The sequence below is a fragment of the Maylandia zebra genome, linkage group LG2, assembly GCF_041146795.1.
Source record: "Maylandia zebra isolate NMK-2024a linkage group LG2, Mzebra_GT3a, whole genome shotgun sequence".
NCBI classification, from domain to species: Eukaryota; Metazoa; Chordata; class Actinopteri; order Cichliformes; family Cichlidae; genus Maylandia; species Maylandia zebra.
The window spans coordinates 11,350,564-11,638,921 of record NC_135168.1 but is presented as its reverse complement, the minus strand read 5'-3'; the positions used below and the strand labels follow the sequence as shown (position 1 = coordinate 11,638,921).

Sequence of the window (288,358 nt, the reverse complement as noted above, 5' to 3'; positions counted from 1 at the left end):
GAGGTCACGCAACAAACTGCTCAAACGAGTGGAAGCCGCTGCCCTCTGCTCGTCAGCTGGGAAACCTGGATCTCCCTTGTTGTGTTAACAGACCTCTCTGCATTGAATCATACCTGTTATTAACCTCTCTCTCTTCCACAGCAGGTCTTTATCCTGTTTTTCTTCTCTCACCCCAACCAATCACAGCAGATGGCCCCGCCCCTCCCTGAGCCTGGTTCTGTCGGAGGTTTCTTCCTGTTAAAAGGGAGTTTTTCCTTCCCACTGTCGCCAAAGTGCTGCTCATAGGGGGTCATATGATTGTTGGGTTCTTCTCTGTATCTATGAAGCGCCTTGAGGCGACTTTTGTTGTGATTTGGCGCTATATAAATAAAATTGAATTGTCAGGGTCAAAGTTCAGAGGTAAGTTTGTTTAGCAAATGAATGACAATAAATCATACATGTTTGCTGATTCACAGATTGACAGCCCGGAGGAACAGGGCTGTGTCGTTCCTGTGATGTGATTCAGCTTTATTTTAGTATTCATTTATTTTATTAGCTTTATTTCAGCCACTCAAACAAAACAACATTATATTAAAACAGAGTGCAGGTCTCATCCAACCATAGTTAAATATGTGCCAACTGAATCAGTACGTTTCATGTAGAAATATCTGTGGCAACCTTTTGTTGCAGCAATGATCTCAAAACACAAGGGGGGGGGGGGGGGGGGCTAAGATGAATGTCTGCTGTGAGGACAGGGGGTGTGCATGTGCTCAAGTCACGTGACACGTCATTTACGCAACATTTGGTCGATTTAAAAGTTACAGTGAGATAAAATCATGTTATGGATTGCACTCAGTATATTGTGCCGACATGGTGAGATTGTGTCTGTCGAGCCAAGGAGAGCGTCGCAGTGCCAAAAGCTGTAAAATGAACTATCAGGCTGGAGTGTGCTGCCACAGCACAGAGCAGTCACAGAGTCCTGCAGGCAGAAGAGGAGTGATCGTGTTAGCCACCTTACAAAACAAAAAGACATGAAGTGAAAAGCAGGGCGCAGAGTGAGGCAGAAGAAGACAGACTGGGCCAAGTCCTGCATGTGCGAGAGCGAGCGAGACCCGGGACAACGTCATCCGCCTCGCCTGGACTAGTCCGCCGGCCGGAGGAGGGACAGTGGCTGCACTGTGCAGCCGAAGACTCACTTTGATCGCGCAGGAAACGAGCGACGCAACCGGTCCACCGTCCGTGCAAACTGCGCCAGGCAGCGTATTGCACGCTGGAGGACACCGAGGAAAGTCACAGTAGGAGCGGCGCTTAGTGAGAGGTGATGTCGGGGGGACATGGCTTCTTCTCCGGTCACCCCAGCATCGCTTGAAGGAGAAACACCTTCACCCACCGGGAACGAGGAGCCCGCGACCACCCGACAGGTACGACACGCCTCCGAGACCCTCTGCGCGCCCGGTAACGTTGTAACGTTTTACCGAAGTTCATTCGCAAACACACCAGTTTAAGATGGACCCGAGAATCAGCACACGGGAGCACTGGTGTCTGACTCAGCAGAAACGGCTCGACGTGCGTGTAATGCTTCGTATTTGATAACGATGGAATAATTCTTTAAAATAAGCACACAGATAAACACTGGTGGGTGGAAAAGCTCGTGTTTTGGTGAAATGAGTCCCGCCTAGTCCGGTCTACACCTCATTCAGCAAACATCTGAGTCACCCTGAGACGCCAGTGCGCGTCCTTGTGATGCAAAAAGCCGTAAGTGACACGCTGTTTACACGCAGGAGCAGTTTAACACATGCAGGTTGTGCCAGTAGGCGTTTCCTTCAATGTGACACCAAACGTGTAAATCAGTGCTGGGAGCGGATGTTGGACCTGATCAGTCTTAATCTGACAAACTGTAGTTCCTGCTCTGTTTCTAATTCAGCCCCATGACAGACAACCAGCATGTTCTCCTGTCACGTGTTATTGACACGCACATATTTAGTCCGTGTGTGGGATGTTAAAGGTGAGTTTGTTCAGGGCACGATCAGACTGAGGCCATTTCAACAGGTGCAAGGAAGTGTTAGTGTGGTTACTACGGCAGCACTGATGCCCTGATGAGTGCACATGGCTGGAATGAAAAGTCAATGCTATGTATAGCATGAACTACTTGTTGTCTAAGGCGGTGCAGAGAGTGAGCAGGAAATATCTGAGGTTGGATATTTCAGTACATACAGAGCTGTGCAGAGACATTAGGATCTTAAACTATTGTCTGTATCTGGCAAAGCGAGAATCTGAGCCTTGTGTACAAACTGTCTGGTGTTTGTTCTGGCAGGAATATGAAACTACTGTGCACAGCATGCTTATTAAGATGGCCCAGGACCAGGTCATCTTGCAGGATGGTAGTGTTACATCGAGAAGGTTCCTCTTTAATTGTTGGATTTCTGTGTGAGTTTTCTCCCTGTGCCTCTGTGGCCTCTCCCCACAGTATCTGTGTTTGTGTTTAAAGTGTTTAAAGTACAGCACTAGATGATCGTATGGGTGAATGTGACTTGTTGTAAAGCACTTTGAGTTGTTGTCTATATAAAGTCTAAATGGAAATCCACTTATGTGCAGAGGACCAGAAGATCCAGCGCATCGAAATAAAAAGTTCTTTGCTTAAACAATGAATTGTGCGATAAAATATTAATTTACAAATTCATTTTTAAGTTATTTTATTTATTCAATACAAAAGTAATTTATTATCTAGTAATTTAATTGAAAAGAAAATTCTGTTGGTTTTTGTTTTTTGCCCTTCTGCCCCGTCCCTCTTCTCAGCTGTTTCTCTTTCTTTCTCCCCTTCTTTCCCCCAGTCAAGTCTGTCCCGTATTCAGTAAGTGAAAATAAAATAAACAATAAAAGGTGAATCAAATGGACCATTACGGCAAGGCTGGGATGGTCAATTTGGTAAAGTAAATCCGTTGGGCATCTTTCTTTGCCTTTAGACAACAATTCTGATGCAAAAGAGCCAAACGGGACAGGCAAAAAAAATAAATAAATAAAATAAATATTTATAAATCAGTATTTGAAAATAAATAATTATTCCATTAATAAATACTTCAAATCAGAAAAAAAAAGAAATAAAATCTAAATAAAAACCTCACATCAAAAATCCTTTTCCTGTGTCGTCTCATGTCCAACATCTGTGTAGGCAGAGTGTAAACACAGAGGCTGAATGGCCTTTGGTATCGGTGCAAAGCTAAGACTGTCTAACCAATGACAGAGCTCCTTACCTCGCACCGGCTAATTTGCATTGCTCTGGGATTTTGGAAATTTATCCATTTATTCATTATATATTAGGGGTGCAACGATACTCGTATCGATATTGAACCGTTCGATACAGTGCTTTCGGTTCGGTACGCATATGTATCGAACAATACAACATTTTTAATTTATTTTATCAACTTTCCTTCTGACGATGCTGTCTGTGTTGAGCGCTCAGTGGATCTGTGTTCGACTACTCCGCCTAGGCTGCACTGTCGAGCACAGATCCACTGAGCGCAGGGCAAGCTAGCAAGACAGAAGCTAAGCTCGTTGCAACATGGCAAACTGAACCTCCCCCACCCTCATTCAGATCTGGTGTTTGGAACTATTTTGGTCTTCATGTGACGTATGACCCTGAAGGTAAGCGCCATGGACTAAAGTAAAACAGTATGTTGGATGTGCCACACAATGCTCAATTACATGGGTGGGAACTAGTGTGTTAGCGCAGTTAGCTCGTTAACGTGTTGGCCGTCCAGCCCCACGCACGGGGCGATCCGCGGTAGCTTGTTAACGGAGATTTGCCGTGTTGTGGCGTTAACGTCATTTCAGATTAACGCTGACAGCACTAGTGGGAACACAACGAATATGACTGCACATTTACACCGACATCATCCTAGTGCAAAGACAAGTGGAAGCAGACAAAACAACAAGCACCATGCTACAAACTTTACCCGAGTCATTTAGACAGCTGTTAGCACAGGATTCTCCTTATGGGGACCTGATATGTTTAATATGCTGCTGAGAATATAGCCCAGAAGAAGCGTATAGTATAGCTTTTATTTTGAAAGAGCCATTTCTCTGTAATAAACTCTCTTTTCCAAAGATGGGTGATTTCTCCATCAGATAGATTTTTTTATTATTATTTTGTTGTTTCAGCAACATTAAATTTAAAAACTGTACGTTTGAGTTAAAATATATATTTATAATTTTAATAAATGACAAATTAAAAAGGCATGAACATTTTTTTTGTATCGAAAAAATATCGAACCGTGACACCAAAGTATCGAACTGAACCGAACCGTGAATTTTGTGTATCGTTGCACCCCTAATATATTTGTATATATGTGTGTGTGTATTTATACATCAATCCATTTTCTTGCTTATGGAGTTCAGGGCCTGGGACCTACTCCATGTCAGCTTTCAGTGTTTATGAACATGAACATTATGAACTCATGACTCCCTTGGGAAGCCTATGGTTTTTCATAGGCAGGGGATATTTGTTTTATCACAGTTCATTACCAAACAGAGCAGGGTTCTAATTGATTTGTGGCTTATAGGATATTATGTATAGGTGTGTAAAAGTGGAGTGAATATAATTACAAACAGCAATGCTAGTGGAGTGATGACAGACAGGGCGGTTGGGGGGTGGTGAACAGTTTGCCAACAGTTCTGCCCCTGTAGAGAAGGACATCTGCCATTTCTTTTTCCTTTTAGTCAAACAATTCAGGTAGTGATGAAAGAAAATCAGACTGTGGCAGTGCTTGCAGCAGGTAACGGAGTGATAATGCAGAGTTTTTACTGCAGTGGACAGTCCCTAGTGTGACCATCGCTGGAACCAACCAGCTGATTTACACCATGGCAGCAGTTATCAGTGAAGTTCTTGGCTGCAACATGAACAATCTCAAGTAGCAATGCCTCCCATGGAGAAGGACACTAAGGCTAAACCCTTGAGGCGACTTTTGTTGTGATTTGGCGCTATATAAATAAAATTGAATTGAATTGAATTGAAAGACCAAGGGAGCACGAAGGGATGTTAGCCAACTATCAGAGCTGCAGAAAGGTGCGATGAAGAAGGTGCCTAAGAAGTACAGCAAGCTCCCCATACCTGAGGCCTTGGAAACTGCCAAGCAACGACTCAAAGCCTTGGCCAGCCGCTTGAAGGGACCATACCAGAGAGATAGAAGGCAGGAGAATTAACTAAGAGTAATCTACAGTTCAAGGTATATTCTCAGTGGCAGGGGGACACTATGAGAAGAGCCCCACCAAGGCTGGAGATGGAGCAATACTGGAAGAGCATATGGGAGTAGGATGCAACCCATATGGAGATGCTCTGTCACCGCTGCTGTTCTGCATAGGCCTGAACCCTCTCAGTGAGGTCTTTGACAAGACTGGCTACAGATGCAGACTACAGAATGGAGCAGTTGGATCAAACTACCAGAAGGCAACATTGAAGACATAGAGGACAGTTACAAGTACCTGGGGATCCCGCAGGCGAATGGGAACCATGAAGAGGCCGCCAGGAAAGCTGCATCCACCAAGTACCTGCAGAGGGTCAGGCAAGTCCTGAGGAGTCAGCTGAACAGTAAGAACAAGATCCGGGCCATCAACACCTACGCCCTGCCCGTGATCAGGTACCCTGCTGGGGTAATAGGCTGGCCAAAGGAGGAGATAGAAGCCACTGACATAAAGACAAGAAAGCTCCTTACCATGCATGGAGGGTTTCACCCCAAGTCCATCACCCTGAGGCTGTACACTAAGCGGAAGGAAAGGGGCCGGGGACTGGTGAGTGTCAGCACCACAGTCCAGGATGAGACAAGGAACATCCACAAATACATCAGGAAGATGGCCCCAACTGACCGAGTGCTCAGTGAATACCTCAGGCAGCAGAAACCCAAGAAAGAGGAGGGAAACGAGGAACCATCATGGAAGGACAGGCCCCTGCACGGTATGTACCACCGGCAGATAGAGGAGGTGGCTGATATCCAGAAATCCTACCAGTGGCTGGACAAAGCTGGACTGAAAGACAGCACAGAGGCACTAATCATGGCAGCACAAGAACAAGCTCTGAGTACAAGATCCATAGAGGCTGGGGTCTATCACACCAGGCAAGACCCCAGGTGCAGGCTGTGTAAAGATGCCCCAGAGACAATCCAGCACATAACAGCAGGGTGCAAGATGCTAGCAGGCAAGGCATACATGGAACGCCATAACCAAGTGGCCGGCATAGTGTACAGGAACATCTGTGCCGAGTATAACCTGGAAGTCCCGAGGTCAAAATGGGAGATGCCCCCAAAGGTGGTGGAGAATGACCGAGCTAAGATCCTGTGGGACTTCCAGATACAGACGGACAAAATTGTGGTAGACAAACAGAAGAAGACGGCCGTAGTGATCGATGTAGTGGTCCCGAACGACAGCTGCATCAGGAAGAAGGAACACGAAAAGCTGAAGGGGTACCAAGAGTTGAAAGAAGAACTGAAAAAGATGTAATTTCTTACAAAGAAAGACATTTCTTGAACCATTTGGCAGTGTTCAGCCTTTTCTCCGTTTCCCTTCTGTAACAATGATTTCTTTACAGACTCCCAGACAGCTGTTTGGGAATCACGCTGTTACAGAGATGCTATTGTGCCTGTCAAACTATGTTGTCTTTGGCATTTTGTAAGAAATTAAATGTGTTTGAGAGCACAGTTTAAAAGATACAGTTTAAAATTGGTTCTTTGCTAAGTCTGTTATGTACGTGCTAGACACAATACTGGTTCATCCCTTGACTTGAGTGCCTTTTTTATGTTTCAGTGATTCATGGGTCAATGGCTTAACAAACAAAAACATGCTTCTGAAATGCTTGATTTTCTTTAGGATTGGTTAAACTAAAAGACGTTGACAAGGAATTTTAAGGGTTTTAGGAAGCATAAAACCGAAATCAGTTGTATTGGATACGAGTATAAATGAGTGCTTAGGCTCATGCAAGAAAAAACATCTTAGACAGGATATGACAAAACGTACTGTGATACAATTCTTCATTACTACAGCTCATTGAGTGCTTTTGTAAAAAGTCAAATCTGTGTGCTCCATTAAACCCTGTAGAAGTTGTTTCGAATGCTGACAGTGGACAAACAAAGTTGTCATTTAGCTTAAACATTAACAGTAGAAAAGGCCCGATAGGAATCTAACATCCTTGGAATCAAGCTGTGGGAGTGAGTTTTGAAACCTTTCTGTAGGACTGCTTTAAACTTGCCTTCTTGGTGATGTGTGTCTGATGTCTTGTTTGACTTGAGCAGATTCTTTACGTGCTTTAAGTTTCTAACACATTTGCTTTAACCAGTAATTGAAACTGCTGAGTAGGAAGTACTAAAGTGGGTGTTGAGCATGTTGGGTGTGTCCTTATTACCTGTTTCGATGTTTTCTTTTAATTGAAAGCATTTCATGAATATGAAATGCTTCTGCGTAATGTTAAACGTTATAAAATATTCTTATGATTTAAACTCTGTATTCATGGCTTATTCTTGCCTGGCCTTTCCTGTAAGCACTTTTATGCTCGGTGGTAAAATATCACAGAACTAGCAGTTTGGCGAGTGTCATACCGCCTGGATTAGTGGCTCAGCTGGTAATTCAGAGATTTATGTAGCTTAGTTTGCTATGTCATGCTGATTTGGGGAGACTGGACACAGACCTGAGTCATTCTCTTCTGGGTGATCACAGTGGTTACTCTCCTCCCTTCCTCATCTCACCCTGCAAAGAAATCTTTGTTGTTCTGCCTTGACCTCTTCCTCTGTGTTAGTTTGCTGTCCTTTCATTAGCTAGCATTAGGTCTGTCTCATTCTCCTCTCCTCCATGAATGTATCCCCACTAATCCCATTACATGCTTGTCCTTGTCCCACATTTATCAAACATACTTTTTAAAATCAAACAGTTAGAAATGACATTCATTACTTCATTATGTAACATGTCCCTGTGATCTAAACAGCCTGTTAGCCCTCGGAGCACATTTAAGTAAATTGAAATAATTGTGCCAATAAATTAGATTTGAAAGCTCTTATTCTAATTTTCTGTTTTGATGATGTTTGGGATATGCTGTTTATGTAGAACAGCTAAAACTAGTTCTTTATATTCCCATATAAATGATAAACACACATTATTTACAAAACACTGCCCGGTGGACGCCAAAGGACGGCCTGTTTTGATTACGCTGGGATCTTTTTGGACTGCACATTTTTGGTCTACGATCAAAGCTGCCACACCACGCTGGATTAATCTCCCAGTAACTGAGTTTATGAAGTCATAAGAAAGGAATGTCCCACATGTTCCTGGTGTTACACCATATTTGGACTGGGACACCTTTGCTAACCTCTGTTGCTCAATGACACACTGATTTGAATCTGGAGGTGCTGGCGACATATTTGCAGCAGTGTGGGTTCACAGAGGCTGTTTAGACTCTGAGCATGTGACACACCAGTAGCGTGCCACGCTGGGCCTCTCGGGGTGGCGTACAGTGTCACTGTGTGTGTCTATTTAAGTGTTTGTCGTGTAAATGAGGACAACCAAGATATGTGAAGTATAGAGTGGTGTACCACATTGACAGGTTAATGTCAGTGTGAGTGTGTGTAGCAGTTTGTGTGGCCAGAGAAGGTCAGCAGCCTCCAGAGGACAAAGCGCTTGTGTTCTTCCACAATCGCCCGTTTGATCAGACAGATCATTTGGCATCTGTCAGGCTAAAAACAACAACGCAACATGAAACCAAGCATACGCTCTGCAGTCCTACAGCTAACTCCTGACAGTCTGTCTGCTGTAGGCTGAAGAAATCAGGGGCTCATTCATCTGCACCTGTCAGCGTCTTTATGCTAACAATAGATCAAACAGTATGTGTCCACAGGATGTGTAATGTTGAAGGTTACCGTACATCCTTATCTCCAGCACTGAGAATCAGTTATCACTGATCGCTGTCTCTGCTTTGTTTTGACATGTTTCATATTTATATATTTCATATTTATAAGGTAAATACCCTACAACATTACAGAGAAGAAGAAGTAACCCCAGGCTCGGTGAGGGGCAGCCATCTGCCGTCACCAGCTGGAGGTGATGAGTGGAAGACTCGATAGGCCACTCTTATTTTCATCCACTGCTTTGTTACCTCGACACGATGTTTTGGATCATCGTCATGCTTGAACATCCATCTTCATGGAGGGACGAAGGTTCCTCGTCACAGTACGATACGCGGTCCTGTCTATTGGCCCCTCCATGCAGGGAGGTCATGTTGTGCTCTTAGCAGAAAAGTGACCCATGTTTCCACCGCTTTACTGTGGGGGTGGTGTTCTTTGGTTTTTAGTGATTGTGAGGACGTTTTCACAGACAAACCATCACAAAAAAACCCCATTAAGTGCCAAAATGACATAAACCTGTAGTTTTAAAATTTTTAAAAAACTTCTCAACAGAAAATCTGTTTAAACAAAAAGGTTTTGAAGTGCTTTTTAAAAGAATGGACAGAGTCAGCTGTAGACTGGTGCAGAGCCTTGGTGGTTTCTCTAATCCAGCACAGAGGCCAGTACATTAATCTAAATGCAATGACGGAAACGCAGAGGTGGGACCAAGTCATTGTTTTGCAAGTCTCAAGTAAGTCTCAAGTCTTTATCCTCAAGTCTCAAGTCAAGTCTCAAGTAATGTCAGGCAAGTCAGAGTCGAGTCTCAAGTCACTGGTGTAAAAGTCCGAGTCAAGTCACAAGTCTGAAACTTTGAATTTCAAGTCCTTTCGAGTCTTTAAAAAAAAAAACGAAAAAATAATGTTGCAGTTATGCTAAATGTAAATATTAGACCATGTAATTTTAAAATCTGTGTTTTTCTCAACACATGACAAAATAGTGAACTTAGAAAATATACACAAATTGTGAAATTGCACCTCTTTAAAATGCAGCTCAATTAAACCTAGCTCCAAGAATAATTTTCACCGACAGTTCTGAGATAAGCTGCATGTTATTCTTGGATGCGCTTGTAGGACCGGCTTTAAAATCGCATGACAAAAATATCATACACATAAAAAAAAAACTGTATCACCAACGTAGCCTGGACAACATTTGCTAGTTAGATGAAGTCAGCTATCTCATCGTAGCATATTTATATGCATATTTATAATCATACGGTTCTTGGAGTGAGTGCATACACTCATGAAGTTTAGTAACTTCAGGGGCCCGTTCTTCGTACCTCGCTAAGTAAGTTAGCCGGATTAGATTGTTGACGATTTCGCGTGATCCTGGATCATTCGGTTCCCCGAAGCTCATCCGGGACATGCTGTCATAGCAACAGAGCCGTAAGCGTAAACCTGCTCGGGAGCAGGTTTACTTTATGTAAACAGGATTAGATCGCGGCCACGCAGGTATGTCCGCTTCATTTATACGAAAGCAACAGCGATATTCCACCACTGTTTCACCATAAATAAATAACATCAATGTAACTAAAGACAATGCAGCACTTGATCCTTTTATTGATTTCACACAGATACATACAGGTCATTTCCTAAAAAAGGGAAATGTACTATTAACATTCTATTACATGTATGTGATTATTACAGATGTAATTCATATTTCAGAGTAGTAATTGTAAATTACTTCGTGTAATCAAGATGAGAGACCACGGCTATAAAAGCGAAGGTGGATTTGGGAAGCCTGTCGCAGCCATGTCCTGTCCGTTTACGCGAGCCACCCATTGCGGAAGGTGCAAGATTGATAAGGAGAGTCCTCAGAATTCAGCGTATATTGCGGGACAGACAGGATCCTTTAGCTCAGCGCGACAGTGTGCTCATAGAGAGATATCGATTTTCCCGTGAGGATATTATTTACTTAACCAACTTGTTGACGAGGGGGTGCAGGACCACCACCTGTCTTTTTTTTTGCTCTGCCCTTTTCTTGGTTGCTGTTATAAACAAACAGATCATTCCAGGGTCTCTTTCCAAGAGACGAAAAGCAATATAAGTGATAAATATTACCATTCTGTAGAATATTCTTATATTTCACTTTTACTTGTTCCCATGTTCTAGTGGGTCCTGTTGTGGCTCTAATGTGAAAGGGGATATAATATAACATATTATAATATAATATAATGTAATATAATATTGGATAATATAGTGTGATATGATAAATCTACCCTACCGCCTACTGGTGTTGGCCAGAGGGGCCGATGGCGCGATATGGCAGCCTGGCTTCTGTCAGTCTGCCCCAGGGCAGCTGTGGCTACAACTGTAGCTGCCTCCACCAGTGTGTGAATGTGAGAGTGACTGAATAGTGGCATTGTAAAGCGCTTTGGGTGCCTTGAAAAGCGCTATATAAACCCACTCCATTATTATTGTTATTATTAAATTACTTACGAGTTTAATTTGTCAGCAACTTTCTGCCAGCCCTCTCTCCTTGCTTTTGCAGCCTTTGCAGTGTTCCCTTGCGTTCTGATTATACTCTGAAACTCCTGAAATCCCTCACTCAAGAGTTCTTGCTCTGCTGCCGAAAAATACCGAGCCGAGCGCGCTCCGTCGACATTTTCGCCGACCAATCAGAGGGTTGCCGATCAATGTTTCCACTATCGATGCGTAGCCCCTTTTACAACACCCAGTGATGTCACATTACTGCGTCCAGCTGTGTTCGGGGAACCGGATTAGCGAGCTCACGGTTAGCGCGATGGTTTGGTCTTGGATGTGTCATTTGATCTTGGATGTAGTGAGCGACGTACGAAGAACGGGCCCCAGGTCACTGCAACAAGCCCAGGTACAGTTTACCGACGGATGGGTGCAGGACCTTGAAATGCACCGTGTAGAACGAAAGACCATCGTACGTATCATAAGTTTACCAGTCTCACAAATTGTCGTCATAAATACAAATTCCTTAACCGTTTATTAATAGGACCTTTGAGCTCAACGGTAATTAATTAGTAGTGGAAATAATTTCTGGTACCCATCACAGAAATGTAGCAGTGACAATAATACTGTATGCTGTAATCGTACTGGGCAATTGGTGATACAAAAACCCTGTTTTATCCTGTGAATAAAAGTATATGTTTTTGTCAATGTACCATAATAACAGAAGCGAAACGCAATATTGTGTCAGGACAATTCACTATTTATGCACAATAAACACAATAAACAAAGGAGCATAGCGCGACAATTTCTGTTCAGCGCCAGACTTGCTTGTAACCTATATCACCAATTATGTTATTAAAATGACGTATTAACTACTAAAAAACACTGACCTTCGTGTAAATGCTTGGAGCAGACTAACCTGTGAGCTGGAGTGTTCTGGGACGTTATATTTGATCTTTGAATGGCTGCAATCCAGTCGCCTCTTTGTTACTTCGGAAACATGGCTGGAACAATTTCTCTTCAATGACGTAATCCGACCGATCTCTTTACCCGTCGGCTTCCCGTGGCTGTCATGCGACCGGCTATTGCAGTTAATAATACAACAGCTTCTTGACATTTTTGTGTTTCTTTTTATCGCTGTATAACTTATTTTAATTGAAAGCCTGCGTGCGCTAGTACCGCTTGCCACGAGTTCCCAGAATCCTTTGCGGTTCTACCCGTGAATGACGTCACATTTTCAATCTCTATATAATATGCGTGTTAAATTTTATATTTGGGGTAAAATATCAAGTCTTTTCAACTAAACCGGTTCAAGTCCAATTCAAGTCCCAAGTCATTGGTGTAAAAGTCCAAGTCAAGTCACAAGTCTTAGAACATTTTTTCAAGTCAAGTCTAAAGTCATAAAATTAATGACTCGAGTCTGACTCGAGTCCAAGTCATGTGACTCGAGTCCACACCTCTGCGGAAACGCATTGATAATTTCTTCCAGTTCAGCAGAGGAGACCATGTTTCACAATTTAGAAATGTTAGGAGTGAGACAAAGATTTTACACAGTTGAAACTCAGAGAAGACTCAAACATTACACCAAGATTTTGAATGCTGAACTTAGCATGTGAACAAAAACAGAATAGAATAGAATGCGTTTTATTGTCACTACACACATGCACAATAAGCTTCAGAGCATCTCCTATTCAGTGCAGACGTGGGAAAGAAAGGGGGGTGAGTTGCACAGTTCTGCAGCACTATCTACAAATATAGAAACAAAACATAGTGCGATATATTACAGTGTGGGTTACTGCACGTAAATTAAGTGTTGCACTGTGGTGATGATAGTTGTGTAGTCTGTGTATAGAGGTCCTACATTGGGGGTGGAACTGTGTTTATCATGTGTGAGTTCAGGTTACGGGTGGAAAAAACTGTTGTGAGTCTGTGGGTCTCCTTGCTGATGCACCTGTAGCGCCTCCCTGAGGGAAGCAGGTTGAACAGGTTAGAACCGGACTGGGAGCTGTCATGGATAATGCTTGCTGCTCTGCTGAGGCAGCGGGAGGAATAAATGTCCATCAGGGAGGGGAGAGGGCAGCCGATGATCTTCTGTGCTGTCTTGACCACACTCTGAAGCCTCTATCCGCCTTAGTGCAGCTGCCGTACCATACCGTGATGTCAACAGCAGGTTGGAGTTCAGCTTGTACTTCCTGAAGACTCTCAGGAAGTGCAGCCGCTGTTGGGCCTTCTTGACGACCGCTGAGATGTTGTCTGTCCAGGAGGTGTCAGCAGAGATGAGGACACCAAGGAACCGGGAGGTGTGGACCCTCTCTCCACACACTCCCCGTTGATGTAGAGGGGGGCCAAGTCAGTGCCTCCTGATGTTGACAATGACCTCTTTGGTTTTCTTAGTGTTCAGTCCCAGGCTGTTTTCTGAACACCATGCTGCCAACTTCAGGACTCTGTATGCTGATTCTTTCATCCGGGCTGGACTTCTTATTCTTGACTGAAACTTGGCTTTGCCCTGGTGAGTTCTTTTCTTTCTCAGAACCAACCCGATTCACCTTTCTAAGCTCACCCCAGTCCACTGACAGAGGTGGAGGGCCAGCTTCAGTTTTTAAAAACAAATTCACTGTGGTGTGCCTCAAGGATCTGTGCTCGGCCCAGTTCTTTTTCCTTGTACATGCTGCCTTTGGGAGTAATACTTAAAAAATATAACATTTCCTTTCACTGCTACGCCGACGACATAAAAATTTATTTCCCTTTGACATCAGATGTCTCTACGTCTCTGGAACCCCTATTTGACTGTCTAAATGAGGTACAAACGTGGTCACGTCTCTCACACTGAAAGACAAAAGTTATAGTTTTTGATAGTCACACCCCGCTGGAACAACTTACTGATGCCTTAGGGCCCCTTGGTAGCCATCTCTCACTCACTGTTAGAAACCTTGGTGTTTTCCTGGACAGCTCAAGAAATCGACCTCCTCTGTGGTAAAAAACTGTTTCTACCAGCTGCGTCAGATATCTAAAGCAAAGCCATACCTCCCTTTGAAGGACCTTAAAAAACTCATTCATGGTCTTATCACTTCCAGATTAGACTACTGTAATTCTCTCTACTCGGGCCTCCCACCTTCCTCTATTCACCGGCTCCAGTTAGTTTGAAATGCAGCTGCGCGTCTCTTAACTGGAACTAGAAATTATGCCCACATCACACCAGTTTTAGCCAACCTACGTTGGCTCCCTGTTGATTATCGTAGCAATATTCAAAATTCTTTTGCTTACCTTTAAAACTTTAAACAATTTAGCTCCCAGCTATCTACGCGAGCGCCTCCATTTGTGCATCCCTAATAAGGCACTTAGATCTTCCAATCAAATGCTCCTGACGCAGCCGAGGTCTCATCTGAAGTCCAGAGAGGATCGGGCCTTTGCTGTCGTACCTCCCAGACTCTGGAGTAACCTCCCTCTTTATATTCGTTCCTCCGAGTCCATCCAGTCTTTTAAATTGCATCTTAAAACTTAGTCTGGCTTTTGATCCAAACTACTATGTTATTTCTATTTTATTTATTTATTTATTTATTTTGATAACACTTCTGAAGCGTCAGAGCTGTCCTTGCCTGTGATAGAGCTGACCTGCCATAGGACACTGGGACGAGTGTAAATCCAGGCTGAATTCCTTGTGTTGGACAGTATTTGTGTGCAGCAGCAGAGCGCACAAATCAAACTGTATGTTTTGGTAAGCCTGGCCTTCTTGTACTGGATGTCAGTGAGCCAGTAGCTGGTGAGTTTATCACATTAACATTTTTACTAGCAATTTCACTAGCTGGGACCACATCCTCAGTTACGATGAACGATGATGGATGAGGGAGCGTGTACTGGTGCTGCAATGTGGGGAGGGCCTCAAAGAGGACCGGCAGCGGCTCCTGGGCTCCAGGTGGGCATGAAAATGAGAACAGAGGGTATTGGTGAAGGGGGCATATATAAACTGAGGCGGCGTGAATGAGGTGTGGTCCCACTCCTGAAATTCAGATAATATCTCCACTTAGTATAAACTGGGTCAAAGAAAAAGTGCCTCTGATTGGGCTGCTTTCTACAGTTGGCTGTGAGTCCATTGCAGGGCATCAAACATGGATAAGGGGTTGTTTCAACAGTAATTCTATGATGAAAAATTAACGAGGCATTTATCAGGATCTATATTTAATTTAATATCTATTTAACATATTTAATCAATATAAAGCTCAGTGTCTATTTCTTAGCTTGTAAAGTTGTGAAATTCATGGCAGATTCACTTCTTGGCTGTTTTGCGTTTTATTAGATAGTTGATAATAAAGAGTGTCTTTGCCTGTGGCTTTGTTAAGACTGCAGGTTTTTGTCCGCCTGACCTTTGGTGACCTTGGCGAGCTCAGGATGAACAGGCTGTCTGCTCTGTTTGGGTGTGATGCTGCCTGCAGAGACAGTCTACTCTCATGCAGACACAACATCTTTACTGATATAACGTGGTCGTGGACTCTTCTCTGTTCTTCCTTATTAAATAATAGTAAAATGACTCTGCAGTTTTGATTCAAAATGCACCAGGTCTGCTCAGTCTGAATCACACCGTTAGAGCCACACCAAATGATTGGAGCACCAATGTTAGCACTCAAAGAGTCTAAGCAGTACCACTACCAGCTTTGGCCAGTGCAGGAGTGAACATGTAGATCCATGTTCTACTGAGCAGACACTGAGCAGAGGCAACATGCAGTAAATGAATTAGTGGTCTCCACATGTTTGCACCCAAAGTTTCCCTGCTTTTGTGAGCTGAGCTGCTTTAATATTTTCCATGTATTAGATGATACTGTCCAATGCTTCCAGGGCTGTGAAGATGGAAAAAATGATGTTGCAGTCGTTGCTGAAGTGTTGGTACCATTTGAAGGAAGTCATTAAAGCGCCAGAGCGAGCAGACAAGGCAAGCACTCAAAGAATGTGGAAGGCAGTCGGGGAAAGTTGCCATGGACGGACTTGATTCCTCCCAGCCCCAAACAGCTTTTATACTGTGGACAAAAATACATGAAAGTGTGTGTGTGTACCTGTTTAGATGTCTCTGTGGGGACCAAGAATTGGAATGTTACTATACTTGTGGGGACCAACAGTCATTTATGAGGACAAAAGTGCCTCACGAGTTTGAGACTCACAATGTGGTTCTAGTGTCAGGGTTACAGTTAGGTTATGGTTAGGTTTAGGTTGAGCGTTAACCATCCATTATTGATGGTTACAGTGAGCGGCTAGGAAAAGGATCATGTCAACTAGGTGTCCTCACTAAGATATCAAAACTAGAATGTGTGTGTGTGTGTGTTAGTGAAAGGAACTGTAACTGGTCCCAGTAGCAGCAGGATACAAACGCAATAATGACACAGCTGCCTCTCGTCTGCCTTCCTCCCCTGAGTGAAATAAGATATTTGGGACCTTTGAATAGTTTTTTGAAAATATTTTTTTGTTTAAAGAAAGGAAAGAGAAGTTTAATCCTTTAACTATTTAACTGTTAGGTGTCAATCCCTGGGAGGGTTTCCCCCTTTTATTTGGCGTGGAGTCAGAATTATGGCTTCTCCACACTGTGGAAGTAGCTCTTTGACACAGTCGAGCAGTCATTGGTCATAACAGGATCATTTAAGACTGGATGATGAATAAGACTGTTGAAGTGCATGAGAAGGATCTCATATAAAACAGTCTGTGTCTGCTCCTCAATTCAATTTAATTCAGAAGACCCCTATGAGTGCAAGATCAAGGAAACAGTTCACCCTGCCTGGGATAGGGTTACCAGGGCCCTGCCCTGGAGCCAGGCCCGGGGAGGGTGCCAGAAGCTGTACATCTGGTGGCCGGGCACTGGTCCATGGGGCCTGGCTGGGCACAACCCGAAAAAGGGACATGGGCCCATTCTTATGCAGGCCCACCACCTGCAGTGGGCGCCATAGGGGTCGCATGCAATGTGTGCCACGTGGCAGCCAGGATCAGAGGCCATGGCGGACGGATCCCCGGCTACCAAGACCAAGACTAGACTTAGTGTCTCATAGTCATTGAAGAACTCTGACTTGCTTCCTGTTCTAGTTGTTCTCTGGAAAAAAATCTGCAGGTCAAACAGGTGCACATACAAAGAGCACATTATTGATTAAAGCCTGGAAAACAACTGAGGCATTTGTCAGCCCGGCACGCTTGAAATGTCCAAGTGTTGAAAACAGTTTTCCATTCGTCACCTCCCCAATGTCCACCAGATGGAACGTGTTTCTAAGATCAAGCTTAGTGAAGATTATTGCTCTATGTAGTGGCTAAAAGCTCCAGCTGAAGCTGTTCTACAGTGGCTGGATGCAAAGCCCAATCACCATATAACACAACGCCTCGCAGATTCATTCCCCATTCTGACTCTGGGATGTGTTGCACTCAGAGAGAGGAAATGTTTGCTGCTATTAGCGTGAATGCATCCCTCCCCGATGGCTAATATAAGCCCCCATGGTGGTATTGTCAATCCTCACAAGAACAGTAGGAAGCACCTGAAGAAACCACCCAGCGCTGAAACCCTCTTAAACAGCCAAGCCAGACCACCAGGATGGCTGAGCCATCATACCCAGTAGCCGAAGGTATAATCTAAAGGGGACTGTTTTGTGCAGGCGAAAAAGAGTCAGGAATGCTGTGAGCAGGGCTGTGGAAGCTCTGCCATAGCCACCACCAAACAACTGAGTTTTTTTTACACATCGGCTAGCATCTGGCCAATCCACCACCTTTCATTGCTCATGCTGTTACAAAACAAACAAACAAAACAAAACCCATCAACCCATCAACCCATAAATACGAAGAATCACTGTCAGCCCACCAGGCAAATGCCCAGTATGCCCGATTGAAGGCACTCACAGCTATGGCCTCTGACAGAGTGATGTAAAAGAGATGGAGTCCAGAGATAAACCCAGAATTGTTATGTGTTGTACTAGAGACAACACACTCGTTTTGCAGGATCCACCTGTGTTATCGCACAGGGAGAATTGATGTGGCCATTCTTCAGTCCTTCTCTATCACTCCTCCTGAGTAAGTCTGCTCAGCTGCACTGACTTCTCACATTGTTCTTGATGAGGAAGCTGATCGTGACTTGTAGTTTCTTTCAGTATTCAGTTATGGCAGTGGTGTCCAAACCCAGGCCACGAGTGTCCTGCAGGTGTTAGACGTGTCCAGCTGATTTAAATGGCTCAACATGCCTTGAAGTTCTCCAGACACCTGGTAATGAACTAATCATTTGATTCAGGTGTGTAGACCCAGGGTGAGATCTAAAACCTGCAGGACACCGGCCCTCGAGGCCTGGAGCTGGCCAAGTTATGAAGCTAACTATTCTCAAGGCTAATGTAACAAGTTCTTCAAATGATTTCGTTTCATCCGTAGATACCAACTCATCTCTCAGGTGCTTACAGCGTGATAGAAAGTGCTTCAGAAGAGTCCAAAATGTTGCTGATTTAGATGTTCTGTCATGGCATAGGAGGGTTCTGGATTCAGGAGCAGATGGTGCAGTGAAAATGTTTATTTACAAACTACAGAGAAATACATATGGGCTTGGATTAAATGGGTGGGCTTAGAGCAGGGCGATATGGCCAAAAATATGTATCGCGACATATATTTGAAAATTTGCGATAACGATATAACTGACAATATAATTGATGCGAGACAAAATACAACTCCACAACTTTACCAGCGCAAAAAGCCCATCAATTTATTTTCACTTAAACAAGCAGCTGTTTTTTTTTATGTGCATTAAAGCTTTATAAAAATGTAACAGTGCAAATGCAAATTCCTTGCTGAAGTTTAACCAAAGGGCATTTCCAGTAGAAATGGGCTGACATATCCTGAGCATAACCATGTGTAATATCCACTGAAGTTAAAAAGAGGTGCTTTGCAACATTAAACTGCTGTGTGCAGTACGCATTTTTCAGACCATAAGCTGCAGGGGATTATAAGACACATTAAGCGAAACAAAGCAGTCAGATAAATCAAACTTTATTAAACTCATTCTTCTTGCTTCCTCCACTTCTCTACCATTGATTCATTAATGTTGAATTCTCTGGCAGCGGCTCTATTCCCATGTTGTTGCAGTATATTAATGACTAACCTCGTATTGTGGATGGATTATCTCAGTTGTTCTCCTGACTGAAGTTTGGTCCGTTTACAGCAGGGGTGTCAAACTCAAATACACAGTGGGCCAAAATTCAAAACTGGAACAAAGTCGCGGGCTAACGTTAATATTTATTGAAATATATTTATTCCTCCAGATATAAGAATGAATCTTTTCTTATGGACTCAAACACGTTTTGCTGAAAAACTGAATATGGAACAAGCAAAGCTTAATACTAAACAATATATATATTAGCTGTATAATACCAGTAGGCCAGCTCTAATAGTAATTTGGTATGGCTTCGCGGGCCAAATGTAATTAGGTTGCGGGCCAAATTTGGCCCGCGGGCCAGAGTTTGACACCTATGGTTTACAGCAGGGGTGTCAAACTCCAGGCCTCGAGGGCCGGTGTCCTGCAGGTTTTAGAGCTCACACTGGGTCAACACACCTGAATCAAATGATCAGTTGATTACCAGGCCTCTGGAGAACTTCAAGAGATGTTGAGGAGGTCATTTAGCCATTTGAATCAGCTGTGTTGGATCAAGGACACATTTAAAACCTGCAGGACACCGGCCCTCGAGGTCTGGAGTTCGTCACCTGTGGTTTACAGCATCCTGCCATGCGATTGCATTTGTCTCTAACCATCAGGAACCCTCACGTTAACTTTTATCGAGTGGAAAAGTGTTAGTGTTCGTCCTCCAGCTTCACTGTGTTTATGCTAACATAGCTGTGTCGCTAGCGATCACGTAGCACATCATTATATAGCAGCTAGCCCAACTTCAGTAACCCTACAAACGTCACTGCTGTTTAGTTTCCTGTCTTCATTTATGTTGGAAGTGACAGCAGAGCTGTACGTTTGAATTTGTTCAGAAATCTCTCAGTCAGAACATGCTATATCATGCTTAGGCACTAGCAAAACCAGTGAGCTACCTTCCGCTAACTTCCTGCTAACTTCCTGTTAACTTCTAAGTCCGTTAAATATAATAAATTCTGTTTTCATGGATGCCTGGATGTTAAACTCAATTGTTACACCTGGTAAAGCAGCAACACTGATCGTTTTATCAAAGATGAAAGAATTTAGACCGTTTTTAACTCTCAGTGATGTCGCAGTGTTCGTTTGACTTTGGGTCCTGAAGGACGGAGTTTAGGACCCAGATTACTCCCAGATTTAAGAGCACCTTAGTCCAAAAAATATGGCAATAACAACGGCCGCTTGCATGTTCTACAAAAAAATGGTGCTTTGTTGTGTATCTGACGGACAAACACCAAACCAGTTCCACACCACTGAAGTTGCAGCATTTTTACAAACCAATTCTGGTTCATGTGTTTCACTCAACGATCCGCTTTCCCCCTTCTCATTCTCTATCGCCACCATGTGGGTATGAAAACAAAGGCACTGCGCATGCGCACTTTACCCATATTCTATCGCGATATTTTATTTTTTTTATCGTTGCCCAACATTAAACCAGTATTACCATGAACAGTATAATGTGGCACAGCCATAGGTGGGCTGGTAGGAATGCTGCGGAGGGAGGAGAGAATGGGTTAGCCAGAGTCTAGAGTGAGATGTACACTTACAGAGAGAGTCGAAACCATCCTACCGGGCGATGTGGTGACAAGAAGCAGGTAGTAAGCGACGTAACAGGCGTGTCTTTTCCTCTGTAGAGCTAACACTCCTGCTGTTTTACTTCTGTACTCCTGTGCATACGTCAAGGATGTCACAATCACATTTTACAGCATCCATGTTATATTAGAGATACTTTAGTCCCAGCAAAGTAGTGTACTGTTGTTGTTTGCTCCATTGCAACAAAACATGCAATGATATTATACTGAATTGCACCAGTTTTTAGGACGTCTATCTTTTACTTTCTGTGGGTTTTTCACTGCTTCTCTGCGATCAGATGAATTGTGCACACTATTTGCTCTTCCACAGCTTTATTTTTAGTCTTTGAATGCTCCCATCACTTCTGTGATGACAAAAGTCATGATTATGCCATAGTCAGTCTATTTATATAGACCAAAGGCTCATCAGCAGATCCAAACCGACAGAAAGGCCACGGTTTCCTAAGAATAGAGCACTTACCAGTTATTCACATTGAAATGTCCTGTAACGTAGACACCGTTATCATGGTTTTGTTAACCTTAAAGAACAAAACTATGTGCCTGTTTAAATATTTATGGTCTGTATATACATTAATAATATTTACCATTAAAGGCAGTTTACTTTATACCTAGATCATCGATCACAGTGCATCGATCGGCTTCCTGCTTTACTTCCTCATTGATGACTGAGATGCTGCAATTAGTCCTCCAAAATATTAAGCAGGGTGCACGCCATCCCATCAGTTTCCATACTCCTGACATAGAGTGAGATTTCCTGAAGCCTTGCTATTTATAGCTGCAGGAGGCAGCTTCTAGCTTCTCCCTGGAGGAAGCTGTCCTTGTTTTTGTCTTCATCAAAAAACCTTAAAATCTAAAAATACAGACAGCAGGTTCTTTGTTGGGCTTCTCTTTGTGGTTTGCTGTGGCTTTGCCTCTGCTCTGCATCCCTGACCATCAATGTCACCAACATGTGTTCAATGATCAGCCAGTTCACCTCTGAGGGACTTTGGTCTATTCAAACTGGCTGAGATGCTGTGGCTTAAAAAGGTGGTTCAGACTTGAAAACCCTCCGATGGGCTGAATTATAACTCTAATAAGAATAAATAGCTACATTTACAACCTGCATGTTGTGTTTACTTGTGTTGTCTTTGTCTAATATTAACATTTTGTTGATGATCTGAAACATTAAAATGTAACATTTTTGGATTCATTCCTGTGGAGCTCAGGTCGGCACTCCCAGTCAGCGAGCCATGGCATGTATGTATGTGTATGTGGAGACGTGTCTGTATGTTCGCATGCATGTATTTATACATACATGTATGCATGTGCGTGTATGTTTGTATGGGTGTATCCGTATGTTTGCAGGTGCATGTATAACTTGTACATATCGTTCTTGTGTAAATGTAAATTTGTCTGTGATTGTGTAAATACTTCACACACATGGAGAAATGTCAAACAGCCTTTCATTGTTCTTGTAACAGTGACAATAAAAGCTATTCTATTCTATTCTATTCTATTGCTCTGTCATGCATTCTTGCATCTCTTGCCTGCAAGCACACTTTGCAGAGTGCACTCTGTAGTTTATTTTACATAATAGTTAATACAGTACTTGTATTTAAGTGTATTTCGGTTTATTTTTTTACATCTCATAGCACTGCAAACACTTATAAAGCATAAAGTTTACTGAGAACCGATTAGTAATTAGGGATGGGTACCGGTGTCCGGTGCCATGATGGCACCGGTTCTGACATAAACAGTGGTAACCAGACTGAAAGGCAGCGCACATTTCGGTGCTTTTTTTTTTTCCTGAGCTGTCATACACTTTAGATTCTAGCCAATCATTTTACGTTTCCGAGGATAGTAGGCGGGCCCAGGTACGTACGTTCTTTTAGAGCAGAGCTCCAGATTAAAAATGCCCAAGGCAAAGCGGTCAAAGTCTGGCTGTACTTCACAGCAAAAGATGCAAACTCAGCAGCAACAAGTGCTTTAAGCTGATACTGTGATACTGTCAAAGGAGGTAACACCAAGAATCTGATGACACACCTGGCGACGCATAGCATTTTTTTTAAAAGCCGAGAAATGCGCTGTATTTGATAGCTTGCTGCGAGACCTCACACCGAGCACATCTACTGCGGGTGTGGTGCCTGTTATCGGACCCGGAGTTAGCAACATCCCCAAAAACCCGAAGAGGAGAGTCCTGGCCCCTAGCCCTGCCAGTGTAGCAGAAATGATGAGGATGATGATGCAGCAGCAGCAGCCGTTCTTCTCTGCCTGAGTAGCTTAATGTTGTTCGTGTGTAATTTACGTTGAGTAGGCTAACCACGTTATTACATTAATGCATGTAAGGTGAACTAGCAAACATCATCATAGCTACATGCGGCTGTCTTCTTGTTTGATGGCAGATACTCCCTTCACCCTGGCCAAAAAGGCTAAAATGACCAAAGAAAAAGTGGGAAACAGCTAAACATGAGAGGTTTTTGGACAAAGTTTGTGTTTTTTTTCCATTGTTTAAGCACTGCTTCCAGCCAAGAGTGATACCATATATGCCCCATAGCTGCAGAAAAGGCTAACATTGTTATCTTTTTACAAAAAAACAGCTGACCATGAGAGGTTTTTGGACCAATTTTGTGTTCTCCATTCGTTAAGCACCGGTTTGAGCACCGTTTAAGCACCGGCACCGTTTCAAAAGTACCGGTTTGGCACCGGTATCGGATCAAACCTAAACGATACCCATCCCTATTAGTAATAAGAGCCTTCTTGTAGTTGCACTAAACTGCACGATAAATCATAGAAGTAATTCAGACAGGGAGTTTTACAGTGGGGCAAAAAAGTATTTAGTCAGCCACCGATTGTGCAAGTTCCCCCACCTAAAATGATGACAGAGGTCAGTAATTTGCACCAGAGGTACACTTCAACTGTGAGAGTCAGAATGTGAAAAAAAAATCCATGAATTCACATGGTAGGATTTATAAAGAATTTATTCGTAAATCAGGGTGGCAAATAAGTATATATATATATATATATATATATATATATATATATATATATATATATATATATATATATATATATATATATATATATGTATGTATATATATATATATATGTATGTATATGTATATATATATGTATGTATATATATATATATATATACATACATATATATATATATATGTATGTATATGTATGTATATATATATATATATATACATACATATATATATATATATGTATGTATATGTATGTATATATATATATATGTATGTATATATATATATATATATACATACATATATATATATATATGTATGTATATGTATGTATGTATGTATGTATGTATATATATAAAATAAGTAACCTGCTCACTTTATGTATTGTGTTTTTGAGCGTTTTCTTCTGCTAGTACCCCCTCACAGTCTCCACCTTCACCATACGTCACCTGCAAGGTCACTGTCTTCAAAGGTGAAGCCTGAAGTAGCCCCCCCCCTCCAATATCTGATTTCACTGCAGCTTTTACGAGTCAGCCGTGCTATTTCTGATAGGCACCGGCCCCCCTCTTCTCTCTATGAGTGTCGCTCATAGAAAACTTGGACACATTAGCCGGTCATGTGAGCTGCTGCCTGTTAGTGCACACGCCGCTGCCGCCTCGCAGCAGCCTGGGATTCCTGATTTACTGCTAATTCACTGAGCAGAAGAACAGCGTTTAATGGGGCTCTTTCCTAAAAGTCGTGGCCTGTGTGAGCGATCGTGGCGTGTAGTGTATGTGTTGTTGGCAAGCCGTCACAAGGGGGCGCCCTTCAACAACTTACCTTTGATTTTGTGACTCATGAGCAAGAAAAGCATAATCGTCAGATTAAATGTAATTTATCTTCATAATAAAGGAAACACGGATGTTTCTCAGTGACTCGTGTTTGTTTTCAGTCAGTTTGAGACAAGAAGAAAAGAAATGAGCAGGAAGCAGAACACATCACTGTTTGCTCCTCCTTTTATATAATAGGACTAATACAGCAGTGTTACATATGTAAATGGCTCCAGCTGTCATAAACTAAGATTCAGGAAGTTCTCTGATTGAAATGCTGGCAGGTGATGGGTAACCCTCCCCAGCATGTTCCCAAGCGTTGCATACAAGCCACTGAAAAGTAGCTGACGACAGGCTGACTGTGTGTGTGGAGAATCAGTAGGAATACGATGGATGAGCACATGAATCTGACATATTTGGAACAACCAGGTCTCGTGAATGACGTCATTTTTACTCCAGGTGAAGAGAAAAACATGTAAACAGATCGTGAGCATCAGATCTGTTTATGCACTGCTTCAGTTTCCTGCTCGGCACAATCGTGGATCCAAAGATGTCAGCTGACGGCCCCGCCTGCCTTTGTTGTCTCTGCCCAGCCTTCCTGTCGTTATCTGTATTTTTGCTCCCCATCCCCTCTGCCCTGTTGCCCTGACAACAGACAGACACCTAGGTTTCCTTGGCGACGGGGCAGTTTCCTGCCTCCCTGCTTGGACGCTGTGACTGTAGCACAGAGTGTAAGATGTGATTTCAAAGCCAAACCTGGGGATGTGTGTGCTTCACAGCACGCGGCTGTGAGCGGTCCGACCTCACAGGACACGTCGAGCTTTGTCTGGGTTTGGATTTAAGGAGCTACAGGTTAGAGGAGCAGGGACAGAAATCGTCTGTCAGTGTCCCCGTGAAGCCATCGCTGATGTGATTACTGCTGTTTCACATCAAACACTGCAGTTTTTCAGCAGTGGAAAGAAGCTGCTTTTGCTGGCATCCTTATTGAAGTTTAAAGTTTACATATAAGTCATGCAGACCGTCAGTGATGCAGGTGTGTGGCTGTGATTGTGACAGTTGGACGGTTTCTCCCCTTCTTAGTCCAGAGGACGTGGACACGTTGGACTGACAGCAGCACTGTTCCCTCTTGTCCTCGGTCAGTTTGTATGTTATGTTTACATACGGCTGCTTCTTCTTTGTTGTGGATGCAGGGTGAACTGACATCATGCAGTCTGATTAACATTTCCCATCAAAGACCAGAACTGTGCTTTCCACAGATGAGAGCCGCTGCATGCTGAGCACATGTGGAAGAGGCTGCAGAGCATCGTGCTGCTGGAACCTCGTCAGCACGGCTGCTCTGGTGTTTCAGTGATGGTCTGGGGGACATCCCAACCACTCAGCACCCTCAGCGTCGCTCTAATAACAGCTACTTATTAATAACATTTGTGCACAAAGCTGCCACATAACACCTGGATTCTTGGGGTGTCTCTGCACCTACACAGAATGGTTTCAGTGATGGATGGAAGAACCCTCAGACGATGCCTTGCGTTGGGTTCTGCGTCGACTGGACGCCTTGTGTCGGAGGTGAAGCGTTTTGATTTAAAGGTTGATCGTAGCGCTCCCTCTGTGACTCCCAACATTAACTAGCTCACTCGTGAGCGAGAGAAGATCAGCTGTGATCCTGTCTGCTTCATGTCTGTCGTGCGTGCTCAGCACATATCGCAGGAACGTGAAATATTTTGTAGGTTGAGCACAACCAGTGTTCCCCAGTTTCATTACTGGGAGTTTGAAACCAGTGATTAGGCTGACCTGTACTGGCCTGATAAAGCACCGCTACTTGAAACACGTGTAAAAAGCTCGGTGTCTACATTGATGGTTCTTTTAAAGTGAAGAAGCAGGTGAGTGCAGTGTTCAGTCCTGCTTCTTTCAGTTAAGACAGCTGGCCAAGGTAAAGCCAGACCTCCTAACGTCTTTGAGCGTGTTATTCACCTTTCCCTTACTTGCAGATGAGACTACTGCAATTCATTGTGTTATGGTCTAGATCAGGCCTCCATCCATCGTCTTCAGATGGTTCAAAATGCAGCTGCTCGCCTGCTAACTGGTACCAAACGGAGAGAGCATATAACCCCAGTTTTAGCTTCTCTACACTGGCTTCCTGTCTCCTACAGGATCCAATTTAAACTTCTACTTTTTGTTTTTAAGTCATTAATGCCCGAGCCCCTCCTCACCTGTCTGAGCCCCTCTCTGCCTATGCTCAGGACAAACCACGAGGTCCAGCTCAAAACTAATGCTGTCCATCCCACGGACTGACCTCACATCCCGTGGTGATAGATCCGTCTCTGTGGCAGGTCCCAGACTCTGGAATAGTCTCCCCTTAAATATTAGATCTGCACAAACACTTGAGCAATTTAAATCTTTACTAAAGACACATTTCTATGCCCTGGCTTTTAACACACTATGACCCAGGCATTCTGGTCTTATTTGAATTAGTTTAGTTATTGTTTTAATTCTTTTACTGTCCTATTATTGTTTTTTACTGTTATTATTGTGTTACATTGTTGCTTTTTAATACCATTTTTATATTGTTAAGCACTTTGTGCAGCATCGGCTGTTTGAAATGTGCTATAGAAATAAATTTGACCTTGAAACCAAATCTCCTTAGGAAGCGATTTTATTTTATTTATTTATTTAGGACCGTGCATGTTAATGAATATAAATGTAAAAAGAAAAATTACATGAATGTAAACATGCCAGATTATAGCCAAAGGCTAATTTCCATCTTTAATGAGGCCGTGTATTAAGTTTCACACAGCATGGGTGGAACAGCTACTAACCATCACTGCAAGCTCGACAGCAGGAGCCGTCTTCCTGTCGCAGTATACCCCAAACAGCTAATTATTGGACCGCAGGGAAATGGGACGGGTGTTGGTGCCATGAGGGAAAACCGTCGTTCTCCTCGCTCCTCCCTTTGCCTCCTGCTTGCTCCTGCCGACCCCGCTGGTCTCCGTTTTCCCCGACACTGATTAACCCCCCTCCTCTTCCCTAACAACGTTAGGCCCCTTTGATCTCCAGCACTTAAAACCAGCAGCTACCATTGTGCCATCCAAAACATCTCTGTTGTTGCTATGGTTATTCACTTAGATACAATTACTATAGCAACAGTGTTTCTGAGGGCTGGGGAGGAAGTGGCTCAGCAGGGATCCAGGTGGAGACACATGAAAGACACAGACTGCATATAAACGGTGGATCGGTGAGGGCCGGCCCTCCTCGCCAGCCTCGCCATCGATACGATTTCTCTTTATGTAAATACGTGACACAGATATGTATGTTGAAGAAAGACAGAACATCCTTTCACACGATCCTCTGACACACTTGTCTCACAATTGGATGTGAAACAGACTTGAAAGGAAAGAAGTCGTGTCAGGTATTAACAGATATATCAAACACGTTATCTTCATATGCAGGGGTTAAGACTCTGTTATCAAACACCTTTACAGAGAAAAGTAGCCAAGTGTGTGAGATGATAGCTACAGTGAGTGACAGCTTAGCAAAAATCCTGAAAGTTGGACACTTTATGTCAGCTTTGTCAGCCACACTGCAGAGCTCACAGAAGGCCCACAGCTCTGATGACTCAGTGGATGGAATAAAGCCCTCCAATGTGAACTGCACAGTGGTGTCATCATCACGTGTCCTTCATCTTCTCTGGGATGGATCAATAGATGGCTGATCCAGCCCCGTGTCATGAGGCAGCGCTGCCTGGTTGGCAGAATCTGACCCCAGACCAGCTATATACGATGTACAGTGTTCAATCAATTGGTCCTTCAACCTTTCACTGGGCATGTGTATAAGGTCACAGCTGTCAGTGTGCTGGATATTTGCAGTGTTTTCAAATGTATTCCACTACAGACTACAGATTACATGCCCCAAAATGTATTCTGTAACGTTACTCAATGAGAGTAATGTATTCTGAATACTTTGGATTACTTAATATATTATCATGCTGTTTACAACTACATGAATGTACTGTTGCTGTGATTTATTACTGTTACTGACGGTCCGCGGCTCCGAACCGTAGTAAAGGGACCTCTGGCTAACACGTCGGGTTCGTGTCGGCTCGTAGCTGAAAACGAGCTTTACTTTGTTGTCTGGGTCAACTTTGCTAGCAGAGACAGAGAGGCGTTGAAAGGCTGCTCCAACAGAACTTATTGTCAAAGGAGCAGAACAGAGTCAAACCTCTGTTCTTAGAACTGAAGAAGCTTCTGGATGAGAGGTGAAACGTCTTCAAGCAACTTAAAGAAGTCCAGACGCTTTTCTTTGCAAGCTCCTCAGACTACGATGACCTGGATGACTGAGAACCTTCACAGACAACAGAACTTATTGTTTTCGGAGGAAAACAGGAACACGGTGTCTTAACAGCTTACTTACAGCTGGGCTCGTCAGGCTCTCTTCTTGCAGTGGTTATTATTATATTTACATGCTTCCAGCTCCCGTTTCTGCTCGGTGACAGCTCGTGCTTTTCCTTTCTCTCCCTCCCTCGCTCACAGACACATCACGGGTACAGCAGTCCATCCTCCCTGCAGCATGGACTACACTGCCCATGATGCTACATTCTGCCTGTTAGCTTAGCACAACAACAAAAAGGCCTCTCTCACCCAGGAAACACGCAGCGTGTCACCCTGTAACCATGGCAACCACAACGCTGCCGCCTGGAACAACAGAACATGTCAAACAAACCCAAACAGTCCTGACCCGCCACAATATGAAACAGGAAAGTACCGCCGTGTAATCCATTTATTTCAACAAAGTAACTGTATTCTGAATACCACCTGTTTAAACGGTAACTGTAACAGAATACAGTTACTCGTACGTGTATTCTGTTACTCCCCAACATGCAGTGTAATCCATTTATTTCAACAAAGTAACTGTATTCTGAATACCACCTGTTTAAACAGTAACTGTAACAGAATACAGTTACTCGTACGTGTACTCCGTTACTCCCCAACACTGGATATTTGTCATATAATTGAAATATCATTAAACTCACTACTCGTACTCATAAATATGGTCCGTGCACAAAGCAGCGTCGTCTCTTTCTAACCATCCCTGCTCCAACAAACACGAGGTTGTTTCCATCGCTGCTGCTGTTCCATGTTGTTCAGCTCTTATTGTTACTGTAAGTCTCGTAGTTCTTATTTGTGTGAGGCTTTGCTCCTGCCCGTCACTCTGCTGCTGTTCCATGTTGTTCAGCTCTTATTGTTACTGTAAGTCTCGTAGTTCTTATTTGTGTGAGGCTTTGCTCCTGCCCGTCACTCTGCTGCTGTTACATGTTGTACAGCTCTTATTGTTACTGTAAGTCTCGTGTTTCTTATTTGTGTGAGGCTTTGCTCCTGCCCGTCACTCTGCTGCTGTTCCATGTTGTTCAGCTCTTATTGTTACTGTAAGTCTCGTAGTTCTTATTTGTGTGAGGCTTTGCTCCTGCCCGTCACTCTGCTGCTGTTCCATGTTGTTCAGCTCTTATTGTTACTGTAAGTCTCGTAGTTCTTATTTGTGTGAGGCTTTGCTCCTGCCCGTCACTCTGCTGCTGTTACATGTTGTACAGCTCTTATTGTTACTGTAAGTCTCGTAGTTCTTATTTGTGTGAGGCTTTGCTCCTGCCCGTCACTCTGCTGCTGTTACATGTTGTACAGCTCTTATTGTTACTGTAAGTCTCGTGTTTCTTATTTGTGTGAGGCTTTGCTCCTGCCCGTCACTCTGCTGCTGGAGCACCGGGATTTCCCCAATCAGGACAATAACGGATGTTTCTGTTCGTTTCTGGTCTTTACATGTTTTATATCAGAGCATCTCCCAGAATCTGAACTGATCAAAAAGTGCCGACATGTCCGGAGGGATTTTGGCCCACTCCTCTTTACAGCTGCTTCCACAGATTTAGTAAAGGAGGCTCTGGAGGCTGGCTAGCCCACTTCTTCTTCAGCCCCTGCTTTGTTTGCACCCATCCACGGCCACCACTGTGTGTTTGACTGTGGGGATGTTGGTGTGTCACACTCAGCATTTCTCAGCCTTCAGCCAATCATCCAGACGGTCAAACCTGAGACGGGCTTGTACATGCTAAACCGCGTGGGTGCTGCAGTAGTTCAATCCTCTACCAGTGTTACCAGTATGTGGTGACTGTCATCCACCTGCCTTCTCACCATTAACCAGCTCCTCCTGTGTGAGTTTGGGCCCATCCAGCACCTTTCCTGTGATCATCCTCCGCCCATGAGGCTGACTGATCACATCATGGTCAGAACTGCTGCACCCACAGTCACCGAGCTTCATGCTGACGCCCTTTGCATCTATATGCTGAGAGTCCCACAGCCAGTCTGTGGGATCCAGGGTTGTAGAGGATCACACACTTCATTCAGGGACATGCAGATCTGTTCATAACTGATATGTTTTTTGTTCGATGTTTCTAAACTCAGGTAAAAATCAGAGACTGTTCATTTCTCTGTAAGTGAGCAAACTTATAAATTCAGCAGGGAGGATAATTGTTTCCCCGTCGTAGTTCAGTGTAGCTAGTCTCTTAACCCCCAACCAACCCGCTGCACCTCCTCCCTCCCCTCCCTCTCATAAAATATTGAGAGAGCCTGGCACTAGGCCAGACGCCCCCTCCCTCTCTGCCAGGCAGACTGACGGAGCATGTGGCTGTGGGAGGGGCACGAAGGGCGGCTCGGCTGAGGAGATACAGTAACCATGAACATATTCGTTCTCTAAATGAACGCCACGAGTTGTTCCCACATCGAGCTGCTCTACTCTGAACTCATTCACACGAGCACTTTCTGCTCGAGTGCTTCCTCTGTTCACAGCCACACTCACGGATGCGCTGGAGAACAGCTCGGGTAAGAAGTGTGAACAACATGCTGGCATTTCATTCTACCTGCAGTGGTCAAATCAAGGCAGTGGTCAAATCTAGCTTCTTTCAGCTCAGGCAGCTGCAAAAACAAAGCCAATTCTTTCACGGCAGCACTTTGAGACAGTGATCCACGCCTTTGTCAGCACTCGGCTGCATTACTGTGATGACCTTCATGTTGGGGTCAGCGCATCATATATTAGTCAAAATGCTGCAGCTCGTCTTTTAACTGGCACTCGAAAGTTTGAGCACATTTCCCCTGTTTTAGCTTCACGTCACTGGCTGCCCATTTCTTTTAGGATTCATTTTAAAATTCTTTTATTTACTTTTAAAGCTCTCCATGGCCTCGCCCCATCTCATCTCTCTGAGCTGCGACAGCCTCATACAGGCCAGCTGATCAGCTGCTCCTGCATGTACCCAGGACTGGGCGTAAACTTAGAGGAGATCCTGCTTTTGCTGTAGCAGCTGCAAACTGTGGAGCGAGCTTCCTTTGGAGATCAGACAGGCCTCTTCTTTACCTGTTTTTAAGTCTTGAAAACCCGCCTCTTTACCCTGAGCTTTGACACCACGTGAGATGTTGGTTTTTATTTCAGTTGTTTTTAGGTGATTCGATGCTGTTTTATCTTGTTTTGTTTTCATTTGATGTTTTATGTGTTTTATTTATTTATTTTGCTGTTTTCTGTTGTTCTATTGTTTTAACTTATTTTCCGTGCAGCACTTTGTTCCTGTGCTGGCTATTTTAAAGTGCTTTATAAATAAGATTGGATTGGATTGGACTGCCACCAACAGCTCTGTAACACACTGTGCACACAATGCTATCATTGTCTTTTCTTTTTAGCTGCTTTTACATTTTAGTTGCTGACTTCTGATAAACTGAATAAAACAGGAGAACACACAACCTGGAAATCTTCAACCACACACAAAATACATACGTTTCCCTGGTAAAGTACACAACCTCTGCAGTACCGCTGAGTTTTCTACAAGCGCACAAAGCTGCTGCCAGCTCTGCTGCTGTGACCTGTGTTACCTGTGTTAGGCTCTTACATCCATACGATGGTTGAAGGACCGGCCGTGTCCCGTCTTCCTTCTGTGCATAATCGTGGCCCCTGCTGAAAGCTGACCCCGTGTGTGTGGATCTTCTCCTCCCGGCCTATCACAGTGAGGAATGGAGGTGGTGTCAGTGTGGGTCAGTGTCACTGGGAGCTGTGGGCGTCTCCACAGTGGGCCTGGGAAACTTTGAAAAGATGTTTTCTTCTTTCGGCCATAAAATCCAGATCTTGGTTTCCTCTTTGTGAGCACAACAGAGACTCCCCTTGTTTCTTACACAGCCCCCCTTTGGCTTTCACACACACCCACTCAGGGAATAAAGTCACTGCAGCCATTTAGCTGCTTCTCAGCACTCGCTGCATAACCTGAGGTTGGTCAGCCGGTCGACTCGTCGTGCATAGTGACAAATGAGGGATTTCAAATATTTCCAAAGCGATGCATCAGGTTTCTTTGCAGATGAAGTGAGACGTGGATGTTTCACAGCACCAATGAAGATTGTGTTTAAGTGCAGCCGGGCGCACGCTCCCCCAGCGACGCCAGCTTCTTCTCACCGTGCAAACACTTTGATTTGAAATAGATTACAGCCGTGAGTGTTTGACTGTGATGGACTGGTGATGTGATCAGGGTCGCAGGTTTCCACCCGCCTCGTCTCTTTGCATGCAGTGAAGGAAACTATGCAAACTATGCAAGGTGTGCAGTAACAGGTCTGAACAAACCAGCAGCAAATAACTTCCAGTCTCCACAGGTTCAGTGCAGCTGGTGTAACAAACGTTTGGTTACAACATATTAATGTTCGCACACTGCTGTAAAAACAGTTTTATTAAAATGAACGTGCACTTTTGTAGAAGCTCGTGGTGAACGCTCCACTGCCTTTGTTTTATTGTTACTATTATGTTGTGATGGGTTGAACAGGATGACTTGAGACGTGTGCGATGTGACAGAATAGACAGATGGAAGCCTTCATGTTGGATCAGAACGACGTCGGGCTTGTTGGTCTGCTGTGGTTTGATCAGAAGACTTCCTCAGATCAGCACCGTGGCCCTCCTCTTCCTCTCCCCCATCTGCTTCTTCTAGCAGCTTCCAACACACTGAGGTCTCTGACAGTGAGAGTGACTCCAGTGTTCCTGTAACTTTGAAGCAGAGGTTCAAGACAGATTTGATCTTTCCTTTCCTTCTGTTTGGGATTGAAGTGATGTAATATCAGGGGGGGCAGGGGGGGCTATGATGTCCTGTCATTCTCATGTAAATCTGTGTTGGGAACATTAATGTTTAATCTGTGTGGGTCTGTGTGTGTCTGTGTGGGTCTGTGTGTGTCTGTGTGGGTCTGTGTGGGTCTGTGTGGGTCCGTGAAATCATCGTGATTTCTTTAGCTCATGAACACAGTGTGGGGTCAGTGTTAACAACATGGTGCAGAAAGGAAACACAAGCGTGGAGTCGGTGGGATTGTGCAAACGGTGGCTCGTGCATCAATCAGCTCCAGCTGTGATGCATCTCTTTGATTAGTGGGAGCAGCAAACTCCATCCAGACAGCTTCCTTTGTTTTTTTCACTTGACTGATCGATCAGCGCACAGCTCCGTTTAGCACACACGCCATCTTTAACGACGGCGTGGAGTCTGTGCCCTGTTCCTCCCACACACGAGTGTTTGTTCATGTTCGGCCTTGTGTCTGAGCGTTTCCTCTCGGTGTGTCTGTAACGAGGAAGCCACGGGCAGGTCGCACACAAACGTATGGCTGCCGAGTGTGCGAGTGTGGCAACGTGTGGCAACTATTCTGGTTTGCCAGCGACGTTTCCAGATAAACACTGGTGGCAGCTGCTGCCATGGCAACACCATTGTGCTCCCTCCCTCCCTCGCTCGTCTCCCCTCCCTCTCCCCAACCACTCCTCTCTCTCATGCTCCGCCGGCTCAGAGAGCGAGGACCAGAGAGGAGAGAGGTCAGCTCGATTCAGAGGACAGAAAGAAGAAAGGAATAACCCGGAGTGGACGGAGACAGGATGAGCGAGGACAGCCACTCCCACTACAGGCTGGACCCCAGCGATCGCCTCAACGGGCTGGGACAGAGGAGGAAGAGACCCAAGAAGGTAAACGAATAGATGGAGCGCCACGTGGTGCAAAGTGTGTAAGGATGGAGCACCCCACCCTGCAAAAAGAGAAAGGAGGTGGGGTTAGGTGAGGTTTGTTTATGTGCAGACGAGCGTCCACATGATGTTAGGAGCACCGAACCATCTCTCACCCCGTCGTCTCCTGTGGAGTGTGTGGCTGCTCCCCCACAGCAGCTGTATCCTCTCTCATATCCTCCGTCTCCTGGTGTTGTGTTGCTCCACAGTGAGTCGTAGTAGGAGGCTCACATGCTGTCAGGGTGGGTCCCTGCTCGCTCTTTGTGTGCCTGTCGTTGGGGGTTTTGCTGTTTGCAGCTATCAGGAGGTTTGTGTTGTAGCCTGATGTGAGAAGTGTTGTTATTATCATCATTTTTAACATTTCTGCACCGCTACAATAAACAGACACACACCCATCAGCCTGTTTACAGATCTATACGCCCATAAAGACGTGAAACACACATTGCACAAATCTACTATAACGTGTTCATATGTGTTATAAAATAAAGAGGTAAAGTATTAGCTGTTCAGGTTGATTCATAAATATGACCTCAGCACGTGAAATCCTTCTGCTGACATCCCTAAAAGCTCGTCAGACCAACGAAGCCGTACAACACAAATAACCAGACCAAACCAGGGTTGTGCGTCTGTTGTTGAGAACATTGTCAGTAAACCACAGTGACGTCCTACAGAGGACTCGTGTTGTCATTATTTTTGTGTATGTCGTGTGAGCTGAGAGCTGTAACCAAAGGTAGTGAGCGCGTCGGCCTTTAACGTCGCGGCTGGTTGTGCGATCGTGTCGCTGCTGAACTCGTGAGAGTTTGTCTCAGGGATCTTTACATTTGAAGTCAGGTGAACATCCAGTGAACTAACAGAACATTCAGGAGCAGTTTACTCTCATGAATGTCAGACAAACTGAGGTTTGTGTGTCAGTTAGATTCTTTAAGTCATTAAAGTGTCTCTGTTAGGAAAAGCATCTGTTTCCTCCACTTCTTCAGAACTGCGTGACCTGTAGCATCATTGCAGGAAGTATCCTGTGACAATGAGTGACTGCACATCATCATTATCAACACATAAACCTGTGGTCTGGACCTGCAGTTCTTATTTTTACTGTCTGGTTTTGTGTAAAGCAGCACTTCAGTAAGCACCTGTGAAGCACACAGTCATAGTCGAGTAATGAAGCGATCCATATGTGAAACATATTCCACGTCTACAGGATAGTGGAGGTTACATGGGTCAACCTGGCAAACTGTACCAGCACATGTGATCACACTGATAGCAGAACACAGGTATGTGAGTCTCTACGACGAGGTCAGAAACCAGTAACAAATGTTTCATGTGATTCGTTTTTCTCCAGTTTGTCTGCAGTGAACCTTAAATACTCACTGAACCAGCTGTTTCCTGATGTGGTGACGTGTGTCGGTGATGAAGCCAACACTCTGTCCAGTGTTGGGCAAGTTACTTGAAAAAAGTAATCAGTAACTAATTACTTCCCAAAAAAAAGTAATCCCGTTACTTTACTGATTACTTATTTTCAAAAGTAATTAGTTACTTAGTTACTTTTTAAAAACACGATTTACAACATGCAGAGGTGATAAAGCGATAGATCTTTCAGCCCAATTCTACTTTTTCTGCATAATCCATCATACAAAATGTAATCAAATGGAAAAGTCTCTTTTTAAAACTTGTTTTATTAGATTTAATCTTTTAACTTTATGCATCGAGCAAACATTTAATTATATGCAACATTCTCTGACTGGAAGAAATTAGTTTAACATTTAAACCTATTTTCTGCACATTCCAGCACATAAAATAAAATATTTTGTGTGTTTACACTCAGTCTTTCAAATAGATGCAAGTAAAACACAGCAGAAAATAAATAAAGTCACAGACTCAGCGGTCCTGTTGCTCTATTTTCACCTGTAAAGCAGGAGTGGGGTAGGCGGAGGTTTACCCTGGTGCAGGTGTGCTGCGGTCAGTGGAAGAATCCGCGAGTTTCTCTGTGAGTTTCCCATTACGTCGTAGCTACTCGGTGCTTGTTGGAAGTTTAGGGGTTTTTTCGCTGTAAAAAGAAGTTTTCTTCCCACGCACAGCGGACACTAATGTTTTTGTCACTTTTTATGGAATCAAACTCAAAGTAAGGTCAGTACTTCCACGCTTTAAACGCTGCACGCTCATACTCTCTCTGCACTCGATATGTGATCCATTGTTGATCTGCACACAGCTGTTGTCACTAACGGCGCACTCGCTTACGTCACTGTCATGAGACATTCTCGCAAAAAAATCACGGTTTTAGTAACGCAGTAACGCAGCGTTCCTACGGGAAAGTAACGGTAATCTAATTACTGTTTTTGCAATAGTAATCCCTTACTTTACTTGTTACTTGAAAAAAGTAATCGGATTACGCGTTACTGGAGCGTTGTTCTCCTCTGTAACAAAGCAGTGATAAAGGAATAGATGCTGATTTTATTAACTTGTGTCTTTGTGCTGCTGGATTCAGTCTGAAGCAGGCAGCAGTGCTGAACCTACCAGTGTAAATGTGATGGTGGAAGCAGAGGCCAGCACTTGGCAGTGCTAAACACAATAAAAGACTCACAAGTTCCTGCTCAAAGGTCAGCTGCCTTCAGATCAATCATTAACCTGCAGCAGGTTGTGGCCTGATGTGTTTGTAAGAGTTTCACTTTCAGGAGGAGAAGATTTAAACGAGTCACACAAATGTGAACTACAATGTCTGTGACACACAATTTATGCAAACTGCAGTAAATCTGACCTGAAGAAATCCAGTCTTCTGCCTGTTGTGGTTGTGACAGCTGCTCGTAGGAGAGTTTGTTTGTAGGAGGTGGAGATGTTCTCAGATCAAGTGCGTAATCGTCTCTTTGTGTAGACGCTAAAAGCTGTGAGCCAAAACTCTCTGCTCTGAAACTCTTCACTCAGTCCTCACGCTGAGAGTTTAGAGGCTGAACTTCTTGTTCCTCCATAACACTTTTCATGAAACAGCAGAAATGAGCTTGTGTTTCTCAGCAGTGCGCACACAGAGAACCGATCCTCTCTGCTCAGTCTGAACAAATCAAAGTGAAACGTCAGTGAAAACACAGCTGCTGATCAAACTGTGTCAGATTAATGCCTCAATGTTTCACTGTGAGGTTAAAAAATACATAAAAATGATTTAAAGAAGTAGGAGGCAGATTTTCACAATAAGAGCACTTTGTTTTTAATTCAGTTAATGTCAAACTGTCATCAACACCTCTGTGTTGTCTCTGAGCAGATTCAGGCATTACTCAAATAATAAAGGCTTTTTTTCACTATTATACTTTTCATTAGTCTCCAGGTTGATGATTATAAACAGAATTATTAAAGTTTTTATCATTTCAGGCTGAAAATCAACATGAATTTGGTTCTAATCAAAGAAGCTCCTTTAATGTGTGTCATTAAAATCCTCACACAGACTTAAAAAGGCGACATTAACATTAAAATAAATGAAAGAAGCTTCAGCTGAGAGCTTCATGCAGTCATCATCAGCAGCTCATAGCAGTCACAGCTCTTTATTACGCAGCTTTGCAGGAATTAAAGTGGCTGAAGTGTCAGAGTTTGTGTGAGAAGCTGCTTCATGGACAGCTGCACACACGTCTTTATTATTTCTTCATAAATCAAACACACAGGTTTGTCTGCAGATGATTTAAAGTGTGTCGTTGTGCAGTTAAAGCTGTTTGTGTGACGCCCTGACCTCTGTGAATGAAACAGCCAATCAGATCCATCAGAGAGAGAGCAGGAAGTGTGTGTTTGTGACAGAACAAGGAAACAGTGATGATGATGAACATAAAGGTCCTCTGATGTTTCCTGTTACAGTAACGCTTGTTCATCTGTTGCTCTCCTACACTTTCCTATAAATAAAGGAGAAAAAGTCCGTTTAGTTTCATTTCCTACAGCTCAGAGTTACACTTCACATTCCTGCTGTCACATCAAAAAGCTTCACTTTGGTCCAACATCTACATGTTAACATGAAACACAGTGTGGAGAAGGGAAATTATTTTACTGCTATTGTTAAATAATTGTCATCAGTACCATTGCATTAATAATATAATCTGGAGTTTATATTGCATTCAGATGTTGAAACAGTGTGTGTCTTTCAGAAAGACTAAGTTGCAGGCTGACAGGAAGTTGCAGGTTTGCAGAGTGTGCCTTTTGCAGAACTGAAACACAAAGAGCATGTGAGGTCAACACATACACACACATTAGTTAGATTTATTTAGAGGAGAGAACGGAAAGTACCAAGCCATGAAAATAGAAGATGATCTTCTGGGTTAAAAGTCTGATCTATGTATAAAATGTATCTGTGACGCATGAAGGGGCGTCAGTAAACAAACCCTGATGCTATAAAATATCTGTTCATGCTTTGATTAAGTCGAGGACTACTGGCTGTCTGCGTACAGAGTGTCTTCCCACGCGTGTATTCATTAAAATCATTGTTTGACCAAAGACCTTCTGGACCAAGGCTGGTTTGTACTCTCCCTCCTCAATTTTGAACCTTAACATTTGGGGGCTTCGTCCGGTGGTTGAGGAGGGAGGATTGGAGGTGTAGATGGAGAAATTTGGTCTTAGGTGGTCTGACGGGCAGACATGAATTCCAGTGGTCGAAGTGAGTGGGCATAAGCCGGCTTATCCAAAAGGTAAGGCACTACCTGTTGAATTATTTCCAAAGTGTGCCAAATTGGATATGATAAAATTTAAGTCTACTCACTGAAATTACTGGTGGATGTCTGTTTTGATTTTGATGAAAATTTCATGAGTTAAAGCAGTTAGAGTTCTGCTAAGAAGAAATGAAAGCAGTAAAGTCTGCTAAAGCAGTTAGAGTCTGCCAGGAAAAGTTTAAATACTGGGTTGAAGTCCCAAAGAAATTGAGTTAGAGTCTCAAGTAGTTTGGTAGGGAATTTGGTCATTTTGTGGGTTAAAGTCCCGGTTGGTCATTAGGTCAGACCTTTGTTGGTCAATTTGTGGGTTAGAGTCCCCATTGTCCATCAGGGTCGATCTGCCTCAGTTATACACTTGTTTTGGGTGTTGATTGTTGTTTCAAAGTATTATAAATTATTCTAGAACGGCAGTTCGAGTCTGCTAGGAAGCGCAGAGCCCGGAGGTTACGCTCCCTCCTTGTCGTGGACGCGCGACATTGACCTGTCGGCGAACAGGGTTAGTTCAGTTTGGCTTAACTGTGGGGTACAGGGCATCCTGGAATTAAGCTAGGAGTTAGAGTCTCCTTACCGTTTGGAACGGTACCTGCGCTTTTTTGGACAGGAGAAGTTGGACTTCGGGCGTGTAACTTTAACCTAAAACTTCAAAGTTTGGGTTGGTTGACGCTTTTAAATTGAGTTAGGGATTTTAGAAATGAGGCCAGAAACAGTTAAAGTCTTGATACTGGTTAATTGGTCGCAAAAAACTCAGGGAGTTTATCCGCTGGGCGGTTATTTTAAATTTGTCGAAATTGTGTAGGCGCTAAAGCTGACAGATCTGACAGTGGTTGTAAATATAAGACGTCGTTGTAATATAAAATAAGAAAATTTGGTGTGAGAGATCTCTGTGTGTCGAGTCAGTAATGCACTGACTGCCTGCTGCTATTTTTAGATGTGTGTGTGTGAGTGTGAAAATGCAAGGCAAGGCAAGGCAAGTTTATTTGTATAGCACAATTCAACAACAAGGTGATTTAAAAGTGCTTTACAGAGACATTAGAAACAAGAACAAATAAAAAGCATGATTTAAAATTGATTAAAACAAGCAAATAAACTAACTAACTAATTAACAAACAAACAAACAAACAATCAAAACAGTATATAAAATCAAAACAGATAAAATCAGAACATGCTTAATAATGCAAATTAGTAAGCAGTGAACTGTTTAAGCCACAGTTGGTTTTACAAATACTGCTGCAAACATTGTTGAGTGTGTGTTTAAAATGCCATTTATGTTTATTAGAGGACTATAAATAAAGTTTTGAGTTGCCGTAGGGGATGTATAGTAATTGACTGAAGTTGGATGTAGATATATAAATATATTGAGTGCACTGTGTATACTTAAGATTAACATATTACTTTCAGTAGTAACTTTTCTCCAGCAATAGTTGCTGGTGTGTTTTATTTTTTGAATTTCTTGTGTGAATGCGGTGACTAGAAGGTTTTGAATGATGAATAAAGGTGTGAGAGGTATTTCTTTGGTGATGTAAAGTAGGATGTTTTAAAGTTTGAAAGTGTTTTTAATTTAAGAGATGCATGAGTGATGTTATAAGAGTTTAGTTTATTTAAAAGGTGTGTGTGAGAGGATTATGAAATCATTGTGTGAATGATGCTACATTTTAGATCAAAAGTTAGTAGAATTACAGAGGGTTTGTAGATTGTAAATACAAAATAAGTTTGATTAGCCTGGAGAAACAGCAGAGCAGCTGCGTGCTGTGTGTGTGTAACAGGAAATGGTGTGGGTGACAGGAAGTTTGCATGCCCATATAAGGTGACGAGTGAGCACCCAGAGAGAGAAACAGATGAGTTAAACTCTAGGCAGATTAAGTATGGAGGTTTTGAGAAAAGAAATGAAAAGGATATTAATTGTATGTTTTAGTGTGTCAAAACAGATTACAGATAAATAAAGGTGGACTTCTCTCAACCTGGAATTTTGAGTACGGCGCCAAAACCACTAGAGTAGAATAATTGGGAGAAAACAGGCCAGATTTTGGCTTAAAATTTTACAGCTTGACCTCGCACTTGTCCCCATCCTGAGAAGAAGCTCAAAGGACAGTTAATCTCCTGATGAAGACCGACAGAACATCGTGGACTTGAGAAGAATTAATAGCAGGCAAAAGACAGTGCAACGGAAACCACACTGACGACACCAGCAGCAGCATGAAAGGAACCACGAGGTGGAAACATGTACTGTAAATTACAGGCTGGGCAGTTGAACAGTGGGATAATGAACGGTGGTAAAGCACTGGACACTGATTGTCAGATTTGCCATGCTTGGAGTAATCTTGAAAGAGATGACTGAGAGGATCAACAGGAAAGAAGAAACCACGTGATGAACCATGCACGGTGGACAGCAGGCTGGTAAGAACAGTGTGACATGACTGTTTAAAGGCACTGAATGTGGTATTTTGCCAGGCTGGGACTTGATCCAAAAGGAAAATACTGAAGAGAAACAGAGAAGAAACAGACTGTGTTTGCTGGAATTCAAGACAACAAAAGGACACTGAGAGAAGAGGACGGTGACCAGTGAGAGGCGAAGCCGGACGAGTTCGACTGTGAGAATACAGGGTGTAATTGGACTGAAAGTGAAGCTTGAACTCATGATGGTTTAGAGATGTCCACCGTCACAAACAAAGAGGTAAACAAGAATAGAAAACACACATACACAAAGTGTTACATGTGAAATTATTTCTGGAAAGAATCAGAAGTGAGATAGTTTTGAATTAAGAAATCAGGGAAAAGATGCATGAATTAAACCTGATTATAACATACAGAGGCAATGAAGAAAGCAGCTTACACTCACTGAACATTAACAAAATACATAGGAAAAGCAATGAAGACCTGCTTACACGTATATACATGACATAAGTTGGGATTTCTGACCAGACAAAGGGAAACGGGTAGTTTAAGTACATATGATAATAATGAAAATGTCTCAGTTGTGTTTCTATAGGGGCGAAACAGATCTGGATCAATTTTCCACGTGCAGCGGTCGGAAGAAACCTGTAGGTTAACTTGACTGGACATGCCAAGGCAAGTTTCTGGTTGAATTGTTTACAGCGCCATGTCTCCATAAACCTGACAAGTGGGCCCTAACTTCTGGCTAAGGAGCAGGAATGGTGTTAATAAGGTGGGAACCTAGAATTTGGGTTAGCAGATTTGGGAAAGAAACTGACGGCTTAAGTGGAGAATTGTGCAGGAGTCTGACACACTGCAAAAGCAACATATGCAAATTCACATACACAAGCAGAAAATGCATTAACCTTATAAAGACAAGACAAGCTCATGGAGTTTAATGCATAGACACTGATTAAACCTGGCCAAGAACACAAACATATGCAATGAAGAACAGCTTGCTATTTTGTATGAATGATACAATGGTGTGAATGTTTAATAAAATACATTTGTGTTTGTAATTGAGGAATAGAAGAAGCCATATGACAAAGGGAGTTATGAAAATAAAAGTGATTAAAGTAGTTTTAAAAGAGTGACTTAGGAGTGCTCTCTCGTACTAAGTGATCAAAACCAGTGATAACTGTAGAAAGAAATAACATAATTTAATGAGTTGGTGATGTTTAAACATATGTTTCTGTTGTTACAGCTTTTTGAGAGATGACTCAGTATGCAAATTAGTTGGAGTGAGTGGTGACGGAGGAGCTTCCTGTGTGTGTGTGTGACTGAGGAAGTGACTTTCAGACGAGGAAGCATGGCAGACAAGAGAAGTATAGATTTGGGTAGGAAATAGTTTATAGTTTAGTGATTATACGTTGTCGTAAGGGGGTTTTATGCTGAATTTAAGTATGTTAAAGGGGGTGATTTTTGTTTGCAAATTGAGTGGTTTTAATGAGACTTTCGGTGTATTGAGGAGGTGAAATTATGTGGTGGCAAAACTTTTGTGTGTTTAAGGTTGTTGAGGTTGTTGTGGTGATGGGTTGATTCTGTCAGTTAGGTTTGGGTTGGTGTTTTTGTTTTTAATAGAGGGAGTTTTAGGAAACATGGACATGTCTAAAAATTGGGCCCATTATTTTGTAACAGTGCACTTAAAGAAAACCTGTCAGGTGATTTTGTTTTGTTTTTATGAGCTAACAATCAGCTCTATTTTTTCCATTTTTGTTTTAAGCAGGCCTGCAACAGTGAATAACGGCGCTGAAAATTATCGGGAAGAGCAAATATAAGGTGGGCTTTCCAGATTACAATTGGCTGAGGAGAGCTACCTGTGGGGACTGATCAAGGTCGTAAGTCCCTGTAAAAAGGATTTTATGCGAGTCAATCCAGTCCAAAAGCATAAAGAAATATTTTCCTATGGAAAATAAAAAATGACTGAGCTCATTTTGCTGAGGGTGGAGAATCTGATCGTGTGGGAAGCTCCACTATCAGCAAATACATGGTGTGACTGCATGTGAGTGAATGTGTGACTGAATGTGAGTGAGGATGAATAAATGTGGACAAACAATTTGCTTTTACCAGAGAAAATTTCTGTTTTGTTTTGTTGACTGGGGTTAGATTATGGGATTATAGTATATTGTTGGGAGAATGCCAAATGCTAAAGGGGAAATATTTTTTGATGTAACTCAGTTATCATTAATTGAAGAAACACATGACTGATAGCTGTTCTGTTTTAAGTTTATTTTTATGACATAGATTGGATCATGAGTGGGGAAACTGAGCATTTTTAAGTTTTGTATAGTATCTTGACACATGAAATGTATCAAGATAAAGGGGGGTTTAGGGTTTAATAATTTAATTGTTTAATAATTTAGGATCATTTTAGGAACTTTTGGGTTTTTGATCATTTGGATATGGTAAAACTGAAACTGTTATTTTTAAGTTAAGGTTAAAGGATTAAAAGTGAACTTGTCACGGTTTGCGAGGCAAGCCGTGTGGAGTTGTAGAAAAGGACCCAAAAGGCGGCAGCTCTGGTGCAGGTGAATATTTATTTACAACGGTGGGCATAAAACAGCACTGGTGGAAAAACAAGAAACCGGAAAACTGGGTAAGCTAATAACACAAACCAGAAACGAGGATGCAGGGAGGTCCGGGGAAATACACACAGAGAACACAGGGAGATTACACACAGGTGGGGAACACAGGTGACACTGATAAACATGACGAGACAGGGCAGGAGTGAACACAACATTACGCATACTGACGAGGGACTGTCAAAGTAAAACAGGAAGTACACAGAGGTTCAGACAGGAGGAGAGAAAGCACGGGGAGAACACAGACATAACAGGCTGGGGGAAACATGGAATAAACACAAAGAGAGACGAGAGCTCATAAATACACAGAGGGGCACAAGGGGGTAAGAGTCACAAAGGGAAAAAACACTTAGGGAACACCACAATAGGACACCTGAGAAAACCTGGCCTAAATAAGGAGCGAAAATACAAGGAACCAAGAATACTGGGCCAGCATGGCCCAGGACCATGACAGAACTGAATCCTGTTTAGAAGATACAATGCCGGTTTTTCAAAGCTGTGAATAAATCTTAGAGGGAAAATTAGTGAGGGTTGAAGGAGTAGAACAGGTTTGATTTTTTTGATTTCTAGAAGTAGTGGTTATAATGTAGGCGTACACATACAGATATTACATAGGTTTATCTTTAGGATAAAGGGGGAGCTTGTAAATAGAAATGATTTTTATACATATTGCATTTTGTGCTTTTAAAGGAGTTGTGGCTCAAATTTGTCTCTGGAGGGTCACGAGCCTTTGGCTAGCGCTATGATTAGCCAATCTACTGTGAGGATAATATGAGTTCATGAAGGATTGCACCCGCTTACAGACACAGAGTTAAGAAACACACATGACAGTATTGATTCCAGGCAAAAGGCCTCAAATTCATTTAGCTTTTTGACTGAACTTAAAGAAGGACCAAAGAGGAAGGAAAGCATATATTTTGGTTAAGTCTGATAAACTAGAATTAGAAGGTATGGCTACATCAAAAGGAGCAAAATGAAATAAAAAGGCTATACCAAAATGGGTTATAACATAGGAAATGTGAGGTTTTAAAATGAAGTTAACACATAGGAATTGTTTCAAGGCAGCATTTAGTTATGATGAAATGTATACAGGAGTAATTGCTTATATGCTTAAACTTAATTGATTAGAATGGGTGTTTTCTTTTGGATCTTTTAGAGTGGAGGAACTTGCAGCAGCGACAATTTGTGCACAGGATGTTGATGATCAGATAAGGGAAAAATAGAGCGAGCAACCGGACGTGAAAGCAGGGCTTAAAGAGTTTTAAAGGGATGAGTAACGTTGAAGAGTATACATAAATACAAGTCAATAAGTTAAGAAGATAATTAGGATCAGGCTTTTGATTAAAGAGTCCCAGATAGGATAAGTTAGGGAGGTGCAGGAAAAGGTGTTTTGTTTCCTTTACAGAAGATCTCGGCGACCACAGGAGGGGCGAGGATCCTGGAGATCTCGAGGTCCGAGACCACCAGAGAGGGTCTGAGCGAGGACACAATGTATTGCGACCTCTGGTGTTCCAGAGGTCGAGAGAGGGAGTGTGGAGCAGGGAAATTATTTTACTGCTGTTGTTAAATAATTGTCATCAGTACCATTGCATTAATAATATAATCTGGAGTTTATATTGCATTCAGATGTTGAAACAGTGTGTGTCTTTCAGAAAGACTAAGTTGCAGGCTGACAGGAAGTTGCAGGTTTGCAGAGTGTGCCTTTTGCAGAACTGAAACACAAAGAGCATGTGAGGTCAACACATACACACACATTAGTTAGATTTATTTAGAGGAGAGAACGGAAAGTACCAAGCCATGAAAATAGAAGATGATCTTCTGGGTTAAAAGTCATGATGATGTTGATCTGATCTATGTATAAAATGTACCGGTGACGCATGAAGGGGCGTCAGTAAACAAACCCTGATGCTATAAAATATCTGTTCATGCTTTGATTAAGTCGAGGACTACTGGCTGTCTGCGTACAGAGTGTCTTCCCACGCGTGTATTCATTAAAATCATTGTTGGACCAAAGACCTTCTGGACCAAGGCTGGTTTGTACTCTCCCTCCTCAATTTTGAACCTTAACAACAGACAGACTTAGAACATCTGGAACATCTGCACTTTGACCCAAACTGTTATAGCAGGATATTTTCTGCATATTTCTTATGTTGGACCTGTTTGAACTGTAAACGACCTGTAATCATCTGTAAATGGTGTGAGACACACTGAGGCCACCTACAGGGCAGCTGGGGAACAGCAGGGATCTGAAATCATACGAGACGTTAGTGAGAAGTTAGAACAAACGGACTTAAGATGGCTCGAAGTGATCAAAGTTGGTCTAAAACAGAAGATAAATCCAAAGCAGCATCAGATGAATGTTACCATTTCCAGTTACGGTGCCCTTCATCTAATATGGAAATGTGTTGTTTTTTTTAGCCGTGTTGTTGTTCTTCCTATTGTGTTTAGGCCAGAGATGCTCTTCAAACAGCTGACAGACATGACCACATTACAAGAACATGGTGTGAGTCCGATTTGATATTCCAGTCAACGCTGAGAGACCTTAACCAGGAAGTCAGAGGTCAGCTGATGCTGCGAGCAGGAAGTGAACCAAGGGAAAGGTCCACTCTACTCAATCTCAAAGAAAATATGCTGGTGTTTGTTGATGTTGATGGTACAATAAAAATATATAATATAATAAATAATAAAATATCATGTGATGATGAGATGTGTTGTTGGTGTTTGTATTTTCTGTAAATGTCTTTTTTAATGTAAATGCTTTGTTCCAGACGGACAGGGAATCAGTTGCTGTACGATGACATCATCTTGATGTTGACGAGGAGGGCGAGAAAAACTAGTTTTGTCCTGCAGATGGCGATCTTGCACCGTGTTCAGAGAGCCGACACTTTGATGGTGCTGCTCTACTCAGCTTACTTTAGCCTGGGTTGGACTCTATATGAGCAGCTTCCACTCTGGTTTCACTCTTAAACACACTTGTTTGATTTCACTTGTAAAAGTTGAAGAATAAATATTTTATTACAAAATTATTTGTTGATGCATTTTTTTAGGGTCAAATATCTTGTTTGATTTGAGGAATGAACTGTTAGGGTGGAAAAAGTGAATCAGGTTAAAATAGTGGTGCTTTATATCAGTGAAGATGTATAATGTAATTTAAAATGTTGATGATGGGTTGTAGTGGGCTTGTACTTACAAAACTGCCTCATTTTATTGGAACGATCCACAGTTGCATCCACTCACGGATGACATCTGACATCATTTGACATCTGGTCTGAACACGTTTGTACACAAGATGCCTCAGTTCTGGATGTTCCCACAGACTCCTCTGTGCACCTAAAGAAAAGGTCAAGGGTCAGCAGCACATGTAGTTGGGACAATTCTTCAGTCGCACAAACTACACAATCATTTTCCTCCAATGACGACTTTTCACTTGCAGAAATGGTCCTGTGTGATTTCCAGGCTGTGATATAAAAACTAGTTCCTAATGGCAGCGACTCACTCAGTAAACATGTGTTTCCTTCACCAACCTCACACACAGATCCAATAAGATCAGGAAGTGGGCAGTATAGTACAATATGTGTTATTCTGTGCTGCACTGCCCAAACTAAAGATCTGCTGAAGTGTTGGAAATGATCCAGATGTTTATTTTGGACGATACAGCAGAAGATCAGACATGAAAGTGGAGATAACACAGAAGACCTGCAGCAAAGGTCAGAGGTCAGACTGGGCCCTGGATTCAACAATGAGCCAATGATCATCAAGCAGTGACTAAAGCAGAGCCCTGACGTTCTGACATTCATCACACAGTCAGAACAAATGTCTGCTGATGACTTCATCTCATGAAACGACTGATAGATGTCAGTTCATTGATCAGCTGAGCTGCTGATCTTCATCGTCACAGAAACATTCAGCTTGTTTCAATCAGTAAATAACTCCCACTACTCCCAGTTTGAACTGTTCCCACTCAAAATGCTGTGAGAACAATGATCATTGTAGAACTTCACAAACATCACGTGTTGTTTTCCACATGTAAGATCAGCAAACACACAGAAACTTCCTGTTGCCACACACGGCCTCTAAAATCTCTTCCACGCTTTCTGTCTGAAGTCCACTCTCTGTGTCGGATCCACAGGAAACAACAAGATCTTATTAACATGGTTTTCAATGTGTCTCCTTCCAAAAAGTCCAACCAATGAACAAATGTGTGTATTTGTGGAGGCCGAACAAAAGCATGACACATTCCTCTGTTTCTATAAACTGGAGTCAAACACAAACATGAAGAGTTTCACTGACAGACTCCAAAATGCCCCCACAGTGGATCAAAGGGAAATCCTACAGTGTGGCCAGAGACTCTTAATGGCTCCAACATCAACACATCCACAATGTTGGATCCAGTTCTGCCTCACAGAGTTACTAAGACACACCCTCTGCCAGCATCACAACAGCTCCACCTGCTTCACCTGCCTCCTCAGCATCTGTACACCTGAAGAGAAAAGAAAGGCTCCAACAGCTCAAATCTACAAAGGATTCATGAAGTTTCATCCAACAATAACATGTTTGCCTTCCACAGTGTGCTGTTAGACACCACTGTACCTCTGCCATTTCAAAAAGAGCAGCTTGGGAACATTTTGGCTCCAAACACTTTGTGTTTAAGTTCTTTGTTTTCTTTGTGAAGCCGACAACATCTGGAGCTTTGTGACTCATAGAAACATCATTTTGTTCTTTAGATGACAGCAGATTGGGACTGAATAATCAATCACTATCAAACCAATAAAGACAAACATGCTGATTTTACAGGAACTTTGTTGGAGAAGCTGCAAAGACATGAAACTGGTGGAGATCCCAAACCAGTTGATAGTGCTGGTTATTCCAAATAAAGCTGTTTCCCTTTGAGATGAAATGACTTTGTGTCCTGATATATAATAAAGATGTTGTTGTTTTTGAGCCCCTGTATTAAAAGTAGTTTAAAGTCAGCTTGAGTTTGATGTCTTTATGTCAAAGCTGCTCATGATGTTGAGCTGCTGATGGAATAAAAACAATATAAAAGCATGTAGTCCAGACTTAAATGTAGCCTGTTGTTAGCTGAGGTCCACACACAGTGTTTGACAGTGTAAAGTGTGTGAAAGGGCTGCTGGTGGAGCTCACTAGGATGAGCAGGTGACCACGAGGTGGAGAGCAGCTGGCCTGGCTTTGACCCGGGCCACGCCCCCTTTCTCTCTGCTTTGCTGTCACTTATCTTCACTGCTCTGTCCAATAAAGCTGAAAAAGGCCCCGAATCAAAGAAATCTGCTGCAGCCTCTGAAACGTCTTCTGTTTCCTTCCCGACGGCTTTTTCACCGTCAGCCCATCAGACAGTCCAGCAGCATTTATGATGATGTCATGATGTTGAAGAGGCTGCTACGGTGGCCTCCCATGACCCCCAGCCTCATCACAGCTGAGATGCAGACATTTGAAAACATTCAGCAGACAACTGAATAACAGTCCAACACAACAGTCTGTGTGCAGACACACACTGACCTTTCATATAGTCAAACACAGCTGGTTGAGTCATTTCTCTGTGAGTCTAAAGTGAATCCAGTATTTGAAAGTCCACTTCCTGTATTTGTTGTTGAAGACTTCTTCAGCTTCTTCTCAAGGACATCAGCTGCTTGTTTGGCAGCAGAGGCAGTTAAGAAGCTTCCTGAAAAACACTGAACAGTGAGTTCACTGTGGCATATGACAGATTCAGCTTTCTGTGTGCAAATGTGTCTGTGTCGACCTTTCAAATGCTGTTGAATCCAAAACATCAGCGGCTCCTCGGCTGCTCACTTCATGCACTTCTGTCTGTGTGACAGTCCAATGACATCACAGCTGTTTCCAGCCCCAGTGTCTCAGGACTGGACACCTTTAAACATGTCGAGGATCAAACAGCGTCCAGCTAAACACACATGAAACTATCAGAGCTGACAATCATTCCAATAACATCTAATGGTTCATGTATGTAGACACAGGACTACAAGGAAATGGCTCTCAGCATCTGGCTGTGGGAACACATGAGTCCCTGTTTGTGTTCAGATTGTGTGCATGTTTTAGACGTGTGTCACATGTAGAAACACAACAATCCCACAATGACACACAGATGTGTTTGACACAGCTGTGCAGCTGTAAGTTGTTTCTAATGATTCATTGAAGCTCTTCTAACATTCTGGAGACGATCAGTACATGAATCTGTTCAACACGACAACAATTTGACTTCAGTGTGAACGTTTGCATTAAATAACCTTCTTCATCCAGCTGACAGCATCTTCATCCTATGATGTGAACAGTTCCTGCTGTTGATGACAAACCTCTGACAGGATCTGCTTGAGGAGCTTTTTCATGTGCAGCTCTCTGAGCTCAGGGCTGAGCTGCTGTTTCATCTTTAAGAGCTGCTGCCTCCTCGCCGGACTTGTTCTCCTCTTCTTCTCCTAATGACACCATTTCTGCTTCATATTAAATTCAATAAAGATGCTGACATGTATCTGTAGCAACAACATCATTGAATCTAGAACAACTGGAGCCAAACCAGTGGCTCTGCTGGGATCACTGGTGAGCCAACACTTCCTTGTTGATGCAGATTTCAGGGCTTCCTTTTGCTCCTCCGTTATAACTGTTCTCTCTTCTCAACACATGATGACACAAAGGAATCAGCAGTGACAAAGATGATGCTGAAGAGAAGCACACACTTCACACATATAACAGACCAGTGCAGTTACACACACCTCTGCTCGACATCAGGCCTCAAACAAAGACACAAAACACTAACTTGACTCTAAACAGAAGAAATGAGCAGCTGTTTCTGTTCTGTGCTTATTTATATTTGACACACATGCTTCTCTTTGTGCAAACACACATCGCACTATAAGGGTAACCTCGCACACAATGATTGGACAGCACAGTGATGATGCTGGGAGATCCTATACGCAGCAACACAGAAAGACTGAGAACTTTAAACAATGATGGAAAGTGTTATAAATGACTTGTTGGCCTCTGATCTGTCACAAACAGCTGAAACGTGTCTCTCATGAGTCACATGAAGGTTTTTGACAGAAAGGACAAAAAGTAGCTGCAGTCAGTTTGTGTCATTTTTATATTTATTCATCTGGGAGAAAAATCTGAGGGACATTAAAATGTGTTTTCAACAGAGACAAGAACATGAATATAACAGAACAGGTAAATGAACATGTTTCAAGTAAACAGCTGGACTGATCAGGTCCAAACACAGAGTGATAAACTTGTCAAACAGCTGTCATATCTTTATATAGAAGCTCTTTATAAATGCTGCTCACTGCAGTCTGTTTACTAATAATGTCAAAGTGTTAGAAACACAGAAACATCAGAATGGTCTTTGTTCACAGAAACCTGTCTGGGATCCTTTGTTGTTCTTTTGATGCAGAGTTACATTATAAATATAAAGAGTTATTTCAGAGTCTCATCAGTTTTCCTGCATGTCTTTATTTAACACATCAGCAGGGCTGAAGCTCTCATGTTAAACACACACTGATCTATGGACACGTTCATGTGTTTCTAACAGAACCAGGCTGTTATCAGCCTGCACTAACATTATGTCACACACACTGAATGTAACAGTGACAGTTTACATCATCACACAATCAGCTGTGATTGTTTCACTGTCATCAAACGAGTCAACAGGAAGTAGAATCAATAGAAACCAATCATTTACTGACAGCATGTCTGATGGAAATAAGTGCAGATTATGTATGAAGTCTAACTGCACACAGTAACTGTGTTACAATAAGGACTTAACAGCGCCCTCTGCTGGAGTGTTTCAGTACTGCGTTAACTAGAATACACCACCTCCTCCTCACACCACCTGCTACAGCTCTACTCTTCTATGACTACAGTCATCCACAGCACTGATGTGAGGTCACATGGTTCATATGTAAGGAGCACAGCTGACCTCAGGTCAGTTTAATGACTGTGAGCAGCAGCTGTGTTATTGTCACTGTGACAGGGAGACACTCTCAGACACAGCGCTCATGTCAGCTTGTTCTCATGCAGGAGGATCAGGAGCTCCATGTTTGTCTTTCTGTTTGAATCATGATGTGTTTGTGCCATCAGAGTCTGTCATGAGTACTCAGGGTTTCACAGCAGCTCTTCTGGATGCTGACGAGGACTCCAACCTCATGTTTCACCTCTCTGAGCTTCTGATGTCTGTGAACACTCGTGTTTCTTCTCTGGGCTCATCTGGACAAAAACACCTTTCTGTGTTTGGCTGCAGCCTCATTCTGACTGACAGGAAGTGTGTTATCCATGAGCTGCACTTCTGTGAGGAAGTTTCCTGCTGTGTTTCCTGTCTGTGGACAAACACGAGTGTTCCAGCTGAGGACTTGGTTCCTTCCACCTGTCCATACAGGACATCACGCTGTCTGCAGCTCTGTAAATGCAGCTCCAGGTCCTTCCACGTGCTGCTCTGTATTTGTGCAGTTTGTAGTGTGTCCTGGGAAACGTAGCACACATGGTGTTCTTCTGCTGTTTCCTCCTTTCACTGAGTGTGAAACACTGACGCTGTGCTGTTGTTCACAGAGGGGAGCTGATTCTAGCTGCAGCTGGACTCTGTCATCTAACTGAATGTGTTGGTGCTGATCACGGGGCTCTGAGGGGGGAGCAGCAGGAGGACTCTGGATGCTGACGTCAGTGTATCTGTGGAAGCTCCCACAGCGTGTCTGTCATTCAATATTGTGCTGTATATTGTATCTATGCAAAGATGAACAGACTGTGTGTTCACTGGTCTCTGTGCTGCAGCTCTGATGTCATCATCACTCCCTCCTCCACCCTCAGCAGTCCCAGCATGCTGCTGTGGTGCACCCCACCCTCACTCTACACCTGAGCCACAGACCACACCCTCCACCTCAATATACACCACAGTTTTCTCTGCTGTGGAAATGAGATCAGGAGGAAATCATCATTATTATTATTTAATAAACGCTCACATTAATGTGGGCTTATTTGTTTCATATTAGAAACATTAGTTGAGTGTTTTTAGTATAAAATGGTCAAAGTCCCTCTTTTTGCTCCTCCCCTCACCTGTGGATGGACGCTGCTGTTACCGTGGTGACAGCTTGGATGTGTTTCAGTCCTGCCTGGTTATCACTGCAGGAATCTTTCACATTTATTACAGGTAATAACTCTGATTTTTCTGTGTATTATGAACCAAATGTATCCTGATACACACAGAGATGGATGAGCAGAGGTTTTTTTTGCAGTTTATGTAGTTACTATGGACTTAATGCATACATATTATTAAAATTAGGGCTATAACAGTTGTATTGATGTATAGCAACTTGAAATGCTCCCACAAATGGCTCCACAGCATGTAAAAATATAACAAAAGCTCTGGCGGACTTGGTTCTGTGGTCAGTCTTAAAGGGTGAAGTTAAACTCTGTAATCTTCACTGTGTCACAGAGTTCAGTGAGTCCCGTTATTCACAGTATCAATCAGATCATCAGAGAACAGCTGATCAGCAATCAGTGGTGCCAACAGCGCCTCCTGTGGTGAGAGGATGCAATAATGCAATGTAGCATTTTTCCACTCAACACTTGCAGTCATGGAAACTGTCTGTTGGATCTGTGTGACGTTGCTTTCTTGGTTAGAGTTCCTCACAAATGTCCAGATGATTCTTCTAATGAGGCGTCGACCATGTTTGCAGCTCTTTGGAAGAAAACGTCGCCCTTTGCCATCCTTACTTTTCTTTGACTTCTTCAAATGCAGCTGAACTCCAGCTGGTATTTTCTTGGACTTTGCAGCTGTTTCTGGTCATCAGTTCATTCCTGCAAACCTCTGAAGCTGAACAACAATGATGCTGCATTGCTGGCTGATCCCAAAAGGTTGATTCTGTTCATCTGGACGTTTTCAGAAACGTTTGCTCACTGATCAGGTGACTTCTTCAGTCTCAGCTGACTGCAGCTTTACAAGCTTACAAACAGCACATTTGCACAATGACTGAAAGCAGCAGCACCTGATATATATGATACTAATATAATACATATACATATATAATCCATACTAATGATGAAGGAACTGAGCTCACAGTCCATTGTTCATTCAGTGAACTACTCAGTTTATTTTGGGCCTCAGAAATGCTCACTCTGTTTGTACATCACTGTCAGCAATAGACTCATTCTGCTGTGTGGACAGGAACACATGTGACATCACTTCCTGTTTGTTTGTGACTGAAGAAGTTTACAAGGAATCATTTAGAAGAGTTTCAAACATCAACTGATTGAATCCATGAATCTGAAAACGTGTTTGTGAGTGAAAGAGACAGACATGTACAGACTGAACTATCTGTTCAACAGTCAGAGTGTTTCTGTAACAGGAGACACTCTTTACACTCCACTCAGCACAGGGACACTGAGGCACCAGGAGACCAGAACCTAAACCCAGGATAAAGAGTTTGAGTGAATGTGGTGTTGAAGGTGTGGAGGTGGATCAGAGTGTCAGAGGAGACTCTGTAGAAGGACAGAGTGCCAGCAGGACAGTCCACATACACTGCTGCTCTGTTAGAGACAGAGGAGGAGGAGGAGGAGGAGATGGATGTGTAGCTGTTATTGTGACAGACAGAATCAGGACCATCATCAGTGCAGATCAGACTCCAGGACTGATCATTGAATCCAAACACACAGTCAGCACTGTCTCCTTTCCTTCTGATGCTTCTGTAACTCACTGATATAAAAACTCTTCCTCTCCACTCGACCTCCCAGTAACAGCGACCAGTCAGACCATTTCTACACAGCAGCTGATAAAAATCAAATCTGTCTGGATGATCAGGATATGACTGAACCTCCTCCACACGTGTCACCTTCCTGTTGTTGTCAGACAGTTGGAGCCATTTGTTCACTGTGTTTGTGTCGATTGTGAGTTGACAGGAATCTGATGGAGAGAACAAACACAATCCAGCTGCAGTTATTGATCCATCATCTGTTCATTGATTGACACTTTGATGATGACTCCTGACATGATGAAGATGGTTGAATGTGTGCTGCTTTGTTTTCATGAATCCCATTAAAAACACACTTACACTTCCTCAGACCTGGTCTCAACCATCGGACTCCAGCAGGCTCCACCCTGAAAGGAGGAGGGGGGTCAGAGCAGCACAGTCAGCATGCACACATGGACATTACATGGCTCTCACACACACACTGTTACACACTGAGCTCAAAGCTCGGCTCCACTGTTTTATTCAAAGAAATCTACATTTATTTATCAGCACATTTAAAAACAGCTTGAGCCAAAGTGCTGCACAGAGTAGAGAGAAAATAGGAAACATACACAGTAATGACTATAAAGACTGGTCAGGATTGAAAGCTACAGAGTACAAATGTGTTTCCAACCGGCTTTTAAAAATGTCCAGTGTTGGTGACGACCTGATGTGAAGGGCGACTGTTCCAGAGTTTGGCTGCAGCCATCGATAAAGCTCACCTCTGTTTTTACGTCTAGTTCTGGTCAGAAGCTGCTTATCTGCAGACCTGAGGGCTCCACTTGGATTCTTTTGTTAAAGAGAGATAAGATGGAGCCAATCCATTCACAGATTTAAAGACAACCAGATCTGGAAGTGGATTCTACCACGTACTGGTAACCAGTGGAAAAAGCTGGTGATGGGTCGTCTAGCACAGACCCACCGCTGGAACCAGACAATTGATGAGGGAGAGAACTGTGACAGCGCCGTTCCTTCACTTGACCTCAGTCGCTCTCGTCTGCTCCCTCGTAACACTGCTCTTTATTGAGCTTACATGAATATGCACAAGTTCATTATGACGTCTTACACAGGTATGAACAAAGAGTACCAGTCTGTGCATAGTGTGTGTGTGTGTGTGTGTGTGTGTGCGTGTGTGTGTGTGTCTGTGTGTGTGTGTGTTCCAGATGTGACCCTGTGACCCCAAAGCTGGTGCTAAGAGTCCAGCGGTCCCCCTAACAAAGGGCTCTTATACTTAACCAGACACAGAGTAGGTGTCCTCCTACACCAGGGGTCTCAAACTCGCGGCCCGCGGGCCAATTGCGGCCCGCAGGACGATAGTTTTTGGCCCCACCTTAATATGAAAATGTAATGTTAGTTTGATAATGTATGACACTTTACAGTGTTGTGGGCGGAGCTGAATTAACCCACCAATCAGGGTGGGATATGGATCTCAGGGGACACCAGCCGGGCTTGATGCAAGCAGGGAAACATTTCTCAATGAGTCAAAGTTCCAGCAGCGTTGCCCTGGAGTGTTTCTTTCTTTCCTGTGCCTGGCTGGCTTCCTCCTTTCTATTGGGCAAACGCCGACATTCGTCCCAGCGTGCTGCGTTCACAACACTTCAAAAAAAGTTGTTTTTTTAAGTTGCTGCCCAGCGGGACATTATACGTATATAGATTTATACACACGTCAGTGGGATTTAAAGTTATTTTTCCACAGAGAGAGATCTCATATTAACTCTCACAGTGATGCGTAGGCGGCGGGATAAAAGAAAAGTCATGAACTCAATGCAGCCCAATTTAGTCTGCAGTCACATAGCGACACCTGTTCATCGGCAACAACAGTCCCCGGTAACCCGGACTAATTATAGGGTCGCACCGTAATTTGTGGCTCCATGTTTTTATTTGCATCACTGCGTTTGCATTGCAGCAAACATGAACATTACATATATTTCAATATAATGTAAAAGCAGTCAAAACAACTAACATCAGAAACAGCTGATGTTATTTGTTATATGTCACGGTGTCATTCCCGCTTCTTTCTCCTGTAACAACAGCCCGGCGCCGTGAGCAGTCGCCTTTTTTGCGCTCGCTATCCCTGCACTTTCTACCATCTGCAAACGCCACGGTGTTCGTGTCGTCATGAAAGACATGAACATCGAGCGTAAAAACAAAGGAGACTGCTACCGGCTTTTTATCTGCCGATCGCCGTGCTACGGTTGCAAGAAAAAGAAGCAGAAATGACGTTCTCTACGCGTTGAGACGTTCCCCGTCCGTCGGCTAAACGCTTGATTGAACCTTCAATGCGACAGTGACACCAAGTAGAATTATAAATGTCACATAGCCCCAAACATGTCTTTTTCAAAGCCTGCGGTGAAGAGAAAGGTTGGTGATGAGCACCGACAATTTCAGGAAAAGTGGGAAATGCAATATTTCTTTGTTGAGCACAGGGGCACCCCGACCTGTCTTATTTGCACAGAGAAAGTTGCGCTGCACAAGGAATACAATTTGAAACGTCATTACACAACTAGACATGCTGAGCTGGATGCAAAATACCAGGGAGACGAGAGAGCGAACCGGGTTGCCAGTCTTAAAACAGATCTACTGAGGCAGCAAGATTTCTCCAAGAAAGCAACCAAAGAGAATAATGCAGCAGTCGGAGCCACGTGGTTAGTGAGATGATTGCTAAAGCAGGGAAGCCATTCACAGAAGGTGCATTTGTCTAAAAGTGCATATTGCAGGCTGCAAATATAGTCTGTCCGGGAAAGAAAGGTCAGTTTAGCAACATCAGCCTTTCTGCCAACACCGCAGCAGATCGCATTTCTGACCTGTCAAGTGACATTTATGACCAACTGTGTGAGAAAGCCAAATGTTTCAGTGTATACTCAGTCGCTCTTGATGAGACCACAGACATCACCGACACTGCCCAGCTCCCAATGTATGTCCGTGGTGTTGATGACAGTTTTGAAGTGATGGAGGAGCTGCTCACAGTAATTCCAATGCATGGCCAGACCACCGCTCAGCAGATATTTACAAGCTGTGTGATGCCATTGAGAATGTTGGTTTGCCATGGAAGAGGTTTGTTGGAATAACAACAGATGGAGCGCCATCAATGACAGGGAGGAAACATGGACTGGTGGCACAAAACAAACTGGAAGAGGAAGGCGTGGAGGAGGCCATTGCTCTGCACTGCATCATCCATCAGCAGGTCCTTTGCAGCAAATGCCTGAAGTTTGACAATGTGATGTCTATTGTTGTGAAATGCATCAACCAAATCAGATCCAGGGGCTTAAAGCACCGAAGGTTCTGAGCTTTTTTAGAGGAAATGGAGTCAGAATATGGGGATGTGCTCGACTTCACTGAGGTACGTTGGCTCAGCAGGGGAAATGTATTAAAGAGACTTTTTGAGTTGAGAGCAGAAGTGAAGCCTTCATGGAGAAGGATGGAGTTAGTGTTCCTGTGCTAACTGATCCCAAATGGCTCATGGACTCAGCTTTTCTTGTTGATATGACACATGAGCTTAATGTACTGAACAAGACGTTACAAGGCCTGGGGCAACTTGTCAGTGCTGCCTATGACAACGTGAGAGCATTCTCCACAAAACTGGCGCTCTGGAAAGCTCATCTCTCTCAGACAAACCTTTGCCATTTCCCAGCATGCAAGGCACTCGTGGATGCAGGCACACCATTCAGTGCTGACGAGTATGTTGATGTCATTTTGAGGCTACAGGAGGAATTTGATCACAGATTTGCTGACTTCAAGACACACAGAGCCACCTTTCACATTTTTGCGGACCCCTTCTCCTTTGATGTGCAAGATGCCCCTTCTGTGCTTCAAATGGAGCTCATTGAGCTGCAGTGCAACTCTGAACTCAAAGCAAAGTTCAGGGAGGTGAGTGGAAAAGCAGACAAGCTTGGACAATTTTTGAGAGACTTGAGCCCTAGTTTCCCTCGGCTTTCCCGAATGTTCAAGCGGACCATGTGCCTTTTTGGTAGCACATACTTGTGCCAAAAGCTCTTCTCCACTTTGAACTTCAATAAGTCCAAGTACAGGTCCAGACTTACGGATGATCATCTTCAAGACATACTGAGGGTCGCAACTGCTTCCTCCCTCAGGCCAAATCTGGCTCGGCTATGCGAGAGGAAACGCTGCCAGGTCTCTAGCAGCAAGGAGTAGGCAAGAGAAGCCATGTTCAGAAGAACAGTTCATTTTCTACAGTGTTCCATTCATGTTCAGAAGAAGGTTATAGAACTGTTAATACAGACATTTCAATCTAAACACAGCAGATATAGAAGACTGAAAGAAACACACAAGTTCACTGACTAAAAATATCTTATTATTATTTTATTTATGTATTACAGATTGATTTTTTTTCTTATTAATTCTTAATTTGTTTATTTATTTTTCATATTTTGTGTTAAAAAATAAAAATAAAGAGATTTGAGAAGATTGGAATTTTTTAACCATGCCTTTCTTGTAGAAAACCTAATGCGGCCCAGCCTCACCCAGACTCTGCCTGCAGCGGCCCCCAGCTAAATTGAGTTTGAGACCCCTGTTCTACACCATAAATCAGTAAGAGAGGGTACGACCTCTCTCATGGCCCCAAGTGGTGTGTGCATGCCAGAGCACTCTGGAAAGCACACAGAGTCTTTACAGACTACTCAGGATCAAACCTCTATCATCATGCAATCGATTATACAACTCTAAGCATATATGAGTAAATATTTCTAAGCATAAATGACAATCAACAATATAAACCTTACAGCTGGTTTTAATAACAGAATTCATTTGTTTCTCAAATGAGAAAGAGCTATCGAGAAACACTCCTAAATCTTTAGTTCTTAACTTTTCCAGTGGGCCAAGGTCAACATTATTAGATAATGCTAATTCTTTTCCCTTACATTATAACAATGTGAGGAGTTAATGCTAAGTATACTGCCATTAGCGGCTAATTCTAATTAGGGGTGAATAATTATTAGTAGCTAATGCTAATATCGTTTTCTCTTCCCTTTTAACAATGTGAACAGCTAGTGCTAGGTAGGCTGATGCTAGCAGCTAATGCTAATTTGACGTGAATTAGCATTATATTAGTGAGGAGTTAATGCTAAGTAGGCTGCCATTAGTGGCTAATGCTAATTTTAGATGAAAAAGCATTAGCAGCTAATGCTCATATTGTTTTCCTTTGCTTTGTAAGAACGACAGCAGCTAATGATACGAAGTCTACCATTATTAACAATTGTTAATTTGATGTAAATTAGCATTATCTGATAATGGTAACCCTTTTCCCCTGCATTATAACTATGTCAGGAGTTAATGCTAACTAGGCTTCCATTAGGGGCTAACTAATTAGGTGAATAATTATTAGCAGCTAATGCTAATATTGTTTTCCCTTCCCTTTTAACAATGTGAGCAGCTAATTCTAATTTGATGTGAATTAGCATTATATTAGTGAGCAGTTAATACTAAGTAGGCTGCCATTATTAACTAATGCTACTTTGACGTGAATTAGCATTATGTGCTAATACTAATACTGTTTTCCCTTACTTTTTAACAATGTGAGCGGCTAATTCTAAGTACGCTCTTGTAAATAGCTAATTCTAATTTAGTGTGAATTAGCATTATTCAATAATGCTAACACTGTTTTCTCTTACTTATTAAAAATGATAGTAGCTAATACTAATACTCTTTTCCGTTGGGTAACAACGATGTGAGGAGTTAATGCTAAGTAGGCTGCTTTTAGAGGCTTATTCTAATTAGGGCTGAATAATTATTAGTAGCTAATGCTAATACCGTTTTCTCTTTCCTTATAACAATATGAGCAGCTAATGCTAATTTGATGTGAATTAGCATTATATTAGTGAGGAGTTAATGCTAAGTAGGCTACCATTAGCAGCTAAAGCTAATTTGAGGTGAATAAGCATTAGTAGCTAACGCTAATACCCTTTTCTCTTGTGTTATAATGATGTGAGACGTTAATGCTAAATAGGCTTCCATGAGTGACTCCTTTCCCTTGCATTATAAAGATGTGAACAGTTTATGCTAAGTAAGCTGCCATTAGCAGCTAATGCTAATACTGTTTTCCCTTTCTTTAAACAACTTGAGCAGCTATTGCTAAGTAGGCCACTTTTCTCTGCTAAAGATTTCTGTGACCATGATAGAAACTCTGATAAGCTAATGCTGCTAAGCTAATGCTGTTTATGGGCCCTGTTAGAATCAATATTTCATTCTCATTCTGTTGTTTGAGAACAATAACAGAAAAATGTGCACTTGAGAACAAATTTATTGTGAATTCAGCTGTGAATGTACAGTTTGTCATTATTTAAGCTTCCATTTCCAAATGTTAGCTGACACTTTATTAGGTACACTGGTATCTATATCAGGTACACCTGTGACCTAAATGTTCCTGCAAACAGACTCCTTGGGGACCCCTACATAAATATCCATGAACTATCCAGCTAGACTAGTGTGTCTGACCCTGAAAATATTCCTGCATGTGTGATTGTTCATGTCTCATCTGCAGGAAACAAACAGGAAGTGAGTGAAAGACACGGGAAATGTTTCCAGCTCTTCCTCCTCTATCAGATTTTCTCTCCATACCTGAGAGTGTCCAGTCTCCAGCCTGGATCCTTCAGTCCAGCCGACAGCAGCTTCATTCCTGAGGGACCTGGATGATTGTAGCTCAGGTCCAGCTCTCTCAGATGGGAGGGGTTGGAGCTCAGAGCTGAGGCCAGAGAAGTACAGCCTTCCTCTGTGATCAGACATCCTGACAGACTGCAAACACACAAAACAACAATCTATCTGTCAACAGTTGTTTTCTCTTTGTCACAATAACATCTATCCATTTACATCCATTCAATGTAACTTTATTTATAAGTGACAATACCCAACAGACAACAACAGTCATCTGAAGCTGTTTAACAGTGTAAGGTAACCGCCTCCACTGTGAGCAGCAATTGGTGATGGTGGGAAGAAGAACTCCCTTTGACACAAAGATCCTCCCAGTGAAAACAGGCTCCAGGAGGAGCATCTACCATGACTGGTTGCAGGGTGAGGGGAAAGAGAAGAGATGAGCTCAGAGAGACAAGAACAAAACAGAGAGACAAAAGTTAAGGACATGCAGTAGTGACATATAAAAGCATCAGGAGTGAAAAGTGGGGAGAAGAAAGCAGAGCATCATGGGAAGTCCACCAACAGCCTGAGCCTATAGCAGCATAACTAAGGGATGGTTCAGGGTCACCTGATCCAGCTCGAACTATAAGCTTTATCAAAAAGGAAAGTTTGAAGCTGATCTTCAAAGTAGAGAGGGCGTCTGTCTCCTGAACTCAAACTGGGAGCTGCTTCCACACCCAGTCCAACATAGCCAGGCTTTCTTTGCTGCTTTGACAAAACCTCAAATCCCAGTCAGAGATGATGAGCATCATCACAGTAATGATCATTTCTCTGTTAACCCAGGCTTTCTGCTTCAGGATCTGTGCACGCTCACAGAACAAGGAGACCTTTAAACATCATTTCACTAACTGGATGGACTGAGCTCAGCCTACAGATGAACTGGTGCCAGAGATCATAAAGAACATCAAACAGTCAAATTCAACACTTTTAATGGAAATATGAGATTAATGCTGCAGACAATCATGAAGCTGCTGAATTCATGAACATCAAGAATGCAGCGAGTGGTAAAATAAAGATTTGACCTCAGTGTGCTCAGTGTTCCTGTCTATTCCTAACATATTCCTAACATGATAGCTGCACTTTAGAGCTCTAAAACTGGAACTGACACATGTTTAAACTCTACATGTTACTCAGTACATTCAGTTCTGACACTCGCCCACAGTCCAACAAAGGAAACATGGAGATCACATCAGTTTGTCATCAAAGTCTAATTATTAGGGCAACTTAACCTGTTATTATCTCGTTAACTCATTAACTGATTAACGTCAGCAATTATTTTAATCACAGTTTTTAAAATCATGATTATTGTGAAAGTGCTCACTGGCTCTGAATATAAAAGCCATGGGTCACAGGAGGGATGTTGATCAGTGCTGGCTTGAAATGGGCGTCATTATGCGTCTCAGCCAATGGGAGCATTGAGGGTGGGCCTAATACTACTGCAGCGCTCACATGACCCAGGACAGAAAGAAAGGGGCGGGGACAGAAACATGGAGACAGGTACAGATCTTTGACATGTTCATTTTAAACTGTTCCAGGAGGCAGTGTTGATACAACTAAAGTTATCTGTTGTTGAAGAAGTCGGTCTGAGGAACATTCTTAGGATCAACAAATGACGGCATGTATGAGCCTCAAGACGCAGCATCACAAGAAGAACACATGAGCTGTAGAAAAAGGAGAGACTACGAAAGCCACGGCGTTACAACGTGAACATGCTTGATCAGAGTGTGATTGTGAACAGGAGGAAGACTCAGCTGAGAACAGTGTGGTGGATACAGAGCAGAGCCCACCATCAGTACAGAGGCCTGTCCATTAGAGTGCTGCTCCAACATGCAGCACATGTACTTGGCCACAGCTGCAACATCTGTACCTGTGAAAGCTTCTTCTCTGTTGCTGCTCATATTGTGCAGAAGAAGAGAGTTTCTTTATCATCAGAAAATGTCAATGAGCTTGTGAGTCTTAGCAGCTGGCTCGGTGCAGAGGAGGAAGAACATGTCAGTCAGAGGAAGATAAATGCAGTTCATGTTGTCAACTCAACCTGGACTGTTGAAAGAGTTTTTCTTTGTCTGGTTTCTGACTGAGATTCTCCAAAGGAAATCCAGCACAAACACACACTTCACACACTCAAAGTCCTGCACAGTAAATGAGCTGATGAGCGTTTGTGCTGCTGCCTGATAACAGAACAATAGTTCTGCTGCTTCCTGTTCTGCAAACACACATTTATAAATGTTCACTTGCTGTTGATCAAAGGTATGTTGGTGGCTCTGGACGCTGAGGGAACTTTGTAAAAAACTAGATCAAATGTTAACGTCCTGGCAGAGGCAAAGAACTTTGATTTGATATTTGATTAGATTCATGTTTCAGCTCAGACTGACAGAAATATTTGAACTGCTGCTGTGTTAAAGGGAACACTGCTGTTAGAAAGCACCTGATCTGTTTCTGCACACTGAATGTTGCACTTCTCATACTGCAGTACTATTACAATAAGTACACAATGCACTACTTTTGAACTCATGATTGAATGTTGCTGTAACAAAGCCATTAATGTGATTCAAAGTGTTCATGGTTTCCCAGCACAACAAATGATTGCACAAGTGTGACTGATCCACTTTCTAATGTGTGTGTAGCCCACACTGTGTGTCACTGTGTCACAGGTGAGTCTGTGTGTCCAGGTTCTATGAGGACAACAGGATATAGTGACTGAGTCCAGCAGCTTAAAGTCTGACTCCATCCTCCATTTAAATAACTCACAGCAACAACTGAATAGCTTTGCCTTTGTGTAGCTGACACTTCATTTTAATGTCCTTCTATTCTGGTTCATCTGGTCTCAGTTTCTATAAGCACACAGGTTTCATCAGGACTCTGTGACCTCAGTAATCTTTGCTGGGCCTTAATGCTCTGAACAATGCTGCACAGCACAAGACTAAATAGAAATGAATCAGTCTTTCATTCTCACTGCTGTTTGACTTCAGCTCTCAATGTCCCACCATAACCCATGGAAAGAATTACTGTCCATCCAGGCTGCTGAACATGAAGCTGATGAAGGTGGAGTATTGTGAGGGCTGATGGAGATGATGATGAGGAATCCAGGAGCAGTGGGTGGATGGCAGCATCAGCATGAAGGATCAGCGTGAGAACACATCATCATCCACAAAGGAAACCAGTCTGAGTGTCTGACGCTCTTGTTAGAAAGACGCAGTCCCAGCAGTTAGCTTGTCTGCTAGTTAGCTGAGAGCTAGCTCAGTTGTACATTGAATACCAAACTGTGTAAACCAGGGGTGTCAAACATATGGCCCGTGGGCCAAATCCAGCCCTTGACATAATTTCATATGTTAAATATTGATGAATTTTCAGGCTTGCTGATAATCAATGTGAGCACAGCTGAGATGTTATTCTGATGAGCAAACCATGTGGCCAAACACTTTAAGAGACAGACTGGGATCATACCATTATGTGAAAGAAGACGGAAATGTCCCATAGACAGCAAGGGTAGTGGTAGAGACCAGTACACAGAGAAATGGGAGCTGTACTGAAATGCAAGCGTGTCAGGAAAGAGTGAAAAGGCAAAATGAGCAGCATCTGGCTGCATTTCAGTGATATTGGAGACCACAAAGCTGAGTGCAACATTTATACAGGAGATATACAGGAGACGCTGAGAGTAGAACTGATAAAATTAGGAGCTGGCTAAAGTGAGACCCATTTTTATTTCCACCCATTTTCCACTGTGGAGGACAAAAGGTTTCAAACTGGTCCAGGTCTTAAACCTCACGTGTTCTTCCTAATAGCAGTAAATGGATAGAAATAAGGCTTTTATGAAAGCACTGAATAAAACTTGCTGCCTTTAAAAAGACTAAATGTACAGTTCAGTATTGAATACTACATAAAATAAACTATATATAAAGTGTGTCTGAATGGCAGAGATGCAGAACTATGTGCATGTAGCACAGAGCCACGGCTCAGTGTCTGAATGAGTCTCACAGACCTGAATGTGCTGTTGAAGCCATTTATAATTATAACGTAATTCTTTACTCGTTTGATCTGCTCCTTACCACAAGCCACCAGACGTAGAAGGTTTTGGACTTTTAACTATATTTTCTGAAGTTTTACAACTTTTCTTACTGTTAAAAACCTCGTTATGGCCATTCATGCTGTACAAAGTAATTAGACATGTGTGGTATCTACAGAAACGTCAGAATCTCAGCTAAAAGTTCACAAAACCATCTCAACAACCACCAAACAGCTGAAACAGCAGGTGAACAGATCACACAAAAAAGATGTAAACACAAATCCCCCTGATCATCTGTTTTTTAAACATGAAGCGTCGTTTTGGACGTTCATTTACTGCTGGTTCAGTGAATTTTGGTTGGACAGTGATGAAACCTGCAGCCTCAGAATCTGTGAGAAGTCTGCTTTCAGCATAAGAGTACGTTGCCCTTCAAAACACCTCCACTTCTCTTCTTATTAGAGGACTGCCTTATTATTAATCTGCTAATTCTGTCAGTTGATTAAAGAAAAATGCTTGATCTCACCTGAGAGTTTCCAGTGTACAGTGTGGACTCTTCAGTCCTTCAGACAGAAGCTTCACGCCTGAATCCTTCAGGTTGATGTTACTCAGGTCCAGCTGTCTCAGATTAGAGGTCTGAGAGCTGAGACCTGAGGCCAGAGCTTCACAGCTTCTCTCTGACAGGTCACAGTGACTCAGTCTGAAAAATAACAGATAAACAATTACAAAAATAAAACACTTATGTTGAAGTGTAATGAGATACTATTATATTTAGCAATATTTCATCTTGTTTTGTCAGGAAACTGAGCACTGATGCAGAGCAACATGTGGAGAGAATCAGAGGAGAAGAAGTGAAGAGAGAACAGCAGTAAAACAACACTGAATTGTTCAGTGTGCTTTTGATATCAACAGAATGTGTCAAATTTCTTTATTTTGTATTTGTTTTAGTAGAATTGATGATTATCACTTAGATAACAACCACAGGCCAGGTCTAAATTGCACTTTGGTGACAGTTACACCCAGAAATATTTCAGAAACGTGGACAATTTGTGCTCCATTGTATTCAGTATTGAACAAACTGAGTACCGATGACCACTTAATATTTTTGATATTTTATTTGAGTTGTTCCACCTGATCTGTGTTAACTAGAATAAACATTTAAAAGCTAAAGCTATGATCACATATGTACTTACAGAGCTTTGTTGGAGGCTTTGACCACTGGCAGCAGCCTCAGAAGAGCCTCCTCTGAAGCAGAGTATTTCTTCAGGTCAAACACATCCAGATCTTCTTCTGATGACAGTAAGATGAAGACCAGAGCTGACCACTGAGCAGGAGACAGTTCATCTGTGGAGAGACGTCCTGATCTCAGGGACTGTTGGATCTCCTCCACTAGAGAACGATCATTCAGTTCATTCAGACAGTGGAACAGATTGATGCTTTTCTCTGCAGACAGATTCTCACTGAGCTTCTTCTTGATGTACTGAACTGTTTTCTTATTGTACTGTGAGCTGCTTCCTGTCTGTGTCAGCAGACCTCGTAGGAGAGTCTGATTGGTCTGCAGTGAAAGACCCAGGAGGAAGCGGAGGAACAAGTCCAGGTGTCCATTTGGACTCTGTAAGGCCTTGTTCACAGCACTTTGGTAGAAGTGTTTCTTTGCAGATTCTCCTGTTTCAGACTTCTTGGATGTTGTTTGTTGTTGTTCCAGCAGATTGAGTCCAGAGTTGATGAAGGTCAGATGGACATGAAGAGCAGCCAGAAACTCCTGAACACTCAGATGGATGAAGCAGAACACCTTGTCCTGGTACAGTCCTCTCTCCTCTTTAAAGATCTGTGTGAACACTCCTGAGTACACTGAGGCTGCTCTGATATCGATGCCACACTCTGTCAGGTCTGATTCATAGAAGATCAGGTTTCCTTTCTGCAGCTGATCAAAAGCCAGTTTTCCCAGAGACTCCATCATCTTCCTGCTCTCAGGACTCCAGTGTGGATCTGTCTCAGCTCCTCCATCATACTTGACCTTCTTCACTTTGGCCTGAACCACCAGGAAGTGGATGTACATCTCAGTCAGGGTCTTGGGCAGCTGTCCTCCCTCTCTGGTTTCCAGCACATCCTCCAGAACTGTAGCAGTGATCCAGCAGAAGACTGGGATGTGGCACATGATGTGGAGGCTTCGTGATGTCTTGATGTGGGAGATGATCCTGCTGGCCTGCTTCTTATCTCTGAATCTCTTCCTGAAGTACTCCTCCTTCTGTGGGTCAGTGAACCCTCTGACCTCTGTCACCATGCCAACACAGACAGGAGGGATCTGATTGGCTGCTGCAGGTCGTGTGGTTATCCAGAGGCGAGCAGAGGGAAGCAGTTTCCCCCTGATGAGGTTTATCAGCAGCACATCCACTGAGGTGGACTTTCTAGGGTCAGTTAGGATTGTAGTTTTGTGGAAGTCCAGAGGAAGTCGACACTCATCCAGACCATCAAAGATGAACACAACCTGGAAGTCTTCAAAGCTGCAGATTCCTGCTTCTTTGGTTTCAGTAAAGAAGTGATGAACAAGTCCCACCAAGCTGAACTTTTCCTCTTTCAGCACATTCAGCTCTCTGAAAGTGAATGGAAATATGAACTGGATGTCCTGGTTGGCTTTGTCTTCAGCCCAGTCCAGGCTGTATTTCTGTGTTAAGACTGTTTTCCCAATGCCAGCCACTCCCTTTGTCAGCACTGTTCTGATTGGTTCGTCTCTTCCAGGTGAGGCTTTAAAGATGTCTTCTTGTCTGATGGTTGTTTCTGGTCTGTCTGGTTTCCTGGATGCTGTTTCAATCTGTCTGACCTCATGTTCATCATTGACCTCTGCAGTCCCTCCCTCTGTGATGTAGAGCTCTGTGTAGATCTGATTCAGGAGGGTTGGGTTTCCTGCTTTAGCGATGCCCTCAAACACACACTGGAACTTCTTCTTCAGGGTGGATTTAAGGTTACGATGACAAACTGGAGCTTGAAGTTCTGAATGAGAAGAAAAATAAACACTCAATTCCAAAAAGAACTAATCTTTAAAACATGTTGCTCCATCTTCCATCTCTGGAAAATGTTCATTTATCCAGCAGCTTAAATCTTTAGATAAATCCTCTTACGTCTCTGCAGACGGTCAGCCAGCTCCTCCTGCTTCATTCTCCTCAGGAAGTCCACTGTGATCTTCACAAATGCCTCTCTGCTGCTGCTCCTCTGACTCTCTAAGCATTCTGGGTAATCTGGACTCAGAACCTTCTGGATCTTCTTCAGCTCGTTCTTCACAAAAGTGATGATGTTGTCCTCCAGCAGCTGGAACAGAATATTTATGAATGAGCCAATCAGACTGAAATCATGGAGCCAAACATCAGATCCATGTTGGACACACTGACGATCCACTGGTCTACAAAGAGCAGCATGGAGATGACTGTGAACAGAACAGATGTAACAGTAGTTGTTGTACATGTACAGACCATAAATATGGAGTCCAGCTGTGTTTGATGCTGCTGGGCAGACTGACCACTGGGAACCTCTGAGCTCTGCTGCTCCACTCTGTGGAGGAACCATGAAGGATTAGATCAACACAGGATAAAGATCCAGGAGTTTCTGCTCAAATAACTTCATCTGAATCAAGTCTGTCAAGTTTTAAACTCTCAGATTGTGAACATATCAGTAATTTTCAGTCTGTTTTCATGGACGTCCTTTCAGTGGTGATGTCAGGGATGATTTTGAAGAAGCTCATCAAACTGAACCATCAGCAGATCACTGCTCCAAAACCAGAACATGATCCGAGGTCTCCCTCCACCACCAGAACACCAGCTTTACTAACGTGGTAGATCAGTGTAGTACAGATCAATAACTGATGAGTCATTTGATCAAAATCACTGAGTGCTTCACGTCTGACCCTCTGATGCTTCTGTAGACATTTTGCATATTTAATGAATGTCTGACAGTTTTACATTCATTCTATGAACACAGTGGAAATGTTGTGTTATAGTCTCCATGTTGTTTCCAGCATCATAAATTCTTCAGTTCAGAAAATTAGATTCTTTCTTCACAGCTGAAAAACAACAACATTTATTCTCTATTGAAATCTGCATCGTCCACTCCAAAGGTCACAATCTGAAGGTAACATCTGGTTTTGTTCCCTGTGGTTAACTCTGAGCATCAGTATGGTGGGATTTATCCACTACATCCACACCACTGTGGTTCAGTGTTGTCCTGATGGAGTAACAGCAGCCAGTATGATCCAGGCTTTAGCTGCTGGGTCTCTGTGTGACCTCTCAGACTGTTTAACAGATCAGACACAAAGAGAATCAGAGCAGCTCTGTTCTTTAAAGACAAACATGAACCCACTCAGGTCACACTTTCCCCACAGATATGAGCATCACTGTCCTCAAACAGCAAATGACCAAGTCGAACATTTGGATCTTTTCTCTTTCATTGTTTTCTTTTTAATGAATCTTTGTAACAATCTGAGGATGTTTCAGGTCATATTTATCCAGGAAACACAAACATGTAAAGGAGTCATCACAGCTCTCTGACCTCGTTGCTCCAGGTTCACCACTGAAGTCTGGGGGTGGAGTTTTGGACCGGTCACTCCTCACAGACGGACAGCTGGACCCTGCAGACTGTGACCTCTGACCTCTGCAGACACAAACATGATTGAAGCAGCTGTGATCACACAGACTGCAGATAATGCAGCTGTTTCCTGTCAGTAACATCCTCTTAGATTAGAGTTCAGCTTTTTACAGGAAAACTGGACAAAACTGATTTTTGTTACAAACTCATTTTCATTTCCTCTCAGCTCACAAACACAGTCAGACAATCAACCAGAGTCAACACTGATTATAATGTCAGTGCAGAATTATTTCTGTTACTCAGTGAGTTCAGCTCTCTGACCTCGTTGCTCCAGGTTCACCACTGAAGGCTGGATTTCGACCTTTGGACCGGTCACTCCTCACAGACGGACAGCTGGACCCTGCAGACTCTGCTCTGTCCTCCTCTTCCTCCATCATCATCTTCAGTCAGTCTGAGAGGTAAACCACAAACACTCAGTGAGTTCACATTAACAGGAGGAACTGAGTTACAGTCGCTGACCTCTGACCTGTCACGTGACCATGAAACCAGGTCAATATGTCTGTAGGTTCAGTCATCCAGGTCATGTGATCTAAGGAGCTTGGAGAGAAAAGAGACGTCTTTAAGTTTCTGGAAGACGTTTCATCAGAGAAGCTTCTTCAGCTGTAAAACCAAACGGTGGAGAGTCCCAGATATTTAAACCTGAGAGGGAAAGAAAGCATGTCGCTGACCCACCACTGATGTTATTTCAAGGAGGAAACTGAGAGCCTTTGCACCAGGAGCACAAACATCAGCTCCAGCAATGATCCACTGATGTGTTTTTATTCCATGTATGAATGTTGTTATTGACAGAGATGACGTTTGTGTGTCAGTGATGCAGTGACTGTTGTTGTTACCTGTACAGGCTGGTTAGACTCTATGAAACAGATCATACAGATCTCTGCATGTTAGAAGAGACTATTAAAGGTCATGAATGAGACAAAGGCAGGGAGGCGTCCTTTACAGCTAAACAGCAGAGTGAGAGAACAGCCAGCACCTCTACATTTATCACATTATACAGCACATGTATGATACTGACAGGGATGAGAAGAATTTAGTGATTCTGATCCCATCATTGATATTACTTATTGATTCTCAGTAGCTCTGCTCTGACAGTCACCACCATCACTGAGCAGCATATCAAAGACATTTGTGCACATTAACTGCATGTTGTGGCTCAAATGTTTGTGCATGTTGGAGGCATTTCCTCTTTGTTGTGATCAGTGTTGGTCATTACTCAAAACAGTCATTATTACACATATTACACAGAACACTTTGATTAAAAGTAATGGAGTACGTTACTTCATTACTCCTCATAACATTACTTTGATGTTAAAATGAACAAATGAGCATGTAACAACATAAAGCTGAGGTACAGCCCCACACACCAACACAGATCCTGATGAGGTCACGTGATGTTTCTCTGAGTGTTTATGAACACAAATCAAAGATGAAACAGCACAAAGACACTTCAAAGTGATTCTACTGTAGAAACATGAACAGGTAGAAACCTGCAGCCTGACTGCTCATCACTTTGTTACCTGTTCAAGTTCAGCAGCAGCAGCTCACTTTATCAATGTGAAAACAAAAATGTCAAAAACCATTGCTATTCTCTATAAAACAAAGCATGTCCTGAACAAAAAATCATTATACACACTTTATTGTACTCTGTTGCTTCCATATATGACTTACTGTCTGGAGATATGGGCTAATGGATATAAAACGAACACTCTTCATATTTTCAAGTTACAAAAAAGAGCTATAAGAATTATAAACCAATCAAACTATATAGAACCAACTAACATTTTGTTTATTAATCTGAATACCCTGAAATTTTATGATTTAGTTGAATATAAAATGGCACAGATAATGTATAAAGCACAAAATAACTTGCTTTGCCCCAGTACTCAGAAGCTGTTCAAAGTCAGAGAGAGTCAATATGACTTAAGGGGAAGAGATTTCTTTAAAAAAAACAAGATAAGGACAAATATAAAGCAGAGATGTGTTTCTGTTAGAGGAGGTAACCTGTGGAATAGTTCTGACAGGGATTTAAAAAGGTGTAGTTCATTTTCCTTGTTTAAAAACATGTTTAAGCTTATGTTGTTTAGCTTAGCGTTAGCATGCTGTGTGCTAGCTCAGCGTCAGAGCTCTGCAGGTGTCTCGTGTGTAAATATTAATCACAGTGACAGTAAAGGAGGTAAAGGGCTGTGACGTCATCACGTACGCTGCGTCCTCTGTGGGCTCTGAGTGAACTCAAAGTACAAACTACAAGTACACAAACGTAGCTCAGAGTGGCGGACACACTCGGCCTCGTTGGTCCAGCTGTGAGTCCGTTACCGTGAACTATGGAGCGGCAGATTTGTGCTGAACTAAGCTGCACACAGCTGATGTTAGCCAGGAAACATTACACACTGACTTTAATGGAGAGACCGGAAATACAAACACACACAGTTTGTTGTGTGAAGAAATCAAACACGAGCTGAACAAACAGTAAAGTTCCTAAAGACAAACTGTTAAAGGAGGAAACAAAGCAAACTTACAGTTTCTTCACACACCAACAACAAGCTCCACTCCACGAAGTTCAGGAAGTGACAGTAAACTTTGAGCAGGAAGGAAACACCCAAAGAGACGTTTGAGGACAATAAGGAGCATTGGGACACTGTGCTGCGTTCAGGTGCACCTGGGAAACTCCAAACCTCTGGCAGGCTGTGATTTATTTCTGCTGGTTTTCCTGTTTGAAGCACAAACATCCGTCATCAATTTGTTGTTGTTCTTCCTGCAGCGTTTAAATGTTTCAGCACTGAACTGATGTTTCTTCAAAGCTCATTTCAACCTGTTGAAGTCATGAATGAAAGTGCAGACTGAGAGTGGATCACATGATGTTTGAGGTGTGTCATGTGACATGTTCAGTATTGTCACACATGTCTAGATTGTCCCTGATATCATTACTGCTCAAACACTGATGATTATATTTGAAGAATTATTCCTGATGGCAGCAAAGTTTGAATGGAGCTCTCTGTCTGTGCTGATTTGTCGCCCTCTGGAGGTCAAAGCACAAACTGCATGATGTCACTGTAACCACCACAGTGACAGGAAGTGTTTTTATGACTGAAACACTGAAATGATGCTAACGGCTGTCGTTAGGCTCACTGACAGCAGTGCTGATGTGTTCATGTCAAACACTGGCTCAGGTCAGACTCCTTCATCCTTCTCCAGCGTGAGCCCGCCCTCAGACCCACAGGAGCTCTGACCTTTGACCTCCTGACCCTAACCATTTTAGTCTTGTTGCATCTTTAAATGCAAATCCATCCAAACTGTAGCCGAGCAAAAGAAGCTGGAAGCTGTTCTATGAATGATGTTGTTGAAGGAGCTTGGAAAGAAAAGCGTCTGGACTTCTTTAAGTTGCTTGAAGAGGGACATGGACGTCTTAACGCCCACTCACATCCTGGGACATTTGATCACAGGAAATCACATGATAGCGTGGGGCTAGATCTCACAATGGGTTCACCCAAAACCTTGGCTGATTGTGACCCACACCCGTTTTCACGGAGGAGGAGGAGTTTCACATCCTGAACATGTGACAGCCTGGTTTAAAGGGACCAAAAGTAACTGGACACCTGATTCAGTTCAGGTTTATTCATCCGCTCCAAACCACAGCAGCAGTCACCTCCAGGGAACCAGCTGATCCATGTAACTGGGGACAGACCACAGCCCAGAGCACTGGTTCATGATGTGTTTGTGGACTGTAGGTTGTTTGGATAGAGATGAGATGTACTCAGCAGTCTGTCTCTAATGTTTAATGAAATGTTCTGAAGATGATAATAACTTGTGATTTTCTTTTGAATGAATCTTTAATCGTGTTGTAGGGCCTCTGACTCTCATGAAGATTTTCACATCAATGTGCTTTTCACAAAGATATTAACAATGAAAATGACGTGCAGCCCTGAACTACTCATCCGTTAACTCAGCGGTTCCCAACCCCCGGGTCACGGACCGGTCCGTGAGTCGTTTGGTACCGGGCCGTGAGAGTCGAGGCTCGGTGTGAAATTGATGGTTGATAGGTTTGTAGCATAAACCTGTTCGCTGGATCGTTCAATCCAGCTACACAGCAAAGCAAGACACGAGTAGTTCTTTATGTTTCTCGTGCACGGGAGAGAACTGGACCAATGCCGTTCCTTCGCTTGACCACAGTTGCTCTCGTCCGTTCCCTCGTAACACTGCTCTTTTATTGAGGTTACATGAACATACATAGGTTCATTAACATACACGTGAACAAAGGTACCAGTCTGTATGTTATGTAGGTGTGTGTGTGTGTGTGTGTGTGTGTGTGTGTGTGTGTGTGGAGTCAGAGTGTGACCCCATAAACGACTTCCCTAAACCTGCTGGTCTGGAAGTCCAGCAGTTCATCTAAACAAAAGGCACTTAGACTAAAACAGACATCCTACCACAAAACAATAAGAAGGTAGCACCTCTCCCATGATCCCAGGACGTGGGTGTGAATGCCAGAACACTCTGGAGTCACACAAAGTCTTTAAAGACTACTATCATTACACAATTGGTTCTACACCTCTGAGCATATATGGTTAGATATTCCCCAATAACAATGACAATGATAAAATATAAATCCAACAATGGTTTTCAGGGTTTTTATCGTTAACTTCGTTTCCCTGGGTCTTTTCCCGTGTTGTAGTCGTGTGTCTTATTTTGAAAGAAATGTTTACGCGTTACCATAGCGACCAGAGAGCATTAAGGGTGCAGACAGGTGCATCCAACCAACATTTTATTTTCCCTTATTTGATTTATGGACCTAACTGTATGAACTGGACTTTGGCTGTAATGCTGCTCCTCTTCATCATTGCTGTGTTGCATTTCCATCATTCTGCTGCTGGATTCACTGCAGGCTTTAACAAACACTCCTTTGGGTCCAGGCCCAGCCACGTGTTTGTAAGCTGCTGTGCTCCTCACAAATAAAGCCTGAAGCAGCTCAGACTGTTAGAAGCAGCACTGAGCCCTGTTACAGTTATAGTGTTAGAGCAGCGGCTGCAGCCTACAGCATTTAAACTAGCTGACAGTAAACACATCAGTCCAGATGTTACCACATTACTTTGTGATGCTGAGAGTTAAAGGAGACTGGCTGATTAAAATCCCATTCCTTACATCACCGTCCTCTGCTCTGACTGCTTTCATTTAATCACAATCAGAATACTTTTTTGATCCCCAGGGGAAATTATTTAGGTTACAGTGCTGCAGCACAAACAGGAACAAAGACACAACACACTAAGTAAGAAATAGCACAATATACACAATATATACATGCATACATATGAGTCACTTATAAGTAACATGTGAGTGCTGGGGTCTATGACAGCATGCAGGTCTGTATTTATGTCCAGGCTGACATGAACAGCTAGTAGTTCAGGGTTCAACACTCAGGAAAGTGTGTGACCTTCCACACTGACAGAAGATGCTAAACATGACTTTAAACTGTTGTTTGTTAAAGCCTCACAGATCTGAGAGCAGGGCTCAGTGGGTACATGAGCCTTTATACATGAAGGCTTTCTGTTTCCAGGAGAGGAAACATGTGATCCAGCTGTGTTTGGTCACATGGATCTGCTCTGCATGGATCACCTGACTAAAACATGTTGTTATTATTGTTCTTACAGTCTTAAATCGGTACATCAGGCGGGTCACATGACACCCGGGGGTGACAGCAGCATCTTTCCTCTTTAGAAAGCTGCTCTCTGTCCCAGGAGCTGTTGTCACAGTAACAGCAGGAACAGGAAGTCACACGCTCTCTGCTCTGTGATTGGCTGCTTCTTATCTCAGCTTCCTGCAGAGGGTGGGGTCTGCTGATGACGCACAACAACAGAAGTGTGACTTTCACTTCCTGTTTATTGCTGTTGTTCTTAAAGCTCTCAGGCGATGCTGCAGCGCCCCCTGCTGACACAAACTCCTCCCTCTGTCTCAGAGGTCACAGGTCAGCCTGCTGCAGAGGGTCTGCCTGTTCATGGTATTCCTGAGACAGAGCCGAGGCTCAGCGTCAACGCTGGTTTCTGATTGGGTCAGCATGTGCAGGTGACATGGTGTTGGTGTCACCACTACAGACAGCTCAGGTTCAACTGGCTCTTCTTTGATTTGCTTCTATAGCACAAAGGTTGACACCAGTCTGGTCCAGTTAGCATCTGAATCCATAAACGTGTGAGCTCGTCCCACCAGAGGACGTCAGCATCATGGGGATAATGTCTACAGCAGGAAAACACAGGGACAGTTGGGTTTGCTGCACATCTGGAACACACAGTTAGCTCAGATATGTTCATGTCGCTAACACCAATACAGTGACTGAGTGCTCTATAGCAGCTAATGCTAACAACTGTAACACTGCTGTTTGTCATGGTTTTCAGACCAAATGATAACAAAACGTTGGGAAAAGTGAAATATTGGAACATGAAATAATAAATTATTACATTTAAACAACAATAATACAGCTAAATTTCCCCTGTTGGCTCATAAGCTGCTCACCTGGATGCTACATCAGTGCAGTCCTCTCTGAACATTAGATAATCAACACACACACACTTATTGTTGAGAGGCTGACTTCACTAAACTCACAGAAACTCTTAAGAAGCTCCTCAAATGATGACTTTGGAGTTTTGTGTTACTGTCAGTGTATAAAAGCTAGAAAAGGAAGAAAAGCAGGAGAAATGATCAAAGTGCTGCTGTGTGCAGGAAGAACTACAACATGTTAGTGAGAAACACAAACAGGGTGTGAAACACACTCCAGAGGAAACGCTGTGTGCAGGCTGTCTGTGACTTCCTGTATCTCTGCCACAGACTGGGACAGACACCAGTGAAACCAGTCACTGTGGTCATGTGCTTGTAGCCAGCAGCCTGTGATGTGAGGCTGCTTGAGTCAGTCGTCTGCTTCCACCATGTAAACCTTGGTGTCTCCTACATGCACAGATGTTTCCTACAGACTGTGCTGCTCCAGCTGTCACACAGATGTTGAATCAGCAACATCTGCTGTCACGTCCTCCCTGGTCCCACAGATAACAGGCTGCATACAAGAGGCTCACCTCTGCTACCTGCTGCTCCACTCCCCATCGCTGTTTTGGCCACGCCTCCCGTTGGTCAGCAGGTAAAGGTGAAGCCTGGGACATGGAAGCCTTTACAGCAGAGCTTCATGGGCCTGACAGCAGCAGGCTGAGGAGAGAAAGGTGACAGAGTTCGCTGTTACAAACAGTTTTTCAGCTTTGATCTAAAAGAGCTTCTTTCCTGTTAAAGCAGCTGAGAGTGAGCACATGTTCTCCCCCTGAGGTTCTCATGACAGAGGAAGAACTCACAGCTGAGGAGGACCAGGATCTCCATCCACTCACAGTCCCTGCAAACAAAACCACCATTTGAACTTTAACATTTGTTGTCAGTTCTTGTGTCACTCAGCACATCTCAGCTGTTCCTCTGAGTTTCTTCTGAAAGTCTTCCTGTGATTGGCTGTTCACAGACACATGACTACATGAATCAGCTCCACATGTTCTCAGCAGCAACATCTGGGCAGCTGTGACAGGTTAAAGACAACATGTTTCTAAGTGCAATTAGAAGAAGAAGCCAGTAAAGACGCGTCTGTGATGCAAAGCAACAGAAGAGCAACGTGAGCCACAGTAAGTGATGGAGGATGAACTGGTCCTGTCTCTGTTGGTGGGCTCGTATACTGGCAGGAAGGAAGCTTCTCTGGGATTTCTCCCTCAGCACCAGTGAAGCCTCTGTTTCTGTCACTATTGTCTCTTTGAACTGTGATTATTTTGTGCTTTCACAGCATTTTCCTGTTTCATGGTGTTTTAGAAGCAGCAGTGTGTGTGAGCTCTCAGGGCCACCGTCCATCCTGTATACTTGTTGTTTGTAGTGTCACCAGTGCAGTGATGACCACAGGGTGGCGCTGTGCTGCATCACAGGCAGCCTGCGCTGGGCCTGTTCCATATAACATATATATCAGATGATGATATGAAACATCGTTTGTTTCATGGTGTAAAATATGTTACATGGTTGTGATGCTCACTGTAGTGTCTGTATTAAAGTTCTCTCTTTCTCTTATATTTAATATAACCACACTACGGACGCTCGTTAGCAACAACGCCGGCAAAACCATCGCGTGGCTCCGCCGTCCGCTTCTTTATTGTCCACATAAACCTTTCACAATAAAGCTCAAGATCCTATTGAGACTTTTCAAAATAAAAGGAATCACATGAAAGAGCATGCAGAGAGTTTAGGGATGAAAAGCCAAAAAGAGCCGTCAGGGGCTAAAACATGAATGTTACAACAGGCTTTTCCCCGCAGCACGCCGTGTGATAAATACTCACAAAGACTCACAAACGTGTCGTTTCATGCGTCGGTCAAACACTCGACACCCAGCTGGAAACACTTCAGGGAAGTTCATCTGCCCGAGATTCAGAAAATCGCCATAAACGCTCCATATTCACCTTTACATGGAATATAAAGGGAAAAGAAGAAACACAGTGCTGTGTCAGCGTTAGACATATAGATATATCCTTGCTTTTAATACATTTGAAGGTGGGTGGGAGAGGTGCTTCTCCGCGTAGTCTACGGTCTCTTTGGGATCGCTAAAGCTTTTCCTCACATCACCATGGGTCACTAACAGCTTTGCAGGGTATAGCAGTCTGTACCTGACGCCGGTCATCCCACGTAGTCTTCCTCTCATATTTGCAAATGCGGCTCTGCGTTTCCAACAGAGGGAGGGAAATCTGGGAGGATGTTTATTTTAAAAACCCTTATACATCAGGTTCTTGTTCTCTGCAGCTTTCAGCAGAATTTCCTCACCAATGTGGTAGTAGTGCAATCTCAAGATGATGGGCCGAGGAAGATGACTTTGTTTGGGACGCTGGCGATTCGCTCTATGTGCTCGATCGATGAGTGGCTTCTCCTCGAGAGATAGCGCCTCCGCCAACAGGTGTGAACCAACTCAGTCATCTTGGGTCCCTCTGTGCCTTCTGGTATTCCTGCAGTTCTTAAATTATTCCTCCTGGAGTGCCTCAAGAGCTCCACATCTCTCATCTAACTTCTTTACCTCCGCAGACAAACGCTCCACAGTGGCCTGGAGAGTGGCGATGGTGTCAGAGTGGTTCGAGGCACAGTCCTGCAGTTCAGTCAAAGTGTTATCATGCCTGGCCACGTCGCTTTTTATGTCCGAAATTGAGGGCTGGATGCTCTGGTTCAAGGATGATATCTCGCCTCCTATGGTGGTAGAAATCTCTAATATGCAAGTGTCCAGTGCTAGTTAGTTAGTTCTAGTTCTAGTGGTTAGTGGGGCTTTATTTGATGATTCTAGTGTGTGTTACATTGTTGTCATATTGTTGAGTCGCAGAGCTGTACAGTGTTACAGTTTCTGTAGAGTCTGGTATAAGGAACTCAGATCCCTCTGTGAATAATGTTCACTGAAACTGATCTGTAGTTAATGAACTAGTCAGGATTTACACTAGAGAACGTTTCTGCCATTACATGGCCTGTATTTGTAGAGCGCTTTACTCGTCCCTAAGGACCCCAAAGTGCTTTACACATCCAGTCATCCACCCATCACACACTCACACAAGTTCAGTTTTTCATTGATTATGGTCCCAAGATATTTATATGATTGTACTTGCTCTATTTTCTGACCTTTAATTAAAGTGACTCCGTGCCCATTTTGTTGTTTCCTAAAATCAACAACCATGTCTTTTGTTTTAGATATGTTCAGCTGGAGATAAGACTCCTCCCACCACTGAACAAAGTCATCAATGACTGGGCCGTGGTTAGTTTCACCCTCTTTCAGTAAGCTGACAATAACAGAGTCATCTGCATATTTAATAATGACCCTGTTTTCATGTCTGCCCTGACACATGTTTGTATAGAGAGTGAATAATAAGGGCGATAGGACGCAGCCTTGAGGAGAACCTGTGGAGGAGAACACTGGGTCAGACAGAACCCCATTTATTCTCACTCTTTGTGACCTGTCAGTTAGAAAATCTAAAATCCAGCCCAGCAGGTTTTTCCTGATTTCAAACTGTTCTAAAAGTCTTTTAATTAAAATATGGGGCTGTGTTGTATTAAAAGCCGAAGAAAAATCAATGAAAAGAAGTCTTGCAAAAGTCCCTTTACTCTCTACATGTTTAAGAATCAGATTTAGTAAAGTCAAAAGTGCGTCCTCCACTCCTCTGTTGGGCCTGTATGCAAACTGCATTGGATCCAGCTGACCTTCAGTCTCTTCATAATCACATTTCTGAGGATTTTTTCAAAGACTTTCATGACAACTGAAGTGAGGCAACAGGCCTGAAGTCGTTTAGATTTAGGGACAGGAACCACGACTGCTTCTTTGCAAAGAGAGGGCACATGTTGTGTTTGCAAGGATTTGTTAAAAATAACCTGAAATATAGGACTGAGTTCATCAGCACAAGGTTTAATTAGGCGGCCACTAATATTATCAGGACCTGGCTCTTGTTCACATTGACTGTATGAAAGGCCTTTTTAACATCGCTGAGTTCAATGATAAAGTGCTGAGTATCTCTCAGTTTCTGTTTCAGTTCCCAAATATCCTCGCTGAAATCAGAAGAACTAAAACGAGCATAAAACATGTTTAAAGCATTTGAAAATCTCTGTCTGAATTAAAACATCTAAAATGACCTGACTGCTGCTCTGGGGATTTTGAAACCCTGCTATGGTTTTCATACAAGTCCAGGCAGACCCAAAAGTTTTTGCAGCAAATTTGCTTTCAAGAAGGTTTTTGTCTGTTTTGCTTTCAAGATCTCGATTTTCATTTCCTTGGTAGCTGTCTGAAAATCGGTAACAGCCCCTCTTTAAAGGCCTGTCTCTTTTTCCTTAAACAGGATTTGACACTTTTAGTGACCCATGGCTTATTGTTAGCGTAAATTTTAACACGCTTACGGGGTGTAATCATGTCTTTACAAAATACTGCACAGGAGCTAGTAACATCCACCAAAGCATCGAGATCATCTCCACAAGACTGAAGACGGGGCTGTACGAAGTCACTTTATCTCTACAGGACTGTAAGCTGTCGTCTGTGAGGCGTGAGCGTGTTTGTTTGAACACAGTTCACGGTGGAGAACAGCTGCTGACATAATGTGGATCCCAAGATCCATAACTGGCCTACCTGGGGCTGAAAGTCTCCATAAATGCAGGCGTTTCGGCGGCTACACCGGCTTCCACGAGTGTGACGCTTATTTTGAGAAAATAATAGAATATAAATGTATTTTTATATTTCAATATCACAATAATCTTCCAATGTAGAACTACAAGTTAAAAAAGAAGTAACATAAATCAAATCCACTTCAGCTAAATACTTCTCATTTATTTCCATCTTACATGCTGTGACTGCAGCCATTCCCACATCTCTGTGAATGGGACTCATGGACATGGATCAGTGGTTGTTGATCAATGGTCCTGAGAATCTGCATAATTAAGATGAAGGAACGGAGCTCCCAGCCCATCGTTCCTGCAGCTGCTTTCAGTCTTTATGCAAATGTCCTGTTTGTAAGACTGAAACCTGCAGCTGAGACTGAAGACGTCACCTGATGATGACGACACGTTTCTCCCACAAAACGCTGCGTCCAGATGAACAGAAGCAACAGACTCACTTTCCTGGATGATTGAGATGCATCAAGACTTCATTGTGTGTTACTTCTCATTCAGCACAGACACATTATTCCTGTTAGGTCATGTCAGCTGTCACTCAGTACAAGCACAACTGTGAACAACACAAACTTCTCTTCAATGTGTCACAGAAACACTAAGTGTGAGAGCCTGTATGACACACAGGACAGACTGTAAGCTCTGCTGGCTGCACAGCACTTTGTAGCAGTTTTCCAACATGTCCTCCACCCGTGATGTCAGTGGTGGGACCCCAGTCACAGCACTCAGCACCACCTCCTTTAAATGGATTTTATAGCAGTTCCTCCCGTTACTCGGTGCAACGCTTCTTAAATGTGTTTTTGCAGGATAAAACACAGCAGGTGGTGTAGAGAGGACGTCAGCTGACGGAGCAGAGGGAGGCAGACTGTGGATAAATGACAGAGTGAGAGGAGAGCAACCATGACAGAAGCACAGGTGTGGCAGATAGAAGTGGCTTTATAGACACTTATTGTCAGTCCTCGTGCATGCTGTGGAAATAAGTGTCTGTGTCATGAGGTGACATGTGAGCTTATCTTTGGTCAATAAAGCTGAACGACCAGTTTTCACTTTGCTTGTTACGCTTGTTTAGTGACGTCTGGGTTTCTGTGGAGCCCGAATTTTGATGAGTTCTGGTGAAATCATCTGAGATCATCTGAGCATCGGTGAAGAGTCAGCAGAGAAAGTGTGGGACAGAAGTTTGCTTTGGACACATGGACTGAAATCAAAAAGTAACAAACAGGATTTCCAATGGACAGTATGGAGAAGTGAAAGTACACAAAGGCTGTGCTGGAACACGTGTGTTACACTTTTTGACAGCTGAGAACAAAACACAATATTTTGCATCATCTCTGCAGTGTCTCTTCTTTCCTCTGCTGTTGTGCTTTTAGCTCCAAACTGTTTCAAATGGTTTGTCAGCAAGCTGACCTCTGACCTCTGCAGTACTAACTCCTGACCCGTACAAAGAGCGGGCGTTTCTGACCTTTGACCTGCAGCTGTATGTCTCTCAGTCTCAGTTCTTCTCTCCGTCACTGATGGTGTCATGAATCGCCGTGCGGCAGGCAGGAGTAGGACCCAAAATGCAGGACTCACAGGCACGAGGGAATGAACTCAAAACTCAGCTTTATTCGCTGGCAGAACAAATATACAAACTAAACTAAACTGGGAAACCACAAACTAAGAACTCACAGAGAGACACAGGGAGATCCACACACGGCATGAGGGACGACGTCACGCTGAACAGAGGGAGACGCAGACAGAAATACACAGAGGGTTAACGAGGGGAGTGGGAACACACGGGGAACACAGGTGACACTGATAGCCATAACGAGACAGGGCGGGGTGAACTGAACACTGACGGGAGAGGTGAAACAGGGAGCACAGAGGTTCAGACAGGAGGAGAGAGAGCACGAGTAGAACACCAACATAACAGGCAGGGGAGACACGGAATAAACACGAAAGGGGACGAGGGCTCATAAATACATAGAGGGGCACACAGGGAGACATGAAGGGCAAGGGATCAAAACTAGAAGCCATAGAATAAATCACACAAGTACAATAATACGAAAATCACAAAGAACTAAAAACGCTGGGTCAGGAGACCCAGGACCGTGACAGTACCCCCCCCTCAAGGGCTGGCTCCAGACAGCCCAAACACAGAAAAACAAAACCAAACAGAAAACAACCCAGGGCGGGCGGCGGGGGCCCAGGACGGAGGGCTCGGAACAGAAAACAAAGAGCACAGAAAACACCGGAGCCCAAGAAAACAACCCAAAACACAGAGCAGTTCAGGGGGCCGACCGTGCGGAAGGCAACGGCGGAGACGCGGAAACAGTTCAGGAGGCCGACCGTGCGCAAGGCAACGGCGGCGACGCGGAAACAGTTCAGGAGGCCGGCCGTGCGCAAGGCAACGGCGGCGACGCGGAAACAGTTCAGGAGGCCGGCCGTGCGCAAGGCAACGGCGGCGGCGAAGGAGACGACGGAGCAGTTCAGGAGGCCGACCGCGCGGAAGGCAGCGGCGGCCCTCCAGTCCCAGGCGTGCCGGCCATGGCCCGGTGGGCGCAGGACCAGACGAGGCAGCTGATGAGGATGCTGGACCAGACGAGGCAGCTGATGAGGATGCTGGACCAGACGAGGCAGCTGATGAGGATGCTGCGGCAGACGAAGGCTCTGAAGAGGAGGCTGCGGCAGACGAAGGCTCTGAAGAGGAGGCTGCGGCAGACGAAGGCTCTGAAGAGGAGGCTGCGGCAGACGAAGGCTCTGAAGAGGAGGCTGCGGCAGACGAAGGCTCTGAAGAGGAGGCTGCGGCAGACGAAGGCTCTGAAGAGGAGGCTGCGGCAGACGAAGGCTCTGAAGAGGAGGCTGCGGCAGACGAAGGCTCTGAAGAGGAGGCTGCGGCAGACGAAGGCTCTGAAGAGGAGGCTGCGGCAGACGAAGGCTCTGAAGAGGAGGCTGCGGCAGACGAAGGCTCTGAAGAGGAGGCTGCGGCAGACGAAGGCTCTGAAGAGGAGGCTGCGGCAGACGAAGGCTCTGAAGAGGAGGCTGCGGCAGACGAAGGCTCTGAAGAGGAGGCTGCGGCAGACGAAGGCTCTGAAGAGGCTGCAGCAGACGAAGACTCTGAAGAGGCTGCAGCAGACGAAGACTCGGAGGCCGGGCCAGGCGAGATTGCAGAGGCTGAGGCCGGGCCAGGCGAGATTGCAGAGGCTGAGGCCGGGCCAGGCGAGATTGCAGAGGCTGAGGCCGGGCCAGGCGAGATTGCAGAGGCTGAGGCCGGGCCAGGCGAGATTGCAGAGGCTGAGGCCGGGCCAGGCGAGATTGCAGAGGCTGAGGCCGGGCCAGGCGAGATTGCAGAGGCTGAGGCCGGGCCAGGCGAGATTGCAGAGGCTGAGGCCGGGCCAGGCGAGGTTGCAGAGGCTGAGGCCGGGCCAGGCGAGGTTGCAGAGGCTGAGGCCGGGCCAGGCGAGGTTGCAGAGGCTGAGGCCGGGCCAGGCGAGGTTGCAGAGGCTGAGGCCGGGCCAGGCGAGGTTGCAGAGGCTGAGGCCGGGCCAGGCGAGGTTGCAGAGGCTGAGGCCGGGCCAGGCGAGGTTGCAGAGGCTGAGGCCGGGCCAGGCGTAGCAGAAGCACAGGCGGATGTAGCCGGGCCAGGTGATGACGAGGCGGTCGCAGATGGCGGCTGGACAGGCTCCTCGGGCCCTCCAGCTGATGCGGCGTGAGGCTGAACGGGCCCCTCGGACCCTCCAGCGAAGACAGGAGGCTGAACGGGCCCCTCGGACCCTCCAGCGGAGACAGGAGGCTGAACGGGCCCCTCGGACCCTCCAGCGGAGACAGGAGGCTGAACGGGCCTCTCGGACCCTCCAGCGGAGACAGGGAGGTGCTGGCCGGGCTCACTGGAACCCCCAGCGGACGAGGTAGATGGCGGCGTGGGAGCCGCGGAGTCCTGGATGAGCTCATCCGAGCTTCCAGCAGGAGCTGAAGTAGAGCCAGAGAGGATTGGGACCCCGGGCTCAATGTTAAGCTGGCTAGAAAACCGCACTGCTACGGGGAACTGGGCCAAAGGTTCAGGTGCGAGCTGAGCTGCTGGACACACGGGGACCTGAGCTGCTGGACACACGGGGACCTGAGCTGCTGGACACACGGGGACCTGAGCTGCTGGACACACGGGGACCTGAGCTGCTAACGGTGGAGAAGTAAATGACTGCACAGGGGACTGAACTGATGTCTGTAGTAACGGTGGTGGTGAGGGTGGAGTAGGTGGTGGAGTTAATGACTTCACAGGGGAATGAACTAGAGGTAGTGACGGTTGTGGTGCTGGTGGTTGAGTGGGTGACTGTGCTAAAGGAGGCTGCACTGGGGACACCGGAGACTGCACTGGGGACACCGGAGACTGCACTGGGGACACCGGAGACTGCACTGGGGACACTGGAGACTGCACTGGGGACACTGGAGACTGCACTGGGGACACTGGAGACTGCACTGATGGTTGTAGTGGAGGTGTAACGGGGGAAGGAGTGGCTGAAGTGGCTGTGGGTCGGACGGCTAGTGGCTCAGCTACAGGGTATGGCAACGGCAGGGCTATGGGTTGAATGACTGGCTGAGTAGCGGCCTGAGTGGCTGGGTGTAGTGACGGTTGTGGTGGAAGAGAAACAGGTGGCAGTGTGGATGATGGAGCTAAGGGCGACTGAGTGGCAGACCGAACTGATGACTGAAGCGATGGTAGAGGTGAAAATGGAGCTTGTGGTGGAGTTAATGGCTGAGCTAACGGGGACACAGGAGACTGAACTGAGGGTGGCTGCGAGGGAGCTAACGGAGCTGTGAAGGACTGCGAGGGAGCTAACGGAGCTGTGAAGGGCTGCGAGGGAGCTAACGGAGCTGTGAAGGGCTGCGAGGGAGCTAACGGAGCTGTGAAGGGCTGCGAGGGAGCTGGCTGAGCTGGGACGGGCTGCGAGGGAGCTGGCTGAGCTGGGACGGGCTGCGAGGGAGCTGGCTGAGCTGGGACGGGCTGCGAGGGAGCTGGCTGAGCTGGGACGGGCTGCGAGGGAGCTAACTGAGCTGGGACGGGCTGCGAGGGAGCCGACTGAGCTTCTGGTAGCACAACAGGTGAATTAGAAGGCTGAATGTCCGGCTGTGGGGTGGCGCGTCGGCGGCGTGAATGCCGTTTCTTTTTCCCCGCAGATGGCTCCAAAGGGCCGGGAAAAACCACATCCGGCCGGTGAAACTGACGCGGCTGCTCCAGGGTGGCTGTTGTCTGTTGCTGCTGGGCCAAGTCTGATATTTCCCGAGTTCGCGCCGCCTCCCGGGCGTTATTCAAATTGGCCAATAGGTCCAAACATCCACTGACCTGGCGGAGATGAGAATTTCCTTTGAGGATTGCTTCGATAGCATTTATCCCCACAATCTTGGCCCTTGTATTGGAAGTGTGAGTTATCCACTCGACTAGGCGTTGGACACGTATCAGATCGCTCTCCCCGGGTAAGTCTGCTGGGTCCATATCTGGTGACGTCGTACTGTCAGGGCGCGGCTGTGTGGCAGGCAGGAGGAGGACCCAAACGCAAAACTCACAGACACGGGGATGAACTCAAAATCACAGCTTTAATGCTGGAATGGCAGAACATAGGAAATACAAAACTAAACTGGGAAAAGTAAACTAACATACGCAGAGAGACACAGGGAGATCCACACACGGCATGAGGGACGACGTCACGCTGAACAGAGGGAGACGCAGACAGAAATACACAGAGGGTTAACGAGGGGAGTGGGAACACACGGGGAACACAGGTGACACTGATAGCCATAACGAGACAGGGCGGGGTGAACTGAACACTGACGGGAGAGGTGAAACAGGGAGCACAGAGGTTCAGACAGGAGGAGAGAGAGCACGAGTAGAACACCAACATAACAGGCAGGGGAGACACGGAATAAACACGAAAGGGGACGAGGGCTCATAAATACATAGAGGGGCACACAGGGAGACATGAAGGGCAAGGGATCAAAACTAGAAGCCATAGAATAAATCACACAAGTACAATAATACGAAAATCACAAAGAACTAAAAACGCTGGGTCAGGAGACCCAGGACCGTGACAGATGGAGCAGGTGTAGTTGCTGCTGACAGTCAGTCGTTTGTTTTCTCAGAGTGAGGCTGAAGTCTGAACTGTTCAGAGCATCAGGTCTCATCAACGTGCGCTGCTGTAACGCCGCTTTGTCCTCTGAGATCACCAGGTATGAAACCTGAGTGCTGACAGAGCAGCATGTTCCCCCTCATTCACCTCCACCACCACAGCCAAGGCATGCTGGGAAACTGAGGACACACAGACGGAGAACTGAAGTGTCTGCTGTGTGTTCATCTCAGAGTCCTCACAGGTGACACATTAGCTCCAGAACACCAAGCCAGGTGTTTGAAGCCTGACAGGGATTCTTCCCATCCAGAGGGAGGATTTAGCTGCACAACAATGAACATTAGTGTGTAGTTTAGAAACACAGACTGTGCCTGCACTGCATCTAGTGAAGAAAAGTGTTACTGCGAGAGAACCAGGCTCCTTTAAAGCAGCTGATATTAAGGTTGAAAAATCAACAATAAGCTGATGTAATCAACGTTTCACAAAATGGTCAGCAGCTAAAATCTGGAGCCGTTCTTTGGTGGTAATTAACAGTTTGTTCTTGTTAGCTAATTATGTAATTAAAGGTAGCAGCAGAAGCCTTGTGTTGAAAGCCCATTCACTCACACATTCACACAGTATGTGTGTGTCTGTGTTACACTGTGGACATCCCTTCTGTTGGAGCGCCATCTTGTGGCAGGTTTAAGAAATGTTCTTCTTGTAAATCCAAACTGATGCACCTCCATAGCAGACTGTGGAGGCTTTCAGTGACATGAAGACTTGATTTATACTGTCATATTCTCCTGTTACACAAAGCACAGCACGCTGAACATGGATGAACTGAAACTCCCAGCATCTGACTGAGGAAAAGCACAAATCATTCTCACACTGACTCCTGCTTGATTTTAGATTTGCTTTCAAATCCTCACACTTTCATATGAAGCACTAAATGGGCTCCAGACTGTTTATCTCAGCTTCCTGTCAAACACACTGCTGCTCACACCGAGGCTCAGTTTACTCCTCCAGCCTGGCTTAACCTGCTGTCTGTTAAAAACAGTCCCACACTCCTCTGTTTAATCCTTCTGATCAGACTCTTTGATTTTGTATTGTTTTTACCTGAAGTTGTGTTTTTGACATGGTTCTGTCTGTGAAATAAAGCTCACACACACACTGCTACAGTCCTTCATACACTTAGAAACGAAGCTGCTCCTTTCCTCAGTGCTGACACATAAAGAAGAGTTGCTTTTATATCCAACACGTCTCTGTTCCAGAAAACAGCTTCAGCAGCCTCTGAGTCTGAACTTGGAGTTGGTTATAAGCCACAGGCCTGTGTGCACAGCAATGAGGAAATATAATGCAGTAAGTGAAACATGGATGTGTGGAACAGATTATCCCAAAGGTTGATTCTGTTCATCTGGACGTTCTCAGTGAAACATTTGGTCTCTCGGTCAGGTGACTCCTTTAGTCTCAGCTGACTGCAGCTTTCCAAACCTTTGTCACTGGATCACTCACTTCATCTCCAACGTGTCCCTGACACAGACAGCTGGAGCCGTTACAGCAAAATCATTGATCATCGTTTTTAGAACATTAGCTGGTGTTGGTGGGCAGGCTAGCAGTGCTAATTGTTAGCACTAGTTCTGCTGCTCTCCCTTTGTCTCTGTTATTGTTGGTCTTTAGTGAACAATAGAAAGTGTCTTCATGAGACTGTTGCCTAATGTTCAAATGTAGATAACACCACCTGCACCAACCTGTTACACAGCACAACCCTCTGGTGTAGCTTTGGCTGGAGCACATATTGGCAGCTCCAGTGACATCACCACTCCATGGTGACATCATCTCTACAGACTGTGGCTGTTACATATCCTCACCTGGTAATAATAAGACTGTCCTCAGCTGCACACAGCTCCAAGATGAACAAACTGAAGTAAATACAAATTAGAGTTACCATAGATTGAAATCTTGTAATCAGAGCTAATTCTTAGTGAAACTCTCACAACATCATATCATGATCCTGGGTTAGTGTCTCGGTCTCAGATCACAACATCAGCACAGGCTTGGCTTGGGTGAGGTATTGAGTGGTTCTTGTCCATGACAGCTGCAGGTACAGTGCCATCAGCCATGCTGCACCACATGTCTGCCCAGGAACATTAGTGTGGCTGAGTCTCATGTAAACATTGTGCTAAAGTGGTGGGAAAGTGGCTGCAAGCTGGCTGCACTGTGTCCAATACTCTCAGTATGATATCCACAAACCTCTGAGTGTCACAGAGTGGGCCTGTGCTCAGCTCACTGTGCCCCATTCAATTCTACTTGCATAGTTTTACAAGTAAAATTAAAAGTTGCTCAATGATAAGTTATTGTAGTAACAACTAAGTCCATGGTCATTATTTGTTAATAGTAGCTTAAAGCTTCTGCACCAATCATGGAGCACCAGGTTTAGAGCATGTGGATCTACAAAAGTAAGTCCCAGTAAGATGGGCTGAGCCTTACATACTAGAAGAAACATGTCATTCCCAGCAGATGAAGCGCCCTTTAAAGCAGGATCTCACTTTAAACCTAAAGAACTTGCTATGAGCATGCAGTGCATTCATGGTTATTATTCATACGATTGTGGGGAGCTAATAAAGTGCAACTATCACATTACATTTTATTATTAAATTGTTGTTAACAATCCCTTCACTTCTGCTTATCTAATTCATGGTTGCAGGATGGCTGACAGCTTCCATTAGGCAGGAGGTAATGTCCATTCTGGCCACAGTGCAACCCACAATGTGTAACTGACACTATTATATTGCATTATGTCACATTGTTACATCTTTTTAATAAATGATGACAGTCAGCTGAATTTGCTGCCCCCTTGGTGGAGGACATCAGGATCAGCAGCTCCATCACAAACACCACAGAAGAAGAACAACACTGGATCAGATTATCTGGACGTGTTTGACAGGGACAGTGTTCATGTTCATGGACATCAGGACAAAAACAGACGATGGAAACCTGCCAGATTTGAGCTAAACTGCTCGTTTCCATGTGTAGTCCCTGGGAGGTCACATGACCAACAAAGACACACAAGCTGTGTCCCAAAACGTCGGCTGCATCCTCCGGAGGCCGCATTTGAAGGCCGATGACGTCACAGCCAGGCGACGACGGCTGTCCCGATTCCTCGACTCCTTCAAATGCGTCCTTCATTCCCCCGAGTTTGAAGGATGGGTCGGGTGTGTCCTTCGTGGCCCACCATATCCCAGAATTCATAGCGCGGCCCGGCCAAATTTCAGCTGCCAACAATGGCGGCCGCTACTAAGTTTTAAAATTTAACGAGGGAGCACTACTTACTTACAATGAATTCCTTACACTATATAATTTTCCCGTCAGTGTTGGGGAATTCTCAATGGTGCTTGGTGCCATACCCTCAGGGACTTTAATGTTATATAAAAACACTGACAGCTCAATATCTGCCTCAGTCACTCTCCCTGATCCAGCTGAGTCAGCAGTGGGAAAAATCTGCTTTTCACAGGAACTTGGTAACAGCAATAAGAGAATACGTAGTTTATTCCAAGAAGATATCATGTCTCTCCCATATATAGAATATCTTACTGGAACCGACATGTTCCAGATATCACCTGGAAGACAGTCTGGATGATCCCATAAATATCTAATTGTGAACAAGGTGAAGGAAATCTCATATAAAATTCTTCATAAATGTGACCCAGCCAGTCACTATATGGTAACATTTAAAAGAGACATAAATACTAATTGAACTTTCTGTGGGGATCATCCAGAAACTGTGGCACATCTCTTTTGGTTCCTCTACACAGAGATTCTGGAAGAATTTAGCAGTTTTGTTTTTGTCCATATTTTAAGGGAGTTTTCTTTACGATGGAAAATGTTTTATTCTGTTTCTTTAAGTTCCCCAGGAAGAATGATAAATGTTTTTTTATAAAATATTTGTTAATACTTTTAGCTATTTTATATCCATAAATGTAAGTTTATTAATAAAACACCATATTTCTGCCTTTTTATAAGGATATGAATTGTACATACAATCAATTTCAGACTCAACCAACAAAAAGCCTCTCAGAACAATATTTATATGTTGATTTTTTTCGCCTACTCATATCATCATTTTTTTACTCCTGGTTCTGTATGTTCATGTTCTGTTCTTTTGTAAACTTCATCTGTTTGTATGTTGTATACTCATTGTGTTTCAATAAAGTTCGATTTAAAAAAAGGTACGTTCTAAACGAAGCTTCAGACGTCACTGATCACGTGACTCTGGCCAAACGAATCAAGCCTCGACACGGTGCTTCTGAAGCAGCGCGTTGATCTTTCTGACACACGCACCGGAGCGTCAGCTTCAAGCGGACCATCACTACGTCTCACATCTAAAGGTGTCAAGGTAACTTTGAACTGAGTTCAGTCAATCTGGAGTTTTTCCAAGTTTTCTGTTGCTCTCTGTGAGAGAAGAGCGTTAAAGGCGGGGCTCTCCAGAGTCCAGCAAAACAGGAAACCACAGCTGGGTGTGTGTAAGTGTGCAAACCAATAGAATGCATCGTGGTGGGGGGGGCATCACGGGCAAGAAAAAAATAAAATAATCGGTCGTACCCATGCTTCCCCGACGTCATGCCAGCGCATATTGGGAAATTCGTAGGCACCGATCGGTTTTCTATCAGCCATTTGCTGGGAGTAAGGGCGCCCTCCGTTTGCGAGGTGCGCCTGCTGCTGGCGGCACAGGGAGGAGAGGGCGGGGCGGCGGGGAGTCTCTGGCTGGCTGGAGCGGCATCTAATAACCAACTCGCAAAACAAAATAAAAACAACAAACAGATATTATGATACAGACTTATAATCTGCACCGATGTTTTTTCTAAATTCTATAAAGTGAGCGCGAGAGCCCTCGGTGCGCCTGCGCGCTGCTGAAGTCAAAGTAAACTTTATTGTCATCTCCGCTACAGACAGTCCAGCATATAGAGAGACGAGACGACGAGGCTGCAGTTACAGCGGTGCAAGTAAACAAACAATAAATATAAGAAGAGTAAGAAAATAAATCTACACTTTAGGACTCGGGGTAAAGGATCAATAACAATTTAAATTTATAATTTACAGTTTGATGATTTAAAGTCTCACACAACCCGTCAAAAGGGGCGGGGCCGGCTGCTTCCAAGTAGAGCACATTTCATTTATAATGATGTAAATCCGAGCCCATCATGGATTCACGATCTGAATCCTGGGTTGTGTGAAATCCCAGAAATCAACCTTAGACAAAGTGAATCTGTGAACTAAGGTGTAGGTCTGTTAGGCAGGGCTGTGCAGAGAGGTTTAAAGGGGCGGGTGCTCAAAGTTAAAAAGGGGCACATTGAACCAGGTTGAATAACAACAACACACTTTCATCAAGAATCTAATATGGGCAACAAGGCAAAGCAAACGTAGCCGATGCTTTACCTGATGGGTACAATGTTGCTGTTGAGGGGTTGCTGTGGATAGTGCTGGAGGGCAGGCAGGGCTGGACTGTGACAAAAAATCGGCCCGGGCATTTTGACTGGAGACCGGCCCACCAAAAATGTGACGTCATTCATAGATAAAACCGCAAAGGATTCTGGGAACTTTTGGCAAGCGGTACTAGCGCATACAGGCTTTCAATTGAACTCAGTTACATAGCGATAAAAAGAAACACAAAAAATGGCAAGAAGCTGCTGTATTATTAACTGCAATAGCCGGTGTTGTGCCAAAAAGTGATTGTCTGCCAAAAACTGATTTCCGGTATTTGCAAAGAAACTGATTGCTCGTATTTAAATTGCTATAAATAACTTGTTGGGCTATAATATGTGAAACATATGTCAAATGCATCCCTCATGGATGACATAAAGTCATACTGAGCTACAAACAACATTAGTGTAACAAGGTAGAAGCCGCAATCAGTCTTTGGCAGTGACTTTTATATAACCTTTATTTCTGCCGTAAAAAAAATCTAATTAACATTAAAAATGTATTTTGTAAGAAGTAGTTGGACAGCAGAAATGGCTCAAATATTACAATTATTTTTCCACTACTAATTAATTACCGTTGAGCTCAAAGGTTATATTAATACACGGTTAACGAATGTGTATTTATGACGACGATTTGTGAGACGAACAAAGGTAAACTTACCTTTGTTCGTACGATGGTCTTTCGGTGCATTTCAAGGTCCTGCACCCATCCGTCGGTAAACTGTACCTGGGCTTGTTGCAGTGACCTGAAGTTACTAAACTTCATGAGTGTATGCACTCACTCCAAGAAGCGTATAATTATAAATCTGAGCGTGGTGAAAGTTGGGCAGCACGCTAACGTCTTTTGTCCCTCTGTGTGCTCGTAAGGGTCTGACCCTTTCACTCCTTTGATTTTTCCTCGTATCTTTTCTTTGTCTTTTCGTCGAGTCTGTCTTTGTACGGACCGGCATTGTTCTCCGTCGTTTTGTACATTCCTTTTTTGTGCGGCAAAGATAAAACAAGAAGGTATTGGAACCGGAGAATGAACGTTTTGCGGTGCTGCAATTGCAAATGCTTGTATTTGATGCGGTACTTGGATTGTTTTGCCAGGAGTTCCCGGCATGCAATGCGCAAAGTCACGTGGTCTGTCAATCGCTATAGGAAAAACCATAAAGCCTTTGCATGAAAACAACTGCTTTGATGTACACTGCCTTGTTCGTATATATGTATCAATCTAATAAAGTTAAACCTACACCATTCTCCCTATTCGGGATTTTAAACAGTACATAGCGGAAACAAAAAGACTGCTTGGTAGAGTTAACCTCCTGAACTATCTACAACACATGGTAGAAACCTGAAATTAAGACCAAGAACACTAGAGGTGAGACATGATCATTAATTAATATTAAAATTAATAAATGACAGATTTAGGGATATTTTCATAAAGTATTTATTTACCAAAACAATAGAAAACAGCATGGTAGCACAATATATTTTGTTAACACAGCAACCTTTAAATATGAAAGGAGACAGAGAAAGAAAGGTGAGAAAGAAGAATAAGAATAACACTTAATTGAGTTTTTGATGGCATTTTACACACAGTACTAATACAGTATCTAGAAAATATGGGAAAATACTGGCATCATATACAGTACTTACTTCTGAAGAAATTATATGGGACCCTGAAAAACAGGACACAAGTGAAAGGACAAAGAACTGTGAATGGCAATTGATGGACTTGCTCAGATGATCACAGTACTGGCATCTTTATTCCAGAAAGGAATTAGAGAAATCATATACACTAGTACTTACGTTGATGAACTTAAAAAGTTGAATGGTCTCGAACCTCTTAAACAAACAATGTATGATCAGACCCTGACAAACAGGACAGAAAGGAATAAAGATTAGATGAATATTAAAATCTATAAAGGACAGATTATGATTGAATTGTATCACCAAAGACTATTCACTCATCAATAAAAGGTCACCTACAACACTTCCACAGCAGCAACACTGAACATATCTTAAGACATGGAAACCTTTATGAAGTGAAAGGACAGTGAAGGTTGAGAAAGAATTGTACTTAATAGATTTTTTCAGACGATGACAGTACTGGTATGCTTACTCTAGAAAAATGGTTGAATCATATTCCATATAGTACTTACTTAAAATGAACACACTTCAGTCCTCCTAAAATGACTGACAGCATCTGAAATGAAACAATGACAGATTAAGACTGTAAGAATATATGTTTATAAATGCCTAATACTCCAATCTCATATTTATTCTGTCTATTAAGATGGACAAATTCTAAGCATTTACCAATCACTTGACTTGTTTGAAGTGAAGGTAGATACTAAACGTATTCGTTTAGGCAATAACAATAAAGCTGAATTTAATATTAACAATAGATAATTAGGAATGTTTTGCTCATTTTTATTTCACCTCACCAGGTTACAAAAGGAGCTTTCTCAGCAGGTCACTCTTCTCAGCTACCCTGTCAATGACCATGTCAGAGTCCAATGACATGAGAATGTCCTTTTCAGTGGCCATCAGCATAAACATCTCCAGCTTGTTTGCAGACAGGCTGCTTCGGAGTCTGCTTTTAATGAAGTTGAGTGTAGAGAATGTTCTTTCACAGGCAACCTGAGTGAGGGAGAGGGTCAGCAGGTACTTGTATGCCAGCCCAAGGAGACGATAGGCATCAGACAGCATGTTGAACCGCCTGAGTATTTGATAGCAGCACAGTGGGCAATTTTTGCAAGAACCACAGCTTTCGGTCACAATTTCACTTTCTTCGTCCCATTCTTCAGATCTGTCCTTTGCTGTTCTGGTCGTGTACTCATCTACATGTGATGTCTTAAGCCTTTCCCACTGTTCAGCAAAACGTTTCAGTTCTGACTGAAGGTTATTAACTGTAGCCCTGCTGTCAAATTTAAGTAGACAGGCGCTGAGGTTCTGAAATGCATTACTTGGAAGAGAAACTGTTCTGACCTGGCTAAACTTCCTGGGGTCCAACCATGCCAAATCGGCAAGAAGAGGGCCATGTATGACAAATCGTCTGTGGATTGCTTCAATAACTGTGTCCAGGATGATGTTGTGCACTTTCACCTCATATGATTTCTCAGCATTGATTTGCAACTCATCTTCAGGCATCTCTCCGGCCATGCCTTTTCTCTTTTTGGCTCTCTTTTTAGGTAGTTCAGCCTCCACTTCCATGTCTGTGTTGTTCTCCCTCTCCTCTAGTTTTTGATTTGTCTGTTTCACAAATGTGTCTGCAGCTGTCTTCACAGTTGGAAAGTCCCTGGCAATACTTTTGAGGCCATCTTGTGTGGCAGTCACCATATGATGGGCAGAGAGAATGTCCATCCCCTTTGACTGGAGGTACTTTGACAGAGGAGTTGTTTGCTCAAACACTCTAAGAAATATCTGTGCTGTTAACACAGTTTCATGCTTCAAGAGACACTCTTTAAAGCCTCGTGCTTTGGCACAAACAGCTGGCTTTTCTTTTTCCCTCTTTTCAATGGCTTCCATCGTCAGCACTACATCAACGAAGAGGCCATCATCTGGTTTTCCAAAATGTCCAAAGATTTTCTGGAGGGCATCATGCTTGGCCCACCACCGTGTCTCACCTATTGGACTGAGGCATCTGTGTCTTGTGTTTTCGGTTTGTTTCTCCCACAGATTAAGCCTGTGATAGGACTCCTTGATGAACACAGCTATGTCATTAAGTAAATTAAAGAGTGATCCACTTTCAATGACACTTTGTGTTGTGTCAGCAATCACAAGATTAAGTATGTGTGCATAGCACCACACATGCACATGAGTTGGAGACTGGGCAGTCATAAGTGCTGAAAAGCCTTTGTACTGGCCCTGCATATTTGAAGCACCATCTGTTGCATTCCCAATGCACATGGCCTTGTCTAGATTCAGATGCTCTAAAACTCCGGAAAGCAAGTTTACAAAGTACTGCCCCGTGGATGCTTCGCACCTCACTATGGAGACAAGCCTCTCCTGCACAGACTCAGTAACATACCTGATGATTACTGAACACTGATCATAACCTGTGATGTCTTGGGTTGTGTCTAGCTGAACAGAAAACATCCCAGCTTTCTGGACATCACTGGCGATGCTCTCTTGAAGGAGATGGCCAAGTGCATCAATCACTGAGTTGACAGTTGTTTTGGAGAGTAGGGTGATGAGAGATCCTCTACCTCTTGATCCACTGGTCTGATGCAACTTCTTGCTTTTTTCAATGCAGTCATTCAAATGTTCTCCAAGGCACATATCATACTTGCCTAATAACACAATCAGTTCCAGAAAGTTACCATGATCGATGGTGTTATCACCTAAAGTGTATGCAGCCTCATTCTCCACATGCCTATAGCTGAGTCCCCTCTTCCCAAGTACTTTGATCACATCCACTATACGCTCTAAAACTTGCCGTCTCTTTTTCACTTGTGCTCTGTGAGCTGACAACTGACTGCCAGCAAACAAGCTCCTGATGTTGCCTTTTGAGCACCTTAAGAAAAAAGCTTCAGCACAGGTCTGGTGTGTATTGCTCTTTTCATGCTCCTCTGTGCGCAGGTGTATATGTCGCCAGTCACTCATGCCTGTTATAAATGTGCTGGTGTCAGTCAGCCTTGCAAATGCCAGACACACAAAGCAGAACAATAAATGGCGTTCTTTGCAATAAGTAAGCCACTTCCTGTTGGTGCCATCTTTACAGCTGAACACCCTCATCACAACTGCACTGCTACTGTTCTGCTGTGGGTGGTAATCTAAGAAGGCCTGTAATATGGCAGGTTCAGGGCGAGCAAAGTAATCGATGCCCTGGCTCTCACTCTCCTGCTCTTCTATCTCTCTCTCCTGCTCTTCCATCTCTCTCTCTTGCTCCATCTCTCTCTCTTGCTCTTCCATCTCTCTCTCTTGCTCCATCTCTCTCTCTTGCACTTCCATCTCTCTCTCTTGCTCTTCCATCTCTCTCTCTTGCTCTTCCATCTCTCTCTCTTGCTCTTCCATCTCTCTCTCTTGCTCTTCCATCTCTCTCTCTTGCTCTTCCATCTCTCTCTCTTGCTCTTCCATCTCTCTCTCTTGCTCTTCCATCTCTCTCTCTCTTGCTCTTCCATCTCTCTCTCTCTTGCTCTTCCATCTCTCTCTCTTGCTCTTCCATCTCTCTCTCTCTTGCTCTTCCATCTCTCTCTCTTGCTCTTCCATCTCTCTCTCTCTTGCTCCATCTCTCTCTCTTGCTCTTCCATCTCTCTCTCTTGCACTTCCATCTCTCTCTCTTGCTCTTCCATCTCTCTCTCTTGCTCTTCCATCTCTCTCTCTCTTGCTCTTCCATCTCTCTCTCTCTTGCTCTTCCATCTCTCTCTCTTGCTCTTCCATCTCTCTCTCTCTTGCTCTTCCATCTCTCTCTCTCTTGCTCTTCCATCTCTCTCTCTTGCTCTTCCATCTCTCTCTCCTGCTCTTCCATCTCTCTCTCTTGCTCTTCCATCTCACTCTCTTGCTCCATCTCTCTCTCTTGCTCTTCCATCTCTCTCTCTTGCTCCATCTCTCTCTCTTGCACTTCCATCTCTCTCTCTTGCTCTTCCATCTCTCTCTCTTGCTCTTCCATCTCTCTCTCTTGCTCTTCCATCTCTCTCTCTCTTGCTCTTCCATCTCTCTCTCTTGCTCTTCCATCTCTCTCTCTCTTGCTCTTCCATCTCTCTCTCTCTTGCTCTTCCATCTCTCTCTCTTGCTCTTCCATCTCTCTCTCTCTTGCTCTTCCATCTCTCTCTCTCTTGCTCTTCCATCTCTCTCTCTCTTGCTCTTCCATCTCTCTCTCTCTTGCTCTTCCATCTCTCTCTCTTGCACTTCCATCTCTCTCTCTTGCTCTTCCATCTCTCTCTCTCTTGCTCTTCCATCTCTCTCTCTCTTGCTCTTCCATCTCTCTCTCTTGCTCTTCCATCTCTCTCTCTCTTGCTCTTCCATCTCTCTCTCTCTTGCTCTTCCATCTCTCTCTGCTGCTCTTCTGTCTCCTCTGTCACAGACTTCTCCACTTTTGATGATAAATCAGCTGGTGCAACATGTAAGGATTGGCACAATTTGTTAAGATTTTGAGAAGTTTGAGAAACTAACCTTAAGCATAAAATAAAATTTACTATCAGTAACTTCATAGCACCCGCCCAGCAGTATATAAACTCCGTCATGCTAGTTACGCTGTACGAGTTATTAACCTGTGCAGTTAATAAAAGGACAGGTAATGTTTGTCGCGCTGTTGCACACACAGCACGCTCGTTTGTTTCAGTTTGTCAGTAGCAACAAGACAGCTTACCAACGTGTACGTAATAAGCTAATACTCCTGGGTGCTACACACTACAGTGTGCGCTGTACACCTACTTACTGGTTGTGTCGCATCAGTCTGTGTCTCTGAGTTAACTTGTGTTTCTCCTACAGCTCCGGACCGCAACAAATGCGCGTGCTCTTTGTGAGCTCGTTCCCGGCTCGTAACCAGCGCGTTCTGCCGTCAAGGGCGATCATTGGTTAAATGTGATCATGTGACTGATGCAAGCCAGATCCTTTTATTTAGCGAAACTGTGATTAATAGTTAAATATTATTGTTGAGGGGCACAGACAGGACTCCGCACACACACACATTAAAAAAAAAAAAAAAATATTTAAAAAAAAAAAGTTGCCTCAACAAAAGGGCACCTTGGGCACCCATCAGGAAAGGGGCGGGTGCTCAAGCCCCTCTAACCCCCCCCTGCACGTGCCTGCTGTTAGGTTAATTGTGCTGATCCTCGGGTTGGGGGATTTGCGTTTGTACTGGAGCGCAAAATTCAATCCAATGGAAGATGGACAACAAAAGTTCAAAGCCATCAGGTGCTCAGGTTAGAAAAAAAAGAAAAGATGCAGGTAAGCAGACGTGTGATTGGATAATGGCAGCTCATCCTGAACCAGTCAGACTAAACTCCAAACAATACATTATGTTACAGATTTTAATATTAATTAGTCATTGTTACTTGTTGATTTGTCCTTTTCTCATTGTGTGACGAATTATGACGACTGTTTGGTAGCTGTTATTGTCTCTCTCTCTCTCTTCATGTGTGTTTCTCTGGTGAAACAATAGTTTTGTGTTAATGTTAGGGCTGCACGATTTTGTATAAAATGAGAATCACGATTTTTTGGCTTAGAATTGAGATCATGATTCTCTCATAACAATAAATAAACATAAAACAACAAATGTCTCACGTTTTGTTGTTGCAGCAAAATGTTGTCCTGCTTGAAATTCCGTCTCCACCGTTGCTCGACGCTGCGTGTACAAAGCAGGTAGTGCAACAATAGAAAAATAGTTGCGGGACGGCACTGTGTAGCGTTTGTCTAGGGTGTTGATCGTTTTCCTAAATCCCTCGTTTTGCACAGTGTTGATGGAGCCATATCTTTGGTCAGGTGATAAGTGATAGCCTCCGTAATGTCTTTGTGCCTGCGGGAGTTCGACGTGTATAGGGAAGCGCTGTCTAAGGTTCCCGTTATTGATGTTTGGGTGGTTGACCGGGACGGATTTTCTCCTGTCACTTTCTCGTCATCCCTGACGTGCTCGCCGTTGTTGTTTCCCTGCTAATTTTAGCATCACACGGCACAGCTTCTGTATCACGTGGTATAAGGCTCCGCCCTTGTCATTTGTTGAGCAGGAAGAGTGAGCGCTTGTTTTCATGCAGAGTACGTCCCGGATCAAAATGTGAAGTTTTACAAATCACCACTTCTTTAGTGAATATCATTTCAGTCTCAGACAATCTCGTTTCTCTTACAGAGGTTGAATGCACCTTCTGCGGATGGCGGTACCACACAGTGTGCGTGGACTTCCCCTGCACAGAAGGCAACTACAAATGCTGTGAATGCTAAATAAACAGAAACAAATGATCCCTGTTGTCTTTGCTTGATGATTGGTTTGAGTCTTGACAATCCACATTGCTGGCGTTGCATCTTTCAATGGCAGCAATGGCAGGTATCAGTGCTCAAACCTTTTGTGTTTGTTTCCAACAAGTTGCCCACCTCGGGAAACAAAAATGTGTTCTTTTACTTGTCAGATGAACATATGAGACACTTTGACTCTTCAGTGCAGTGTGGAGCCTAACAAAGATCTGTTTTGTGTCCCAGCTGATCAGCAGGAGGAGGAGAGTCTGACGGAGCAGCAGAGGAACATTTTCAGCTACTTGGACTCAGCTCAGCCACTACAGAGGAAACAATGAGCTCAACACAGAAGGTGACAGACAGAGCAGGACCATATGACCAAAGATATTTATCACCATATACATTTGAACATTTGCCATAACGATGTAGCTGACGATAGAATTGACACCAGACAAAATACTTTACAGCTGCACAACTTTATTAAAAACCCATCAATGTATTTTCACTGAAACAAGCAGCTGTTGTTTATGTGCATTAAAGTTATATAAAAATGTAACAGTGCAAATGCAAATTCCTCGCTGACAGTTTAACCAAAAGGCGTTTCCAGTGGAAACTGGCCGACACATCCTGAGCATAACCATGTATAACATCCACTAAACTTCAGAAGAGGTTATACAGTCGTGGCCAAAAGGTTTGAGAATTGCATAAATATTGGAACCTGGAGAAGTTGCTGCTTAAGTTTTTATAATAGCATTTTGCCTGCACTCCAGAATGTTATGAGGAGTGATCAGATGAACTGCATCGTCCTTCTTTGCCATGAAAACGAACTTAATCCCCAAAAAGCCTTACCACTGCATTTCATTGCTGTCATCAAAGGACCTGCTGAGACCATTTCAGTGATCGTCTTCTTAACTCAGGTGAGAATGTTGGCGAGCACGAGGCTGGAGATCATCATGGCTGTATCCCGATTCAGGTTCTGCAGCTTTAAAGTCCTCAAGGGCCGCGTACTCAAAGACCGCTAAGGCCGAAGTGCGAGGCTCGTAGGCTCGTGAAATGGGACGTCTAACCTCCGTCGCGCTGCCCAGGTTGCCTAGCAACCATGATACTAACAGCTGGAAACGTTTCATACAGCTTTGTTTGACAGAAATGAAGGAGAACATATTTAGTTCATTTGTTTCTACATGAGCTCTGTGTGATTTGATGAGTATCTGAGGCTGAGACCACAGGACTGTGAAACATGATTGTTGGGCTTCATTTCTGTGCTGAACAGTCGTTTAAGATTAGCTGTAAATAACAATTAGCTGATGTTGTTCATGAGACTAAAGTCACCTCACTGTGGTAATGTAAATATAATATGGCCAATATTATAGTTATTATATTAATCACTTCACTCACAGACAAGTATCTGTGACAGTGTGTATACAGATGTATCATATATAAGAGACAAATATTGTTCATTTAATATGTTGGTACTAAATGTGGCTCAATGCTTACATATATGTGTAAAAAGCAAATGTAGGAGCTGTGATAACTGTGTCTGATAGAATGAAGAGTAGACTGATATATGAAATATTCCTTTATTGGGTGAGAAAATCAGACCATGTCATAACTGCTGTAAGTCACACAGAATAGATATCAGAGCCTTAAACAGGCTGACTTCTGCTAAATGGGTCAAACTGGGCAGAAAGTCTACAAACACATAACATCCTTATAGAATATGATGTAACACTATAGATCAACTTAGCTCAGAATATATAAAGCATATAAACAGTTACAGCAATGTGATGCAACAAACACAGCAGCTACTGATCCAAAATACTCAAAGCTTCATAGAACTGAAACCAACATTTATTTTTAGCTCCATCCTGCTGCTGATACAGACTTTAGGTTTCTGAACATTAAACTTGTTGCTGCCTTTCATAGTGTGTAACTTGAAGGCCCTGAGTACTTTCTCCCACACTGGAAACACTGGGATGATCACATTATTTGAACATTACCTAATAAGACTGATTCAGGACCAGAGATGGGCAGTAACGCGTTACTTGTAACCCAAGTAAGGGATTACTATTGCAAAAACGGTAATTAGATTACCGTTTCTTTCCCGTAGGAACGCTGCGTTACTAAAACCGTGATTTCTTTGCGAGAATGTCTCACGACAGTGACGTAAGCGAGTGCGCCGTTAGTGACAACAGCTGTGTGGAGATCAACATTGGATCATATATCGATTGTGGGAGAGAGTATGAGCGTGCAGCGTTTAAAGCGTGGAAGTACTGACCTTACTTTGAGTTTGATTCTATAAAAAGTGACAAAAACATTAGTGTCCGCTGTGCGTGGGAAGAAAACTTCTTTTTACAGCGGAAAAAAAACCCTAAACTTCCAAGCAAGCACCAAGTGCGCAACGACGTAATGGGAAACTCACAGAGAAACTCACGGATTCTTCCACTGACCGCGGCACACCTGCACCAGGGTAAACCTCCGCCTACCCCACTCCTGCTTTACAGGTGAAAATAGAGCAACAGGACCGCTGAGTCTTTGACTTTATTTATGTTCTGCTGTGTTTTACTTGCATCTATTTGAAAGACTGAGTGTAAACACAACAAATATTTTATTTTATGTGCTGGAATGTGCAGAAAATAGGTTTAAATGTTAAACTAATTTCTTCCAGTCAGAGAATGTTGCAGATAATTAAATGTTTGCTTGATGCATAAAGTTAAAAGATTAAAACTAATAAAACAAGTTTAAAAAAAGAGACTTTTCCATTTGATTACATTTTATATGATGGATTATGTAGAATCGTGTTTTTAAAAAGTAACTAAGTAACTAAGTAATTAATTACTTTTGAAAATAAGTAATCAGTAAAGTAACGGGATTACTTTTTTGGGAAGTAATCAGTAATTAGTTACTGATTACTTTTTTCAAGTAACTTGACCAACACTGATTCAGGACAGACAGTTATGTTAAACTTTCCTAGCAGTCCTTCACAAACAGGGAACAGTCTGTCTATTCTCTCCATCTGTCAGCTGCTGCTGGCTCTTCCTCCTCCTCTTCCTCACACACTGCTGAGTTTGTCCTGGTGGATCATCAGGGCTGCAAAGCCTCACAGATGATGTGCAGCAGTGGGTCCCTCAGTCTGTCCTCACTCTGGACATTTGCAGTCGTCACACATGGAAATCAAATGTGTGATAAGCTGCAGGATTCAAACACAAGTGTAACTTATAAACACATGTTCATACTTTTATTCCACAATCAGAGAGAAAGAAACAGAGAGAGAGTGCAGGACAGACAGACAGGTGACAGTCTCAGGTGTACACACTGCTACACAACAGCACCAGAGAAGCAGGATTTAGTGTTTGTGTTATTACGAGTGTAAACAAGAAGAGTTCCAGATGGTGCAGTGGACACATGTGTGACTGCTGTGATTAAAGCATCTTTCTTTCAGCTTAACGAGTGAACCGTCAGCTCGTTCAAACACACGTTAAAGTGCGTTTGGCTCGACACCACCGAACAGAGGCAGCAATATAACACAGCTAACATTAACAGTGCAGTGGATCCTGCTTGTGCCGTGATGTTCAGGACTGCAAACCGAGCAGCATCACTGACTTTCAGCTTGTTGTGTTTGTGGATATATGACTGACTTTAATTATCCACAAAATCATCACATTCTCTGTCAGATTAAGGTCGACTATTGAACGGCGTATATTTTAAAGGCTTTAAAACCAAGTTAACGCTGAAAGTACAAACATCACTAATGTCACATAACTCTGCCGACAAGGCATAGCTATGGCTATGAAATGCTCTTTGTGTATCACTTCTTCATTATGAAAGATGTCATTAATGCACTAGTAATGTCTCATCTGGAGTATTGTTCAATCATTTGGTCAGCAGCTAATAAGACAGATCTTAACAGACTTCAGTTAGTCCAGAATAAGGCGTCCAGATTAGTGTGAAGATGTTCATACTATACTAATATTGATAAAATGCATAATAACCTTTCTTGGCTTCCTGTACAGGCTAAAATATTCTATGGCTTACTTGTAGTTCTAAAGAAAGCAATTCTGTTAAACACACCACATTTATTCTGCTCAGCTGCAGTATCCAGATGAAATACATCATCATATTACACAGTTTTCAACAAGCTGCAATTTAGTAAATGCTCGAGTTAAAAGTAACGTTTTGTAAAACTGTTACATTTAGAGCAACTTTTAAGTGGAATAAGTTGCCTTAAAAAATTAGAGAATTATTCAAAACTTCAATGAACACTTAAAAGCCGATTTACAGAGCTTTTAGTTGTTGTAAATATTGTAAGACATGATTTGTTTTTGAAATTTGTGTAATGTGCCTCAATGTTATTGATATTATTATTATTATTATTATTGATTGCTTATATTTGAACAATTGTGAAACCTCACTGTGGATGTAAGAGTGAAATTATGTGGATATCTTGAATCCACTTTATTGTGTAATATTTTATGTGAGTATTTGACGGAAGACGAGCAACATCTGTTGTGGAAGCTAACGGGGTTCCTTTAGAATAAACAAACATAGGATTTATTATCACTGAATAATTCTGTATAAATCTATACAAATTATAGAAATATGTAATAGGAAACAACAAAATAATCTAAATTATAAAATTGTGTGTGTGTGTGTGTACAATCAGGAGGGATGGGCATGATTTTAGTGTTTGAACAGTCATGAATTATCTTTAACAGCAGGTTGGATGTAATGTGTTAGAACTACCAGCAGGTGGGGATAAGAGACCTTTAAGGTGTTTGGTGCCACGCTCCACCTTCAGGTTTAAAACTAGTGTTAATGGAGTTTGAAGGTTGAGTTTGTTCCACGACTGCATTTCACTCACTGCCTCTGTTTGTATCTCTGTCACTGCAGGACCAACATGGAGCCAGAAGTCAGCGCTCTCAGGAGGCCGACAAACCTCACAGAAGAAAGGGAGAGAAAAAACACACCTGTGACGAGTGTGGGAAGGGTTTTACTGTGAGGGCTAAACTAAAACAGCATCAGGTCATCCACACTGGAGAGAGACCGTTCAGCTGTGACTTGTGTGGAAAGTCTTTTTCCTTCAAGGGTTCCCTAAAAAAACACCAACTCATCCACAGTGGAGTTAAAGCGTACAGCTGTGATCAGTGTGGCAGAGCTTTTACTGACAGTAGCAACTTACAGAAACATCTAGTTACCCACTCTGGAATTAAGGCATACAGCTGTGATCAGTGTGGCAGAGCTTTTACTCAAAGTAGCCACTTACAGAGTCATCTAGTTACCCACTCTGGAATTAAGGCATACAGCTGTGACGAGTGTGGGATGGAGTTTACTGTGAGGGCTTCACTAAAACAGCATCAGGTCATCCACACTGGAGAGAGACCGTTCAGCTGTGACTTGTGTGGAAAGTCTTTTTCCTGGAAGGGTTACCTAAAAACACACCAACTCATCCACAGTGGAGTTAAAGCGTACAGCTGTGATCAGTGTGGCAGAGCTTTTACTCACAGTAGCCACTTACAGAGGCATCTAGTTACCCACTCTGGAATTAAGCCATACAGCTGTGACATCTGTGGAAAAACTTTCAGCCAGAGAGGGAGCCGAAATAAACACCTACGCATTCACACCAGACATGATGTGTACTGCTGTGAACAGTGTGGCAAACAGTTTATAACTCACACAGACTTACAACAACACATATTTACCCACACTGAGGACAGACCTTATCAATGTGACCTGTGTGAGAAGACTTTTAAAACTCCACGTCACCTGAGACGACACCAACAGATCCACACCAGAAAGAGACTCTACAAGTGCAGCTACTGTGAGGTATGTATTTATATTGTTATCTTGTCATTTTAGCCTGACTGTTTGGAACAACTCTGCTCATTAAACTGTGTTAGCATGTTAGCAATTCTACTGCATGGAAAAGCAGCTCTGAGTGATTATTCAGATTTTCCTTTCAGTTATGATTTTAGTATTACTGTAGTATTATGGTGGTAGTATTGTAGTTATTGCAGCCCAGTAAACTGAGTGTGTTAACTGAAACAGTCAAATGTAGTTGGACGTCTGCAGAGATGCTCTTTATTTCAGGCGACGTTCAGGATACAAATGTTGAAGGACTGACTTACACTGTCTTTGTGTCTTTGTTTAGAAGCAGAGCGACACAGATGGATCCAGTTCTCAACCCTGTCATCACTGTGGTGGTGGGAAAGACTTTCATTGTGACCTCTGTGGAAAAACTTTCAGTCGGCAAGCTGCCCTTAAAACACATCAACGTAGACACACTGGAGACAAACTGAAATACTGCAAAGAATGTGGGAGAAGCTTCACCACACCAAGTGATTTAAAAAAACATGAACTGATTCACAGTGGGGTTAAAAAGCACCTCTGTGATCAGTGTGGGTCATCCTTCACCACTGCAGGCGAGCTTAAATCACACAAACGAGTCCACACAGGGGAGAAACCACACAAGTGCAGACACTGTGAGAGAAGCTTCTCACATTCAGGTAATCGTAACATTCATGAACGTACACACATGGAAGGAAACTACAGCTGTGACCAGTGTGACAAGAGCTTCAGGAATCTCAGTTCATACTCTGCACACAAACGATCCCACGTTACTAATAAACTGTTTCACTGTTACCAATGTGCCCAAACATTCACCTCATTGTCTGCTCTGTGCAAACATCAGCGCGATCACTCAGGGCTGAAATCACTCCCATCACTGGATCACAGTGAATCTGAAGACACAGAAAGATCCTCTGGTTTCTGTGTCAGACTCAAAAAGCTTGAGATCAGGCTCCACAGAGTTCAGATAGAATCATTTAAACTTGTGTTGAACTGAACTGGTTGCTGGGCTGAACTTCTACATAATACAGATCTACATGGGATCTTCTTTTCTGTTGTTTTACTGAGTCAGTTTTGTCCTTTTTTCTCTGTCCTGGTTTTGCTCGTCTGTAAATGATTGAAACTCAGTCAAATAGTTCATTGTTCTCCAGCAAAACGTTTTGGAAACTCATGTTTAACCTTTAAAACTCTGACATGTTTTAGCACACAAGGCTTCATCGGGGAGTTCACTCATGATTGGACCATGAGAACAAAGGTTTTTAGTTCTTTCAAAGAGAGTCTTGGAGATGTTTGATGTTTCTGTTTTTCTGAAACCACCTGAAAGAAAAACTATTTTTCTTGCTTTATGTAGTGTGGAAGTTTTTAATGTTTCTTCATCTGTGATGTTCTTGAATGTGTTCACGTGAAGATGGTACAAATAAACTGTCCTTTCAACTTTAGCTCCTAATTTATTCATTATTTATGGATGTAGCACAGCAGCCGTCTCTTGATTAACACATGGAGGGCTCGGGATCTGATGGTGTCGTCTCCCTAATTTGCCCACTCAGTAAATCTCACTCATGGCCAAGAAATTGAAATAAACCTTGTTTCCCTGCTGGATAGTGATCCACTGTAACTCTGCTCCTCCTTCCTGTTTAGGATTTCTGTGGCTGAAGTAAAATTCCCTCCATCCATCACTTATCCGGCGCCCCCCGTGTGCGGCAGCCTGTTACAGCAGCTCTGCTCATTCTGAGTTTCTTTCTTTCTTATCTTTTTCTTCTCGTAATTTTTTATAACTAACGTATCAGTAATTAGACTCTGCAACCATGTTCTACCGTTTTGTGCTAGTTCTGGTCGTTTTTCTTAGTTTATTTCTACTTTTTTCCCGCGTGTCTGGGGACCCAGAGCAGGGATCCTTTGTTTACAGTAAGGATCAGCTGTTAGCGCTGCGTCCTGCAGCGGTACTGTCGGCGGACAGACCCGACATTCCCAGCGAGCTGAGGAGGAAAAGACGGGGGTGTCGTGCTGGGAAGGAGCGCCGTCGCCCGAGAAGGAGACGTTATCGACCATCTCTTCCTTCTGTAATCATTGGAAACGTAAGATCTTTGCCCAATAAGATGGATGAGCTCACGTTGCTAACCTGGTCACAGAGGGAGTACCGACAATGTAGCATCATGATGCTAACGGAGTCGTGGCTAACACCGCTAACTCCGGACATGAGCGTGACACTACCGGGATTTCAGATGCTGCGAGCGGACAGGACGAGAGAGAGCGGTAAGAGGAAAGGAGGGGGACTGACAGTGTTTGTGAGCGACAGATGGTGTAACCCTGGGCACATCACTGTGAAAGAACAACTCTGCAGCAGAGACATTGAGCTGTTAGCCGTTAGCATGCGTCCGTACTCTCTGCCCCGGGAGTTCTCGCATGTTATCGCAATAACAGCATATGTCCCCCCCTCGGCCAACGCGGATGCAGCCTGTGACACTCTCCACTCAGTGGTCAGCAGACTGCAAACACAATCACCGAGAGCCCTTCTCATAATATCAGGGGACTTCAATCATGCCTCACTGGACTCCACACTGCCCACCTTCACCCAGTATGTGACCTGCCCAACCAGAGACAATAAAACACTGGACTTACTGTATGCCAATGCAGAAGAGGCATACAGTTCATCACCTCTCCCTCCACTGGGCAAATCTGACCACAACCTGGTGCACCTTGTCCCTGTGTATGAGCCCTTAGTGCGCAGGGATCTACCAGCCACCCGCACAGTGCAGAGATGGTCGGAGGAGAGCGAGGAGGCTCTTAAGGATTGTTTTGAGTCGACTGTGTGGGAGGTGATCTGTGACGACCACGGAGAGGACATCGACAGCCTTACTACATGCATTACTGACTATATTAATTTCTGTGTGGATAACACCGTACCTACCAGGACTGTACGGTGTTTTTCCAACAACAAACCTTGGATTACCCCAGAAATTAAAGCTGTCCTCAAGCAGAAGAGGGGGGCCTTCAAATCCAAAGACAAAGAGGAGTTGAAAAGGGTGCAGAGAGAGTTGAGGGGACTGATAAGGAATGGGAAGGACAGCTATAGGCAGAAGATGGAGAACCAGCTTCAGCAAAACAACGTTGGTGAAGTCTGGAGAGGCCTCAGAACCATCTCGGGCCACAAACAGCAGAACTCTCTGCCTGGGAGGGATGTGAGGTGGGCAAATGAACTGAATCATTTCTTCAACAGATTTGATTCAGCCATGAGGCAGTCTGCAACATCGGCTGCAGACTCACCCACCCCCACTGCTGCTGTTCCACCTCAGACACTTCACACCTCCTCTATTCACCCTGCTCACTCCCCCCACCCCCAACAACAGCATCCAATACACACTCAACACAAGGCTCCAGCCTGTCTCTCTCAACCACCCAGGTTAGGAGGGAACTGAGGAGGATGGCAAGAAGGCAGCGGGCCCAGATGGCATCAGCTCGAGGGTCGTCAGGTCCTGCGCGGACCAACTGTGTGGGGTGATGGAGCACCTCTTCAACCTGAGCCTGAGGCTGGGAAGAGTCCCACAGCTCTGGAAAACCTCCTGTGTTGTTCCAGTGCCAAAGACTTCACGCCCCAAGGACCTCAACAGCTACAGGCCGGTGGCTCTGACATCCCACCTGATGAAGACCCTGGAGCGGTTGGTCCTGGCTCAGCTTCGGCGCCTAACAAGCTCATCACTAGACCCACTTCAGTTTGCCTACCAGCCTGGCATTGGAGCAGATGATGCCGTCATTCACCTCCTACATCGTTCCCTCGCTCACCTGGAGACCGCTGGAAGCACTATGAGAATCATGTTCTTTGATTTCTCCAGTGCCTTCAACACCATTCTTCCCTCGGCTCTGAAGGACAAGCTGGAGAACTCTGGAGTGGACCATCACCTCACTACCTGGATTCTGGACTACCTCACCGACCAACCACAGTATGTGAGGACTCAGGGCTGTGTGTCGGACAGGGTCGTCTGCAGTACGGGGGCCCCACAGGGAACGGTTCTGGCTCCGTTCCTCTTCACCATCTACACTGCAGACTTCTCCCACAACTCCACCCAGTGCTTCCTGCAGAAGTTCTCTGATGACTCTGCAATAGTCGGCCTCATCACTGATGGGGACAACAAGGAGTACAGAGGACTGACTCAAGACTTTGTGGACTGGTGCCAGCTGAACTACCTCCAGATCAATGCCAGTAAAACCAAGGAGCTGGTGGTAGACTTCCGCAGGCACAAGCATTCTCCACTGCAACTACTGAACATCCAAGGTATGGACATTGAGGCTGTGGACAGCTACAGGTACCTTGGTGTTCATCTGAACAATAGACTGGACTGGACTCATAACTCAGACGCCCTCTACAGGAAAGGGCAGAGCAGGCTGTACCTGCTGCGGAGACTCAGGTCATTTGGAGTGGAGGGCCCACTCCTGAAGACCTTCTATGACTCTGTGGTGGCTTCTGCTATCTTTTATGGTGTGGTCTGCTGGGGCGGCAGCATCTCTGCTGGGGACAGGAAGAGACTGAACAGGGTGATCCGAAGGACCAGCTCTGTCCTAGGATGCCCTCTGGACCCAGTGGAGGTGGTGAGTGACAGGAGAATGGCGGCTAAGCTGTCATCCCTGTTGGACAACATCTCCCACCCCATGCAGCAGACTGTGACAGCACTGAGCAGCTCCTTCAGTGGGAGACTGCGGCACCCACGGTGTGGGACGGAGAGATTTCGCAGGTCTTTCCTCCCCACTGCTGTCAGACTCCACAACAAAGACTTTAACTGAACAAACACACACATCCATACATATGCAATAATACTAAGTGCAATAATCTTTTCTGGCATCGTTGTATTTTTACTCAGTGTATATAGCATTTGTATTCTATTTTTATCTTATTGTATATTTTTATTCTATTTTATTCTACTGTATATAGTATATTATTTTATTTTATTCTATTCTGTACAGTTGTGTACTGTATTTATTCTTATCGTATTCTAATTTTTGCATCATAACTTTTGCACTGTCCACTTCCTGCTGTGACAAAACAAATTTCCCATGTGTGGGACTAATAAAGGTTATCTTATCTTATCTTTATCTTATTACTGATTACTTCCCCAAAAAAGTAATCCCGTTACTTTACTTATTTTCAAAAGTAATTAATTACTTAGTTACTTAGTTACTTTTTAAAAACACGATTTACAACCTGAAGAGGTGATAAAGCGATAGATCTTTCAGCCCAATTCTACTTTTTCTACATAATCCATCATACAAAATGTAATCAAATGGAAAAGTCTCTTTTTTTTACTTGTTTTATCAGTTTTAATCTTTTAACTTTATGCATCAAGCAAAAATTTAATTATATGCAATATTCTCTGACTTGAATAAATTAGTTTAAGATTTAAACCTATTTTCTGCACATTCCAGCACATAAAATAAAATATTTTTGTGTTTACACTCACTCTTTCAAATAAATGCAAGTAAAACACAGCAGAAAATAAATAAAGTCAAAGACTCAGCGGTCCTGTTGCTCTATTTTCACCTGTAAAGCAGGAGTGGGGTAGGCGGAGGTTTACCCTGGTGCAGGTGTGCCGCGGTCAGTTGAAGAATCCGCGAGTTTCTCTGTGAATTTCCCATTACGTCGTTGGGCACTCTGAGCTTGCTTGGAAGTTTAGGGTTTTTTTTTTCCTTGTAAAAAGTTTTCTTCCCACGCACAGCGGACGCTAATGTTTTTGTCACTTTTTATGGAATCAAACTCAAAGTAAGGTCAGTACTTCCACGCTTTAAACGCTGCACGCTCATACTGTCTCCCACAATCGATATGTGATCCATTGTTGATCTGCACACAGCTGTTGTCACTGACGGCGCACTCGTCACTGTCGTGAGACATTCTCGCAAAAAATCACAGTTTTAATAACGCAGTAATGCAGCGTTCCTACGGGAAAGTAACGGTAATCTAATTACCGATTTTGCAATAGTAATCCCTTACTTTACTTGTTACTTGAAAAAAGTAATCAGATTACAGTAACGCGTTACTGCCCATCTCTGGTAAGTACATATGTGATCATAGCTTTAGCTTTTAAATGTTTATTCTAGTTAACACAGATCAGGTGGAACAACTCAAATAAAATATCAAAAATATTAAGTGGTCATCGGTACTCAGTTTGTTCAATACTGAATACAATGGAGCACAAATTGTCCATGTCCAAACTGTCACCAAAGTGCAATTTAGACCTGGCCTGTGGTTGTTATCTAAGTGATAACCATCAATTCTACTAAAACAAATACAAAACAAAGAAATTTGACACATTCTGTTGATATCAAAAGCACACTGAACAATTCAGTGTTGTTTTACTGCTGTTCTCTCTTCACTTCTTCTCCTCTGATTCTCTCCACATGTTGCTCTGCATCAGTGCTCAGTTTCCTGACAAAACAAGATTAAATATTGCTAAATATAATAGTATCTCACTACACTTCAACATAAGTGTTTTATTTTTGTAATTGTTTATCTGTTATTTTTCAGACTGAGTCACTGTGACCTGTCAGAGAGAAGCTGTGAAGCTCTGGCCTCAGGTCTCAGCTCTCAGACCTCTAATCTGAGACAGCTGGACCTGAGTAACATTAACCTGAAGGATTCAGGCGTGAAGCTTCTGTCTGAAGGACTGAAGAGTCCACACTGTACACTGGAATCTCTCAGGTGAGATCAAGCATTTTCCTTTCATCAACTGACAGAATTAGCAGATTAATAATAAGGCAGTCCTCTAATAAGAGGAGAAGTGGAGGTGTTTTGAAGGGCAACATACTCTTATGTTAACAAGACAGGAAGTAGTTCCTGGGAACTTCTTCCTTTGTTATTGTCTAAGTAGAAACATGATGGTGAAACAGTGATGAGTTTGCAGAGGTGGATCCACACAACACAACAATGCTGTTGGGTGCTGAAAGCAGACTTCTCACAGATTCTGAGGCTGCAGGTTTCATCACTGTCCAACCAAAATTCACTGAACCAGCAGTAAATGAACGTCCAAAACTACACTTCATGTTTAAAAAACAGATGATCAGGGGGATTTGTGTTTACATCTTTTTTGTGTGATCTGCTCACCTGCTGTTTTAGCTGTTTGGTGGTTGTTGAGATGGTTTTGTGAACTTTTAGCTGAGATTCTGACGTTTCTGTAGATACCACACATGTCTAATTACTTTGTACAGCATGAATGGCCATAACAAGGTTTTTAACAGTAAGAAAAGTTGTAAAACTTCAGAAAATATAGTTAAAAGTCCAAAACCTTCTACGTCTGGTGGCTTGTGGTAAGGAGCAGATCAAACGAGTAAAGAATTACGTTATAATTATAAATGGCTTCAACAGCACATTCAGGTCTGTGAGACTCATTCAGACACTGAGCTGTGGCTCTGTGCTACATGCACATATTTCTGCATCTCTGCCATTCAGACACACTTTATATATAGTTTATTTTATGTAGTATTCAATACTGAACTGTACATTTAGTCTTTTTAAAGGCAGCAAGTTTTATTCAGTGTTTTCATAAAAGCCTTATTTCTATCCATTTACTGCTATTAGGAAGAACACGTGAGGTTTAAGACCTGGACCAGTTTGAAACCTTTTGTCCTCCACAGTGGAAAATGGGTGGAAATAAAAATGGGTCTCACTTTAGCCATCTCCTAATTTTATCAGTTCTACTCTCAGCGTCTTCTGTATATCTCCTGTATAAATGTTGCACTCAGCTTTGTGGTCTCCAATATCACTGAAATGCAGCCAGATGCTGCTCATTTTGCCTTTTCACTCTTTCCTGACACGCTTGCATTTCAGTACAGCTCCCATTTCTCTGTGTACTGGTCTCTACCACTACCCTTGCTGTCTATGGGACATTTCCGTCCTCTTTCACATAATGGTATGATCCCAGTCTGTCTCTTAAAGTGTTTGGCCACATGGTTTGCTCATCAGTAGTGCATTGTGTACTTATTTTAATAGTACTGCCAGTGGCGTGCACAGACATTTTGGGGGGCAAGTGCTCCAGGGGGAAAAAAGGGCACTTTTTGCATATGTGGAAAACCTTTTCTTTTTATAATAAAAAAATCGCACAGGTTAAATGCAACTTTTAACCGGATTATTCGTCCAGAATTGCTGTGCGTTGCTGACCTACAGCAGACAAGAGCTTCTGGACATCTGGACTCACAACTCCAACAGTTTTATCGCTGATCTCCGACTCATCCCAGAGATCTCCAGAACACCGGAGGCTGCCCACTCTCCCCGGCCGGGCGGAAGTGCACGCAGACGGCGCCGAGATCGTAAACAAAGGCGAGGTAGGCACGGAGGGCTACGGGCTAAGCTAAAGCTAACACCACACCGGCTGCCTTTACCCAGTATTTTCCTTGCCAATGTCTGTTCTCTGGCAAACAAAATGGATGAGATACGGCTCTCCATCACTAACAACAGACGGATTATGGACTCAAATGTCATGTTTTTCACCGAAACATGGTTGAACAACAGCTGCCCGGACAATGCTATCAAGTTAGCAGGACGCCACACACACCGAGCCGACAGGCTAGCAGATGACTCCGGCAAGACCAGAGGTGGAGGTTTGTGCATTTATATTAACAATGCTTGGTGCATGAACTCCACTACTACTGAGAGTCACTGCTCACCTAATGCGGAGTTTTTAATGGTCAAATGCAGACCTTATTATCTCCCCAGAGAACTCACTTCAATCATACTCACTGCCGTGTATATCCCCCCCGACGCTAATGCTAGGTTAGCCATGAAAGAACTTTCTGCAGCCATCAACAAACACCAGAATAAACACCCCGAGGCTGCTTTTATTGTTGCTGGCGACTTCAACCACACCAACTTAAAGACAGTCCTCCCCAGATTCCACCAACATGTCTCCTGCCACACCAGAGGAGACAAGACTTTAGACCATGTGTATTCCAACCTGGCTGGAGCCTACAAAGCCACACCCCTCCCCCACATTGGACAATCGGACCATCTCTCCCTGTTCCTCACACCTAGGTATTCACCACTCATCCAACGTGTGAAACCTGCTGTGAGGACAATTAAAGTGTGGCCAGAGGGGACAGAGGCAGTGCTCCAGGACAGATTTAAAAACACAGACTGGAATATGTTCACCCACACAGACCTGGACCAGTACGCCTCATCTGTACTGGATTACATCTCCGAAACCACAGACAGTGTTACCACCCAGAAACGGATCACCATGTACCCCAACCAGAAGCCTTGGATGAACCGGGATGTTCGTCTCCTCCTGAAGGCCCGCAACACCGCCTTTAGGTCAGGAGATACACACGCCTACAGCACAGCCAGGGCTAATCTAAAGAAGGGCATCAAAAAAGCCAAACACCATTACAAAAAGAAGGTAGAAGAACACTTCTCCAACTCCAACCCCCGACGCATGTGGCAAGGACTCCAGACCATTACAGACTACAGGACCACCAAACCCTCCCCCGCATCCTCTGATGTCTCCTTCCTCAACGAGCTCAACAACTTTTATGCTCGTTTTGAGCGAGGGAACCCCACAACCACAACCAAAGCAGACATGACGCCAGACCACCAACCTCTGACTCTCTCCCCCACCGATGTAGGAGCGGTGCTGAGCAGGATCAATGTCCACAAGGCTGCAGGTCCAGATGGCATCCCCGGGCGTGTTCTCAGAGCGTGTTCTGGGGAGCTTGCAGGAGTGCTCACAGACATATTCAATCTGTCCTTGGCCCACGCTGTGGTACCGGCCTGCTTCAAATCCACCTCCATCGTCCCGATACCCAAAAACTCCAACCCATCTTGCCTCAATGACTACCGCCCAGTAGCACTCACCCCCATCATCACTAAGTGCTTAGAGCAGCTGGTCCTAGCACACTTCAAATCCTGTCTCCCCCCCACCCTGGACCCCCACCAATTCGCATACCGCCATAACAGGGGCACAGAGGATGCAGTCTCCATCGCACTGCACTCTGTCCTCTCACACCTGGACAACAACAACACCTACGCCAGAATGCTGTTTATAGACTTCAGTTCAGCATTCAATACAATCCACCCCTCACAACTCATCAGGAAACTGACAGACCTGGGCATCAGCTCCCTCATCTGCAAATGGTTACTCGACTTCCTGACCAACCGCCCCCAACATGTCCGGCTGGATAACCACTGCTCATCTACCATCACAATGAACACCGGTGTACCACAAGGCTGTGTGATGAGCCCTTTCCTCTACTCCCTCTTCACCCACGACTGCAGACCTGCTGATGGTTCCAACACCATCATTAAGTTTGCAGATGACACCACGGTGATTGGCCTCATCAGTGACAACAATGAGGCCGCCTACAGGGAGGAGGTGGATCGTCTGGCTGAGTGGTGCGACACAAACAACCTGCTGCTTAACACCGAGAAGACCAAGGAGCTCATCGTGGACTACAGGAGGAATGCTGACCCACATCCACCCATCCACATTAAGGGGACGGCTGTGGAGCGTGTGAGCAGCTTCAAGTTCCTGGGAGTCCACATCTCCGAGGATCTCACCTGGACGACCAACTGCTCCAAGCTGGTCAAGAAGGCTCACCAGCGCCTCTTCTTCTTGAGGACCCTGAGGAAGAACCACCTGTCCTCAGACATCCTGGTGAACTTCTATCGTTGCACCATCGAGAGCATCCTGACCAACTGTATAACAGTCTGGTACGGGAACTGCTCTGCCTCGGACCGGAAGGCGTTGCAGAGGGTCGTGAAAACTGCCCAGCGCATCGCCGGAGCACCACTTCCTGCCATAAAAGACATCTACAGGAAGCGGTGTCTGAAAAGGGCTGGGAAAATCATCAAAGACCCCAGTCACCCATCACATGGAGTCTTCACCCTCCTGCCCTCTGGGAGGCGCCACAGGAGCCTCCGGACTAAGACCACCAGGTACCGGAACAGCTTCTTCCCCACAGCTGTCAGACTCCTGAACTCTGCCTCCTGACATCTGACCCACGTTAAACTCATGCACTGAACATACACACCCCCACAATGGACAACTGTACCCTCAAACACACAATAATAACATGGACTGAACCACCACTCACAACCACTAGCACTTCATATAGCCTCTGTAGAAACTATCTACACCCTCACTTATCTTAACTGCACTACTGTATAGCTCTGTGTAAATAATCATTCTGTACATTCAATAATCTTTAATCCTACAACTGTTTACAACTTGCATAGTTCCCATTTCTGTATAGCTGTATATCTCAAATTTCTGTAAAGTTATTTATTTCATATTCTGTATAGTTTTTCATATTTATATCCTGTTCATAGCCTGTACATAGCTTGTACTCACTACAGCCTGTACATACTTAGTTATAGAATATTCACAACATACTTCATACCGTGTACATTATAACATACCATAATAGACCCATTTCTGTAATATACTTACATATCTATATTATTGCTAATATATATTGTAATATATCTATATCACTAAAGCACTTCTGGATGGATGCAAACTGCATTTCGTTGCCCTGTACCTGTGCATGTGCAATGACAATAAAGTTGAATTCTATTCCATTCTATTCTAAAGTGACTCTTTTAAAAACATGTCTGCCTGAAATTCACATTTCATTTATTTTGGGGGATTTTAACAGAGAGATAGAACTTTATGAATCCCTCATGTTTATCCTCCAGGGAATCCAGTTTGTAGTAGCAGAACACCGACAAATTTTTACACAGCACAGAATTAGGATATCAAATAAAGGGGAATAAGAGAATATGAATATAAGCATAAATACACTGAACAAAAATATAAACGCAACACCTTTGTTACTGCTCCCATTCCCCATGGGATGGACGTAGAGACCTAAAATTCATTCCAGATACACAATATAACCATCCCTCCCAAACAGTGGTCACAAATCAGTCCAAATGTGTGGTAGTGGGCACATCTGCTATATTGAGATAATCCATCCCACCTCACAGGTGTGCCACATCAGGATGCTGATCTGACATCATGAGTAGTGCACAGGTGTACCTCAGACTGCCCACAACAAAAGGCCACCCTGGAATGTGCAGTTAAATTAAGTTAAATTAAATTAAAACGGGCTTCTATGGGTTTTTGTTTGTTTGCTTACATATCTAGTGTTTAATGCAATGTGAAGCATTATCAGACAGCATTTATTGGGAAGAATCCCATGTTTATACTGGTCTGTACCCAGGGTACACAGAAAATAAAAACAACAAGAACACATGTTTTCTTATTATGATCCCAACTATAATTTACTTAAGCAAAAGCACTACATGTGTAGTTATAATATTTATAGCAGTTACTGTTGAGCTTTAAATTTATCATCTTAAATGTTTATATGCTGATTATATTGCTTTATATAAGAAAGGCCTAACTCTGAGTACACTCTGTGCCAAAAAGTGCTGACAGGAAACTGCATGCTTTTGCAGAAACGTGCTTTTGCAGCTAGAAAGTGAAGCTGATATATATCAGTTTTAATTAGTTTTTACCAACTGCTTGCTAGGGCAATCCCACGAGTTTGGTGTTTTTGTATTGAACATGATTCCAAGTGCTTTCTATAACACATAGCAGAGGTGCCACAACAAAGACTGAGAAGAGGACAGGAAGAGACAGTGAAAGAGATGCACTCCTTCGCCATTCATGTTAAAGCGTTGCATAGCTTTAATTTTAGAGAGTGTTGCATAACTTTAGTCATTTTTCTACCACAGGTGAAGCCAAGAATTGTGAAGCTCTCTTTTGGCCAAATACCAGAATCTGTAAGAAGAAGAAAAAACAAACAATCAAATAGGTCATTATTAAGAGAACAACAATCTCTTGATGATTATCCACAGTGTCTTTGATAACTCTGAGATACAAACTGTCAAGGATATACACATCCCAGCAAACAATAGCTGTGTTTGACTAAAGCGATTAATAACAAGGACAGAGCTACAATCACTACAGTCAAACATAAAGGGCTTAATCCTGAATCCAAGTCTGAGCTGTGATGCCGTTGGTGCTGAAAGCTGCTCAGATCCTGAAGCTGCACGTTTTGTCTCTCTCTAACCAAACCAGCAGCAAAAGAAGACACATTTCGCTTGACATAAACATTGTCATGAATTCCCTCTTACTTTTGCTGGTTTGCTTCCACCACCATTAAAACACACACAGAAAAACAACACAGCACAGCTCTCTGCCTCTCTCAGTGTACTTTAAGAACACCGTTTCCCATCTCAAATCTCTGTTTTTGGCATTATTCGCTTGCTTGTTATGAAGCAGTCTACCGTTGTTTACAGCCATTTTTTTTAATGACTTCCGACAAGACAGCCTCATTTCTGCTGTTCAATACCAAATTTTATTTATTTTTTTCAAATTAAGTGAAACTGCAAAATGCTCTGCTGTGTCTCTATTAAAACCTCTTATTAAAACCTCTGAATCACTTCAGCAGCATCAACCAATGTACATTTGTTGAGTCGTGGTTCTCGTCTGCTTTTGTTCTACTGCAGAATAATATTTTTAAGGTTATCTACTGTAAAAAGCTAGGCCAGGAAAATCTGCTTCATGGTTTTGTGTTTTATCCTCAGTTACTTTGACACAAAAGCATCTGCTGTGATGCTCACACCTCTGATGAAGTTTCACAAGTGTCAGTACTGATAAATGATCAGAATTATAATGTTTCTGACTCTGAGTAAGAATTAAATGGAATCTAATTGGGACCTTGTGAATTGGAATTGAACAGGTTCTAGAAATCAGTGATGATACTCAGCTCCAATACCCACCTATGATATTAGGCTGACGAACGCTGACTGGGTTTCATTTACCAGCTTTTTATGTTCTTCCTGCAGTTTCCTCCCCACATCACTCATCTTAACCTTTTTCCAGTCCTCCTCAGTGTAAACAGAACACACAACAATACAAAGAAAAGCTCAGGTGATTGATCTCTAACACTAGGCATCCCCAGTCTTATTCTTAGCAGTCTAACTTCTCACCATATCTTTGAAGGCCTCTCCATTGTAGTAGCGCTTGGATGCTGGATACTCTATCGTTTTGTCACATAGTTCCAGGAAACTGGAAGCCACCAGATGCAGCTCCTCTCCGTCATAGCCGTACAGCTTTTTGTCCTCACACGTCATCAGCACAAGCTCGTCACATGGACATGAGGTGCCCTTTACCACACCAATAACCTGCATTTTTACAATCTTGGGAAGGTAGAATTTTCCCCAGGCGTTAACTTCATCATCATCCCCGTTGTATTTGGTGTTCTCAAGCTCTTCTATCCACAGGTCAGCACCACTTGGCTTCTTCAGGTGAACGCACATGCTTTTGTTTTTGGAAACAAAATCTTTCACCCGTTTCAGGTACTTTTCACCTGGAAAGAAGCAGACAAGGAAATATGGATGAATGTAGAAGTGTTGGAAAAGACAAATAGCAAGGTTATCCTACAGCAGTTTGTGAAAATGTTGTATCTTGAAATAAGCAGGCAAAATGAGGATCTCACTTATCTCATATGTTCTGACTACCGACTTTCTTCAGTTAAAGGACAAAAAAAGGGCACACTGGAGGCTGACAGAGTGTGCAATGGTGGGAATCATTTTGCAGAACTCACTAAAGTTTGTTTCTCCTGGAACAAGCTTTTTACACTTCGGCAAATGAAAATACTGTGTTAAACTAAAAAAGAGCACCAGACCAAGGTCTACAGTACTAACAGAAAAGCATGCCGTTACCTGTTGCCTGTCGACACAGCTGCTGATCTTCCTCACCAAAAAAATGAGGATCCCTGAAAGGAATAGAAAGGTTATGTTAAAATGAATGACTGTCACGGTGATCATGGGAAGCTCCGAAATATCACAACAATAGCTACGAAATCACAAAATGCAGTGTGATGTCTGTAAGCACCAAACATGACATTTCTGCAAATTCATCTTGAAACATGTAGGTACCTCACACGTACAGCTGCAGCCATCTCAGCCATTTATCACTGTGGCTGCCAAGTGGCTGCCACTTCACAAGCGCATGGCACAACATAGAAGAGCCACCTCCACAGGACAAGACTCAGCAGTCCATCTGCATCTTAAGGATAAAGGTCACTCTTTCGAGGATGCTAATGTTCACATTTTGGACAGAGAGGACAGATGGTTTGAAAGAGGAGTGAAAGAAGCATCTATGTCCACTGTGAGCGACCATCTTTGAACAGAGGCGGGGTTTACGACACCAACTCTCTGCCATCTATAATCCAGTTTTGAGATCCCTTCCCAGACGCCTTAACGCCCACTCACATCCTGGGCCATCTGACCTCAGGAATTCGCATGATAAGGTGGGGCCAGGTTTCACAATGAACTCACCCGAAACTGGCTGATTGGGGCCCACACCCAGTTTCACACCTTGGCTCAGGCGATTAGAGGATCATCAGGGGGTCCTTTTGTCCCTCTGTGGGGGGAAACTCCCACTAGGTTTATATCTGGGACTCTCCACCATTTGACCTTAGAACTGAAGAAGCTTCTCGGATGAGAGGTGAAACGTCTTCAAGTAACTTAAAGAAGTCCAGACGCTTTTCTTTGCAAGCTCCTTTGACTACGATGACCTGGATGACTGAGAACCTTCACAGACATGAGATGAATGTGACAAACAAAGCGCCTTCTTGTTCTCTGTGATAATGTAAAGTTATTAATGAAAAAACAAACGAGTAAAAAACGGACTGGAAACATGTCTTCAATCAAAACTCGACAAAAACAAAGAAACAGCCTCACTTCTCTGCGACGCTCCCTAAAAATGACGTTACGTGTTACGTACCAGAGATTTCTATACAGCCCGAGAGAAAGTGACACAAAAACCCCCCAACTAATAACGACTAGCAGAGAGGCTCAGCTGAGTGTAGTTACCTGGTTTGCAGACGCATACAGACGTTTCCTGTCCTCTCGGACGCAGCTGTGATAGAACATGTGGTGCATTACCGCCACCAACTGGCTTGGAGTGAGGACCGGAAATCGCTCATGCCAAATCAAAAGAAAAAAAAAACATAAAGAAAGATTAAGTGAAGAGATAAATGAATACATTAAATCAAGAAGAAAAAAACCCACCACCGGACATATACATCCTCATATCCTTCTGTACAAATGAGTTTGTTTTAGAAACTGAAAAAAGCCACAAAACCTTCACATCTAGAAATCCTTTGCAGTAAAACTTGTTTTTTGGCAGGTTCCACAGGTTTTGAATCAGTTTTCTTCTTTATTCCTGATAATTTTGACAATGAAAAAGAACATGTTCTATAGGGCTTTGGAGTTGACGTCACGCCGCAATGCATTGTGGGAGCGCGGCACCATTTTCGAGGTCTACGAATCAAAACAAACACACTGTGTTGGAACGACGATTACAAGATGCTTAAAAGCAGCTCAAAAGAGAACGTACTGTATAGAGACCGATTGCGTCCAGAGGCGAAGCGGCGGTACTTGCAGAAAATAGCGTGCAGTGGAAATGTGGACCCGTATGAAATACGGCCGTGGAGTAGAAACCCTGAAGACGTAGCCTGATATATTTTCGTACCTTATCTGTGGAGTCAGCGCGTACAAGTCGTCATTCAAACAAAGGTAAGTCAGCTCGAGTACTGCGTGTGAAATGCGTTTGATTTCCCTGCAAACATTCACATTAGTGCAGCATAAATTCATTCATGAGGGGAAATTACAGTGAGAACATGTGGAGGCTGTTAGAGGGAGAAGATAGTGAGTTCAGTGCAGGGCTGTGCAGAGAGGTTTAAAGGGGCGGGTGCTCAAAGTTAAAAAGGGGCACATTGAACCAGGCTGAATAACAACAACACACATTCATCAAGAATCTAATATGGGAAGGGCAGGGCTGTGTTGATCTGAGACTGTAGACATTAAAAAGTCCACAGGAGAGATGGTAGCTGATTAAACAAGTGTCATGAGATAATAACAAAATGCAAAGATTGGTGACAGCGCTTGGAACCATAAGGCAACAAAAAACTATGTATGTAAAAAAAAAAAAAAAAAAAAAAAAAAAAAAAAAAATATATATATATATATATATATATATATATATATATATACATACAGTGGGGCAAAAAAGTATTTAGTCAGCCACCGATTGTGCAAGTTCCCCCACTTAAAATGATGACAGAGGTCAGTAATTTGCACCAGAGGTACACTTCAACTGTGAGAGACAGAATGTGAAAAAAAAATCCATGAATCCACATGGTAGGATTTGTAAAGAATTTATCCGTAAATTAGGGTGGAAAATAAGTATTTGGTCACCTCAAACATGGAAAATCTCTGGCTCTCACAGACCTGTAACGTCTTCTGTAAGAAGCTTTTCTGTCCCCCACTCGTTACCTGTATGAATGGCACCTGTTTGAACTCATCATCTGTATAAAAGACACCTGTCCACAGCCTCAAACAGTCAGACTCCAAACTCTGCCATGGCCAAGACCAAAGAGCTTTTGAAGGACACCAGGAAAAGTATTGTAGACCTGCACCAGACTGGGAAGAGTGAATCTACAATAGGCAAGCAGCTTGGTGTGAAGAAATCAACTGTGGGAGCAATCATCAGAAAATGGAAGACATACAAGACCACTGATAATCTCCCACGATCTGGGGCTCCACGCAAGATCTCATCCCGTGGGGTCAAAATGATCATGAGAACGGTGAGCAAAGATCCCAGAACCACACGGGGGGACCTGGTGAATGACCTGCAGAGAGCTGGGACCAAAGTAACAAAGGTCACCATCAGTAACACACTACAACGGCAGGGAATCAAATCCCGCAGTGCCAGACGTGTTCCGCTGCTGAAGCCAGTGCATGTCCAGGCCCGTCTGAAGTTTGCCAGAGAGCACATGGATGATACAGCAGAGGATTGGGAGAATGTCATGTGGTCAGATGAAACCAAAGTAGAACTTTTTGGTATAAACTCAACTCGTCGTGTTTGGAGGAAGAAGAATACTGAGTTGCATCCCAAGAACACCATACCTACTGTGAAGCATGGGGGTGGAAACATCATGCTATGGGGCTGTTTTTCTGCCAAGGGGACAGGACGACTGATCCGTGTTAAGGACAGAATGAATGGGGCCATGTATCGTGAGATTTTGAGCCAAAACCTTGGCTCAAAACTTTGAAGATGAAACGCGGCTGGGTCTTCCAACATGACAATGATCCAAAACACACCGCCTGGGCAACAAAGGAGTGGCTCCGTAAGAAGCATTTGAAAGTCCTGGAGTGGCCTAGCCAGTCTCCAGACCTCAACCCCATAGAAAATCTGTGGCGGGAGTTGAAAGTCCGTGTTGCTCGGCGACAGCCCCAAAACATCACTGCTCTCGAGAAGATCTGCATGGAGGAATGGGCCAAAATACCAGCTACTGTGTGTGCAAACCTGGTAAAGACCTATAGTAAACGTTTGACCTCTGTTATTGCCAACAAAGGTTATGTTACAAAGTATTGAGTTGTATTTTTGTTATTGACCAAATACTTATTTTCCACCCTGATTTACGAATAAATTCTTTACAAATCCTACCATGTGGATTCATGGATTTTTTTTTTTCACATTCTGTCTCTCACAGTTGAAGTGTACCTCTGGTGCAAATTACTGACCTCTGTGCAAGTTCCCCCACCTAAAATGATGACAATCGGTGGCTGACTAAATACTTTTTTGCCCCACTGTATATATCAGCAATCAATCAGAAAATCATTGGTTCATATTACAATTAAATATGAACAGGCTCCTTAGATGTAAGCAGTTCAGATCTGATGTCATTTACATTCTTCACACAGCACATTCGTCCAGGCTGACAGGTAAACATAGAACTAATCTCAGGTAACATGACTCATTGTAGAGATCCAGTAAGAAAGATTGCAGGCTCTAATATTATTACCACACAATCCAAGGACACACCAACAGCTCAGATTTGTAGAACTATTTAAACAAATGTCTTCTGAATATTCAATTCAGGTTCACAGTGGGGGGGTGGGGGGGGGGTGTTTCGTGGAATTTTTTAAATAAAGTCTGCAACACAGAAAGAGCTGTGATCAAGCTATTTATTACTGCGCCAACACACATCAAACATCACAGTTCAGTCATGTCAGCGCTGCCACAGAAGTCGTGCTCCTCCTCCTTTATGCTTTCCAAGGAAGAGGGAGGAAGTTACAAACTGATCCTACCACACTTCACGTGTCTCACTATGAAACCTAACACATCAATGGTTGTGCTGTTTTGTGCCCTTGGCCTTATCAGCACCTGTAAAGGGAGTTGTTTTCTCAAACTGCTGAAGTAAGTTCATCTAGTTTTAGAAACATTCACTGAACAGTAACAGTGTCACAACTAAGCATATGCATAAGCACTTAAACACTTTAAATGAGAATAACAGAACATTTCTATTACAGAGGCTGGAACCTGTCCCAGTAGTAGGTAGAGCACACCTGGACAGGTCACCAGTCTGTCAGAGGACTAACACAGAGACAGACATCAGAGTAACAAATCTATTTAAAATTAATGTAAGTTTGCTGCAGCTGTATGTATGAACATGTGTTTCTGTGCTCACAGTCCACCTCTCAGGAACCTGCAGTTCACTTTTAGTCTACTTTAAACAGACCTCACAAAAGGCTGATGTGGCTGGATCAGTAGTCTGATTTGAGTACGATACCTTTGGCCAGGGATTCATCTGGTGCATCGCTTCACTGCAGTCTTACGTATTTTCCCCACACCTGAATAAAAAAATACTGATATATACAAATAACAGCTTCAGCTGATGCAGCCTGACTCAATCCTAGATGTTCAGCACACAGAGACACAGAGGTGCCGTTTAAAGTTTAGTGTTAACCTGAGTCACTGATCATTTGCAGTATTACAGAGTCTGGCAGTCTTTGCATGATGTCCACATCACTGTAAGTTTCTAGCTGACTTCACTGCAATTTCAATTTCAATTTCTGCTGTTCACAAACGCTGTCCATCTAATCTGACTGAGCTGGAGCTGTTTTGCAAAGAAGAATGGGCAAAGATTTCAGTCTGTAGATGTGCAAAGCTGGCAGAGACAGACCCTAAAAGACTGGCAGCTGGAACTGCAGCAAAAGCTGGTTCTACAAAGTGTTGACTCAGGGGGCTGAATAATTACGCACACCCCACTTTGCAGTTATTTATTTGTAAAAAATGTTTGGAATCATGTATGATTTTCGTTCCACTTCTCACGTGTGCACCACTTTGTGTTGGTCTTTCACCTGGAAGTCCAATAACATTGATTCATGTTTGTGGCTGTAATGTGACAAAATGTGGGAAAGTTCAAGGGGGCCGAATACTTTTGAAAGCCACTGTATATGTAGACACAGGACTACAAGTAGAAGATCAGACATGAAAGTGGAGATAACACAGAAGACCTGCAGCAAAGGTCAGAGGTCAGACTGGGCCCTGGATTCAACAATGAGCCAATGATCATCAAGCAGTGACTAAAGCAGAGCCCTGACGTTCTGACATTCATCACACAGTCAGAACAAATGTCTGCTGATGACTTCATCTCATGAAACGACTGATAGATGTCAGTTCATTGATCAGCTGAGCTGCTGATCTTCATCGTCACAGAAACATTCAGCTTGTTTCAATCAGTAAATAACTCCCACTACTCCCAGTTTGAACTGTTCCCACTCAAAATGCTGTGAGAACAATGATCATTGTAGAACTTCACAAACATCACGTGTTGTTTTCCACATGTAAGATCAGCAAACACACAGAAACTTCCTGTTGCCACACACGGCCTCTAAAATCTCTTCCACGCTTTCTGTCTGAAGTCCACTCTCTGTGTCGGATCCACAGGAAACAACAAGATCTTATTAACATGGTTTTCAATGTGTCTCCTTCCAAAAAGTCCAACCAATGAACAAATGTGTGTATTTGTGGAGGCCGAACAAAAGCATGACACATTTCTCTGTTTCTATAAACTGGAGTCAAACACAAACATGAAGAGTTTCACTGACAGACTCCAAAATGCCCCCACAGTGGATCAAAGGGAAATCCTACAGTGTGGCCAGAGACTCTTAATGGCTCCAACATCAACACATCCACAATGTTGGATCCAGTTCTGCCTCACAGAGTTACTAAGACACACCCTCTGCCAGCATCACAACAGCTCCACCTGCTTCACCTGCCTCCTCAGCATCTGTACACCTGAAGAGAAAAGAAAGGCTCCAACAGCTCAAATCTACAAAGGATTCATGAAGTTTCATCCAACAATAACATGTTTGCCTTCCACAGTGTGCTGTTAGACACCACTGTACCTCTGCCATTTCAAAAAGAGCAGCTTGGGAACATTTTGGCTCCAAACACTTTGTGTTTAAGTTCTTTGTTTTCTTTGTGAAGCCGACAACATCTGGAGCTTTGTGACTCATAGAAACATCATTTTGTTCTTTAGATGACAGCAGATTGGGACTGAATAATCAATCACTATCAAACCAATAAAGACAAACATGCTGATTTTACAGGAACTTTGTTGGAGAAGCTGCAAAGACATGAAACTGGTGGAGATCCCAAACCAGTTGATAGTGCTGGTTATTCCAAATAAAGCTGTTTCCCTTTGAGATGAAATGACTTTGTGTCCTGATATATAATAAAGATGTTGTTGTTTTTGAGCCCCTGTATTAAAAGTAGTTTAAAGTCAGCTTGAGTTTGATGTCTTTATGTCAAAGCTGCTCATGATGTTGAGCTGCTGATGGAATAAAAACAATATAAAAGCATGTAGTCCAGACTTAAATGTAGCCTGTTGTTAGCTGAGGTCCACACACAGTGTTTGACAGTGTAAAGTGTGTGAAAGGGCTGCTGGTGGAGCTCACTAGGATGAGCAGGTGACCACGAGGTGGAGAGCAGCTGGCCTGGCTTTGACCCGGGCCACGCCCCCTTTCTCTCTGCTTTGCTGTCACTTATCTTCACTGCTCTGTCCAATAAAGCTGAAAAAGGCCCTGAATCAAAGAAATCTGCTGCAGCCTCTGAAACGTCTTCTGTTTCCTTCCCGACGGCTTTTTCACCGTCAGCCCATCAGACAGTCCAGCAGCATTTATGATGATGTCATGATGTTGAAGAGGCTGCTACGGTGGCCTCCCATGACCCCCAGCCTCATCACAGCTGAGATGCAGACATTTGAAAACATTCAGCAGACAACTGAATAACAGTCCAACACAACAGTCTGTGTGCAGACACACACTGACCTTTCATAGAGTCAAACACAGCTGGTTGAGTCATTTCTCTGTGAGTCTAAAGTGAATCTAGTATTTGAAAGTCCACTTCCTGTATTTGTTGTTGAAGACTTCTTCAGCTTCTTCTCAAGGACATCAGCTGCTTGTTTGGCAGCAGAGGCAGTTAAGAAGCTTCCTGAAAAACACTGAACAGTGAGTTCACTGTGGCATATGACAGATTCAGCTTTCTGTGTGCAAATGTGTCTGTGTCGACCTTTCAAATGCTGTTGAATCCAAAACATCAGCGGCTCCTCGGCTGCTCACTTCATGCACTTCTGTCTGTGTGACAGTCCAATGACATCACAGCTGTTTCCAGCCCCAGTGTCTCAGGACTGGACACCTTTAAACATGTCGAGGATCAAACAGCGTCCAGCTAAACACACATGAAACTATCAGAGCTGACAATCATTCCAATAACATCTAATGGTTCATGTATGTAGACACAGGACTACAAGGAAATGGCTCTCAGCATCTGGCTGTGGGAACACATGAGTCCCTGTTTGTGTTCAGATTGTGTGCATGTTTTAGACATGTGTCACATGTAGAAACACAACAATCCCACAATGACACACAGATGTGTTTGACACAGCTGTGCAGCTGTAAGTTGTTTCTAATGATTCATTGAAGCTCTTCTAACATTCTGGAGACGATCAGTACATGAATCTGTTCAACACGACAACAATTTGACTTCAGTGTGAACGTTTGCATTAAATAACCTTCTTCATCCAGCTGACAGCATCTTCATCCTATGATGTGAACAGTTCCTCCTGTTGATGACAAACCTCTGACAGGATCTGCTTGAGGAGCTTTTTCATGTGCAGCTCTCTGAGCTCAGGGCTGAGCTGCTGTTTCATCTTTAAGAGCTGCTGCCTCCTCGCCGGACTTGTTCTCCTCTTCTTCTCCTAATGACACCATTTCTGCTTCATATAAAATTCAATAAAGATGCTGACATGTATCTGTAGCAACAACATCATTGAATCTAGAACAACTGGAGCCAAACCAGTGGCTCTGCTGGGATCACTGGTGAGCCAACACTTCCTTGTTGATGCAGATTTCAGGGCTTCCTTTTGCTCCTCCGTTATAACTGTTCTCTCTTCTCAACACATGATGACACAAAGGAATCAGCAGTGACAAAGATGATGCTGAAGAGAAGCACACACTTCACACATATAACAGACCAGTGCAGTTACACACACCTCTGCTCGACATCAGGCCTCAAACAAAGACACAAAACACTAACTTGACTCTAAACAGAAGAAACGAGCAGCTGTTTCTGTTCTGTGCTTATTTATATTTGACACACATGCTTCTCTTTGTGCAAACACACATCGCACTATAAGGGTAACCTCGCACACAATGATTGGACAGCACAGTGATGATGCTGGGAGATCCTATACGCAGCAACACAGAAACACTGAGAACTTTAAACAATGATGGAAAGTGTTATAAATGACTTGTTGGCCTCTGATCTGTCACAAACAGCTGAAACGTGTCTCTCATGAGTCACATGAAGGTTTTTGACAGAAAGGACAAAAAGTAGCTGCAGTCAGTTTGTGTCATTTTTATATTTATTCATCTGGGAGAAAAATCTGAGGGACATTAAAATGTGTTTTCAACAGAGACAAGAACATGAATATAACAGAACAGGTAAATGAACATGTTTCAAGTAAACAGCTGGACTGATCAGGTCCAAACACAGAGTGATAAACTTGTCAAACAGCTGTCATATCTTTATATAGAAGCTCTTTATAAATGCTGCTCACTGCAGTCTGTTTACTAATAATGTCAAAGTGTTAGAAACACAGAAACATCAGAATGGTCTTTGTTCACAGAAACCTGTCTGGGATCCTTTGTTGTTCTTTTGATGCAGAGTTACATTATAAATATAAAGAGTTATTTCAGAGTCTCATCAGTTTTCCTGCATGTCTTTATTTAACACATCAGCAGGGCTGAAGCTCTCATGTTAAACACACACTGATCTATGGACACGTTCATGTGTTTCTAACAGAACCAGGCTGTTATCAGCCTGCACTAACATTATGTCACACACACTGAATGTAACAGTGACAGTTTACATCATCACACAATCAGCTGTGATTGTTTCACTGTCATCAAACGAGTCAACAGGAAGTAGAATCAATAGAAACCAATCATTTACTGACAGCATGTCTGATGGAAATAAGTGCAGATTATGTATGAAGTCTAACTGCACACAGTAACTGTGTTACAATAAGGACTTAACAGCGCCCTCTGCTGGAGTGTTTCAGTACTGCGTTAACTACAATACACCACCTCCTCCTCACACCACCTGCTACAGCTCTACTCTTCTATGACTACAGTCATCCACAGCACTGATGTGAGGTCACATGGTTCATATGTAAGGAGCACAGCTGACCTCAGGTCAGTTTAATGACTGTGAGCAGCAGCTGTGTTATTGTCACTGTGACAGGGAGACACTCTCAGACACAGCGCTCATGTCAGCTTGTTCTCATGCAGGAGGATCAGGAGCTCCATGTTTGTCTTTCTGTTTGAATCATGATGTGTTTGTGCCATCAGAGTCTGTCATGAGTACTCAGGGTTTCACAGCAGCTCTTCTGGATGCTGACGAGGACTCCAACCTCATGTTTCACCTCTCTGAGCTTCTGATGTCTGTGAACACTCGTGTTTCTTCTCTGGGCTCATCTGGACAAAAACACCTTTCTGTGTTTGGCTGCAGCCTCATTCTGACTGACAGGAAGTGTGTTATCCATGAGCTGCACTTCTGTGAGGAAGTTTCCTGCTGTGTTTCCTGTCTGTGGACAAACACGAGTGTTCCAGCTGAGGACTTGGTTCCTTCCACCTGTCCATACAGGACATCACGCTGTCTGCAGCTCTGTAAATGCAGCTCCAGGTCCTTCCACGTGCTGCTCTGTATTTGTGCAGTTTGTAGTGTGTCCTGGGAAACGTAGCACACATGGTGTTCTTCTGCTGTTTCCTCCTTTCACTGAGTGTGAAACACTGACGCTGTGCTGTTGTTCACAGAGGGGAGCTGATTCTAGCTGCAGCTGGACTCTGTCATCTAACTGAATGTGTTGGTGCTGATCACGGGGCTCTGAGGGGGGAGCAGCAGGAGGACTCTGGATGCTGACGTCAGTGTATCTGTGGAAGCTCCCACAGCGTGTCTGTCATTCAATATTGTGCTGTATATTGTATCTATGCAAAGATGAACAGACTGTGTGTTCACTGGTCTCTGTGCTGCAGCTCTGATGTCATCATCACTCCCTCCTCCACCCTCAGCAGTCCCAGCATGCTGCTGTGGTGCACCCCACCCTCACTCTACACCTGAGCCACAGACCACACCCTCCACCTCAATATACACCACAGTTTTCTCTGCTGTGGAAATGAGATCAGGAGGAAATCATCATTATTATTATTTAATAAACGCTCACATTAATGTGGGCTTATTTGTTTCATATTAGAAACATTAGTTGAGTGTTTTTAGTATAAAATGGTCAAAGTCCCTCTTTTTGCTCCTCCCCTCACCTGTGGATGGACGCTGCTGTTACCATGGTGACAGCTTGGATGTGTTTCAGTCCTGCCTGGTTATCACTGCAGGAATCTTTCACATTTATTACAGGTAATAACTCTGATTTTTCTGTGTATTATGAACCAAATGTATCCTGATACACACAGAGATGGATGAGCAGAGGTTTTTTTTGCAGTTTATGTAGTTACTATGGACTTAATGCATACATATTATTAAAATTAGGGCTATAACAGTTGTATTGATGTATAGCAACTTGAAATGCTCCCACAAATGGCTCCACAGCATGTAAAAATATAACCAAAGCTCTGGCGGACTTGGTTCTGTGGTCAGTCTTAAAGGGTGAAGTTAAACTCTGTAATCTTCACTGTGTCACAGAGTTCAGTGAGTCCCGTTATTCACAGTATCAATCAGATCATCAGAGAACAGCTGATCAGCAATCAGTGGTGCCAACAGCGCCTCCTGTGGTGAGAGGATGCAATAATGCAATGTAGCATTTTTCCACTCAACACTTGCAGTCATGGAAACTGTCTGTTGGATCTGTGTGACGTTGCTTTCTTGGTTAGAGTTCCTCACAAATGTCCAGATGATTCTTCTAATGAGGCGTCGACCATGTTTGCAGCTCTTTGGAAGAAAACGTCGCCCTTTGCCATCCTTACTTTTCTTTGACTTCTTCAAATGCAGCTGAACTCCAGCTGGTATTTTCTTGGACTTTGCAGCTGTTTCTGGTCATCAGTTCATTCCTGCAAACCTCTGAAGCTGAACAACAATGATGCTGCATTGCTGGCTGATCCCAAAAGGTTGATTCTGTTCATCTGGACGTTTTCAGAAACGTTTGCTCACTGATCAGGTGACTTCTTCAGTCTCAGCTGACTGCAGCTTTACAAGCTTACAAACAGCACATTTGCACAATGACTGAAAGCAGCAGCACCTGATATATATGATACTAATATAATACATATACATATATAATCCATACTAATGATGAAGGAACTGAGCTCACAGTCCATTGTTCATTCAGTGAACTACTCAGTTTATTTTGGGCCTCAGAAATGCTCACTCTGTTTGTACATCACTGTCAGCAATAGACTCATTCTGCTGTGTGGACAGGAACACATGTGACATCACTTCCTGTTTGTTTGTGACTGAAGAGGAAGAAGTTTACAAGGAATCATTTAGAAGAGTTTCAAACATCAACTGATTGAATCCATGAATCTGAAAACGTGTTTGTGAGTGAAAGAGACAGACATGTACAGACTGAACTATCTGTTCAACAGTCAGAGTGTTTCTGTAACAGGAGACACTCCACTCAGCACAGGGACACTGAGCCACCAGGATAGACTCCAAACCCAGGATAAAGAGTTTGAGTGAATGTGGTGTTGAAGGTGTGGAGGTGGATCAGAGTGTCAGAGGAGACTCTGTAGAAGGACAGAGTGCCAGCAGGACAGTCCACATACACTGCTGCTCTGTTAGAGACAGAGGAGGAGGAGGAGGAGGACGGGGAGGAGGAGATGGATGTTTGTCTGTAATTGTGCCAGACAGAATCAGGACCATCATCAGTGCACTCCAGACTCCAGGACTGATCATTGCATCCAAACCAACAGTCAACTCTGTCTCCTTTCCTTCTGATGCTTCTGTAACTCACTGATATAGAAACGTCTCCTCTCCACTTGACCTCCCAGTAACAGCGACCAGTCAGACCATTTCTACACAGCAGCTGAGGACGAACATCAAATCTGTCTGGATGATCAGGATATGACTGAACCTCCTCCACACCTGTCACCTTCCTGTTGTTGTCAGACAGTTGGAGCTTTGTGTGCACTGTGTTTGTGTCGATTGTGAGTTGACAGGAATCTGATGGAGAGAACAAACACAATCCAGCTGCAGTTATTGATCCATCATCTGTTCATTGATTGACACTTTGATGATGACTCCTGACATGATGAAGATGGTTGAATGTGTGCTGCTTTGTTTTCATGAATCCCATTAAAAACACACTTACACTTCCTCAGACCTGGTCTCAACCATCGGACTCCAGCAGGCTCCACCCTGAAAGGAGGAGGGGGGTCAGAGCAGCACAGTCAGCATGCACACATGGACATTACATGGCTCTCACACACACACTGTTACACACTGAGCTCAAAGCTCGGCTCCACTGTTTTATTCAAAGAAATCTACATTTATTTATCAGCACATTTAAAAACAGCTTGAGCCAAAGTGCTGCACAGAGTAGAGAGAAAATAGGAAACATACACAGTAATGACTATAAAGACTGGTCAGGATTGAAAGCTACAGAGTACAAATGTGTTTCCAACCGGCTTTTAAAAATGTCCAGTGTTGGTGACGACCTGATGTGAAGGGCGACTGTTCCAGAGTTTGGCTGCAGCCATCGATAAAGCTCACCTCTGTTTTTACGTCTAGTTCTGGTCAGAAGCTGCTTATCTGCAGACCTGAGGGCTCCACTTGGATTCTTTTGTTAAAGAGAGATAAGATGGAGCCAATCCATTCACAGATTTAAAGACAACCAGATCTGGAAGTGGATTCTACCACGTACTGGTAACCAGTGGAAAAAGCTGGTGATGGGTCGTCTAGCACAGACCCACCGCTGGAACCAGACAATTGATGAGGGAGAGAACTGTGACAGCGCCGTTCCTTCACTTGACCTCAGTCGCTCTCGTCTGCTCCCTCGTAACACTGCTCTTTATTGAGCTTACATGAATATGCACAAGTTCATTATGACGTCTTACACAGGTATGAACAAAGAGTACCAGTCTGTGCATAGTGTGTGTGTGTGTGTGTGTGTGTGTGTGTGTGTGTGTGTGTGTTCCAGATGTGACCCTGTGACCCCAAAGCTGGTGCTAAGAGTCCAGCGGTCCCCCTAACAAAGGGCTCTTATACTTAACCAGACACAGAGTAGGTGTCCTCCTACACCAGGGGTCTCAAACTCGCGGCCCGCGGGCCAATTGCGGCCCGCAGGACGATAGTTTTTGGCCCCACCTTAATATGAAAATGTAATGTTAGTTTGATAATGTATGACACTTTACAGTGTTGTGGGCGGAGCTGAATTAACCCACCAATCAGGGTGGGATATGGATCTCAGGGGACACCAGCCGGGCTTGATGCAAGCAGGGAAACATTTCTCAATGAGTCAAAGTTCCAGCAGCGTTGCCCTGGAGTGTTTCTTTCTTTCCTGTGCCTGGCTGGCTTCCTCCTTTCTATTGGGCAAACGCCGACATTCGCCCCAGCGCGCTGCGTTCACAACACTTCAAAAAAAGTTGTTTTTTTAAGTTGCTGCCCAGCGGGACATTATACGTATATAGATTTATACACACGTCAGTGGGATTTAAAGTTATTTTTCCACAGAGAGAGATCTCATATTAACTCTCACAGTGATGCGTAGGCGGCGGGATAAAAGAAAAGTCATGAACTCAATGCAGCCCAATTTAGTCTGCAGTCACATAGCGACACCTGTTCATCGGCAACAACAGTCCCCGGTAACCCGGACTAATTATAGGGTCGCACCGTAATTTGTGGCTCCATGTTTTTATTTGCATCACTGCGTTTGCATTGCAGCAAACATGAACATTACATATATTTCAATATAATGTAAAAGCAGTCAAAACAACTAACATCAGAAACAGCTGATGTTATTTGTTATATGTCACGGTGTCATTTCCGCTTCTTTCTCCTGTAACAACAGCCCGGCGCCGTGAGCAGTCGCCTTTTTTGCGCTCGCTATCCCTGCACTTTCTACCATCTGCAAACGCCACGGTGTTCGTGTCGTCATGAAAGACATGAACATCGAGCGTAAAAACAAAGGAGACTGCTACCGGCTTTTTATCTGCCGATCGCCGTGCTACGGTTGCAAGAAAAAGAAGCAGAAATGACGTTCTCTACGCGTTGAGACGTTCCCCGTCCGTCGGCTAAACGCTTGATTGAAACTTCAATGCGACAGTGACACCAAGTAGAATTATAAATGTCACATAGCCCCAAACATGTCTTTTTCAAAGCCTGCGGTGAAGAGAAAGGTTGGTGATGAGCACCGACAATTTCAGGAAAAGTGGGAAATGCAATATTTCTTTGTTGAGCACAGGGGCACCCCGACCTGTCTTATTTGCACAGAGAAAGTTGCGCTGCACAAGGAATACAATTTGAAACGTCATTACACAACTAGACATGCTGAGCTGGATGCAAAATACCAGGGAGACGAGAGAGCGAACCGGGTTGCCAGTCTTAAAACAGATCTACTGAGGCAGCAAGATTTCTCCAAGAAAGCAACCAAAGAGAATAATGCAGCAGTCGGAGCCACGTGGTTAGTGAGATGATTGCTAAAGCAGGGAAGCCATTCACAGAAGGTGCATTTGTCTAAAAGTGCATATTGCAGGCTGCAAATATAGTCTGTCCGGGAAAGAAAGGTCAGTTTAGCAACATCAGCCTTTCTGCCAACACCGCAGCAGATCGCATTTCTGACCTGTCAAGTGACATTTATGACCAACTGTGTGAGAAAGCCAAATGTTTCAGTGTATACTCAGTCGCTCTTGATGAGACCACAGACATCACCGACACTGCCCAGCTCCCAATGTATGTCCGTGGTGTTGATGACAGTTTTGAAGTGATGGAGGAGCTGCTCACAGTAATGTTTAGTTAGTAAAGTTTATGGGCCCTGTTAGAATCAATATTTCATTCTCATTCTGTTGTTTGAGAACAATAACAGAAAAATGTGCACTTGAGAACAAATTTATTGTGAATTCAGCTGTGAATGTAGAGTTTGTCATTATTTTAGCTTCCATTTCCAAATGTTAGCTGACACTTTATTAGGTACACTGGTATCTATATCAGGTACACCTGTGACCTAAATGTTCCTGCAAACAGACTCCTTGGAGACCCCTACATAAATATCCATGAACTATCCAGCTAGACTAGTGTGTCTGTCCCTGAAAATATTCCTGCATGTGTGATTGTTCATGTGTCATCTGCAGGAAACAAACAGGAAGTGAGTGAAGGACACAGGAAATGTTTCCAGCTCTTCCTCCTCTATCAGACATTCTCTCCATACCTGAGAGTGTCCAGTCTCCAGCCTGGATCCTTCAGTCCAGCCGACAGCAGCTTCATTCCTGAGGGACCTGGATGATTGTAGCTCAGGTCCAGCTCTCTCAGATGGGAGGGGTTGGAGCTCAGAGCTGAGGCCAGAGAAGTACAGCCTTCGTCTGTGATCAGACAGCCTGACAGACTGCAGACACACAAAACAACAATCAATCTGTCAACAATCGTTTTCTCTTTGTCACAATAACATCTATCCATTTACATCCATTCAATGTAACTTTATTTATAAGTGACAATTCCCAAAGGACAACAACAGTCATCTGAAGCTGTTTAACAGTGTAAGGTAACCGCCTCCAATATTAGAGAGAAAGCCCCAACCATCAGACAATTGTGAAGATACAGAAATTCTTTTATTGCTGCCATATAATCTGCATCATTATAACTGCATTAATAATGTTCTTTACAGCATTATTCCATCTAATAATATTTCTCACAGTATTGATATTGCATTAAAGTTGTCTATTGAACATGTTCATTTGAGGATCCTTCCATTATGTTAACTTTTATTACAAGTACGGTCAGAAGTATTTCATACACATTGCATATTTGTGCTTATGTCGAGTTGATGTTCGGTTCATTAAGGGTCTTAAGCTTCACTGGCGTGACTGTCCAGGTGATCCATGCTGAGGGAAACTAGAACAGGATGATTGCATGGATGCTTACAATACATATAACACATATAATCTAGGAATGCGTCAGGCCTGAGGCCTTAACTCATTTGGTGTCTCACTATATTTACTCTACTTGGCAACGGATGACCAGAGTCAATAATTAGCCCCAGAGACCCTGAGGGCTTGAAGTTTATTACCTTGTATGGAAGGTGTTACAGAAAAGAGAAGTTCTGTGTCTGTTTATAGCCATTAAACATGTACAAGATGTACCATTAACTGTGACTAATGTCTGGAACCTATTTTACTCTGACTATTTTTATTGACGCCAAGGGGGGGCGTGTACCCCACTGCTTTGTAAGTGTCCACAACATGTATTTTTGTCAGAAGTCATAGGCTGATGTTTTCTCCTGTGTGTTAATAAACTCATCGTTTGATTGCACTTCTCTGGGGCCTCCGTGGTTTGTCTCACTGCTCTACGTTGATAGATTTCGCGACACAATCCACTGTGAGCAGCACTTGGTGATGGTGGGAAGAAGAACTCCCTTTGACACAAAGATCCTCCCAGTGAAAACAGGCTCCAGGAGGAGCATCTACCATGACTGGTTGCAGGGTGAGGGGAAAGAGAAGAGATGAGCTCAGAGAGACAAGAACAAAACAGAGAGACAAAAGTTAAGGACACGCAGTAGTGACATATAAAAGCATCAGGGGTGAAAAGAGGGGAGAAGAAAGCAGAGCATCATGGGAAGTCCACCAACAGCCTGAGCCTATAGCAGCATAACTAAGGGATGGTTCAGGGTCACCTGATCCAGCTCGAACTATAAGCTTTATCAAAAAGGAAAGTTTGAAGCTGATCTTCAAAGTAGAGAGAGTGTCTGTCTCCTGAACTCAAACTGGGAGCTGCTGCCACACCCAGTCCAACATAGCCAGGCTGAGTCGTTAGATTAGTCCAACGTAAAGTCAGAAAGTCATTATTTGTCTCATTTTAGTGCAAATGTAGAAAAACTGTCCAAAAGTTATTTCTAAATCTGATATTAAACAGTTTAAATGGTGAAAAAAGCTGTAAAGAAAACAGAAAGAGTCAATAAAAGCCTCTTTAGAGGGTCACCAGTTTAAAACTCAGACATTTAAACTGGTGATTCTCCTTCTCTGCTCCATTTCCTCTCTAGACTTCCTGTTCCTAGGAGGGATTTGATTGGCTGAATGTCCTTTTAGCCTTTCTTTAGTTCTTTGGGTGCTAATCAAAGAGGAAAACACACGAGTCATGTGACGTGACATAAGGAGCGCTCTGATTGGTTGGGATTGACAAACTATGGTGCTGTTTGCAAGCTTCGCTTTGCAGAGGCAAGAAAATCTCTTAGATAGGGATGAGATGCTCCACAGTGACGTTTCCACACTTTGGAGCTTCTGAAGTGCAGATGTTTGGAAACGCTGCTCCAACGTCTGGTTCAAACACTCAGATCACGTGACCTCAGCTGCCACAGGTGGCATACCTGCGGCTTCCAGGCATTGCCAGTCTCGGGAATTCCCATTTTTCATTGACTGGTCTTTTTGACCCTTTTAATGGCTGAATGATGCTTTTATATCACTGCTTCAGTTTATTCCACACACATTCAGTCCTATCAGCAGAGAGAGAGCCACACACTGTCTGTAACATCATTAGAAGATCTCAGTAAAAACAGTAAAAACTGCTTCAAGGACTAAATCAAACAGGCACCAGGGGCCGGTTCTTCGTACCTCGCTAAGTAAGTTAGCTGGATTAGATTGTTGACGATTTCGCGTGATCCTGGATCGTTCGGTTCCCCGAAGCTCATCCGGGACTTGCTGTCATAGCAACAGATCCGTAAGCGTAAACCTGCTCGGGAGCAGGTTTACTTTATGTAAACAGGATTAGATCGCGGCCACTCAGGTATGTCCGCGTCATTTATACGAAAGCAACAGCGATATTCCACCACTGTTTCACCATAAATAAATAACATCAATGTAACTAAAGATAATGCAGCACTTGATCCTTTTATTGATGTCACACAGATACATACAGGTCATTTCCTAAAAAAGGGAAATGTACTATTAACATTCTATTACATGTATGTGATTATTACAGATGTAATTCATATTTCAGAGTAGTAATTGTAAATTACTTCGTGTAATCAAGATGGGAGACCACGGCTATAAAAGCCAAGGTGGATTTGGGAAGCCTGTCGCAGCCATGTCCTGTCCGTTTACGCGAGCCACCCATTGCGGAAGGTGCAAGATTGATAAGGAGAGTCCTCAGAATCCAGCGTATATTGCGGGACAGACAGGATCCTTTAGCTCAGCGCGACAGTGTGCTCATTGAGAGATATCGATTTTCCCGTGAGGGTATTATTTACTTAACCAACTTGTTGACGAGGGGGTGCAGGACCACCACCTGTCTTTTTTTGCTCTGCCCTTTTCTTGGTTGCTGTTATGAACAAACAAACAGAGTATTCCAGGGTCTCTTTCCAAGAGACTAAAAGCAATATAAGTGATAAATATTACCATTCTGTAGAATATTCTTATATTTCACTTTTACTTGTTCCCATGTTCTAGTGGGTCCTGTTGTGGCTCTAATGTGAAAGGGGATATAATATAACATATTATAATATAATATAGTGTAATATAATATTGGATAATATAGTGTGAAATGATAAATCTACCCTACCGCCTACTGGTGTTGGCCAGAGGGGCCGATGGCGCGATATGGCAGCCTGGCTTCTGTCAGTCTGCCCCAGGGCAGCTGTGGCTACAACTGTAGCTGCCTCCACCAGTGTGTGAATGTGAGAGTGACTGAATAGTGGTATCGTAAAGCACTTTGGGTGCCTTGAAAAGCGCTATATAAATCCACTCCATTATTATTGTTATTATTAAATTACTTACGAGTTTAATTTGTCAGCAACTTCCTGCCAGCCCTCTCTCCTTGCTTTTGCAGCCTTTGCAGTGTTCCCTTGCGTTCTGATTAAACTCTGAAACTCCTGAAATCCCTCACTCAAGAGTTCTTGCTCTGCTGCCGAAAAATACCGTGCACGCCCCTTCGACATTTTCGCCGACCAATCAGCGGGTTGCTGATCAATGTTTCTACTATCGACGCGTAGCCCCTGTTGGGCCACCCAGTGATGTCACATTACTTCATCCAGCTGTACTAATCGTCAACAACAGGTGTGTTCGGAGAACCGGAACAGCGAGCTCACGGTTAGCGCGATGATTTGGTCTTGGATGTGTCATTTGATCTTGGATGTAGTAAGCGAGGTACGAAGAACGGGCCCCAGTTTTCAGCTCTGTCTGCGCTCTACTTTTTTCTACTTACAACAGAAAATAGGATGTACTGCATTCAGGGATATCATCCTCACTGTCAGCTGTTACTCACAGACTGTGTGTAGAAATACAGAAAATACTGATCCTATAAAAAGGAAAGCTAGAAAAACACATTGATTCCAGGCTCTATTTTCCTTTTTGAGTCTGTCAAATCCAACAGGACTTGTGCAGGTTCACTATGAGCCAAACTCCAGACTGACAGTGAAACATCAGGCCAGTGTTAGAAGGTAAAGTTCAGGAAAGTTTTTTAATGGTTCAGAAGATGTTCAGCTGAGGACGACTTAAAGATGTGCGTGAAATGGAGGCTTCTGATTGGTCAGAATGAGCCTGTGAAAATGGGACAAACTTTGTATAAAGAAAGAAAACACATTTAATCTTTTCATGGAAATGTATCTTTTTCAAAGTGATTCCAAATCAAAGCTAACGCCACGCCAGCTTGTAACTTTGATTGACAGTGTGTAGAACTGATGACACAAACTCCCAGAAAACCTCAAAGTCAACATAACGCATCCAAAGCTTCACGGCTGGGAGCAAAACATGAGGCCAACAAACAGCTGTAAACCTGTGTGCCTATTACAGTAAACACAGCAGTCTGTTATGTTTGACTAAACTGATGTATTGTGTGTCTGTAGTTGTGTTGTGAACTGTGCTGGGCTCGTCTGTGTCCCCGTTTCACAGAACAGCATCTTCAAGATGGCACAAATGCTTCCAGTGTTTCAGTTTGACGAAGCCTGGCTTTGCCCATCGCTGCTTTTAAAACAGTGTTTGTGCTGCCAAGGACATCTTGTATTGGTCTCATGTCATGAATGGGAGTGTTTCAGGAGGCAGACTGAACCTTTGATGAGTTTGGTGTCTTAAACTGAGGAATGAAAGGACACGAGGAACAAACTAAAGAGAATCTAAAAGAGGCCGGCAGCACATGAGGAGGAGAAACTGACACTGACATAAAGACTGAGGGAAGGACAGAGCCATCTATACAGCTGAGGTCAACACAGGAGGGTCATGTGACACAGCTGAAACTCATCCAGACAACGTCTGACACCAGAGACCATACTTACCAAAATAAAACAGGTTATAATGAACAAAAATGAGTGGAACAGCGGAGTGAACTGAGCAGCAGGAGGGAGGGCGTTTCTCCAAAACATGTGTCCATCAAAATTATGGACAGTCGTGTATATTAAGTAGACTTGTTCAGATTTGTCCAACACTTTTCTCTGTCAGTGTTTCACAGAATATCATCAAAGAGTCATGATAGTTACCATTAGTGTCACTGTGGAGATGCTTATTCCAGCATCACTGACTTCATGGTTCCAGTTTCCATCACTAAGGACTACATGTAGTGATCCTGCTGTTAGCCATGTTAGCATGTTAGCTCCAACAGGTGGTCAGTGTGAGAGCGGTGATATCAGTGACATCTAAACAAGGAAGGAAGAGACTGTTGAAGGCAGCGAGCTGTGACTGCTGTGAACAGTGTTCTCACACTATTTTCTCCCTGTGTCAACATACATGAGGCTGCTTCAGCTGCAACACACCACAAACACCTTTATACAACTAAATATACTCAGAGCGCACTGCTGTGGTTGCTGTGGTAACCATCCATATATCCAGCTGTTTGGGGCCGAGTCTGCTTCCTCATCCTAGGGAAAAACCCTCAAAGTTTCATGTGTTTTTGACTTGAAGCTTTTTGTGATTTGGTTTTATTTGTTGTTCTACACACACAATAATGAAGAGCACATGTTTATAGTGACACATTCAGACCAATGACAACAGTCCATTCACACTGACCTCCTTCCAGCAACTTTTAGGACAGCCAATAGCAATTTTCCTTACTGAGGAGTTGGCAACATTGCCAGGAGCAGTGGGTGAATGGCAGCATCACCATGAAGGATTAGAATAAAAATACATCATCATCCACAAAGAAAACCAGTCTGAGTGTCTGATGCTCTCGTTATAAAACCGCAGTCGCAGCTTGTGGCTACATTTAGCTGGTTTGCTAGTTAGCTGGTCTGCTAGTTAGCTGGCTTGCTAGTTAGCTGATTTGTTCGTTAGCATGGAGCTAACCTAACTCACTAGAACATTTGATGCTAAACTGTCTAAACTGTGTGAACAGCTTTCATTGCTGCTCTGTGTTACTCTCCAGCCTCTCTTTAACTCAGTCCTCTCAGTTTTTTCCTCGTTACAAACTAGAAAACCTTCTTTTTCAGCTTTTCCACACCCGAGCTGTGGCTAAGGTGCTACCAGCATGCAGGCTCGGTCTGTGTCACTCAATAGTTACACTCCTCACCCAGACTAACACCACTCCACAAATTCACCACTAGGAGGCGCTAAAAGACCACATACAGTGAGATCATCACTAAATGTCTGCTGTGTCTGACGTAGGGTTGCCAACCGTCCCTTGAATAACGGAATCGTCCCGTATTTAGAAAGAAAAGTACACGTCAGTGGCGCGGCTGCCCCTCTGTGGGTCTTCCTTGGTCTCTTGTGTTCTGGGGGCCTCTGGATGTCTGGAGTTTTGATCTCCTCCATACCTGCTTCATGCCCTGGAGGACGGGGCTGTGCCCCCCCCACACCCTCTAGCAGATCATTACATGAATGAACCTTTTAAAAAAACAAGCGCGTCCATGCTCACAGGTGTACACACGGGTGATCACACCCACAAACTACACCCTTTTTGGCTCCTACCTCAAAGCACACTGTGTTCTGTTGATCTTATGTGCTGCACAATAATGTTTAATATTTAGTATTTACTGTCATATTCCCATATATCATTGTGATGTTGTTTATTCTATTACTCTTGTTCTCTTCTGCTTGTTTTCCTTTTTCTTTCTCAGCAGGTGATCCAGGTGATCGATATATGCATTTTTTTTTTCTCTGCCCGTTCTGTTGGTTTTTGTTTTTTGCCCTTCTCCCCCGTCCCTCTTCTCAGCTGTTTCTCTTTCCCTGTTTCTTTCTCCCCTTCTTTCCCCCAGTCAAGTCTGTCCCGTATTCAGCAAGTGAAAATAAAATAAACAATAAAAGGTGAATCAAATGGACCATTATAGCAAGGCTGGGATGGTCAATTTGGTAAAGTAAATCCGTTGGGCATCTTTCTTTGCCTTTAGACAACAATTCTGATGCAAAAGAGCCAAACGGGACAGGCCAAAAAAAAAAAATAAATAAATAAATAAAAAGTACACGTCCCGTATTGAGCTCCAAAGGGACGCACTTTGTCCTGTAATACAGAGAGAATCAAAAGTAGTCTATAAATGTTAATGGAATTAACGCTTTGTTTGAAAACATAATTCCCAGCCCCTCTCCTGCTTTGTGACCAATGACCTTACGCACGAGTATGACAATTCAGATTACCACTTATCTCATTGGTAGAGGAAAGGTCGCTCGCTGAGAAAATACCAGAAGACAACAGATGACCACAAAAAGAAGCATGGCCAACAGGGAAACAAACGCTGACACTGCGGTGCAAGTCTCGGACGACAGTACACCTTCGACCAGCAATGTTTGTACCCCACCGAGAAAGAAAAAAAAAAGGCTGCATAAGTGCAGGGAGGAATGGGAAAATGAAAACACCTCGCTGGAAAAAGTGCGCGATAACACCTATAAAGCGCACTGCACTGTGTGCCGTCGCACTTTTTTCATAGGCCATGGTGGACTGGCAGCATGCTTCTAGTGGTGGGCACATGAGTGGCATGAAAGCTCAGGGAACCCTTAACCAATTTGTTGTTCACCAGGCCATGGCAGCAGAAGATATGGTATGTAGACATTGTTGTTGTTTTTAAACCCTCTGGTTAAGGTTAATGTGAGCATGTGCAGTGAATATCAACTCTATGTGGCCAGAAGTGTGATAATATAATTTATTTTGTGTAATAAACAACTGCAAGGATAGATGATTACAACGAATAGATGACTAATACATAAAAGTAATACATAGATTAATAATGATAATGAGTTAAGATGCGTAATCATGGGAACAAGCGGGTTTACAAACACGAGCAGCTGATTAGCATTAGAAAAGCTGAAATAATACCTCAACTGAAGCCAGCTGCACTAAATGCACTTTATGTGCACTGTTATAAGAATGTTTTTCTTTCTATTGTTTTCTATAAATTTATATAATTTTAAGTTAAGCAGGACAGAGTTCTTTTAAAGAAAGATTAACTTATATTCTTTAAAGTTAAGCATGACAGGCTTCTGTTTAAGAAAGAGACCTGTTTTATTGTGTTAATGTTGTCATTTTGCGCTACAAATAAATGGCTAAATGATCATTTGTTTCCCATGTGTTCATATCACAAAGAATATGCATCATTAAATCAACTTCAAGTCAAATGGTTAAAAAAATAATTTCACACACCAAAAAAAGAGCTAAAAAATTCACCACACTTGGAAGGGTGGAGACAACTGGGTCGCCCGGCCCTGGCCACGAGGTGTCCCAGGAAGTTGGCAACCCTAGTCTGACGGTGACTTGGGTTTTTACTAACTGGCTACATGAGCATGATTAGCTGCAGTTCTATCTTTGTAAAAGAGACTCAGCAGCAGATTAGAACCAAACAGAAACATTTCTACTTTTTCTGCAGCACCAGCTGGATGCATGGAGCCTAAACTCCAGTGACAATGAGACACATACAGTGTGACTGCTGTGACTTTACAGCTGGGCCTCATTCACATTGGACTGTGGGAGGAAGCAGAGTATCTGAAGACAACCCACACACACTATCACCCTTATTTAGAGAAGTATAATGAATTAGCTGATAAAGTAATAAATTATTTGATATTTCAATGAAAATACTTTTTAACAATTGTTTAGAAGTCAACAATAATAGTTAAATAAAAAGAAGCGTCAAATCAATAAACACGCAATAAAACCTTGTACAGCTGAAACTCATGTAGACAATGTCAGGGGAGGAAGTAAAACTAAACCTTTGACACCAGAGATGAAAACTACCAAAATAAAACAGGAAGTTAATAACAACCATGAGTGGAACACCTGAGTGAACCTAGTAAAGGGAGAATACATCATCATCCACAAAGAAAACCAGTCGGAGCTTGTGGCTGCAGTTAGCTGATTTGCTACTCAGCTTGGAGTTAACTCAGTAGAACATAGAATGCTAAACTGTCTAAACCAGGGGTGTCAAACATATGGCCCGTCGGCCAAATTCAGCCCCTGAGATAATTTCATATATCAGTTATTAAAGAATTTTCAGGGTTGCTGATATTCCATGGCAGCAGGGCTGGGACTTTATTCTGATGGACACATCATGTGGCCAATCACATTAAGAGACAGCCTGGGATCATGCCACTATTTAAAGAAAGGGATGGGGGCAAACGTTCAGAAGAAAGCAAGCTTAGTGGTACAGGCCTGGTACACACAGACACAGGTTTAAATTCAAGCGTGTCAGGAAAAAGTGAAAGCATAAAATGAGCAGCATCTGGCTGAATTTCAGTGATATTGGAGACGGCAAAGCTGAGTGCAGAATTTATAAATTAGAAGCTGGATAAAGTGATACCCATTTTCCATTGTGAAGGACAAAAGGTTTCAAACTTGTCCAGGCCTTAAGGTCATGTCCGTTAACTTCTTAGTGGTAGTAAATGTATAAAATTAAGACTAATGAAAACACTGAATTAAAATTGCTTCCTTTAAAAACACCAAGCTTACAGTTCAGTTTTGAATACTACATATATAAACTATATATAACAAAGTGCCTTTGAATGGCAGGGATGCAGAAATGTCTGTATGTAGCACAGAGCCAGTGCTCACGGTCTGAATGAGTGTCACAGACCTGAATGTGCATTTAAAGAAATTTATAATTAAATTTCTAATTATGATCTTCAGCACCCAACACCATGACTATGTACATATTGTCGGGTGTAAGAATATTTGTGTTGTGTGGATTCAACTCTGCAAACTCATCAGTAATTTCATCAGCAAGTTTCTACTTAGACAGCAATAAAACAGAAAGCAGTTCCCAGGAACTACTTCTTGTTTTAGAATCTTTCAACATAAGAGTACTTTGCACATCAGAACACCCCCATATCTCCTCTTATTAAAGGATTACCTTATTATTAATTTGCTAATTCTGCCAGTTGATTACAAAATGCTTGATCTCACCTGAGAGTTTCCAGTTTGCAGTGTGGATTCTTCAGTCCTTCAGACAGAAACTTCACGCCTAAATCCTGCAGGTTATTGTTACTTAGGTCAAGCTCTCTCAGATTAGAGGACTGAGAGCTGAGACCTGAGGACAGAGCTTCACAACTTCTCTCTGACAGGTTACAGAGACTCAGTCTGAAAAATAACAGAAAAACAATTTAAAAAAAACTTACTTTTGATCAAGTGTAATGAGATTACATAACATTTAGCAATATTCCATTCTCTTTTTGTCAAGAAAGTAACGAGCAACATGTGGAAACAATCAGAGAGAGAACAGAGAACAGAGCAGTAAAAGAACAGTGGATAGTTCAATAGGCTTTTGGTATCAACAAAACGTGCCAAATTTCTTTATTTTGTCATCGTTTAAGAAGAGTTCATGATTAAAACTCAGATAACAACTCAAGGCCAGGTCTGGGTGTAACTTTGATGACAGTTACACCCAGAAAATTTTCAGAAATGCCGACAGGTATTCAGTATTGAACAAAATGAGTACTGATTATCACTTAACAGTTGTATACACTTTTCAGACACCAGCACTCATAACTGTGGTTTTGGGGGTTATTTTGTTAGTGGTTTTAGTTGATCACACCTGCTTTTTGTCAACAAGCATATGAATACAAATGTACTTACAGAGCTTTGTTGGAGGCTTTGACCACTGGCAGCAGCCTCAGAAGAGCCTCCTCTGAAGCAGAGTATTTCTTCAGGTCAAACACATCCAGATCTTCTTCTGATGACAGTAAGATGAAGACCAGAGCTGACCACTGAGCAGGAGACAGTTTACCTGTGGAGAGACTTCCTGATCTCAGGGACTGTTGGATCTCCTCCACTAGAGAACAATCATTCAGTTCATTCAGACAGTGGAACAGATTGATGCTTTTCTCTGCAGACAGATTCTCACTGAGCTTCTCCTTGATGTACTGGACTGTTTCCTGATTGGTCTGTGAGCTACTTCCTGTCTGTGTCAGCAGACCTCGTAGGAGAGTCTGATTGGTCTGCAGTGAAAGACCCAGGAGGAAGCGGAGGAACAAGTCCAGGTGTCCATTTGGACTCTGCAAGGCCTTGTTCACAGCACTCTGGTGGAGAGATTGAAGTTTTAGTTTGTTAAATAGTTTAGACCATGTAGAGGTTGTTTGTTGTTGTTCCAGCAGATTGAGTCCAGAGTTGATGAAGGTCAGATGGACATGAAGAGCAGCCAGAAACTCCTGAACACTCAGATGGATGAAGCAGAACACCTTGTCCTGGTACAGTCCTCTCTCCTCTTTAAAGATCTGTGTGAACACTCCTGAGTACACTGAGGCTGCTCTGATATCGATGCCACACTCTGTCAGGTCTGATTCATAGAAGATCAGGTTTCCTTTCTGCAGCTGATCAAAAGCCAGTTTTCCCAGAGACTCCATCATCTTCCTGCTCTCAGGACTCCAGTGAGGATCTGTCTCAGCTCCTCCATCATACTTGACCTTCTTCACTTTGGCCTGAACCACCAGGAAGTGGATGTACATCTCAGTCAGGGTCTTGGGCAGCTGTCCTCCCTCTCTGGTTTCCAGCACATCCTCCAGAACTGTAGCAGTGATCCAGCAGAAGACTGGGATGTGACACATGATGTGGAGGCTTCGTGATGTCTTGATGTGGGAGATGATGCTGCTGGCCTGCTCCTCATCTCTGAATCTCTTCCTGAAGTACTCCTCCTTCTGTGGGTCAGTGAACCCTCTGACCTCTGTCACCATGCCGACACAGTCAGGAGGGATCTGATTGGCTGCTGCAGGTCGTGTTGTTATCCAGAGGCGAGCAGAGGGAAGCAGTTTCCCCCTGATGAGGTTTATCAGCAGCACATCCACTGAGGTGGACTTTCTAGGGTCAGTTAGGATTGTAGTTTTGTGGAAGTCCAGAGGAAGTCGACACTCATCCAGACCATCAAAGATGAACACAACCTGGAAGTCTTCAAAGCTGCAGATTCCTGCTTCTTTGGTTTCAGTAAAGAAGTGATGAACAAGTCCCACCAAGCTGAACTTTTCCTCTTTCAGCACATTCAGCTCTCTGAAAGTGAATGGAAATATGAACTGGATGTCCTGGTTGGCTTTGTCTTCAGCCCAGTCCAGGCTGTATTTCTGTGTTAAGACTGTTTTCCCAATGCCAGCCACTCCCTTTGTCAGCACTGTTCTGATTGGTTCATCTCTTCCAGGTGAGGCTTTAAAGATGTCTTCTTGTCTGATGGTTGTTTCTGGTCTGTCTGGTTTCCTGGATGCTGTTTCAATCTGTCTGACCTCATGTTCATCATTGACCTCTGCAGTCCCTCCCTCTGTGATGTAGAGCTCTGTGTAGATCTGATTCAGGAGGGTTGGGTTTCCTGCTTTAGCGATGCCCTCAAACACACACTGGAACTTCTTCTTCAGCTTAGACTTAAGGTTACGATGACAAACAGCAGCTTGAAGTTCTGAATGAGAAGAAAAATAAACACTCAATTCCAAAAAGAACTAATCTTTAAAACATGTTGCTCCATCTTCCATCTCTGGAAAATGTTCATTTATCCAGCAGCTTAAATCTTTAGATAAATCCTCTTACGTCTCTGCAGACGGTCAGCCAGCTCCTCCTGCTTCATTCTCCTCAGGAAGTCCACTGTGATCTTCACAAATGCCTCTCTGCTGCTGCTCCTCTGACTCTCTAAGCATTCTGGGTAACCTGGACTCAGAACCTTCTGGATCTTCTTCAGCTCGTTCTTCACAAAAGTGATGATGTTGTCCTCCAGCAGCTGGAACAGAATATTTATGAATGAGCCAATCAGACTGAAATCATGGAGCCAAACATCAGATCCATGTTGGACACACTGACGATCCACTGGTCTACAAAGAGCAGCATGGAGATGACTGTGAACAGAACAGATGTAACAGTAGTTGTTGTACATGTACAGACCATAAACATGGAGTCCAGCTGTGTTTGATGCTGCTGGGCAGACTGACCACTGGGAACCTCTGAGCTCTGCTGGTCCACTCTGTGGAGGAACCATGAAGGATTAGATCCACACAGGATAAAGATCCAGGAGTTTCTGCTCAAATAACTTCATCTGAATCAAGTCTGTCAAGTTTTAAACTCTCAGATTGTGAACATATCAGTAATTTTCAGTCTGTTTTCATGGACGTCCTTTCAGTGGTGATGTCAGGGATGATTTTGAAGAAGCTCATCAAACTGAACCATCAGCAGATCACTGCTCCAAAACCAGAACATGATCCGAGTCTCCCTCCACCACCAGAACACCAGCTTTACTAACGTGGTAGATCAGTGTAGTACAGATCAATAACTGATGAGTCATTTGATCAAAATCACCAAGTGCTTCACGTCTGACCCTCTGATGCTTCTGTAGACATTTTGCATATTTAATGAATGTCTGACAGTTTTACATTCATTCTATGAACACAGTGGAAATGTTGTGTTATAGTCTCCATGTTGTTTCCAGCATCATAAATTCTTAAGTTCAGAAAATTAGATTCTTTCTTCACAGCTGAAAAACAACAACATTTATTCTCTATTGAAATCTGCATCGTCCACTCCAAAGGTCACAATCTGAAGGTAACATCTGGTTTTGTTCCCTGTGGTTAACTCTGAGCATCAGTATGGTGGGATTTATCCACTACATCCACACCACTGTGGTTCAGTGTTGTCCTGATGGAGTAACAGCAGCCAGTATGATCCAGGCTTTAGCTGCTGGGTCTCTGTGTGACCTCTCAGACTGTTTAACAGATCAGACACAAAGAGAATCAGAGCAGCTCTGTTCTTTAAAGACAAACATGAACCCACTCAGGTCACACTTTCCCCACAGATATGAGCATCACTGTCCTCAAACAGCAAATGACCAAGTCGAACATTTGGATCTTTTCTCTTTCATTGTTTTCTTTTTAATGGATCTTTGTAACAATCTGAGGATGTTTCAGGTCATATTTATCCAGGAAACACAAACATGTAAAGGAGTCATCACAGCGCTCTGACCTCGTTGCTCCAGGTTCACCACTGAAGAGTGGATTTCCACCTTTGGACCGGTCACTCCTCACAGACGGACAGCTGGACCCTGCAGACTGTGACCTCTGACCTCTGCAGACACAAACATGATTGAAGCAGCTGTGATCACACAGACTGCAGATAATGCAGCTGTTTCCTGTCAGTAACATCCTCTTAGATTAGAGTTCAGCTTTTTACAGGAAAACTGGACAAAACTGATTTTTGTTACAAACTCATTTTCATTTCCTCTCAGCTCACAAACACAGTCAGACAATCAACCAGAGTCAACACTGATTATAATGTCAGTGCAGAATTATTTCTGTTACTCAGTGAGTTCAGCTCTCTGACCTCGTTGCTCCAGGTTCACCACTGAAGGCTGGAGGTTGATGTTTGGACCAGTCGCTCCTCACAGACGGACAGCTGGACCCTGCAGACTCTGCTCTGTCCTCCTCTTCCTCCATCATCATCTTCAGTCAGTCTGAGAGGTAAACCACAAACACTCAGTGAGTTCACATTAACAGGAGGAACTGAGTTACAGTCGCTGACCTCTGACCTGTCATGTGACCATGAAACCAGGTCAATATGTCTGTAGGTTCAGTCATCCAGGTCATGTGATCTAAGGAGCTTGGAGAGAAAAGAGACGTCTTTAAGTTTCTGGAAGACGTTTCATATGAGAAGCTTCTTCAGCTCTAAAACCAAACGGTGGAGAGTCCCAGATATTTAAACCTGAGAGGGAAAGAAAGCATGTCGCTGACCCACCACTGATGTTATTTCAAGGAGGAAACTGAGAGCCTTTGCACCAGGAGCACAAACATCAGCTCCAGCAATGATCCACTGATGTGTTTTTATTCCATGTATGAATGTTGTTATTGACAGAGATGACGTTTGTGTGTCAGTGATGCAGTGACTGTTGTTGTTACCTGTACAGGCTGGTTAGACTCTATGAAACAGATCATACAGATCTCTGCATGTTAGAAGAGACTATTAAAGGTCATGAATGAGACAAAGGCAGGGAGGCGTCCTTTACAGCTAAACAGCAGAGTGAGAGAACAGCCAGCACCTCTACATTTATCACATTATACAGCACATGTATGATACTGACAGGGATGAGAAGAATTTAGTGATTCTGATCCCATCATTGATATTACTTATTGATTCTCAGTAGCTCTGCTCTGACAGTCACCACCATCACTGAGCAGCATATCAAAGACATTTGTGCACATTAACTGCATGTTGTGGCTCAAATGTTTGTGCATGTTGGAGGCATTTCCTCTTTGTTGTGATCAGTGTTGGTCATTACTCAAAACAGTCATTATTACACATATTACACAGAACACTTTGATTAAAAGTAATGGAGTACGTTACTTCATTACTCCTCATAACATTACTTTGATGTTAAAATGAACAAATGAGCATGTAACAACATAAAGCTGAGGTACAGCCCCACACACCAACACAGATCCTGATGAGGTCACGTGATGTTTCTCTGAGTGTTTATGAACACAAATCAAAGATGAAACAGCACAAAGACACTTCAAAGTGATTCTACTGTAGAAACATGAACAGGTAGAAACCTGCAGCCTGACTGCTCATCACTTTGTTACCTGTTCAAGTTCAGCAGCAGCAGCTCACTTTATCACGGTGCTGGTCTGGGGTCAGTGTTTACTCAGCTTTAACTAGTGATGTGACGTTCTGTATCGAGGCTTCGAAGCGTGTGTCGAGTAATGGAGGGGGCGTTTCCGCGAAGCGCGTATCCAGGCTTGCTTCATTTATGGGAGGAGCTGAAAATGATGACGTCCGAAGCCTCGCTGCCCGGCTGTACCACGTGACTGGTTCAGGAAGCGGTTCGAACTTTGCCGCGAGCTATGACAGCGATATAAACCCCTCAGACAAAATGTGGGCGTTTGATGGAGAGTTGCGGTTAGTGAGAGTTAGAGACAGTTTAGAAAAAAAAAAATCGCCTACGACCTGCCACAGTGGAGAAACTGTTTCTTTTTAATAAAAACCAATGATGTGTCCCCTAAACACTAATCACTGTCCTTGCCTCAATGTTACAAAAGCACAACCACTGTCCACACCTCACCTCACAGTATATGATCATTTCCATTTTAGGCATTTCCAAATAATCATGTTCCATACTGCCAGTATAAATATACACAGTACACTGCATCACTACAATATACATGTTTTACACACTCCTTTTGTTGTTGACATTTACAGGCTGTGTGCAAAAAGGCCACACTCTTCAAATTCATCAGCTGCTCTGCTATCAGTCCACTAGGTGGAGCCTGAAGCACACACGATGCATTCACTGACACACACTGAGTCACTGTGACTGGAAGCTTCAGTCAGTCCAACACGTGTGAACATTTTAAACCTTTCAGTTGATGGACTACTTTTAATTAACTGCTTTAGCCCACTTACAATGAAAATTTAAAAAAATCTTGTTCATGACGTGTGTAGTATGTTAACACTATTGGAAGGAAAAAAAAAACTTGAACTCCAATTTTGAAAACACAACTTTCTTTTTTTTTTTTTATAAAGCTCTGACTTGTATTATGAGTCTGTGGTCTGGGAGAGAGTCTGTAACTCTGTCTGCAACATACAGTAAATAATGACCAATGTTGGTGATAGAGGATTTTTATTATGCAATATGATCAAGTATAATCAAATGTGCTTTATATTCAAATACAATATAATCAAGTGTGTTTTATTTTCTAGTGTTCATATATTTTCACGTAACTGAGTCTATTTGTTAACACAAACGCAATGTATTCTTTTTTAGTATCTGTGATGTCAGATAAGCATGATAAACTTCTGTATTCTTTACCCCAGTCTGAAAGGTCAGACAGGTTGAGATAATGCCTGAACTCTCCTCCTGTAACTGAAAAGAGGAAGTACTATGTAATCAGTTTCTTACCCTATAAATAAAGGAACAAGACATGCATTCTGTGTGTGTGATTTTGCTGAGAGGCACACACCCATGCGCATGTCTTAAAACTCTCTGATTTGGTCTGCAAGTGTCTTATTTTCTCTTACTTGTGAAAATAAATGTCAAAACCCCTGACAGTTGGGCAGTTAATTATATAGTTACTTCTTCAAAAAAGTAACTGAGTTATGCAAACAAAGTTTTTTGCAGCTGTTTACCTAAAAATGCAGCCAAGGTGTTTTTTTAAAATAAACATTTCAAACTATTTACAGAACAATCAGCTGTTCTGCATCAAATCTGATGCCACACAAATTATTTGTGCCGCTCCAAAAAATAATTCCTGTCCTCTATGAGATGAAGGAGAACAACAGCCTGATACCTGCAGGCCTGACAGCAGCAGATGTGTCACTGCTGTAACACCTGTAACACTCAGCAGTCGCCTCATTGTTCTGACACACACAACAACACTATTGACTACACTACACACTAACTACACACTAACTACACACTAACTACACAAGATTTGCTCTAAACACCTCAAATCTCTCACATCTCAAACACGGCGTCACTCCGTTTCTTAACAACTAAATGCCATGTTTTGATTGGTTTACTTTAATTTCAAAGAATTCTTTTTGTGTGCGCAACACAGATTTTCTCTGCGCAGAGACCGTGCCAACAGTGCGCAATTCAGAATCAGAATCAGAATCAGAAAGGGGTTTATTGCCAAATGTTGAGCAGGTTTACAACATTAGGAAATTGCTGCGGTGCTTCAGTGCAAACAAACTCATAAATTGCGCTTAAATAGACATGAAAAAAATAAAAGTAGGAATAAGAATTAAAAGTGCTACGTAGAAAGATATGTGCATGAGATATACATGAGATATATACATGAGAATAAGAATTAAGAGTGCTGCATAGAAAGATATGTGCATGAGATATACATGAGATATATACATGAGAATAAGAATTAAGAGTGCTGCGTAGAAAGATATATACATGAGTGCAGGTGGTGATCAGTGCCAAACATGGAATGATGCAGTGACACAGCGTAGGGTCCTGTGTTTGTGGCGGGGACAGTCATACGGTTATTGTTCATGTGTCCAACAGCAGAGGGGAAGAAACTGTTCTTATGGCGAGAGGTTCTGGTGCGAATGGACCGAAGCCTCCTGCCTGAGGGGAGCAGGTCAAACAGACTGTGTCCAGGGTGAGAAGGGTCAGCTGAGATCCGGGCTGCACGCCGCAGTGTCCTGGAGGTGTACAGGTCCTGCAGAGATGGGAGTCTGCAGCCAATCACCTTCTCAGCAGAGCGCACAACACGCTGCAGTCTCTGTTTGTCCCTGATAGTGGCTCCAGCGTACCACACGGTGATGGAGGAGGTGAGGATGGACTCGATGATTGCAGTGTAGAACTGCATCATCGTCCGTGTTGGCAGGTTGAATTGCGCACGTGCGCAGCTTAGAGGGAACATTGCTCACAAGGTGACTACCAATAAAAATGAGTGTGCTTCACTGTCAGAGCTACGGTGATTCAACCAGTAGGTCGAATGACTTGATAATAAAAATGTTTATTTGATGCTTTGCATTGAGGCGCATTGTTGAATTTGCAGGGACACAATAACCACAGATCAGTTGTTCAAACCACTACAGTAGGGAGCCATGTTATGAATAATAATAATACTAATAATAATGTTAATTTAAGTAATTGTTTTTGACTGAACATCACATATAATGTAACAAGCAGAAAATTCAGGTTAAGTGCATTATCAGCATTTGGAGGAGCTCCTTATCCTTCTCTTTACTGCTCACCTCTTACAAAGTGTTCACACAGTTTGCTAGCCTCTGTCAGCCTGCTAGCTATGCTAACAAGTCTACTACACACACTTGACTCGGTCACATGACAGACAGCAGAGATAGCTGCTCTGCTAGCTAAGCTAACTCATGTTAAAGGTCAAAGAAATGAGGCGATGCTGCTGGGAGTTACGTCACAGACTAGCAGAATTTAGTTATTCAGCATAATATTTAATCCTTATTATCTCCTCCTCTCACCTCTGTTTACATCTAAAAACAAGAAAATTTAGCCAACAGTTTATTAGCTTTGGTGAAATTATAAACAGGCATCAGCGCAGTCACCTATACTGTGCTTTAATGCTGGAGCAGCAGGAACACCAGTTAATCTAAAATCTCCTTTTCTCTCTGAAACAAAGTGACAGCAGGCTGAGTCAAAGACAGAAACCTTATTTAAACACCAAATATTCACTTCCTGATCCAGGATTCAAAGAGGACGTTGAACTTACTCAGCTTCTTCTTCCAATGAACGTCTTCACTCTGCAGCTCTCTGCTGTCTGGACCAGGTCTGTGTAGAAACAGAGAAAATCCTCTGCTTCTTCTCCGTCAGCAGTCGTCTGTGTCTGCAGGCTGCGTCACATTAAACACTTCACACCAGCAAAGACTCTGAAGCTCACAGGTCAAAGGTCAGCTGCTGCACCTTTTGTGATATTAATTTGATCAATAATTAACCTGCAGCAGGTTTCTGCTCCAACTCCAACACACAGAAAACAACCCTGAGAACGAATCAGATGGGTGTGGGTGTGTCTGCAGGCTTCAATAGATGAGCATTAAACACTCAGCAAAGAGGCTGAAGCTCACAGGTCAATGGTCAGCTGCCACACTGTATATAACAATTCACTTTTGAACAGTAGATAGCCTGTAGGCGTCTCTGCAGTGATAAACAGTTTACACATTAAACACTGAACCATAAAAGAAGCTTAAGCTGCAGCTCACAGGTCAAAGCTCAGCTGCTGCACCCAGTTATGAGTTTAAATAAATCATTAATCATGATCTTTTCCCTCTCAGCACTTTCACTTGGCCTTGGAGTGTTTTGACGGAGCTACACTGTATGTTTCAAATGTTGTAAATAAATTGGGAGTTAGGGCTGGGCAATATGGCCTAAAATCCATATCGCGGTATAATTTGAAGCATGTGCGGTAACAATATATATCGCGATATATTCTTTTCTTCTGTATAACATATTTTCCACACTATAAGGACTTACAATCCTTTAATTTTCTCAAAAATCAAGAGTGTGTCTTATGTATGAATTCTGGTTGTGCTTACTGACCTCGAACCGATTTGGGCGTGCAGAAATCTGTTAAAAAATGTTTTAGTAGAACTTTGGTAAGCTACGAAGCCGCATTGCTTGATGGATTGTCAGAGCATTACGGCTGCCGTGGTGAGGAGCTTCGCGGAGTAATCTGGGTCTAAAACTCTGTCCACTTCAGGTCCCAAAGTCAAACGAACACTAAGAGTTAAAAACGGTCTAAATTCTTTCATCTTTAATAAAATCATCAGCGTTGCTGCTTTACCAGGTGTAACAATTAAGTTTAACATCCATGAAAACAGAATTTATTAAATTTAACGGAGTTAGAAGTTAACAGGAAGTTAGCAGGAAGTTAGCTCGCTAGTTTACACCTAAACATTTCATACCATGTTCTGACTGAGAGATTTTTGAAACTAATTCAAATGTACAGCCCTGCTATCACTTCCACCATAAATGAAGACAGAAAACTAAACAGCAGTGGCGTTTGCAGGGTTACTGAAGTTGGACTACCTGATATATAATGTTGTGCTACGTGATTGCTAGCGACACAGCTATGTTAGCATAACATTAGCACAGTGAAGCTGGAGGATGAACGCCAACTTTTTTTCCACTCGATAAAAGTTAACGTGAGGGATTCTGGTGGTCAGGGACAAATGCAATCGCATAGCAGGATGCTGTACACGGGCCAAACTTCAGTCAGGAGAACAACTGAAATCATCCATCCACAATACGAGGTTAGTTATGATTCGTCTCGGAACAGAGGACGCCATCATCTACCTGCTCAATCGTGTCTACACCCATCTGGACCAGCCGGCGAGCACTATGAGGGTCATGTTTTTTGACTTTTCCAGTGCTTTCAACACCATCAGGCCGACCCTCCTGGGTGATAAGTTAGCAGCGATGCAGGTGGATGCTTCTCTGGTGTCCTGGATTGTTGATTACCTGACAGGAAGACCACAATATGTACGTCTCCCACAGTGTGTGTCTGACAAGGTGATCAGCAACACAGGGGCACCACAGGGGACTGTCCTCTCCCCCTTCCTCTTCACCCTCTACACCACAGACTTCAGCCACTGCACAGAGACCTGCTATCTTCAGAAGTTTTCTGATGACTCTGCGGTGGTTGGATGCATCAGCAGGGATGATGAGACAGAGTACCGGGCTGTGGTCGACTCCTTTGTCACGTGGTGTGAGCAGAATCATCTGCAGCTCAACGTGGCAAAGACCAAGGAACTGATCGTGGACTTCAGGAAGACCAGGAAACACTTGACCCCTGTTTCAATCCAGGGGGTCAGTCTTGACATTGTGGAGGACTATAAATACCTTGGAGTACACATTGACAATAAACTGGACTGGGCTAAAAACACCACAGCACTTTACAGGAAGGGCCAGAGTCGTCTCTATTTTTTGAGGTGACTGAGGTCCTTCAACATCTGCCAGAAAATGCTGAGGATTTTCTATGAGTCTGTTGTGGCCAGTGCGATCCTCTATGCTGTTGCATGCTGGGGGAGCAGGCTGAGGGTCGCAGATGCCAACAGACTTAATAAACTAATCCGTAAGGCCAGCAATGTTGTGGGGATGGAGCTGGACTCCCTCAAGGTGGTGTCGGAGAGGCGGATGCTGTCCAAGATAAAGACAATGTTGGATAACACCTCCGACCCACTCCATGACATGCTGGTCAGTCACAGGAGCACGTTCAGTGAGAGACTGAGGTTACCGAAAAGCACCACTGAACGACACAGTAAATCATTCCTGCCTGCCTGTCTGTCTTGTCTTAATGTTGGTTTAAAATGGAGCACTGTAACAAAAAATAATTTCCCCCAGGGATCAATAAAGTATTCTGATTCTGATTCTGATTAATATACTGCAACAACATGGGAATAGAGCAGCTGCGAGAGAATTCAACATTAATGAATCAATGTTACGGAAGTGGAGGAAGTGCAGTTTTTGGCTTTCCCCGTATTTCAAAAGTGCTTTATCTCTTTGTTATGACTGTCGCCCGCCATAATTTGAAGAGGATAATGGTTGGTCGTGTCCAAATTCATGGGCTGCATCCTCCTGAGGCCGCATTTGTAGACCGATTACGTCACAGCGACGCGCCGAAGGCTGTCCAAATTCGTAGACTCCTCCGAATGCAGCCGACAAATGCGTCCTCCTTTTCCCCGAATTTGAAGGATGGGTCGGGTGTGTCCTTCGTGGCCTACCATATCCCAGAATTCATAGCGCGGCCCAGCCAAACTCCAGTTTCCAACAATGGCGGCCGCTACTAAGTTTTAAAATTACTCATACTAATCTTTCTGTGTCACAAAATAAACTTTTAACATATTTTCATGCGAGAAAGTAGCTGTGTAAACATCAAATATCTGCTCGGTTTATCAAGGTATCGCATATTTGCAAAAGTGCTTCGACGTTTTCGGAGACGTCTGCTACCCAGCTAGCCGGGAGCTCGAGGGTTACTGATGCGGCCGAGAACGGCACAACTCCCGGCACATCATTTTCAGATCACCGCGGACTATCGCTGCTCGATTTAAACGTAATGTATAAGTCACTTAGACAACCTAAAAATTTTATTGTTGGGCTTTTTTTCAGTGTTTTGTTTCTTCGTGAGTAAATCGGTTTGGCTAAGATTAAAGTTATTAGATTAGATTAGATAAAATAAAACTTTATTAATCCCCCGAGTGGGTTCCTCCTTGGTTTTTACACAGCTGACTAAACGTGAAACAGAAAACTGATTAAACAGAAGTATGAGACAGTCGAGAATTTACGCCAGTGTCCTGTTATATTTTAGATAGCAAGGAGCAGACGGCTGAGTTTATTAAACTCCACCGAGACAGCGGTGACGCTAATCTGAAGGCTAGACCGTCCAATTTCACGGCCGTTTACTTCCGGCCTACTCGACCTTCTGAGGACCCGGCCCACGTAGACCGCGAAGGCCGGGTCCTCAGGAGGATGCAGCCCATGAATTTGGACACGACCAGCGTAGCCGCTGCGATGCTTTAGACCAGGGGTGCTCAATACGTCGATCGCGATCGACCAGTCGATCGCAAAGGTAGTATTGGTAGATCGCATGGCATTAAAAAAATAGATGCCAGCCTATCATCCATCCCGTCACTTGATTGATACAGGGAAGCCAGTCAGATGACAGCAGATTTTTTCTGACGCTTAGGTCGCTGCGCATGCGCAAACAGCGGCGCGAAGTGTAGTAAAACTGACAAGCTAGTCAGCGAGTTAACTCCAATTTTTAGCTCTCGGTTTTTTCTCTTAAACCTGGCCGTCAGCAGCTACTGTCCGGACTATGCATCCCTGGCTGATTCAATTCAGTGCAAGTCATCAGAGTAAACTCAGGTAATGACAAAAAATTTACATAGATAATTGTGTTGTGAAATATTGGATATTGCGGTTATGCATGTATATACATTGTAGATATAAAGAATCCTCAATATATTTATAAATAAGTATATGTTTTGGATTTTTGTAGTGGGTAGATCATTTTGACTTGGTCATTTTATAAGTAGCTCACATGCGGAAAAAGTGTGAGCACCCCTGCTTTAGACCAAAAAAGGCACAGCTTGATGACATCATCAACATGCGCTATCGCGATAGAGCGATATATATATATATATATTAGGGGTGCAACGATATTCGTATCGATATTGAACCGTTCGATACAGTGCTTTCGGTTCGGTACGCATATGTATCGAACAATACAATTTTTTTCAATTTTTTTTTTTTTTTTTTTTTTTGTGTCCCGTTTGGATCTATAGCCATCAGAATTGTTGTCTTGAGGCCAAGAAAGATGCCAAGAGGATTTATTTTAAGTGGATCATCATATTGGTCCATTTGATTGACCTTTATTATAATTATGAATTTATTTTATTTTCAGTTGCAAACGGGACAGACATGACTGTGGGATAGGACAGGGGGAAAGAATGAAAGAAAGAGGGGGAGAGAAAGAAAGAAAACCAAAGGGGAGAAAAAAAAAAGTACAATACAAAATTTGTAATTTATTTTATCAACTTTCCTTCTGACGATGCTGTCTGTGTTGAGCGCTCAGTGAATCTGCATTTGACTACTCCGCCTAGGCTCGAGAGTGCAGCCTAGGCAGAGTAGTCGAACGCAGATTCACTGAGCACTCAACACAGACAGCATGGTCAGAAGGAAGAGCGCAGGGCAAGCTAGCGAGACAGAAGTGGACCTCCCCACCCTCATTCAGATCTGGCATTTGGAATTATTTTGGTTTTCATGTGACGTATGACCCTGAAGGTAAGCGAGTCATGGACTAAAGTAAAACAGTATGTTGGATGTGCCATGCAATGCTCAATTACATGGGTGGGAGCTAGTGTGTTAGCGCAGTTAGCTCGTTAACGTGTTGGCCGTCTAGCCCCTCTGTATAGGGTAGCTCGTTAATGGAGATTTGCCGTGTTGTGGCGTTAAGGTTATTTCAACGAGATTAACCTGAAAGCACTAGTGGGAACACAACGAATATGACTGCACATTTACACCGACATCATCCTAGTGCAAAGACAAAAATAACAAGCATGCATGCTACAAACTTTAGCCGAGTCATTTAGACAGCTGTTAGCACAGGATTCTCCTTATGGAGACCTGATATGTTTAATATGCTGCTGAGAATATAGCCCAGAAGAAGCGGATAGTATAGCTTTTATTTTGGAAAGAGACATTTCTCTGTAATAAACTCTCTTTTCCAAAGATGAGTGATTCCTCAATCAGATACAGGGCTCGCAATATCGCTAGCCCGACGTCCCGGGGCTATCTCTCCCCTGCCTGTCGGGCTATTGTAGGAAGGAAAAATATATGTCAATGCTTTTGCATTCTTTCAGAAATGTAGCTGGGTAATTATGTCATTGGGTGAGCCACTGTCAATATGTGACATATTGAAATCGCGTTTGAAGTTGCGCTTGTTTTTTTGCTTTCACTTTGCAATCGCGCGAACTGTGTATAGAGAGCGACAGCACTGATCTGTGAGTGATGATAATTTGTGCACCAATTCCTCTGACATCGTCTTATTAATTGGTAGCTTACTATGCAAACATGACAAGTGAAATCTCCCGCAGCTTAAACATGTGAGAGGTTGATCGCGCAGAGAATCGCTGAGCTTATGTGAGTGCGGCAGGATATATATTTCACTACGATGACCTGGATGACTGAGAACCTTCACAGACAGATATATATTTTAGTTCTGCTGAGCCAAATAAGACAGGTCAGGGTGAAGAAGTGACAGCCAAAGAAAAGCTTACCACAAAACGGAGAAGTTATGACAAATCAGACTATAAGGCAAAAAGAAAGTGCAGCTTTATGGTTTCATGGACAAAAGAATTTCTGTGGCTGCAATATGACGAGCTAAAAAACAACACGCACAAGGGTTAGGGTTAAATTTAAAAACTGTACTTTTGTGTTAAAATATATATTTATAATTTTAATAAATGACAAATTAAAAAGGCATGAACATTTTTTTGTATCGAAAAAATATCGAACCGTGACACCAAAGTATCGAACCGAACCGAACCGTGAATTTTGTGTATCGTTGCACCCCTAATATATATATATATATATATATATATATATATATATATATATATTTTTTTTTTTTTTTTTTTTTTTATTAGTAATATAAACATACAAACAAAATGCACCATATATTACAGATTCAGAGAATAGACCTTTCTTACATATTAGGAACTTTCATGCATAGTGAAAATAAAATACAAAGATGGGGTCACATAATTCAACAAATTATTAACTCACTAAATCAAAATCTTCTATAAAGGAAATAAAAGAAGCAGCCTTTTTCTTCTTAACTAAAGTCAAAGATTTAACCAACAGGTTTAAGTCGTTTTTCCAGTAAGCTAGTGTTGGTTTAGTCTTAAAAAAACGACATTTATGTATAAAATGCTTGCACAAGATTAATAACACATTAACACCATAATTAGCTGTCTTTTCTTTCAAAAACACTCCAAACATTATCATATTTAGGGTAAATGGGGTAATTTGAATCCCCTTGGAATAAAGCCAGGTATGAAAAATCCAACCAAAATATTTGTATAAAATTGCACAAAAAGAATAGATGATCCAAATCCTCCTCTTCTGTTTCACAAAATACACAATTACCCGTTTCTATTTTGAATCTATCACTAAGGAGTCTATTTGTCGGGTAAATTTTATTCAAGATTTTAAATTGGACTTCTTTCCCTTTAGGAGGGATAGGGAAGGTGATATAATCAGTTCTTATTTTTTCAATTTCTTTCCTTTGGAAATCTTTTAATATGTAATTACGTCTAAGTAAATTTGGAGAATAAAGACTCCTTAATGAAGATCTAAGAAACTTATTGTTGCATTTAACATCACAAAATCGAATACCATCTATATATAATTGCCTTAACTTGGGGGAGATGTCAGAATATATTATATCATTTACAACTATGTTTTTAAGTGACAATGGAATGGATTTTATAACCCGATTAAATTTACTTTTAGAACATTGGATATTAAACTTCTGGCAAAAATCTTGATGTCCTAGAACATGTCCTTCCTCATCTACAAAATGGGCAATTGCCCAAACACCTTTTGATAACCAATCTTGAATAAAAATAGATTTTCTGTTTATCAGCATATATCTATTGTTCCACATTGGGCTATTATGTGGAGTGAAATTATGTTTAAATAACATTTTCCAATAAAGAAGGACCTGTTTATGGAATTCAGAGAGTTTAGCAGGTAGCTTAGTAATTTCAAAGTCACACTTTAGGAGAAAGTCGATACCCCCCAGTGTGTTGAAGACCTTATTTGGTATAAAAAACCAAATGGAGTGTGGATTATTTAGGAAGGATTTTAACCATTTAAGTTTCAAAACACCATTCATTACATCAAAATCAATTGCGTTTCCACCGCCTTCAATGTATGGTTTAACCAAATCATCTTTAGATATATAATGGCACTTATTCCTCCAAATAAAATTAAAATTCAAGCCATTAATTGTCTTAATAACTTTATTCGATATTGATAAAGAGTAAGCTGGATATATAAATCTAGATAAACTATCCATTTTGGTTAATAATATTCTTCCAAAAATTGTGATGTCTCTCTGTAACCATTTATTTAAGATTGTCTTACATTTGTCAACATTATCTAAAATATTTACTTTTTCTAAGACTTTGTGATCTTTTGAAATTGTGATGCCCAAATATTTTACCTCCTTCTTCACCTTTATATCGTACAGTAATTGTGAATTACACTCTTTTAATGCCAATAATTCACATTTATTTAAATTTAACTTTAAGCCTGAAGCTTTTGAGAATGTAGTGATTATTTGTTTTACCAGGGGGATCTGATGTTCATTTTTTAAGAAAAGAGTAGTGTCATCTGCAAGTTGACTAATTATTAAAAGATTATCCATAATCTCAATTCCAACAACGCTGCTGTTTTTAATTAGAATTGCGAGCATCTCCACAACCATTATGAACAACAACGGAGAGCTTCCACACCCTTGCCTAATTCCTCTTTTAACGCTAAACCTTTTACCAGTGCCATAGCCTAATGACACAGAGCTATTTATATCATTATACAGTATATCTACACTGAACAAAAATATAAACGCAACACTTTTGTTACTGCTCCCATTCCCCATGGGTTGGACGTAGAGACCTAAAATTCATTCCAGATACACAATATAACCATCCCTCCCAAACAGTGGTCACAAATCAGTCCAAATGTGTGGTAGTGGGCACATCTGCTATATTAAGATAATCCATCCCACCTCACAGGTGTGCCACATCAGGATGCTGATCTGACATCATGAGTAGTGCACAGGTGTACCTCAGACTGCCCACAACAAAAGGCCACTTAAATCTATCTGTTCTGTAAATCTATCTATCTGTTCAACAGTCAGAGTGTTTCTGTAACAGGAGACACTCTTTACACTCCACTCAGCACAGGGACACTGAGGCACCAGGAGACCAGAACCAAAACCCAGGATAAAGAGTTTGAGTGAATGTGGTGTTGAAGGTGTGGAGGTGTCAGAGGAGACTCTGTAGAAGGACAGAGTGCCAGCAGGACAGTCCACATACACTGCTGCTCTGTTAGAGACAGAGGAGGAGGAGGAGGAGGAGATGGATGAGTTTTGTATGTATTGTGTGTAACACAATAATGTGTTTAATATGCAAAAGAAGAAGAAGAAGTAAACACATATGGGACAAATGGAGACCATTGCAGCTCATCCACTTTGTCAGTAACAGTATAACTGGAACACATTTGCAATTTAGATCCAATGTTTCTGAGAGAAATAAAAATTGATAGAGATATATGCATGTGTTATTATATTTATGTGTCCCAGATAATTGTTTTTCATCTAGTCATGGGACACCCACCCCTTCCTCCCAAGTTAACTGCAGCCAAAGCGAGCTAGTGGGGGTATTTAGACACTCACAACCAGTGGGGTAAAAAGAGCAACCAAGAAAGTGGCAGCCTGCACGGCCACAGATGTGCTGGAGGAGCTAGAAGCTCTACCCATGGAGAAACTCCTGGAGAACCTTGCTAAGCCTAACAGGGGACAGGTACTTCTGCCCAACCTGGCAGCCACAAAGTGAACTCATTTAGGTAAAGATAACCACATGCACCTAACCAGCCTGCACCAGCCTGACATTTCTTCCTCCTAAGTAAAAACCAATGGATGGATTGAACTTAGAGTCTCAGCTCAGTTTTCTATTTTGACCACCTACACCCCAAGATACTCTTTTAAAAAGTGTTGTTTTCAGATCCCTTTGAAGTTCATAAAGGGCCTGTTCATTTTCATTCAGATGTTTTATTACATAAATTTTACTGTTTTCTTTTGATTTATGCTCCCACTACACTGCACCTCTACAAACAACAATGCCACGGACTGTCAGCTGCTTTTACATGCTGTGAACATGAGTAGGTTTGATCAGAGTTTCAATTATCAAAGAAAAGACAAACTGAGCAAAAAGAAGGAAAAAAAGACCAACTTCTTCCCAACTGACAAGAAAAATACTCGTCATGTTTTCATAATAAAGGATCAGGCTCCCCATTTATGACAGCTTGGACCAATAATGTATGTTACACTGATGCTACTGTAGAGACAGGGTCAACATCTCTATTTAAATATAATTAATATACAAAACACAATAAAAGTTATACATGAATTATTCATTATTTTTACTGTTGATAAAATTCATGTATACTAATCAAAGTTATACATGAGTAACGACATTATTAATAATGATTAATAATAATAATTCTAATGCCAACATGATGACTGTTCATAGCTCCTGCTTTGAAATACTGAACTTAAACATTGACCTGATGAAAGATCACAATTCACAGTGGCCCACTGTCAGAATCATTCTGAATATAAACTCATCGAGTTAATCTAACCTTTCTCAAATGTGCTGTGAATAAATGCTGCTGCAAGCCACTGTGGGAAAGCTGTGTTATTATCATGGAAACATCTGTGACACATTCACAGAGGACGAGGACACAAAGGGACGACACGCAGAGGCTGTGTTAAAGTCAAAAATCCAAATCTTTAGTCCTAAACAGGCAGTGGTTACAAACAGGAAGACGAGCAGTCCATTAAACAGTCTACAGGGTCAAACATACAGAGAATTCAAACAGCTATTAAAAACAAATAACTGGACACTGAAAAACTTCAGTGATGTGTAAGGCACCAAAGGGAAGCAGCTGAGTATATTCAATGAATTCTCTTCAAATACAAAGACAGAAACTCCTACAGGCAGCATGCAAACTGAGCAGGATACACAAAGATCAGAGATTACAAAAGAAATCAGAAAAGGATTTCAAACTTACTGAGAGCAAGGCCTCTGTTACAAATCTGTCTAATAGAAAAACATGCTGTACAGATACAATACGCTCAGTGTTCATGGTCATTTAAAAACTGGCTCTACCTGAACCACTTCAATATTTTATGAAGTCACTGAGTCGACCATTTCTACAGTTTGTTTCCTTCATTGCAGTTAGAGTGCGGCTGGTAAGGATGAAAACACACACAGAGCGTAAATTGTCTTTGTTAGTAACAAACGTCATCAAAGAAAAGACAAAACACACAAACACTCTCATGATATTCATGAATCATTAGAAAGCATCCAAACACTCTGCTCGTGGACTTTTACAGTCTTATTTGCACTCGCTCATCTTCATAATCATCCTGATCAATACATGACAGGGGAGGCTTTGAGGTAGGCGGGGCTCTCTGCTGATGTCAGCATGAAAGGCAGGACCAGCGTCTGCCACATGTTGGTGAAACATCACAGTACACTGGCGTGGTTTCCTTTCCAGATGTTGGACGTTTGACACTTCAACGTTGAGGCCAACAAGAAGACACAGTTTTGGGTCGGGTTGCTGCAGGGTTTCTAACTGAGCAAAAGCAGAAGCACACAGACCAACAGGGATCAGATGCTGAGTGTTAGAGGAACATCTGTGCTGATCACTGAATGCTGCTGTGGTCTCTTGTTGAAGTTGGCTGGTGGGACAGTCTAATAGTGATATCCTGCCCATCGGAGGAACACTTTTAAAAACACATGCAATACTTTGTTTGTATTACAGTCACAGTTTATGTTATTTTTGTCCTTTAAAAGTGTTGCTGTACTATAAAGTCCTATAATTTGAGGCTAAAACGGCTCAGAGTCTCTCTCTCAGAGGATCTCCTTTGAAAGTGGAGACGGCTTTATCCGCTGATCCACGTCACTTTACCTGGATGTTTTCTTTGAAGCTGGATGAAGACTCCTCTCCCTCACTCCTGTTGCAGCTGTGTGGTCCAGTTGGCCTCTGAGGTCACAGTCAACATCTGTAGCAGAAGAGGGGAAATAAAAGTCCAGGTTACCAAAACTGGGAGCTTTTCCAAAATAGAGCGTAACTGGACTTTTTCAGCCTTACAGGCAGATAGTCGTCTGAAGCTGCAGCTTTTTCTTTTGAGCTTTTTCCAATCTCTGCTCTCGGCTTTCTTTGAGAACATGTCTGCTTTCTTGGCATGGGTCTGTCTGCTGTTGGTGAAGAGACTAAATCCACATACTCGCTACTAAGATCTCCTCAAGTAGTCTCAACCAGATTACAGTTTAAGAGTAAATGTCTCCTGAGAGTTTCACCTTGGGGAGATGCTGTCTTGCTAACATGCAATCATGAGCATTAATCTATGAGGTGAAAAAGTCATTTTAAAAGCTCCAGCCACAAGTTTTATTTCATCTGTGTTTTGGTCAGAGTCCCATCAGACCTCCAGAATGGTGTCAGAGTGTTTTCTATCCACGTGATGAGCACAGGCCTCAGGTCCAGACCTCCACGGGCACCATAGCCTCTTTGGAGCTAATAGGTGCAAGAAGGTTTTGTTGGGATAGGAACTGAAGAGGAAACTGACGAGGAAGGCAAGGATCTTCTTTAGCTCCTCCGAGCCGGGACCTCTTTGTGTAGGCCAGCATTGGCCAGGTAGCCCTCCAGCATCGCTGGATGGCCGACAGTGGAAAACCTAGAGGAGTAGGAGAGAAACAGCAGCTTGGAGCATGTCTTTATACTGTTTAGTTTTTAGAGCCACAGACTTTCTTTTAATGTCATTGTTCAGGATCTATGACTGATTATGTATTTATTGTATTCCTCCATGACTGTGTGACAGCAAGTGGAAAAAACCAGCTTCACCTTTGTTGATATGCTTGTAATTTTAATATTGATTAAATGGCCATGAAATAATAGAAAGCTCATATATGAAAATGTATTTTAAGAAATAAAATGTTAATCTGAGTACAAAGGAGTACACTCACCTTCTGGTAGATGGAGGTGTAGCGAGCGCTGGTGAACATCCAGGCCTCCTCGTAGAACTGATCACTGATTGGATCCAAAACATCGATGGAGGATCTGTGTAAGCGCTGAGGATCGTCCTGATGGACAGAACAGAAGGAGAGTGAGACAAGTGAAGATATACTAAACAACACTGTGACATGAACTGAGCCACACACAGTTTGAGTCACAGGTGATTGACACATTATTTGACCACGAGCAATCTTTTCTGGTTTGACGCCGTCTTTGTAGCCAGAAACCAGCTCTCTCCTCGGCTTCCTCCACTACACGCTTCCCCCACGCCAGTCTCCTCCGTCACTATAAAGGGGAGAGTCATGAGCTCCATCACCCTCACCTGTGCCGTCCAACGTCCCGCCACCAGCCTCCACTGCAGCAGGCCAGAGACCACACCCCTGCCACAATAAGTAAAAGTATATCCTTGCTGTACCCTTAATGCTAAATGTGCTAAATTAACCGCTGCCTTTGCCCCTTTGGGATTATTCTTATGTCACTGGGATGTTGACCTTTGACCTTCACATTAGAGACATGGGCAGACATAATTAGTGTATGAATTTTAAAGTAACAGGTAATAAAGAGAGTGTAGCAAATGTAGTCAGGTTTATTACTCTGTATCACACATGAGTGCCCGAGGGAGGCGGGGCTGACTGGGGAGACACAGGAAACAGAGAGACAGGGCTGACTCGACATGAAACGATGAAACGTGGGACACGGGAACAGAAACTAAACACAGGCTGAAATGAACACTGAGGGAGGGAGAACTAAGATTACTGAGAGCCTGATAAATAAGAAGAACAAAAACCAAGAAAAACAAGAGTCAAAGAAAACCAAAAACACAAAGCATTGGGCCAGGACCCACTGCTGTGACATTTATATGTGATAAAAACATTAAAAACTGCTCACATGTTGAAATCTTTCTGCGTATACTTTAGGTTCAGCTCTCCAGCCTGGCATTTGGTTAAGCATGATTCAAACATTTGATTTTGTTTAACTGGTTTTAATTATAGTTACTTTTTGTGAACATTTGTTGCAGCATTTAAAAATACATCATTTATTTTCAAACTTTTACTTGATTTAGAGCATCATATTTGACCAACGTAAATGTTTTAATTTCATATAAAATAACTGAAGCAGTGAATTAAATATCTGAAATCTTTCCTTCCTTAAAAGTTATAATCCTACTTAAGTTATAGTGCAAACGCTTAAGCAACAAATATACTTGATGCTAATTAATTAATATTTCCCTTTGATGTTGCAACTATGCGGTCACTTCTGTCTTTAAACAAAATAATATTTTCCAGTTACAGAAATCATAAAGTCCAAACTAAAGTGCTACTGTTGCTATATGCATTTTATATAAATCATGGATGATGGTCCTGACATGAAGGAAGAGAAAGTTACAGGTTGCATCCTTTGACTTTGTCTCCGTGCCTTTGGGCGATTTTCAGAAGGACAGATGTTTCTGTTCAATTCTTAAATCAATTTTTTCAAACACAAACACTATTTTAAAGCTTCTAGAGAGTAAAGTATTAATGATAATTATAATAACAATAATAAAAACAAAAGCTCTCAGATCCATCAAACCAAGCAGCAGAAAGAACAATAACTGAAGAGAAAACTTTAACCTTGTAGACTTCATTATGTTCCAGCTGCTCTACAGACGCTGTGACCTCGAACTTAAGCAGGTCGTAAAGTATGTGCAGCTCAATAACTTCATAATCAGACCCTGTGGTATTTAGGCAGCAGAACAACTAAGAATAACCACTACAAATAATGTTTTTAGGTTTCTGTTGTACTGCAAGGTTCTGTACAGGAGAACCAAACCAAGAGCAAATATTACGTCTCATTTACACCTGAGCACGAAGAGCCATCAACATTTAGCAAATTGAATCATCTTTGTTTAGATGCAAGAAGAATCATATAGAAATGAAAAAGTAGAAATAGAAATCCAGAGCAAAGATATCCTCTAATTCAGCGTAGCACATGTGCAGCTGCTGCGATTCACGTAAGCATTCGGCTCGTCGCTGTTGCAGATTTTTCTCTCGCTGTTCTGGCTCACAGCGCTGCAAACACAAAAATAAATATCCCCAAAGGTGTGAAAGGGAGCTAATTAGTAAGAGTATTGTTACTCTCCGCAGGAGTAGTCCAGCAGTAGAAATCAGTCCAATAACAAGGTGTGTAACATCTAGCAGGGTGACAGAAAAACCCAGGGTAACTTCTAAGGACCTCAACGTCTCTCTCACATTGTGTTTTTTAAACATGCTTCCATTTGTCACTTCAGTCTTTACTCTGAAATACAGGAAGAGAAATCATGGCTGAAACAATTTCTCATGAAACCAGGGGTGTGGTCCAACAGTCAGTTTGGTGAGGAAGGTTCCTAACTGAGAGAAGTGACCCAGAAGTATCTGTGTAGCAGCCACAATGAATCCAGATCATGAGCTTTATTAACTGATCAAAGTCTCTTCTTTCATCTTCTGTATCATTCAGTTTGCATTGGTAATGCCCATTATTGTAATGCTTTTTTAAGACGAGCAAAACTTTATTTCACTTTGGGTTAGCTGGGATAAGTGATGGATGGAGGGAATTTTACTTCAGCCACAGAAATCCTAAACAGGAAGGAGGAGCAGAGTTACAGTGGATCACTATCCAGCAGGGAAACAAGGTTTATTTCAATTTCTTGGCCATGAGTGAGATTTACTGAGTGGGCAAATTAGGGAGACGACACCATCAGATCCCGAGCCCTCCATGTGTTAATCAAGAGACGGCTGCTGTGCTACATCCATAAATAATGAATAAATTAGGAGCTAAAGCTGAAAGGACAGTTTATTTGTACCATCTTCACGTGAACACATTCAAGAACATCACAGATGAAGAAACATTAAAAACTTCCACACTACATAAAGCAAGAAAAATAGTTTTTCTTTCAGGTGGTTTCAGAAAAACAGAAACATCAAACATCTCCAAGACTCTCTTTGAAAGAACTAAAAACCTTTGTTCTCATGGTCCAATCATGAGTGAACTCCCCGATGAAGCCTTGTGTGCTAAAACATGTCAGAGTTTTAAAGGTTAAACATGAGTTTCCAAAACGTTTTGCTGGAGAACAATGAACTATTTGACTGAGTTTCAATCATTTACAGACGAGCAAAACCAGGACAGAGAAAAAAGGACAAAACTGACTCAGTAAAACAACAGAAAAGAAGATCCCATGTAGATCTGTATTATGTAGAAGTTCAGCCCAGCAACCAGTTCAGTTCAACACAAGTTTAAATGATTCTATCTGAACTCTGTGGAGCCTGATCTCAAGCTTTTTGAGTCTGACACAGAAACCAGAGGATCTTTCTGTGTCTTCAGATTCACTGTGATCCAGTGATGGGAGTGATTTCAGCCCTGAGTGATCGCGCTGATGTTTGCACAGAGCAGACAATGAGGTGAATGTTTGGGCACATTGGTAACAGTGAAACAGTTTATTAGTAACGTGGGATCGTTTGTGTTCAGAGTATGAACTGAGATTCCTGAAGCTCTTGTCACACTGGTCACAGCTGTAGTTTCCTTCCATGTGTGTACGTTCATGAAGGTTACGATTACCTGAATGTGAGAAGCTTCTCTCACAGTGTCTGCACTTGTGTGGTTTCTCTCCTGTGTGGACTCCTTTGTGTGATTTAAGCTGACTTTCAGTGGTGAAGGATGACCCACACTGATCACAGAGGTGCTTTTTAACCCCACTGTGAATCAGTTCATGTCGTTTTAACTCACTTGGTGTGGTGAAGCTTCTCCCACATTCTTTGCAGTATTTCAGTTTGTCTCCAGTGTGTCTACGTTGATGTACTTTTAGGGTCTTTTGCTGACTGAAAGTTTTTCCACAGAGGTCACAATGAAAGTCTTTCCCACCACCACAGTGATGACAGGGTTGAGAACTGGATCCATCTGTGTCGCTCTGCTTCTAAACAAAGACACAAAGACAGTGTAAGTCAGTCCTTCAACATTTGTATCCTGAACGTCGCCTGAAATAAAGAGCATCTCTGCAGACGTCCAACTACATTTGACTGTTTCAGTTAACACACTCAGTTTACTGGGCTGCAATAACTACAATACTACCACCATAATACTACAGTAATACTAAAATCATAACTGAAAGGAAAATCTGAATAATCACTCAGAGCTGCTTTTCCATGCAGTAGAATTGCTAACATGCTAACACAGTTTAATGAGCAGAGTTGTTCCAAACAGTCAGGCTAAAATGACAAGATAACAATATAAATACATACCTCACAGTAGCTGCACTTGTAGAGTCTCTTTCTGGTGTGGATCTGTTGGTGTTGTCTCAGGTGACGTGGAGATTTAAAAGTTTTCTCACACAGGTCACATTGATAAGGTCTCTCCTCAGTGTGGGTAAACATGTGTTGTTGTAACTGTGCGTCTGTTGTAAACTGTTTGCCACACTGTTCACAGCAGTACACATCATGTCTGGTGTGAATGCGTAGGTGTCTATTTCGGCTCCCTCTCTGGCTGAAAGTTTTTCCACAGATGTCACAGCTGTATGGCTTAATTCCAGAGTGGGTAACTAGATGACTCTGTAAGCTGCTACTACGAGTAAAAGCTCTGCCACACTGATCACAGCTGTACGCTTTAACTCCACTGTGGATGAGTTGGTGTTTTTTTAGGGAACGCTTCAAGGAAAAAGACTTTCCACACAAGTCACAGCTGAACGGTCTCTCTCCAGTGTGGATGACCTGATGATGTTTTAGTGAAGCCTTCAGAGTAAACTCCATCCCACACTCGTCACAGCTGTATGCCTTAATTCCAGAGTGGGTAACTAGATGACTCTGTAAGTGACTACTGTGAGTAAAAGCTCTGCCACACTGATCACAGCTGTATGCCTTAATTCCAGAGTGGGTAACTTGATGCCTCTGTAAGTGGCTACTGTGAGTAAAAGCTCTGCCACACTGATCACAGCTGTACTTTTTAACTCCACTGTGGATGAGTTGGTGTTGTTTTAGGCAACGCTTCCAGGAAAAAGACTTTCCACACAAGTCACAGCTGAACGGTCTCTCTCCAGTGTGGATGACCTGATGATGTTTTAGTGAAGCCTTCAGAGTAAACTCCATCCCACACTCATCACAGCTGTATGCCTTAATTCCAGAGTGGGTAACTAGATGCTTCTGTAAGCTGCCACTGTGAGTAAAAGCTCTGCCACACTGATCACAGCTGTATGCCTTAATTCCAGAGTGGGTAACTAGATGACTCTGTAAGCTGCTACTTTGAGTAAAAGCTCTGCCACACTGATCACAGCTGTATGCCTTAATTCCAGAGTGGGTAACTAGATGACTCTGTAAGCTGCTACTGTGAGTAAAAGCTCTGCCACACTGATCACAGCTGTACTTTTTAACTCCACTGTGGATGAGTTGGTGTTGTTTTAGGCAAAGCTTCCAGGAAAAAGACTTTCCACACAAGTCACAGCTGAACGGTCTCTCTCCAGTGTGGATGACCTGATGCTGTTTTAGTGAAGCCTTCCCAGTAAAACCCTTCCCACACTCGTCACAGCTGTATGCCTTAATTCCAGAGTGGGTAACTAGATGCCTCTGTAAGCTGCTACTGTGAGTAAAAGCTCTGCCACACTGATCACAGCTGTACGCTTTAACTCCACTGTGGATGAGTTGGTGTTTTTTTAGGGAACCCTTGAAGGAAAAAGACTTTCGACACAAGTCACAGCTGAACGGTCTCTCTCCAGTGTGGATGACCTGATGCTGTTTTAGTGAAGCCCTCACAGTAAAACCCTTCCCACACTCGTCACAGGTGTGTTTTTTCTCTCCCTTTCTTCTGTGAGGTTTGTCGGCCTCCTGAGAGCGCTGACTTCTGGCTCCATGTTGGTCCTGCAGTGACAGAGATACAAACAGTGGCAGTGAGTGAAATGCAGTCGCGGAACAAACTCAACCTTCAAACTCCATTAACACTAGTTTTAAACCTGAAGGTGGCGCGTGGCACCAAACACCTTAAAGGTCTCTTATCCCCACCTGCTGGTAGTTCTAACACATTACATCCAACCTGCTGTTAAAGATAATTCATGACTGTTCAAACACTAAAATCATGCCCATCCCTCCTGATTGTACACACACACACACACACACACACACACACACACACACACACACACACACACACACACACACACACACACACACACACACAATTTTATAATTTTGATTATTTTGTTGTTTCCTATTACATATTTCTATAATTTGTATAGATTTATACAGAATTGTTCAGTGATAATAAATCCTATGTTTGTTTATTCTAAAGGAACCCCGTTAGCTTCCACAACAGATGTTGCTCGTCTTCCGTCAAATACTCACATAAAATATTACACAATAAAGTGGATTCAAGATATCCACATAATTTCACTCTTACATCCACAGTGAGGTTTCACAATTGTTCAAATATAAGCAATCAATAATAATAATAATAATATTTCTCTGTCAGCCTTCTCGGTTACGAATCGTCTTCTGCTTCTCTGTCATGCAGCGTCCCACAGGGCTCAATTTTAGGGCCACTGCTCTTTTCACTGTATCTATTGCCTCTGGGTTCTATCCTTAGAAGGCATGGGATCTCATTTCATTGTTATGCCGATGACTGCCAAATTTATTTGCCACTAAAACACAAGGATGGCATCTCCATAAAACCTATAAAACCTATAACCTTATAAATAAAATTGAATTTAATATATTCTGAGGTAAGTTGATCTATAGTGTTACATCATATTCTATAAGGATGTTATGTGTTTGTAGACTTTCTGCCCAGTTTGACCCATTTAGCAGAAGTCAGCCTGTTTAAGGCTCTGATATCTATTCTGTGTGACTTACAGCAGTTATGACATGGTCTGATTTTCTCACCCAATAAAGGAATATTTCATATATCAGTCTACTCTTCATTCTATCAGACACAGTTATCACAGCTCCTACATTTGCTTTTTACACATATATGTAAGCATTGAGCCAAATTTAGTACCAACATATTAAATAAACAATATTTGTCTCATATATGATACTTCTATATACACACTGTCACAGATACTTGTCTGTGAGTGAAGTGATTAATATAATAACTATAATATTGGCCATATTATATTTACATTACCACAGTGAGATGACTTTAGTCTCATGAACAACATCAGCTAATTGTTATTTACAGCTAATCTTAAACGACTGTTCAGCACAGAAATGAAGCCCAACAATCATGTTTCACAGTCCTGTGGTCTCAGCCTCAGATACTCATCAAATCACACAGAGCTCATGTAGAAACAAATGAACTAAATATGTTCTCCTTCATTTCTGTCAAACAAAGCTGTATGAAACGTTTCCAGCTGTTAGTATCATGGTTGCTAGGCAACCTGGGCAGCGCGACGGAGGCTAGACGTCCCATTTCACGAGCCTACGAGCCTCGCACTTCGGCCTTAGCGGTCTTTGAGTACGCGGCCCTTGAGGACTTTAAAGCTGCAGAACCTGAATCGGGATACAGCCATGATGATCTCCAGCCTCGTGCTCGCCAACATTCTCACCTGAGTTAAGAAGACGATCACTGAAATGGTCTCAGCAGGTCCTTTGATGACAGCAATGAAATGCAGTGGTAAGGCTTTTTGGGGATTAAGTTCGTTTTCATGGCAAAGAAGGACGATGCAGTTCATCTGATCACTCCTCATAACATTCTGGAGTGCAGGCAAAATGCTATTATAAAAACTTAAGCAGCAACTTCTCCAGGTTCCAATATTTATGCAATTCTCAAACCTTTTGGCCACGACTGTATAACCTCTTCTGAAGTTTAGTGGATATTATACATGGTTATGCTCAGGATGTGTCGGCCAGTTTCCACTGGAAACGCCTTTTGGTTAAACTGTCAGCGAGGAATTTGCATTTGCACTGTTACATTTTTATATAACTTTAATGCACATAAACAACAGCTGCTTGTTTCAGTGAAAATACATTGATGGCTTTTTAATAAAGTTGTGCAGCTGTAAAGTATTTTGTCTGGTGTCAATTCTATCGTCAGCTACATCGTTATGGCAAATGTTCAAATGTATATGGTGATAAATATCTTTGGTCATATGGTCCTGCTCTGTCTGTCACCTTCTGTGTTGAGCTCATTGTTTCCTCTGTAGTGGCTGAGCTGAGTCCAAGTAGCTGAAAATGTTCCTCTGCTGCTCCGTCAGACTCTCCTCCTCCTGCTGATCAGCTGGGACACAAAACAGATCTTTGTTAGGCTCCACACTGCACTGAAGAGTCAAAGTGTCTCATATGTTCATCTGACAAGTAAAATAACACATTTTTGTTTCCCGAGGTGGGCAACTTGTTGGAAACAAACACAAAAGGTTTGAGCACTGATACCTGCCATTGCTGGCATTGAAAGATGCAACGCCAGCAATGTGGATTGTCAAGACTCAAACCAATCATCAGGCAAAGACAACAGGGATCATTTGTTTCTGTTTATTTAGCATTCACAGCATTTGTAGTTGCCTTCTGTGCAGGGGAAGTCCACGCACACTGTGTGGTACCGCCATCTGCAGAAGGTGCATTCAAACTCTGTAAGAGAAACGAGATTGTCTGAGACTGAAATGATATTCACTAAAGAAGTGGTGATTTGTAAAACTTCAAGTGTATGATAAGGTGAAAACAAATACACAACTGCATGTCATGTAGTTGAAGGTTTTTTTTCCTTTGGAAGACCGGAAAACACTGAAAGTTACAAATTAGTCCTTTATTTATCCAGGTAAAAAAAAATCTCATTGAGATTAAAAATCTCATTTCCAAGAGAGACCTGGCGTCATGGCAACACAAGTCACATACCACACAGGTATATAACATTTAAAACAAACACAATATCCCAACATGTGTAACAAATGTATTGTGCTTGAAACAAATTCAGAATAGGTGATAAAGCAGCTGCACATGTGTGTCACGAGTAAATCTGGCTGTATAACAAACAGAAACAAGTGATCCTGCTGTCTTTGCTCAATGGTTGGTTTGAGTCTTGACAATCCACATTGCTGCCATCTTTCAATATGTTGAATGCACCAGTGTAAGTGCAGCCACTCAGACTCAATGTGTTCATAGAAACAGGCGCAGATGTGTCACGAGTTCATCCAGCAGTAGCTATGGCACTTGGCCACAGGGGGCAGCAGTGGACTGACCTGCATTCGAGACTGCTCCAGCTGCTCTGTGACAGTCAGTAGATCTGCTACAAATTGCAGATCATATGCAAGTTTTGGAAATGACATTATAAATATTCTTAACTTAACCACGGCAGCATTGTTGATGTATTACCTATATACTACAAATTATTCCACCTGCTGAAAAGTGGATCTAATGTGGGCGGACTCACACTTAGCAAATAAACTTGTGATGTGAGAATGTAATCAAACTGTTGATCAGAGGCAAAGTAATTTAAAGTTTATGATGCTATCGTCTAATGTTAGCTGACATGATGTTAGCTTGTAAACTTATGTTGTTGTCTGGGTCTCATGTCTGATCTGATGATAATAACTGTGACAACACAGAGATTAAATAAAGGACGTTGGTGGGACTTCTTATGTTAGAACTATAACTTCAGTTAAGGAGTGAGACGTAAGGTGACAAGGAGAATGAAGAGAATGAGAAAGAAGTAACTGGGAAGAGAAAATGAAAACAAAAATTTGAAATGATCAAATTTGTGTTAACAGATGATGGTGATTTTAAAAATTCAAGTAATTTAAAGGTTTTATCCTATTTGCTGTTGTTTTTTTCATATTCTTCTATTTGCAAGAGGTTATTAATAAAACAGGTTCTCTTTCTGGTTTCTCTTTTTGGACGCACTCTCTACAGCTTATCACATCCAAAATGGCGGATGTCAAGTACAAAACCTCGACAGAAACAATCAGCAAGAATTTTAGCATCAGTCCAAAATAAAACTGTCCAACTACAGAGTTTTAAAATCCAACTAAACTATGAACAGAGATCTTTTACAAATAGGCTATTGATGAGATGACAGTAGTAACAAAAATGTACACATCCGCGCACACAGACAAAATGGCGGGAGAGCGTTTAACGGTCGACCTCATGAGTCCGTTACCGTGAACTATGGAGCGGCAGATTTGTGCTGGAACTGAGCTGCACACAGCTGATGTTAGCCAGGAAACATTACACACTGCTAACGTTACCTTCACACGGAGCTCCACACGGAGACGATCAGCGTCAGGCACAAACACCAAGTTCAGAAAAGAGGAACTTTGAGCAGGAAGGAAAGAGTCAGAGCGGCGTTTGAGGACACGTTTACAACCACGAACATCAGAATCTGTCTGTGCTGCATTCAAGTGCAAGTTGGAAACTCACTAATCTCTGTCATGTTGCCCAAAGATGATTTATTTCTGCTGGTTTTCTTGTTTGAAACACAAACATGTGTCAGCACTTTGTTGTTCTTCACCCTGCAGCATTTGAATATTTCAGGAGTAAACTGATCATAAATTCATGAAGTCATGAATGAAAGTGCAGACTGAGAGTGGATCACATGATGTTTGAGGTGTGTCATGTGACATGTTCAGTATTGTCACACATGTCTAGATTGTCCCTGATATCATAACTGCTCAAACACTGATGATTATATTTGAAGAATTATTCCTGATGGCAGCAAAGTTTGAATGGAGCTCTCTGTCTGTGCTGATTTGTCGCCCTCTGGAGGTCAAAGCACAAACTGCATGATGTCACTGTAACCACCACAGTGACAGGAAGTGTTTTTAAATGATGAAATATGTCAGTGATGCTGATAGTGTGTTCATCACAGACGTTCAGGCTTCGTGTTGACATGAATCAAAGTTAATGTCATTATGGACCAAGGACAGTACTCTCGGTCTCCTGCAGAACAACTCGAGCTGTGATACCTGAATGAAGAGCCTCTGCTGCTTTAAAGAAGGAGGCTCGAGGCAGAGGTGAGGTGCAGACCAACCAGCTTTTATTCAGCAACTTTAACAGAAGGATCAGAAAAATAAAACTATACAGCACAGTGATGCTGACTGAAGCCACAGCATTAAACTAAACAAGCATCGGATCATCTTTAACAACATCTAATAAATAATGACAACTATTTAATCCTGTATTTCCTACAATAAAGCCTGTTCAGATATTTGTTGCTGATGGAAATGTAAAAGGCTCCCAGGAACCAAAGGACAAAAACAGAGGCAACAGTCACAGCTGCAAAGGATCCCCTAACACATAAACTGGTTCGAAGATATTTTCTAGCTCTGCAGAGGAGCTTGATTGCACGGACAGTAAAAAGTGGATTCAATAACAGCAGCGAGCGCTGAGTGATATAACGGTGCTGCGAGCAGCAGTGCAAAGGCTCACACAGAGACAGCAGCTACACTGTGTGTGGATGTGATCCACAGTCACAGCTGTGGGTTTCAGTCAGTGTGTCTCTAACTTCATGGTCACATTTCAAAGCTTATTGGAGCCAGAAGATGTTCAAGTAAAAGATTTATTGCTGTACTCGTCTACCAGGATAACAGGAGGTTCATAAAGCTGTGTAATACTTCAGCTTTACATCATGCAGTAGTAGTTGTGTCCCTTTGTGTTTATTAGTGTGTTCACACGTCTACTTTAACTTCACTCTGTAATGAAAGGATTCAAATCACTGATAAATACATACATGCTGACTCTGAGTCTCAGTGAAGGAGGAAAGGATGGATGAAGGCAGCCTAGTGTGGGTCATGTGTGTCCAGCAGTCATCCAGGGCCTGGATCCATCTGTAACAGGAAGACAAAGTCCAGCCTGTAATCATCCTATCAGGCACAGCGTTTCCATCCAGCATCCTGACGACGCTAACAACCCGTCAAACGTCTCCTCTGGTCCACAGAAGTCACACTTCCTGTGTCATGTTTACCTTTTTAAGTGTGCTATTCAAGCCTGTGTGACCAACTCTGACTCTCCAGATTCCATCCTGGTCTCTGCTGCAGCTTCTTCTACACGACTGTTTTCTGTATAATAATATCTGCCTTTCCCGTCTCTGTCCCAGTGTGCCTGCCACTCGTCCTTCATCTTTACCTTCATTATACTCTTCACCTCACTTTCACTGTATTTTATAGTCAAACCTGCACGACTTCTTCTTGCTGCACCTTTTTAAACTTATCGTCCTGTTCATTGCATCAACACCGATATTCACAGGGAGCCATAAGAAATCCACTTCTATCCCTCTGTGTTTGATTCTATACAGTAAATGAAGTATATCAAAAACAATATGTTGCCTAGAGTCTGAAGACATATCACCTGTGCTCACTAGCACGCTGCTAGAGTCCCAGCAAACCACATACCTGCATATTAGTGCGTCCTCCACCCAGTTCAAACCAGTAACATCACTACCAGCTCCCAGTATAAACTGCCACATCATCTGTAATTCTTTTACTCATCACCAAACTTATTTGTGGGAGAACAAATGCAGCAGCCGTTCTTTTATCTGACAGTGTTGACGCATCAGTAAATATCCTCACATGACCTGAGGACTTTCCCACTATATGAACCTGCTTTTAGTCGCCCCTCCTCCCTCGCCACAAGCTTCCTTTACAACATAACTTATAAAAAACAACTTTATTGACAATCAGCAATAACAATTACAGACAGTCTAGAAGAAGAATCACATGATCAAGGAGCAGAAGTTTATGGTTTTAATAGCTTTTACATTTTGGGAAAGTTTTAAAAACATTGTTTGGTTTTCTTTCTAAAGCGTTGAAAGGACGGCTTTGCATCAGAACAGTAAGATCAGCAAATGAATCCATTAAAGTTCTTTTGCCTTGTTTGCAAAAGAAGCCAAACAACATTTGTGTCACAAAGAGAGACTTCAGAACAGATCAAAGATCACAAACATCAGGCACTGATGGAAACAGCCAAACACAGAAACAGAGGCACCAGCAGGTGAAGGAGGCCTGTTGTAGAAATGACTCTGAGTGCTCAGGTAGAAACGCATGAAGAACCAGTGCGTCTAATATTTGGAAACCAATCTGTGTTTGAGCGTCCTGGATGAAACACAGATCATGTTGCAGAGCGAGGACGTCGTCTTTCCTCCCGAGTGTGTAACTACAGGACGTGTGCAGCAGGTTTAATCGTCCTCCTGACAGTTACTGATGAACGAGTCCTTCAGGGAGGCTCCAGGATCACTGTGGCTTTTACCAGCTGCTGCTAAACTGAGAGGTGTTGCTGCTTCATGTGTGAAGATGTTTGCATGGCTTTAACAGTGCAGACGTTCCTCATGTGCACCCATTTCATATGTTTTATTGTGATGTTTAGTAACATCTGCTTTCCTCCTTCAGGCAGACGATAAAGTGAGCTCAGCCTTAAACATGTGGAGAGAACGTTTGACCGACAGTCCTGGGACGACTGCAGAACAATGGTTTGTTTTTAATGATAAAGTTTCATAATGGAAATAAATGCTGAGCCTGTTTCATGATGTTGGCCCTGCAGCATCAGGCAGGATTAATACTGTAACAAACGTGTGTCACAGTTATAATGACTTTAAATGAAGACTTGGGTTGGATGGAGATGTCAGCTGGATTTGTGCTGACTGTCACTTTAAATGTTTTCAGTTCAGCTTCTAAATCTACTTTTGTATAATGTTTGCTGAGTTTTGCACTTCATGACGCTTTTAAGAAGAGCCAATAAATCCTGACTTTACACAAAAATAAAGGTTTAATGTGTTTAGTGTGACAGTGGAGGAGAGCGCACATAATAAGAGTCATTAACAGAATGGTGACAATTATAATCTGTCTCATTTTAGGAGCAGCTCACAGGCACAACAGACTACAGAGCAATCAAAGCACCAGTTAAACGTCCATGTGACCGGCTTACAGCCAATGAACAATCAGTCCCCACTGTCCCCACCAACATCACTGTACTGGAAAGACTGTGCTGCCATGGTCAGAGATGAACTGGTACTAAAATGTAAGGCAGCTGATGTGTGTGGCCTTAGCAGCACAAATGCATCACGGCTGCAACGCTGCAGTGTGTTTAAACATTTGGACATTTCTGTGGCTTCAAACCAGCAGCTCCTCTGTACTCAGTCGTGTTTGTGTGTCTGTCAAAGTGATTGTTGTCTTTAAAAAGCCTTTTGTGTTTGAGTTTTGTGAGCAGTGCCGAGCTTCTCTGTAGTCTAAGCTGAGTCGATATATTTGATTCCATGTTTGGTGTGATTTTCAAAGTCAGCAGCAGCAAACGCTGAACAAGCAAAGTTTGGGCCCATCAGAGACAGCAGTGGACCTGCTGACCTGTAGGTGTTGGAGGTGTTTGTGTGCAGCTGTGGGTCAGTCAGCTTTATTTCACTTATCCATGACAGAGCGCTGTTAGCTGTGAGTTAGCATCCACTGAGCTGTTTCATCTACTCTGTCACTGCCAGCAAGCAGAGCCCAGGGTTGGCTTCATCAGCTGGATGTGGCCTTGCTCAAGGGCACTTTAGCAGCACGTTCCCAGCAGTAACAGAGGGATTCAAACTGGTGACCCTGGAGTAGGAATCACCCAGAAAAGTCACCTTATGCCAGAAGTTTTAGTGAGACGGGAACAACATTACAGCTCTGATGTCATTGACCTGTGCAGTGAGGACATATTGAACTGTGAGGACACAGCTTATAGGTTCAACACTGACCCTGGGTCAGCATGTGCAGGTGACATGGTGTTGGTGTCACCACTACAGACAGCTCAGGTTCAACTGGTTCTTCTTTGATTTGCTTCTATAGCACAAAGGTTGACACCAGTCTGGTCCAGTTAGCATCTGAATCCATAAACATGTGAGCTCGTCCCACCAGAGGACGTCAGCATCATGGGGATAATGTCTACAGCAGGAAAACACAGGGACAGTTGGGTTTGCTGCACATCTGGAACACACAGTTAGCTCAGATATGTTCATGTCGCTAACACCAATACAGTGACTGAGTGCTCTATAGCAGCTAATGCTAACAACTGTAACACTGCTGTTTGTCATGGTTTTCAGACCAAATGATAACAAACGTTGGGAAAAGTGAAATATTGGAACATGAAATCATAAATTATTACATTTAAACAACAATAATACAGCTAAATTTCCCCTGTTGGCTCATAAGCTGCTCACCTGGATGCTACATCAGTGCAGTCCTCTCTGAACATTAGCTAATCAACACACACACACTTATTGTTGAGAGGCTGACTTCACTAAACTCACAGAAACTCTTAAGAAGCTCCTCAAATGATGACTTTGGAGTTTTGTGTTACTGTCAGTGTATAAAAGCTAGAAAAGGAAGAAAAGCAGGAGAAATGATCAAAGTGCTGCTGTGTGCAGGAAGAACTACAACATGTTAGTGAGAAACACAAACAGGGTGTGAAACACACTCCAGAGGAAACGCTGTGTGCAGGCTGTCTGTGACTTCCTGTGTCTCTGCCACAGACTGGGACAGACACCAGTGAAACCAGTCACTGTGGTCATGTGCTTGTAGCCAGCAGCCTGTGATGTGAGGCTGCTTGAGTCAGTCATCTGCTTCCACCATGTAAACCTTGGTGTCTCCTACATGCACAGATGTTTCCTGCAGACTGTGCTGCTCCAGCTGTCACACAGATGTTGAATCAGCAACATCTGCTGTCACGTCCTCCCTGGTCCCACAGATAACAGGCTGCATACAAGAGGCTCACCTCTGCTACCTGCTGCTCCACTCCCCATCGCTGTTTTGGTCAGCAGGTAAAGGTGAAGCCTGGGACATGGAAGCCTTTACAGCAGAGCTTCATGGGCCTGTCCAGCAGCAGGCTGAGGAGAGAAAGGTGACAGAGTTCGCTGTTACAAACAGTTTCTCAGCTTTGATCTAAAAGAGGTTCTTTCCTGTTAAAGCAGCTGAGAGTGAGCACATGTTCTCCCCCTGAGGTTCTCATGACAGAGGAAGAACTCACAGCTGAGGAGGACCAGGATCTCCATCCACTCACAGTCCCTGCAAACAAAACCACCATTTGAACTTTAACATTTGTTGTCAGTTCTTGTATCACTCAGCACATCTCAGCTGTTCCTCTGAGTTTCTTCTGAAAGTCTTCCTGTGATTGGCTGTTCACAGACACATGACTACATGAATCAGCTCCACGTGTTCTCAGCAGCAACATCTGGGCAGCTGTGACAGGTTAAAGACAACATGTTTCTAAGTGCAATTAGAAGAAGAAGCCAGTAAAGACGCGTCTGTGATGCAAAGCAACAGAAGAGCAACGTGAGCCACAGTAAGTGATGGAGGATGAACTGGTCCTGTCTCTGTTGGTGGGCTCGTATACTGGCAGGAAGGAAGCTTCTCTGGGATTTCTCCCTCAGCACCAGTGAAGCCTCTGTTTCTGTCACTATTGTCTCTTTGAACTGTGATTATTTTGTGCTTTCACAGCATTTTCCTGTTTCATGGTGTTTTAGAAGCAGCAGTGTGTGTGAGCTCTCAGGGCCACCGTCCATCCTGTATACTTGTTGTTTGTAGTGTCACCAGTGCAGTGATGACCACAGGGTGGCGCTGTGCTGCATCACAGGCAGCCTGCGCTGGGCCTGTTCCATATAACATATATATCAGATGATGATATGAAACATCGTTTGTTTCATGGTGTAAAATATGTTACATGGTTGTGATGCTCACTGTAGTGTCTGTATTAAAGTTCTCTCTTTCTCTTATATTTAATATAACCACACTACGGACGCTCGTTAGCAACAACGCCGGTAAAACCATCGCGTGGTTCCACCGTCCGCTTCTTTATTTTCCACATAAACCTTTCACAATAAAGCTCAAGATCCTATTGAGACTTTTCAAAATAAAACGAATCACATGAAAGAGCATGCAGAGAGTTTAGGGATGAAAAGCCAAAAAGAGCCGTCAGGGGCTAAAACATGAATGTTACAACAGGCTTTTCCCCGCAGCACGCCGTGTGATAAATACTCACAAAGACTCACAAACGTGTCGTTTCATGCGTCGGTCAAACACTCGACGCCCAGCTGGAAACACTTCAGGGAAGTTCATCTGCCCGAGATTCAGAAAATCGCCATAAACGCTCCATATTCACCTTTACATGGAATATAAAGGGAAAAGAAGAAACACAGTGCTGTGTCAGCGTTAGACATATAGCTATATCCTTGCTTTTAATACATTTGAAGGTGGGTGGGAGAGGTGCTTCTCCGCGTAGTCTACGGTCTCTTTGGGATCGGTAAAGCTTTTCCTCACATCACCATGGGTCACTAACAGCTTTGCAGGGTATAGCAGTCTGTACCTGACGCCGGTCATCCCACGTAGTCTTCCTCTCATATTTGCAAATGCGGCTCTGCGTTTCCAACAGAGGGAGGGAAATCTGGGAGGATGTTTATTTTAAAAACCCTTATACATCAGGTTCTTGTTCTCTGCAGCTTTCAGCAGAATTTCCTCACCAATGTGGTAGTAGTGCAATCTCAAGATGATGGGCCGAGGAAGATGACTTTGTTTGGGACGCTGGCGATTCGCTCTATGTGCTCGATCGATGAGTGGCTTCTCCTCGAGAGATAGCGCATCCGCCAACAGGTGTGAACCAACTCAGTCATCTTGGGTCCCTCTGTGCCTTCTGGTATTCCTGCAGTTCTTAAATGATTCCTCCTGGAGTGCCTCAAGAGCTCCACATCTCTCATCTAACTTCTTTACCTCCGCAGACAAACGCTCCACAGTGGCCTGGAGAGTGGCGATGGTGTCAGAGTGGTTCGAGGCACAGTCCTGCAGTTCAGTCAAAGTGTTATCATGCCTGGCCACGTCGCTTTTTATGTCCGAAATTGAGGGCTGGATGCTCTGGTTCAAGGATGATATCTCGCCTCCTATGGTGGTAGAAATCTCTAATATGCAAGTGTCCAGTGCTAGTTAGTTAGTTCTAGTTCTAGTGGTTAGTGGGGCTTTATTTGATGATTCTAGTGTGTGTTACATTGTTGTCATATTGTTGAGTCGCAGAGCTGTACAGTGTTACAGTTTCTGTAGAGTCTGGTATAAGGAACTCAGATCCCTCTGTGAATAATGTTCACTGAAACTGATCTGTAGTTAATGAACTAGTCAGGATTTACACTAGAGAATGTTTCTGCCATTACATGGCCTGTATTTGTAGAGCGCTTTACTCAATTCAATTCAATTCAATTTTATTTATATAGCGCCAAATCACAACAAAAGTCGCCTCAAGGCACTTCATAGATACAGAGAAAAACCCAACAATCATATGACCCCCTATGAGCAAGCACTTTGGCGACAGTGGGAAGGAAAAACTCCCTTTTAACAGGAAGAAACCTCCGGCAGAACCAGGCTCAGGGAGGGGCGGCCATCTGCTGCGACCGGTTGGGGTGAGAGAAGGAAGACAGGATAAAGACATGCTGTGGAAGAGAGACAGAGGTTAATAACAGATATGATTCAATGCAGAGAGGTCTATTAATACATAGTGAGTGAGAAAGGTGACTGGAAAGGAAAAACTCAATGCATCATGGGAATCCCCCGGCAGCCTACATCTATTGCAGCATAACTAAGGGAGGATTCAGGGTCACCTGGTCCAGCCCTAACTATATGCTTTAGAAAAAAGGAAAGTTTTAAGCCTAATCTTAAAAGTAGAGATAGTGTCTGTCTCCCGAATCCAAACTGGAAGCTGGTTCCACAGAAGAGGGGCCTGAAAACTGAAGGCTCTCCCTCCCATTCTACTTTTAAATACTCTAGGAACAACAAGTAGGCCTGCAGAGCGAGAGCGGAGCGCTCTAATAGGGTGATATGGTACTACAAGGTCATTAAGATAAGATGGGGCCTGATTATTTAAGACCTTGTATGTGAGGAGCAGGATTTTGAATTCAATTCTGGATTTAACAGGAAGCCAATGAAGGGAAGCCAAAACAGGAGAAATATGCTCTCTCTTTCTAGTCCCTGTCAGGACTCTTGCTGTAGCATTTTGGATTAGCTGAAGGCTTTTCAGTGAGTTTTTTGGACATCCTGATAATAATGAATTACAGTAGTCCAGCCTGGAAGTAATAAATGCATGAACTAGTTTTTCAGCGTCACTCTGAGACAGGATATTTCTAATTTTAGAGATGTTGCGCAAATGGAAGAAAGCAGTCTTACATATTTGTTTAATATGTGCGTTGAAGGACATGTCCTGGTCAAAAATGACTCCAAGGTTCCTCACCGCGTTACTGGAGGCCAAGGTAATGCCATCCAGAGTAAGAATCTGATTAGATACCATATTTCTAAGATTTTCAGGGCCGAGTACAATAACCTCAGTTTTATCTGAATTAAGAAGCAGAAAGTTAGCGGCCATCCAGGTCTTTATGTCTTTAAGACATTCCTGCAGTTTAACTAATTGGTGTGTGTTATCTGGCTTCATGGACAGATAGAGCTGGGTGTCATCTGCATAGCAGTGAAAATGTATGCTATGTCTTCTAATGATACTGCCTAAGGGAAGCATGTATAATGTAAACAGAATTGGTCCTAGCACTGAACCCTGTGGAACTCCATAATTAACCTCAGTGTGTGAAGAGGACTCTCCATTTACATGCACAAACTGGAGTCTATTAGATAGATATGATACAAACCACTGCAGCGCAGTACTTGTAATACCTACAGCATGTTCTAATCGCTCTAATAGGATATTATGATCAACAGTATCGAACGCTGCACTGAGGTCTAGCAGGACAAGCACAGAGATGAGTCCACTGTCAGAGGCCATAAGAAGATCATTTGTAACCTTCACTAAAGCTGTTTCTGTGCTGTGCTGAGCTCTGAAACCTGACTGAAACTCTTCAAATAAACCATTCCTCTGCAGATGATCTGTTAGCTGTTTGACAACTACTCTTTCAAGGATTTTTGATATGAAAGGAAGGTTGGAGATTGGCCTATAATTAGCTAAGACTGCTGGGTCTAGAGATGGCTTTTTGAGTAAAGGTTTAACTACAGCCAGCTTGAAGGCCTGTGGTACATAGCCGATTATTAGAGATAGGTTGATCATATTTAAGATCGAAGAATTAATTAATGGCAGGACTTCTTTGAGCAGTTTTGTAGGAATGGGGTCTAAAAGACACGTTGATGGTTTGGAGGAAGTAATTATTGAAGTTAACTCAGACAGATCAATTGGAGAAAAAGAGTCTAACTTAATATCAATGGTACTAAGAGTAGCTGTAGATAATATTACATCTGTGGGATGATTATTGGTAATTTTTTCTCTAATGATAAAAATTTTATTTGTGAAGAAGTTCATGAAGTCATTACTAGTTAACGTTAAAGGGATGGTTGGCTCAAAAGAGCTCTGACTTTTTGTCAGCCTGGCTACAGTGCTGAAGAGAAACCTAGGGTTGTTCTTATTTTCTTCAATCAGTGATGAATAGTAAGATGTTCTGGCTTTGCGGAGGGCTTTCTTATAAAGCAGCAAACTATTTCTCCAGGCTAAATGATGATCCTCTAGATTTGTGACACGCCATTTCCTCTCCAGATTACAAGTCATCTGCTTTAGGGTACGTGTTTCAGAATTATACCACGGAGTCAGGTACTTCTGATTTGAGGCCTTAGTTTTCACAGGAGCTACAGTATCCAGAGTCGTACGTAGTGAGGAGGTGAAATTATTAACAAGATAATCGACCTCTGTTGGGGTAGCGTTCAGATAGCTGCTTTGCTCTGTGTTGGTACAGGGCATTGGAGATGATAACAGTGGGTGGATTATATTCTTAAACTTAGTTACAGTGCTTTCAGAAAGACATCTACTTTGATAAAGTCTACTCTTCACCGCTGTGTAATCAATTATTGTAAAAGTAAATGTTATCAGGAAATGATCAGACAGGAGAGGGTTTTCAGGAAACACTGTTAAATGTTCAGGTTCGATGCCATATGTTAAAACAAGATCTAGAGTGTGATTAAAGTGGTGGGTGGGTTCTTTTACATTTTGAGAGAAACCAATTGAGTCTAATAACAGATTAAATGCCATGTTGAGGCTGTCATTTTTAGCATCTACATGGATGTTAAAATCACCCACAATAATTATTTTATCTGAGCTCAGAACTAAATTAGATATAAAGTCTGAGAAATCAGACAGAAACTCTGTGTAAGGCCCAGGTGGACGATAGATGATAGCAAGTAAGACTGGTTTCTGAGTTTCACTCGTCCCTAAGGACCCCAAAGTGCTTTACACATCCAGTCATCCACCCATTCACACACTGGTGATGGCAAGCTTGTAGCCACAGCCACCCTGGGGCACACCGACAGAGGCGAGGCTGCCGGACACTGGCGCCACCGGGCCCTCTGACCACCACCAGTAGGCAACGGGTGAAGTGTCTCGCCCAAGGACACAACGACCGAGACTGTCCAAGCCGGGGCTCGAACCGGCAACCTTCCGATTACAAGACGAGCTGCCAACTCTTGAGCCACGATCGGCCCACATATTGTTGTCTTTTGTTGCAGACACCAAGTGTTGAGATCCTGTCTCAACCTCCTACATTCTTCCAGCAGGTTACACATTATTTTTTGTATTTGGAATCAAATATATGTGTCAGTTGGGCCTAGTGCAGGGGTCAGCAACCTTTAACACCCAAAGAGCCTTTTGGACCCGGTTTCCACGCAAAGGGTCAGGGTTCGGGAAAACACTGGGAGCCGCAAATACTTTGTGACATCTAAAATGAAGATAACACTGTGTATATTGTTTTTACCTTTATGCTTTGTGTGAACAACTACAGTGTGTTGCTTATGAAATCCATGAAGTGCTACAGAGAAAATTACATTTGATTTATGTAATGAACACATTTTGAGCTCTTAAAGAAATATAACAAAGGAAAGCTGAACTACAATGATCCATGTAGCAAACACAAACTGTTATATCGCCTTTGGGCTTTTGGAGCCTTGACCTGACTTTTAAAAAATAATTGGAAAAAAGCTCTATGCTGCTACAAAATGAAAAATAGATATTTGCAAAATTCTGCCCAAGTATGTATTTTACCTGGTTACTGCGTGTGGTGGGCGTGGTCTGCAGCGCCGCTGCAGGGGAGGCGGACGCACCTGAGCGGCACCCGCAATCACGCCTTAACGTCTGTGCTCTCTCTGCTGTTGTTGGTGTGTGTCGGGCTGTGAGCTGCAAAGCTACAGCCGGCTGTGTGCGCACAGCAACCGTGTGTGTAAAGTGGTCAATAAAGAGATGCTGAAAAACGCGTTCATGCAAACATCGTCGGGTCTGCCGTGATATGTTTACAACGGGACTTCTGCTCCTGAACCTCTGCGCACAGCGTCTGCAGGTCGGGGCTGTACGAAGTCACTTTATCTCTACAGGACTGTAAGCTGTCGTCTGTGAGGCGTGAGCGTGTTTGTTTGAACACAGTTCACGGTGGAGAACAGCTGCTGACATAATGTGGATCCCAAGATCCATAACTGGCCTACCTGGGGCTGAAAGTCTCCATAAATGCAGGCGTTTCGGCGGCTACACCGGCTTCCACGAGTGTGACGCTTATTTTGAGAAAATAATAGAATATAAATGTATTTTTATATTTCAATATCACAATAATCTTCCAATGTAGAACTACAAGTTAAAAAAGAAGTAACATAAATCAAATCCACTTCAGCTAAATACTTCTCATTTATTTCCATCTTACATGCTGTGACTGCAGCCATTCCCACATCTCTGTGAATGGGACTCATGGACATGGATCAGTGGTTGTTGATCAATGGTCCTGAGAATCTGCATAATTAAGATGAAGGAACGGAGCTCCCAGCCCATCGTTCCTGCAGCTGCTTTCAGTCTTTATGCAAATGTCCTGTTTGTAAGACTGAAACCTGCAGCTGAGACTGAAGACGTCACCTGATGATGACGACACGTTTCTCCCACAAAACGCTGCGTCCAGATGAACAGAAGCAACAGACTCACTTTCCTGGATGATTGAGATGCATCAAGACTTCATTGTGTGTTACTTCTCATTCAGCACAGACACATTATTCCTGTTAGGTCATGTCAGCTGTCACTCAGTACAAGCACAACTGTGAACAACACAAACTTCTCTTCAATGTGTCACAGAAACACTAAGTGTGAGAGCCTGTATGACACACAGGACAGACTGTAAGCTCTGCTGGCTGCACAGCACTTTGTAGCAGTTTTCCAACATGTCCTCCACCCGTGATGTCAGTGGTGGGACCCCAGTCACAGCACTCAGCACCACCTCCTTTAAATGGATTTTATAGCAGTTCCTCCCGTTACTCGGTGCAACGCTTCTTAAATGTGTTTTTGCAGGATAAAACACAGCAGGTGGTGTAGAGAGGACGTCAGCTGACGGAGCAGAGGGAGGCAGACTGTGGATAAATGACAGAGTGAGAGGAGAGCAACCATGACAGAAGCACAGGTGTGGCAGATAGAAGTGGCTTTATAGACACTTATTGTCAGTCCTCGTGCATGCTGTGGAAATAAGTGTCTGTGTCATGAGGTGACATGTGAGCTTATCTTTGGTCAATAAAGCTGAACGACCAGTTTTCACTTTGCTTGTTACGCTTGTTTAGTGACGTCTGGGTTTCTGTGGAGCCCGAATTTTGATGAGTTCTGGTGAAATCATCTGAGATCATCTGAGCATCGGTGAAGAGTCAGCAGAGAAAGTGTGGGACAGAAGTTTGCTTTGGACACATGGACTGAAATCAAAAAGTAACAAACAGGATTTCCAATGGACAGTATGGAGAAGTGAAAGTACACAAAGGCTGTGCTGGAACACGTGTGTTACACTTTTTGACAGCTGAGAACAAAACACAATATTTTGCATCATCTCTGCAGTGTCTCTTCTTTCCTCTGCTGTTGTGCTTTTAGCTCCAAACTGTTTCAAATGGTTTGTCAGCAAGCTGACCTCTGACCTCTGCAGTACTAACTCCTGACCCGTACAAAGAGCGGGCGTTTCTGACCTTTGACCTGCAGCTGTATGTCTCTCAGTCTCAGTTCTTCTCTCCGTCACTGATGGAGCAGGTGTAGTTGCTGCTGACAGTCAGTCGTTTGTTTTCTCAGAGTGAGGCTGAAGTCTGAACTGTTCAGAGCATCAGGTCTCATCAACGTGCGCTGCTGTAACGCCGCTTTGTCCTCTGAGATCACCAGGTATGAAACCTGAGTGCTGACAGAGCAGCATGTTCCCCCTCATTCACCTCCACCACCACAGCCAAGGCATGCTGGGAAACTGAGGACACACAGACGGAGAACTGAAGTGTCTGCTGTGTGTTCATCTCAGAGTCCTCACAGGTGACACATTAGCTCCAGAACACCAAGCCAGGTGTTTGAAGCCTGACAGGGATTCTTCCCATCCAGAGGGAGGATTTAGCTGCACAACAATGAACATTAGTGTGTAGTTTAGAAACACAGACTGTGCCTGCACTGCATCTAGTGAAGAAAAGTGTTACTGCCAGAGAACGAGGCTCCTTTAAAGCAGCTGATATTAAGGTTGAAAAATCAACAATAAGCTGATGTAATCAACGTTTCACAAAATGGTCAGCAGCTAAAATCTGGAGCCGTTCTTTGGTGGTAATTAACAGTTTGTTCTTGTTAGCTAATTATGTAATTAAAGGTAGCAGCAGAAGCCTTGTGTTGAAAGCCCATTCACTCACACATTCACACAGTATGTGTGTGCCTGTGTTACACTGTGGACATCCCTTCTGTTGGAGCGCCATCTTGTGGCAGGTTTAAGAAATGTTCTTCTTGTAAATCCAAACTGATGCACCTCCATAGCAGACTGTGGAGGCTTTCAGTGACATGAAGACTTGATTTATACTGTCATATTCTCCTGTTACACAAAGCACAGCACGCTGAACATGGATGAACTGAAACTCCCAGCATCTGACTGAGGAAAAGCACAAATCATTCTCACACTGACTCCTGCTTGATTTTAGATTTGCTTTCAAATCCTCACACTTTCATATGAAGCACTAAATGGGCTCCAGACTGTTTATCTCAGCTTCCTGTCAAACACACTGCTGCTCACACCGAGGCTCAGTTTACTCCTCCAGCCTGGCTTAACCTGCTGTCTGTTAAAAACAGTCCCACACTCCTCTGTTTAATCCTTCTGATCAGACTCTTTGATTTTGTATTGTTTTTACCTGAAGTTGTGTTTTTGACATGGTTCTGTCTGTGAAATAAAGCTCACACACACACTGCTACAGTCCTTCATACACTTAGAAACGAAGCTGCTCCTTTCCTCAGTGCTGACACATAAAGAAGAGTTGCTTTTATATCCAACACGTCTCTGTTCCAGAAAACAGCTTCAGCAGCCTCTGAGTCTGAACTTGGAGTTGGTTATAAGCCACAGGCCTGTGTGCACAGCAATGAGGAAATATAATGCAGTAAGTGAAACATGGATGTGTGGAACAGATTATCCCAAAGGTTGATTCTGTTCATCTGGACGTTCTCAGTGAAACATTTGGTCTCTCGGTCAGGTGACTCCTTTAGTCTCAGCTGACTGCAGGTTTCCAAACCTTTGTCACTGGATCACTCACTTCATCTCCAACGTGTCCCTGACACAGACAGCTGGAGCCGTTACAGCAAAATCATTGATCATCGTTTTTAGAACATTAGCTGGTGTTGGTGGGCAGGCTAGCAGTGCTAATTGTTAGCACTAGTTCTGCTGCTCTCCCTTTGTCTCTGTTATTGTTGGTCTTTTGTGAACAATAGAAAGTGTCTTCATGAGACTGTTGCCTAATGTTCAAATGTAGATAACACCACCTGCACCAACCTGTTACACAGCACAACCCTCTGGTGTAGCTTTGGCTGGAGCACATATTGGCAGCTCCAGTGACATCACCACTCCATGGTGACATCATCTCTACAGACTGTGGCTGTTACATATCCTCACCTGGTAATAATAAGACTGTCCTCAGCTGCACACAGCTCCAAGATGAACAAACTGAAGTAAATACAAATTAGAGTTACGATAGATTGAAATCTTGTAATCAGAGCTAATTCTTAGTGAAACTCTCACAACATCATATCCTGATCCTGGGTTAGTGTCTCGGTCTCAGATCACAACATCAGCACAGGCTTGGCTTGGGTGAGGTATTGAGTGGTTCTTGTCCATGACAGCTGCAGGTACAGTGCCATCAGCCATGCTGCACCACATGTCTGCCCAGGAACATTAGTGTGGCTGAGTCTCATGTAAACATTGTGCTAAAGTGGTGGGAAAGTGGCTGCAAGCTGGCTGCACTGTGTCCAATACTCTCAGTATGATATCCACAAACCTCCGAGTGTCACAGAGTGGGCCTGTGCTCAGCTCACTGTGCCCCATTCAATTCTACTTGCATAGTTTTACAAGTAAAATTAAAAGTTGCTCAATGATAAGTTATTGTAGTAACAACTAAGTCCATGGTCATTATTTGTTAATAGTAGCTTAAAGCTTCTGCACCAATCATGGAGCAGCAGGTTTAGAGCATGTGGATCTACAAAAGTAAGTCCCAGTAAGATGGGCTGAGCCTTACATACTAGAAGAAACATGTCATTCCCAGCAGATGAAGCGCCCTTTAAAGCAGGATCTCACTTTAAACCTAAAGAACTTGCTATGAGCATGCAGTGCATTCATGGTTATTATTCATACGATTGTGGGGAGCTAATAAAGTGCAACTATCACATTACATTTTATTATTAAATTGTTGTTAACAATCCCTTCACTTCTGCTTCTCTAATTCATGGTTGCAGGATGGCTGACAGCTTCCATTAGGCAGGAGGTAATGTCCATTCTGGCCACAGTGCAACCCACAATGTGTAACTGACACTATTATATTGCATTATGTCACATTGTTACATCTTTTTAATAAATGATGACAGTCAGCTGAATTTGCTGCCCCCTTGGTGGAGGACATCAGGATCAGCAGCTCCATCACAAACACCACAGAAGAAGAACAACACTGGATCAGATTATCTGGACGTGTTTGACAGGGACAGTGTTCATGTTCATGGACATCAGGACAAAAACAGACGATGGAAACCTGCCAGATTTGAGCTAAACTGCTCGTTTCCATGTGTAGTCCCTGGGAGGTCACATGACCAACAAAGACACACAAGCTGTGTCCCAAAACGTCGGCTGCATCCTCCGGAGGCCGCATTTGAAGGCCGATGACGTCACAGCCAGGCGACGAAGGCTGTCCCGATTCCTCGACTCCTTCAAATGCGTCCTTCATTCCCCCGAGTTTGAAGGATGGGTCGGGTGTGTCCTTCGTGGCCCACCATATCCCAGAATTCATAGCGCGGCCCAGCCAAATTTCAGCTGCCAACAATGGCGGCCGCTACTAAGTTTTAAAATTTAATGAGGGAGTACTACTTACTTACAATGAATTCCTTACACTATATAATTTTCCCGTCAGTGTTGGGGAATTCTCAATGGTGCTTGGTGCCATACCCTCAGGGACTTTAATGTTATATAAAAACACTGACAGCTCAATATCTGCCTCAGTCACTCTCCCTGATCCAGCTGAGTCAGCAGTGGGAAAAATCTGCTTTTCACAGGAACTTGGTAACAGCAATAAGAGAATACGTAGTTTATTCCAAGAAGATATCATGTCTCTCCCATATATAGAATATCTTACTGGAACCGACATGTTCCAGATATCACCTGGAAGACAGTCTGGATGATCCCATAAATATCTAATTGTGAACAAGGTGAAGGAAATCTCATAAAATTCTTCATAAATGTGACCCAGCCAGTCACTATATGGTAACATTTAAAAGAGACATAAATACTAATTGAACTTTCTGTGGGGATCATCCAGAAACTGTGGCACATCTCTTTTGGTTCCTCTACACAGAGATTCTGGAAGAATTTAGCAGTTTTGTTATTGTCCATATTTTAAGGGAGTTTTCTTTACGATGGGAAAATGTTTTATTCTGTTTCTTTAAGTTCCCCAGGAAGAATGATAAATGTTTTTTATAAAAAAATTTGTTAATACTTTTAGCTATTTTATATCCATAAATGTAAGTTTATTAATAAAACACCATATTTCTGCCTTTTTATAAGGATATGAATTGTACATACAATCAATTTCAGACTCAACCAACAAAAAGCCTCTCAGAACAATATTTATATGTTGATTTTTTTCGCCTACTCATATCATCATTTTTTTACTCCTGGTTCTGTATGTTCATGTTCTGTTCTTTTGTAAACTTCATCTGTTTGTATGTTGTATACTCATTGTGTTTCAATAAAGTTCGATTTAAAAAAGGTACATTCTAAACGAAGCTTCAGACGTCACTGATCACGTGACTCTGGCCAAACGAATCAAGCCTCGACACGGTGCTTCTGAAGCAGCGCGTTGATCTTTCTGACACACGCACCGGAGCGTCAGCTTCAAGCGGACCATCACTACGTCTCACATCTAAAGGTGTCAAGGTAACTTTGAACTGAGTTCAGTCAATCTGGAGTTTTTCCAAGTTTTCTGTTGCTCTCTGTGAGAGAAGAGCGTTAAAGGCGGGGCTCTCCAGAGTCCAGCAAAACAGGAAACCACAGCTGGGTGTGTGTAAGTGTGCAAACCAATAGAATGCATCGTGGTGGGGGGGGGGCATCACGGGCAAGAAAAAAATAAAATAATCGGTCGTACCCATGCTTCCCCGACGTCATGCCAGCGCATATTGGGAAATTCGTAGGCACCGATCGGTTTTCTATCAGCCATTTGCTGGGAGTAAGGGCGCCCTCCGTTTGCGAGGTGCGCCTGCTGCTGGCGGCACAGGGAGGAGAGGGCGGGGCGGCGGGGAGTCTCTGGCTGGCTGGAGCGGCATCTAATAACCAACTCGCAAAACAAAATAAAAACAACAAACAGATATTATGATACAGACTTATAATCTGCACCCATGTTTTTTCTAAATTCTATAAAGTGAGCGCGAGAGCCCTCGGTGCGCCTGCGCGCTGCTGAAGTCAAAGTAAACTTTATTGTCATCTCCGCTACAGACAGTCCAGCATATAGAGAGACGAGACGACGAGGCTGCAGTTACAGCGGTGCAAGTAAACAAACAATAAATATAAGAAGAGTAAGAAAATAAATCTACACTTTAGGACTCGGGGTAAAGGATCAATAACAATTTAAATTTATAATTTACAGTTTGATGATTTAAAGTCTCACACAACCCGTCAAAAGGGGCGGGGCCGGCTGCTTCCAAGTAGAGCGCATTTCATTTATAATGATGTAAATCCAAGCCCATCATGGATTCACGATCTGAATCCTGGGTTGTGTGAAATCCCAGAAATCAACCTTAGACAAAGTGAATCTGTGAACTAAGGTGTAGGTCTGTTAGGCAGGGCCGTGCAGAGAGGTTTAAAGGGGCGGGTGCTCAAAGTTAAAAAGGGGCACATTGAACCAGGCTGAATAACAACAACACACGTTCATCAAGAATCTAATATGGGCAACAAGGCAAAGCAAACGTAGCCGATGCTTTACCTGATGGGTACAATGTTGCTGTTGAGGGGTTGCTGTGGATAGTGCTGGAGGGCAGGCAGGGCTGGACTGGGACAAAAAATCGGCCCGGGCATTTTGACTGGAGACCAACCCACCAAAAATGTGACGTCATTCATGGATAAAACCGCAAAGGATTCTGGGAACTTTTGGCAAGCGGTACTAGCGCATGCAGGCTTTCAATTGAACTCAGTTACACAGCGATAAAAAGAAACACAAAAAATGGCAAGAAGCTGCTGTATTATTAACTGCAATAGCCGGTGTTGTGCCAAAAAGTGATTGTCTGCCAAAAACTGATTTCCGGTATTTGCAAAGAAACTGATTGCTCGTATTTAAATTGCTATAAGTAACTTGTTGGGCTATAATATGTGAAACATATGTCAAATGCATCCCTCATGGATGACATAAAGTCATACTGAGCTACAAACAACATTAGTGTAACAAGGTAGAAGCCGCAATCAGTCTTTGGCAGTGACTTTTATATAACCTTTATTTATGCCGTAAAAAAAATCTAATTAACATTAAAAATGTATTTTTTAAGAAGTAGTTGGACAGCAGAAATGGCTCAAATATTACAATTATTTTTCCACTGCTAATTAATTACCGTTGAGCTCAAAGGTTATATTAATACACGGTTAACGAATGTGTATTTATGACGACGATTTGTGAGACGAACAAAGGTAAACTTACCTTTGTTCGTACGATGGTCTTTCGGTGCATTTCAAGGTCCTGCACCCATCCGTCGGTAAACTGTACCTGGGCTTGTTGCAGTGAGCTGAAGTTACTAAACTTCATGAGTGTATGCACTCACTCCAAGAACCGTATAATTATAAATCTGAGCGTGGTGAAAGTTGGGCAGCACGCTAACGTCTTTTGTCCCTCTGTGTGCTCGTAAGGGTCTGACCCTTTCACTCCTTTGATTTTTCCTCGTATCTTTTCTTTGTCTTTCGTCGAGTCTGTCTTTGTACGGACCGGCATTGTTCTCCGTCGTTTTGTACATTCCTTTTTTGTGCGGCACAGAAAAAACAAGAAGGTATTGGAACCGGAGAATGAACGTTTTGTGGTGCTGCAATTGCAAATGCTTGTATTTGATGCGGTACTTGGATTGTTTTGCCAGGAGTTCCCGGCATGCAATGCGCAAAGTCACGTGGTCTGTCAATCGCTATAGGAAAAACCATAAAGCCTTTGCATGAAAACAACTGCTTTGATGTACACTGCCTTGTTGGTATATATGTATCAATCTGATAAAGTTAAACCTACACCATTCTCCCTATTCGGGATTTTAAACAGTACATAGCGGAAACAAAAAGACTGCTTGGTAGAGTTAACCTCCTGAACTATCTACAACACATGGTAGAAACCTGAAATTAAGACCAAGAACACTAGAGGTGAGACATGATCATTAATTAATATTAAAATTAATAAATGACAGATTTAGAGATATTTTCATAAAGTATTTATTTACCAAAACAATAGAAAACAGCATGGTAGCACAATATATTTTGTTAACACAGCAACCTTTAAATATGAAAGGAGACAGAGAAAGAAAGGTGAGAAAGAAGAATAAGAATAACACTTAATTGAGTTTTTGATGGCATTTTACACACAGTACTAATACAGTATCTAGAAAATATGGGAAAATACTGGCATCATATACAGTACTTACTTCTGAAGAAATTATATGCGACCCTGAAAAACAGGACACAAGTGAAAGGACAAAGAACTGTGAATGGCAATTGATGGACTTGCTCAGATGATCACAGTACTGGCATCTTTATTCCAGAAAGGAATTAGAGAAATCATATACACTAGTACTTACGTTGATGAACTTAAAAAGTTGAATGGTCTCGAACCTCTTAAACAAACAATGTATGATCAGACCCTGACAAACAGGACAGAAAGGAATAAAGATTAGATGAATATTAAAATCTATAAAGGACAGATTATGATTGAATTGTATCACCAAAGACTATTCACTCATCAATAAAAGGTCACCTACAACACTTCCACAGCAGCAACACTGAACATATCTTAAGACATGGAAACCTTTATGAAGTGAAAGGACAGACAGTGAAGGTTGAGAAAGAATTGTACTTAATAGATTTTTTCAGACGATGACAGTACTGGTATGCTTACTCTAGAAAAATGGTTGAATCATATTCCATATAGTACTTACTTAAAATGAACACACTTCAGTCCTCCTAAAATGACTGACAGCATCTGAAATGAAACAATGACAGATTAAGACTGTAAGAATATATGTTTATAAATGCCTAATACTCCAATCTCATATTTATTCTGTCTATTAAGATGGACAAATTCTAAGCATTTACCAATCACTTGACTTGTTTGAAGTGAAGGTAGATACTAAACGTATTCATTTAGGCAATTTAGGAGCTTTCTCAGCAGGTCACTCTTCTCAGCTACCCTGTCAATGACCATGTCAGAGTCCAATGACATGAGAATGTCCTTTTCAGTGGCCATCAGCATAAACATCTCCAGCTTGTTTGCAGACAGGCTGCTTCGGAGTCTGCTTTTAATGAAGTTGAGTGTAGAGAACGTTCTTTCACAGGCAACCTGAGTGAGGGAGAGGGTCAGCAGGTACTTGTATGCCAGCCCAAGGAGACGATAGGCATCAGACAGCATGTTGAACCGCCTGAGTATTTGATAGCAGCACAGTGGGCAATTTTTGCAAGAACCACAGCTTTCGGTCACAATTTCACTTTCTTCGTCCCATTCTTCAGATCTGTCCTTTGCTGTTCTGGTCGTGTACTCATCTACATGTGATGTCTTAAGCCTTTCCCACTGTTCAGCAAAACGTTTCAGTTCTGACTGAAGGTTATTAACTGTAGCCCTGCTGTCAAATTTAAGTAGACAGGCGCTGAGGTTCTGAAATGGAAGAGAAACTGTTCTGACCTGGCTAAACTTCCTGGGGTCCAACCATGCCAAATCGGCAAGAAGAGGGCCATGTATGACAAATCGTCTGTGGATTGCTTCAATAACTGTGTCCAGGATGATGTTGTGCACTTTCACCTCATATGATTTCTCAGCATTGATTTGCAACTCATCTTCAGGCATCTCTCCGGCCATGCCTTTTCTCCTTTTGGCTCTCTTTTTAGGTAGTTCAGCCTCCACTTCCATGTCTGTGTTGTTCACCCTCTCCTCTAGTTTTTGATTTGTCTGTTTCACAAATGTGTCTGCAGCTGTCTTCACAGTTGGAAAGTTCCTGGCAATACTTTTGAGGCCATCTTGTGTGGCAGTCACCATATGATGGGCAGAGAGAATGTCCATCCCCTTTGACTGGAGGTACTTTGACAGAGGAGTTGTTGCTCAAACACTCTAAGAAATATCTGTGCTGTTAACACAGTTTCATGCTTCAAGAGACACTCTTTAAAGCCTCGTGCTTTGGCACGAACAGCTGGCTTTTCTTTTTCCCTCTTTTCAATGGCTTCCATCGTCAGCACTACATCAACGAAGAGGCCATCATCTGGTTTTCCAAAATGTCCAAAGATTTTCTGGAGGGCATCATGCTTGGCCCACCACCGTGTCTCACCTATTGGACTGAGGCGTCTGTGTCTTGTGTTTTCGGTTTGTTTCTCCCACAGATTAACCTTGTGATGGGACTCCTTGATGAACACAGCTATGTCATTAAGTAAATTAAAGAGTGATCCACTTTCAATGACACTTTGTGTTGTGTCAGCAATCACAAGATTAAGTATGTGTGCATAGCACCACACATGCACATGAGTTGGAGACTGGGCAGTCATAAGTGCTGAAAAGCCTTTGTACTGGCCCTGCATATTTGAAGCACCATCTGTTGCATTCCCAATGCACATGGCCTTGTCTAGATTCAGATGCTCTAAAACTCCGGAAAGCAAGTTTACAAAGTACTGCCCCGTGGATGCTTCGCACCTCACTATGGAGACAAGCCTCTCCTGCACAGACTCAGTAACATACCTGATGATTACTGAACACTGATCATAACCTGTGATGTCTTGGGTTGTGTCTAGCTGAACAGAAAACATCCCAGCTTTCTGGACATCACTGGCGATGCTCTCTTGAAGGAGATGGCCAAGTGCATCAATCACTGAGTTGACAGTTGTTTTGGAGAGTAGGGTGATGAGAGATCCTCTACCTCTTGATCCACTGGTCTGATGCAACTTCTTGCTTTTTTTCAATGCAGTCATTCAAATGTTCTCCAAGGCACATATCATACTTGCCTAATAACACAATTAGTTCCAGAAAGTTACCATGATCGATGGTGTTATCACCTAAAGTGTATGCAGCCTCATTCTCCACATGCCTATAGCTGAGTCCCCTCTTCCCAAGTACTTTGATCACATCCACTATACGCTCTAAAACTTGCCGTCTCTTTTTCACTTGTGCTCTGTGAGCTGACAACTGACTGCCAGCAAACAAGCTCCTGATGTTGCCTTTTGAGCACCTTAAGAAAAAAGCTTCAGCACAGGTCTGGTGTGTATTGCTCTTTTCATGCTCCTCTGTGCGCAGATGTATATGTCGCCAGTCACTCATGCCTGTTATAAATGTGCTGGTGTCAGTCAGCCTTGCAAATGCCAGACACACAAAGCAGAACAATAAATGGCGTTCTTTGCAATAAGTAAGCCACTTCCTGTTGGTGCCATCTTTACAGCTGAACACCCTCATCACAACTGCACTGCTACTGTTCTGCTGTGGGTGGTAATCTAAGAAGGCCTGTAATATGGCAGGTTCAGGGCGAGCAAAGTAATCGATGCCCTGGCTCTCACTCTCTTGCTCTTCCATCTCTCTCTCTTGCTCCATCTCTCTCTCCTGCTCTTCCATCTCTCTCTCCTGCTCTTCCATCTCTCTCTCTTGCTCTTCCATCTCTCTCTCCTGCTCTTCCATCTCTCTCTCCTGCTTTTCCATCTCTCTCTCCTGCTTTTCCATCTCTCTCTCTTGCTCTTCCATCTCTCTCTCTCCTGCTCTTCCATCTCTCTCTCTTGCTCTTCCATCTCTCTCTCTTGCTCTTCCATCTCTCTCTCTCTCTTGCTCTTCCATCTCTCTCTCCTGTTTTTCCATCTCTCTCTCTTGCTCTTCCATCTCTCTCTCTCTTGCTCCATCTCTCTCTCTTGCTCTTCCATCTCTCCCTCTCTTGCTCTTCCATCTCTCTCTCCTGCTCTTCCATCTCTCTCTCTTGCTCTTCCATCTCTCTCTCCTGCTCTTCCATCTCTCTCTCTCTCTCTTGCTCTTCCATCTCTCTCTCTCTTGCTCTTCCATCTCTCTCTCCTGTTTTTCCATCTCTCTCTCTTGCTCTTCCATCTCTCTCTCTCTTGCTCCATCTCTCTCTCTTGCTCTTCCATCTCTCTCTCTTGCTCTTCCATCTCTCTCTCTTGCTCTTCCATCTCTCTCTCCTGCTCTTCCATCTCTCTCTCTCTCTCTTGCTCTTCCATCTCTCTCTCTCTTGCTCTTCCATCTCTCTCTCCTGTTTTTCCATCTCTCTCTCTTGCTCTTCCATCTCTCTCTCTCTTGCTCCATCTCTCTCTCTTGCTCTTCCATCTCTCTCTCTCTTGCTCCATCTCTCTCTCTTGCTCTTCCATCTCTCTCTCTTGCCCTTCCATCTCTCTCTCTTGCCCTTCCATCTCTCTCTCTCGCTCTTCCATCTCTCTCTCCTGCTCTTCCATATCTCTCTCTCCTGCTCTTCCATCTCTCTCTCTTGCCCTTCCATCTCTCTCTCTCTCTTGCTCTTCCATCTCTCTCTGCTGCTCTTCTGTCTCCTCTGTCACAGACTTCTCCACTTTTGATGAGAAATCAGCTGGTGCAACATGTAAGGATTGGCACAATTTGTTAAGACTTTGAGAAGTTTGAGAAACTAACCTTAAGCATAAAATAAAATTTACTATCAGTAACTTCATAGCACCCGCCCAGCAGTATATAAACTCCGTCATGCTAGTTACGCTGTACGAGTTATTCTAAGCGACTGTATAAAGTCACCACAACGAAAACAAACTACAACTAAAATTAGTTTCTATCTGACACAGATAGACAGCAGGTCATAACTTCTTACCTGAAGTTCAGTTCCTCTGCCACTATGACCGGCGGCCGCCTCGGGTCTCTCCTCCTCCTGCCTCCCCTTTCCTTCATCCACCTGCTGGCCTCCACCACTTGCTGATCTTGCTAAATCTATGGAAGCTATGCCATAGCTACCACCAAACAATTCAGTAATTTTCACACATTTGGCAGCGTCTGCCTGAAGGGCTTGTTTCTTTTTGGCCCTAATTTTTTCGGCACCTCCTTTCCTTTTTTTGTTCTCCATTTTCTTTAGTTCGTCTATAAGATTGCTAAACATGGGGGAGGGTGCATCCGACCTCCTCGGCTGTAATTGGTCCAGCCCAGAGTCGATCATGACCAATTGGCCAATCCAACACCTTTCATTGTTTATACCCTTCCCAAAAAAAAAACAAAAACAAAAAAAAAACAAACGGTCGGCCCATAAAAACAAAAAATCGCCAGCGGCCCACCGGGCAAGTGTGTATGCCCGATGGCCAGTCCAGCTATGAGGGCAGGGCTGTGTTGGTCTGAGACTGTAGACATTAAAAAGTCCACAGGAGAGATGGTAGCTGATTAAACAAGTGTCATGAGATAATAACTAAATGCAAAGATTGGTGACAGCGCTTGGAACCATAAGGCAACAAAAAACTGTGAGAAATAATTTAGGCTCTGCCTGTGAATCACTCTTTGCTTCTCTTCTTCCTTCCATCCCATCATTTCATATATCACTCTGCACTTGCTGTCTATGTGAGAACAAGGCACAACTTGCTATTGCAATAAACTATAATCTAATTATCCACACCTAACAACTCTTACACTTAATCTAAAATAAAATGATGACAGAAAAATGTTATAGCCCTGCCTTTAGTAGCCTCACACAGCTCCTGCTGTTTCCTCCTCATGTCCTTACCAGCCATGTCTGCACAATGTTATATCATGAGGAATATTTTTTTTAAAAATCCATCTAAATAAAACACACACATGCACGCACACACAGTGACACTTTAGACCTTCTTCAGAATACTGTATATACTATGGGCATCATGGTGCTGATCCAGAATCCTTACATTATTATTTATTACTAGAGCTACAATAATAAAGCAAAGAGGAGGGGGAAGTAATAAATATGAAATAATGTCATTATGATGATTCCATTTGTTTCACTATCCACTCTGTGCAGAGGCAAAGCTTATTACATCTTTAAACTGTAGAGATACAATCATTTTACTGCTGTAAAATCCAAATTTTGTCTCATTTAAAATATAAATCTAATATAATCTGCTTCTTAATGTATGTTCTTTAAAATACAGCTTGTGTGTATAATATATTATAATTATAATAATGCATAATTATGTGACCATGCATATTAGATCGTTTTTTAGTGAAATATAATCCCTCCAGAAAGGCAGGAAAAGCCCGGAAACTTGCTTTAAAACTAAATATGTTCCCTAAAACGGTGACAGAGCTACAGACCCATGACAGCCTTACACAGGTAGCCAGCAGCTGTGACCAGCACTACCTGTGCAGTTAATAAAAGCACAGGTAATGTTTGTCGCGCTGTTGCACACACAGCACGCTCGTTTGTTTCAGTTCGTCAGTAGCAACAAGACAGCTTACCAACGTGTACGTAATAAGCTAATACTCCTGTGTGCTACACACTACAGTGTGCGCTGTACACCTACTTACTGGTTTTGTCGCATCAGTCTGTGTCTCTGAGTTAACTTGTGTTTCTCCTACAGCTCCGGACCGCAACAAATGCGCGTGCTCTTTGTGAGCTCGTTCCCGGCTCGTAACCAGCGCGTTCTGCCGTCAAGGGCGATCATTGGTTAAATGTGATCATGTGACTGATGCAAGCCAGATCCTTTTATTTAGCAAAACTGTGATTAATAGTTAAATATTATTGTTGAGGGGCACAGACAGGACTCCGCACGCGCACACACACACACACACACACACACACACATTAAAAAAACAATAATAATAATTTAAAAAAAAAAGTTGCCTCAACAAAAGGGCACCTTGGGCACCATCAGGAAAGGGGCGGGTGCTCAAGCCCCTCTAGCCCCCCCCTCTGTACGTTCCTGCTGTTAGGTTAATTGTGCTGATCCTCGGGTTGGGGGATTTGTGTTTGTACTGGAGCGCAAAATTCAAACCAATGGAAGATGGACAACAAAAGTTCAAAGCCATCAGGTGCTCAGGTTAGAAAAAAGAGAAAAGATGCAGGTAAGCAGACGTGTGATTGGATAATGGCAGCTCATCCTGAACCAATCAGACTAAACTCCAAACAATACATTATGTTACAGATTTTAATATTAATTAGTCATTGTTACTTGTTGATTTGTCCTTTTCTCATTGTGTGACGAATTATGACGACTGTTTGGTAGCTGTTATTGTCTCTCTCTCTCTCTTCATGTGTGTTTCTCTGGTGAAACAATAGTTTTGTGTTAATGTTAGGGCTGCACGATTTTGCATAAAATGAGAATCACGATTTTTTGGCTTAGAATTGAGATCATGATTCTCTCATAACAACAAATAAACATAAAACAACAAATGTCTCACGTTTTGTTGTTGCAGCAAAATGTTGTCTTGCTTGAAATTTGTCTAGGGTGTTGATCGTTTTCCTAAATCCCTCGTTTTGCACAGTGTTGATGGGAGCCATATTGTAGGAGCCATATTGTCAATCCTCAAGGATTGACGTACGCACGATGTAGTTATAAAACAGGGTTTATTCTGGTCTTGGCAACCCGTGAGAACTGCTCACGGACAAAACAATAAAACAAAAACATCACATCAAAATGCGCTCTTGTACATAGTGTCAATCAATCAAAAAAATCCTTAATTACAGAAAATAAACCATTTAAAATACACAAACCTCGTGAACTGACATCCAGGAGGTGCTAAATAGAGCTTTATGGCCTTATTGCCTTATCTTCCATCTTCTTCGTCAATTATTTTCACTCTTTAAACAATATTTTCTCCATGTGTGGAGCTAACTGTGAGTTGCAGCATGCAGACACCATGTGTGCTAGCAAAAGAAAAGTGGCTGGGTGGAGACCCAAACAGCAAAGCTGTACCCTACACAGTTCACCACCAGAGGGTGCAAAGGAACAAAATCCAGACATACAGCTTAACAAATATCAAATGCAACAAACATCAAATGCAAAAGACCGTTACACTCCCACCAATCACTTGTGATTAAAAAGAATAAAGTATTGCCTATGAACTAATTGAACGGCTTTTGAATGAACTATCGTGAATTATCCTTTAAGCAGAGTGCGGTGGAGAATCGTCTTCCGCTTCCATCAGAATGACTGTCTTCTGAATGGGTCTTTCCAGGTGCACAGGTTTGGAGTTACGTTTTCCTGCTCTATCCAGGGTTGGATCACTCAGCAGCAATTTCACCTTCCTCACTTTTCCATCCTTTCCAGGATACACTTCAATGATCCTTGCCAACTTCCACTGGTTGCGTGGAGTTATCTCATCCTTCAGGAGGACAACATCATTGATCTTAGCATTTCTGTGCTCTTTGGTCCACTTCTGTCTTCCTTGAAGATTTAACAAATACTCCTTTTTCCACCTTGTCTAGAAAGTGTTGGCAAGTAGTTGAACACGACGCCACCTCTTACGGAGATAAAGATCTTCTTTCACAAACCTTCCTGGAGGTGGAGAGATGATTGTGGACTTCATGGTTAGTATGTGATTCGGTGTTAAAGGTTCTGGGTTTGATGGATCACATAGTTGGTCAGTAGTCAATGGTCTGCTATTAATCACTGCCATGACTTCATACAGGAATGTCCTCAGAGAGGAGCTGTCGAGTTGTTTGGCTGATTGTTCCAGAATGGACATGAGAACACTTCTTATGGTGCGAATTTGTCTTTCCCAGACACAACCCATATGACTAGATGCTGGGGTGTACATGAGAAACTCACAGTCCAGTTTCTCTAGCTTGGCTTGATCCATTTCCTTAAATGCTCCAATAAACTCATTTCTAGTGCCGACAAAATTCGTGCCTTGATCACATCTTATCTGACGAACTGTACCTCTGATGGCCATGAATGCACGTAATGAGTTGATGAGGGAGTCTGTAGAGAGATCGTCAAGCATTTCAAGATGCACTGCTCTGGAGCACATGCAAGTGATTAGCAAGCCATAACGCTTTAGCTCCTTGCGGCCTTCTTTGACATAAAAAGGACCAAAGCAGTCCATCCCACAGTAGGTGAATGGCGGTGTGGTCTCCATCCGATCCTCTGGGAGGTCTGCCATCTTCTGCTGCTCTGTGCGCCTTCTGAACCTTCTGCATTTTACACATTTATAGATGTAAGATGACACGATCTTGCTGCATCCAAGAATCCAGAATCCGTTAGCTCGAAGTTTGAGCAAAGGCTGTTTCTTGAACCATCTTTATGATTGTTAACTCTGCTTCCTTTCTCTCTTGTTACACTACTGATGTTGTGTGATCTACTCTTGTGATCCTTTGCTTCTTTCACATAGCGCTTGAGTCTAGCAACTGCCTTAATCATCCTCGACCAGTCGGAAAACTTGTGTAAGCGATCTAACAGTGACCTTTGTTCCTCCCCTTGTATCTTGTGGACTTGAACCTTCTTAACCTCCGGGTCACTGGTTGATAACTCTCCCACCTTAATTTCCCCACTGGGTATGATCTTCTGCCAAAGGAGGTCTGGGCCTTTGAACCAGTTTGATGCTACAAGTTGTTCTGCTGTGAGACCTCTTGAGGCGTGGTCTGCCGGATTATCTTCGGAAGTTACATACCTCCATTGGGTTGAATCTGTGCTTTGTTTGATGCGTTCCACTCGGTTTGCAACAAACACATGAAATCTTCTGGCTTCATTGCTGACATATCCGAGTACCACCTTCGAGTCAGTCCAATACCTTTCTTCTGAAATTTCCATTTCCAATTCCTTTTTCAGCATGTCACCAGTGCGCACAGCAACAACGGCCGCCGACAACTCAAGCCGAGGTATAGTTGTGACTTTGGTTGGTGGAACTCTTGATCTTCCCATCACCAATGAGCAGTGGACTTCACCAGTTGTGCTTACTGCTCTGAGGTAAGTGCACATTCCATATCCAGATGCACTTGCATCAGAAAAATGATGAAGTTCGTAGTGCTGTGCCTTGAAGGTCGAAGGAATGTAGCATCTGTGAACCTTTACGTCTGCAAGGTTTCCCAGGTCACGCAACCAATACTCCCACTGAGGTCGAAGTCTGTCAGGTAAGTTATCATCCTGGCTGAGTTTATCTCGACACATTTGTTGCAAAATCTGCTTTCCCAGCAGAATGAAAGGTGACACAAACCCAAGTGGATCGAACACAGAGGCGACTGTGGCCAATACTCCTCTTCTGGTGAGTGGTTTGTCCTTAACAACTACTCTGAACTGAAATTGATCTGATGCCACACACCATTGTACGCCAAGTGCTCTTTCCATGTGTACTTCACCGAGTGCCATATCTAGCTCTTTGGGAGCTGCAGCGCATTCTTCTTTCGGAAGCGAAGCTAGAACTTTGGTGCTGTTTGAGATGAACTTGTGCAACCGAAGTTTGCCCATGCTGCAGAGTTTGCGTGCTTCATTAACCAGCTGTATTCCCTGATCTTCAGTGTCAACACTTGCTAGTCCGTCATCAACATAGAAGTTGGTTTTGATGAACTTGATGGTTTCTTCATTAAAACTTCCTTCCCCTTCAGCTGCAAGATGCTTGAGGCCATAGTTGGCACAACCTGGAGAAGATGCTGCTCCAAATAGGTGTACCTTCATCCTGTAGACAGTGAATGGAGTTTCAAGGTCACCGTTCTCCCACCACAAGAACCGTAGGTAATCTTGGTCACAAGCATGCACATGGAATTGGTGGAACATGCGTTCGATGTCACACATGAAAGCCACTGGGCCTCTTCGGAAGCGACACAAGACTCCGAGCAAGGTGTTTGTTAGCTCTGGACCAGTGAGGAGATGGTCATTTAAGGAAGCGCCTTGGAACTTGGCAGAGGCATCAAAGACGACACGAATCTTTCCGGGTTTTTGTGGATGATACACACCATGATGTGGGATGTACCAAACTGGTGTCTTGTCAATGTCTTGCTCTGTGACCTTTTCAGCATCTCCATGGGCTAAGATGTCATTCATGAATTTCTTATAGTCCATGTAGTACTGCTTGTTACTCTTGAGCCTTTTTTCTAAACATTTGAGGTGATGAATAGCACATACCTTGTTGTTTGGCAGGTTCGGCCTTTCACTCTTAAATGGGAGTGGCATTTCAAAATGACCATCCTCCTTGTGCCTAATGCCGGCCTTCATCTTTGTTAAAAATTTGAGATCTTCTTGAGAGACCTTTGTGTCTTCTGGTGCTTTCTCAACAAAGTCAGACTTCAACATCTTTAGGACCTCTGTGGGAGAGATCATTTCCTTTATTTGAGTTCTGTAGACATAGTGAACCTTGTTGGTGAGATTTAAAGAGGGATTAATGTCAGGCACCACTTCCCTCACAATGACTTGGTGACTTATTCCGAAGGCGTCTCCATAATCGAGACATGGATTGCCATAACCCACAATACTCCATCCCAGATCAGTTCTTTGCAAAAACGGCTGATTTTCCTTTCCAGACACAACCTCACAAGGAACAAGTGCTTGGGGGCAGTTGTACCCAATCAGCAGACCAACATCACAGCTTTGTAGTGGAGCGATCTCACTTGCAATGCAGTCAAGATGAGACCATGCCTTAGCTGTTGCAGGCGATGGAATGTGATCTCGGTTTGCGGGAATAAAGTCTCTGGCATACGTCACTGGTAGGGAAATGGTCTTATTTGAGTAGAACCCTCTGACTTGTAGACCTGAGAACTTGCGACAGGACACAACTGTGTTTCTTGAAGACATAGTAGTGAGCTTTAGCTGAGTCGATTCACCTTTGATATGCAGAGCTTGTGCCGTTTCTTCAAGAATAAAGGTCGTATCGCTCTGTGTATCAAGGAGCGCGTACACAAGAATTTCATGCGCTGGCTCACCTTTGGTTGACACCCATACTGGAATAATGGAAGATGTGTGAGTGTCGTCAACATTCTGTGTGACTCTGTTAGAAGTCGCTTCACTTGTTGTTGGTGTGACACTGTTGTCTTGTGAGACATCTGCGTCCGTTTGTCTTGTCCTGTCACTGTTCTTGTGTGGATTTCTCCTTGTTCTGTCTTCCTTCGTGCGATTGTCATGAAGACATGTTGGATGTCTTTTATTACATGTGTCACAGGTTTCTCTCCCTTCGCAATCCTTGGAGCGATGACCAGAGTTCAGACAGCCAAAACATAACTTCTTGTCTTGAACAAACTTTAGTCTCTCAACAATGCTCTCATTTATGAACCTTCTACACTTAAGTAGGCTGTGACTCGACCTTTCACAGTACACACAACTAGCACTAACAGTCCTTTCATTTGAGTTAGTTGCTAGCACCTTTGCTCCATTGCCTCTGTTCCTTGTTGTTTTTGCCCCTTCAGTTTCACTTGGCTTCAGAGCAAAGAGAGATGTTATGGGATTACAGGCAATTTTGGCTTCCCGTGAGATGAAATCTACGAATTGGCTGAAGCTTGGAAAGGTGTGAGTCTCTTCTTGCACTTCTGTAACCTTTCTGTTCCACCTTGAAGTAAGCCAATCTGGAAGTTTTGCGAGCATTTTTTGGTTTTCATTGCAGTCATTGAGCACTTCAAGCCCCTTCATTTGCGACATGGCTGTCTTACAGCAGCAAAGGAAGTCAGCAAATGCTTGAAGTTCCATACTGCCTTTAGAGCTTATCTTAGGCCATGCGTCAAGTTTGTCTCTGAAGGCCTTTGCTACGAGGAAGGGATTTCCATACCTCTCTACGAGAACTGTCCATGCTGCATAGTATGCAGACTCTGTGCCAAGCGGGAAGTAGCCTTCTATTGCCTTCCTTGCAGGTCCACTTACATATTTCCTCAGATAATAAGTCTTCTCTTCAGTTGGTATATTTTTCCTGTCAATCAGAGTCTGAAAGGAAATTTTCCAATCATTATATCTGATAGGGTCGCCACTGAATATTGTTGGCTCTGGTACCGGAAGACGACTTGCATTAAGAGACACTGCAAATGCTTTGACCAGATCTTCTGTGTTCACCTCTTGGTGCGGTGTCACATTTCGTGGCGAGGAACACCGTTTCATATGCTGGTCATTGTTTTCAGACTTGACTTCATTTTTATCAGATCTGTGGTGAAGTAGGTTGTATATTTCTTCATCTGAACATTCACTTTGTTCATACACTCGCTGTCGAGCCTTTGCTGCATTCAGCTTTTTTACAGTCTCAAGTCGCTCTACTTCTCTGCGCTTAGCTTCTAGAGCCTTTTGTCTTTGTGCTATTTCTGCTTCTTGCCTTTCAATTTCCTTCATATGGATTTCTTGTTCAAGCAGAACTTGGAGAGCAGCCTCATTTGCTGCAACTTCAGCAGCTGCATCTTGTCTTTTAGCCGAGAGCCGGCTGGAGTGTCTAGAGGAAACCCTCGAATGAGAAGAGAGCTTAGTGTGGTGTGACTTAACACTCATCCTGTCTGAGGCTTCTAACTTAGGCATAGACTCAGTCTCCTTCCATTTTTCATCCCTTCGACTTTTCACATCTGAGGCTACGTATTTAGATGAAGACTCAGTGTCCAAAGTTCCAAAGTTCTTCATCTCTTTGAACCTCCGCATTACTTGGGCTTGGACACTTTCTTACAGATTCGATAATTGTCTTTGTTATGGCTTCACACGTATCCATCCTTCGTCTTGTGTCACTATCTGGAGATTCAATACGTCTCAAGTCATCATAGGCTGCATTCACATCCTTAGAAGCACTCAAAACCTTGGAAACATGTTCTTGTAGCAGATCCTTTGAGCATTGACCATCTATAGCTCCTTTGGCATTCTTAATGACAACCTTCCACTTCTCATAGCGCACACTGAAACGATGTGCAGCCTTCTTTATGTGCTCACCGTACAGTTCTTTGCCCTTTTCCGTCAATGTACGGACTCGTTGGCTCTGTCGTGCTCTTTGTGAGGTAGTAGAAACATCATCAGCTGTGCCTTCAACTGCTTGTAGTTGCTCATCTGCAGAAAGTTGTTCCACATCACCCTTTTCACTGACTTCTGGATTAGCCTCAAACTCTGCCATTGTTGGAGGGGTTTGGGTTTTTTGTGTATCTTACTTAGCCTTAATGTAAAGGTGCAGCAGCTTAAATTTGATTTGTTAGTTGAGGAGCAAATGAATATTAATCTTCATTTACTGTTACAACTTTAAAGCACAGTAATTACTATTACTCCTTAAACATCACTTAACATGTATACTTAACTCACATTACATCTCTTCTCCAAGCCAGTAATACTGTTTCTTACAGCAACTGCTGAAGCCCACCATATGCACGATGCACAGGTTACTCATCACAACATTAACTTAACACTGTATGAATATCAGTCACTTGAACAGCAGAAATGTAAACAATGAGAAGGAAAGAAAAAAGAAGAAATATTTCAGTCCTTTGTTTATTTATAAAAGGAAACTTATCTTAATTAATTTTACAGTCCTTTTACTTTTTATTTCTCTTTCTTGTGGTTAATTATATTGAGTCCTTTAACTGAGGCAACACTTATTTTCGGGGCACCTGAATTTCCTGCGGGGCTGCGTCCTTCATCTACCCGTGCAGAGCGGAGTTCTCACTGTAGCACCCTCAAGGATTGACGTACGCACGATGTAGTTATAAAACAGGGTTTATTCTGGTCTTGGCAACCCGTGAGAACTGCTCACGGACAAAACAATAAAACAAAAACATCACATCAAAATGCGCTCTTGTACATAGTGTCAATCAATCAAAAAAATCCTTAATTACAGAAAATAAACCATTTAAAATACACAAACCTCGTGAGCTGACATCCAGGAAGTGCTAAATAGAGCTTTATGGCCTTATTGCCTTATCTTCCATCTTCTTCGTCAATTATTTTCACTCTTTAAACAATATTTTCTCCATGTGTGGAGCTAACAGTGAGTTGCAGCATGCAGACACCATGTGCGCTAGCAAAAGAAAAGTTGCTGGGTGGAGACCCAAACAGCAAAGCTGTACCCTGCACAGTTCACCACCAGAGGGCACAAAGGAACAAAATCCAGACATACAGCTTAACAAATATCAAATGCAACAAACATCAAATGCAAAAGACCGTTACACATATCTTTGGTCAGGTGATAAGTGATAGCCTCCGTAATGTCTTTGTGCCTGCGGGAGTTCGACGTGTATAGGGAAGCGCTGTATAAGGTTCCCGTTATTGATGTTTGGGTGGTTGACCCGGACGGATTTTCTCCTGTCACTTTCTCGTCATCCCTGACGTGCTCTCCGTTGTTTTTTCCCTGCTAATTTTAGCATCACACGGCACAGCTTCTGTATCACGTGGTATAAGGCTCCGCCCTTGTCATTTGTTGAGTAGGAAGAGTGAGCGCTTGTTTTCATGCAGAGTACGTCCCGGATCAAAATGTGAAGTTTTACAAATCACCACTTCTTTAGTTAATATCATTTCAGTCTCAGACAATCTCGTTTCTCTTACAGAGGTTGAATGCACCTTCTGTGGATGGCGGTACCACACAGTGTGCGTGGACTTCCCCTGCACAGAAGGCAACTACAAATGCTGTGAATGCTAAATAAACAGAAACAAATGATCCCTGTTGTCTTTGCTTGATGATTGGTTTGAGTCTTGACAATCCACATTGCTGGCGTTGCATCTTTCAATGCCAGCAATGGCAGGTATCAGTGCTCAAAGCTTTTGTGTTTGTTTCCAACAAGTTGCCCACCTCGGGAAACAAAAATGTGTTCTTTTACTTGTCAGATGAACATATGAGACACTTTGACTCTTCAGTGCAGTGTGGAGCCTAACAAAGATCTGTTTTGTGTCCCAGCTGATCAGCAGGAGGAGGAGAGTCTGACGGAGCAGCAGAGGAACATTTTCAGCTACTTGGACTCAGCTCAGCCACTACAGAGGAAACAATGAGCTCAACACAGAAGGTGACAGACAGAGCAGGACCATATGACCAAAGATATTTATCACCATATACATTTGAACATTTGCCATAACAATGTAGCTGACGATAGAATTGACACCAGACAAAATACTTTACAGCTGCACAACTTTATTAAAAACCCATCAATGTATTTTGACTGAAACAAGCAGCTGTTGTTTATGTGCATTAAAGTTATATAAAAATGTAACAGTGCAAATGCAAATTCCTCGCTGACAGTTTAACCAAAAGGCGTTTCCAGTGGAAACTGGCCGACACATCCTGAGCATAACCATGTATAATATCCACTAAACTTCAGAAGAGGTTATACAGTCGTGGCCAAAAGGTTTGAGAATTGCATAAATATTGGAACCTGGAGAAGTTGCTGCTTAAGTTTTTATAATAGCATTTTGCCTGCACTCCAGAATGTTATGAGGAGTGATCAGATGAACCGCATCGTCCTTCTTTGCCATGAAAACGAACTTAATCCCCAAAAAGCCTTACCACTGCATTTCATTGCTGTCATCAAAGGACCTGCTGAGACCATTTCAGTGATCGTCTTCTTAACTCAGGTGAGAATGTTGGCGAGCACGAGGCTGGAGATCATCATGGCTGTATCCCGATTCAGGTTCTGCAGCTTTAAAGTCCTCAAGGGCCGCGTACTCAAAGACCGCTAAGGCCGAAGTGCGAGGCTCGTAGGCTCGTGAAATGGGACGTCTAGCCTCCGTCGCGCTGCCCAGGTTGCCTAGCAACCATGATACTAACAGCTGGAAACGTTTCATACAGCTTTGTTTGACAGAAATGAAGGAGAACATATTTAGTTCATTTGTTTCTACATGAGCTCTGTGTGATTTGATGAGTATCTGAGGCTGAGACCACAGGACTGTGAAACATGATTGTTGGGCTTCATTTCTGTGCTGAACAGTCGTTTAAGATTAGCTGTAAATAACAATTAGCTGATGTTGTTCATGAGACTAAAGTCATCTCACTGTGGTAATGTAAATATAATATGGCCAATATTATAGTTATTATATTAATCACTTCACTCACAGACAAGTATCTGTGACAGTGTGTATACAGATGTATCATATATAAGAGACAAATATTGTTCATTTAATATGTTGGTACTAAATTTGGCTCAGTGCTTACATATATGTGTAAAAAGCAAATGTAGGAGCTGTGATAACTGTGTCTGATAGAATGAAGAGTAGACTGATATATGAAATATTCCTTTATTGGGTGAGAAAATCAGACCATGTCATAACTGCTGTAAGTCACACAGAATAGATATCAGAGCCTTAAACAGGCTGACTTCTGCTAAATGGGTCAAACTGGGCAGAAAGTCTACAAACACATAACATCCTTATAGAATATGATGTAACACTATAGATCAACTTAGCTCAGAATATATAAAGCATATAAACAGTTACAGCAATATGATGCAACAAACACAGCAGCTACTGATCCAAAATACTCAAAGCTTCATAGAACTGAAACCAACATTTATTTTTAGCTCCATCCTGCTGCTGATACAGACTTTAGGTTTCTGAACATTAAACTTGTTGCTGCCTTTCATAGTGTGTAACTTGAAGGCCCTGAGTACTTTCTCCCACACTGGAAACACTGGGATGATCACATTATTTGAACATTACCTAATAAGACTGATTCAGCACAGACAGTTATGTTAAACTTTCCTAGCCGTCCTTCACAAACAGGGAACAGTCTGTCTATTCTCTCCATCTGTCAGCTGCTGCTGGCTCTTCCTCCTCCTCTTCCTCACACACTGCTGAGTTTGTCCTGGTGGATCATCAGGGCTGCAAAGCCTCACAGATGATGTGCAGCAGTGGCTCCCTCAGTCTGTCCTCACTCTGGACACTTGCAGTCGTCACACATGGAAATCAAATGTGTGATAAGCTGCAGGATTCAAACACAAGTGTAACTTATAAACACATGTTCATACTTTTATTCCACAATCAGAGAGAAAGAAACAGAGAGAGAGTGCAGGACAGACAGACAGGTGACAGTCTCAGGTGTACACACTGCTACACAACAGCAGCAGAGAAGCAGGATTTAGTGTTTGTGTTATTACGAGTGTAAACAAGAAGAGTTCCAGATGGTGCAGTGGACACATGTGTGACTGCTGTGATTAAAGCATCTTTCTTTCAGCTTAACGAGTGAACCGTCAGCTCGTTCAAACACACGTTAAAGTGCGTTTGGCTCGACACCACCGAACAGAGGCAGCAATATAACACAGCTAACATTAACAGTGCAGTGGATCCTGCTTGTGCCGTGATGTTCAGGACTGCAAACCGAGCAGCATCACTGACTTTCAGCTTGTTGTGTTTGTGGATATATGACTGACTTTAATTATCCACAAAATCATCACATTCTCTGTCAGATTAAGGTCGACTATTGAACGGCGTATATTTTAAAGGCTTTAAAACCAAGTTAACGCTCAAAGTACAAACATCACTAATGTCACATAACTCTGCCGACAAGGCATAGCTATGGCTATGAAATGCTCTTTGTGTATCACTTCTTCATTATGAAAGATGTCATTAATGCACTAGTAATGTCTCATCTGGAGTATTGTTCAATCATTTGGTCAGCAGCTAATAAGACAGATCTTAACAGACTTCAGTTAGTCCAGAATAAGGCGTCCAGATTAGTGTGAAGATGTTCATACTATACTAATATTGATAAAATGCATAATAACCTTTCTTGGCTTCCTGTACAGGCTAAAATATTCTATGGCTTACTTGTAGTTCTAAAGAAAGCAATTCTGTTAAACACACCACATTTATTCTGCTCAGCTGCAGTATCCAGATGAAATACATCATCATATTACACAGTTTTCAACAAGCTGCAATTTAGTAAATGCTCGAGTTAAAAGTAACGTTTTGTTAAACTGTTACATTTAGAGCAACTTTTAAGTGGAATAAGTTGCCTTAAAAAATTAGAGAATTATTCAAAACTTCAATGAAGACTTAAAAGCCGATTTACAGAGCTTTTAGTTGTTGTAAATATTGTAAGACATGATTTGTTTTTGAAATTTGTGTAATGTGCCTCAATGTTATTGATATTATTATTATTATTATTGATTGCTTATATTTGAACAATTGTGAAACCTCACTGTGGATGTAAGAGTGAAATTATGTGGATATCTTGAATCCACTTTATTGTGTAATATTTTATGTGAGTATTTGACGGAAGACGAGCAACATCTGTTGTGGAAGCTAACGGGGTTCCTTTAGAATAAACAAACATAGGATTTATTATCACTGAATAATTCTGTATAAATCTATACAAATTATAGAAATATGTAATAGGAAACAACAAAATAATCTAAATTATAAAATAATGTGTGTGTGTGTGTGTGTGTGTGTGTGTGTGTGTGTGTGTGTGTGTGTGTGTGTGTGTGTGTGTGTGTGTGTGTGTGTGTGTGTGTGTGCATGATTTTAGTGTTTGAACAGTCATGAATTATCTTTAACAGCAGGTTGGATGTAATGTGTTAGAACTACCAGCAGGTGGGGATAAGAGACCTTTAAGGTGTTTGGTGCCACGCTCCACCTTCAGGTTTAAAACTAGTGTTAATGGAGTTTGAAGGTTGAGTTTGTTCCACGACTGCATTTCACTCACTGCCTCTGTTTGTATCTCTGTCACTGCAGGACCAACATGGAGCCAGAAGTCAGCGCTCTCAGGAGGCCGACAAACCTCACAGAAGAAAGGGAGAGAAAAAACACACCTGTGACGAGTGTGGGAAGGGTTTTACTGTGAGGGCTTCACTAAAACAGCATCAGGTCATCCACACTGGAGAGAGACCGTTCAGCTGTGACTTGTGTGGAAAGTCTTTTTCCAGGAAGGGTCACCTAAAAACACACCAACTCATCCACAGTGGAGTTAAAGCGTACAGCTGTGATCAGTGTGGCAGAGCTTTTACTCAAAGTAGGAACTTACAGAGGCATCTAGTTACCCACTCTGGAATTAAGCCATACAGCTGTGACGAGTGTGGGATGGGTTTTACTGTGAGGGCTTCACTAAAACAGCATCAGGTCATCCACACTGGAGAGAGACCGTTCAGCTGTGACTTTTGTGGGAAGTCTTTTTCCTTGAAGGGTTCCCTAAAACAACACCAACTCATCCACAGTGGAGTTAAAGCGTACAGCTGTGATCAGTGTGGCAGAGCTTTTACTCACAGTAGCAACTTACAGAAGCATCTAGTTACCCACTCTGGAATTAAGCCATACAGCTGTGACGAGTGTGGGAAGGGTTTTACTGTGAGGGCTAAACTAAAACAGCATCAGGTCATCCACACTGGAGAGAGACCGTTCAGCTGTGACTTGTGTGGAAAGTCTTTTTCCTTGAAGGATTCCCTAAAAAAACACCAACTCATCCACAGTGGAGTTAAAGCGTACAGCTGTGATCAGTGTGGCAGAGCTTTTACTCACAGTAGCAGCTTACAGAGTCATCTAGTTACCCACTCTGGAATTAAGCCATACAGCTGTGACGAGTGTGGGATGGAGTTTACTCTGAAGGCATCACTAAAACAGCATCAGGTCATCCACACTGGAGAGAGACCGTTCAGCTGTGACTTGTGTGGAAAGTCTTTTTCCTTGAAGCGTTCCCTAAAACAACACCAACTCATCCACAGTGGAGTTAAAGCGTACAGCTGTGATCAGTGTGGCAGAGCTTTTACTCACAGTAGCAGCTTACAGAAGCATCTAGTTACCCACTCTGGAATTAAGGCATACAGCTGTGACATCTGTGGAAAAACTTTCAGCCAGAGAGGGTACCGAAATACACACCTACGCATTCATACCAGACATGATGTGTACTGCTGTGAACAGTGTGGCAAATACTTTACAACAGACGCACACTTACAACAACACATGTTTACCCACACTGAGGAGAGACCTTATCAATGTGACCTGTGTGAGAAGACTTTTAAATCTCCACAGCACCTGAGACGACACCAACAGATCCACACCAGAAAGAGACTCTACAAGTGCAGCTACTGTGAGGTATGTATTTATATTGTTATCTTGTCATTTTAGCCTGACTGTTTGGAACAACTCTGCTCATTAAACTGTGTTAGCATGTTAGCAATTCTACTGCATGGAAAAGCAGCTCTGAGTGATTATTCAGATTTTCCTTTCAGTTATGATTTTAGTATTACTGTAGTATTATGGTGGTAGTATTGTAGTTATTGCAGCCCAGTAAACTGAGTGTGTTAACTGAAACAGTCAAATGTAGTTGGACGTCTGCAGAGATGCTCTTTATTTCAGGCGACGTTCAGGATACAAATGTTGAAGGACTGACTTACACTGTCTTTGTGTCTTTGTTTAGAAGCAGAGCGACACAGATGGATCCAGTTCTCAACCCTGTCATCACTGTGGTGGTGGGAAAGACTTTCATTGTGACCTCTGTGGAAAAACTTTCAGTCGGCAAAAGACCCTAAAAGTACATCAACGTAGACACACTGGAGACAAACTGAAATACTGCAAAGAATGTGGGAGAAGCTTCACCACAACAAGTGAGTTAAAACAACATGAACTGATTCACAGTGGGGTTAAAAAGCACCTCTGTGATCAGTGTGGGTCATCATTCACCACTGCAGGTCAGCTTAAATCACACAAACGAGTCCACACAGGAGAGAAACCACACAAGTGCAGACACTGTGAGAGAAGCTTCTCACGGTCACATAGTCGTAACATTCATGAACGTGGACACATGGAAGGAAACTACAGCTGTGACCAGTGTGACAAGAGCTTCAGGAATCTCAGATCATACTCTGCACACAAACGATCCCACGTTACTAATAAACTGTTTCACTGTTACCAATGTGCCCAAACATTCACCTCATTGTCTGCTCTGTGCAAACATCAGCGCGATCACTCAGGGCTGAAATCACTCCCATCACTGGATCACAGTGAATCTGAAGACACAGAAAGATCCTCTGGTTTCTGTGTCAGACTCAAAAAGCTTGAGATCAGGCTCCACAGAGTTCAGATAGAATCATTTAAACTTGTGTTGAACTGAACTGGTTGCTGGGCTGAACTTCTACATAATACAGATCTACATGGGATCTTCTTTTCTGTTGTTTTACTGAGTCAGTTTTGTCCTTTTTTCTCTGTCCTGGTTTTGCTCGTCTGTAAATGATTGAAACTCAGTCAAATAGTTCATTGTTCTCCAGCAAAACGTTTTGGAAACTCATGTTTAACCTTTAAAACTCTGACATGTTTTAGCACACAAGGCTTCATCGGGGAGTTCACTCATGATTGGACCATGAGAACAAAGGTTTTTAGTTCTTTCAAAGAGAGTTTTGGAGATGTTTGATGTTTCTGTTTTTCTGAAACCACCTGAAAGAAAAACTATTTTTCTTGCTTTATGTAGTGTGGAAGTTTTTAATGTTTCTTCATCTGTGATGTTCTTGAATGTGTTCACGTGAAGATGGTACAAATAAACTGTCCTTTCAGCTTTAGCTCCTAATTTATTCATTATTTATGGATGTAGCACAGCAGCCGTCTCTTGATTAACACATGGAGGGCTCGGGATCTGATGGTGTCGTCTCCCTAATTTGCCCACTCAGTAAATCTCACTCATGGCCAAGAAATTGAAATAAACCTTGTTTCCCTGCTGGATAGTGATCCACTGTAACTCTGCTCCTCCTTCCTGTTTAGGATTTCTGTGGCTGAAGTAAAATTCCCTCCATCCATCACTTATCCCAGCTAACCCAAAGTGAAATAAAGTTTTGCTGGTCTTAAAAAAGCATTACAATAATGGGCATTACCAATGCAAACTGAATGATACAGAAGATGAAAGAAGAGACTTTGATCAGTTAATAAAGCTCATGATCTGGATTCATTGTGGCTGCTACACAGATACTTCTGGGTCACTTCTCTCAGTTAGGAACCTTCCTCACCAAACTGACTGTTGGACCACACCCCTGGTTTCATGAGAAATTGTTTCAGCCATGATTTCTCTTCCTGTATTTCAGAGTAAAGACTGAAGTGACAAATGGAAGCATGTTTAAAAAACACAATGTGAGAGAGACGTTGAGGTCCTTAGAAGTTACCCTGGGTTTTTCTGTCACCCTGCTAGATGTTACACACCTTGTTATTGGACTGATTTCTACTGCTGGACTACTCCTGCGGAGAGTAACAATACTCTTACTAATTAGCTCCCTTTCACACCTTTGGGGATATTTATTTTTGTGTTTGCAGCGCTGTGAGCCAGAACAGCGAGAGAAAAATCTGCAACAGTGACGAGCCGAATGCTTACGTGAATCGCAGCAGATGCACATGTGCTACGCTGAATTAGAGGATATCTTTGCTCTGGATTTCTATTTCTACTTTTTTATTTCTATATGATTCTTCTTGCATCTAAACAAAGATGATTCAATTTGCTAAATGTTGATGGCTCTTCGTGCTCAGGTGTAAATGAGACGTAATATTTGCTCTTGGTTTGGTTCTCCTGTACAGAACCTTGCAGTACAACAGAAACCTAAAAACATTATTTGTAGTTGTTATTCTTAGTTGTTCTGCTGCCTAAATACCACAGGGTCTGATTATGAAGTTATTGAGCTGCACATACTTTACGACCTGCTTAAGTTCGAGGTCACAGCGTCTGTAGAGCAGCTGGAACATAATGAAGTCTACAAGGTTAAAGTTTTCTCTTCAGTTATTGTTCTTTCTGCTGCTTGGTTTGATGGATCTGAGAGCTTTTGTTTTTATTATTGTTATTATAATTATCATTAATATTTTACTCTCTAGAAGCTTTAAAATAGTGTTTGTGTTTGAAAAAATTGATTTAAGAATTGAACAGAAACATCTGTCCTTCTGAAAATCGCCCAAAGGCACGGAGACAAAGTCAAAGGATGCAACCTGTAACTTTCTCTTCCTTCATGTCAGGACCATCATCCATGATTTATATAAAATGCATATAGCAACAGTAGCACTTTAGTTTGGACTTTATGATTTCTGTAACTGGAAAATATTATTTTGTTTAAAGACAGAAGAGACCGCATAGTTGCAACATCAAAGGGAAATATTAATTAATTAGCATCAAGTATATTTGTTGCTTAAGCGTTTGCACTATAACTTAAGTAGGATTATAACTTTTAAGGAAGGAAAGATTTCAGATATTCAGTTCACTGTTTCAGTTATTTTATATGAAATTAAAACATTTACGTTGGTCAAACATGATGCTCTAAATCAAATAAAAGTTTGAAAATAAATGATGTATTTTTAAATGCTGCAACAAATGTTCACAAAAAGTAACTATAATTAAAACCAGTTAAACAAAATCAAATGTTTGAATCATGCTTAACCAAATGCCAGGCTGGAGAGCTGAACCTAAAGTATACGTAGAAAGATTTCAACATCTGAGCAGTTTTTAATGTTTTTATCACATATAAATGTCACAGCAGTGGGTCCTGGCCCAATGCTTTGTGTTTTTGGTTTTCTTTGACTCTTGTTTTTCTTGGTTTTTGTTCTTCTTATTTATCAGGCTCTCAGTAATCTTAGTTCTCCCTCCCTCAGTGTTCATTTCAGCCTGTGTTTAGTTTCTGTTCCCGTGTCCCACGTTTCATCGTTTCATGTCGAGTCAGCCCTGTCTCTCTGTTTCCTGTGTCTCCCCAGTCAGCCCCGCCTCCCTCGGGCACTCATGTGTGATACAGAGTAATAAACCTGACTACATTTGCTACACTCTCTTTATTACCTGTTACTTTAAAATTCATACACTAATTATGTCTGCCCATCTCTCTAATGTGAAGGTCAAAGGTCAACATCCCAGTGACATAAGAATAATCCCAAAGGGGCAAAGGCAGCGGTTAATTTAGCACATTTAGCATTAAGGGTACAGCAAGGATATACTTTTACTTATTGTGGCAGGGGTGTGGTCTCTGGCCTGCTGCAGTGGAGGCTGGTGGCGGGACGTTGGACGGCACAGGTGAGGGTGATGGAGCTCATGACTCTCCCCTTTATAGTGACGGAGGAGACTGGCGTGGGGGAAGCGTGTAGTGGAGGAAGCCGAGGAGAGAGCTGGTTTCTGGCTACAAAGACGGCGTCAAACCAGAAAAGATTGCTTGTGGTCAAATGTCAAAGGAGCTTGCAAAGAAAAGCGTCTGGACTTCTTTAAGTTACTTGAAGACGTTTCACCTCTCATCCGAGAAGCTTCTTCAGTTCTAAGGTCAAATGGTGGAGAGTCCCAGATATAAACCTAGTGGGAGTTTCCCCCCACAGAGGGACAAAAGGACCCCCTGATGATCCTCTAATCGCCTGAGCCAAGGTGTGAAACTGGGTGTGGGCCCCAATCAGCCAGAGTTTCGGGTGTGTTCATTGTGAAACCTGGCCCCACCTTATCATGTGATTTCCTGAGGTCAGATGGCCCAGGATGTGAGTGGGCGTTAAGGCGTCTGGGAAGGATCTCAAAACTGGATTATAGATGGCAGAGAGTTGGTGTCGTAAACCCCGCCTCTGTTCAAAGATGGTCGCTCACAGTGGACATAGATGGCTTCTTTCACTCCTCTTTCAAACCATCTGTCCTCTCTGTCCAAAATGTGAACATTGGCATCCTCGAAAGAGTGACCTTTGACCTTAAGATGCAGATGGACTGCTGAGTCTTGTCCTGTGGAGGTGGCTCTTCTGTGTTGTGCCATGCGCTTGTGAAGTGGCTGTTTGGTCTCTCCAATGTAGAGGTCTGGGCATTCCTCGCTGCACTGTACAGCACACACCACATTGTTAAGTCTGTGTTTTGGCGTTTTGTCTTTCGGGTGAACCAGTTTGTGTCTGAGCGTGTTGTTGGGTCTGAAATGCACTGGGATGTCATGCTTGGAGAAAACTCTCCTGAGTTTTTCTGATACACCGGCTACATAGGGGATGACAATGTTGTTGCGTCTGTCTTTCTTATCCTCCCTCGCTGGTGTCTGATCTTCTTTTCTGTGCCTCTTTTCTGACTTTAAATTCGGCAAATAGGCTCCTTTGACTATGATGACCTGGATGACTGAGAACCTTCACAGACACTTGTGGTCAAATAATGTGTCAATCACCTGTGAATCAAACTGTGTGTGGCTCAGTTCATGTCACAGTGTTGTTTAGTATATCTTCACTTGTCTCACTCTCCTTCTGTTCTGTCCATCAGGACGATCCTCAGCGCTTACAAAGATCCTCCATCGATGTTGTAACTGTTGGCATGATGACATTGTATATAATTTGGATTATTTCTTTATCTTGTCAAGATCCATGTCATGATTTTAAATTGTTTAAGCTGTACATTACTGTTTGTTTTTTGTAGTCAACGTTTTGGTGCTTTGTGCTTTTATTTTGAAAGTCAAATTCGCTTACAAGTTGCGCTAGTTTCCTTTTTGGGTAGAACGAAGAAAACACCAGCGCTGTTTTCTTCGTTCACCAGCGCTCGCTACACCTCCATCTACCAGAAGGTGAGTGTACTCCTTTGTGCTCAGATTAACATTTTACTTCTTAAAATACATTTTCATATATGAGCTTTCTATTATTTCATGGCCATTTGATCAATATTAAAATTACAAGCATATCAACAAAGGTGAAGCTGGTTTTTTCCACTTGCTGTCACACAGTCATGGAGGAATACAATAAATACATAATCAGTCATAGATCCTGAACAATGACATTAAAAGAAAGTCTGTGGCTCTAAAAACTAAACAGTATAAAGACATGCTCCAAGCTGCTGTTTCTCTCCTACTCCTCTAGGTTTTCCACTGTTGGCCATCCAGCGATGCTGGAGGGCTACCTGGCCAATGCTGGCCTACACAAAGAGGTCCCGGCTCGGAGGAGCTGAAGAAGATCCTTGCCTTCCTCGTCAGTTTCCTCTTCAGTTCCTATCCCAACAAAACCTTCTTGCACCTATTAGCTCCAAAGAGGCTATGGTGCCCGTGGAGGTCTGGACCTGAGGCCTGTGCTCATCACGTGGATAGAAAACACTCTGACACCATTCTGGAGGTCTGATGGGACTCTGACCAAAACACAGATGAAATAAAACTTGTGGCTGGAGCTTTTAAAATGACTTTTTCACCTCATAGATTAATGCTCATGATTGCATGTTAGCCAGACAGCATCTCCCCAAGGTGAAACTCTCAGGAGACATTTACTCTTAAACTGTAATCTGGTTGAGACTACTTGAGGAGATCTTAGTAGCGAGTATGTGGATTTAGTCTCTTCACCAACAGCAGACAGACCCATGCCAAGAAAGCAGACATGTTCTCAAAGAAAGCCGAGAGCAGAGATTGGAAAAAGCTAAAAAGCTGCAGCTTCAGACGACTATCTGCCTGTAAGGCTGAAAAAGTCCAGTTACGCTCTATTTTGGAAAAGCTCCCAGTTTTGGTAACCTGGACTTTTATTTCCCCTCTTCTGCTACAGATGTTGACTGTGACCTCAGAGGCCAACTGGACCACACAGCTGCAGCAGGAGTGAGGGAGAGGAGTCTTCACCCAGCTTCAAAGAAAACATCCAGGTAAAGTGACGTGGATCAGCGGATAAAGCCGTCTCCACTTTCAAAGGAGATCCTCTGAGAGAGAGACTCTCTGAGCCGTTTTAGCCTCAAATTATAGGACTTTATAGTACAGCAACACTTTTAAAGGACAAAAATAACATAAACTGTGACTGTAATACAAACAAAGTATTGCATGTGTTTTTAAAAGTGTTCCTCCGATGGGCAGGATATCACTATTAGACTGTCCCACCAGCCAACTTCAACAAGAGACCACAGCAGCATTCAGTGATCAGCACAGATGTTCCTCTAACACTCAGCATCTGATCCCTGTTGGTCTGTGTGCTTCTGCTTTTGCTCAGTTAGAAACCCTGCAGCAACCCGACCCAAAACTGTGTCTTCTTGTTGGCCTCAACGTTGAAGTGTCAAACGTCCAACATCTGGAAAGGAAACCACGCCAGTGTACTGTGATGTTTCACCAACATGTGGCAGACGCTGGTCCTGCCTTTCATGCTGACATCAGCAGAGAGCCCCGCCTACCTCAAAGCCTCCCCTGTCATGTATTGATCAGGATGATTATGAAGATGAGCGAGTGCAAATAAGACTGTAAAAGTCCACGAGCAGAATGTTTGGATGCTTTCTAATGATTCATGAATATCATGAGAGTGTTTGTGTGTTTTGTCTTTTCTTTGCTGACGTTTCTTACTAACAAAGACAATTTACGCTCTGTGTGTGTTTTCATCCTTACCAGCCGCACTCTAACTGCAATGAAGGAAACAAACTGTAGAAATGGTCGACTCAGTGACTTCATAAAATATTGAAGTGGTTCAGGTAGAGCCAGTTTTTAAATGACCATGAACACTGAGCGTATTGTATCTGTACAGCATGTTTTTCTATTAGACAGATTTGTAACAGAGGCCTTGCTCTCAGTAAGTTTGAAATCCTTTTCTGATTTCTTTTGTAATCTCTGATCTTTGTGTATCCTGCTCAGTTTGCATGCTGCCTGTAGGAGTTTCTGTCTTTGTATTTGAAGAGAATTCATTGAATATACTCAGCTGCTTCCCTTTGGTGCCTCACACATCACTGAAGTTTTTCAGTGTCCAGTTATTTGTTTTTAATAGCTGTTTGAATTCTCTGTATGTTTGACCCTGTAGACTGTTTAATGGACTGCTCGTCTTCCTGTTTGTAACCACTGCCTGTTTAGGACTAAAGATTTGGATTTTTGACTTTAACACAGCCTCTGCGTGTCGTCCCTTTGTGTCCTCGTCCTCTGTGTCACAGATGTTTCCATGATAATAACACAGCTTTCCCACAGTGGCTTGCAGCAGCATTTATTCACAGCACATTTGAGAAAGGTTCAGATTAACTCGATGAGTTTATATTCAGAATGATTCTGACAGTGGGCCACTGTGAATTGTGATCTTTCATCAGGTCAATGTTTAAGTTCAGTATTTCAAAGCAGGAGCTATGAACAGTCATCATGTTGGCATTAGAATTATTATTATTAATCATTATTAATAATGTCGTTACTCATGTATAACTTTGATTAGTATACATGAATTTTATCAATAGTAAAAATAATGAATAATTCATGTATAACTTTGATTGTGTTTTGTATATTAATTATATTTAAATAGAGATGTTGACCCTGTCTCTACAGTAGCATCAGGGTAACATACATTATTGGTCCAAGCTGTCATAAATGGGGAGCCTGATCCTTTATTATGAAAACATGACGAGTATTTTTCTTGTCAGTTGGGAAGAAGTTGGTCTTTTTTTCCTTCTTTCTGCTCAGTTTGTCTTTTCTTTGATAATTGAAACTCTGATCAAACCTACTCATGTTCACAGCATGTAAAAGCAGCTGACAGTCCGTGGCATTGTTGTTTGTAGAGGTGCAGTGTAGTGGGAGCATAGATCAAAAGAAAACAGTAACATTTATGTAATAAAACATCTGAATGAAAATGAACAGGCCCTTTATGAACTTCAAAGGGATCTGAAAACAACACTTTTTAAAAGAGTATCTTGGGGTGTAGGTGGTCAAAATAGAAAACTGAGCTGAGACTCTAAGTTCAATCCATCCATTGGTTTTTACTTAGGAGGAAGAAATGTCAGGCTGGTGCAGGCTGGTTAGGTGCATGTGGTTATCTTTACCTAAATGAGTTCACTTTGTGGCTGCCAGGTTGGGCAGAAGTACCTGTCCCCTGTTAGGCTTAGCAAGGTTCTCCAGGAGTTTCTCCATGGGTAGAGCTTCTAGCTCCTCCAGCACATCTGTGGCCGTGCAGGCTGCCACTTTCTTGGTTGCTCTTTTTACCTCACTGGTGGATGAGCTGCAATGGTCTCCATTTGTCCCATATGTGTTTACTTCTTCTTCTTCTTTTGCATATTAAACACATTATTCTGTTTCTATGTATTTGCTATGATTTGCTATTTGTTAAGTAACATTGCTTCACTCACTATGCCGGGTTTGTGTGTGGAAGCATTCAGTTGCTGGCAAATCAAACATTCTGCAAATGAAGCTGAATACTCAGTTACATGTTTCTTTACATTTTATTATGTTACAGATTAAGTCATTTGTTCTTACTTTGTTTGTCTTTCCAGTCTTCATGAGGGTCAGGTGTGGGGAAACGCCCGCCCGGCATTTCCTCATTTTAAAGTCCTGCTGATGCCACACATGACATCAGCAGGTCAAACCAAGTGGAGGGGTTTGTTTGTCCATAGAGATGCTTCCTTTTGTTTGTTTTAAGGTTTAAATGGATTTGTTGAATGTGTTTCTTTTCATCAATACTGCCATTTAGTTGTGTAAATGTGCATGTTAGAAGTGTGAAGAGGTTTTGTGTTTAGAAATGTATAGAAACCAATGATTTACTGACAGCATGTCTGATGGAAATAAGTGCAGATTATGTATGAAGTCTAACTGCACACAGTAACTGAAGGAAATTGCCTTCCCGGGTTTCCTCCGTGGCGTGAGCGATAAGCAGAGTTCTGTCCTTTCCTTCTAAGATTCCTAATTATTTAAAGTAACACTCAGGTATGCCATTCAGCGTGTTAGTACGAGCTCGGGAGCAGCTTGGGAGAACAAGAAAACAGAGACTGCTTTAGGTTGCCTTCCCAATCGACTCAAAGGTTTATTTGATACACAGCAGTTTATATAGATGAAAAAAGGTTCGTGTGTCAGCTTTCCCAGTTCAAACCGGTACAGACCAAATAAGGAAACGTCTTCCTGCCTTCTGAGCAAAGTATCCCTTGTGTAGTTTATCAGTTCAGCTACAATTTATGATCATCCCAGCAAAATACACTCCTAGACATAAAATACAGAGTTCTTTCATTAGTGAATTCTGAAACAAACCACCTAGCCTTTAACGAGCCTTTTCCAGGAGATAAAGAAAAAGGGAGGATGGGAGTAAGGAAGTGGTCTCATCTCTGTGGTGTTTTCGACCTTGAGGTACCAGCCTGTAAGTCTTACACATTAATTCTTGGGTCACAGAGAAAGAGAAAAACAACTAGTAGATCGGCCTTATTGAGTAACAGTTTTCCTGTATAAAACAATATCCTGTAAATGCTTGCCGTGGTATCAAAATATCATAACAGTTCCCCTCTTTTATTATTTTTTAAAAATAATAACTCAAATAGAAAGGAAAAATCACAAATGTAATAACATAATATAAAAAGCAAATCATAAAATGTAATAGTTCACAACCTAATGTTCAATATACATATCAGGAACATCATTGATGACATCTGACACATAATCTGGGTCAATTTGTGCCAATTGCAAATACATTGAAGTAGCTGTACTAGTAGCTATACGGGTTATCATTGAACGTACACAGGGTACCACACAACAGACAATAATCATCAAAAACATGCTGCAACGGTTACAAAGGCTACAATTAGTTCCTTCCATCTCCCAAACGTGTCCTGTAGCCACTTATGTAGCCACTGACCGTGACCTGTATTGGCAATTAGTTCTATCTGCAATGCTTCAAGTTTATTCATAGCTTGTGTGAATGAACCGTTAGGAGCGGTGTTATTGGGAATGAAAGTACAGCATACATCAACGGTTACTAGACCACAGGTACCGGTCCAATTAACAGGTAAAGCTAATCGAAGAGTATTATTGCACATCCAATAAGCATGTGGGATTGGTCTGGTCAGGCGCGTGACCATGTGTGATTTAACTAACTCCCCCCAGTCAGTATCATTTAAGACACCGTCTGGGGGAACAATGATCGATTCTCTGCTCGAACTTGAACTGTGTGTGTGTTCCTCCAGATATGATACAACTTCAGCCACAGAGACAGCTAGCCATGTCTCATTACAGCGTGCACCTGGGGAGTCAGAGAAGAATGTATAGTTATCCTTTGTATAATCTATGTGTGTGTCTGGGCCAGTTAACTTTAGTCTGCGCAGACATATCATACTAGTATTAAAATGGAGAGGGATCTGTCCTAAGGGCAGTGAGGGCTTTAACCTATTCTTAGGGCGTTTCATTGGGGCGCAGGTCCCTGCGGTGTCATTAGATAACTTCAATAATTCGCCTAATGGAGTCTCAGGGTTAGTTGGTGTGTGTGTGTGTCTAAGTAAGCAGTCGAGAGGGCTCAGAGTCAACTGTAAAGCGTCTTTAAAGAGAGCATTATCTCCGCCGATTTTCTCTAGTCCCTCAGTGAGGGGGAAACCGGATATGGGGTATCCTACTATTACCTGTTCTGGATTAGCCTTTGAACAGACATAACAGTTACTGTTTCCTAAATCACGAGCGGCTGTTCTGGCATTTTCATACCAGGCGTTAGCTCCTGTTCTAGAGGGCGCATAAGATGGTTTATTAGTGGCGTCTATGTTGCTATTTACTGATTTTAGGGAACGTGAGGAGTGCATTAAGTAGGTGTCTTGCAAAATGGAGCATGAGGTATAGTCAGCAAAATACGACCTGCAGAAATGTGAACATGGTTGCAGTTTACAATACAAAATAGCAAAGAGAAATCCTAAGGTTAATGCGATAGATATGATAAATAACCTAAATATATAAGAAAGTATATAAGAAAAACAGTTCTTCAGTTGTCTCCTGGCCTGGTCCCAGGTTCGAGAGACATTGAATAAGCGTCGTATGATGACAATGGGCATTTCATTTTCTCCATTATCAGGATGAAATGAGTCTGGCTTTATCAGGTTAGACATCATGTGGTACTTTTGGCTTTCTGTTCCTGCTGGATGTTTGAGTACCTTGTTGTTGTTCTTTCAGACGTTGTGTGTTAATCAGTGATTGTGTGTGTGTACATTGGATCCGGGCGCTGGCTCGCCTGAGATGTCATCTACCCGTGTGTGTTTATTTGCTCTAGTTCCGGGCGCTGGCTCGCCGGAGATGTCGTCTGCTTGATCCGACGCCTGAGATGGTCCGATTGGGCTGGTCTTAACCCTGCTGGCATGAATCCACTGAGGTTGTCCGTCTGTGAGGATGCTGGTTCTTCGTCACTGCCAGTAAAGCCTGGGGGCTGGAAAACGCGGCCTCCCAGAGTGTCCTTGGTTTTAGTGGCTTCTCCAACATGCGTCTCCTTGTCTCCACTGGTGGAACTGTGGAGGGGAAAAGCTGAGAGAGACAAACTTTCTGATAGTTATTATTCAGTTTTTCTACCAGGTTGTGAACATCAGTGGACAATGCAATATACATCACCTTCTACTAGCGGTGCCCCTCTGGAAGCTGACCATGGTCTTGGAAATAGTCTTATTTCAAATGGAAATAATTTGGTTACTGCAGATTGAGTCATTCTAATCTCACACAGGACTTGAGTAAGTAATTTGACCCAGGTCATTAAAGTTTTAGCACACTTTTGAATTACTTCTAATGTGAATGAAGATCCTCTATCACTGTTAATCTGGTGAGGTATTCCGAATCTGGGTATTATTTCATTGCTCAACTTTTGACAGACTACTTCTGCAGTTTCTTTTGAGGTTGGATAAGCTTCTACTCATTTACTAAATTGATCCACTATTACCAGTAAGTACTTGATGCTTCCTTGTGCTGGCATATGTGTGAAATCAATTTGTAATGTATGAAATGGAAAATCTGGTTGTGGTAAATGCTGATGTTTCGCTTTTGAGCTACCTACATTAGTTCGCGCACATGTTAGACAGGTTGCTAATATGCTTTTTACTGCATGTGATGTTTTCTCAATTACAAATCTTGATTTTATTGCCCCTATTTACCCCTCTTTGTCCGACATGACTCACACAGTGAAAATGTCGGGCAAGGACTGGCATCAGGGAATATGGGAGGGCAATCAAACCCTTAAGATTTTGTATAAGCCATCTCTGTCATCTAAGGTACAGTCATTATTCTATGCAGAGGCTTGCTCTTGTATGAATTTTAAATCAACATTCGTGTCTAAATAGTCTGGGAGTGTAACAAGTGGCAGCTGTAGGGGCACAGATAATACTTCCTGCGGCGGTGGGAGCTGTGATGCAGCTGCAGCCTTGGCTGTCACGTCTGCTAGAGCATTACCTGTTGCTTCGTCTGTGTCAGCTGTACTGTGTCCTTTCGTTTTTACAACTGCAACGGCCGATGGTAGCTGTATAGCCTGAAAAAGTCTTTGAACAAAATCAGAATTTAGCAATTTATTTTCCATCAGCAGATCTAAATCCTCTCTGTCTCCACAATGTGCCAAAGTCATGCACAACGCCAAATGCATAGCGGCTGTCTGTGTAAATCGTCACATGCTTATCCAAATGGAGCTCACAGGCGCGTATTAAAGCCATGAGCTCTGCTTTTTGTGCTGAGTGAAATGGTAATGAGTGAGCCTCTAGTATGATGTCAGGCACTGTTACCACTGAATAGCCACAAAGAAATGAGTTGTCACTCGGCCTTGAACAGGACCCGTCCACATAAACCGTGGCTGAGTCTGAGATAGGTGTTTGCTCTAAATCTGGACATGGTGCTGTGGATTCCTGTATACGTGTCATGCAGTCATGAACATCAAGCCTGTCTGAGCCATCCTGTCGGTCAGAAGAACACAGAATAGTATCAATAAATGTCATGGCGAATCAGGTGTGCTGCTCGCTTTTATAGTGAGATTTGCATATGTTGTTTAGTTATGTTTGCTACAATGGTCGTGACCTGGTGATTGGTGTGTAGAATAGTGTCATGTGAGAGTGTGAGCTTCCCGCAGTCCCTTATCATGATAGAGCAAGCTGCTACTGCCCTCAGGCAGGCCGGCATTCCTGAACAATTCAGGCAGCACCTTTGAGTGGCGGAGGTCAGCACTCCCTGTAATGCATTGAAAGAGGCAGTCATTTCTGTGGATCACAGTATTCGAGGAGGCTTGTCTTCTTTACAACAGTCACGCAGAATGTGGTCATGAAAAGAACAGTCTGGTATCCACTGTCTGCAATAGTTCACCATGCCCAAGAAGGACAACATTTCCTTCTGTGTAGTGGGCCGAGGGACGGAGGTCACAGCTTTGACCCTGTCTGCAGTCATGGAACGTTTTCCGTGAGACAGTGTGAATCCCAAATATTGAACAGAAGTCTGACAGTACTGCATTTTCTTTGCTGATGCTTTGTGGCCAGTCTTTTTGAGGTGCTGGAGAAGCATGTGTGTAGCAGTTTGACATAGTTTTTTCACTTTCAGCACAGAGGAGGAGGTCATCCACATGTGGATCAGAGTACAGCCCTCAGGAGGAGTAAAGCTGTCCAGGGTAGCACGGATCACCATTGAGAAAGCAGCAGGGCTGTCTATCATGCCTTGAGGCAAACGAGTCCAAGTGTACTGCTTATTTCTATGTGTGAATGCAAATAACGGCTGTGTGTCTTCATGAGAAAAAGGAGCGGAGCATAAATCCACCACGGTAAAATGTGTATGCAATGCATGTCAATATGCTGTGAACATCTGAAACGAGAGGTGGCAGAGGAATGTTGACTGCATTAATTTGCCTCAAGTCTTGTATGAAACGCCATACGCCAGGTTTGTTAGGCTTTGGCACAGGATTGACAGGAGTGTGGGCTTTATTGCTCCTGTAGTCAATAAATCTCCTATGATGACATCTAGAGCTGCGGCTTTTTCCGTGGAAAGGGGACATTGCCTGACATATACTCGCTTTTTGTTTTTTAGCTGTGCGTGATAAGGTATGCAGTCAATAAATCCTATCTCATTCTCACTTTTAGACCACAATGTCATATTCTGGTATTCAGCTGGCAATGTAACTGCAGAAATAGTACAGTGGATAGGGTAGGTTAGATCTATGTGTCGACATATTTCGTAACCTATGTCTGAGTTATGTAACAAAATCACTGTTTGACCTTCACTTGTGTGAGCAGTTATCATGTTGTTGAACAGTGTGAGAGAAACAAAAGTGTGGCTCCCAGTCATGGGATTACCTGTTAGTGGCGTCTGTACACGTTTTTTTTTTGGCACAGTGTGTGACATAGAGTACCGGACAAAAAGGATGTTGAGTTCATTCTCTGCTGAGGGTCCAGCTGACACAGAGGATGTTCCTTCTCCATCATGTCGGTACATAGGGCAGAGAAAACATAAGCTGTTATCAGTGTCAGCAAACATTTCACCCTTTATGTTAAATTAAATACACAAATTTATTTTTGCTTTGGGTGTCTGCGGCTGCTGGAAAACTGAGCTGAATTTGCACCTCTAGCTTGTCCAACAGTGCATAAAGCGTTTTATGAATACTAGGATAGATTCATCAGGCTTCTGTTTACACATAGTTACTGCATTTAAGTCAATTTTGTCTCTGGACATTGTTAGCAGGAATTTCTTTAGATTCTTAAAGAAATCGGCGACTTTGTCATGTGGGTGTCTATTGTGGACACTGCCTGATGCAAAAGTTTTTCTTCATAGTCGTCTAAATTGTTTTTCATAAGTTCCTCACATTCTTCTTTCAAAAGTTTTTTCTCTTTTTTTTTATGTTCTGCTAATTCTTCCTCGCGGCGTATATATTGTTTTTCCTGATCTTGTTTAAAGAGATGGCTAAGATCCGTTGCATGTGATTCAGATTTTTTGTCACTGTCTTTTAAGCTGGTTGGATCAGAATGCTGACATTGTTTGCGTGCAGCTGCTGCAGCAACTATTAATTCGGTCTCATCTTCGTAAGGCGGCGGGGCTGTGGGCTGAATGGCTGAGCATGGAAGACTAGCTTTTCCCGCAGTAGATTTATTTTCTTTGCTAGAGCCTGCACTAGTTTTATTTGATGTTAAAGCATCTACACCTGGTTCCGGTCCCTTTTTCCATAGTGGTAACATTTGATGTATCACGTCGCGGCATTCTATCATATATTTTCTACAGGACTTTTTAAGCAGACTACTTTTCTTATCACAAATGATATTCAACATTTCTACTGACCTGTTTTCTGGCGATAATCGTTCGGGATAAGGCTCCGAAAAGAAATTAGAATGCATTGAACTTCTTAAGTTGTAAACAAAGTCAGTCACATAAGCACTCCCGCATGTTCTGGATACGTGATCATGGACGTCTTCACCGATTCGCGGACGTAGGTTACACGTAACCGGAAATGGGAGTTATACTGAGCCGTTATTTGAGACTTTATTTTGTATTTTATTAATTTTTGGTTTTACAGGTACTTTAGATTTTTTATCGGACCTGTCTGTGGTCTTTGAATTATTCTGACCCATGTTCAGTGATTTCCAGAGGGGTTTACATGCTAGGAGGATTTAGGTTAGTATTTTCGCTGCGGCACAGCTGAGGTCACTTTAAATTTATTGCTAGCAATTTTTTGTTTGTGTGAGCAACTCTCACTTAGCGAGCAACTCCTCGCAAAACAACAGGCAACTCCCTGTGTCTTTCTGCTTTTAATTTACTGCTTTTAACCCTTGAGACCCGTGTTTTTTTGTTTTTTTTTTTTTTTGTTTTTGTTTTTGTTTTTTTGTTTTTTTAAAAGAAAAATTAAACAATTAATTATTATTATTATTATTTTTTTTTTTTTTTTTTACGTATAAATGTGTTGTGTCTTTCCACTTGATTATAACTGATTTATTTATAACATTTTATATAAAAGAAAAACGAGAAGCACATTAATTCATAGTAATTTAACATAAAATTGTTTGATAGTGTTAATTTGGAAAGCCACAACTCTAGCGGGTCACAAGGGTTAATCTACTTTATTCGGGGACTGAGGAAGTCAGTCAGTGTATCTCTCTGGATCACTAAGTGAAACTTCGTCAGCATATCCCGTTTTTTTATGGATTCGGGGACTGAGGAAGTCAGTCAGTGTATCTCTCTGGATCACTAAGTGAAACTTCGTCAGCATATCCCGTTTTTTTATGGATCGATCACTGAGAGAGGTATAATAGGTCTTTATATAAATATGAAAGACGCATATTTACCTTCTGTCAGGATCCCACTTCTGACACCAAAATTGAAGGAAATTGCCTTCCCGGGTTTCCTCCGTGGCGTGAGCGATAAGCAGAGTTCTGTCCTTTCCTTCTAAGATTCCTAATTATTTAAAGTAACACTCAGGTATGCCATTCAGCGTGTTAGTACGAGCTCGGGAGCAGCTTGGGAGAACAAGAAAACAGAGACTGCTTTAGGTTGCCTTCCCAATCGACTCAAAGGTTTATTTGATACACAGCAGTTTATATAGATGAAAAAAGGTTCGTGTGTCAGCTTTCCCAGTTCAAACCGGTACAGACCAAATAAGGAAACGTCTTCCTGCCTTCTGAGCAAAGTATCCCTTGTGTAGTTTATCAGTTCAGCTACAATTTATGATCATCCCAGCAAAATACACTCCTAGACATAAAATACAGAGTTCTTTCATTAGTGAATTCTGAAACAAACCACCTAGCCTTTAACGAGCCTTTTCCAGGAGATAAAGAAAAAGGGAGGATGGGAGTAAGGAAGTGGTCTCATCTCTGTGGTGTTTTCGACCTTGAGGTACCAGCCTGTAAGTCTTACACATTAATTCTTGGGTCACAGAGAAAGAGAAAAACAACTAGTAGATCGGCCTTATTGAGTAACAGTTTTCCTGTATAAAACAATATCCTGTAAATGCTTGCCGTGGTATCAAAATATCATAACAGTAACTGTGTTACAATAAGGACTTAACAGCGCCCTCTGCTGGAGTGTTTCAGTACTGCGTTAACTAGAATACACCACCTCCTCCTCACACCACCTGCTACAGCTCTACTCTTCTATGACTACAGTCATCCACAGCACTGATGTGAGGTCACATGGTTCATATGTAAGGAGCACAGCTGACCTCAGGTCAGTTTAATGACTGTGAGCAGCAGCTGTGTTATTGTCACTGTGACAGGGAGACACTCTCAGACACAGCGCTCATGTCAGCTTGTTCTCATGCAGGAGGATCAGGAGCTCCATGTTTGTCTTTCTGTTTGAATCATGATGTGTTTGTGCCATCAGAGTCTGTCATGAGTACTCAGGGTTTCACAGCAGCTCTTCTGGATGCTGACGAGGACTCCAACCTCATGTTTCACCTCTCTGAGCTTCTGATGTCTGTGAACACTCGTGTTTCTTCTCTGGGCTCATCTGGACAAAAACACCTTTCTGTGTTTGGCTGCAGCCTCATTCTGACTGACAGGAAGTGTGTTATCCATGAGCTGCACTTCTGTCAGGAAGTTTCCTGCTGTGTTTCCTGTCTGTGGACAAACACGAGTGTTCCAGCTGAGGACTTGGTTCCTTCCACCTGTCCATACAGGACATCACGCTGTCTGCAGCTCTGTAAATGCAGCTCCAGGTCCTTCCACGTGCTGCTCTGTATTTGTGCAGTTTGTAGTGTGTCCTGGGAAACGTAGCACACATGGTGTTCTTCTGCTGTTTCCTCCTTTCACTGAGTGTGAAACACTGACGCTGTGCTGTTGTTCACAGAGGGGAGCTGATTCTAGCTGCAGCTGGACTCTGTCATCTAACTGAATGTGTTGGTGCTGATCACGGGGCTCTGAGGGGGGAGCAGCAGGAGGACTCTGGATGCTGACGTCAGTGTATCTGTGGAAGCTCCCACAGCGTGTCTGTCATTCAATATTGTGCTGTATATTGTATCTATGCAAAGATGAACAGACTGTGTGTTCACTGGTCTCTGTGCTGCAGCTCTGATGTCATCATCACTCCCTCCTCCACCCTCAGCAGTCCCAGCATGCTGCTGTGGTGCACCCCACCCTCACTCTACACCTGAGCCACAGACCACACCCTCCACCTCAATATACACCACAGTTTTCTCTGCTGTGGAAATGAGATCAGGAGGAAATCATCATTATTATTATTTAATAAACGCTCACATTAATGTGGGCTTATTTGTTTCATATTAGAAACATTAGTTGAGTGTTTTTAGTATAAAATGGTCAAAGTCCCTCTTTTTGCTCCTCCCCTCACCTGTGGATGGGCGGTGCTGTTACCGTGGTGACAGCTTGGATGTGTTTCAGTCCTGCCTGGTTATCACTGCAGGAATCTTTCACATTTATTACAGGTAATAACTCTGATTTTTCTGTGTATTATGAACCAAATGTATCCTGATACACACAGAGATGGATGAGCAGAGGTCACATGATGAAAGAACAAACATGGAGTCTTTGATTTATTTAGATATTTATTGATGAATGCAAACAAACCTGACACTGAACCATCGTCCAGCAGAACAAACCTGATCACATGACCTGCTGACCCAAACAGTGCAAAGCTCCATGGCAACAACAACAAACAGCCTCACATATGTTAACAGAGGCTGTTAGAAGCACAGAGTCTTTACAGTCTTCCTCCTGTTTGGACACAGATCTCTGCACATCTTCATCACAGTTACTCACGGACGTGCAGAGTGTGTGGATATCAAAGCTAAGTTTCCACCATGTTTGTAGTCTGTACTGGGACTCATGGAGCATCTCTCTATGAGCACTCAGTGCTTTAAACAGTGAGTCCCACTCTCAGAAAAATTATGGTTCTTAAATGGTTCTTCAGATGTCTTCATGGTTCTTTAAAGAACCATCATACGTCAAAGAACCTTTTTATTTTGTGGATGGTTCTTCAGCTATTACAAATGGTTCTTTAAAGAACAAAAGGTTCTTCATCCTTAGCAATCTAAGTTTGATGGTGTAAATGGCATAAATATTTATTCACTATAACGAGGCTGTTATGCTCCGGTCATTTGATGTTTCCAAGATAGATGTTCTTTTGTAATATAGTTAAATTTTCGTTGTATATTTCATTTATCCACCATCATACATACAAGCTAAGAAGAGGTCGTTATACTAACAAGAGGTATCAATGCTGGGCCAAAGTTCAGCACATGGTTAAAGTTTGTAATCCAGCCGGGGTCTAAATATCACTCAGCAGCCAGAGCTGAAGCAGGTAGCATCAACACATAAATCTACTCTACCCGGTGTAGAATAAGGAGGGGTACCCGCGTACAAAGTAAGAGATTTGGAGGCATTGGTTAAACAGCTTCCACCTATAACTGGAGGAGGAGCAAGGTGGTTGCGTGAATTACGCAGGCTAACAGAAGGAGAAGAGCTTGCTATTGGTGATTTTCGCGCCATTTCTGCGCGATGTATGCTCGGTGGTGGGCTAGCAGATGTAGAGGCCATAGCTCGCACAACTCGCTATGCAAATGATTTGCCTTATCCTGAAGTGCAATGTGCCTTGTCTGACGCAGTCCGTGACAAGTACCCAACCCCCAATACAGGTGCCATACCTAAAATAATTTGGGACCCCCAAAACACACCTAGAGAATTTTTAGAAAAAGCCAGAGATCAGTGGTTGTTAGAAACAGGTACTCATCCGGGTAGAGAAGGTGAACATCAAGCGTGGTTTCGTGCAGCGGTGCTGGCAGGGCTGCCAAACCAGGTCATAGAAGATCTACAGAAAAATCCAGATTTTGCCGTAGCAGATTCGGTGCAGTGGGAAAGACACGTCTCACATCGTTTACAGCTGGAGCAGGACAGTGCGAACAAGCAGAAAAAAGAGTTGGAGGAGGCACAAGCGTCTCTGCTCAAACTACAGTTGGCGGAGGCCAGAAACAAAGCCGGCGAGAAGAAGAAAGAGGAATAAGAAAAAACAGAAAAAATGATGATAGTTGCGACCCAGCCTGGTCCTGGGCCCGAATGGCCAGATAGTGGCCCGGGTCCCTACACTAATGACGGATGGCCCGCCAATGCACCAAGGCAGAACAAACCCACAGGGAATTGGGGAACCGGTGGATCGTACAGAGGGCGTGGTGGCTCAGCGGGGGGAGTACAAAGAGCTCGTAACACGGGGAATCTCAGCGGTGCGCCTTGGAATGTCTGTTGGAGGTGTGGAGCAGAGGGTCATTGGAGCAGAATTTGCCCAGAACCTCGTCAGAACTATCAAAGACGAAACTACCAATCCCAGGCACGCGGAGCTCCGAGAGCAAGAGATGGCTATAGGGGAGCATATCAGGCCCCAAATCCGAGTGCAGCACCAGCCGCGCAGTATCCAGTGGCTGACTGGGGGGAGGACCAGTACTGAAGGGACCCGGAGGGACCAAACAGCATGGGAATGGCAGATCCCATGCTGTCAATGATTGTAGAAGGGACAGAATTGCCCTTCTTAGTAGACACTGGAGCAACATATTCAACCTTGAGAGCAGCACCAGACAGTGCAACGTTGTCCTGCCACACAGTGAACGTGGTGGGTTTTTCCGGGATCCCGATCACTCTGCCAGTGACTGACCCAGCTTTGACAAAGCTGGGCAAGCAGACTTTGAAACACAACTATGTGGTGTCATCGCAAGCGCCAGTAAATCTCACGGGCAGGGACCTGCTCGTGAAGTTGGGCACACAACACAACAATCACATGTTCAGCAGATGGATTATCTGTGACTCTGCCAGGAGGACAGCATTTTCCGTGCCTGGGAACAAATACAAAGACTCAATATTTGCTTCAAGACTGTGAAAGAAAAAGTCGACATCTACTGGGGGAGATTAGTGAAAGAGGATGTTCTGAGGCAATTTCAGCTGTGGAGACCCTGGATAATGAGCTTGGCAGTTTACTCCCCTCCGCGCGACCCTTACCACATCACCCTGTTTTATGATAAAGATAATGACGACACCTATCGTGAATTATTTCAGTCTGATCTTGAGGGTCAGACGTGGAATGTGCAGACACATGACATCTACATCGGACCAGAAGGTGTAGCCGCGGCTGTGAAATTAACTGATGAACAATTGCTTTGGTATAATGTGGGAGAAAATTCTGCACCCCACATTGCATTGGCGGTCCACCAAGGTCATGGTGCAGGTGATCTAGGTCCAATGGTCAGGCGAGCACTGGACGACACAGGGTGGCAAAGAACCCAAATTCCTAACTTATCTTATGCTCCAAATTGTAAAACCTATCGCATAACCTGTGCCTGTGATGATACAGTGATCTTGGAACATAAAGAAATTTCAAAAACACATGCTGAGGAGTGTGTAGATCATCCTCACGCAGTTGCTGGACTGTCAAATCTGCCCAACAGTCTATGGTCAAAAGGGCCCACGGATGTTGGCCTAGCTGAGTGTCCTCCTGTCTTGTTCCAGCTCAAGTCAAACACACCAATCTATAGATCACAGTATAAACACAAACCTGAAGCAGAGGAAGGAATTACAGAAACAATAGAAGGCCTGTTAAGGGCCGGGGTGTTAGAGCCCTCTCACTCACTGTGGAACACACCAATTCTACCAGTGGAGAAACATGGAACAGGAAAATACCGCATGGCACATGACTTGAGAGCCATTAATGAAATATTACTCTCTACCACTGCACCTGTACCAAATCCGTACACAGCTTTATCAGCTATCACATGTGACCAAAAGTGGTTCACGTGCATTGATCTGGCAAATGCATTCTTTTGTCTTCCTCTGCATGAGTCACTCAGAGACATTTTTTCATTCACATACAGAGGCCAACAACTCAGATACACACGTTTGCCACAAGGCTTTGCGCTTTCTCCAGGCATTTTCAATCAGGTGCTTAAAGAAGCCCTGTCGTCATGTAATTTGCCTGATGATTGTACATTAATACAATATGTTGATGATCTTCTCATTGCAGCCCCGTCAGCAGCGGATTGTACAGCAGCGTCGTTCGTTGTGTTGAATAGGTTGGCGGAATGCGGCTTTAAAGTAAGTAAAGAAAAGCTGCAGTTAGTTCGCCCTGAAGTGACCTTTTTGGGCCGGGTAATCGCACACAAATCAGTGGGCTTGATGAACACACACAGAGACCAAATTCTGACACACCCAAAACCACGAACTGTGAGAGAAATGCTTTCTTTTCTTGGTTTAACAGGTTACAGCAGGCAGTTCATTCCGGATTACGCAGGCAAAACTGCCCCTTTAAGGGGCCTAATGAAGCAAGTTGGCGTTCGAAACCTTAAGGCTGAATTGCCTTGGACGCCTGAAGCTGAAGCCGCATTTATTAGGGTAAAACAGGATTTGTCAAGGGCCTCAGATTTAGCCACACCCAATTATGATGAGCCATTCTATTTGGATGTTTCTGAAACAAACTCAATTGTAAATGGAGTGTTGTTTCAGAAAAAGGGGGGGGGGGGGGGTAGATATGTGCTCATGTATGTAAGTGTAAAACTACATCCAACAGAAGCAAAGCATCCTACATGCACACAACATGCAGCAGGGGTCGCTAGAATTATCCAAAAAACAGCACATGTAGTGAGAGAACACCCACTAAAAATACTTACTACACATAGTATAGTGGCATACGTGAATTCACAAGCATTTTGTATGTCACCACGGGCACAACAGAGACTGAGCAAAGTCTTAGAGGCCCCAAATTTGACATTCACACATGAAGGAATTAACATGGCAGATTTAATGGGAGTAGGGGAACCACATGACAGCGTTAAAAGAGCACAGATTGAGGAAAAGATTAGAGAGGACCTGAAGGCCGAACCCATACCGGGAGCTGAGGACTGGTTTACTGATGGATGTTGCCACCGAGATGAAGGAGGACTGAAAGCAGGGTATGCGGTGGTTTGCAGAGTAGAAGGAGATTATCAGGTCAGAGAGTCAGGAAGAATTGAGGGAAAGCAGTCGGCCCAGAGAGCTGAAGTGATAGCCCTAGCTCGAGCCTTGAGACTAGCCAAGAACAGGAGAGTGAACATCTACACCGATTCGGCATATGCGTTTGGAGCAGCGCATGTGGAGCTGCCTCAGTGGAAAAAAGAGCAGGATTCAGAACAGCAACCAATGCACCTATTTCCCACAAACATGAAATGGAGGAACTGGCAAAGGCCTTGGCTGACCCAGATGAGGTGAACATCATAAAATGCAAAGCTCACTCCCAAGGAACCAGCATGGTGGAAAAAGGAAACCAGAGAGCAGACGAAGCCGCGAAGGAGGCCGCAGGCTACAAAGGACGGAGACAAATGATACAGGTAACTCCAGAAGAGGAGATATCTGTTGACCTGATTGAGGAAGTTAAACAGGCCCAGGAGGAGGCATCCCCAGAGGAAAAGGGGGTGTGGAAAAACAAAGGAGCCTGGCAGGATGGATATTTGTGGAGGGGCCCAGACGGGCGCCCCGTGCTGACAGCCAAAATGGCAGGACAGAAGGTGGATGAGGCCCACGGACTTGCCCACGTGGGGATAGCCCAGATGGAAAGAAACTTGTGTCATTGGTGGCATCCTGAGCTGCGAGCAATGATAAGAGAAAAGGCCAGGATGTGCTTAATCTGTGGGGCACACAATCCTAAGCCAGCAGTAAAACCGGAAGTGGGTAAGTTTCGGCCCCCTGAGAGGCCGGGAGAGGAGATTGTTATTGATTTCACTGATATGATTGATTCCGGGCCTGGCGGTGTAAGATATTTGTTGGTGTGTGTAGATGCTCTGACCGGCTGGCCAGAGGCGTGGGCTACAAAAAAGGAGGATGCTAAGACTGTCATTAAGTGTTTAATTAATCATTACATTCCCCGTCATGGGTTCCCCAAAAGAATTAGATCAGATAATGGAACCCATTTTAAAAATCAAGATTTGGCAAAAGTAGAAAAAATGTTGGGCGTCCAGCATAAATTTGGAACGGTCTATCATCCTCAGTCCCAGGGAAAAGTAGAAAGAATGAACCTAAATTTGAAAAACAAATTGGCAAAAATTTGTGCGCAAACAGGGCTAAATTGGGTCGCAGCCCTGCCGGTTGCGTTGATGACCATAAGATGTTCTGTTAATCAATCCACAGGTTTTACACCATACGAGCTGCAAACCGGGAGACAGTTTCCGGCACCTTGGACGGTGGGCTCGGTTGAACGGGACAAAAAGGGGAACCGGTCCCACGCAGAATACTGGAACGAGTTAAAGGCGCTCGTGTCCAGTTTCACAAAACAGGCGGCTTGTAAAGGGCCCACAGGAGAAGGAGAGGTCCCGGACGCGAAGGCAGTGTGGCTGAGAGTCATCAAACGCAAGTGGAAGGAACCCCGCTGGATTGGTCCATATGAGGTGTCGGCTCGGACGGCGACAGCAGTCCAACTGAAGGGGAAAGGCGACACCTGGTATCACTGGACGCAGTGCACGGCCGCGCACGAGGGCTTGGTGGGGAAGGATTAATCTCCACCCAACACAGGTGAAATAGAGAGGCAGAATAAACCCTCACACCTGTGCAACGGGCCGACCGGTGGTCTACCCGGAAGGTCGAAGAAAGAAGAGCAGCCTAGGAGGAGATCGCCGCGCCAACGAAAAGGAGCGGTACCACACTGAAGACCTAGAACAAGAGAGAGGCTCTGATAAAGGGCTTTGAACTTTATACTATACCATAATATTCACATACCACCATGCCATCACAACAATCAGACACTGGTGATGAAAGAAGAGTTTTAAAAGCCATCACAATGTTTAAAATTATTATGAGTTTGATGTCAATTATGTTGCTAATCATGGCTATTTGTTTTTTGATTTGTTTGTTGCAGACCGACCCGGGAAACCAGTCTGAGCACGGAGGTCATGCCAGTCCGGCGTTGTTTGATACACCAATTACATCACGCGTGATCCATAGTGATTTGAAACTGCGGGCAAGAGTGAAGCGTGAGGTCTCTGGTAAAAAGGATGAGTGTCTCAGCACATATGGTGGTTTAGAATTAGATTATGTTATTGGCTCCACAACTTCTTTCACGTTTGATCTGTGTGATGTTGTTAATTGCAGGGACGTCGGCAGTGCCTGGAGGGGATATAATGTGTGGGTCTGTTGGGATTATTCAGTGAGTACGCACTGCGAGAGGGGAAATCGTCCATATGACAGCTGGTGCCGTAATTGGGACCAGGTAAGGGGTTACACTGGGCAAAATTGGGAACCGTTAGAATTAGGATCCGAAAATGAGCTTAAACTACAGAGGGATTTCAGCCCCTCTGGAAACGCGTTAACCTTATCATTGGGGAATTGGCATCGTAAACAATCTATGTATTTAATTTTGGGGGTGGAAACAGCGGGGGTTGATCCAAAAGGGTTAATTAAGGTTAATTTCCTAGAAAAACTAATCGCGTACCGTCAGGTAGAGAAGAAATGACAACTCGTGTGATTTCCAGCCCCACCAGCTCTGTTGCATCTTTTACAGGGCGAGAGGGGAGCGGGTCGTCGGAAGCTACACCAGAAGAGCACGAACCAAGGGAGAGGCGAGTAGTGTCGGTGGACTACACCACCTTGAAACCTCAGGATTTGATTGAACGCGCTACCGGGTTCAGTGACAGTAACATCTGGCTGGACTGGATAGCCAAAAATGCTAGAGAACAAAAAGTGGCTAATTGTGTAGCTTGCGCTTCTGCAAGGCCGCGTTTATTTATAGAGCCTGCACCTCTGCATCCAGAGGATTCGTGGGGCTATAATTGTATGTTGCAAATAACTAGAGGAGCTGTGAATACGGGGAACTGCACTGTGTTGTCCAGTCTATTTCCCCCTATTGGCAAGCTCACGCAAGTAGGGCCGTTTATGCCCCGGAAAGATAATTATACGTGCTTCAAGTTTTCCACAGATAAAGTTAAATATCGGTTGGGGGAAATTGACCCCAGTTGGTGTTCGGTCACCCAGACGGGGAGGACCACCAACAATGTGAGTGATGCAGCCACTCTAATTGGGACTTGGGCTAGGAGCGGGCTGTATTACTATTGCGGGCACAGGACTCTACTGGTTCATGTTCCTCTTGGGAGCGTGGGGACGTGCGCGATGGTGAGATTAGGAGCGCCACTTATGCTAATCGGAAATAAGGTAAAATCAATTCCCACACACAATACGCGCACATTGGCAGCCAGGCGCAAAAGACACATTTTGAGGAAGAGAGGAATTCTTGTCTGAAAATATGCATGATCACTCCGGTGTTGATAGTCCGTTGGAAGGCTGGCTGACCTCAGTGTTCGGACGGTGGAAGGGGGTTATCGCTTCGGTCATGTTTTCTTTGTCTGTTGTGGTGGGTATTATGGTTATTTGTTGTTGTTGTCTCATCATTTGTGCCAGAAGAATGTTTAAAAGTATGTCTGTGAGGGCAGTGGACTCTGGAGTTATTACTCCAATGTCCATGATGCCAATGATGCATGTAGAACCGAATGTGTAGGCCAAGGAGGGACACAACTGTTTTGTGACCTCTGGATTCTCCAGAGGTCAATAGAGGGAATTGTAGAATAAGGAGGGGATGTTTTTTCTCATTATTATCCATTATTTTAATATGGCATTATTAGTTCATCAGAAGTATATAACCAGCTTTGCATTTTACATAAATTGAAGTTTTTGACCTTATATTATCCTTTGCATTACAGTGATGGTTTTAACTTTAGTTTGATTTTTCCCTTACAGGTACCAGAATAATAACATGATTTTTCATTGCAGATGTAACCATGATCATTCCATACACATTGCAGTTTGTTGCTTATTCTAGAGTTGTGCTCAAGTTAATTAAAGGTTAAAAGCTACAGCCAGCGTGATGTCTGGCTGATCTATGGAGGGCAAAGGCTTTGAGCTTGGAAGGCCACACGCGCTTACACAGCACTTATACGATGTTATCCTTGGTGATTTTGTGCTTAGTCATGTTTTAATATGTTTTAAGTAGAAGTAGCTGATCCAGCAATATTCATTTAATATTATATACTTGATTCAGAGCAATACACACTGATGGTCTTAATAAATGAAAGAGTCCTTGTAGCTGCCATGTTGTGTCTTAGCAGGGTACAGACGGTTCCAGGAGACGGGGGCAGTCAGCGTCTGCCCTCGGGAAGGAGACAATGTTATTTTTTGTGTTAAATAAAATTGTCAACATTGATTGTATTACACCTGTCACTACGCATGAGGGGGCGTTCTAATACCCTGATTTCATAAAACTATGGTGATGTGTTTTTTGAGATGAGATCTGAGACTGTCTGCATACAGTGTCCATCTCCCACGTGTGACCATTAAAATCATCGTTTGACTTAACCCGGCCGGACCAGTGTTGTTATTGTGGGTTTTTCCTCTGGTGTCCATCCCCAATATTTTGAACCTTAACACCGGCTTAAATCACAAGAGCACCTCTGACCAAAAAGCTGTAGATTTTTCTTGTTTGCACAAATTAATCCAGATTCACATTAATTGTGTTCACAGCTCCAACAAAATGAGGAAGAGGAGGGGGAGAAACACAATTAGGTTGAATTACAATTGGATGGAAGGCGAGGACAAGAAGAAGGAAGCTTAGGATGAGGAGGAAGAGAAGCAGCAGGAGCATCTTTAGGGATCCCTATGATGTCATTGAGGTTTGTTTCATTAATATGGTCCTCTCACAAAGAACGATGACTTGTTTTAGTTCACCTACTTCCTGTATTAAATAGTGATGTGCAAAATGTTGTGAAAAAACATGGAGCAGGCACGTATACTGCATCTGCAGGTAAATGAACATCAAATCTCTAAGACAGACTGAAATCTGTATATTTATCACCCTTATGATAAAACCCATGTCAGCCATTGGTTTATGGACTTTGTATTTTGAAGCCTCAACATTTGCATTATTGCTGTTGCTATGTTGGGACCATATTAGGATGAGGGATCAGAATCTGGAGTCATGCACACTATTGTTTCATTTAGTGTGTATCCATAAGATTCGTACAGCAGATCCAAGTTGTGCCTTGAAAACAGGAAAGTCGTCTGCATAGAGGAGAACTGTAATAGCAGGCTTGTACAAAATGAGGCTTTGTGCACTCGTTTTACTTCTGTCACCCTGTTTTGATGCAGATTTCACTTGAAATCAGGCAAGAACTGGACTTATTTTTTATAATGTGTTCTTGTGAATTGATTGTGTATCGCATATGTTTGATTTGACTTTCTGCAAGACAACAGTCGTCCACTGGCCAAAAAAGTTTTCCAAATACCGCCACGTGATCAAGCCTGGATTTAGAAAAGAATAGCAAAAAAAATCTGCACCTCCTGCTTCAGATGCAATTTGTGTTTCTGTGTTCAGAGGCAGCGGCGAGAGGGGAGACCTCGGCTCATCCAGCTGTAGAGCCTGACCAGGAGGAGTCGAACATTAACTCGGCTCTTCCAGGGCACCCTGCAGACTCGGCTGCTGGCATCGGCGAGGGATGACGTGAACGCCAAACTGGAGTCCATCACAGGTCAACTGCAGGTATGTGAGTCAGACCTTCTGAGGAGGGTTTCACTTTTCTCTCTTCTTTATAATTGACTCTTTTCTCTCTCTTTCAGCTCCTTGTCTCAGAGTGGGAGGGGTTTGAAGCACAAAAGGAGGAGCTTGTCGTTTGGTTGGCTGATATGGATGTCCGCCTGAGTGAGGTTGACCAGCTGACAGGAAACACCAGTGAAAAACTGAAACAACTGCAGGTGTGGGCTTGTTTTGATATGACATATATTTGATATGAAACATACGTCAGAGACATTATCCTAAACTGGACTAACAAAGGACCATGAGTACAACATGAAACATACATTACATAGCGTAAGGCTGAAGTTCATTGATCATTTTAATCATAAACTTGTTGTTGAAATGTTTTTATTGAACATGCAAACATCTGCTGATGAAAATGTGTTGATTTATTGGTCTGTTATGAAGCTATTGCTATTTCTAATGTGTTTTATCACTTTCTGATGTTTTATTAATTAAACAATACATGTATTGTTGTGTTATCTGTAGCTATAGTTTTTATATGTATATTTATTTATAGTATAGCAAATATATTTAATTATTACTGTTTAAAACACTTATATGTGACATGTATCAGTAGTGATGTTGTGCTGAGGGTTAAAATGCCTTTTTGTCTTTTGGTATACTACAAAATGACAATAAACCATTAATATATGTCTATGCTGTGCTCGTATTTATTTTACCCTACTCAAATTCAATTTATGATACATTTTATTTTGAAAGATTTAAAATGTTTTTTTAAAGAACCACTCAAAAAAGGTTATTTAAAATGGTTCTTTTAAAGAACCATTTTTAAAAAGGTTCTTTGAAAAACCATTAAAGGTGCCCCAAAGAACCATTTCTTGATGGTTCTTTGGGGCACATTTAATGGTTCTTCAATGAACCACTGAAAGAAATGGTTCTTCAAAGAACCATTGTTTGAAAGGTTCTTTGTGGCACCAAAAAAGGTTCTTCTATGGCATCACTCTAAAGAACCACTTTTGGTTCCAGTTGGCACCTTTATTTTTCTGAGTGCAGTTTAACCAGCAGCCTTCACACCACACATCACACAGACATGGAAACTTCAAACCTCAGACTGAAGACACCATCAGAAATAAACAGATTGTGATGAAGATGAAGAACTGGAACAGTTTGCTGTGGTTTCTTCTGTTCCTGTCAGAAATAAGAGTCTGGCAGCACTTTGCTCTCCTTCCACATGTTTAAGGAGGAAGTGAAGAAGAGCGAGTGAGTCGTCTTCCTCTGTGGGCCCAACATCAGGCAGCAGCCACGTATTTTTAAAAACCCAGCACACTGCTTCAGAAACACTGAGTCCAGGTGACAGAGTCATGTGATCAGTGAGGTCTTTACTCAGGACGTCACTGCTTCAGGACCTGATTCAGAGGTTTATAAGGACGTGGGATCATTAGTGCTGATGTTGTGTGAGAGCTGGTGAACCATGGGGAACATAAATAACAACCAGGCCATCAGCAGTTCTACCCCCAGCTCTAAAACCTACATAATACACTATACATATAGTTATATAGGTTATAGTATGTTATATATAAACGTAGCTGAAGCAGTTTCATTTGTAGCGTCACGCTGCACTTCATATGTTTGTCCACCAGATGGCAGCACAGAGGCCTGTGTTGGAAAGCTTTGAGTAATGAAGCGTTTTCAATCCAAGCTTCAGAAAGCTTCATGTGGTCATCAAGGAAGCAACCAGGAAATATCTGCTGTGTGTAAAAACAGCAACACAAGAATCCAGGATGAAGACAAGAAACTCAAAGCTCACAAAACAGGTGGAGCTAATTTTGTGACGTGTTTCTGTAAAAACACCACAGAAGTGAATCATCAAAGTTTCCATGTGAGCTGATGATGCTGCTGCAGAGTTTCTGTGAACCTCCTGTGACCCCGCCTCCTCATACAGAGACATCTGATTGCTCTTCAAACTGCATCACGTGGACACATGTGATTGTGTGTTGTAGTATTGATCCCAATGCTGGTATCAGTCCTGGATCAATAACACTGGATGGATGCGTTCAGCATGGAGCCCTGAGCTGTGTTACAGACAAACATGGAAACTGACAGGTCTGTGTCATTCACAGTCTGTAACACTTCTAAACAACAGAGGCTGACCCAAGTGCCTCAGAGCCAGGCACGCTCACATCACAGCTCTCTAAATAAGCCAGTTTCAAAATAAGAGCTGAAAGCTGTGTTTGCTTGTGTTAGCTTATTATTGTGGAGACTAACATTCAGTGATCATGTGTTCAGACTCATAATGATTACTCTCAGAAATCCTGATCTTTGTATTTACTGTGTGTTGGATCAATAACTGAGATTCATGGTATCACACAGCTGTGCTGCTGCTGATGTCAGCACATCTGGAACAATACGCGATATCTGCTACCAGACTGAGCAGGACGTGAGACCTGTGGACTGTTTAAAGCTGTCCCTCCACAGCTCACTCAGACCTGATCCACACCTCAGTGATATTCTCTGACTTCCTCAGTAGAGACAGAAACCATTCAGATCTGGGACCATCAGCTGACTGATGATGTCACACAGACTGTGTTTTTCAGGAACAGTGATTCTGATGTGAGCCTGCTAGCTGACAGCAGACCTGATGAAAGCACATGTTCACATCTGTGAGGACAGACTGGACTCTTTGACTGCACCTTGGTTCTCCTCAGAGGTCTGTACAGGAGCATGTCCACCCCCACTGAAGATCTCAGTCACTGTGAAACATAGAAAGCTGCTTGTGTGGCCTCTGCCTCACATGTAGATACAGCTACAGGTTTCTCTGTCAGTCAGACTGAAACAGTGTCCTGATGCTGCATCATTCAGCTCTGTGCCCCAGTCAGCATCACTGGGAGCTACCAGTGTTTCTGCCCTTTTCCTGTAACACTACACTCAGCACAGGCTCAGCTGGTATCCAGTGTTGGACTTTGGCTTCAGCTGCTGTGATAGATCCTCTAACATAGATCAGCTCTGCTACATGTTGTTAGATAAGTGCAGCTGCTGTCATGTCCTGATGTTTCTCTGGCTCAGCAGCTTCTCCATCAGAGGTTCACATGGAGCTGATCCAGTATCTCCAGTAACTGTGTTCTGTGCCTCACTGGTTCATCCTTCTGTCTGTGTGACGTCAGTCAGATGTTGAAGTTCAACTCTGTAATCTTCACTGTGTCACAGAGTTCAGTGAGTCCCGTTATTCACAGTATCAATCAGATCATCAGAGAACAGCTGATCAGCAATCAGTGGTGCCAACAGCGCCTCCTGTGGTGAGAGGATGCAATAATGCAATGTAGCATTTTTCCACTCAACACTTGCAGTCATGGAAACTGTCTGTTGGATCTGTGTGACGTTGCTTTCTTGGTTAGAGTTCCTCACAAATGTCCAGATGATTCTTCTAATGAGGCGTCGACCATGTTTGCAGCTCTTTGGAAGAAAACGTCGCCCTTTGCCATCCTTACTTTTCTTTGACTTCTTCAAATGCAGCTGAACTCCAGCTGGTATTTTCTTGGACTTTGCAGCTGTTTCTGGTCATCAGTTCATTCCTGCAAACCTCTGAAGCTGAACAATAATGATGCTGCATTGCTGGCTGATCCCAAAAGGTTGATTCTGTTCATCTGGACGTTTTCAGAAACGTTTGCTCACTGATCAGGTGACTTCTTCAGTCTCAGCTGACTGCAGCTTTACAAGCTTACAAACAGCACATTTGCACAATGACTGAAAGCAGCAGCACCTGATATATATGATACTAATATAATACATATACATATATAATCCATACTAATGATGAAGGAACTGAGCTCACAGTCCATTGTTCATTCAGTGAACTACTCAGTTTATTTTGGGCCTCAGAAATGCTCACTCTGTTTGTACATCACTGTCAGCAATAGACTCATTCTGCTGTGTGGACAGGAACACATGTGACATCACTTCCTGTTTGTTTGTGACTGAAGAGGAAGAAGTTTACAAGGAATCATTTAGAAGAGTTTCAAACATCAACTGATTGAATCCATGAATCTGAAAACGTGTTTGTGAGTGAAAGAGACAGACATGTACAGACTGAACTATCTGTTCAACAGTCAGAGTGTTTCTGTAACAGGAGACACTCTTTACACTCCACTCAGCACAGGGACACTGAGGAACCACGAGACCAGAGAAACCTAAACCCAGGATAAAGAGTTTGAGTGAATGTGGTGTTGAAGGTGTGGAGGTGGATCAGAGTGTCAGAGGAGACTCTGTAGAAGGACAGAGTGCCAGCAGGACAGTCCACATACACTGCTGCTCTGTTAGAGACGGAGGAGGAGGAGGAGGAGGAGGAGGAGATGGATGTTTGACTCTTATTGTGCCTGACAGAATGAGGACCACGATCAGAGCAGATCAGACTCCAGGACTGATCAGTGAGTCCAAACACACAGTCACCACTGTCTCCTTTCCTTCTGATGCTTCTGTAACTCACTGATATAAAAACGTTTCCTCTCCACTCGACCTCCCAGTAACAGCGACCAGTCAGACCATCTCTCTACACAGCAGCTGTTCCCAAACATCAAATCTGTCTGGATGATCAGGATATGACTGAACCTCCTCCACACAATGTGCCTCAATGTTATTGATATTATTATTATCATTATTATATAATAATAAAACCTTTATAATAAAACCACTAAAAACCTTTATTCTAGCGCTTCTAGACTTTAAAGTCAGCAAAGAGGCACAGAAAAGAAGATCAGACACCAGCGAGGGAGGATAAGAAGGACAGACGCAACAACATTGTCATCCCCTATGTAGCCGGTGTATCAGAAAAACTCAGGAGAGTTTTCTCCAAGCATGACATCCCGGTGCATTTCAGACCAGCAACACGCTCAGACAAAAACTGGTTCACCCGAAAGATAAAACGCCAAAACACAGACTTAACAATGTGGTGTATGCTGTACAGTGCAGCGAGGAATGCCCAGACCTCTACATTGGAGAGACCAAACAGCCACTTCACAAGCGCATGGCACAACACAGAAGAGCCACCTCCACAGGACAAGACTCAGCAGTCCATCTGCATCTTAAGGATAAAGGACACTCTTTCGAGGATGCCAATGTTCACATTTTGGGCAGAGAGGACAGATGGTTTGAAAGAGGAGTGAAAGAAGCACAGTGTTGGGGAGTAACGGAATACATGTACCGCCGTTACGTATTTAAAATACAAAATATGAGTAACTGTATTCCGTTACAGTTACCGTTTTAAAAGGTGGTATTCAGAATACAGTTACTTTGTTGAAATAAATGGATTACACTGCGGTACTCTCCTGTTTCATTTTTTCGCGGGTCAGGACTGTTTAGGTTTTGTTTGACAGCTACGTTCTATTGTTCCAGGCGGCAGCGTTACCATGGTTGCCATGGTTACAGGGCAACTCTCTCTCTCTCTCTCTCTGCGACTGTGTGTTTCCTGGGTGAGAGAGCACCTTTTCATTGTTGTTGTTGTGCTAAGCTAACAGGCAGAATGCTACAAGCATAGCTCTAAAGAATGTAGCATCATGGGCAGTGTAGTCCGTGCTGCAGGGAGAATGGACTGCCATACACGTTATGGGTCTGTGAACGCGAGGAGGGAGAAAAAGGGGAGTGGAAAGGTAGGAGTTGTCATCAAGGAAAAACGGGAGCTGGAAGCATGTAAATATAATAATAACCACTTCAGCCAAGAAGAGTGCCTGACGAGCCCAGTTGTAAGTAAGCTATTAAGACTCGACTGTACACCGTGTTCGTGTTTTCCTCTGAAAACAATAAATTCCGTTGGAGCAGTCTTTCAACGCCTCTCTCTGTCTCTCGCAAGAAAAGTTGACCCACACAACAAAGTAAAGCTAGTTTTCGGCTACGAGCCGACAGGGACCCCGCCGTATTAGTCAGAGGTCCCTTTACTACAGTTCGGAGTCGCGGACCTTCAGTAATAGTAATAAATCACACAGCAATAGTACATTCACGTTGTTGTAAAAAGCATGATAATATATTAAGTAATCCAAAGTATTCAGAATACGTTACTGTCATTGAGTAACGTAACGGAATACGTTACAGAATACATTTTGAGGGCATGTATTCTGTATTCTGTAATGGAATACATTTTAAAAGTAACCTTCCCAACACTGAAGAAGCATCAATGTCAACTGTGAGCGACCATCTTTGAACAGAGGCGGGGTTTACGACACCAACTCTCTGCCATCTATAATCCAGTTTTGAGTTCCCTTCCCAGACGCCTTAATGCCCACTCACATCCTGGGCCATCTGATTTTTGACCAGGACATGTCCTTCAACGCACATATTAAACAAATATGTAAGACTGCTTTCTTCCATTTGCGCAACATCTCTAAAATTAGAAATATCCTGTCTCAGAGTGACGCTGAAAAACTAGTTCATGCATTTATTACTTCCAGGCTGGACTACTGTAATTCATTATTATCAGGATGTCCAAAAAACTCACTGAAAAGCCTTCAGCTAATCCAAAATGCTGCAGCAAGAGTCCTGACAGGGACTAGAAAGAGAGAGCATATTTCTCCTGTTTTGGCTTCCCTTCATTGGCTTCCTGTTAAATCCAGAATTGAATTCAAAATCCTGCTCCTCACATACAAGGTCTTAAATAATCAGGCCCCATCTTATCTTAATGACCTTGTAGTACCATATCACCCTATTAGAGCGCTCCGCTCTCGCTCTGCAGGCCTACTTGTTGTTCCTAGAGTATTTAAAAGTAGAATGGGAGGGAGAGCCTTCAGTTTTCAGGCCCCTCTTCTGTGGAACCAGCTTCCAGTTTGGATTCGGGAGACAGACACTATCTCTACTTTTAAGATTAGGCTTAAAACTTTCCTTTTTTCTAAAGCATATAGTTAGGGCTGGACCAGGTGACCCTGAATCCTCCCTTTGTTATGCTGCAATAGATGTAGGCTGCCGGGGGATTCCCATGATGCATTGAGTTTTTCCTTTCCAGTCACCTTTCTCACTCACTATGTATTAATAGACCTCTCTGCATTGAATCATATCTGTTATTAACCTCTGTCTCTCTTCCACAGCATGTCTTTATCCTGTCTTCCTTCTCTCACCCCAACCGGTCGCAGCAGATGGCCGCCCCTCCCTGAGCCTGGTTCTGCCGGAGGTTTCTTCCTGTTAAAAGGGAGTTTTTCCTTCCCACTGTCGCCAAAGTGCTTGCTCATAGGGGGTCATATGATTGTTGGGTTTTTCTCTGTATCTATGAAGCGCCTTGAGGCGACTTTTGTTGTGATTTGGCGCTATATAAATAAAATTGAATTGAATTGAATTGAATTAAGGTGGGGCCAGGTTTCACAATGAACTCACCCGAAACTCTGGCTGATTGGGGCCCACACCCAGTTTCACACCTTGGCTCAGGCGATTAGAGGATCATCAGGGGGTCCTTTTGTCCCTCTGGGGGGGGGGGGGGGGGGGGGGGGGGGGCACTCCCACTAGGTTTATATCTGGGACTCTCCACCATTTGACCTTAGAACTGAAGAAGCTTCTCGGATGAGAGGTGAAACGTCTTCAAGTAACTTAAAGAAGTCCAGACGCTTTTCTTTGCAAGCTCCTTTGACATTTGACCACGAGCAATCTTTTCTGGTTTGACGCGGTCTTTGTAGCCAGAAACCAGCTCTCTCCTCGGCTTCCTCCAATACACGCTTCCCCCACGCCAGTCTCCTCCGTCACTATAAAGGGGAGAGTCATGAGCTCCATCACCCTCACCTGTGCCGTCCAACGTCCCGCCACCAGCCTCCACTGCAGCAGGCCAGAGACCACACCCCTGCCACAATAAGTAAAAGTATATCCTTGCTGTACCCTTAATGCTAAATGTGCTAAATTAACCGCTGCCTTTGCCCCTTTGGGATTATTCTTATGTCACTAGGATGTTGACCTTTGACCTTCACATTAGAGAGATGGGCAGACATAATTAGTGTATGAATTTTAAAGTAACAGGTAATAAAGAGAGTGTAGCAAATGTAGTCAGGTTTATTACTCTGTATCACACATGAGTGCCCGAGGGAGGCGGGGCTGACTGGGGAGACACAGGAAACAGAGAGACAGGGCTGACTCGACATGAAACGATGAAATGTGGGACACGGGAACAGAAACTAAACACAGGCTGAAATGAACACTGAGGGAGGGAGAACTAAGATTACTGAGAGCCTGATAAATAAGAAGAACAAAAACCAAGAAAAACAAGAGTCAAAGAAAACCAAAAACACAAAGCATTGGGCCAGGACCCACTGCTGTGACATTTATATGTGATAAAAACATTAAAAACTGCTCAGATGTTGAAATCTTTCTACGTATACTTTAGGTTCAGCTCTCCAGCCTGGCATTTGGTTAAGCATGATTCAAACATTTGATTTTGTTTAACTGGTTTTAATTATAGTTACTTTTTGTGAACATTTGTTGCAGCATTTAAAAATACATCATTTATTTTCAAACTTTTATTTGATTTAGAGCATCATATTTGACCAACGTAAATGTTTTAATTTCATATAAAATAACTGAAACAGTGAACTAAATATCTGAAATCTTTCCTTCCTTAAAAGTTATAATCCTACTTAAGTTATAGTGCAAACGCTTAAGCAACAAATATACTTGATGCTAATTAATTAATATTTCCCTTTGATGTTGCAACTATGCGGTCACTTCTGTCTTTAAACAAAATAATATTTTCCAGTTACAGAAATCATAAAGTCCAAACTAAAGTGCTACTGTTGCTATATGCATTTTATATAAATCATGGATGATGGTCCTGACATGAAGGAAGAGAAAGTTACAGGTTGCATCCTTTGACTTTGTCTCCGTGCCTTTGGGCGATTTTCAGAAGGACAGATGTTTCTGTTCAATTCTTAAATCAATTTTTTCAAACACAAACACTATTTTAAAGCTTCTAGAGAGTAAAATATTAATGATAATTATAATAACAATAATAAAAACAAAAGCTCTCAGCTCCATCAAACCAAGCAGCAGAAAGAACAATAACTGAAGAGAAAACTTTAACCTTGTAGACTTCATTATGTTCCAGCTGCTCTACAGACGCTGTGACCTCGAACTTAAGCAGGTCGTAACGTATGTGCAGCTCAATAACTTCATAATCAGACCCTGTGGTATTTAGGCAGCAGAACAACTAAGAATAACAACTACAAATAATGTTTTTAGGTTTCTGTTGTACTGCAAGGTTCTGTACAGGAGAACCAAACCAAGAGCAAACATTACATCTCATTTACACCTGAGCACGAAGAGCCATCAACATTTAGCAAATTGAATCATCTTTGTTTAGATGCAAGAAGAATCATATAGAAATGAAAAAGTAGAAATAGAAATCCAGAGCAAAGATATCCTCTAATTCAGCGTAGCACATGTGCAGCTGCTGCGATTCACGTAAGCATTCGGCTCGTCGCTGTTGCAGATTTTTCTCTCGCTGTTCTGGCTCACAGCGCTGCAAACACAAAAATAAATATCCCCAAAGGTGTGAAAGGGAGCTAATTAGTAAGAGTATTGTTACTCTCCGCAGGAGTAGTCCAGCAGTAGAAATCAGTCCAATAACAAGGTGTGTAACATCTAGCAGGGTGACAGAAAAACCCAGGGCAACTTCTAAGGACCTCAACGTCTCTCTCACATTGTGTTTTTTAAACATGCTTCCATTTGTGTTACGTTCCCCTGGGGTCTAGGCGGGGAGGGGGAAGTAACAAAAGTGACCGGGTCAGAAAAAGGAATCAAGGAGGCGAAACAGTTAAATAAAACAGTTTTATTGAAGTAATTAAACTAAAAGAGACGGACAAGCCGCTATCACCATAAGAGTAACACAAACAAAACTCAGGCGTTGGTCAGTAATGCAAAATGTCAAAAGGAAAACGCAGCTCACTAGCTGAAAACCACAAAACACAGCTCACCAGCTGGAAACACCGCAAAAACACTCAGCTCACTAGCTGTACCCACACAAATGGCACTCTGGCCCAGAGCTCACCCTGCTCTGGGCTTAAATACCTTTAATTGCTGATGGGAGTCAGCTGTACAGGAGGGAAAGGTGGCACTTCGGGCAGGAAGTAGTGGGACACTCCCACACAGGCATCCTCAGGAGAGAGAGAGGCCGTGCTAGGGCCGTAACACCCCCTCCCATAAATGCAAACCCATGGTTTGTCAAATTTACGATAACACAAAGTGAGTCCATAGCCGTTTCATGAAGAAATTGCAGGGTTTCCACCTACCAAACCCCATAGCACCGGTTAGGCATTACCTGCGGGAGCTGCCAATCCCATCTCAGTGGGTTCACAACATTCCCAGAGAGTGGCCCCAAACCCTCGAAACAGTGTCCCATGGGATAGCCAGGGCTTCGAACTATCACGTGTGGAAAACCCAGCAGGCAGCTAGCAGGCTTCGCTGAAACACAGACATACTTGTTAGCAAGGGGTGCAGATCTGAAGGGTGGTTTTGAACATGAACCGGAGAAAGGGTCAACCAACGGCAGCTCAGGGTACACTGATTACGGGGTGCTACCGAGCAATTATGCTCCAGGTTTAGCCTTTCCGTAGGCCTGGCAAGCTTGTCAGTTTGAGAGCCACGACTGACTTTTCTCAAAACAGGCCCCTTTTGTGTTGAGTGGGCTTTCTGTTTGAGTGCCACTTTGACACAATTGGCAACCACATGGCCAGGCTTGTGACAGAAAAAACACAGTTTGGGCCTAGGTCTTAACACCATAACTGCATTTTCCTTCTTAGCTGGCCCACTTTTACCTGTCCAGGCTGCGCTATAGTGCAGAGGGATATCCTGTCCTACCGCACTTGCTGTATGAGTCAGCTTAAACTCATCTGCCAGGGTGGCAGCTTGCTGTAGAGTTGTAACCCTCTGTTCACTTAAATAAAGGGCCACAGACTTAGGAACAGAGATTTTAAAATCCTCCACCAGCATAAGCTCACGTATGGACCCCACATCATTAACCTGGGTTGCCGCACACCACCTATCAAAGAGCCTCGCCTTCTCCCTGGCGAAGTCAAGACTGTCCCTGTGCCAACTCCAACCCTCTGCCTATAGGCCTCAGGTACCAGTTCATAGGCTTGGAGGACGGCACTTTTGATCTTTCCATAAACCAGGCCGTCCTGCCTAGACAGACAAGAACACGCTTCTTGAGCCTTACCTGTCAACCGACACAGCAACATCACCCCCCACACATCTTGAGGCCACTGCAGTGCAGTTGCCAAGCGTTCGAACACACTGAAAAAGCTGTGAACACTGGATTCACAGAAGTCTGGAACCAGGTGAATGTTATTGCTCACAAACAAGCCTCTAGACACCTGTACACTAGCAGCTGTGTCAACCATTTTGGGGATGGTGAAGAGTTAGCAAAACGCAACCTAATTAAGACAGTTAACAGACCACTACACAACTTACTTTAGCTGACCAACGTACCTTCCGCAACACACACGTTAACAAAACAACTTACCCAGTTCCAAAACCTTGCCCTGTCTATCTTCCGGAGCGTGCTGGGCTCGAGGCAACTTTAAAGGCAGAACTTCAGCGACCGCAGCCCTGAATTGCTTACCCCCAACAGAGAATTAATCCCCACCCAGGATTACTCCTAAAACAACAAAGGCAAAATAACAAAAGAGTGCCCGAAGGAGGAACTTAAAAAGCTCAGCTGGGTACTCACCTACCTTAACTGGGAAGTTATTAATCTCTAAAAGGTGCCAAAGCGAGATAATCAAAAAGAAAACCAAATCCAACACAGAACTCCCTTTTCAAAGATCCCGGACGAGCCCCCACTTGTTACGTTCCCGCTTTGGGTTAGCTGGGATAAGTGATGGATGGAGGGAATTTTACTTCAGCCACAGAAATCCTAAACAGGAAGGAGCAGCAGAGTTACAGTGGATCACTATCCAGCAGGGAAACAAGGTTTATTTCAATTTCTTGACCATGAGTGAGATTTACTGAGTGGGCAAATTAGTCCTGTGCTACATCCATAAATAATGAATAAATTAGGAGCTAAAGCTGAAAGGACAGTTTATTTGTACCATCTTCACGTGAACACATTCAAGAACATCACAGATGAAGAAACATTAAAAACTTCCACACTACATAAAGCAAGAAAAATAGTTTTTCTTTCAGGTGGTTTCAGAAAAACAGAAACATCAAACATCTCCAAGACTCTCTTTGAAAGAACTAAAAACCTTTGTTCTCATGGTCCAATCATGAGTGAACTCCCCGATGAAGCCTTGTGTGCTAAAACATGTCAGAGTTTTAAAGGTTAAACATGAGTTTCCAAAACGTTTTGCTGGAGAACAATGAACTATTTGACTGAGTTTCAATCATTTACAGACGAGCAAAACCAGGACAGAGAAAAAAGGACAAAACTGACTCAGTAAAACACAGAAAAGAAGATCCCATGTAGATCTGTATTATGTAGAAGTTCAGCCCAGCAACCAGTTCAGTTCAACACAAGTTTAAATGATTCTATCTGAACTCTGTGGAGCCTGATCTCAAGCTTTTTGAGTCTGACACAGAAACCAGAGGATCTTTCTGCGTCTTCAGATTCACTGTGATCCAGTCATGGGAATGATTTCAGCCCTGAGTGATCGCGCTGATGTTTGCACAGAGCAGACAATGAGGTGAATGTTTGGGCACATTGGTAACAGTGAAACAGTTTATTAGTAACGTGGGATCGTTTGTGTGCAGAGTATGAACTGAGATTCCTGAAGCTCTTGTCACACTGGTCACAGCTGTAGTTTCCTTCCATGTGTCCACGTTCATGAATGTTACGATTACCTGACTGTGAGAAGCTTCTCTCACAGTGTCTGCACTTGTGTGGTTTCTCTCCTGTGTGGACTCCTTTGTGTGTTTTAAGCTGACTTGCAGTGGTGAAGGATGACCCACACTGATCACAGAGGTGCTTTTTAACCCCACTGTGAATCAGTTCATGTTGTTTTAACTCACTTGATGTGGTGAAGCTTCTCCCACATTCTTTGCAGTATTTCAGTTTGTCTCCAGTGTGTCTACGTTGATGTCTTTTTAGGGCCTTTTGCCAACTGAAAGTTTTTCCACAGAGGTCACAATGAAAGTCTTTCCCACCACCACAGTCATGACAGGGTTGAGAACTGGATCCATCTGTGTCACTCTGCTTCTAAACAAAGACACAAAGACAGTGTAAGTCAGTCCTTCAACATTTGTATCCTGAACGTCGCCTGAAATAAAGAGCATCTCTGCAGACGTCCAACTACATTTGACTGTTTCAGTTAACACACTCAGTTTACTGGGCTGCAATAACTACAATACTACCACCATAATACTACAGTAATACTAAAATCATAACTGAAAGGAAAATCTGAATAATCACTCAGAGCTGCTTTTCCATGCAGTAGAATTGCTAACATGCTAACACAGTTTAATGAGCAGAGTTGTTCCAAACAGTCAGGCTAAAATGACAAGATAACAATATAAATACATACCTCACAGTAGCTGCACTTGTAGAGTCTCTTTCTGGTGTGGATCTGTTGGTGTCGTCTCAGGTCATGTGGAGATTTAAAAGTCTTCTCACACAGGTCACATTGATAAGGTCTCTCCTCAGTGTGGGTAAACATGTGTTCTTGTAAGTGTGTGTGAGTTGTAAAGTATTTGCCACACTGTTCACAGCAGTACACATCATGTCTGGTGTGAATGCGTAGGTGTTCATTTCGTCTCCCTCTCTGGCTGAAAGTTTTTCCACAGATGTCACAGCTGTATGGCTTAATTCCAGAGTGGGTAACTAGATGCCTCTGTAAGTGGCTACTTTGAGTAAAAGCTCTGCCACACTGATCACAGCTGTACGCTTTAACTCCACTGTGGATGAGTTGGTGTTGTTTTAGGGAACGCTTCAAGGAAAAAGACTTTCCACACAAGTCACAGCTGAACGGTCTCTCTCCAGTGTGGATGACCTGATGCTGTTTTAGTGAAGCCCTCACAGTAAAACCCTTTCCACACTCGTCACAGCTGTATGGCTTAATTCCAGAGTGGGTAACTAGATGCCTCTGTAAGTGGCTACTTTGAGTAAAAGCTCTGCCACACTGATCACAGCTGTATGCTTTAACTCCACTGTGGATGAGTTGGTGTGTTTTTAGGGAACCCTTCAAGGAAAAAGACTTTCCACACAAGTCACAGCTGAACGGTCTCTCTCCAGTGTGGATGACCTGATGCTGTTTTAGTGAAGCCTTCAGAGTAAAACCCTTCCCACACTGATCACAGCTGTACGCTTTAACTCCACTGTGGATGAGTTGGTGTGTTTTTAGGTGACCCTTGAAGGAAAAAGACTTTCCACACAAGTCACAGCTGAACGGTCTCTCTCCAGTGTGGATGACCTGATGCCGTTTTAGTTTAGCCCTCAGAGTAAAACCCTTCCCACACTCGTCACAGGTGTGTTTTTTCTCTCCCTTTCTTCTGTGAGGTTTGTCGGCCTCCTGAGAGCGCTGACTTCTGGCTCCATGTTGGTCCTGCAGTGACAGAGATACAAACAGTGGCAGTGAGTGAAATGCAGTCGTGGAACAAACTCAACCTTCAAACTCCATTAACACTAGTTTTAAACCTGAAGGTGGAGCGTGGCACCAAACACCTTAAAGGTCTCTTATCCCCACCTGCTGGTAGTTCTAACACATTACATCCAACCTGCTGTTAAAGATAATTCATGACTGTTCAAACACTAAAATCATGCCCATCCCTCCTGATTGTACACACACACACACACACACACACACACACACACACACACACACACACACACACACACAAACACTTTTATAATTTAGATTATTTTGTTGTTTCCTATTACATATTTCTATAATTTGTATAGATTTATACAGAATTATTCAGTGATAATAAATCCTATGTTTGTTTATTCTAAAGGAACCCCGTTAGCTTCCACAACAGATTTTGCTCGTCTTCCGTCAAATACTCACATAAAATATTACACAATAAAGTGGATTCAAGATATCCACATAATTTCACTCTTACATCCACAGTGAGGTTTCACAATTGTTCAAATATAAGCAATCAATAATAATAATAATAATATCAATAACATTGAGGCACATTACACAAATTTCAAAAACAAATCATGTCTTACAATATTTACAACAACTAAAAGCTCTGTAAATCGGCTTTTAAGTGTTCATTGAAGTTTTGAATAATTCTCTAATTTTTTAAGGCAACTTATTCCACTTAAAAGTTGCTCTAAATGTAACAGTTTAACAAAACGTTACTTTTAACTCGAGCATTTACTAAATTGCAGTTTGTTGAAAACTGTGTAATATGATGATGTATTTCATCTGGATACTGCAGCTGAGCAGAATAAATGTGGTGTGTTTAACAGAATTGCTTTCTTTAGAACTACAAGTAAGCCATAGAATATTTTAGCCTGTACAGGAAGCCAAGAAAGGTTATTATGCATTTGATCAATATTAGTATAGTATGAACATCTTCACACTAATCTGGACGCCTTATTCTGGACTAACTGAAGTCTGTTAAGATCTGTCTTATTAGCTGCTGACCAAATGATTGAACAATACTCCAGATGAGACATTACTAGTGCATTAATGACATCTTTCATAATGAAGAAGTGATACACAAAGAGCATTTCATAGCCATAGCTATGCCTTGTCGGCAGAGTTATGTGACATTAGTGATGTTTGTACTTTCAGCGTTAACTTGGTTTTAAAGCCTTTAAAATATACGCCGTTCAATAGTCGACCTTAATCTGACAGAGAATGTGATGATTTTGTGGATAATTAAAGTCAGTCATATATCCACAAACACAACAAGCTGAAAGTCAGTGATGCTGCTCGGTTTGCAGTCCTGAACATCACGGCACAAGCAGGATCCACTGCACTGTTAATGTTAGCTATGTTATATTGCTGCCTCTGTTCGGTGGTGTCGAGCCAAACGCACTTTAACGTGTGTTTGAACGAGCTGACGGTTCACTCGTTAAGCTGAAAGAAAGATGCTTTAATCACAGCAGTCACACATGTGTCCACTGCACCATCTGGAACTCTTCTTGTTTACACTCGTAATAACACAAACACTAAATCCTGCTTCTCTGCTGCTGTTGTGTAGCAGTGTGTACACCTGAGACTGTCACCTGTCTGTCCTGCACTCTCTCTCTGTTTCTTTCTCTCTGATTGTGGAATAAAAGTATGAACATGTGTTTATAAGTTACACTTGTGTTTGAATCCTGCAGCTTATCACACATTTGATTTCCATGTGTGACGACTGCAAGTGTCCAGAGTGAGGACAGACTGAGGGACCCACTGCTGCACATCATCTGTGAGGCTTTGCAGCCCTGATGATCCACCAGGACAAACTCAGCAGTGTGTGAGGAAGAGGAGGAGGAAGAGCCAGCAGCAGCTGACAGATGGAGAGAATAGACAGACTGTTCCCTGTTTGTGAAGGACTGCTAGGAAAGTTTAACATAACTGTCTGTGCTGAATCAGTCTTATTAGGTAATGTTCAAATAATGTGATCATCCCAGTGTTTCCAGTGTGGGAGAAAGTACTCAGGGCCTTCAAGTTACACACTATGAAAGGCAGCAACAAGTTTAATGTTCAGAAACCTAAAGTCTGTATCAGCAGCAGGATGGAGCTAAAAATAAATGTTTGTTTCAGTTCTATGAAGCTTTGAGTATTTTGGATCAGTAGCTGCTGTGTTTGTTGCATCATATTGCTGTAATTGTTTATATGCTTTATATATTCTGAGCTAAGTTGATCTATAGTGTTACATGATACACTCTCAGAAATACGAGAGAGAACAAGGGGAGAGAAGAGAAGAGAGAAGAACATTTTTGGTCTTTAAATATTTGGTCTATAGGAACATACTGGCGTTTAAAAGTCCAGAAATGCCCCTTTAAAGGTTCAATCTGAAATAAAGTACAAATCTGTATTATAAAATCTTAAGCACCAACTTCTCCAGGTTCCAATATTTATGCAATTCTCAAACCTTTTGGCCACGACTGTATAACCTCTTCTGAAGTTTAGTGGATATTATACATGGTTATGCTCAGGATGTGTCGGCCAGTTTCCACTGGAAACGCCTTTTGGTTAAACTGTCAGCGAGGAATTTGCATTTGCACTGTTACATTTTTATATAACTTTAATGCACATAAACAACAGCTGCTTGTTTCAGTGAAAATACATTGATGGGTTTTTAATAAAGTTGTGCAGCTGTAAAGTATTTTGTCTGGTGTCAATTCTATCGTCAGCTACATCGTTATGGCAAATGTTCAAATGTATATGGTGATAAATATCTTTGGTCATATGGTCCTGCTCTGTCTGTCACCTTCTGTGTTGAGCTCATTGTTTCCTCTGTAGTGGCTGAGCTGAGTCCAAGTAGCTGAAAATGTTCCTCTGCTGCTCCGTCAGACTCTCCTCCTCCTGCTGATCAGCTGGGACACAAAACAGATCTTTGTTAGGCTCCACACTGCACTGAAGAGTCAAAGTGTCTCATATGTTCATCTGACAAGTAAAAGAACACATTTTTGTTTCCCGAGGTGGGCAACTTGTTGGAAACAAACACAAAAGGTTTGAGCACTGATACCTGCCATTGCTGGCATTGAAAGATGCAACGCCAGCAATGTGGATTGTCAAGACTCAAACCAATCATCAAGCAAAGACAACAGGGATCATTTGTTTCTCTTTATTTAGCATTCACAGCATTTGTAGTTTCCTTCTGTGCAGGGGAAGTCCACGCACACTGTGTGGTACCGCCATCCGCAGAAGGTGCATTCAACCTCTGTAAGAGAAACGAGATTGTCTGAGACTGAAATGATATTCACTAAAGAAGTGGTGATTTGTAAAACTTCACATTTTGATCCGGGACGTACTCTGCATGAAAACAAGCGCTCACTCTTCCTGCTCAACAAATGACAAGGGCGGAGCCTTATACCACGTGATACAGAAGCTGTGCCGTGTGATGCTAAAATTAGCAGGGAAAAAACAACGGCGAGCACGTCAGGGACTGTGCAAAACGAGGGATTTAGGAAAAGGAAGAGAGAGAAATAAAAGAGCAAGAGAGAGATGGAAGAGCAAGAGAGAGAAATAAAAGAGCAAGAGAGAGATGGAAGAGCAAGAGAGAGAAATAAAAGAGCAAGAGAGAGATGGAAGAGCAAGAGAGAGAGATTGAAGAGCAAGAGAGAGAGAGCCAGGGCATCGATTATGGTTAGTTTGAGTCTTGACAATCCACATTGCTGGCATCTTTCAATATGTTTGAATGCACCAGTGTAAGTGCAGCCACTCAGACTCAATGTGTTCATAGAAACAGGTGCACATGTGTCACGAGTTCATCCAGCAGTAGCTATGGCACTTGGCCACAGGGGGCAGCAGTGGACTGACCTGCATTTGAGACTGCTCCAGCTGCTCTGTGACAGTCAGTAGATCTGCTACAAATTGCAGATCATATGCAAGTTTTGGAAATGACATTATAAATATTCCTAACTTAGCCACGGCAGCCATGTTGATGCATTACCTATATTGGCTGAAAATGTTCATTTGCAGAGAAAAGACACAGGCAGACTGTGCTTACAGGACAACAACAACAACAATCTTTATTTATAGAGCACATTTAAAAACCAACGGCATGCCAAAGTGCTTAACATAGAACAAATTAACACAAGTATAATCAGAGTCATAAAAATAAAAGTGTAGAATTATGTTCACAGGAAAAAGCCACCAATAGAAAAAATATAACTATAGCACATAGCTATAGCACAATATAACTGTGCCATCAACACACAATGGGGATAAGACATACACAGCGCAAATAAAAAGCAAGATAGGAAAATTAGTAAAATAAATCACTGCAGACAAGGCCAGCATTTAACCGGTAGAAAACGCAAGATTAAACAAATACGTTTTAAGCCGTGATTTAAAAGATTGAATAGAGTCAGACGCCCGAATGCCAATGGGAAGGTTGTTCCACAACTCTGGTGCGGCCAGGGCAAACGCTCGATCACCTCTAGACTTCAGCCGAGATCTAGGCTGCACCAACAGTAACTGTGAGGATGATCTTAAAGCCCTAGCAGGACATATAAGCTTAAGAGTTCCTTAAGATAGCTCGGTGCTGTGTTATTAGTGATTTTAAAAGTAAACAGCAGAATTTTAAATTGGATACGATATTTCACAGGCAACCAGTGCAAATCAGCTAGGACGGGAGTAATGTGGGCAAACTTCTTAGTTTTGGTTAGAATGCCTGCAGCAGCATTTTGGACTGTCTGTAAACTATGGAGGAGGGAGAGTGGAGTCCAAAATAGAGTGAATTGCAGTAATCCAGCCTCGAAGTTACAAAGGCATGGATGAGTTTTTCCAGGTCTTTATGCGGGATATACTGCCTGGCCTTAGAAATAAGGCGGAGTTGGTAAAAACTGGATCTAACAACAGCAGACACTTGTCTATCAAGTTTAAATGAGCTGTCAAGTAACACGCCCAAATTCCTAACAGTGTCGGAAAAGGAGCTAGTGAGAAAACCAAAAGCATCACGAAGTTTGGCACGAAGGACGTCACTGCCAAAGACCACAATTTCAGTTTTCTTATCATTAAGGATAAGAGTATTTGCCAGGAGCCATTGCCTGACCTCACACATGCACCCTCGAAAACTATTCAAGGACAAAGCTAGGTCATCATTTAACTCAAAGTAGATCTGAATGTCATCAGCATAATAATGAAAAGCGATGTGATATTTCTCAAAGATAGCGCTTAATGGAAGCATGTACAATGAGAACAGAGTAGGGCCTAACACAGATCCCTGAGGGACACCACAACAGACAGGTACAGCGAAGGAAGAGGAAGTGGCCAAGTGAACCGAGGAGAGCCGATTGGACAAGTATGATTTAAACCAATCCAAGGCAACACCCTTGATGCCTACAGCGTGCTCAAGTCTCGCCAATAGGATTTTATGATCAACCATATCGAAAGCCGACGATAAATCCAATAGCACTAGGACCGAGGAGCGCCCATTATCAGCCATTAGTAGAAGGTCATTGAGAACTCGGAGCAGCGCTGACTCAGTGCTATGATGTGGTTTGAAGGCCGATTGGAATTTATCATTAATGCTATTCTCATCCAGGTAGGCCTGGAGTTGAAGCAACACTATCTTCTCAAGAATTTTGGCCAAGAACGGAAGCTTGGAAATCGGCCTATAGTTCGCATAATCATTATAATCGAGGTTCCTTTTTTTAAGAAGAGGCTGAATTATAGCATGTTTAAAGGCTGATGGTACGCAACCAGAGAGCAAAGAAGAGTTCAAAAGGGACAATATACTAGGTCCAATTGCACTAAAACAGTCCTTAACTATACGAGATGGAAGAACATCATATACGAGATTAGTATTGTTCAGTTGTTCAACCAGACGCTTAAGAGTAGGGAGTGAAACGGGTTCAAACTGATAGAAGAGGAACAGTCAGGGGTAAACGCAGGGCCTGTCATTAAAGGAAGAGCAGATTTAAGAGATGAGACTTTATCTAAAAAATAATTTAAAAATTGTTCGCAAAGAACCGTGGAGCACGGCAGCGGCATAGTGGGGCAGGGGTTGACCACAGAGTTAAAAATTTTAAATAAAATTCGAGGATTGTTACCATTGGTAGAGATAATTTTTGAAAGAAAAGCTGCTTTAGCCATTTTGGCAGCAGTTTGAAACTTCAAGCGACTAGTACGTAGGATGTCGTAAGATGCCTGGAGTTTATCTTTCCTCCACCTTCTCTCATCCCGCCGACACGCACGTCGTAGAGCGCGAACAGAGTCACTTAACCAACATTGTGAGTAAGTTCTGGGGCGCTTCATTTTAATAGGTGCCACAGTGTCGAGGATGGAGGAACATGTAGTTAACAGGGTATTGGCAAAATTCTCAACCATATGAGGGGTAAGACAATCTGACGTAATAGATGCAGAATACACAAAAGAAGCAGAGAATTTCACCACAGTATCAGCATTAACAGTACGCACATCACATAATAACGTTACATGTTATTATGTGATGTTACTGAAATCATCATGAATAACAGGAGTGGTGATTCCTGTAACTTTGTGTATATAATTTGGCATTTCTTACTGATGTAGGCCAAAAATAAATACATAAACTGAGCACCTGATGGCTTTGAACTTTTGTTGTCCATCTTCCATTGGTTTGAATTTTGCGCTCCAGTACAAACACAAATCCCCCAACCCGAGGATCAGCACAATTAACCTAACAGACCTACACCTTAGTTCACAGATTCACTTTGTCTAAGGTTGATTTCTGGGATTTCACACAACCCAGGATTCAGATCGTGAATCCATGATGGGCTTGGATTTACATCATTATAAATGAAATGTGCTCTACGTGGAAGCAGCCGGCCCCGCCCCTTTTGACGGGTTGTGTGAGACTTTAAATCATCAAACTGTAAATTATAAATTTAAATTGTTATTGATCCTTTACCCTGAGTCCTAAAGTGTAGATTTATTTTCTTACTCTTCTTATATTTATTGTTTGTTTACTTGCACCGCTGTAACTGCAGCCTCGTTGTCTCGTCTCTCTATATGCTGGACTGTCTGTAGCGGAGATGACAATAAAGTTTACTTTGACTTCAGCAGCGCGCAGGCGCACCGAGGGCTCTCGCGCTCACTTTATAGAATTTAGAAAAAACATGGGTGCAGATTATAAGTCTGTATCATAATATCTGTTTGTTGTTTTTATTTTGTTTTGCGAGTTGGTTATTAGATGCCGCTCCAGCCAGCCAGAGACTCCCCGCCGTAATAAACTACGTATTCTCTTATTGCTGTTACCAAGTTCCTGTGAAAAGCAGATTTTTCCCACTGCTGACTCAGCTGGATCAGGGAGAGTGACTGAGGCAGATATTGAGCTGTCAGTGTTTTTATATAACATTAAAGTCCCTGAGGGTATGGCACCAAGCACCATTGAGAATTCCCCAACACTGTTTGACAAGTTTGATGAGCATCTTGACTTTTGGTCTTTGGATATTAACAGTCCTGGATATGTGACTTCTTGTTTAACAGAAATGTTACAGAGAGCATTTGCAGTGCAGCCTTTAATTGCTAGTAATTCACATTTTTTTAGATTTCGACATAAAGCAGATGCCTCAGAGAAATCACTAATAACACTAAGGGCTGGACGGATTTGATTTGCATTCTTCAAGAAGAGTGTGGTGTCATCAGCTAGCTGGCTGATGATGAGCTCCTTATCAGCTGTGCTGATTCCTTGTATAACAGGTCAAATCTCGGGGTGGAGTCTTAATCGTTTTAATTGAGCTATTGCCATTCGTGTACAAGGTTTTGATAGCTTTACAGAAAAATGCCAAATTTTTCCAAAGAGTGGAAAATAAATTGATGTTCAATTGTATCAAAAGCCTTTTAAAAATCCAGGAAGAGAATGAAGCTATAGTCAGATACCAAATCAGAGTAATCAAGTAGATCTAAAACCAGTCTCATGTTCTTAGAAAGGTGTCTGTTTCTCATAAAGCCTGATTGTGTCTCATCGATAATTGTGTCCAAGAACTCTTTCATTCTGTTAGCAAGTACTAAAGCCATAATCTCATAGTCATCATTGAGCAGACAGATGGGTCTCCAATTATCAATAAGAAGTAAGTCTTTGTTTGGCTTTGGAATAAGTGTTATGAGACCCTGAGTAAGAGTAGGAGGGAGGATGTTATTCTCTACACTTCCTATGAAAAGCTGCAGTAAGAACGGAGCCAGGAGATTAGAAAATGATTCATAAAACTCTGCAGTTAAACCATCTGTGCCGGGAGATTTGTTGGCCTTAAGTGCAGAAATAGGATTACAAACGTCCTCCACAGTCAGAGGGCTGTCACAGTGACTTCTATCTTCCACAACAATAGTTTTTAGGTTTTTAATATTATTGAGAAACAGCGTTGAGACATATATATACATATATTCTACTTTTCTAAATGATTGACTATTTCAATGGAGAACCTAAATGACACGGACCCGTGTTTGTTATTACATATCTCTATTTTGAATGTGACAAGTCTATCATTGCCTGTTATTCATAGGTATTAACAGAGTTTTTGGCCTTTTTTCCTCTATAACAGTTAATTGACTCTTTACAGTGGCCTGCTATGGTTAATAATAACATGTTCAGTCATGAGTGAAATCAAAGCTTTTCTTCACTTTAGCATTTAACATTCCCAACAATATAATGTGATACCTTAATTAAAACACAGCTAATAAAACACAATTTTCTTAATGCAAACATCAGTGACTCAACATTAGCAACCAAAGGGTTCAGTCTGCAGCTCACACTCATGTGAAGCTACAGCCTCCCCCTTTAGTCTCTGTCATCCTTCTGCTCCTGCAACAACAAAGCAAGACAAAACCTCCACCCTTCTTCTACAGGCTGGGTGAATTGTTGTGGACATTCACTAATCCTAAAGTCGGCACCGTTTTTGTCTCAGTATCAAGTCAGTTAAACTTTTAGTCGTCAGTCCATCACAGTCCAGTCACATGCATACATCCACACACATTCATACCAGATATTGCTGATAATGGAGTCTCACGTGCAGCCTATTCGAGCCTCCATCACCAGCAAGATGACGTCATCATTTTAAAGGAAAACAGCTCCTTGTTTTTGGACTGGATTGACTCGCTGCAATCCTTTTAGGCTCAGGACTTCTCATGTGATCAATGTCACATATAAGTGAATTTCTCCCAAGTAGGGCTGGGCGATATGACCCAAAATTCATATCTCGATATTTTTTAGCTGGATGGCGATATAAGATATATATCTCGATATTTTTTTTAAGCCATAAAGTAAGAACAAAAAGAGTTCTTAGTCAAAGCTGTGTCCCAGATGTCACACAGGCACTTTTATTAACATACAGCACAGATGTACATGAAAAATTACTCAAAATTAAATTATGAGCATTCATTAAATAATAATGCTCCATAAATAAAAGAAAACAAGGTTGTTTTTGTGCTAAACAAAGAGCTCACAATTGTGCAGTCAAAATGTAAACTAAAAGACGCTGAGCGTAATAACAAAGACAGACAGATTTTACAGCTGCTCTGTTCCCAAGTTTTACTGTGTGACTGATAGCCTGGAGTTTGAAATCCGCTTCATAACCACGTCTCTTACAGGTGCCATTTATGGTCCTTATACACACACAATACGGTAATATTACGTTGAAGCACAGTACGTATCACTCCGCGAAGCTCCTCGGTAGCCGTAATGCGCCGACAATCTATCAAGCGGTGCAGCTCCGTAGCTTACCAAAGTCGTACTCAAACATTTTTGACAGATTGCTGAACGCCGTGTACCATATAAAATCGGTTCGCGGCCACCAAGCACAACCAGAATTCATACATAAGGCGCGCTATCAACTTTTGAGAGAATGAAAGGATTTTAGGGTTAGCGCGGTTAGCTCGTTAGCGCGGTTAGCTCGTTAGCATGTTTAGCTCGTTAGCACGTTGACGCCGTCCAGCCCCACGCATGGGGCGATGCGCAGTAACTCGTTAACGGAGATTTGCCGTGTCCGTCTTGTCGCTGCCTGCACGTGAAGCGATGGGGTAGGAGGGGGAGTTGTCTTCAGTGAAGGCGAGGCGGAGTAACGTTGCGTAGAGACAAAAGTGGACGAAAGAGAGGCAAACTTGCGGCTCCACAACTATAATTATAACGTAACATAGACTATATCGATATAAAGGATATTGTCACATCTTATATCTCGTATAAAAATATATCGATATGTTTTAAAAACTCGATATATCGCCCAGCTCTACTCCCAAGCCCATTATAATCATGGAGAAAAACACTTTGCCACTGTTTCCAGTAAGAATATTTTATAGCGCTTTAAAGTTCAACCTCTCAGGTCTGGATTAAAGAGCTGATTTGTTAAATCGGGAACTCACAAAATACCAAAATATCACCAGCGGTGGATCACACCTCTCAGATGTTCTTATCTCAGTGCACTGTAACAAAAGCACAAACAAACGCAACCAATAAAATACTAATAAAGTAACAAATACTGGGGCCCATTGCAAACATGTCCAAGCATAAAACCATCTTTCTCTCTCTTAGAGAAAGAAAACAATCCAAACCTCACTGATAAAATCAACCTAGTGTCAAGCAAAACCCAAAAATCAACCAAAACTTCACCAGAAAGTTTTCCTCCCTCCCGGGACAATATTGTGCAGGAATACAGGCACCGTAACTCCTTTTGCACTGACAAAAACATGTTGGATTTACTTGATTCAATAGTGGACACTGGTTGCACACAAAGGTTTTGCTTTGGCAGAAACTTAAACAACTGAGTTAAATCAACACAACCTTTTCATATTCAGTAAAGCTGCATGTTGTGTTCATAAAACACGATTGAAACATGTTCAGATGGAGTAAGTTGAGCTCCTGGAACATTTTAATCCTTCAATTGAAATTGAATGGGTCTACAACAACTACCATCCTCCTATCTCTATCCTGGTTGCAGCAGGGCTGGGAAATAACCCTGAAGTGATAGGTTACCAGGCAGGGTACACCCTGGACAGCTCACCAGTCTATCAGATAGAAACACACAGCCGTTTACATTCATGGATAATTTAGCCCAGGACCTTCTTACTGTGGAGCAACAGCACTAACCAGCATGCCAACAATGGAGGAAATACAGGAAAGCTATGATTTCCTGTATTTGAGGCAGAATTATTTTGTTCTTGCCCTTGACAGGTTAATCCACAATAAATAGCAACAGCATGCATGTGGTGTGTGTGTCGTTGTCTGCCTCTTATAACTCCAGTGATTTTCCTGTAGTTTGAAATCTTATGCGGTGTTGACACAATAATTTGTTGTAAACCAGGAAATTCCCAACTGTGGTAGAAAGCACAGCTTAGCCTTAGCAAATGTTCAAAGAAAAGTCGTCACTTCCTGATAAATATTGTCACACTGGGGTTTTTGCAAATGATATCAGTGAGCACTGTGTGGCAGCTGGAGTCAGACAACTGAAGCTCCCACAATCAAGACCACAAACAGCTTTCAAAGGAGATTTGAAGCTTTTCTGGCAGCAAGCTTCATGATTTATGGGACTGGAACTGGAACAGAAACTACCTGATCACCAATGGTGAGCTGGCATGGAATTATTTTTATGACATTTTATCAAAGTTATAAATAAGCATGCCCATTAACACATAGTGAGTGAGCATGTTGTCTTCCCACGCAGTGAACAGCGGATGCTAATGTTTTTGTCACTTTTTACAGAGTCAAACTCAAAGTAAGGTCAGTGCTTCCACGCTTTAAACGCTGCACGCTCACACTCTCTCCACACTCGATAGATTATCCATTGTTCATCTGCACACAGCTGCGGTTTTAGTAACGCAGTAACGCAGCGTGCTTACGGCAAAGTAACAGTAATCTAATTACCTTTTTTGCAATAGTAATCCCTCACTTTACTCGTTTCTTGAAAAAAGTAATCGGATTACTTCCCATCTCTGGTTGGAGCTGTGCACTTGTAGGTTCAACCTTGTGTACACGTTTATCTTTGCTGTGTGTACTTGTACCTCTGAGTGGAAGCTGAACTCTTGAGTTCGAGTATCGAAGCATCAGCTGTGACGTTAAAGTCCAAACAGCTCGTTCATTTGACGTGCAAATGAACGAAGGTAACGCCGTTTTCATGTGGATGTGTCACTGTGACACTTTCCACATCCACAGCTCACAAAATGGGAAAACTATAGAAGTATAACAATGAAGAAGTTACTATGTTACGGGTCCCAAGGATGAAGACCTCGATGACAAATATGTTACCTGTAAAAGCAGGTGAAGAGCAGAGTAAGGAAGACACGATGCGTCTCTGCTTTCCTCCAGAACGTGTCTGAGTCTGATTTATTTCACACAAATAAATGCTATAAAACACTAAACATGAGCTTTCAATATACTGTTCAGCTGGTTCCTCATTCACATCAATTACATTTACTTATTTCACAACATCAGTGAAATATACTCTTTTTAACTGGTTCACTTTCTCAAGTTCACACTTCTTTCCATAACAGCTACATCCTTTTATCATATCAATAAACACATCACATTGTCTTCTGCAGTGTCTTACTGGCTAAACAGTTCTATTCAATAACAGCATTGGTAAATACATTACATTTGTTCCCTCCAGTAATTTACTGGCAAAATCACTATTTAGTGCATCATGAAACACAGCTTGTTTAATCAACCCATGAATGCCTCTGTTAGCTACACAGAGTTGCTCAGAGTGCTTGTGTTACACTAGCTAATCTACTCAGTCACTTTAACAGAACTATTAACATTCACATCTCACAGAACTGATTTGATTGGAGCATTACAACACGTTTGCACAGAGCATAGGAGCGCACTGACTCTGCTTCACGAGCGCTCCACCTAACGAGCGGGCTCGCGGTGCGGTCGCGCGGGACACTCCTCTGGTTTTCTCCCGTGTTTACATATAAATAACTTTGGCGGACCGCCTTAACTCTCCCATTCACATTAACGTGGGTAACCATGGTGACAATAAACAACATTTTCGGTGCGAGCACCGTGTACCGACCTGTAAAAGCAGGTGAAGAGCAGAGTAAGGAAGACACGATGCGTCTCTGCTTTCCTCCAGAACGTGTCTGAGGAAGCAGCGGAAGGTGGGCTCCACTTACTGCTCCCCGAAACCCCGGAGCAAGCACCAAAGTTCCGCCCTCACTGCTTTCTAACATAAAATGAATCCCTGTTACATGGATTTTCTATCCTCTTAAAGAAACTGAAAATAAATACATATAGCAATGAAAAATGTCCCGTTACATGAGTGTTTTACACAAAATAATATTCATGTGGTCATTCCCTCACAGGGGTGCCACAACTACACTGCTGTTTTGACAGAGACACAGTGTGTTTATCTAACTTGGCTGAAGCCAAAGTTCTCCAGACAAATTCAGTCTGTTTCTGCCAAGTGTGAACTCACTGGATGAGCGCCAGATACACAGAATCAAAAAGGGATAAATTCGTTTTCTTATGTCAAGTTCATGTCACTAACAGCTTTGCAGGGTATAGCAGTCTGTACCTGACGCCGGTCATCCCACGTAGTCTTCCTCTCATATTTGCAAATGCGGCTCTGCGTTTCCAACAGAGGGAGGGAAATCTGGGAGGATGTTTATTTTAAAAACCCTTATACATCAGGTTCTTGTTCTCTGCAGCTTTCAGCAGAATTTCCTCACCAATGTGGTAGTAGTGCAATCTCAAGATGATGAGGAAGATGACTTTGTTTGGGACGCTGGCGATTCACTCTATGTGCTCGATCGATGAGTGGCTTCTCCTCGAGAGATAGCGCCTCCGCCAACAGGTGTGAACCAACTCAGTCATCTTGGGTCCCTCTGTGCCTTCTGGTATTCCTGCAGTTCTTAAATTATTCCTCCTGGAGTGCCTCAAGAGCTCCACATCTCTCATCTAACTTCTTTACCTCCGCAGACAAACGCTCCACAGTGGCCTGGAGAGTGGCGATGGTGTCAGAGTGGTTCGAGGCACAGTCCTGCAGTTCAGTCAAAGTGTTATCATGCCTGGCCACGTCGCTTTTTATGTCCGAAATTGAGGGCTGGATGCTCTGGTTCAAGGATGATATCTCGCCTCCTATGGTGGTAGAAATCTCTAATATGCAAGTGTCCAGTGCTAGTTAGTTAGTTCTAGTTCTAGTGGTTAGTGGGGCTTTATTTGATGATTCTAGTGTGTGTTACATTGTTGTCATATTGTTGAGTCGCAGAGCTGTACAGTGTTACAGTTTCTGTAGAGTCTGGTATAAGGAACTCAGATCCCTCTGTGAATAATGTTCACTGAAACTGATCTGTAGTTAATGAACTAGTCAGGATTTACACTAGAGAATGTTTCTGCCATTACATGGCCTGTATTTGTAGAGCGCTTTACTCGTCCCTAAGGACCCCAAAGTGCTTTTTTGCCCAAGGACACAACGACCGAGACTGTCCGAGCCGGGGCTCGAACCGGCAACCTTCCGATTACAAGACGAGCTGCCAACTCTTGAGCCACGATCGGCCCACATATTGTTGTCTTTTGTTGCAGACACCAAGTGTTGAGATCCTGTCTCAACCTCCTACATTCTTCCAGCAGGTTACACATTATTTTTTGTATTTGGAATCAAATATATGTGTCAGTTGGGCCTAGTGCAGGGGTCAGCAACCTTTAACACCCAAAGAGCCTTTTGGACCCGGTTTCCACGCAAAGGGTCAGGGTTCGGGAAAACACTGGGAGCCGCAAATACTTTGTGACATCTAAAATGAAGATAACACTGTGTATATTGTTTTTACCTTTATGCTTTGTGTGAACAACTACAGTGTGTTGCTTATGAAATCCATGAAGTGCTACAGAGAAAATTACATTTGATTTATGTAATGAACACATTTTGAGCTCTTAAAGAAATATAACAAAGGAAAGCTGAACTACAATGATCCATGTAGCAAACACAAACTGTTATATCGCCTTTGGGCTTTTGGAGCCTTGACCTGACTTTTAAAAAAAGCGCGTTCATGCAAACATCGTCGGGTCTGCCGTGATATGTTTACAACGGGACTTCTGCTCCTGAACCTCTGCGCACAGCGTCTGCAGGTAAGGTAACTTTATTTATACCCAAAGGCAAGGTAAATTTGCTTTACAGACAAATGGCAGCATTTGACATCCCTTTAAAAACACACATACCTAGTAAATATATAAAGCTCACTGTGACACATACTTTAATATTTCGAATCAAAAACAGTTCTTATTTAATTCAGTGACAGCAACGGGGACAAAGCTGTTTTTATAACGCTTTGTCCTGCATCTCGGAAATAGAAACCTCCGTCCTGAGGGAAGAAGCTGAAATTCACCCCTTAGAGGATGGGAACCATTTTTAAGGATTGATAAAGCCATCCTCTGTACCTGCTCAGAGTACAGGGAGGCTAAACAAGACTGTGGCTCACCTATCAGACGACTGGACCATCTCACTATCTGATTCAGAGAGTTTTTCTCTGTGACAGAGGTCTGACCGAACCATGCCACCAAACAAAAGGATAAAACAGACTCAATAAAAGAACGATAAAACAAAGTTAAAATGTTTTGGTCAATGTGGAAATGAACAAGTTTCCTAAGGCAATAAAGGTGCTGGTGACCCTTTTTACAAACTGATTTGCAATTTTGATCAAAGTTCAGTTTTTCATTGATTATGGTCCCAAGATATTTATATGATTGTACTTGCTCTATTTTCTGACCTTTAATTAAAGTGACTCCGTGCCCATTTTGTTGTTTCCTAAAATCAACAACCATGTCTTTTGTCTTAGATATGTTCAGCTGGAGATAAGACTCCTCCCACCACTGAACAAAGTCATCAATGACTGGACCGTGGTTAGTTTCACCCTCTTTCAGTAAGCTGACAATAACAGAGTCATCTGCATATTTAATAATGACCCTGTTTTCATGTCTGCCCTGACACATGTTTGTATAGAGAGTGAATAATAAGGGCGATAGGACGCAGCCTTGAGGAGAACCTGTGGAGGAGAACACTGGGTCAGACAGAACCCCATTTATTCTCACTCTTTGTGACCTGTCAGTTAGAAAATCTAAAATCCAGCCCAGCAGGTTTTTCCTGATTTCAAACTGTTCTAAAAGTCTTTTAATTAAAATATGGGGCTGTGTTGTATTAAAAGCCGAAGAAAAATCAATGAAAAGAAGTCTTGCAAAAGTCCCTTTACTCTCTACATGTTTAAGAATCAGATTTATTAAAGTCAAAAGTGCGTCCTCCACTCCTCTGTTGGGCCTGTATGCAAACTGCATTGGATCCAGCTGACCTTCAGTCTCTTCATAATCACATTTCTGAGGATTTTTTCAAAGACTTTCATTACAACTGAAGTGAGGCAACAGGCCTGAAGTCGTTTAGATTTAGGGACAGGAACCACGACTGCTTCTTTGCAAAGAGAGGGCACATGTTGTGTTTGCAAGGATTTGTTAAAAATAACCTGAAATATAGGCCTGAGTTCATCAGCACAAGATTTAATTAGGCGGCCACTAATATTATCAGGACCTGGCTCTTGTTCACATTGACTGTATGAAAGGCCTTTTTAACATCGCTGAGTTCAATGATAAAGTGCTGAGTATCTCTCAGTTTCTGTTTCAGTTCCCAAATATCCTCGCTGAAATCAGAAGAACTAAAACGAGCATAAAACATGTTTAAAGCGTTTGAAAATCTCTGTCTGAATTAAAACATCTAAAATGACCTGACTGCTGCTCTGGGGATTTTGAAACCCTGCTATGGTTTTCATACAAGTCCAGGCAGACCCAAAAGTTTTTGCAGCAAATTTGCTTTCAAGAAGGTTTTTGTCTGTTTTGCTTTCAAGATCTCGATTTTCATTTCCTTGGTGGCTGTCTGAAAATCGGTAACAGCCCCTCTTTAAAGGCCTGTCTCTTTTTCCTTAAACAGGATTTGACACTTTTAGTGACCCATGGCTTATTGTTAGCGTAAATTTTAACGCGCTTACAGGGTATAATCATGTCTTTACAAAATACTGCACAGGAGCTAGTAACATCCACCAAAGCGTCGAGATCATCTCCACAAGACTGAAGACGGGGCTGTACGAAGTCACTTTATCTCTACAGACTGTAAGCTGTCGTCTGTGAGGCGTGAGCGTGTTTGTTTGAACACAGTTCACGGTGGAGAACAGCTGCTGACATAATGTGGATCCGAAGATCCATAACTGGCCTACCTGGGGCTGAAAGTCTCCATAAATGCAGGCGTTTCGGCGGCTACACCGGCTTCCACGAGTGTGACGCTTATTTTGAGAAAATAATAGAATATAAATGTATTTTTAGATTCCAATATCACAATAATCTTCCAATGTAGAACTACAAGTTAAAAAAGAAGTAACATAAATCAAATCCACTTCAGCTAAATACTTCTCATTTATTTCCATCTTACATGCTGTGACTGCAGCCATTCCCACATCTCTGTGAATGGGACTCATGGACATGGATCAGTGGTTGTTGATCAATGGTCCTGAGAATCTGCATAATTAAGATGAAGGAACGGAGCTCCCAGCCCATCGTTCCTGCAGCTGCTTTCAGTCTTTATGCAAATGTCCTGTTTGTAAGACTGAAACCTGCAGCTGAGACTGAAGACGTCACCTGATGATGACGACACGTTTCTCCCACAAAACGCTGCGTCCAGATGAACAGAAGCAACAGACTCACTTTCCTGGATGATTGAGATGCATCAAGACTTCATTGTGTGTTACTTCTCATTCAGCACAGACACATTATTCCTGTTAGGTCATGTCAGCTGTCACTCAGTACAAGCACAACTGTGAACAACACAAACTTCTCTTCAATGTGTCACAGAAACACTAAGTGTGAGAGCCTGTATGACACACAGGACAGACTGTAAGCTCTGCTGGCTGCACAGCACTTTGTAGCAGTTTTCCAACATGTCCTCCACCCGTGATGTCAGTGGTGGGACCCCAGTCACAGCACTCAGCACCACCTCCTTTAAATGGATTTTATAGCAGTTCCTCCCGTTACTCGGTGCAACGCTTCTTAAATGTGTTTTTGCAGGATAAAACACAGCAGGTGGTGTAGAGAGGACGTCAGCTGACGGAGCAGAGGGAGGCAGACTGTGGATAAATGACAGAGTGAGAGGAGAGCAACCATGACAGAAGCACAGGTGTGGCAGATAGAAGTGGCTTTATAGACACTTATTGTCAGTCCTCGTGCATGCTGTGGAAATAAGTGTCTGTGTCATGAGGTGACATGTGAGCTTATCTTTGGTCAATAAAGCTGAACGACCAGTTTTCACTTTGCTTGTTACGCTTGTTTAGTGACGTCTGGGTTTCTGTGGAGCCCGAATTTTGATGAGTTCTGGTGAAATCATCTGAGATCATCTGAGCATCGGTGAAGAGTCAGCAGAGAAAGTGTGGGACAGAAGTTTGCTTTGGACACATGGACTGAAATCAAAAAGTAACAAACAGGATTTCCAATGGACAGTATGGAGAAGTGAAAGTACACAAAGGCTGTGCTGGAACACGTGTGTTACACTTTTTGACAGCTGAGAACAAAACACAATATTTTGCATCATCTCTGCAGTGTCTCTTCTTTCCTCTGCTGTTGTGCTTTTAGCTCCAAACTGTTTCAAATGGTTTGTCAGCAAGCTGACCTCTGACCTCTGCAGTACTAACTCCTGACCCGTACAAAGAGCGGGCGTTTCTGACCTTTGACCTGCAGCTGTATGTCTCTCAGTCTCAGTTCTTCTCTCCGTCACTGATGGAGCAGGTGTAGTTGCTGCTGACAGTCAGTCGTTTGTTTTCTCAGAGTGAGGCTGAAGTCTGAACTGTTCAGAGCATCAGGTCTCATCAACGTGCGCTGCTGTAACGCCGCTTTGTCCTCTGAGATCACCAGGTATGAAACCTGAGTGCTGACAGAGCAGCATGTTCCCCCTCATTCACCTCCACCACCACAGCCAAGGCATGCTGGGAAACTGAGGACACACAGACGGAGAACTGAAGTGTCTGCTGTGTGTTCATCTCAGAGTCCTCACAGGTGACACATTAGCTCCAGAACACCAAGCCAGGTGTTTGAAGCCTGACAGGGATTCTTCCCATCCAGAGGGAGGATTTAGCTGCACAACAATGAACATTAGTGTGTAGTTTAGAAACACAGACTGTGCCTGCACTGCATCTAGTGAAGAAAAGTGTTACTGCGAGAGAACCAGGCTCCTTTAAAGCAGCTGATATTAAGGTTGAAAAATCAACAATAAGCTGATGTAATCAACGTTTCACAAAATGGTCAGCAGCTAAAATCTGGAGCCGTTCTTTGGTGGTAATTAACAGTTTGTTCTTGTTAGCTAATTATGTCATTAAAGGTAGCAGCAGAAGCCTTGTGTTGAAAGCCCATTCACTCACACATTCACACAGTATGTGTGTGTCTGTGTTACACTGTGGACATCCCTTCTGTTGGAGCGCCATCTTGTGGCAGGTTTAAGAAATGTTCTTCTTGTAAATCCAAACTGATGCACCTCCATAGCAGACTGTGGAGGCTTTCAGTGACATGAAGACTTGATTTATACTGTCATATTCTCCTGTTACACAAAGCACAGCACGCTGAACATGGATGAACTGAAACTCCCAGCATCTGACTGAGGAAAAGCACAAATCATTCTCACACTGACTCCTGCTTGATTTTAGATTTGCTTTCAAATCCTCACACTTTCATATGAAGCACTAAATGGGCTCCACACTGTTTATCTCAGCTTCCTGTCAAACACACTGCTGCTCACACCGAGGCTCAGTTTACTCCTCCAGCCTGGCTTAACCTGCTGTCTGTTAAAAACAGTCCCACACTCCTCTGTTTAATCCTTCTGATCAGACTCTTTGATTTTGTATTGTTTTTACCTGAAGTTGTGTTTTTGACATGGTTCTGTCTGTGAAATAAAGCTCACACACACACTGCTACAGTCCTTCATACACTTAGAAACGAAGCTGCTCCTTTCCTCAGTGCTGACACATAAAGAAGAGTTGGTTTTATATCCAACACGTCTCTGTTCCAGAAAACAGCTTCAGCAGCCTCTGAGTCTGAACTTGGAGTTGGTTATAAGCCACAGGCCTGTGTGCACAGCAATGAGGAAATATAATGCAGTAAGTGAAACATGGATGTGTGGAACAGATTATCCCAAAGGTTGATTCTGTTCATCTGGACGTTCTCAGTGAAACATTTGGTCTCTCGGTCAGGTGACTCCTTTAGTCTCAGCTGACTGCAGCTTTCCAAACCTTTGTCACTGGATCACTCACTTCATCTCCAACGTGTCCCTGACACAGACAGCTGGAGCCGTTACAGCAAAATCATTGATCATTGTTTTTAGAACATTAGCTGGTGTTGGTGGGCAGGCTAGCAGTGCTAATTGTTAGCACTAGTTCTGCTGCTCTCCCTTTGTCTCTGTTATTGTTGGTCTTTAGTGAACAATAGAAAGTGTCTTCATGAGACTGTTGCCTAATGTTCAAATGTAGATAACACCACCTGCACCAACCTGTTACACAGCACAACCCTCTGGTGTAGCTTTGGCTGGAGCACATATTGGCAGCTCCAGTGACATCACCACTCCATGGTGACATCATCTCTACAGACTGTGGCTGTTACATATCCTCACCTGGTAATAATAAGACTGTCCTCAGCTGCACACAGCTCCAAGATGAACAAACTGAAGTAAATACAAATTAGAGTTACGATAGATTGAAATCTTGTAATCAGAGCTAATTCTTAGTGAAACTCTCACAACATCATATCATGATCCTGGGTTAGTGTCTCGGTCTCAGATCACAACATCAGCACAGGCTTGGCTTGGGTGAGGTATTGAGTGGTTCTTGTCCATGACAGCTGCAGGTACAGTGCCATCAGCCATGCTGCACCACATGTCTGCCCAGGAACATTAGTGTGGCTGAGTCTCATGTAAACATTGTGCTAAAGTGGTGGGAAAGTGGCTGCAAGCTGGCTGCACTGTGTCCAATACTCTCAGTATGATATCCACAAACCTCTGAGTGTCACAGAGTGGGCCTGTGCTCAGCTCACTGTGCCCCATTCAATTCTACTTGCATAGTTTTACAAGTAAAATTAAAAGTTGCTCAATGATAAGTTATTGTAGTAACAACTAAGTCCATGGTCATTATTTGTTAATAGTAGCTTAAAGCTTCTGCACCAATCATGGAGCAGCAGGTTTAGAGCATGTGGATCTACAAAAGTAAGTCCCAGTAAGATGGGCTGAGCCTTACATACTAGAAGAAACATGTCATTCCCAGCAGATGAAGCGCCCTTTAAAGCAGGATCTCACTTTAAACCTAAAGAACTTGCTATGAGCATGCAGTGCATTCATGCTTATTATTCATACGATTGTGGGGAGCTAATAAAGTGCAACTATCACATTACATTTTATTATTAAATTGTTGTTAACAATCCCTTCACTTCTGCTTATCTAATTCATGGTTGCAGGATGGCTGACAGCTTCCATTAGGCAGGAGGTAATGTCCATTCTGGCCACAGTGCAACCCACAATGTGTAACTGACACTATTATATTGCATTATGTCACATTGTTACATCTTTTTAATAAATGATGACAGTCAGCTGAATTTGCTGCCCCCTTGGTGGAGGACATCAGGATCAGCAGCTGCTGCTCCATCACAAACACCACAGAAGAAGAAGAACACTGGATCAGATTATCTGGACGTGTTTGACAGGGACAGTGTTCATGTTCATGGACATCAGGACAAAAACAGACGATGGAAACCTGCCAGATTTGAGCTAAACTGCTCGTTTCCATGTGTAGTCCCTGGGAGGTCACATGACCAACAAAGACACACAAGCTGTGTCCCAAAACGTCGGCTGCATCCTCCGGAGGCCGCATTTGAAGGCCGATGACGTCACAGCCAGGCGACGAAGGCTGTCCCGATTCCTCGACTCCTTCAAATGCGTCCTTCATTCCCCCGAGTTTGAAGGATGGGTCGGGTGTGTCCTTCGTGGCCCACCATATCCCAGAATTCATAGCGCGGCCCAGCCAAATTTCAGCTGCCAACAATGGCGGCCGCTACTAAGTTTTAAAATTTAACGAGGGAGTACTACTTACTTACAATGAATTCCTTACACTATATAATTTTCCCGTCAGTGTTGGGGAATTCTCAATGGTGCTTGGTGCCATACCCTCAGGGACTTTAATGTTATATAAAAACACTGACAGCTCAATATCTGCCTCAGTCACTCTCCCTGATCCAGCTGAGTCAGCAGTGGGAAAAATCTGCTTTTCACAGGAACTTGGTAACAGCAATAAGAGAATACGTAGTTTATTCCAAGAAGATATCATGTCTCTCCCATATATAGAATATCTTACTGGAACCGACATGTTCCAGATATCACCTGGAAGACAGTCTGGATGATCCCATAAATATCTAATTGTGAACAAGGTGAAGGAAATCTCATAAAATTCTTCATAAATGTGACCCAGCCAGTCACTATATGGTAACATTTAAAAGAGACATAAATACTAATTGAACTTTCTGTGGGGATCATCCAGAAACTGTGGCACATCTCTTTTGGTTCCTCTACACAGAGATTCTGGAAGAATTTAGCAGTTTTGTTATTGTCCATATTTTAAGGGAGTTTTCTTTACGATGGGAAATGTTTTATTCTGTTTCTTTAAGTTCCCCAGGAAGAATGATAAATGTTTTTTTATAAAATATTTGTTAATACTTTTAGCTATTTTATATCCATAAATGTAAGTTTATTAATAAAACACCATATTTCTGCCTTTTTATAAGGATATGAATTGTACATACAATCAATTTCAGACTCAACCAACAAAAAGCCTCTCAGAACAATATTTATATGTTGATTTTTTTCGCCTACTCATATCATCATTTTTTACTCCTGGTTCTGTATGTTCATGTTCTGTTCTTTTGTAAACTTCATCTGTTTGTATGTTGTATACTCATTGTGTTTCAATAAAGTTCGATTTAAAAAAAGGTACGTTCTAAACGAAGCTTCAGACGTCACTGATCACGTGACTCTGGCCAAACGAATCAAGCCTCGACACGGTGCTTCTGAAGCAGCGCGTTGATCTTTCTGACACACGCACCGGAGCGTCAGCTTCAAGCGGACCATCACTACGTCTCACATCTAAAGGTGTCAAGGTAACTTTGAACTGAGTTCAGTCAATCTGGAGTTTTTCCAAGTTTTCTGTTGCTCTCTGTGAGAGAAGAGCGTTAAAGGCGGGGCTCTCCAGAGTCCAGCAAAACAGGAAACCACAGCTGGGTGTGTGTAAGTGTGCAAACCAATAGAATGCATCGTGGTGGGGGGGGCATCACGGGCAAGAAAAAAATAAAAGAATCGGTCGTACCCATGCTTCCCCGACGTCATGCCAGCGCATATTGGGAAATTCGTAGGCACCGATCGGTTTTCTATCAGCCATTTGCTGGGAGTAAGGGCGCCCTCCGTTTGCGAGGTGCGCCTGCTGCTGGCGGCACAGGGAGGAGAGGGCGGGGCGGCGGGGAGTCTCTGGCTGGCTGGAGCGGCATCTAATAACCAACTCGCAAAACAAAATAAAAACAACAAACAGATATTATGATACAGACTTATAATCTGCACCCATGTTTTTTCTAAATTCTATAAAGTGAGCGCGAGAGCCCTCGGTGCGCCTGCGCGCTGCTGAAGTCAAAGTAAACTTTATTGTCATCT

The 288,358-nt window shown here is 42.9% G+C and overlaps 2 protein-coding genes and 9 long non-coding RNA genes across 13 annotated transcripts; 4 read left to right on the top strand and 7 right to left on the bottom strand.

Moving 5' to 3' along the window:
* The first annotated feature begins 34,392 nt into the window (after nt 1-34,392).
* LOC106675221 (uncharacterized) lies at nt 34,393-47,510 on the top strand. The gene is made up of 3 exons (XR_013100538.1): nt 34,393-34,805; nt 46,969-47,173; nt 47,289-47,510. It is a non-coding gene; the product is annotated as an uncharacterized LOC106675221 (long non-coding RNA).
* Nucleotides 47,511-70,452: 22,942 nt separating this feature from the next.
* On the bottom strand, nt 70,453-72,085 carry LOC143420801 (uncharacterized). Its single transcript, XR_013100539.1, has 3 exons — nt 72,054-72,085; nt 70,798-70,927; nt 70,453-70,542 (listed from the first exon to the last, which is right to left on the bottom strand). It is a non-coding gene; the product is annotated as an uncharacterized LOC143420801 (long non-coding RNA).
* Nucleotides 72,086-92,069: 19,984 nt separating this feature from the next.
* LOC143420795 (uncharacterized) lies at nt 92,070-108,402 on the top strand. The gene is made up of 4 exons (XR_013100535.1): nt 92,070-92,166; nt 101,369-101,474; nt 106,010-106,942; nt 107,268-108,402. It is a non-coding gene; the product is annotated as an uncharacterized LOC143420795 (long non-coding RNA).
* On the bottom strand, nt 95,041-100,518 carry LOC143420798 (uncharacterized). Its single transcript, XR_013100537.1, has 3 exons — nt 100,463-100,518; nt 95,395-95,438; nt 95,041-95,104 (listed from the first exon to the last, which is right to left on the bottom strand). It is a non-coding gene; the product is annotated as an uncharacterized LOC143420798 (long non-coding RNA).
* Nucleotides 108,403-120,926: 12,524 nt separating the features above from the next.
* LOC143413260 (uncharacterized) lies at nt 120,927-149,288 on the bottom strand. The gene is made up of 6 exons (XM_076876035.1): nt 148,501-149,288; nt 147,832-148,005; nt 137,744-137,917; nt 134,690-134,736; nt 134,290-134,541; nt 120,927-121,318 (listed from the first exon to the last, which is right to left on the bottom strand). The coding sequence occupies exons 1-6, from the start codon at nt 149,268-149,270 to the stop codon at nt 120,927-120,929; spliced, it is 1,809 nt and encodes a 602-aa protein (XP_076732150.1). The 5' UTR covers nt 149,271-149,288.
* Nucleotides 149,289-168,031: 18,743 nt separating this feature from the next.
* Nucleotides 168,032-182,014, bottom strand: LOC143420794 (phospholipase D1-like). 3 transcript variants are annotated; one of them, XM_076889074.1, is made up of 6 exons: nt 181,379-182,014; nt 177,832-177,937; nt 169,681-169,797; nt 168,809-169,391; nt 168,626-168,719; nt 168,032-168,289 (listed from the first exon to the last, which is right to left on the bottom strand). In XM_076889074.1, exons 2-4 carry the CDS (start codon nt 177,847-177,849, stop codon nt 169,137-169,139), a joined length of 390 nt encoding a protein of 129 aa, XP_076745189.1. In that variant the 5' UTR covers nt 177,850-177,937; nt 181,379-182,014; the 3' UTR covers nt 168,032-168,289; nt 168,626-168,719; nt 168,809-169,136. The 3 variants fall into 3 exon arrangements, with proteins under 3 accessions (XP_076745189.1, XP_076745185.1, XP_076745193.1); XM_076889070.1 differs by having other exon boundaries at nt 168,626-169,391; XM_076889078.1 differs by having other exon boundaries at nt 168,032-168,285; nt 168,626-169,391.
* On the bottom strand, nt 172,520-175,093 carry LOC143413577 (uncharacterized). The gene is made up of 2 exons (XR_013094180.1): nt 173,980-175,093; nt 172,520-173,654 (listed from the first exon to the last, which is right to left on the bottom strand). It is a non-coding gene; the product is annotated as an uncharacterized LOC143413577 (long non-coding RNA).
* A 37,801-nt stretch (nt 182,015-219,815) lies between the features above and the next one.
* LOC143420793 (uncharacterized) lies at nt 219,816-222,624 on the top strand. Its single transcript, XR_013100534.1, has 2 exons — nt 219,816-221,164; nt 221,490-222,624. It is a non-coding gene; the product is annotated as an uncharacterized LOC143420793 (long non-coding RNA).
* An 8,076-nt stretch (nt 222,625-230,700) lies between these two features.
* LOC143420792 (uncharacterized) lies at nt 230,701-237,943 on the bottom strand. Its single transcript, XR_013100533.1, has 2 exons — nt 236,950-237,943; nt 230,701-233,324 (listed from the first exon to the last, which is right to left on the bottom strand). It is a non-coding gene; the product is annotated as an uncharacterized LOC143420792 (long non-coding RNA).
* Nucleotides 237,944-249,051: 11,108 nt separating this feature from the next.
* On the top strand, nt 249,052-250,660 carry LOC143413575 (uncharacterized). Its single transcript, XR_013094178.1, has 3 exons — nt 249,052-249,277; nt 249,979-250,143; nt 250,221-250,660. It is a non-coding gene; the product is annotated as an uncharacterized LOC143413575 (long non-coding RNA).
* A 13,522-nt stretch (nt 250,661-264,182) lies between these two features.
* On the bottom strand, nt 264,183-277,727 carry LOC143413573 (uncharacterized). Its single transcript, XR_013094177.1, has 3 exons — nt 276,913-277,727; nt 267,463-267,568; nt 264,183-264,629 (listed from the first exon to the last, which is right to left on the bottom strand). It is a non-coding gene; the product is annotated as an uncharacterized LOC143413573 (long non-coding RNA).
* Nucleotides 277,728-288,358: the final 10,631 nt, after the last annotated feature.

Excerpts from the sequence above, each read along its gene's own strand:
- LOC143413260 (XM_076876035.1), bottom strand. The coding sequence starts at position 149,270 with ATGATGGAGTCTCTGGGAAAACTGGCTTTTGATCAGCTGCAGAAAGGA. Across the intron at positions 148,006-148,500 it reads AAAGCCTCCAACAAAGCTCT|ACTGAGTCTCTGTAACCTGT; the intron begins GTAAGTACATTT and ends GTTATTTTTCAG. Across the intron at positions 134,737-137,743 it reads TGGAGACTGGACACTCTCAG|GGTGGAGCCTGCTGGAGTCC; the intron begins GTATGGAGAGAA and ends TCCTCCTTTCAG.
- LOC143420794 (XM_076889070.1), bottom strand. Across the intron at positions 169,392-169,680 it reads ACACCTCCATCTACCAGAAG|GTTTTCCACTGTCGGCCATC; the intron begins GTGAGTGTACTC and ends CTACTCCTCTAG.